This window comes from Podarcis bocagei (genome assembly GCF_964188305.1).
Source record: "Podarcis bocagei genome assembly, chromosome: 2".
Lineage (NCBI taxonomy): Eukaryota > Metazoa > Chordata > Lepidosauria > Squamata > Lacertidae > Podarcis > Podarcis bocagei.
This window is the reverse complement of record NC_138126.1, coordinates 80,954,372-81,158,851: the sequence shown is the minus strand read 5'-3', so window position 1 is coordinate 81,158,851 and position 204,480 is coordinate 80,954,372. Positions and strand designations below refer to the sequence as shown.

Sequence of the window (204,480 nt, the reverse complement as noted above, 5' to 3'; positions counted from 1 at the left end):
AACTGGGTGAGTATGCAACAACATTCCTAACTTCGTAGTACACGTGGATGGGATTATCCATGGGTGGTGACAATGCTGGGAAGTTCAGTGAAAATGTGGGGTCAATGTACAGCATCAGGGGTAGCAAACCACACCATCCACCATGCGTAGAGTGGCTGGGCAGCTGCTGGCCTGTCTGCAGTTGCTGCTCAGCTGCAATGGTCCCTTGCTCCTGCTGCTGTCCTCAGCTTATCCTGGGCTGCTCCCCCACACCAAGGCATGGAGTGCAGCTGCTGCAGGGAAGCAGCAGGAGGCGCTCCAGCAGTTTATTGGAGCATCAGTGGCCTGCCATACGCCACTATGGGCACACCACTCCTTATTCTGAGGCAAGGGTCCTTCCTTAGCGTGAGGCATTGTCAAATCAGTGTTGGTGGAGGCCATTTCTGTGGCTATCTCAGCTTCAAGGTCTCACTCCGGGCCCCTTCCTCAGAGCACAGCAGTGAGGGGCAAGGATGGTTCTACAGCTAGGTGGGGATGGCAAGTCAATCTATTGTGCCAGTGCTGTGATCATATGAAGGTTTGCCAAAATACCCCACCCCTTTCGGGGGGGGGGGTTGCTATAGGGTAGAATTCAATGTCGTGCTATGGCAAACGTCCCTTCTGAGCCAGTGTGTGCCAACGGAAGCCCTCATGCAAGACTTGTGCTGACAGTACTTATTAGGCAAATCCCATCCATTGTGTGTGGGAGGGGGGGGTAGAACTCAGAATCATCCAATGAAGACGGGGCATCTAACTGGGCATGGAGTGTTGATGTGCTGCTTTGGGGTAGGGACAGGGAGAAAAAGAGAATGGAGCATCTTAACTCTACATTTTGCTGCATTTCTCACTTACACCTGTGTATGTATGTAGATAGATTTTCCAGTTTATTTGCCCAATAAACAATGCAGTATAGAACAGAGAAAGAATGTTGTGCCACTTAATATCATTTTGCAGGAAGGCAAGCAGTAGGGAGGGTTGTCATAAGGCCTATAGCTGGAGTTTAGATGTTCCTGCAACAGTGGCATCCAGTATCTTTGCTCCAGGCCAACCTCAAGAACAGGGAGATGAATTCAGGGGTAAGTACTAAGCCTATTCACCCAGCTCCTCAGAGTCATCCTCCTAGGCTATATTGCTTGTTACATTTGCCATCCCATGGAGTAGTCCACCTGCTGTTGCTGAGCTATTAAATTACATGCTTGCTTGAAAAAAACCCTAAGTCTCTCATATACTACTTTAGAAATTTGTGCACAGATCAAAAGCTTGTGCGGCTTCCAAGAGAAGTTAAGTCATTCAGTGGGGATCACTTTGTTTTGCACATCACTCCAGGACCTAACGTTGTGGACTTACCAACAGTAAGAAAGGAGCAACTGTTTTGAGTTCCAGGAGGGAAAGATAAGGAGCCCCCTTTGTGCTTATGATATGACCTGCTTCTAGCCTTCTTTAGTGCAGTTCTGAGCTTCAAATGACCACTATGTGGTGCTATTAATGCAATTACCCAAATCTTGTTTCCCCCATTGCATTAAGCCTTGTAACTGTCGAGTAGCACCTGTTAGCTAGAGGCAGCGGTGGAAGTGAATTTCTGGTCTTCAGCTGCTGCCTTTGATCTCTTCAGTTAGTCCCTGATAAATTACTCAGAAGCAACATAGCAGAAATGGAAATGCAGAAAGCTGAGTAGTTTTGCATGTGCCTTAAGGCTTGGTTATAATTACGTATGGGGTGCCTGACTCTCAACAACCCTGCCCTTGTGCTGTTAGGAGCCAAAGGAATGGCAGTGCTACTTGGCATTTGGCAGCCCAGACCCATGTTATATTGTAGGAGATAAAGGCTTCTTATTGTAGTATATGAGGTGAAAGTCACGGTGAAGACCAGAGGGCTAGTATTATCAACTGACTGCAGGATGGCTTCCCATACCAACCCCCACCTTCAGTTGTCTTAGCACTTCAGTTGCAAATTTTACTTGGTTGAATGTCTCTCACTTTTGCCTTGTTCCTAAATTGTGCTTGGGCTTGACAGACAGCAAAGCACATGGCAAGGAAGCATCTTGGGCTTGAATTGACTGATGGGGAGCCATTGTGTTCTGTTCACTGTAGTCCAAGCTGCACTGTGGGTGGCAGCCAACCTTACGGTTTTAATAACCCAAAAACCCATCAAGTCTCAACACTGGCTTCCTTCCCAATGGAGAGGCACATGGAGCAGATTACACCACACCCAGAATTCCCTGGAGCCCTGATAAAGAGAAGGTTCTTGGCAGCAACTTGGGACTTTGACCTGTTATAATGATTAAACTGAAATTCAAATGCATCCACCATTTCCAGACATCATTAACTGCCATGCTTGTGTCCAAATAACCAAGCAGGTTGCATTAGAAGTGGTTTTAGATGATTTACTTCCATTGTTTGTTTGTTTCTCCCTCTCTGAGAAACTAAGACCTGGAAGGACCACCTAAATGAGCAGCAGCACATTGGGATGGAAATGATGGAAGTATTGTGCTTTTCAAGCCGTGTTCTCAATTGCATTAGTTGTGGCAGAGAGACACACTTTTTCTGGTTGCTTGCCCATCATTGGTCTTTTATTTGCTCCCAAGAGTTGTTGAAATATGTACAGGAAGTCCAAGTCGCATGTCTCACTTGTTTCCACACATAACTGCTCTTAAAGTGGAAGCCTTCCATGATTAGCTTAATGTCTGAAAAGTGTGTAAACCCAGTAATAGACAGCATGGCGAATTTGTGAAAATTCATTTTGGCAGAGGTGACCATGTGAGTAGCAATTCTATGCTTCAGTTAATGGGATATAAGGCAGCACAAGTGTACACATAACTCGTGTTACATTCTTATGAGCAATCTCCTCTGATATTACCATCTAAGATGGTATCCTGCTTTCAGGGCCTGATTAAAACATTGTTTACGTGTCCTGATAGGGTTGCTTAAATGTTGACATGTTTTTTGTCTGCTGACTTTTCAGTTGTTTTTAACTGCTTTTTATTGATAACTTTAGTGTTTCTTGGAAACTGCCTAGAGGTTTTATTACAACCAAGTGGTATATAATTTTATTAAATAAATAAATATTACTTATTAACTGAAGGACAGAAAAGTAATATCAATTAAAAACCTTTTGCACCTTCAGGTAATTGGTTAGCCTAAGGTGTTACAGTTAAGTCTTGGTATCTTCACTCTTTGCAAGAAATATGCTAATGCAAAGAGACAGTGCCCAGTTACTGAAGTGACTGAATGTCAAGTGAAAAAGGTTTGGGAGTTGTCTCTGCTGTATGGTTTTTGCAACCTTCCAGGGCCTCTTGCCTTCCTTCCATGTCACAAGCATTAGAATCTGTCAAATTATCTACAGTGAAATGGAAAATGATGTGACAACCTAGCTTAACATAAGCCTGGGAGGATTTGCCAACAGCTACAGGTAGGCAAGGGACCATGACTCCTTTTAGAGTTGAAAGATGCTGAATTGATAGCTTCTCTTTTTTAAAAAAAGAAAAAAAAGGCAAGCTGTCTTGGAAACCCCTGAACTATCCATTTAGCTGTCTTGCATTCTGATATCGTTAGTGTCTGTGGCCCCACTGTCTGTGTCATATGTAGAGGAGTTAGGACTCTTGCGCAGGAGCAGAGTGTAGTGATACAAGTGGTAAAGTCACTCTTATTAGTGTACTTTGCAGTGGTGGAACCAGAATAGCCTTTTCAGCTCTCATAGTGGACATGGTAAATAAACATTGAGTTTGTGGAGGATATGTTGGATTAAGTTGATCCCCTTTTGGGGCTAACTTCTGCTAATTTTCCATACTGGCTTTGCACATAACACCTTTGTGTGTGAGAGTAGAGTGAAAAAGAGGTTTACTCTGCATTGGCAACACTAAGCAGTATGGGTTGCTTCTCAAATTTCTGATATTGAACACTAGCCAACATTTTGCTTATCACCCTTCTCAGGTACAGCCTGTGTACATTTCCCAGTAGTCAGTTTATTAGCAGACTACTGTGTGTCATTCATATCCCATTTCGTTCAAAAACAGATGGTTGTGTATGCAGATCCACAACAATCCCTCATTCTGAAAAAAAAGCTTTTATTTGCAACGCTTAGCCTAGTAACATAGGCTTGTAAAGACATAAGGAAACCTGTCACTCTTATACTTACGGTTAGTTTCTATAGTTGGTATGTAATTCATGGTCAAAATTACCTTAGTGTGCAGAGAGAGGCCCTTTCACAGAATGTAATTCAAACTATGAACACCACTTGACAAGTTGATCATTGACTTCTTTGCAAAATTTACAGTGATCTGATATGAATGAGCCCATTGAATCTCTATGGATTTGTGCGAGCTTTGTGCGAGCTGTGGTTAAACTAGGAAGTCTCCTAAACATCAAGAATCTCAAATCAGCTTCAACCCAGATGCTGGGTTGGTCTAAAGCAGGTAACCATATTGTTTCAGTTTGGACAAAAATGGTAAACTGTTTCATTTGTGGCTTCCTGGTTTAACCACAGCTCACATAAACAGGCAAAAGTCATGAGGCATGGTCATCTGAATGCTGGCCTATTGATCTTTTGATTTGTTCTCATTTTCACCCCAAATTTTAACAAGTCACCTTAACAACAGGACCAGTGGTAGTCCTGCATATAGATTGGATTTTTACCACAGGCAACAAAGGGTACTACAGGTGCAGGCAAACTTAAGCAGCAAATCCCTGTTTATTGAAGGTGAAAGGTCTGGGCAAGAGCCATCAAAGAAGTTTCAGGTTGCAAGGAGCTGCTTCTAAAGCCTATAACAGACATGCTCTCTGCTTTTTACCATTTTTTCCACTTCAGGCCGGTGGGAATATTTTACAAGCCAACATTTTATTTGTTTCATAAAACAGGTAAAATTTTATATTAATGTAAAACAGAACAAAATAAAAAACATACACACACACTACAGATCACAATGCTAGAGAGTATTAACATGTAGAGAAGTGCAAACTTCCCTCCCCAAAGAATCTGCATTGAAAGTTCTATTACAGAGAGATTAAAATCTGGCTTGTTTGAGAATGTGATATACAGATCACTGTCATGAACCAGAAAAATATCAAGAAGTTTCAGAAATCTCAAAACTTTTTAAAAAGCTTTTATACAAAGAGGAGATGGGGAGGAGGACGGCAGCAAAGTTTCAATTAAAACATAAAATTTTCACTCCAATATAAAAAAAGAGCAAAGTTCTTGGTGAACACATAAAATTCTATAAAAACTACCAACCATCTATTAGGGTCTTTTTCTCTCTCCATTTTTAAAAGTAGCATTAAAAAGGATAAAAAGTGCACAGACACCTTATAAGGCACAAACAGATCTTCTGAACAGATACTTTTCTCAAAACGAAACAACAAAAGCAATAGCAAGAACAAGTTGCTAAATAGCCTCTACTTCCTAAAAGTTGTCTGTCAGAGTTTGAGAATTCCTTGTGAGACTGGAATAAGTAAAGCTGCATGTCCATTAACGCTGCTTCCCCAGCTTGCTTCACAGCAACACTTATGCTGTGGACTTAACTCTGCCTAATAAAGCCCATGTCAGATGCTGCTCCTTTTGGGCAGTCTGTTCCCAACAGAAAAGATTAAACACCACATGTCCTTTCCTCCACTTATTTTGAACTATCATAGGTCTACAAATTTCTTTTCAAAATACCATTGCAGTTGGAAGCTAGTAAAGTAAAAAGGCACACCTTTCCAAGATCGCTTGTAGCACAACTTGTCAATGCAGAAGTCAGCTCCGTTGAGACTAATGGGACTTACTGCCAGGTGTATGTGGTGTATAGGCTTCTGTTTGGAAACTAGTTCTAGCCCAAAGGTATCTAAGGGCAATGCCCAGGGGGTGCTTTGCTATGACACCAAAAAGGGGATGGGAACAATCCAACCCCAAGTTACCCAGGGAGTTGGGAGTAGAATGGGAGGTAGTGATCAGTACTGATCAGCAAACCCACTGACTACAAAAATTGTCACCCTTCCTTAGAATTACATCTCTGCAAAAGTGTAAATTTGTTGACTTCTTTCTGGTAAGCTTCTCCAGAGCTTAACTCTAGCTGCAGTGATGGCAGCTGCGACAAATAAATTTCATTCAAATTAACTCTGTGATTCATAGTTATGTCCCTCAGTGGCATCTTAGGTAAGCAGGATGGAATTGAGGATGGAATTGAGATGCTAGGAATATATTCATGCCTTGTCCCCGGCAAACATCTGGCACTGTGGTCATGCGCAACTAGCAGCACCTGAAATAGAGTGAGCGGAAAGACCCCCTTGGAACACATGTCAGTAAGTGGGCAGCCCCTTCCATGTTGCTGGCTTGACTCAGCTTCATAATAAGGAGGTAAGAAGTTTTGCTTTACACAAGTATCTCTATGAAGTATTAACGGCAAATAGCAAGACAGCTGCATGGTGAAAAATAACTTTTGGAGGATCTGCCTTTTGTGCACAGAGCTTGACGGCAGTGCCAACAATGGCAATTAACTTAGCAGGTGATTAAATAATTGCAATCAGCTGAGTGGCTTTGCCCTTTCTCTCTGCTTTTTAACATATTATTGTGCAACTAGTAGCCCAAGTTAAATCTGCTCCCTTTCTCAATTCAAGCATCACATCTCCTCTGCCCCCTAAACTTTTCAGCTGTCCATCATTAACATGCACAACAGGGTCAGAAGCTGACACCAGCAAAAGCTGATTGTGGAGGTCAAGAAATGCAAAGACCCACTCTTTAAGGTGGATGCAACAACCTGGAATCATCTTGTGATGGGCAGTGTTACTTGCTTTAACAATGCTGCTTGCATAATGCCTCCCATGTTGTGCAGTTATAGCATTATCTGCATTATTAATTGTCTCCTCCATGGTTATAGACTACAGTTGACGGTGCAAAAATTAAATGTAAATGCTCATGGAGATTCTTACTCTGGTTTCTCTTCAGATCGTATAAATCTTTCGCCTTTAACTGATGGCATTTTTAAACTAACCTCGCTGCCCTTCACATTTCCGTATGGTAATTAGGATACTCAAAACTATTGTAAAGTTACTGGAAGTCATCGTGCACCACAGTGTTGTCCCAAACCACTCTAAAATGGAAAAGAAACAGGCTTTCCTGTTGACAAAGATATTATCTGCACCTTAAAGAAAACGGAAACTCATCTGTCTTGTTTGATGCCTTTCCTTATGCAATATGTAACTGTAGCCAGTGGCAATTTAAGACTGCTAGGATTGTGTCATTGGCATTCATTGGCTTCCAGTGCAGCCCACAAACGATGCTAGTGCAGCAACTTTGCCAGGAGCTAAAGGTTAGAAAAGCATTTAAGCTAAAGACAGAGAAGAGAGGCTCAGCTACCCAATGAGGTACAGCTACCATGTTGCTCAAAGGACTATGAGAAGCTTAGTCCACACATTTTTGTCTACAAAGCACTCCGTATTCCCTAAACAGAATTCGTCCCTCTAAAGCCATTGCTGTCTTCCACCTTAAACTATGTATTATTTTCCCCACTAAGATCCACATGCCTTGTCATTTATGGCCAAAATTTGCACTGGCTTACATTTCCCTTATTGACAGCACAGCATATCAAAGTATGCTGTTGAAAAGGAAAACTGCCTTCTTCCTGCTAGAAGGGCCCCATAGGCTCAGAATAGCTGTTTTATGGAAAAGAATGCAGCCATATATTGGGGCTGAGAATGGCTCCTAGCAGGCTCCCAAGGGTCACAAGTAAGCATTTCTGCCCTGGAAAGACCTACAAGTTGTTCCACCACAGTAGATCCTAGGATCTCGTCATAAATCAGATAAAACATCAGGATTACAGCTTTGGAGCATCTGTTGCACAATGGAATTGAATGCCTCTATTGAGGTGGAAGCAGCAAAAAACCTGCTCTGAATAAATTCTACTGCTTTTAGATGGCAATGGGACAGGTTGCCTATGGGCAACTACAGTTGTGTGCACTGTAGGAGGATGCTGCCACACAAAGACTGAGCAAGGAAAGAGAATCGGCAGATAGGTCAAGCAAAGTTGCTTTATTGCTTGCATGGCACCTCTCCCCTAAAGCCCCAAGACATTTCACATCCCATTCAGGCTAGTGTAGAGTTCAGAGGTTCCTATAACCACAATCAAAATGCATTTATCTTAAAAGCCGGAGCATCTAATAATAGCTTGCAAATTCTTTTTCCAACAAACAATGCCAAGAAAAGGGCTTTTAAATTTCAGTAAGATGCCTCTATTGTGGAGTAGATGACAACTTCCTGGAGAGGAAGAAATGAGAGATTCCACATGGCTGCATGCTTTACTGACAAAATCTCTGGGGAGTAATAGAGGAAAACATCCATCAGCTGTTTGCACAAATTTCAAGAGAGGGAACTCTGGACGTTTGAAACCTAACAGTCCCCCCCCCATCAGCTTTCTTTCTTTGTAGCTTGGTTCTAAGCATGGTTACTTGCTGTGACGATTCAGAACCGCCATGCAAGAAGCTGCTTCTCTTGTGCATGCAGAGGCTTACTCCTATCAATACGTTAACATTCTCCAGCTACAGAAGTGCTTCACAGTTGCTCAGTGCAACAGGAAGCTTCAATCTGTGACTTACAAAGGAAGAAAGTGGGATTGTTTACTTGCTGTGTTCCAAGGACACTGATAGCTTTTTCTTCACTATTCCTCATACCTGCTTCCCCTGTTGAACCATGAATGAGAAAAAGTGCCTTGAAGGAAGCAAATGTCATCCATTGCCTATTCCCCACAATTTTTACAAGATGACAGGAGCCATTTCACTCCACAGTGCCTCTGTTAAATCTTCCCCATATATTTCCTCCCTGTTTGAAATTGCCTGAGTGCTGTTTCAGTAATTAAACTGCCTAATTCAGTAAATATCCCATGATTATGGTGGGGGGAGGTGCCCAGAATTATTATTATTAATTCAAACAATTGTTTTCTCCAGTACTTTCCGCCCAAGTGGGGTTCACTGTCTATTTTATGTTATTTTCTTTTGCTGGGTGGGGAGAGACTCATGGCAAAGGTACTTACAGCTCAGCCCCTACCTTAACCCAGCAGAGCAGCATCTTGATGAAGCTCTTCCCACTCAGCAGCTGTACCTTCGGCATCTACAAGGACCAGAGTGTTTCCCAGATCACTTAATTATCCCTGATTGGTTCCTACTGGTCAAAACACGGAAATATAGACAAAAGAGCCACTCTGTAACCAGCACAATAACCCATAAGCGGTGACGGTAAGTTGTGGCAATGAGTAACAACATTCTTCCTCCTGCCCCCTCCACACACACCCTCAGGCCAGCTGGAAACGGGGTTTAAGGGCGGTAGATTTTAATAATGTCTTTGATGACCCGTCGGCAGATTGGGCAGCAGGCATTGAGTTGTTTCTTCAGCTTAAGACCACAGGTGTTGCAGAGGCACATGTGTCCACAGGTGTAGATCACCACGTCCACCTCGTTGTCAAAGCAAACGGTGCACTCGCCATTCTTGCTGCTTGACGGCTCCGGAGGTGGGAACACGGGAGACACTGGAGGGCTCAGAGGTGAACTTGGAGCAGTCACTGCAAGGAATGGGGAACAGAGAAACCTCGAGTCAGAACCACTTCCCTTTAATCTGAGCCTCTTATGTCAGGCAGCAAAGAAAAAAGGGGGACGCAAAGGGTTGCTTCCTTTAGACAAAAGTGCTATGAACAAAAAGGTCTGGGGGATGTTTTAAAACTAGCAACACTTTGACACAAGAGAGGGAACAGCAGAACTCAAGAAATGTTTGCATATATGCCCTTTGTGGGAAGCAAAACCTCTATCAATCCTGTTTCCACATTCATAAAATCTACAGTTTCAAACAGTTGTCGTTTAGGAGGTTTTTAAAGACCAAAGACATGCAGTATGACTTGCATGGGGTGCTGCTAGATAGACTTTGTCTATCATGATTTGTCCCTGCTGTGGCTGTTGCAGGAACCACTTATCCATTCCGTTTCGCTGCCTGGCAGTCATACCGGCTGCGGTAACTTTCTGAATATGGTATTTGCAAGGGGTGGGGTACTTTCTTTAAAAGTCCAAGTGCATAGCAGAATATTCAGGTGAATTTTATATAGCAGCACATAAAACGCATCACAGAAACAAGCTGGCTTCTTTAAAAATTATTTACAGTAACTGGCACAGCAGCTCTGCATTTAATGAATGGGATTTGGGGCTGTTCGTAGCTACCTGGCATTAATATTTGTATGGTCTGAGATTTAATAATGAATTCAATAAATAAAAGTACTAAGAAAATGTTTTCAATCATATACTTTGTATTCTAAAGCTCCATTAATAGAATCCTATAGCATGAGCTTTGAACCAGCAAAGGATGTTGTACCAGCTCTTAATATTTCTGGAGCAGAGTAGCTCATGATGATAGATTAAGCAGCATTGGCTTTCATCCGGCTGTGGTTCAGTGGTTGTGAAGTCCATATTTCACTCATCAATAGGAACTTTAATCCTTTCAGGATTTCAGTAGCGCCATGTGGAGTGACAGTTGTATTTTGGGTTGTTGTTTTTTAATACAAATGATTTTGTATTGCATTTCGTGTTCTATCTACCCTGGTTCTGCAAAAAACACACGTTACATAGCATAGGACAGCTCTTCATACACAAGGTCATTTCTTGTTACGAATGTCACATGGGGATCATATGACCCCAACCAAGGGAGCCCCTTCTGGAGCAGTTCATGAAACCACTGTGGGAATAGACCAGGGCTGAGGAACCTGCGGCCCTCCTGATGTTGGACTCATGACCATTTCCATCATTTCCACCCACTGGCCATGCCTGCTGGGGCTGATGAGAATTGGCGCCCACCAAAGATTCCCCACCCTTGAGAGAGACAAACAATGGCTCTGTGGGAGCACTGGGGCAGCACCTTGCTCCCCTTCCCCTAGAACAGGCTGCCATGCAATGGTTTTCCTGTTCAGGTAAAGTGGGGCATCTACTCTTGGGAGCCAGCGTGGTGTAGTGGTTAAGAGCGGTGGACTCATAATCTGGTGAACCGGGTTCACTTCCCCGCTCCTTCACATGCAGCCGCTGGGTGACCTTGGGCTAGTCACACTTATCTGAAGTATCTCAGCCTCACTCACCTCACGGAAGGGAAAAGGAGATTAAGGGGAGTGAAAGGCGGGATATCAACTCCAAACTCCTCTTCTTACTTCTCATGCCATAGAGTTCTGGGTGTGACAGGTTTATAAAGTAGCTTTAGTTTCTCTAGGCTTCACAAAATTGTAGAGTTAGAAGGGACCATGAGCATCATCTAGTCCAACCCCCTGCAGGGCTGGAATATTTTGCCCTATGTGGGGCTCAAACCCACAACACTGAGTTTAATAGTCCCATGCTCTACCGACTGAGCCATCCCTCAGGGAGGAAGCTATAACAGATATTTCCTACTGACAGCAACAGGTGTCACCTCATTTGTTACTCTCAGGGTTTCCATCTGCTTGCATTAAAGTCTAACACAACCCCAACAGCAGCTTTAGGAAATCTGGACGCTCCTCTGTCACAGGAAGAAAGAGGAAGTTCGGCACACACTGCGCAAGTTACGACATGCCTCATTCAGGCAAAGCAAGACTCAACTTGTAAGGTCTGGCTCATAACTTTTGGGCAGGGTGAAATGTGTGTATTCAAGCAACAAGAGTGCAGGAGGCACAAAGCGAAAGGGTCCTTACCTAGGGATGACTCAGAAGCGGAAGAAGACCTGTTCACGCTGAAAGCCATATCTGAGTCACTGTCATATTGGGAGCCTCCAGGGGATCCTGAGGGAGAGACTGTCACAGGGCTGGACTGCACAGTGCCTGAAAATACAAAATAACAGGTTCTGTCAGCTTCAGAGGTGGGGCAGGAATCTCTCAGGCAAGCAGTGCGGAACTGAGTCTACCCTGGGACAACACCATCCATTTCATCTCCACAACAGACTTACTGTGTAATTGGGAACTTAGTATTTTGTAATACTTATTAGCAGGTTGATTTGTTTAAAGAAAATGAGCTTCCTCTGGTTCCAAGCTTGCCTTAACTGCCTTGTTAAAGCTCACTCTATTCCCACCCAATTCAGATGTTTGCCCAATTCAGGGGCAAAAATCTTACTGGCAAGATCCAACCAGGAGGTTGAAGACCAGTGGTGGAGACTGTCTAGAACATGGGCCCATGAGGCTGTTTTGACCAAGCCACACCCACCTGCCCCTACACCTGACATCATACATGTGGGGTATGTGGTTTGGCCCAAAGCAGGGTTTGCAGGCATCACCAATCTGAAGAAAAGGAAAAGAGGGTCCTGTGAATTCTACTTACAAAGGACCTTGCAAACAGGAAATTAGGACCCCAAGAAAGATGTCAAGTTACTAAAATACAGCCTACCCCCACCTAGCCAAAAGGGTGCAGCCAACTGAGAGTGATGCCTACGAAGTCAGGATAGCTAAATGGAACTTCCCTGCTCAGAAGTGGTATGTGTATCCAGACCAGAAGCTGAGAACAAAGTGAGAGTGGAATGTAGCCATAATCCTCATGCCCTGTTCGGCTGCTTTTTGGCAAGAGAATGCTGGAGCAGAGGAATCTTGGGCTGATTTGTGCAAGGCAATTCTGATGTTCTGAATTATGGGAGTACAATCAGCCCTATTCCAAAGCAATGCTAGTTTTCAGCCAGGAATATAAAACTCAAGTAGTGATCAGACCTCTATATTGGCAAAACGGCCCATAGGCTGGTATGTGACCAAAAAGGGGCCTGGTGGTGGTACAAGCAGGCAGTCTGCATCTTTGCAACTGTGCTAGGGCCACTGAAGCTGCTTACAGCACTGGCGTAACATTCAGCCATACACCAGGGCCTACCTGAGTGTTCTAGTCAGATGTGATCGAGAGCCCTCTCTGCTCCATCGCATGGATCACATAGGCTTGTAGAAACAGTATACAATGGTACATCTAGTTACAAACTTAATTCATTCCACAGGTCCGTTCTTAACCTGAAACTGTTCATAGCTAGAGGCGTGCTTTCGCTAATGGGGCCTCTTGCTGCTGCTGCGCCGCTGGCACACGATTTCCGTTCTCATCCTGGGGCAAAGTTCTCAACTCGAGGTAACTCTAGCAGGTTAGCAGAGTTTGTAACCTGAAGCGTTTGTAACCTGAGGTGTTTGTAACTCGAGGTACCACTGCAGAACAGTATGCACATTTACCAGCTTCAGTTTATGAAAAAGTACATGCAAGTTGCCAGACAAGCGGCAGAGTCATCTGGTTTTGACCATCTCCCCAAATATAAGATCATGCTTCAGCAATGCCAATGCAAGGCACAGCTGGTGGCAACAAGGGTTTAGTTGGCCTATAAAATGCCACAGAGAGAGGCAACAGCCCACTGAAGCCAGGGAGAATGTAATGCCTCTCCAAAGCTGTAAAGAAATCTCAGCTTTACACTACACTACACCCATATTTCTGAGCTGCACTTACCTAATATTTTGAGTTGATTGATTACACCATGGATCGTGAAAAATACCCACAGTGACTGCGAGGTATCAACGCACATCAGCATCCCACGGTTGATCCCGTTTATTCCATGGTGCACTTCTCCATTTGGCAAGACCACAAAGCTGAGGATGTCCCCATTGTTGAGGACTGGGAAACCTCGGCAAACCACCCAGTATTCCTTGCGATCCAGAAGGAAGTCTGGATCCGCTGGGAGCTCATTTGTTCGTAAAGTACCAGGATCACAAGAAGTGATGCCAAACGTGAGGGCTCCATAGTACGGCAGCCCCAGGTGTCCAACTTCCACAAAGAGGCTTTCGCCAATGTGCAAAGGCCGGTCGGAAAACACCAAAGTCCTATTGCTCTCTTGCCAGTTGGTGCAGGCAGACACCCGGTCCTGAGAAAAGTTAATGTCGGGCCCACGAGTAGGGTGGAAACGCAGATCTGTATCGAGAAAGGCAGGCACCACTTGGGCAAGCTGCCGCCTGCTTGGACAGCAAGGGATGGTGTGGTTATCTGTCGGCAGCGCAGGCATACGGCTCAAGTTCAGATTAGCAATTTTGGCCACCACTTGGTTGTTCTCCAGTTCGTTGTTGTTGAAGTTGGCTGAGTCGTGGCTGCTCTGTGGAAGGCAAGTGCTGAGTCGTGCGTTGCTGAGACGGGTGGAGGTCATCGTCTCGGCAAACATGCTGTCTGTGAGGCAATGACAAGGAAAAGCTGTATGAGAGGCAAGCTGAAAATGGCAGCCTACCCTGGCTTGATCGTTGCTTTTTGGCCACTCCTTCATCATACTTAAAACATCAAATATGATACTTTTCCTAGTCCAATTGTGTTTCCAATTAAAGTGGGCAAAAGGAACACAAAGAAAGAAAAATCTATCTGGAAACACAGAATTTTCAAGGTAGATAGGAATTCTTCCATCAAACAAAGCACCACCAATATTTGCTCTTCTATGGGAGCGCTGTCCAATGGAACACCGCACTACAAGCTGGTTGCCCGATGCAGGGGCCTCTCTTCCTCTCAGACTTGCATTTGGTGCTCACAAAAAGAGACCTGTTTCTGTTCACTGCCTCACTCAATTGCAGAAAAGCAGATTCTACAAACTACACTACCTACTTGAGAGAATAAATATTCCATCCTCGTCTCATCTCTCTCATACCTCCGCACCCCCACCCCGTCCTTGCCAATTTAATTCATGTAAGAGAGACTGGAAAGAGAATGCATTTAATCACTTTAGACCATTAATAATAAATTGTGTGTAATGTACTTGCATGCTAAAATAGCAGTAGTGACCTTTAAAAAAATGTTTCAAAGCATACTAGACTATTTGTTACTGACAGGCTACGTGAACAAGCGACAAACTCTCTCCCAGCACAACATCCCATCTGATAGCGCCCAATCTAAACAAAAAACATAAAAACCACAAACATTTCTAGCCCCAAAGCATAAAACCAGAAGCACATCACTCCATATGAACCATTCCCCTGTATAGTTATTGAGAGTTGATAATGAGAAAAAGAATGGGTATGAGGAAAGCAAAGGGCAAGATACTTCGGCAAATTTTGATTCAGGACATTCAGATTTCTAAAAGAAAGAATCATCATAAGATTATTTTCCCAAAGTCTTAGATCTATAATCTGGGGGCCACTACCTGGACAGTAATTCATGCTGAAATCATGGCATGACTTGTGGATGGCAGCTTAAGGCTGCAGTACTGTGCGTGCTTACTTAGGAATAAAACACACTGAATTAAGTGGGATTTACTTCTGGGAAAACGTACACAGGTTTACACTGTTACACTTGATTTTAAGTTACACATAGCTCTGCTGCATTTGCATGCATTTTAGCCTCCTTAAAAGTGGAAATGTATTGAAAATTTATCTGAAGTGCTTAAAGTTGACTATCAATGCAATATATGGAAAAATCAAACGTATCAAACGTATAAACAGCTTTCAATTTTGATTAGCCACATAGCTTTTCTTGACAGAAGGAATCTGGGAGGGGGTGTTAAAGTAAAGCCTGCCTTCCTCCTCAGGATCTCAAGTAGCCAGTTCAATATTTCAAAGGAGTGGCTTTCTCTAATTGCTTAAGTCATAAAAGCTTCACATCTACAATGTTAAGAGTTGATATAATGAATTTGTACATAGTGCATCCTGCTTTGTGAAGCATCTACAGTTCTATATTTGGGACACCTCTGTTCCCGTCTTCCAGCCACTCCCCAATTACTGACACTACAAAAGTGATCCAACTTGGCCCTCACTTTCTCTTACATTTCTACCTGTAAAATGGTAATAATAGTGAACTGTAAAATGGTAATAACTGTGATCTATTTCATATGGATGCTCTGAAGGGAAAGAAGCGGCGAAGCACTTTTGAAGGCTCTGATCAAAATTCAGCAAGAGTTAAGTGCTGTTATGCTCATTTATTTTAATGGGCTTTTGGCACACAGTCCAAATTAATTGACTGTGGCCAGTAAGTGCTATAGCACATTGTAAACTATAGTTCTACAGACTACAAGGGGAGAGAGAAATGGCCTGGTTTCTACCTGCTGCCTCCACTGACAAGCTAGCCATTGTATAATTCACTTCCTAGGAGCTGTGCCCCTTCAACTCTACCCAGGGTCATAGTGCAGGATCTAGCACACCACAGACCATAGCTTTCTGACAAGGCTTAGTAGGGCACAGGCAAACTCAAGTGAAAATGTAAAGACAATTTTCAGAATCATGCTAGGTCTTGGTATGGCATAAATACCCACATGCAAGGCAGAGAATAAATTTCAATAGCCTTTTGGCAAGGCACTTAAAACTAGGTAAAAGGGGCAATGGCTAATAACATACTATTCCTAGGTGTTTGTTTAATTTTAAGCCGAAAAAGTGTCCCTTGTTTGGGGTGTGGAAGGACATGGAAAGGGAGCTTAAGAATTTGGGGAGGTGGGGAAAGGTTGTGGTGGTGGTTTTCAAAATTTTAAGCACCCCAGTTTAAATCGTGCCTACTTAAGAATGATTTGAACTATTTTCCATTAATGCATTCATTATGTCATTATTGCTGAAGCTACGTTATCTTTAACAATCATGTCCACAATTAAGATGACAGGAATGCCAAATCTGTCCTTTGAAGTCAACTGTAGAGCTGCAGATATGTGCAGTAAACCAATACCAAAAAGGGGGGAGGGGGTTGTGACAGCTTTATTCAGATAGCCCCGGAGTACACCAGATGCATGTATTAGTGCTCATGTTCTGAGAACACTGGAGGCAGCAGATTACATCACAGGCAGCATCCAAGATCCCTAGTGCTTTGTAAACACATACTATCAGGCTTGTCTATAAGGACAAAAATAAGTCCACAATCATGGCTCATTGAGCTGTACTTCTAGGTACGACAACTGAAGACAAGCCATCACCTGAACTCTACAGGACAAGGTGATAAATCAAGAGCGAGGAATCTCTTGCCTGGACGGAATAGATTCAAGAAGAGGAAAAACCCAATGCTTTGGAAAAGCTTCCAAACTCTTGGAAAGAGAATTACGACATTGCTGCCCTCGCTGGAGTCCTCTGATAAGCAGAGAAGCTGGCGTTTCTCTTGTGTCAAGGTGCTGTGCTTTCTAAAAAAACCCGATAGGGCAGGAATGCCACATGAGAGGCTCTAAGTGGCCGTCACAGGAGATAATGGTTATAAAGCCTGAGCTGGAGAGGGAGGATGAGTCATGGCACTGCATGGTACACACAGCTGGCAATCTGTGGAGCCAATGCAAGGGGAAGAGGCCTCAGGTCATTGGCTTGGTCTCCTTGGTTGTGGGGCTCACAGATCCAAAAGTTAAAAGCTATCTCACACCAAGGGCACCAGTGCAACAAACACACCTGCAGTTTTATCAAGCAAGCTTATGTAATAGGAACAGGCTACCAATAGAAATACTATGAGCAGTTTCTGGCATTGGTTTCAAATTTATGAAGTGCTGACATATTAATTTAGGCAACTGTAATTGGGGGGGGGGGAATATCTGTTGCCAGCTTATCTGCCCCATGGTGCAATCGAATTTAACCACGAGGGAGCAGAATGCCCACCTGAAGATTTCACATTTGCAAGCAGGGGCTTGCTTATTTCATTTATTTATTACATTTACATTCCACCTTTCCTCCAAGAGCTCATGGTGGCACACCTGGTTCTTTCCTTCTCCATTATTATCCTCACAGCAAGCCTGTGAGGTAGGCTTGGCAGAGAGACCGTGAGCTTCATACCTAAGTAGGGATTTGAACCCGAGTCCCAGTAACAGTGACTGGATGAAAATGAAAATGCAAGCTTAGTATCTGGGCTTTACACTTTACAACATAAGCGCCACTACCTACCTCACACAGCTTTTTCTGAGAGAAGGGGGATATGACAAAAGGGTCTATGCAGAAGATTTTTTAAAAAACAGACCATATACACCCACCTAGTATTTGCACTTCATGCGTGATTCCATAGACATCTATCAGTGCCCAGAGAGGCCCAGAGACTTTGACGCCACAGTGAAACAGAATTGGCTCTTCGTCATTAACGCTATAGAAAACTCTCCCATGGCGGTCGACCCAGAACGCCAAGATGTTGTCTCTTAGTGCAAACCTCTCTGGCAGGGCTTTGGCCCAGAAGCCTGGCCGTGTCACCAGGTCTGGGCAGGCGTATTTTGGTATGTCGTCTGCGCTCATCTGCGATGGATCGTGAGTGGTGAAGCCAAAGCGCAGGGCCCCGCTCCACCCATGGTGCACGGACACCAGCTTGAGACGCACTTTCTCGTAGAGGTGGATGGGCCGGTTGGTGAAAGTGACGCCGTTGCAGAAACTGTTCCTCCGAGTGGCTTTGCGGGAATGGGCATCCAGGCGTATGTTTTTTCCTTTGGCCTGGAAATGGAATCGCGGAGGTTCAGTAATGGTGAGGACAGACCGCCTCTCATGGCTACTGTTAGGCAGTGTGTAATAAGGCCTGTGGGATACAGAGCGAGCCTGTTGACTGGTGTCTGCAGATAATAATAATAAAAAAAACAGGAAGAAGAGGCATTGTTAGGAATTTGCTAATTTAGGTTGCAATGCTAAGAAAACTGCTTCCCCCACCCCCCAACTCCAGCTACTGATATGTGCAGATTCTAGGCTAGATTTTAACAGACTAATCAGATACAAACACACTCCTTATTTGGACAAAGTTCCTCTGCTCCCTGTTCTTGTAATCCTAGTAAGAATGACATTTTTCCGGTGGAGAAAAATTCTGTCTCTCAGCCAGTGTTCAGCTAGAACCAGTTTTTAAATGAATACATTGCTAGACACAACTGACACCTCAACAGAAACGCAAACAAAAAAAACCTTAGCACACTAGGTTGAGGTGGGGAGATCCAAACTGCAGTAGTCACACTGCTACTATTTGGGGCCAAAAGAGGAACTGGCTAGACAATTTCATTGCTGACATAAACAGATTTGCTCAACAACTGCTTCTATAATTTAAAACATGGGTAGGCAAACTAAGGTCCGGGAGCCAGAGCCGGCCCAATTGCCTTCTAAATCCAGCCCATGGACAGTCTGGGAATCAGCCTGTTTTTACATGAGTAGAATGTGTCCTTTTATTTAAAATGCATCTCTGGGTTATTTGTGGGGCGTAGGAATTAATTCATTATTATTTTTTTCAAAATATAGTCCGGCCCCCCACAAGGTCTCCTGAAAAAGTTTGCTGACCCCTGATCTAAAACTTGGGGCAATTGTTAAGTAGGCATCCCAGAAGACAGAGAAAGCAGCCAGTCTGGAGCCCTGTACCCCAGGCAGCCTATGTGTGCTAAGTGAGAGAAGAGGAAGACTGACATAAAGAGAAGCTGCCGATATGTGGTAATATTACTTGCTGCCACCCTTCTGCCTCTTCTTGGTCCCCAATACATGTCCTGTTGGAAGTGACTTGAAGCAACAGTGCCCTCTTCTACCTATGAACTCAGAAGCAGACAGGTAGATTGTATGTTTGGAACAATGATAGCATATCAACAAAAGGAGGTGGCATATTTATCTTAGTGGCACTGAACACCTCCAAGATGACCTGCCCATCATTTAAAAAGAGAAAGTGAGTCACCAAGTTAGTAACTAATCTGCAATCAACTGTTGGACCACCCAGGCAACCAAGCATTTAACCATCCCTAAAAGGCCCCTGGTTCCGAGCTCTAAGTGCTATCTTTGGCCTGCTTAGTATCCACAACATGCTTTGTAGCTCTTAAGAACTAGTTTTCAATTGTATGTTGCTTCAAATGTTAGCTGCTGATGGCTTAAATTCTGAAAATCCATTTGGGGTATCATAATTTATAGCCTTGTGTTTTAGCATAAACAGCATGCATTTTCCCTTACCCAATCTTTATATGTACACACTGAACTACAAGATAAAATAGGGCCATCAGAAACCCCCAAAGCTAACTGAAGCAGTCCTAGGGCGGAGGTGGGGGAAATTGGCTCCTAATGAAACTGTTTTTGTAAGTCTGTCCTATGACTTCCCCTTATGGCAGGAACAGTGTCATGGTAAATATTCAGTAATCATTTCCCTTATTTTTAATGAACGACACACACACACACAAAATAGCTCAGTGAGACAAGATTAAAGCTTCCACCCTAATAAAACCCAAACACAAATGTCAAAACAGTTTTATTGTAATTACAAGTAGCCACATGCCGAAATATTAACATAGCTGGAAAACAAAACTGCACAAAGGTCCTGCTTGGCACTTTATACTTGGGAGGAATAGGGATTTGTTTAAATATATTTTAAAATACCTTCACAGCAGGAGCTTCAATATTTTTGAATTGATATTGTGCAAGTGACAATTGTTTCAAATAATGGCAACACCTCTCCTTAAAAACAAACAACACATTCCTAACATTTGTGACTTACTTCTTTTACTTAACAGGAATTAAAATGCATACCAAAAAGTATTAGCTGACCTCAGCAGCCTCACACTAAACAGTCCAGAAGAACTCTACTTCAGAATTGATTCCTGCCGATTCTCTCCCATTATTTCCCTCCCAACACCCAGACAGGCTCTTTTGATAAATAAAATAGTGAATTCAGAAAAAGTCCAGTCAGGTGTTGCTCTCCTAAGCCACGTCCACACCATACATTTAAAGCGCTATGATACCGCTTTAAACAGTCATGGCTTCCTCCAAATAATCCTGGGAATTCACAGAGCTGCCATTTTCCAGAGCGGTTAAACAATCAATCCCTCTTCACATGAACTCTAGGAATTGTAGCTGTCGGGAAGAGGGGTCTCCTAACAAACTACAGCTCCCAGAATTCTTGGGAAGCCAAGGCTGTTTGAAGTGTATCATAGTGCTTTAAATGTGTGGTATGAATGCAGCCTAATAGTTGCAGATTCTGAAAGCATTTCACAGGGTCTCTCCATCTCTACAGACCTTTCTATGGAAGGAGCTCAAGAATGCAATCCAATTCCAGCCTGCAAACAAGTAAACATGCACAGGACAGGGCAGCAAGACAGGCATTCTGTCAGTTTTGTTGAGATTATTTTGTTTTACCTCCCCCTTAGGACTGCCTGACCAGAAAAAACCAGACTGCCCTGCTTCCCTGCTTTTTATCTGCAGAAATCAGCAGATGGAGGTTTTTATGGTATGGAGCTAAGCATTCTCACCTCCCAATGTCTGCAGTACAAGCTTGCAAAGGGTTTAGAAAACGTGCCAGTATAATAATAATGATAAAGGAACAAAGCTGGCAACAATACCTCTTGAATGATATATTTAGCGGGCCAAATCCTTAGCAGCAGCAGTGCCTCTCAGGAGGTTATACAAGCCTGTTTGTAATGTACACATCCTGCCAAAGGATGACAGATATGTTTTAAGAAAAATTTTCCAAAAGGAGAGAACCAAGATGACTAGCAAATCTAAATAAATAACTGGGAGGGAAGTACTTGCACTTCCCAAATGAACCACATGGGCCACGAACCACTCTCTGGTGCAAGAGATTCAGCTGGAAGAACTGAGAGACTAGCAACTTGCTGAAGGTGAAAATATAGTGTTTCTGGCCAGAGCGTCCTGGGAGCATCACTTCTGTTACAGTAACACCTAAGTACATGGCAGCCATGAAGAGGTGGGAAACATAAGGCATTTCAGGAGTTACATGGAATAGCACATGCAAACAAGTTTATCTTTATATGAGAACTAGAAACAGAAACTGAACTCTTAAGATATTTCTTTTCATTACACTTATCTTAAGAATGGAGAGATACGGAAAGAATGGAGAGGCACATAATAGCAGTACACATAATAAATAGCGAGTTATAGATAGGCCCAAAGGGGTAAACGTTCTCAGGCATTCAGGGCAGCGTTGTTTACACCAATAGCGGAAGCTTTATCGCCACCTTCAATAAGAGCACAATAAGGCCAGAGAACAGAATCTAAGACCGCCAGGCACAAATGCATTAAGGCCTGTGATACATACACTTTTGTGATTAAGCGGCAAACTGCTCCCACTTATCACTATTGGCCTATACAATACACTGTACAACTTGCCTTGTGAACGGGAAAACTCTCCATCTACTTATATTCGGTACAATAGCGCAGTTTCTGCACAATCTGATCTAGATATATTGGCACTTACTGCCAAGAAAACCACTCTTAGTATCTGCTTATTGAGTTTTTAAAGGGTGTCCCTTCCTCTAAAATAGTCATTGTTTCATTATTCTTAGTTGACTAAGTATATAGATGGCAATGGCCACAGTCAGACCATAACTCAACTGCCTTGTGCAGGAATGGCTGCCATAAGGAGTGGTGGAGAGAGGAATATTTCAATAAATACAGCAAGCCCACAACGTATGTGCATTTAACTTTTGCACATTCAGCTTTATGTGCTGGCAAAATAAATAAATAAAAATTAAAAGGGTGGAGAAAGGGTGTGAGGTTCTGGGGGAAATGACTTTGACAATCCCACTTACCACTGAGCTCAATAGATTTTGACTATGCGTAATTTGGCTTTAGGCACAATTTCCCTGCATAAGCTGCCTGCTTACTGTACATCCTGTTGTACAGCAACAAACTGTTTCACTATCTTCAAACACATTCTTCAGCACACCTTCACATAGTTTATGATCTTAAGGTATAAAAAGTGTGTGTGTGTACATATACACACACACACATATACACAGGCATCTAAATTTTGTATAATCCCTATCCCATTCCTTGAATGTACAAGCAAAGAATATCAAGCCAAGAAATTAGATAGATAGATAGATAGATAGATAGATAGATAGATAGATAGATAGGAATTTTATTATAGAATCATAGAGTTGGAAGAGACCACAAGGGCCATCGAGTCCAACCCCCTGCCAAGCAGGAAATTATGCATTGGATAAATCCAGAGAATTTTAAGAGTTTGATGAGTAATTTCAAAAGATGGAAAAGCAGTTGTATAGCCAAAATGCTACCATCATTCCAAGCTGATGAACAGGAAGTTTAGGCCAGGGGTTATTTAAAAAGCAAAACAAACAGGAAAGCATGTTGCAATTATACAATAGGGAATTATCCTGAAGGAAATGAATGGGCCATGTTATCCTTTAGTAGAACGGACACCTGTCAGTTACCCTTTTAAAACATACAGCACTTTTTCTTTAGTGGGATTGGGACAATGAAAGAGCACTGTAAATATAGTTGCCCCATAGCAAGCATCATTTTTGACAAGATATTTTGCAAGCGTAAAACCAGCATCTTCCACAAGAGATGCAGAGGAAAGAGTGGCAAAAAGCATTTTCCATGCACCAGACATCAACCTAGTCTGACAACACATTCTCATTCCAGTGGGTGCCTCATCCTCTACCATTCTGAAGTCCACAGCAAAGGATAGCTTCAATTGGTACGTAAGTAATCATAACCTATTTCCAGATACTTCTGATCATGAAAGTGTTTTGGCCAGTGTATGGGGAAACATCTATAGCAATAACCAGCCTTGTCAATCTGTGAATGGTGGACCAATGGCGTACATGTACACCCCAAAATGACAGTGGTAAAATATTGTCATAAATTGCCATATGATAAGTGAGCATGTTATTGGCTGTAACTACCTCAACTATTTTACGTTGATTGGTCAATCTGTGGTGCGGCTGATAGAAATAGAGAATGTGAGATTGAAGAAGCAGCTCATAGGAAATGAAAGGAGAATATGGACTATTCAAAATGGAATATGAGATGTCTCAGCTCACATAATCTCATCATCCTGAGGTTGGAGAAACTGGTGGCAGTGGTAGCTGTATTGGTAACCAGCAACACATCTGTTGCAGTGATTATATTTTTAGCTTTTTTCAGAAGACTAGTTTGCAAACAATCCAAATCATTCCCCACTCATACTTCAGCCCCTCACACAGTTTAAATCACACTTATTTATATATCTTTTAATTTAATTTAGTGATTTAATCCAGACACATGAGGATTTGGAGAAACCTGACTGGAATGGAATTGGGGCCCACAGTGTATCCCTCACTGCTAGTTTTAGAAAATCTCTTAGCTGTCAATCTCATGGGGATTTCAGTTGATTTTTTAAAAAAACTATAATACATCCTTATATCATGGGTTTGGTATTCTTTTCAACATGCATTAAAAAAAACCACACCCCAACACCAGTTATTTCCGGTATTGTTTGGCTTTGTAAATGGAAGGACACACAAACCCTTTTCTTTAATGTACATTGTACTAACCTCGCTGAAGCCTTTAAAATTCCATTTTAGAACAAAACTCTTATTGTGAACAATACTTAAACCAATAAAGATTCCCCAAGACACACACAAACACACTACAGTTTGCATCATCTTGTACAAAGCATTACATATTCTGTGTCTTTCTTCTCAGCCAGACATATCAGCATTGCAACCACACAATGTTCATCTCTTGAACACTCCGGCGGCTTAAATTATTTGGTGTCTCTGGAGGGTAATGGCAATGATCCAAACTGGAGGAAATGCTGAAATTAAAAGACATGTTTATACAGGACACACTTCTCCTAAAACGTGCACTGGAAGAACGAAAGACTATTTGGCTTCAATGACTCATATGGCTGAAAAAGCCAGAAGATAACCTAGCCCAGTGACTTACATCAAGGCAGTACTGCTACCTAATAACTTATCTTGAATTGACCTACATAATGCAGACTATAACATCTCACAAGTAGAAGCCAGCAGAGAGGAGAACTGCTCAAAATGCCCACAGAACAGATAGTACCGGACAATAAAAGAACCACACACTACAGGAAAATGTGGTGGTGGTGGTTTTCAGTACCACTATCTGAGACAATCTAGGAGAAAACTTCCCAAATTCAAATATGACATTATGTGAGGCCTAAGCCAAGAAGAAAACCATCCACAGACTCTCCCCAAAAGTCATTTTAAACAGGGACACTACATCCAGCCTCTTTCAAGATGTAGGAGGACTTGGTACCTCCAAAGAAATGGGGGTGGGGGGGGACCCAACTATATTGAATGTAGAAAATATTTTTTCTCTCACCACAATGAGTCCACAAGAATAGAGGCACCAGATTAAACAATCTTAAAACACAATTAAAAATCAAACCATGTTTTTCTTAAGTTATAGCCACAGTAATACTTTCCCTAAGCCAATAGAGCCATAACCTAAATCCTAATCAGCTAATGGCCACTTAAAGCCCTGAGGCAGGCCACCTGGTTTCATTTGCACAGATGGAAAGCAGGAGCAATTGTACTAAAATCTCTAAAGGACATGAGACAAGTACGCCAGAGAGCCATAGCAACAAGTCTCAGAGCTTGCTCTCACAAATCAATTATTGCTTAATGCTTTTTCATTCAACTTTGTCCTCTCCTGGGCATTTAAAAATTGTGTTTCAAGAGGAAACCCATAGTCCCTTTGTGAATATGCTGCGAAGGTTTTAATAAAGTCAGAATATATGAGAGTGAGAAGTTTTAATGAGTAAGGTTATCATTACAGAGCCATTCTGAAAAACAGTGTTGTCAACAGTATCTCCTGCAATGGTCCCCTCTTCCCTGTGACACAAACACCACCACATTAGTATTTTGTCCCATGCACAATGCACCTGCATGAACCTTTGAAGTGCAGGTGAGAGTTTTTGGCCAATCTAAACAAGAAGAATTGAGAACTGAAGGCTCCCACTTTGGTAGCAAGCAACTGCTCTAGTTTAAACTCAGAAATGCAAACCTGTGAAGATAAGCCCTTAATGATATAGTATCAGAAACACAGAAAGGTAAAGCAAAAACAAACAAAAACCCTTTTAACATTGGAGACAGTGTTAGGGCAAACAGTATATGTGTAGATAAGCACTACTTAAAATGTGTTACAAAGCTGCTCCTAATTGTTCATTCTTGTCCCACAACAAAGATGCAACTGTGGAAAAAGGCAATGTAGCAGAATTCCAGACACAGGAAATGCTATGCTATGATTATTCAGAGCAAAATAAGTTAGTAGCTCACAGCTTGGAGCAGCACATCCCTTGCCTCTGAAAGCACAGCCCTTTTATAGGATGAAACCCAAGATACCTGATGACGAATCAGAATTTGTCCCAACTCTGGGTTACTGGAATCTAGCAGGCATCAAAACAATGGAGGACTAAAGATAAAGGGGAACGAATTGGGTTGTTGAAAAGATGGTGTTCAAGGCATTTAAGATGGGCCTAAAGGGAATGATAGATTATTGCAAGAAAAATGTTTATTCCTTCTCCTATTGTGTTCAGGGAGATGTTTTAGATGCTGCACTTCAGCCCTGTCTAGTCACAATACATCAGTAGGTGTACATGTCCCAGTTGCGAAGACGCAAAGAAAAGGAAGAGATCTTGATATTGGATGTATTACAAAAGCTTCAGCTTTCACACTTTTAAAAGGCCAGTTTTTAGCCCATAGCTATGAAGACAGACTTCCAAGTGTGGAGCTTGTATGCTCTAAATATTCAGAGAGAATGAACACACAAATGTAGCTGAAACTTTTTCTAAGGTGGAATAATAGTTCCTTAAATCATCCAAATTTAAAAATGTCATTAAAAATGCAGAACAACAAATATGTTTTACTTACTTAATACTTATCTGGGAAACAAGGGATAGAACCTGTCATTATTTTATGTACACTCAACTGTATGGATGTTACTGAAACCGGGGGGGGGGGGGGGAGAGAGAGAGAGAGAGAGAGAGAGAGAGAGAGAGAGAGAGAGAGAGAGAGAGAGCGCTTTCAATGAATGCATCCTATAAGTAACCATTTTATTTTGAGATCCTATTGTTCAAATGATGCGAATCCATTGTGAGAGCTGGGTGGTGGCTGAATTTTTGACCGACCTCCTCCCTATCCAGAAAGCTCTAAAACACTTCAAAAGGACTTCTGAATAGGAAATAGACTAGGCAGTGTTAGAACAGCCACAGATTCAAATGCAAGCATTTCCTCTGTGTGTGCTGCTGCTGCTGCTGCTGCTTCTAAAAGAGAGAGACTTCAACTGTCCAATATAGCAAAGGGGGAACAGTTTTGTTTTTGCATTTTGAACCCTGATCTATACAGTACTGCAATATGTGAAATGTATGGTTTAGTTGTTTTGAGGGGGCAAGGGATGTCTTCAGTCAGACAAGCCACTGTATTTTTCTCATAGCCAGCTGTCTGGAAGGAACCCTAGAAGAAAAAGCAGAGTTTCATTACCAAATGGGTATGAGCTACATTCCCAGAGAAAGTGAATTCCATAGAATCTAGGCCAAGGAATGAAGTGGGGGGCGGGGGTAGGAAATGAAACCTTACAAACAGCATAAAGTTCACAGAAACTGCACCAAAATTCCTATTACACACAATCTTTCTGCTATTCCCATCCTACAACAACTCGTTATTGTCACTTGAAAAACTTGTAATTAGGACTAATATTGTTACTAAATCATCATCAATCTGGCTTGGAAAGACAAAGGAGCCCATTTCCTTCTTGTAGATTCGTCTCGCAGCTACTTTAGAATAGCTGAAACAGTAAACTGTTGTTTCCAGAGAAAATTTCATGACTCTAGCTTGTGACTTGATCCCCACCCCGAAAAGCAACTTAATCATCTATCCCATGACATATCCTTAGTGCAATGGATCTTTGAGCAGGGCAGTTTCTCTAAAAATAAAATGACTACATTCTCTGAAATGCGAGCGCTTCTACAAAGCCAGAGTTTAGCCACATCATTAAAAAGCTGCACACAATAGAACTGTTACCTTGAAAGGGAAAATAACCGCAAGGCCATGTCATCCTGGTTAACTGAGCATCCTTTAGCCATGATAGTGTCACAAGACAAACCACAAAAAAGAATGAAAAGCCGATTCATTGAGCTAGTCTCAAAGGCCCCTCATGTTTGCTAACAAAAATTCATAATGAGGCAAACCTTCTTTCAACAATGAGTGATAAAAATCCTCACTAAATTAGAGGCAATGGCAGAGATAAAATATTCCATGATAATCATTTCTGCTCCCCACCCACCTCAAGTAATGCAGATTATTTATAATAAAATGAGTATTTTCAGATGTCTAAGATACAGTCTTGGCAGTGTCTATTCTCAAGGGCTTACATAGGGCTGTTTCAGGCATAATGCTATACCACAGTTTACTGCTACATGAAAAAACAAAAGCAAGACTTAACCTTGTATATTTCTCCTTTCCTTCTGCTCCTCTGGTGCAGCTGCAATGAGATTTCATAATTTCTGTTTTAAATTTAAATAGAATAATTTCTGTTTTTAACCATGAATTATAATTAATTTAAACCTTAAACCAGCCTCTCCCAACCTGGGGCCCTCTAGATGTTTTAGACAACAAGTTCCATCAGTCTGTGACATAATTCTTGATAAGGGACGGTAACAATTCCTCCCCGCCCATTGCCCATATCAGAGAAAAAGAATGTGGGGGTGAGATGCAGCTCTAAGACATGGGTCACCAAGACAGCGTTCATGAGCACCAGGGGGTTCCTTTCTGCACCAGACTTATCAAAATAATGAATTCAGGGGCTCGGTCACCAGCTCTGCCTTGTACTCTGTTACCTGGGCAAGTTACTTGTCCTTCATTATTAACCATGATCCCACAGCAGCCATTTTGTGGTGGTGCCTACAAGAGGTTTTGTGCTGCTTTCCCCCACAAATTATCAGATGTGTGCACGAATTCAAAAAAGTTGTCACCCCCTGCTCTACAAAGCTTTTGGAGTCTATCAAACAAAATTGACACTGCAGTAGAGAATAGCTCTAACTTCTGGTGAACAGAATATTAGAAACACAAAGCACAGAGGCTGGTCCATCTGCCACTCACTTAAGCAAGTAATACTTTTCTATAAATAATTTGAATAAAAAACTGCTTGTCCTTCAGCATTTGTTGGTTCCTATTGTTTCCCCACTTCTCTTCCCAGCTCTCTCACTTCCACCTCACAAGCTACCCCAAACTAACAAGTAAAGTATGCGACTATCGGCTGATGTTTGGTTTTAGATTACGTACTTTCACTGGCCGTCAAAGCTAGTCAGTCACAAAATAATATTGTAACGGTACATTATAACTATCAGAGATACAGCTAACAGGAGAGTTTATAGAATACAGCTTTCTAGCCTGTCCTTCATTTTTTCCTCAGCAATATGTACTACGATTCAAGTTCTCTTGGGAGGTAGCTCTTTAATTTAACTGAAGGTTTTGCTTCTCTCATCTGCAAGTTAAACAGCATTTAAACCAGAACCGCTGACAAGTATTTCCTGTACAGCTATAAGAAGGTCTTTTGCAATGAGTCAGGCCAATTTTCATCTCAGCCTCCTATGGCCTGCAGTAGCTCGCCAGAGAATCTTAAGATGGCTTTGGGAACAACATAGGATGGATGGAAGAAGGGGCTGTGCAACCTCAACTGCCATTTTGTGTAACATCCAAACAATTTGTGAGCATCACATAACATTGGTTATGTTTAGGTTCTGTGGGTTTTTTTAATGAATCTTTGTAAGGTCAGGTGTTTTGCTTTGTTTTTGAAAAAAGAGAGCATCAAGTGGCCTTCAGTTTGGGTCAAGAGGCCTCCATCTTTAATACCATGTTTTTAGATTCTGGTAGGTGAGAGTTAAAAGATGGACGAAGAAGGCATAGTGTCTAAGTCACGTTTAGTCTGCTACAATTCCCTCTTCCCCCCAAAATAGTATAAAAGCTACTGCCTGATAGATAGATGGAAGCCTTGGAAGCTGTTCAGATTGCTGCAATTGATCATAGTCATCTGACACCCAAGTTCCTTTCCCCTTATATTTACTTCAACAGTAAAGCTTTTTGAAATATCGTCCATGTGCAAGGAATCAGAAGTATGAAAATAAAGGAGGCAGCACTGGGTCACACCTTCAAGCCATAGCCAAAGAAAAATGTGCTGTCACCAAGCCAGGCAATTAATCTCACTACATTTAAATCTGCCTGTCAGTTTCTAGACTATACTCATTAATATGCTCTGCAAACATGTTGCAGCACTGTGGACCACTAGAATCAACTAATGGAGGCTGGTGTGACACACAGTGAATAAATTTGAAACACACAATTTTCCTGACCACCCCCAATTTTAATCTGATTTTATTCCAAGGTGGGGTTTTAAAGGCTTGGACACTATACTATCCATTTGACATTTAGCCTGCAAGCCTATGAAGGCTTATTTGGGAGTGAGCCCCACTGAATGTGGTGGGACTTCTGAGTAAGCATGCGCAGGAGTAGGTTGCTAGTTTTCCATATGAGAAGTGTTCCAAAACAACAGACGCCCAGTTCATTAGCCACTGTTATGTTGTGTCTTTCCCAAGAGACTGCCATAGTCTGAACTCAAAAGATCAAGGAAAAAATAGTATTCCAAAAACTGTCAATCTTCTAAAAACTGGCTCTAGTATCAGTTTTCAGTATTCCACAACAGAAGTATGTCCAAATATATTATATTAAGTGCTAAATATGAAAGTTGTATTAGCATCTAAAAACTATGTGTCAACGTATTGCACAACACATAATAAAAGACAGACCTCCGCTCAAACTGCTGATGCTACAATCCTGTTGCCTTACATAAACTATCTTATCAATTCTTCCTTTCTCGCAGAATGACTAAAACTATAGGATTCCTCCCCAGTTCTCTCTTACCAGCTAGCATCATACCCAAGTTCTGCATTACCTTTCTATTATAAAAGCTAACTAAAATGATACAGAAATATAATTCCATCTAACCTCCATTTCCCAGAATATTAAATATATTTTTCAGAAGGCCATAGTAACACTGCAACATTATAAGGTAGATGAGCAGATAGACTTGTGCTTTTGCATGTGCAAATACCAAAACAACAGTATAGTGTAATAATTAGCAGTAACATTTTATGTCACTAAGCTTGCAGGAGCATCTACGGAATATCTGGTTTTAAATTAGATGCAATTATCTTTTCTCCCCTGCCCCCACACTGAACTATTGGGTAACAACATGTTTCACTCTGTCCCATCACCCAGATGTATTGGGATCATGGAAAGGGTGTGCTAACTTGAACACTATTCACATGCTGGTTGTTTTCTACATAAACAGGAACAAGGTAAGGGGTGGAATCGTTGTCTGTGGGAGGCAGGAAATCCATCCCATCCCCTATAGGCACAAAGGGTCACCGTGTTACACCAGAAGACTAATTGCTAAATAATTACCAAAAAAGAAAAGGAAAATGAAAGGCTTTAAAAAAAACCAACTGCAGCTCAGCATGGGTGGCAGTTTTGTCTGACATTCAAAATGGCCATTGAACACCATGTCGAATAACTGAAAGAGATGGGTTTAAATTCTACTGCGGTTATGGATTCTCCATGTAGATCTGGTGAAGTCACTGTCTCTCACCCTTAGTCTCCAACCAGTTAAATGGGTTAATATTTACCATTTATACAAAGTGCTTCGCATACTGTGATTAACGATGACAATGTTGTGTAAATGCAACAAATTCCTGCAGGGAATTTATTAGCTTCCTGCTTGCCCTCTTCCTAACACTAACAGACTACTCCAAGCACCCTAACAAGGGTACATTTCTCAAAGTATGCTGGGAAGAAGCTGCCACGGCCATAAGGCTTTCAGGGGGTTTTGTGTTAACGTGCCTCCTTTGTGAAGAGCTGGCTCCCATAACACGTGCTGAATTTTGGCTGAGGAAACCAGCATTGACTGTAGGAGCTCCTGAAGTTTGCTCACGGCCACTTTTGCTTCTCCCCAGTCTGTTTTTCTTTCTGATGAACTGTGCTGAACTAAGTCATGATTTTGCTTAGCATGTCACCTGAACTGGAACTCATGCTTAAGGTCATGATTAGGAAGAAGAGAGCTTAATTGCAAGCTCGGGGCTCATAGGCAACGCAGTAAGCGAAACCTTTGTTTAACACAGCAAAGTTTTTTGTTGTTTTTTTTTTAAAAAAAAGGAGTAAAAGAAGCTGCACATTCCTTTCCAGGAGCCCACAGTGTTGTGAAAGCCAGGTCAATTGGTCAGTTCCTCCTTAGTGGGCAATAGCTACTTCATGAAAATTCTGCAAGGTCAAAGTTAACGACCACAAAGTAAATGAGATGTTGAGGCTGCAAATCCTATGGACCTTTACCTCTGAACATAGCGAGAATTAGTTCAGAGTAAGAATGCATGGAGTTCAGGCCTAAGGCATTTTGCTGCTTGAGGTCAAGGGCAAGATGAAACGCCTTCCTCTTCTACATATGGAAGACAAGTGGACTGACAGCTGAATCACCCTAGTAAAGGGATAGCAACCTCCACAACACTTGGGTTGGGGGCTAATTTGTGGTAGGATGGGCTGTGCCAGGAGAATGGCCCCAACATCCGCTGCCCAAGGCCTCACTTTGCCAGCCCTGATAGGATTGTACTACGAAATAGTGTTTATTAACCACCATTGTGCTACAGAAAAACTGGGGTGGGGAATGAGAAATCACAGGGATGTTTCAATTCAATTCAACTAATCCAGAATGCGGCAGCTAGACTGGTGACTGGGAGCGGCCGCCGAGAACATATAACACCGGTCTTGAAAGACCTGCATTGGCTCCCAGTACGTTTCCGAGCACAATTCAAAGTGTTGGTGCTGACCTTTAAAGCCCTAAACGGCCTCGGTCCAGTATACCTGAAGGAGCGTCTCCACCCCCATCAGTCTGCCCGGACGCTGAGGTCCAGCGCCGAGGGCCTTCTGGCGGTTCCCTCACTGCGAGAAGCAAAGCTACAGGGAACCAGGCAGAGGGCCTTCTCGGTAGTGGCGCCCGCCCTGTGGAACACCCTTCCAGCAGATGTCAAAGCGATAAACAACTATCTGACATTCAGGAGACATCTTAAGGCAGCCCTGTTCAGGGAAGTTTTTAACGTGTGACATTTTACTGTATTTTTGGTTTTTATGGAAGCCGCCCAGAGTGGCTGGGGAGGCCCAGCCAGATGGGCGGGGTATAAATAATAAATTATTATTATTATTATTATTATTATTATTATTATTATTATTATTATTATTATCACGTAAGCAAGATGGCAACCCAGTTAGCAGCAGACTTAACAAGGGCCATGCATTCAGGGCTTCTGGTCTTTTCCGAGACAGCCACAAATCTCAGAGTGAGCAAGAAACTGTGGCTTCTAGGAAGCAGCTGCTTTCAAAACCCCTGCCCCCAGTATGCTGCTGGATTGCAATCTGGTGCTTCACTTTTTATTTACACACAGTTTAAACAAGGCTCTGGCATAAAGGAGAAAAATGCTTTGAAAGGAATGCATTGAGTGAGAAAGGTAAATAATGAGTGGCCTTCAATTATTTTCTTTTTAACAGCTATCAGGACTGTATATAATTCAACTGCACTTCTCAAAGAGGAAATCCATGAAATCCAGAGCAGAAGAGAAAGGGGGGGGGGAGTAGAACAGTGACTGTTTATAGTTAATTTGGCGAGGGGGCGGGGAGATACATAGCTTTCCTACTTGTTATGTTAGTTTATTTCTGTGCCACCTTTTGTCCCAAAAGGCTCTCACAAGAACTAACAAAGGCAATCACAAAATTCAAGCAGTAAAATACAGCAAAAGATTAATATCTCAACAACATATCATATTTGTCATATCTATAGTTCAGAAGAGGATTCTTTCCCTAGAAAACGTCCATGGGTCATAGGATTTCAGGCAGAGATCAAATGGAGTTTAGCAAATGCAATTCAGTATACAATTCAGCTGGGCCTCTCTGCAAAAGCTAAGAAGAAGAAATAAGTATTATTATTTAGGCCAAATCACTATGTCCATTTATGGCACCCACATGAAGAATTAAGAAATAGTACCATATGGTTACACATGCTGCAAGAAACAGAAAAAGAGGACAAGAACATAAAGTCTTGTTGCACCTTGAAGGCTAACAAATTGTATTGTGCCATAAGCTTTCATGGACTAGAGCCCACTTCACCAGATGCTTCAGATGAAAGCTTATGCCATAATAAGCTTTGTCAGTACCACAAGAATTTTGCTGCAACAGACTTGTAACACAGCTATCCTTGCCCTGTCAAATGGACCAAAAGTGCTCCTTCTCCAGGCTGACTTGCATCTCACCATATGGCAAATTATAATGTGCATACATTATTCAAGAATGGAATAGTGGTGTCTTTGTTGCCATACAAACCAGAACTACTGAAATGCAATTTGGAAAGCTGATCTAGGGCAAGGATTAAATGTGTGCAGCCTCAGCTCTGTCAAGTATATGGAGCAAAACACACACAAAACTACAGCTCCTCCTCCCCAACAACAAAGTCTTGTGACACTTCAAAGGCAAATAAATACAAGTGGGCTCTAGTTCACAAAAGCTTATAACTCAAATTCACCCATAATTTCTCTTACTATACTGAGACTCTTTGGGATTTATTGCAACAGAGTGATACAGCTTCTCCTGTTGAATTTATTGCTCTTGAATTTGCTAGTAGCATACATGGGAATAGTTCAAAATGTGGAATAATCTTAAGCAATTCTTCTTAATTCTTAAGCCCTGCACAAAAGGGATTTCCCTTCTCTCCTCCCCTGCACCCCCCAAAATTAGTTGGGGGTGGGTCAGGATAACCCCCTGCAGAACAGCACACAGCAGGAGGGGGGGGGTCATTCCAGCCAGCAAGCTGAAATATTTGTGTTGTTGGAATGTTTGGCATAATGCAAAGTGGAATTCCTCCCACTATAAATAGACTTGTTGGGTGCAATAGTTCTTTTGCAGCAAAATCCTATACGTATTTGTTTGGACGTAAGCCCCACTGTGTTGAATGGAGTTTTCTTTCACGTAAGGGTGCACAGTCCAATTTCAATATCTTATCTTTCTTTCACTTATTTTCATGACCTCCTCACACCTCCCTTTTTGTATTCCACTTCTATTACCGTAAATTTCGCTCCAAAACACGCACTTTTTTGCTCCGAGAAAGTAAGGGAAAATGCCTGTGCGTGTTAAGGAGCGAATGCATGGATCAGAGCCATGGCTGCCGTCAGTCAGGCAAAGCGGGAGCCACTTACACGCTCTACGAGGCTCTCACTTTGCTTTCTTTAAAGCGACCTGGAGCCAGGAAGGAGGGAGGGAAGGAGAGCCATAGCAGCAAAGCCGGCAGCAGCCGCTTACACGGGAGGAGGGAGAGACGCTAGCAAAGGTCTGCGCGCTCTCTAAACAGAGCAATGAGGCTGCAGAGAGACGGCAGGAAAGATAAAATTTAAGCAACCAGCAGCAAAATAAAACCAACCTCGAGCTCTGAGCCACGCAGTGAAAACCAGGAAGTAAAAAAAGGGGCTGGGGAGGGCATGAGGGAGAGGGGAAAACTTCGCAAATCCCCCGCGTCTCAGCTGATCGGCTGGGATGGAGCAGCTTGTTTTCAGGCAGGATAGATTTGAGCAATGTCTGGGTCCTAGTGCCCCTACCGCTTTTTTGTGCTCCATTCTATTGCTGCAGGTGGCTGCTTATCGTTCAGGCTGCAAGGAGAAGCGCTTTTACACAGCTAATGGCAAATCCCCTGCAATCCAAGTCCTCCTCACTTGCTCAAATCTATTCTGCCTCAAAACAAGGAGCGGAAGGAAAAGGCTGCAAACTGTTAAATGGAAAAAAAAACCGAGGCACAGGGCAAATACCTTAAGTATACCTTTAAAGCAACAGTGCTCTTTCCCTCCCTCCTCCCCGCGGAAAAGCTCCTTGTCCCTTGAGTTCTTTTCCTTCCCTCCCCACTTAAAACGTGGTTACAAAGCACGGATCCACATGGATCCTCAGGATTTTTGCATTGGGCTACCCCAAACTCACTGTCAGATCACATGTCTGTGGCCACAGCATGAACCATAAAAATCATACATCCACTGTTTCATTTAGAATATTTTTTCCTCGTTTTCCTCCTCTAAAAACTACATGCGTGTTATGGTCAGATGCGTGTTATAGAGCGAAAAATACGGTAATTGTTTCAGCAATTCCTTTCCATCTTCCTCTGTTTTCTATCCTATAATTATCTTAACACATTCTAACCTTATTTTTCCCTTTAATACTCTATTAATCTATTTATACTTAATTCCTTATAACATTTCTACTAAAGCCATATAACTTCATTCCAACATTTTTCTAACATTCATTAATTTTACAGTATTTCTGTAAGTAGTCTTTAAACTTTTTCCAGTCTTCTTCCACCGATTCTTCTCCCTGGTCTCGGATTCTGCCGGTCATTTCCGCCATTTCCATATAGTCCATCAACTTCATCTGCCATTCTTCCCGGGTGGGTAAATCTTGTGTCTTCCAGTACTTAGCCATGAGTATTCTTGCTGCTGTTGTTGCATACATAAAGAAAATTCTATCCTTCTTTGGCACCATTTGGCCGACCATGCCCAGGAGAAAGGCCTCTGGTTTCTTCAAAAAAGTATATTTAAATATCTTTTTCATTTCGTTATAAATCATCTCCCAGAATGTCTTAATCCTTGGGCATGTCCACCAAAGGTGAAAGAATGTGCCTTCAGTCTCATTACATTTCCAACATTTATTGTCGGGCAAATGGTAAATTTTTGCAAGCTTGACTGGTGTCATGTACCACCTGTAAATCATTTTCATTAGATTTTCTCTTAAGGCATTACATGCCGCTCAAGTCCCATTTTGGGCTTCCCAGAGGCATCTGACTGGCTACTGTGGGAACAGAATGCCAAATTAGTTAGGCCTCAAATCCAGCAGCGGTTTTTTTTGTGTTCTTATAGGAGACGGTGGGGGGAAATACTTCACTTTAATCGAACTCAAAATTAACTAACGTTATTCCAGAACGCAGGGACGGACAGCCGTCCTTTTGACGTAAAAACAATCATCCTTTGTCACCAGAAAAAGCAAGCAAACAAAAAACACACAAAAGCTGCTGAAGTTTCAAGCACAAGTTGCGCCTTTGCTAAAGAAAGCTATTCGCTGAAATGGCTCTCTTACAAAACTCCTATTAGGAATGCCTACTTTGCCAAAGGGAAAAAAGGTGGCTCGTCTTACACTAGAACCCTGGCCTCATTAAAGCTTAATTGAAAGGAGCAGCAGGGGGAAGAGGGCAGACTAGAGTTCTGTGGGTGGATGCAAGCAGTGCCTATTCCCCCCCCCCCTCCGAAGGACATTTAGAGGTTGTGGAAATACACCCCCATTGTGTCACAAATGTCACCTGGACAAGCCCCATTGAAAGGGCAAGAATCAGTGGGCAAGAAATGGGAACACAGCTCTACACCCCATCTTTGGCTCTGCTGGTTACCACTGATCCGCTTATGTGTCACAATGTCTTGCTTCTTAAAAACAAAAACAAAAAACCTTTGTCTATCATTTCAGTATCCCCAACGGAAGGGTAAAATCTTTGACGTATTTCTGCTACATACGAAATATTATAGACGTTGAAGAGTCATATGCTCTAAACCTGAATCCCGTGGTTAAAATCTCAGTTCAACTATGAAGTTCTCGTGTGAAAATAGCATGCTGCCATATTTCCTCTTTACTGATTAATAATCTTTCTGGGAAACATTATATGACTTCCACTCAAATGTTATTTTTAATGACAAATGAAGTTTTAAAATTTAAGCAATTTAAACGATGCTCAATGAGTTCTAATTTTCATTTCTTGGCTGGGTGCAAACATTTTCCTGTCATGTTCCTATTAAATATCGCCAAATACCTACTGATTTATAGCCTGGATTGGATCCTGAGAAGCACAGCCAGAAGGAGGTTGGCATAAGATGGGGGTTTTCCATCAATTCCTCCCGCTGAAAAGCCTCTTCTGAGGATTTAAGGATCTTCCTGAATGGAGTGGTCTGTGGCGTGTGAGGTGGTAATGGAAAGGGGGATACAACTAAAAATCAGGCGGAGGAACCTTCTATGAGCAGTTTTGCAGGGGCCTGCAGAAGATAGCAGGGATGGTTAAGTCATCTTCTGCCAACCCTCTTCCATCAGAGCTACTCAGCATGTAAACCTCTGTTTCTTAGTCCCACTGAGTTAACAGGACTTATTTCCAAGTCAACATGGCCAAACTACTGGCGCCACAATGGGAGAAAAAGCCAGCAGATGTAAAGACCTTTGGGTCAATTTGGCCCAACCTCATATAGTGTCATTTAGGTATGGCAACCCCGTTACTTTTGCTTGCGTCAGACTGTGGCATGCTGGAAGTCTGATTAACTTTAGAGGGGATTGTTCATGTTTCTACAGCTGGTCTGCATACCTAAGTAGAACCATGCCATGTTTTGTTCTAGCTCCACATTCATGAATAGGCAAGTGCAAGGCTAATAGTCAAAACACAGAGCACCACACATGGGCTGGTTGTTTTAGATTTTAGTCAGTTTTAGTACACTTAATACAATAAGACTGTTTCTGAAACATATTCATGCATTAATGAGTCTAAAGATAAGTGCCCAAAGGAAAGGCGTTTCTTGAGAAAACTGCCAATTTTGAGATGAAGGTTATTAGGCAATAACACACAGCTGTTGCACCTCTGGGACGTGAGAGTTCAGCTGTTCCCTCTTAGAATTAATAAAACAAACCATGAACTACTGACAAACATTTATACTGTTCAGACAAAATGCATCAGGGCCTCTAAAGGAAAATGAAGTGCCTCTGCTGATCTCAGTAAGGGAAGAGTCACAGCCCAACAGAACCAGAAGTAACCATTTAGAGGGGCTTGGGAATGTAATTGTTTGTGTCTAACTTTTAGGTACAGAAACCCCGATTTCTGCTTCTACTGCTGCAAACCTCTGAGACCTGTACGCATTATGCAGATTGCTATATATTTTCTTCTCTTAAAAAATATACTCTGCTAGCCAAGCTGTACCCCTTGAACACTAAAAGGTTTGTTTAATTCCTTCCCTGGGAGTGGAATTTTCCAATGTATTACCTACCCAGTATGGTATTGCTATGCTGCTACCAGGACACAGTGGTGGATATTTATTTTAATTGTCCCACTCATTTTTAAATGCCAGTGTAGATTATGGGGAAAGGTCATGGCTCAGTGGTAGAGCAGAAGGTCTCAGGTTCAATCTTCCTGTCTCAAGGGAGAAGGACAGTCAGTGCAGAGAGGAGGTGTAACGTAAGAGTCCTAGCAGTTTACCTTAAAGGGCTGGATAAAATGTCATGAATGATCAATAGGAGATGTTGTTCCTTCTTGAGGTCAGTAACCCTGGTTCTGGTTTCTCAGTATGATGCTGACAAACCAAGGCATTGATTTTGAAGCTTGTTCTGTATAGCACTTACAAATCACCCTTATCTTCAACCAGCAGTGCAGGCCATTGCCATCATCTTCAACAAGGCTTTTATTTACACACCTAATGTATTTATGCCTTTGACATCAGTGGGATCAAGCTGTTTAAATGCACCCACACAGGCTTTTCAGCATTGTTTATGTCACATCCTGTGCATTCAGAGCACTTTCCCTGATGTTACTAAGCCTCTTTCCGAGAACTGGCCTTGAGGACTGTGCCTGTATTTTAACAGCTCAGCAAGTTTTAGAGGCATGCTTCATCAGATTCATTCATTTATAAGATTTCTTACCACCATAGGTTCCCAGGGCGGGTAGCTACATGGGAGGGAGAGCTGGGGCAAATAAAGAGGGCTGGGTAAGGATGTCAGAAACTCAAATCTTTGCTTGCTCTTCTATGAAGCTCACTGGGCGTGTGGCTTTGGCAAAATTACTCTCACGCCCAAGGATGTTTTCAAACTAGAGTGCTTCTTTGACTTTGCTGGAAGAAAGGCAGGACACAAATACAACAAATACAAGTTAATCCTGTCAGAAGTCTCCCTGTCATTGAAAGGACAAAGGGCCAAGCTAGAGACACATTAAAACTTACCCATACAGAGAGCACGGGAAGATTGAATCAGGTGTTAAAGACTGCCGGTTCCCATTGTGCATCTGTAATGTTTGGAACCACTAATCCCATGAGTCTCCCCAATGTGTGGAGAGCTCTCACGCCAACACTGTTTATTCCTAGGGGTTGCTGGTGTGGTAAAACACTCCACACAATTAAGGAAAGTCACATCATGAGTTGCTCCAGTCACAAAGAGGCTATTTCTGGTACCCTCAAACATGCAGTAAGCATCATGTCTACAGTAGTCCTCAAGAAACTGGAGGAGATGGAACTATTGTATGAAAATTTTCTTCTCCACCAGCCTGTTTTTCCTCTCAGCCTTGCACCAGTTCTTCTAAACGATGTACAAATTTATTATTCCTCTGCAACCAACAGAGTGCATCTGTTCATCAACAGCATACTATGTACGTAGTCTAAATTAGCACAGCCAATATATAAACTGCTTTTATTTGCTTAATTTCAGTTCTTTTTAATCATCTATTCATCTTGTGACTCAAAACACCACATCAAACTATTAAAACATAAGCAGAGTGATTTGCCATTTAATATAAATAAATGTTTGCTATATGGGGAACTTCTATGGAGAAACAAGACTTCTACATTACTAATAGTTTAAGAGATTAAATTACTTATTGTAAGCTGGTCTATGTACAGAAAATTATTCAAATTTAGAGCAAAATGCTTCACATTTAGGAAACAAACCAAAGCTAATTTTTTTGCCACATTCAACCCACGTGCTAACTTGCTTCTCAGAAGCCTATTAGGCAGATGAGCAGAGTCTAATGAGTCCTGACAGTCATGCAGAAAATGGCATCTCTCTACCTTTGAAAAACACACATACACAAACTGTATGACAAGACTTTTTGGTAAGCACCACACACACAAAAACAAAACACCCGAAATGCTCAGTAACTGCAGAAATAAAGTTTAAAGAGCAGACAACAAAAATGAATCACACACGACAGTACAACAGTACAAGAAGATCAGGAATGAAGGGGGTTTCAGTCTTTAATATATCAAGAATTAAGCTCGGGGAACAATTCAAGAAAAAGAGTCTGAGATGCAGATCACTAGCAACTGAGAGTTTGAAAGAACATTAAGTTAAGTTGCTGATTTGTATTAAGAAAAACATATATGCAGAAACTTGAAAGGCTTCCACAAACCATTTCTAACCACACACAGAAGCAGGAAGTAAATGTTTGAAAAGGTTTTTTTTGGTTTTTTTCAACCCACCTCTCTTAAGTATGTAAAAAAAAGAAAGGATGTAAACGTGGCTATATCTGTGTGTCCAAATGTTTACCACACTAAGGAAATCTTTCTGCTGTAAAAGGAACTACAGTATCCCTGTGTCACACCAAGAGCCATTTCCACTCTTTAAAAGTTTCACTTCTGGTTTACTTTGTCTGGCTTTAGTTTCTATAGAGGATTCTGGTTGCAAGTTCCCAGTGACAAAGACCAGTTTTCATACCAGGGATCGTTAGGAAAGGAACTGAAAACAAAACCACTCTTCATACAAATCTACGGTGTAATCCTACTTGGTTTATTGTGCTTTTAGTTTATTCTGGTTGCTGCACCTCAAAGAAGACATTGCGGAACTGGAAAAGGACAACCAAAATTATCAGGGGACTGGAAAAACTTTCCTATGAGGAAATGTTGTAATATTTGAGGGGGATTAGTTTAGAACAGCAATGGGGAACCTCCAGCCCACAGCCTTAATTCATCCTTGCAGGGGTCCCAATTCCCTACGCCCATCTTCCCTGCATGCAACATAAGGTAGGATGTGTGCAGGCAAGAGAAAATATGTAACCTGACATCACAATGATGCCAGGTGGGTGGCAGTTGGGTGGCTACTTCAGTTTTAGAAAAAGAATAGAGGTTACAATCCTAAAGCCGTTTACCTGAGGGTAAGCCTCAATGAAGACCAGTGCTGGATTACCAAAAAGGCAGAGTAGGCACCGGCCCCATGCCTTTTTAGAGGCACTGCAACAACAGATCAAAATAATATTGATTTGATCTTGAAAGAAAATTACAATCAAACTTTCTTAGTTCAATGTTATCCAACTAGAGCACACATATGAGAAACCTCCAGATACAAACCTTTCTGTGTGTGTCGCGAGTTCCCGCCAACTCCAGATCCTAGTAGAATATTCGCAAGTAGAAGCTTTGAGATAATTTGTGAGGCGCCCCCCCCCCCCGAGATTTCAACTGCCTAGGGTCGGTCCCCCACAGGGTCTAATCCAGCACTGATGAAAACAACAGGACTTACTTCCGAACAAACATCTGCAGGATTGTACTGCTGAACTGCTGCTCTGTCCTCAAGCCAAGCAGAGCGAGAGCATCAGCCACCTTATCCTCCCATCTAATACTTATCTTTATGACTGGCTACACCACACCATCATTAGCCGAAGGTGGAGGAGTTCAGAGTTCACAAAACCATCACCTGCTCATCAGGAAATAACATCTCTCTCATCGCTTAAAAGGGAGTGAAAACTTTCATTTGGAAAATTATGGCCTGAGTTATCTGTACACAAAAACCTAATCAAAGTGTCCTTGAAGGATCAAAAGCTCCGATAAGCATTTACAAGGACAGATGATACATCGAGCAGAAGATAAGTGGGAGATCCTGGCAGGCTCTGCAAGAGGCACAGGAAAACATAAGGAACAGAATATACTTCAGAGGCTAAGAAATGTTCTAGTAACATACTTCACTTACGTCATCCCCCAAATGCTGCTAATATCCTCAGCAAAAAATTCTCTTATTAAGGAATGCACAGCTTACAGTCAAATGTATACAGGGCTTAAAATACCAGAGCTAAGGAACAATTGGTCCCACCGGCTCCACACCACTGGGAGGACTTAGTTGTGTGCCTACAGCAGGGAGGGAGTGTAAGGATAGAATGTTCCCCCGTGTATTGACCACTACTACTGAATGCAGGTCTCAGAGGCTCCTTTGCCTTCCATAAAACTGATCTGTCTTCTCTTTCACCTTCTCTGCAGCATGAGTGTGTGAACATTCGTGTACTCTTCTCAGTGGAAGGACGGGTATTTTTCATAAAAAGAGCAACAACTGATGCACTCTGCAGGAGAGTCCTCCTGCAGATACCATCCTATCAGTAGTTGCATTCTGTTGGATAGGAGAACTGGGCTTGTGGTGGCACCTGCCCCTTAGAACTCCTTCCCATTACACATCAGACAGGTGCTGTTGCTATTGTGCTTCTGGGGTTTTCAACAAGCCTTTTACATGGAGATCTTTCTCCCAGGTTAAATCTGTAGTGGGTTTGAAAATGGTTTTACATATTAAATTGTTTTATGCATGGAATGGTTTTTAATCGTTTTTACATGAGAGTTTGTTTTTTGCATATGGAATTGTTTTAAATTGCTTCATTCCTGATGTTCTTGCTGGGAAATCACTTTTAGATATTTTACAGGCATCAAATAAATAGACAAAAGTGAGCTAGAGGAATTAATGGCCTCTGACTCAATATAGGGGGCGCTTCATAGGCTAAATTCACCTTTCTTGGAAAATATATACTTTCCCCACACTCAGCTGCCCCAAATATAAGACAGTATACAAGCAATAGCTTTGGTGCCTGTTGCTTTGCACTGTATAAATATGCACCTAAGCAAGCATGTGAAATAGGAATATCAAACTAGAGGCATACAAAAATCCTGCGACTACCTCCTAGCTCCCGTTCCAGAAGGCATAGGCTGATCCCATAATTCATGAGGCAGTGATGGGGACAGGGAGAAGGAGAGATTGTGCAAGGAACCCAGCGGAGAGCATAGTAATTTGGTACATGCTTTATTCAAAGGACAAAATCTTTAAAAGTGAGCTCTTGATTAGCTTTTTTCTTTCTTTCTTCAAATGCAGAGATGCTTATACTATTCCTTATTGAGCCAGAACACCCAGAATCTACATCTATGCACAGGTATGCTGAGGAAATTACATTTTTCTAGAGGTTTTGTACATTAGTTGAAACCTCCCCTCATTACCACCACTACAAGTCTTGTCACATTGTGCAATAACACAAAATACCAGAAGTGCAACGCAGTGTGAGGACAATTATCCTCAATTATGATAGTTCTACACAGAGAGAGATCTTCTGAGAAGTTCATGAAAATTAATATGCACTTGTTTACTTAAAAATTGCCTACTTTGCAGCTGTCATTCTTTGTTTGCATGGCCAACTGAACAAAGACTTTGCATATAAAATACATAAATCACTCTCAGAACCCTTAAAAAGTTACTTCCAAAGTTGGATCAGAAGGATGAATCAGTGTAAGGGAAGGGAAGATAATATGAAAAAGTGCCCGGGGTATAGATGTCCACATGTGTTGAATCAAGACATTTCCAAGTCAAGAGGCGGAAGACCCAATGAGTCACAACTCAATAGGGGGGTTACCTTAGTTAAACAGTTAGGGCCTACTGAACTAATGAGGCCTTCTCTTGAACAGAAGTAAACACCATGACAAGAGGCCAAACACTGACCAAGCAACTGCACAGCTTCAGATGACAAGGGAAAACAGAACTGGGTGTCATCTGCATACTGGTGAAACTTCACTCCAAACCCTTTAACAAATGTTCTCAACAGTTCCTTAGAGAAGAAAGTTAGACTAGAAATCTAATAACTAAAGAATAAGAGTTTAATCAGCATGGGGGGACAGGCAGAACAACTGCCATGGGGCTAAGCTAAAGTCACCCATTACTACTTTCTGGTACCAGTCCTGCAGGTAGAACAGTGTGCTCCCTACTCCCAACCCACTGAGATGGTTCAGGAGGATGTTATAATTGATGGTATCAAAAGCTGCCAAGAACTCAAGGAGAATTAAGCAAGCTCAAACTCTCTTTGTCCTCCCTGATACAGGCCACCAAAGTCATTTCAATGCCAAAATCTGGCCTGGAGCCAGACTGAAATGGATCTAGATAATCAGCTTCCTCCAAAGACTCCTGACGCTGCACAGACACCACTCTCTTGATAATAACCATTCCCCAAAAGGAAATGTTTGCAACTGGCAGTAGTTGTCACTTGCTTCTGGATCCAGGGAAGGTGTCTTGAAAAGGGGACACACCACCGCTTCCTTTAAAGGCAAATTACAGTTGTCTCTCACAAAAATGGCATTCACAGCTCCTGGGCCCAACCCAGGCAACCCCCAACCCTTACATGACAGGAAGCTCAGGATTGCATGTGGTAGGCCAAAAAAATTCAAACACCTTGTCCAGTTATCTGGCTTTAGCTACTGAAATTAATCCCAAACAACCAGACTTGACATCTCCAGCTGATCCACAATATCTGTGGCATTAAGCTCCAGCAGAACGTGAGGGACTTTTCAAGGTGCCTTGCAAATTAGTCACAGCAGGCTTTTGTGCATTCTAGGCTACTCCCCTTAGGGGAAGATCCCACAAGCCCACAAAGCTGTGCTAGAAAGCTACTCAAGTAATAGTTAAGAAAACTTTCTTCACTGCCCCACAGGTGGCATGATTATGTGTTCAGCTGTTTTCACTGTAATACTTGTGCCACCTGTACTCTACCAGTCACTTGGCTCGCTCCATCACTCAGAGCTTTCCTGAGGACCACAGAGCCATCCAGGATCCACAATGCTGGAGAGAACACTCATGAATACCTGTGCCACTGGCCCTTTACATCTCACTATTCCACAGTGACACCAGGGCTTTGATAGGGGTGCCAGCCATACCAACTGCACAATTCCCCAAAGCGTTCAGGAATCTTCCTAATTAAAACAAAACAAAAACCTTCCAGGGGAGGATGATCCTAACTGGTCCTCCACCCCTGCAGGGAGCAATGAGAACCAAGCACCACAAATGTTAAACCTCACCAGGAAATGAACAGTCCATGATAACAAGGTAATTAAACACCACCAAACCATCAACCAGCCACCTGCTGGAAAAGACCAGCTTAAGCATATGCCCTTCCTCATGGATTATTTGGCCAGTGATATGCCAAGACAACCCCATGATTGCAATAGCAGCCAAAAAGTCCCAAGCCAGCTAAGTCAACGGGAATGGGATTCTCTCAGAGTAGATGCTGAAAATCGTTCAATAGAACCGCCCTAGTTTTCCCCAAAACCACCTCAGCCATTCAGACTGCTGGACAGTAGGTTAAAGGTTATTCCAGCTCCCAGCAAACACACACACACACACACATTCTAGTCTTATACCCGCTCACAATTTAGCTCCTGCTTTCCTCTCACACCAAAGCCAAACAATAAAGGAGTCCTCATGTGCAACTCCCCAGTTGCTAGTTCATCACTGGGGCTATAGGGTAGAAGGGTTTACATATAAGGTTGAGGAGCAGGGGCAGTCTCAGGGACTGGTCCTCAAGAAGCATAGTAAGGCTTTATACAGAAATTTATTGGCTGAGATGTGATATGTGGTATTGGCAAAGACAACAAGTGAGAATACGGTTGAGATTATGTCTGGTAAAGCTGCTCTGCAGCCTTTCACTTTATAGCAAAATGAGAATGGGATACTGTGAGACATGTGTTCCCCAAGTGTGCTGTCCTGTCCCCCAACCCATTTGTTTGTTTCTGTATGCCAGCAAGGGTGAAATAGTAACTCATTAAAAGTTTGCACAGGAAAACTTAAAATAGGTTCCTCTTGTCCATGCCAACTACTGAACCGTGTATTTGTTTATCTTAGTGTCCCCCATTCTCCACTACACCAAGTTCAAGCCTCTCTGTCCTTACTAATATGGAGCCAACTTTTTGAAGTGTGGTAGTGCCCCTTTTATTGAAAGATCAAGGGTAACTTTCTGTTCGTCCCCTGTAAATTGAGTAATTGATTAAGATTAGAGTCAGGGCCTTGCATACAAAACAGACATAAATCACGTAAACTTTAAAAAATGGCCTTGTAACCACACTGTTTAAATATCAGGCAAGGAAGATAAACATGGGTAGAATTACTTCATTGTGCCCTTCTTTCCAGTTTAAAACCTTGGGTATTTTTTCATTAATCTTTGGCTTGTCAAACTCACACTCAACAGGTACTCAGAGGCAGTAGTACAGTGGTGCCTCGAAAGACGAAAAGAATCCGTTCTGTGATTCTCTTCGTCTAGCGGTTTTTTCGTCTTGCGAAGCAAGCCCATTGACGGATTAGCGGATTAGCGCTATTAGCGGCTTTTAGCGGCTTATCTGCTGATCGGATCAGCTGATAAGCGGCTTAGCGGCTTAGAAAAAGGGGGGGAAGGAAAGAAAACCAGCAGGAACTCGCAAGCCCATAGGAAATTCGTTTTGCGAAGCACCTCCAAAACGGAAAACTCTTTCGTCTAGCGAGTTTTCCGTCTTGCGAGGCATTCGTCTTGCGGGGCACCACTGTAAAGCAATTTATATTTTCCAAAAAGCTGAGACACAATGGAAATTATTCTGCCTGGAGATTACAGTAGAATTACGTCCACTATTACAGTATTTGCATTTCTTGAGAGTAATTCACTTATTTGGGCCTATGCTATCATCTTAGATTTTGTGACGAAACCAATTGTGATCTCATTAGCAATACACATTGCTTTGAAATTAGGCCTTCGTTTTCAGGTTAAGAATAAAATGAGAAATGAAATAATATAAGGTTTTTGTGTGGTTCCTTTTGTGACAAATACCAACATAAGAGTCCTTGAAGAGCACCTTAAAGGCTGGCAAATGGATTGTGGCACGAGGCTTAACCAGGAGCCAGCTTCATCAGATGCAACAAGTGGACAATGAACAGCTTGTGAGTGGAAGGCTGCCTTCTTGCAGAACATTCCCCGACAGAGATTGCAACACTGCAGTGAGAGGACAACTGCTCAGCAGACTGGCGCTTGCAGAAATAAAATAAAACCACAACTACGTAATCCTGGCAGAAAGAAGCAGAACAAAAGCAGTAAATAGATAAATCCAATTATGAAACGAAAGAAGCTGATGCTTTAGACAACACTAAAATGGAAGCTTTCTGAATGACCTTTCTACAGTAAGGTATAGTTTTATCCAGTATATGAACCTGATCTCACACAATCCTGCAAAAAAAGCTTCCTGCAACTGTAATCTGCTAAATTATCATGGTATTGGGGTAGGGATATCTCCTGGGTGGCTGGAACCCATATTCAAGCAGTCTAGGAAAATGGTCTTGACACAATCAGATTGCATTTAGGAGTCCCAAAAAGAGGACGAGGAAGTAATCTGCTCATTCAGAGAACAAACAGGAAGCAAAAGACTATGGGGGGGGGTGAGCTGTAAGGATAGATTGAAATTTTTAATGTGAGGAACAGATTCATATACATACTTAAGATAATAGATTCTCCACCCCTCTCCTCAAAGGTGAAAAGAAGGATAACAGCAAGTCAATTTCAATAAGCGACTTTAATCCTTATCTGCTAAACCCAGTCCCACACTCCTTCTTTTCAGAGACTTTTGACATTGAGTTACATGCCTCTTTCAGGGAAACCACATGTGAAGGGAGACTGGGCTCCTTCAGTCTTTCATGATTGTAAGACAGACTTCAACAGGTGAGACTTGCTGAGAAAACAGATCCTGATAAAACTGCCTCTTCTACACAGCCATGAAAGGTTCCTCTGCATCTGGTTCACCCCAAAGATGTGTGTCCCCTCAAGGTCAAAATTCTCTGAAAATTGTACCTAAAGGTACAAGGCAGGGATGTCCATTGTCACCGCTGTTATTCATCTCGGTATTGGAGGTCTTCTTAAGATCAATAAGGAATAATGAGAATATCAAAGGAGTGTCAGTAGGGCAAAATCAATACAAAGTCAAAGCTTTTGCGGATGATTTAATTATTACAATAGAAGATCCTATGAAGAGTGTAGATGAAGTGTTGGAAGAGGTAGAACAATTTGGAGAGGTGGCCGGCTTTAAGTTAAACAGAAAGAAAACCAAAATAATTACGAAAAACATTGAACAGGATGTAATTGAAAGATTGCAGCTACAATTAGGGATTGAAATGGTGAAAAAAGTTAAATATTTAGGGATTACACTAACCACTAGAGGTATTGATTTATTTCACTATAATTATGTACCAGTATGGAATAAGATAAAAAAGGACCTGAGGTGTGGGGTAGAATGAAATTCTCATTTTGGGGAAGGATTGCAACAATAAAGATGAATGTGCTACCGAAAATGTTATTTTTATTTCAAACAATACCAATAATAAAAGGAGTGACAATATTTAAAGAATGGCAAAGAATATTATCAAGATATATTTGGCAGGGCAAGAAACCAAGAATTAAATTTAAGATATTAACTGACGCAAGAGAAAGAGGAGGTTTCGCCCTGCCAGACTTGAGGTTATATTATGAAGCGTCATGTCTTTGTTGGTTGAAAAAATGGATGAAGTTAGAAAATAATGAATTATTGGATTTAGAAGGTTATGATAATAGATTCGGTTGGCACGCGTATTTATGGTATGATAAAAAAAAAGAATACATAAAGGGTTTGAGAACCACATCTTTAGAGGATCTTTGATTGGAGTTTGGAATAGGTATAAAAATGTATTAGAACCAAAGATTCCACATTGGTTATCACCATTAGAGGTTATGAGTATTAAAAAGATAAATATGAGCGGGAGATGGATAACATATGAGAAACTATTAAAAAAGGAAGGAAATAAGTGGAAATTGAAACCATATGAAGAAGTAAAAGAATATGTTAAGAATTGGCTGCATTATTTTCAGTTAAATGAAATGTTTAAAAAAGAGGTTTTAGAGAGGGGATATTCTGAAAAAGAATCTAGATTTCAACAAGAAATCTTAAACAATGAAGTGAAAATTTTATCTAAAATGTATAAAATATTGATGGAATGGAATACTGTGGACGAAGAGGTTAAATCTGTTATGATTAGTTGGGCTAGAGATTTCGGATATAATATTGAATTTGAGAAATGGACTAAATTATGAAAGGATGGGTTAAAGTTTACAGCTTGTACAACGATTAAGGAAAATGTTATGAAGATGTTATATAGATGGTATATAACACCAGTAAAACTGGGTAAAATGTATAAAGTGAGTAATAAATGTTGGAAGTGTAAGGAGACAGAAGGAACATTTTACCATATGTGGTGGGAATGTAAGAAGGTAAAAAGCTTCTGGGAGATGATCTATAATGAGTTAAAGAAAATGCTGAAATATAATTTTGTTAAAAAACCAGAAGCTCTCTTGTTAGGAATACTGGATAATGAAATTAGTAAAAAAAGATGTGAAATTAGTTTTGTATGCAGTAACAGCAGCCAGAATTTTGCTGGCACAGAAATGGAAACAGGAAGAGATGCCCACGAAAGAAGAATGGAGGATGAAACTGATGGAATATGCAGAAATGGACAGATTGATGGGGAGAATTATGAACCAAAGTGACCAGAGATTCTCCGAGGACTGGAAGAAATTTACAGAGTATATCAAAAAATTCTGTGATGAGCAAATAACGTTCGTTGGCTTTCAAGAAGCTCTGTGAAATTACTGTTAGAAATATTGTTTAAAAAATATGATGTGATTAAGAGTATTTGAGTGCAATATAATATTAGGAAATGTGAGACGAGGATAAAAAATAAACGGAAAATTATCGCATTTATGGCAATGATGAAACAGGCCCTGCTGACACAGAACTAGTTTAATTCATGAGTGCTGCCAAATAGCAAAATGTTCATTTCCATCTTTGATTGGAAACTTTGATTGGAACTGATTTGCAGGCAGATTTTTAGAATACGAACAGGGATGTTATATAATCTTCCAAATGAATCATCATCACCAGTCACATTAGGGTTTACATTTTCAAACAAAAAAAAAATTGCAGAGACCTAACATTATCTAAGTATTTGAGCACTCTTGATATCAACATTACAATGGTAATTTCAGAAAACATTTTTAAAATGTATGAATAATCAATGGGCTAGAATAATTTGCATGCTGCTAGAATTTAGGTATAAAAAGGGAACATCCAACCAGTGAGAAAGGCTGTGTACACACTCCTGTTTACTCTGCATCCAGTGGATTGCCATGGGTGGTTATTTATTGTGTTGTTTCTTAAGAAACATTGCATTTTGCTCCAAACCAGCTTCAATCCAAATTGAGAAGCTATGTTTTTAGCTGGTAATAGGCACACAAGCTACAAAACAGACTGAAGACTAAACAACTACGTACATTAGAAATAAAACCATGTATTCAAGGTATTAGTCAACTCATGGCATCTTCTCACACATTTTGTAATCAGGTACCGTTACCATATTAAAAAAAAACCAAACCCATACATGCTATATTCCAGAATCAACTGAGGTGGATTCACATGTGTGTAATTTATTGGTGTTCTTTTCAAAATGCAGTGACACGTTCAATTCCAAACATTTCCCCATAAAGCTGTACGGTTGATTCAGTCTGACGTCTTGAGTCCCCACCACTGCCCCCTCCATTTTCCTGATTGAAGTTAACCACTTTATCCAAACAAATTAAAGGAATTGTGTATGCTCCTGTCTCCAATAGTTTGCAGCACTCTTCCCTGATTTATACCAGTACGTATCTTATACCATAAAACAAATCTCGAAGTCCAAACATTAGCTGAGAGGTCAACTAGTACATTTTGCAGTTTGTGCTTGGGACAGCTGCTCAGATTATACCTGCATGCCTTCCCTTTATTCTCTAGAGCTGTTCAGTACCACCTATCCCACTGACTTTCAAGCTATCCAAGACAGGGCACCTCAAGTTCATGCACTCTGCCTATATACCGTATTTTTCGCACCATAGGACGCACTTTTTCCCTCCTAAAAAGCAAGGGAAAATGTGTGTGCGTCCTATGGAGCGAATGCAGGCTTTCGCTGAAGCCTGGAGAGTGAGAGGGGTCGGTGCGCACCGACTCCTCTCGCTCTCCAGGCTTCAGGAAGCTATCTGCTAGCAGAGGGAGACCCAGCTCTCCCACCGCTAGCGGAGCGCTGCATTAATCCCGAAGCTTGGGGCGTGCGGAGCTCAGCACGCCCCAAGCTTCTGGGTGCCGGCAAGGTCTCCGCTAGCCCTGGGAGAGCCCCGCGACGTCGCACGGCTCTCCCAGGGCTAGCGGACCACTGCGCTAATCCCGAAGTTTGGGGCGTGCGGAGCTGAGCGCGCCCCAAGCTTCTGGGTGCCGGCAAGGTCTCCGCTAGCCCTGGGAGAGCCCCGCGACGTCGCGCGGCTCTCCCAGGGCTAGCGGACCACTGCGCTAATCCCGAAGCTTGGGGCGTGCGGAGCTCAGCACGCCCCAAGCTTCTGGGTGCCGGCAAGGTCTCCGCTAGCCCTGGGAGAGCCCCGCGACGTCGCGCGGCTCTCCCAGGGCTAGCGGACCACTGCGCTAATCCCGAAGCTTGGGGCGTGCGGAGCTCAGCACGCCCCAAGCTTCTGGGTGCCGGCAAGGTCTCCGCTAGCCCTGGGAGAGCCCCGCGACGTCGCGCGGCTCTCCCAGGGCTAGCGGACCACTGCGCTAATCCCGAAGCTTGGGGCGTGCGGAGCTCAGCACGCCCCAAGCTTCTGGGTGCCGGCAAGGTCTCCGCTAGCCCTGGGAGAGCCCCGCGACGTCGCGCGGCTCTCCCAGGGCTAGCGGACCACTGCGCTAATCCCGAAGTTTGGGGCGTGCGGAGCTGAGCGCGCCCCAAGCTTCTGGGTGCCGGCAAGGTCTCCGCTAGCCCTGGGAGAGCCCCGCGACGTCGCGCGGCTCTCCCAGGGCTAGCGGACCACTGCGCTAATCCCGAAGTTTGGGGCGTGCGGAGCTGAGCGCGCCCCAAGCTTCTGGGTGCTGGCAAGGTCTCCGCTAGCCCTGGGAGAGCCCCGCGACGTCGCACGGCTCTCCCAGGGCTAGCGGACCACTGCGCTAATCCCGAAGCTTGGGGCGTGCGGAGCTCAGCGCGCCCTAAGCTTCTGGGTGCTGGCAAGGTCTCCGCTAGCCCTGGGAGAGCCCCGCGACGTCGCGGGGCTCTCCCAGGGCTAGCGGAGACCTTGCCGGCGCCCAGAAGCTTGGGGCACGCTGAGCTCCGCACGCCCCAAGCTTCGGGATTAGCGCTCCGCTAGCCGTGTCTAGGCTGCGGATAGCAGCCTGCTTCCCGGAGCGTCGGGCGCCCTGAAAGCAGAGCTCCCGGCGCTTTGGGAACACATCCGCAGCATGGGGACCCTTGCAGGAGCTCCCCGCAAGCTTCCCCACGCTGCGGATAGCAGCCTGCCGCCCGGCGGGTGGGGCACCCTGAAGCAGAGCGCCCCTCACGCCAGGCATACATCCGCAGCGTGGGGAGCCCTGCAGCAGTTCCCCACAAGGCTCCCCAAGCTGCGGATAGCAGCCTGCCGCCCGGCGGGTAGGGCGCCCTGAAGCAGAGCGCCCCGCGCGCTAGGCAGACATCAGCCAGCCCCACAAGCTCGGGGGACAGCAGGGAGGCGCAGCGCCACTATCCCGCTGTTCCTCGACCTGGTTCGGTTTCCCTGACCTGCTTTTGGGGGGGAAATAAAGGGAAAAATTTTTTCCTTTATTTCCCCCCAAAAAAACTAGGCGCGTCCTATGGTCTGGTGCGTCCAATCGTGCGAAAAATACGGTATTATGGGCCTCCTTTTTGAATGTGGTTCAGTATAGGGGATTATTCAACCAATGTTTCTCTGACCCACCCCATGCAAACTGGCAAGTATTTCAGCTCCTTCAGGAAATCCAGAACACTCTCTCTCAGGCTACCTAATAAGGAGATGAGAGGAACAATTAATCTTAAATGAACGAGTCAGAAAATGAGTGCTATCTACTGTCAACCATAGATGATGCCACAAAGGACGATGGATGAGGGATGAGGGGGATAGCAGACTGGTAGATGGTGTGTGAACTTGCGCCACAAAGAACAGATGGTTAATAAATCATGAGCAATATTGAGCAATAACTAAAGATAATATTGGCCATGAAATCAGAAGAGACATATTCTGTGGATTATCCTCAAGATGATTCGGTATGGTCTTGTTTAGTTTTAGGTGGATTGTAGGAAATAGTTGGGAATTCTTTGAAACATTCAATAAATAAAAGAGAAGAAATATTAAGTACTGAAGTTGTGTTTTGATGCCCAATGTTATGTTATGCACATAACCTAATATAGCTGCTTTGAAGTCTAATCACGGAAAAAAGTGTCTGGATTCTTTTGTTGCAATAGTAATTCCCCAAGGAACATTTAACACACACACACACACACACACACACACCCCTTTAGGATGATATCCTGTTGTCTGGTTATGAAACACAATATAAGTACCATATTTAAGTGGCAAAGCAGAGAAGGTGATAATTAAACGTGCACTAAGATAGCTCATTGAGGGGGACCAAAAAGCTTTAAGGAAGAAAAGGTGACATGAATGTCAAAGGGGAATCTCAGAGCATAGTGAGACAAGATCCACCTGTCAATGAAGAGCAAGCAATCAGCTAATTTAGATAAAGGGAAATTAGCTCCAAACCATAAAGGGGTATCATTATCTACAAAGCCACTGCAACATCACAAAATGATAGGCTGGCATGTTGCTTATAATCCAGCAACATCAACTCTGACTCTCAGCCAGCTTTTCAAGTCAAGACAAGTCTTACCCATTCATTGCAATGTTGCATACCAAGTTTATCAGCTGTAGGAAGTACAATGCTGTAAACGATATATAAGTCACTACAGTGAAATGGCTGAGCCCAAACATATAGCAGACTTCCTTACAATGCAAGCTTAAACCCATTTATATTATAATTTAACTATGGCAGCATATTTTATCTATTGCCAGGTGAAAAAACTATTAAGATGCATTAATATGGTCATCCCACAATGGTATTTCACCACTCTCCCCACCCCCCACTCCACTAGGGAAAACATCCAAGCCCCATGGGTTTTCCAAAAGGATGGAATAGGAATCATACAGCAGGGGTGGCTGATCTGTAACAGTGAGCTGGATCAGCTGTCATATTAAACTAATGTATAGTTTATTGTGATAGGAACAAATGGATAAAGCTTTGGGCTCATGTACTCCACCCCACTCCTCCTCCAGCTCAGCCATGAGAAGGCGATTAGAAGTTTTTGTTTTAATCTGTTATTACCTGCCCTTTGTTGTTTCATTCAGACCCAACAAACTGTCCCTAATATTAACAATGGTTTGCTTAAAATCAGTCAACTTCAAGCATTGGGCTTTGAAGCTGAACAAACCATGATTAAGACCAACAATGAACTCTCATGTTCAGAAACAATGCTAAACTGTGGTTAACCCAAATCAGGGGTTTTTTTATCTCCTTCTCACAGCCATGCCAGAGGAGGAGAGGGAGCATATGAGCCTAATGCTCCCTGTGGCTCACATCCATCACAATAAATCATGGCCTACTGGGACATCTGAGCTGGTTCAATGTAGGCACCAACCAAGCCAACCTCTCTGCAGGGGGAATGCTAAAGGTATGGCATCACAACCATCTCTTGGGTTGCCACCCACTTTGCTTGACATGGCGAGATATTTGGAAGAGAGCTTCTGAAGATGATCTCTGTGGAATGACAGGTCAATATAAAACAGGAACAAAAATAGATGATTAAGGAACGGCAGTAGCTTTGGAGATCAAAAGAAAGTATAATCTAATATAGAGTTCAATCTTTGGGTGAGTTATCCTAGCCCAAGTCCCAATTTGTTAGTGTGCTATGTAAGGACTGTGGCTCAAGAGAAGCATAATATGAGAAGTTTCTTTGGCAAGTAGAAAAGTTTTATACCTGCAAGCTCCTAGATAAAAGCAATTTTTACCACTACAGAGGATTAAAAAAAATGTTTAAGTAGCACATTAACTCTTGCATTCAAACCTTTCATAGTGATTTCTCAATACATGTATAAAAATGGTATTTCATTAACCCTGCTGTATTACTCATTCCAGTACTGTGGCAATGTCCTTAACATGTTCGATGTCTGTATCTTTGCTGTGTTAACTATCAAAATACCAGCCATGATAAAAGTAAGATGCTTCCTAAAAGCTTTTCTGAATGTTAAGAGCAGAATAGGAATAATAGCTTTATAATTTAAGGCTTAACAGTGCAATCCTGTCCACCCATAAGTAAACCTCTGTGAGTTCATTGGTGGCTTACTCCTAAGTAAATTGATAAAGGACTGTGGTTTAAGACCCAAGATTGAAATCCTATACCCACCTACCTGGGAGTAAGCCATCACTGAAAACTGAGCTTTATATTTAGTAGCAATGTGTAAGACTGCACTGCAGAATGCCTTAAAAGGCAGAAATTGAACTTCCATTTCCCCCCAATATTTCTCATTAAAAGCTACAGTATCTAAGGAATACAGAGGAATGTTGATTATTTGGGCTTTTTCCATGATGTAAGTGAGAATGGTCTGTCTGGACTTTCTCTGCGTGGGATCAGAATAAAACTCTGTTCTGCAACTTCAAAAAAGTTCTAATGTAGAATTCAAGAAAACAAACAGAAAGTAAAGTCAGCAAGGAGCTTTGATGCATCAAATAAACATTTCACTTAAGTGCTGGGTGAATATTAGTCTGGTTTATCCCAGCTTTGCTACAAACTGTTGCTACTGTGATGACTGGGCAAAAGAATTTTCTTTTGCTTAAACAAGAAAGCATCTGCTGACACAATATAAAGAAGAGCCCTTCAGGCTTCTGATGATGGGGAGATGAAAGATTCCTAAAGATACTGGGACAGTCATATGATCACCCTAAACACCCCTGGCATTTTCAAATGGGAATTAGCCCAAGAATTTAAATATGCACAGAAGAATCTTTAGTTCTCCAGCAACTGCTGTGGAAGAATATTAAGACATTCCATGTTCCAGAATGGAGGAACATCACTTGTGCAACAAAATATAATATAGGCATAATCCTACATATCCACAGAATGCGCGACATAAATGCCACATTTCAAGCTTTAAAGATTCTATCCTTTCAATGTAAATCAACCTCTTTCTCCACAATTTTAAATACTGTATGTAGTAATATGTTCTCTATTTCTCCATATCTTACTCCTAAGAGCATATATAGCTTGAAAAATATGTTTTTAACAGCAATCTTGGCACAATGCAATTTCAAGTTGAATGTAACTTTAATGATGCAAATGTTTTTAAAAGACCCATAACAAAATAACATATTTTATAAATTCTACAACTTCCCGACAGCAAAGCAAGGAAAGATTTTTTACTACTAGGAACTGCTCATACCTAAATAAAAGTTTTCTGTAACTTCCTGCTCATTATTAATATACCATGTTAGTTCTAGTAAAAACACACACACACACACACACACATAGCGCTGTGGGTTAAACCACAGAGCCTAGGACTTTCTGATCAGAAGGTTGGCGGTTCGAATCCCTGCGACGGGGTGAGCTCCCGTTGCTCGGTCCCTGCTCCTGCCAACCTAGCAGTTCGAAAGCATGTCAAAGTACAAGCAGATAAATAGGTACCGCTCCAGCGGGAAGGTAAACGGCATTTCCGTGCGCTGCTCTGGTTTCGCCAGAAGCAGCTTAGTCATGCTGGCCACATGACCCGGAAGCTGTACACCGGCTCCCTCGGCCAATAAAGCGAGATGAGCGCCGCAACCCCAGAGTCGGCCACGACTGGACCTAATGGTCAGGGGCCCCTTTACCTTTTAAGTGGCTATTGGCAAGGAAGAAAACTGATGTGTATGTTACACCAAAACACTCAGACTCAGAGCAGAATCCAATTAAATACCAATGTGTACAAGTAATGAGCTTTTGTAATTGCAAAAGTGGTTCTGTGCAATTCCAATTGCACTCTGTAAAGTGTGGGAGCATGAGAAGACTCTGTGCTAGATAAGAGCACAGGTCCTTCATGAGTCAAGGATGTTAAACTCCCAGTTATTAACATTAATGTTTGTGTAGGTTGCTCTAGTCGAAAGCTTGCTTGATAAAGTTAAGCGGCTTAGCTTAACAAAATGACAGAAGTAGCCTTAATAACCTCTTAACCTTTCTGCATGGCACAAAGCTGCTTCTCGTTGCTTTCCACGTCAGAAGATGTGAAGCCCACCACCCTCCTGAGGCTCTCTTATTTAATGGGTATAATCATCCTCCCTCCCACATGACAATAACACGTCTAGGCCAACCTGACAAAGAGTTTGCAGATCCTATGTTTTCAATGGCTGCAGGGATGCCTATCAGGTTGTCTGTGGCTCTTTCAGTTGGTGGACTTGAAGTTTCCATCAAGTCTGTACCTAGAATGGATTCTGATCTTGCTTTTTGGCTATTTTGTAAACTCTACAAATTGAGGCAAATAATGTAGAGCAAGGTGAAAATGAATTTGACCCTTTGGATAGTAGAAATACAAGTGTGTGTTTTAAATATATATACATTTATATCATGCCCTCTCTCCAAATGAGTTTTGGGTGACATGCATGGACCTCCTCCTCGCTTTAACCCCTCAGTGACCCTGTGAGGGAGGTTGGGCGGAGAGACAGTGACTAGCCCAAGGTGCACATATTTCTGTGATGCACATAAGCATGGCTGCAGCTACAGATTTAAGACAAAAGCTTCTCTCTCTTGTCCCAGTATTTCATGCATGGTTCTGAGGTCTGGTACATATTCCAGTGGGGCAGCTACTATACAGATGAATTGCTATACAGGTGAAATTTCATCTTCGTAAAATCAAGTGCTTGACTGATAAAATAAGTAATTTATTTGGATGTCTAATCAAGTCCCTAAGATGAATAGAAATTAAAGTAGAAAAAAGCATCACTTTTTAACTCCAACGAGCAAAATTAAGCCCACTTTCAAAGGTTTTGTAGGGCTGCAAAGAGAATTTCAGACTAGGGCTTTTATGCTCCTCATTATAGAAAGGGAACTTCATAATTGTGTTGTAGGACAGCCACAGTTCAGCAGCGTGCCTGCCAGGCTTTATAAGGCAGCCAAGTATACTAAATACGACATACGGTATAAGGAAGAGCAAGAGAGAGAAAAGGGAGACAGCTGAAGACACAAGCTCACAGGAGCTCTGAGCAGTAATTCAATACCGTTAATTCTTCATCAACCAACTGTTCTCATTGCCCACTGACAGGGTTGAAGGGAGGAGTCGCAATTACAAACTTGCAAGCAAAAAGAGGGGTGGTGGTGGATTTTATTCTCATTATATCAGAACAATGCTGGCTGGGGAGGGCACCTTTATTTTAAATCAAATCACTGAATGCACCAAACAGGTTTCAGATGTGGTTTCAATTTTTCCCCTTTTTGAGTCACAAAGGAGAAACTACATACAAAGTCTTCAAAAAGCAAAAATAAAGGCCAATACACTCGGAAATTTCACAATGAGGGGCAGCGGCGTCTCTTCAATTCAGTCACATAAATGGCTTTTTCAGCCAGAAACAGAGTTTTGCCTTCTTTTGTTGTACTTGCAGGGGACCAAAAGACATCCCAGCTGCTGCTCAAGTTCATTGTTTTTATTTCAATTTCTGGGGGAGGAGGGCACAGCAGATCCTGAAAGGGCCTGAGTTTTGAAAAGCATATTCTTCCCCTTCCACAGAAACAGGGGTTAAAAGAGGGAGCAGAACCATTCTTCATAAGAAAACAGTCTGCTTCAAAACGGACTGGTTCTACCGCCAGCATGCCACTTGGCTATGGAACAAAAGCCATCCGTTCCTGCATCTGTCTCCTCTCACTCATGCCTGGTCTGCCAACCGTGCCCACTAAAAAGGCAACAGGTCCTCTTCTTCTTTGCATCCCCAGCCCTCAGCTTGTCAAAGTTATTCCTCATTCAATTCCAAACATTTTACATTTGGAAGTCCCACTGACTGCCCACTTGAGACTGATTCAGGATCACAGCTCTTGAAATGCACCCTATGTTTCCTAGGCATTTGCATACCATAGTGCATAAAGTAGAATATATTCACGGGATACAGATTTTTAATTCCCATCCAATCAGACGCAGATGTTTCATGTCAACATTTTAAATGCACAGCTCTTTCCACCGGCAAAGCAGCTTCACCTTACACACCAGTTCAGACCACGGGTGCCTTTTTCGCCCTGCACTGCCTATTGTGAGCAGCAGAAGGATCTTTCCCTGCCCTGCAAACCCCTATGTTTTAACTGGAAATGGTGGGGACAGAACATGGGAGAGAGAGAGAGAAGCCACATGCATGCAAAGAGCTTCTCTACTATTGTGCTATGGCCACTCCCCCTTTCTGACGCTGTTGTCCTATGCCCACTTTTAGCACCAGGTAAGTGTGCAATAATACATCAGGCTGCACATGCATTTTTTTCTTTTTCTTCCGTTTCCTTGTCTAACCAAAAAGGGATTGCCTCTGAGCACCTCATAGCCCCACCTTCGTTCATTACATGGTCCTCCTCCCCAGAACCAAAAGCTGCAGAGAATCAAAATGCCGCTATGAATCATTAGGCTCAAATCCTTACCATGAAATAAGATTCAAATTTTGAGCTGGCGGTGAGGGGGGGGGAATCATTACTGAAACAGATATTCTTTTTAAGAGAAATCAAGTGGGAAATGGGGAATCCGCAGAAACAAGTTCTCCTCTCCTAAGCCCCCATATCTTCAGTTAAAACCTCCCCTACTTAATTCAGCAATACCATCCGGATTTGACAGCTTGCCACAATCAGAGCGGAGGATGGACCGGAATGTCAGAGGTATCTTATCCTCCGGCGGCGGCAGCAGCAGAAAACAGGGAGTGACAGAAAGCAGCACGTGCAGGAAGGGAGGGGAGGGGGCGAGGTAGAGAAAGAAAGAGAAGAGACATAGAAAATGCCATTGCTGTTTGCACTAACAAAAGAGAGCTGCAAAAGCAGCCGGGGCAATGGGACCAGGGCACACATAGATAAGCTGCTTCCCAGGAGGTGGGGCAGTTTCCCCGCGCTCTCTCACACACGCCCCCCCAAAGGCAAAAGAAGGTGCCGGGGGACAGCGAGCTCGCCCCTGTCTTTCCCCAGAAGACACGCGGGAGCAGGTCCCCACCGACGACCGAGCGGAGGAGGAGGTCATCCTTGTCTAACGGCTCCGTGAGAAAGCTCTCTTCCGAAGACGTGCGAGGAAACCCGGAGCCCGCCCGCGCCCTTCGACGCCCCCCACCCCACCCCGCAGCAGTGCTTACCTGCCAGGGTCTTGTGCACCGTGTTGCCCATCACTGCTTCATGCACTCACGCCACGCTGAGGGGCTGCTCGGCGGGGCAAGGCGCTCTCGGAGCCCGGAACTGCGCGGCGGCGCTCCGAGGGGCCATTGACCGGGGCGGAGAGGGAGGGGGGGCCGCCGCCAGCTCCGCTGGCTCGGCTGGGGCTCGCGAGTCTCCCCTGCGCTTAACCCCGAACCAGGCACTGAAGCAGCCCCGGCGAGTCAGCAGCGGCCCCCAGCTCCCCGCGGCCGGGGCCGCCTCCGGAGGGTTGGCCGAGGGCTCGGAGCCCAGCCCTCGTCTCCGCCCAGCCGGGGCGGAGCCCGCCATGCACGCATTGTTTGAAAGTTGGCAGTAGCCAGCCAGCCGGCCGGCCTGCCCAGCCTACGTAAGGCGGGATTGAGGGCGGGGGCGGCGACGCTGGAGGAGGCAGGCAGCAGGGGTGCCTGTGCCGTCACAATGCGCGCGGCGGCAACGGGAGCGGGTCCGGGTAGAGGAGCATGCCGACGAGTGGCCCTCTAAAGCGGGCTGGGGCCCTGCTTGCGGGTAGGGGCAGCCCGCTTCGAAGCAAGTAAAAAGGAGAATTGCACCCCACCCCCCAAACTACGGATAAATGCATATGGGAGGCAGGTGGGAGACGTCGAGGGGGAGAGGCAGTGCACTGTGAATGGCTTCGAAGCCAAAGGCAAGCTACGGCGAATGGCAGAATGGCTGAGAGCTGGAATGTGCTCAGAGGTCACCCAGCCCACCCGCATCCCTGAGGCTGGATCCGTGTCAACAGCCCACTTTGTACATTTCACCTACACCTCCTTACCGAAGCTCGTGGCTACGACGCCAGCTTTAGGGCGCTTCTACAACGCGCTGCAACCCTCCATCCCGCCAGCGTAGGCGTGCTCTTTAAGCACACCTGAGCCTTCGCCCCGCTAAATGCCACCCACGTGGTCCTTGCTAACCTTGTGATTCCCCGCTCCCGCCCCCTACTGCATGCGATATACAAACAACGCGTCGACGTCTGCAGGAAAGAATCCGCTTTGCAATTCTGCAACACAATCCTGGCTGTGGTTGCCAGAAGCTCAGAATGGTTGGTGACAGGTGGATCCCACTTTCTTCATCGTTGGCCACAACTGTACATCAAGTGTGGATGCACCACAGATTTTGTATTAGGGCATTACAATATTGGCAGTTTGATTTCAGATCCCTTTCTTAATTATTCCCAACTTGGAATTTTCCTGCTGCACACTGTGTCAGCATGTCCATCAACCTACAGCTCACCACAGCACCAAGGTCTCTTTCCTAGTCAATGCCACCAGCTCAGACCTTCCCCAAAATGTATTTTGAGGGGTGAGGTTGGTAATGTGCATCCCTTTACAATACTTGCATATCAAAACCCATTTGCTTTTTTTAACGCTCATCCCCTCAGTTTGGAATTGGAATTATGTTAAGGAATTGGAATCCTTAAGAACATAACTAATCCTGCTGGATCAGCCCTATAGCCATCTAGTCTGGCATCCTATTCTCACAGTGGCCAACCAGATGCCTATGGGAGGCATAGAATCATAGAATTGTAGAGTTGCATGGGACCCCCCAGGGTCATCTAGTCTAACCCCCTGCAATGCAGCTACCTTTGTAAAACCATTAGTATACAAGCATAGCAAGAACAGTTTTCTTCAGTGGAAGTAAGTACAGTGGTACCTCAGGTTAAGTACTTAATTCGTTCTGGAGGTCCGTTCTTAACCTGAAACTGTTCTTAACCTGAGGTACCACTTTAGCTAATGGGGCCTCCTGCTGCTGCCACGCTGCTGGAGCACGATTTCTGTTCTCATCCTGAAGCAAAGTTCTTAACCTGAAGCACTATTTCTTGGTTAGCGGAGTCTGTAACCTGAAGCGTATGTAACCTGAAGCGTATGTAACCCGAGGTACCACTGTATGAAGAATACAAAAGGGGTAGAATTTAAGAAAGGCTAAAAGCTGGTAGAAGTTTCCTGCTCCCTGTTAGGCAGCTGGGTGATGATTTGAAAGGCTGAACATTATGTATGCTACACAACCATTAGGTAAAATAATGGCTTCTAATTCCAGAAAATCAAATGTATCTACTGTGACTATTAAAATATACTCTGGGAAGTCATTTTATTCAGCTGCCTCAGATTATACAACAGATCTTACTACTTTAGTCTTCTAAAAATGTGACAAAATATCTAGGCATATGTAGAGTCTCCCAAACCTTACAGGTTGTTGTTTTACTGCAATAGTTAACACCACAGTGGCGTATGTGTTTCTATGAGCCTGCTGTTTCCTTTATTCAGTCAAGGGTAATTTTGCCCCTCTATTATTCTCTTGAGTCATTCCTAGTAAGGTCAATTTCAAGGATGTTTACTCCTGAAATGTGAGTTTCTTAGGAGTTCATTGTGAAATGATTCTCCTGTTTTGTATAAGCACACACTTAGTTGCCATTTTCAAGCATTCTTACTTCATGGAGCTCCTTGATGCCTAGTTTCAGGCCGTCCTAATGTGCTCGAAGCTCTGTGACCCATCCATAAGGCTGACTGCAACACAATTATAATACAAGTGCGATCTTTTTTGTGAATTTATACTGCACTCAAGATGGGGCTATTCTGTGCATATTATTCTAGACAAAAACCTTGATGTATAGGATCACAGGTTGAAAGTTGCCTTTTGTTCTGCCTTTATACTACTACCACCACCATCCCTTAAACACCATAGGTTTATTAAAATATAAGCTTAGGTGGTACCCCAGTATTATGCATACACATCAGTGATAGTCATGTGGACGGGCATCTCCTCCAGACTCATCTCCAAGGATCTTTTGGCTATTTAGCTAGCCATTCATATGGGCATTCAAAAGAGAGAGAGAGAAAACTACCTAGGGAAAATAAACCCAACCCTGTTACTTTGGTCTGTTGTATAACGTGTATCAGGTTCCTATGTATGTTTACTCAGAAGTCCTGCTTCATTCAGCAGGGCTTATTATAAGATGTGTGTACATAGGTCTGCAGGTTTGTAGCACAATTCTGTGCTTGCTTCCTTGGAGCTTAAGTCTACTTTGTTCAATTGAGCTCTGAAGGCAGCCCTGTACAGTGGTACCTCAGGTTACAGACGCTTCAGGTTACAGACTCCGCTAACCCAGAAATAATACCTCGGGTTAAGAACTTTGCTTCAGGATGAGAACAGAAAACGCGCCGCGGCGCCACGGCAGCAGCAGGAGGCCCCCATTAGCTAAAGTGGTACCTCAGGTTAAGAACAGTTTCAGGTTAAGAACGGACCTCCAGAACAAATTAAGTGCTTAACCTGAGGTACCACTGTATAGGGAAGTTTTAAATGTTTGATGTTTTATTGTGTTTTTAATATCCTGTTGGAAGCCACTCAGAGTGGCTGGGGCAACCCAGTCAGATGGGCAGCATATAAATAAAAAAGTTGTTATTATTATTATTACTCCTGTTTGTTGTAAAAGTAAAGCCTTTTTTGCAACTGTTGCACAGTATAAAGAAAGTGCCTTCTGCTTTTCCTTATGGCTTGGTCTATTGTTGTATCTGAGGACACACTTGCTATAATTATCTATAATTAGGGTGGCTTCGAAATTCATTTAAGATGATGGAGATACTTGTTTTATGTTGTTATCAGCTGATATTAGATACCAGATAACATGCTACAACATGTGCACTAAAATTAGCCCAACCAGGTACTAATCAAGGTGCTTTTGGGGGTGTTGATCTTTGACTGATACCACACAATGTCATACATGGACATTTGCATCACACCATGTTATCTAATAACACATGTACCAAATAACGTGATTTAATCTAACTGGTCCAGGTGATGGCTTATTAAATAATTACATCACTGTATGCAAAATCTGCCACAGCAAAAGCACCTCATTAACATGTCCACAAGTGTACATTATATTAAGGCATATTCTGATTGGTAGTTTTTTTCCCCTGACACAGGTTGAACAATTTTTAAAAGAGATAGAACAGTGATTTGTAAGAACGTGGCCAAACTTGGTTCCTTAGACTGGACTTTGTCAAGGAAAGAAAAACAGAGTGAAATAATATGACCTACAACTGACACAAAGGTGATCAACAGCCTCCAGAAAATGCAGGGGAAGATGATGGCATACCAAGTGTAGTATTCAGCAGAGATACAAAACCAAAAGATCTACTATGAAACTAATTATACAAATTCGTTTTTTTAAAAAGAGACTTTAACCAATCTAGATACATGTAGGCCATTTGCTCACCAAGGCAAATGCTAAACCTGTCCATTTAAAAAATAAATAAATCAAGGATGCTCTTGCTGAAATAAAACATGCTCTTTTGAGAAAGAAAGTGTGTGCATACATTAGGGTGGACAGGGGGAAATGCTCCTTGTTAGAGAGCAAAAGGCAGGGGGCTGCTTTCCAGAAGGGAAATTCCCCTTCCTCTAATTCACAGTTCTGAGGGAAGTGGGGCAGATATAATTATATGGCTTTAAAAGGCATTAGAGTACAGAAGGGTTGTGGTCGTGTGCAGCTGGATTACCATGTTCTAAAAAGCAGCTTGCTTTTTTGCTTTCCAAAGGAACAGTGGCACAAAGAGTTGCTCCCACACAAGTCCCATTTATTTCAATGAAGCTTTCAAGGAAGTGCCACACACCTTACATTTCCACTTTGTATTTTTCATCTAGGGGCATAAATCAGTGGAGGAGTTATGCTTCCCTCATCCATCCTTGATGCACTACAGCAGTGACCTTACGTTACCTATAAGAGTATTCATTTAGATTTATCATGCTTGCCATATCTGAAGGTCTCAGGACATGTTACCGTACTGACGTCTCATACAGCAAAGCCAACCACTCAGAATGCAATTGTTTTCCAAGAAGAAAAGGAAGAAGAGGAAAGCTAATCTCCATATTTTTGGGGAACAGGCTTGCATGAAGTCCTGAAGCGATTAATATTTTGTCAGCAGGACTTGGGTGGGGAATGAGCAAAATCCAAATAATAACGATGCAGAATACATCAAGCATGAAACAAAGGCAATCAGTGCAGTGTATTTCCCTAAGCCTTTTCTTGAGAAAAATAAGTGCAGCCCCATTATTTTGTCAGAGCGACTATTATTTTGACAGCCAACACCTCCGTCCAGCTTTCTCTCCCACACGTTCAGACACAAAGGCGGAAAATTGAGAGTGTCTAATGTTCCTTTCAGGTTGTCTAATTTTACCCTAGTACTAGAGCAGATTGTCAGTTTGTCTTCCACTCTTTTTGTTCCCCTGATCGAGCAGGTGGGAGAATTCTACCTTGGCCTGAGCCTTGAATGGAAATCTGGCATATCTAAATTTCACTGACTCTCTTCCCACCATTCAGACATCCTACATTGGTTCTTTGGGGATTAAAGTCTTTTGTGAGTTTTCCTTCTCCAGTATCACCACCACATGAAGGCAATAAGACATCACCTCTTCTTTTTTTCCTGATCAACTGGTACTTGGCATGGGCAAAATGGGTCACATGACACCCATCTGTCAATCTTGGCCTGCAGGAGGGCAGTGGATTCAGTTCCCCACCTTACTCTTCCCCGCCTTACTCTTACTTTTCTGGGAAGAGAAGGACAAACCTAGGGGCAAGAGTGATTTCAGGAGACCAAAGTGGCGTACCTCCTTCATGCCCTGGAGGAAGGAGGGGCACCAAAGGGCCAGGTTTTGCTGTTCCAAAATACATTAGATTAAGAAAGTGGATGCTGGAAACAGCATCAAATATATTTGTTCGGGTGCATGTGAATATTTTCAGTGTCCTGTTCACAAAAGAATTACTTTAATATAAAACCAAGGGTATAATCATAAGCCAACCAAAAGGTACAAAGAATTGAAATACTACAGTAATCAACATCAAACACTATCTAAGGAGGATCCCTTAAAAACTAATGGCTCAAGAAATCCAGTTCCATTATACATTCAAGTGAATTGCCACTTAATACCTGAAGAGTGTTGACCCATGCTTATTAAACTGTTCCCTCCACACTTTAGAATGTCTTTTTATGGCAGTGGATGGGGAACCTGTGGCCCTCCAGATGTTGCTGGACTCCCATTAGCCCCAGCCAGCAGGGCCAATAGCCAGGTACTGTATAGTGACAGTTTGCAACCTGCAATTATGATCTATGGAGATCACTTGATCCCTCATCTATTGAAATAATGAATGAGTAAGGTCATGGGATTGCAGTGTTTAGCCCTGCCGCTAGGCACCTGTCCCCCAAGCCCTCCTGCCATAAGTCATGCACATTCAGCAGGCATGTGAAGGGGGCTCTATGCCCTGTGCACATACAGATGTACATGTGTACAGCTCCCCCATGTGAAGAGGGATTCCAAATGAATCCTCATGTGGAAGAATTCTGTATACCTCAGACCAGGTGTGGGGCCATTTCACAAGACTACCGGATGTGCATGTTGAGAGGGTACAATCCTGAACTCAATGCATGTTGGATGTTTATCTGAACACTCCTTCTGCCGTCATATATTTCCTGACAACCCATTCCATGTTTTAGCCTTTTTGTGTCACTCGTTTCCACCACTTCAATCTGTCACCATAGCAACCTACCCAAAAGGCTTCAATGGTTTACGAGTAAAAACCATCTTCAATTGGGGAATGACGGGTGTTGCTGTGTGGCTCAATGGACGGTATGCAGCATAAACGGCCAACCTATTATAGGAAAGTAAACTATTTTGTAGGTTTGTCTAAGGTAGCTTCTTGACACAAGGAGCTTATCAATCTGCAATTCCACAGCCCTTCTTTTGCCTTTTTGCTGACAGGCGACCAACCATACCTTCCTTCTCAAGAGCTTAGGATCACATTGAAAGGGATAACCTACATTTATCTGCCTAGAGAAGGAAAGAAAGTTATGGAAATATAAAAATTCCCTTGAGGTTCAGCGTCACTGGAAGGAATTGTATATGTAAATTGAAATAGTTGGTGCTACCAGTCAAGATTCCTGCATTTCATAATGAGAGGTTTTACATAAATACAGGCTAATCACTTTTCAGCAGCTGGCAAGATGAACAATGATACAAGCTCCGTAATACAGGTAGCCTACTTTCCCAGTTGCATTTTGAGAAAAACAACCCTGGCCTTCTCCAACAACTGTAATGAATTCCCAATTGATATATCCTATGCCTAATGAAATGCTTCAAAGCTTCAACTCATAATTGCTTACTCTGGTTAAGTCATATCCCTTTAAAACTGTTTAGCTTTTTTACGTTACATCAACTAGTCTCATGTTTAATTTGCATTATATAAATGGTGTTCTATACCCCTTCTGGAAGTGTCTGTTAACCAGGGATGGGACTGTATATTAACTAGTCACAAAGAAACAAAACAAACACATCCACAACACAAACATGCCTCTTCAAGTTCACTTTTAGCATGCCCTTTACCCAAAAATGGCTCCTGTAAGCTGGTTCAGATAAAATAATAAATATCCGGGAAAATATACATAGCAGCTTCAGAGCAAGTCAGGAATTTAAAGCAACTTCAAACCACGTTTTAAGATTCTATCTTATTCCAAAGTGGGCAAATTATTTATTTACTCTGTTGCCTAACTCTGTAGTCTCAAGGCAACTTGCAATAAAAAATAGTAAAAGCAGCAAATACATTTCAAATAAAAATAAAGAAATATAAAATACAGCAAACTCGCCACCTAAAATAGCATGAACAAGTAGTAACAGAATGAAACAACAACCGTAGCTTCCCAGGTTCCGACAAAACAGAAAACTGTAGCTCATTAGAGCCTTCTTGGTTTAATCAAGGCTTACAGCAAAGGGTTGTTGTTGTTGTTTACCCACCCTTCACCCTAAGGTCCCAGGGCAGGTTACAACACTTAAAACATAAGTTTGATATTAAAACACAATATTACACAATATTTAGAACAGTTTAAAACAACATGAAATTACAGAAATAGTTTAATGAACAGGTAATTTAATGTACTGTTGCACACGTACTGTTGGGGGTGGGGGTTGGACAGGCTAATATTCTAAATAAAGAAGCAGCAGCAGTGGGGCACTCCAATATGCCGTGAATGACAATTCCATGAGGCAGCAGCTGCACCCATAGTGCACAAGAAAATGTGAAGCTGGTTGGAGGGGAGGAGAAAAGTCAAGAGCTATGCCGCTATGCCATGAAATAAGGTGAGGGTCATGTCCTGTGGCAGAATTGGGGGAGCCATTAAAGTTGCAGAGCAGGAGATCTGACTAATAGACACAACCCATGGGATATACTCCCTCTGTGGAAGTCCCAATTAAAATTAATATGGGTTTAGATTGAATTGTATGCTTACATGATGGTGTTTTATATTTAGTTTGTTTGGAAGCTTTCAGAGGGGAGGGTTAAGTTTAAAAAAATGTTGTAGCCCCACAAACCCCCTAGACATAATAAAAAAACACTGGGAAGACGACATAGGCTATGAAATTAACCCAACTCAATGGACCAGAATGTGGTCTAAACCACCCCCCTTAAATCCATGTCAACGAGAAGGAGGAGAGAACTCACTCTGAAACTCATCTACAGGTGGTACTTAACACCAAGGAAATTAGCGCTAATATGCCCAGAAACCTCACCAAAATGCTGGAGAGGGTGCACCTCCACAGACACATACATACACATGTGGTGGGAATGCCCCAAAATCCAACTATTTTGGACAACAGCCATACAAGAAATATGTAAAGAAACTAAGCAGGTATTAGAAATCACCCCAGAACTGGCCCTACTAAACATATTCCAAGACAATAATGCCCACTCACATCACAAAGAACTCATAACCCACCTACTCTCAGCAACCAGAAACATCATAGCCAGACACTGGAGAGACCTGTCAGGAGTAAGCATGGACCAATGGTACCAAATAGTATGGGAAACAGCCCTACTAGAAAAATTAACCAATAAACTGAAACTGACACGGGGACAAATAGAAGAAGATACCTTCAACCCAGTATGGCTCCCCTTTATCACATACACAGCCCAACAAGACAATGATAAGAATCCACCAACAGCTTACAAATCAATATGGCTAACCTGATGCAAAAACACCCATCCACCCCAAACACGAAAACAAAGTTTACCACAGCCAATCACAAACAAGCAACCGCACCCTAGGCCAACTCCAATTTCTCTCACCACCAAAGGAGCACAAGCGAATAGCAAAGAGCACAAATGACGCTGACACAAAACCCCACACATACATTAAGCAAATTAGAAACATCGCCTCCCGACCCCACCCCCACTCTTCTTTCCCCCCTCCACCTCTTCCCCCCTTTTCTTCCTAATGTAGCCCTAATGTCTCAACAAATGAAACTGACCTATGGAAAATGTAACTTGAAAAAAGAGACATAGCGCATACCTTTGTAAACCAAGAAAACTTTAATAAAAATATATATATATTTTTAAAAAATGTAGCGAACTTGAGCTCCGGATAAGGCAGAGCAAAAATCGAAGCAAGCAAATAAAATTGTTGCATCAACAGGAGGCTGGCATGATAAATCCTTAATTACACTTTCATTTGGCATCTTTCTAAACAGCAGGGATTCCACATCACTGTCATCCTATGCCTCTGGCACTTTGAAACTTGGACGGCTACGGTAGCTTCCAAGCTATCTTGAAATCTATTTCCAATTTCTCTGTGTTGTGTTAGCTTTCAAAAGCTCCCAGTGAAGTCTTTATAAGCCACCTTTCTATGACCTTATGTCCCATCCTCCTTGTTCCTTTTCATGCCTACTATTAGGGTAATAGGATTTGGTTGCATGTGTGATTGTACACTAAAGGGAAATGACCTGAAAGTGCAATTATGCATTCCACAGCTTAATGCACTCCTGATACAACGTGTTGCTTAATGGTTGCTCCAGGGGAGAGACAGGGCATCAAATAGACTAAAATAAAATGGTCTTTATTAAGAACTGGTAAGATCCATTGTTCTTTCTCTTCATGCCTCTGGGCCTGCTGCTGAAAAACATGGGGGCCTAACTTCCTCAATCTTAAAAGGAAGGTGCCCTTAGAAATACAGTCACATAGTTCAACTAAACCCAATTACCATAATTGTCAGCTGGTCTTAGGGGCTTCCTATGCACTTGCAATGGGACAGGCACAGGGCTTTACAGGTGCTGCTGATTAGTGGTGCCTGCAAACCTCCTTTGGCCCAGGTGCATGTTTTCCTGCTCATCTTTTCCCGCCCAGTGGGTGTAGGGAAAGTGGGTGTGGCTTGGCGGAAACAGCCTAGCAGGCAAAATGGAGAGGCCTGCCTGGCCTAATTAGGCCCCTGGGCTGGAGTTCCCCCACCTCTGCCCTAACACCTGAAGCATGGGAGGGAAGTCTGCTCAGTCCTACCTGGAAGCCTCTGTCCTCCTCATCTACACTGTGGTACGACTCCTCTCCATCCACCCCTTTCACCCTACCCCTTCTCATAACTGCACGGCATATGAATATACATGATTATATTATACTCTCTTCCCACTCTATGGAGTGTTCAAGGGAGGGTGAATAGAAAAAGAAGGATGTTATTTGAGAAATAGACTACTAGGTACATGACAAAAACATACTGAAATGCTAATACTACATGCAGTGCAATGGGAATCACTCCTTTTTCTATCACAATGCTTTTTTAACCAGTTCCAGTTATACACTCTTTCCTCCCACCATCCAGTAACTGAAAGGCTCTATTTAAGAACGGGAAACTAATCTAGTTTTAAGCATCACAGGACTAGCTGAGAGCAAATCATGCCTTGGTCAGAGACGTTTTGGTTTTCCCTTGCCTTGTGATCTGGTTGCCTCAAAGCCAATAGGCAGAGAACATTAGTAATAATCACCCTAGCCAGAACAGACCTAATTGATTGACTCCCATAATGAACATTCAAGAGCTGTTTGTTTAGGAAGGATTCGCGTACACTGTGTCCTCAATTCTTGCAGAGAGCTATCATGCCACCCACACGGCTTAAATGCTGAAAGCAATTGTTTTCCTTCCCCTGCTCCTCCTAACACAAGCGCAGGATGCCCAGGGTCTCAACAGGTCGTGCAAAGGAACAGTTTTCTTGAAAGTTAAGGGGGAGTCAAGGGAAGCAGGAGCTTCCAAGCACAAGCAAAGGAAAACCTGCACCCGCCAAAGACCATCTCAAACTGTTCTTGGCTGCAAAGAAACAGAAGGTGTTTCCTGCCTCGAGTCTCTACAGAGCCTCCAGGAGACTTAAATTATGGCATTGTTTGTTTATCCAAGTGTCAAGAGAAGTCAGGGTGAGGCATGGGGAGTTGCCATCCTCAAACCACATTCTTCAGAAACACAGATAACTGCTCCAAGTGGTATGAAGCCTCAAATGGCCTATAAATTCACAATCCTCAGGCCACTGGTGGCTTGCTCAGTGTTTGATAAACTTCCCCAGGCAAGTGGCTAAAATGAGCATTGCAAACATCTGTAAGCTGCTGCAATGCAGGGATGGGTCATCAGGTGCATCTACAGCACTAGGCATTCAACCGACCAAGCAACAGTGGGCATCTTTAAAAGTGTTATCCTTTGGGAAATGTACCATAAATTGGATGGAGGTTTGCATACAATGTGGATATTAAAGTGCATGCAATTTGCATTAAAGATACGCAAGTTAGACAGGGAGAAGGCCATCCATGACAAGTAGACCTGATCACTTCTGTACAGTCCCTTGCTTTCAGTTTACAGTGGGGTGTATCAGTCATTAGGAAATAATTCCTTTTAGGTGGGATGCACAACAAGAGTTCTCCCTAAGACTCTCTCTATTGCAAAATATTACACTGCTGCTTTGAATTATAATCTACCTGGAAATCACAGTTTTTGTCCACTAATTTTTGAGCCTAATACATGTATGTTACTGCAAGCTTTTCTCAATAATCATTAGGACTAGGGGTTTTCTTCTTTCCTAAAATTTAAAATAGTCTCCTCATTCTGACAGAAGCCTGGGGCTGCAAAGATTAATTTGCAGCTTTCTGCTTATATGCAGAAAACGTAATGAAAGTCACAGAATCAATGTTCAAAACAATCTCCGATACGCACCCCAATCTCTGAGCGGTGCAAGATTCCAGGGGTTCCAGGCACTCTTACCTAGGGTTCATGTTTCCTTTTGGAAATGAGGCACAGCGGAGACTGTGGTGTCTTTATGATATATGATTTATTTACACATATATGCAGCCTGAGTTCACAATGGAGGGGCTCACAGCATTAACACTCCAAGAGGGTCTTGCTTCCTCCATAGGAGCAGCCTAGCAGAGATTCAACATTGTGCTCTGCTTGCTACTTTGCGTCTCAGTCACATAACTCCTAACTCTAACGTCTTTAAGCTCTAGCTTTATCTTCTAATTGAGTTGAGGGAGGGGCCCCTCCTATTTGTCCAGAGCCCCTTCTCTTTGGCTTTCCTAATGGCTCATCACCTTCCATTTGTCCTCCTAATGGCCCATCACTCCAGATTTCCTGGAAACAGGAGGCTTAGTTTAGCTGAATTAGCTGACTGATTCCAGGGGAATAGAAGTATCTGGCACATAACTGAATACACTTGGAGACTGGCATCCAGTTTTAACACCCTGAGCCTTGATTAAATTCTAACACTTACTGGCTCCAGGAGTTTAGGGGTGCCTAGCACCCACAAACTCATAACAATACTTTACCAGAAACCACACTGAAGAAATTCTAACAGGGGGGAAATTACTGAGTTTTGTTTACTGTAAACCATAAGTTTAACATTTTCAGCTAGGCAACAGTCCTGTACATCCTTACCTGGTAGTAATGCCTGTTGCTTTTGGATCCCAACACCCCACCCCACCTGGACTGATGCAGCCACCTGCCAGAATTGAGAATTTGGAGTTGCACAGTGAATTATCTTCCCACAACACACACACAGAGCAATCTGGACTCAAGGAAAAGGGTGTGTGGGTGGGTGTTTTAAAGGCAAGCATGGTATACAGGAGGCAACCCTCCAGGTGTCTACTAATAAGGGAACCATATGCTAACAATAAGATATCATTTCCTGCTGGGCTATGTAAGTTGCAACCCACAATTTAGCTGTATGATGTGGTATAGTATAACACTATGGTAGGTACATATACCTATTTTAGAGGTGGGTAAGAATTGCTCTGTCTTTGTAAGGAGAACATGAAAAACACAGAAAATGGGGCATTGCTTCCATAGTCATGACCTACAAAGAACTTGAGGCTCGGAATATTTAAACATAGCAAAAAAAAGTCAAATTCAGCTATTTTCCTAGCACAACAAAGAAACAGTGGGCATTTAATGCTCTAACAACAAGGAACAATCTCAGGCTCCCCAATCACATGGAGATAGAGTCAGTCACTAATGAAGAGTACGTATTTTTTTTTTACTGTTTATGAACTTTATGTGTGTCTTTTTAACAGGAGCTCACAAATTGGTGTCCATTAAAATACAAAAATGATGCTTGGTTATATATTTATTTATAAGGCAACAATTTCAGCAAGCAAAATGTTCTCTAAAATAGAATGAGACATGCTTGTTGATGCCTGCAACATTGATTCTGCACACACACACAGCCCAGCAAAAGACAATGTAGGTCTGCTCTTTTGGCTTTTATAGTAGCCCGGTACACCCAAATTTAGAAAGTGATGCTTTTTCTGGCACGGAGAAAGGGAGGGGGGAGAGGGTAAACTTCACCAGCTTATTTTCTGTGATGCTGTTAAAGGCACAGAGGGATCTATAAGCAAACTTGGCCTTCCAGATCACTAGTCCAATAAGCAAATTTTACTGATGAGAGTTGGTGCAAGAGGCTCTTGCAGAGTTGACCCCCTTTTCTAAAGAGGGAATGCATGCATCACATGGAGCTGTGTGAGGCATCTCAGCTCCTTGCTATTATTTTGCCATTAAGAGTTGTTAGAGAGGGTTACAGCCTAGGAAACATTTGCTTTTATTAGCAACATCATAGATGATCCAAGGCAGTTTCCAGGACTAACCTAAACAGCATTCATAATGTGTGTGTGATCTTGTAAAGGGAGATGGGACAGGTTTCTCTGAATTCAACATCCCAGACGTGTTCAACTGCAAAAATATTGAAAAAGAAAAATGCATGCTTTTGGATTCCCCCTCACCCACCCCTGAAGGCATTGCTGCTGAATGGTGCAGGAGCAATTAAGCTTCATGTTGCCCAGGCAACATGGCATGTGAGATATGAATACTGCATGTACTCTGCTGGGGAGACCTATAGCTAAAAATACATACATAGTTACTCATGTAAATGTTATAGCATAATTTCAAACTTCACAGTTGGTTTCCCCTCTCTATAATCTGGCAATACAGTTGGTTTCCCCTCTCTATAATCTGGCAATACATTAATTCATCCACTACTAATCTAATAGACCCCAGCCGGAGTGGGCAGATACAAAAGAGGGCAGGGTCTTTAATAGCAGTAATGTAGACCAGGGAATTTCAACAGGTGCAGCTTCTCATACAAGCTACCCTTGTCGAAATGCCATCTTCTACAATACTACTCAGACCCTGCAATCGTCATCTGAGACCCTTCTTTGTGTGACTCCTCCACAAGAGGTCCAGAGAGCAGAAACACAAGAACAGGCCTTTGCTGCGGTGGCTCCCTGTTTGTAGCATGATCTCCCCAGGGAGGTCTGCCTGGTGCCTTCATTACAAATCTTTAGGCACCAGGCAATACATTCCTATTCTCCCAGGCCTTTGACTAATTAAACAATCTATGGCCTTTTAAACGTCTTGAAGAGTTGCTGATTTTGTTTATTAGTGCATTTTTGTGTTTTTATATTGTAAACCGCCCCGTGATCCTCAGATGAAGGGCAGTATAGAAATTTAGTTCATAAACAAAATAAAATAGCAGCACTCTATAACAGACAATTGCTCAATGGCAGAAAGCATGATTTGTCTGCCAACAGTCCCTGGTTCAATCCCTAGCATACCTAGTAGGAAGAGGAGAACCCCATGTTGCAGAGCTGGATAAATGTCTTCAGTCTGAAGCCCTGGAGAATTACTGCCAGTGACAGTAGGCAGCATAGTGCTTAGGGTTGCCACTGGTTTTATTGGCCTTGCTCCTGTGCCTGCCAAGCAGTTCAACACCCAGAAATTTAGCAGGTGAAGCTTTTCCTGCAGTAGGAACCTAGGAAGCCTTATATGAGTCAAACCGTTGGTCCATCAAGCTCAGTATTGCCTACATTGTCTGGCACCAGTTCTCCAGGATTTAAGACAAGGTTCTCTCCTAGCCCTATCTGGAAATGCCAGAGAATGAACACAAAACCTTCTGCATGCAAAGCAGATGCTCCAGGAAAAGCTTCAGCTGCTACATTTCTGTGTATCAGGCTGTGGTTAAAAGCACAGGAGAAGTTTTAAAAGCTGGCAGCCTTAACTGGGACAGATAGATCAAGAGAGAGTGTCACATGAATGCTTCCCTACTGGAAAGTAGACTAAAGAATCTGCTTTAAACCAGCTACTATCATAGAAGAGCTTTTTTAACCCAGCAGTGTTAGGTGGACTAAAACCCAGCAGTCTTGAACTGCACATCTGTAAATGCTATTACCAATCCCCTTAAGCCATCTATTCCCCCATGTTTTGTTAAAAATAAACAAATCCATATTTGGTAAAAGTGTCCTTAGCCATCCAAAAAACTCTGACACACATTCTGAAAGCTAACACATGTCCTCCAGTTAGCTGCCGGCCCCCATTCTGAATCCCTAAAGCTTGGCTCTGCTTCTGTCTCTGATTGCAATAGATGTGCTGCTGTGAAAATATTTCAAGAGGAGCCACATGCCTATTTAGGGAGGAGAGGGTCTCAAGAGGCAGGCTCTAGGTGAGGCATTCTAGAGGCTGAAGATATCCCCATAGTAGTTATTAGAATAAGGTTAGATTAGATTTAAAGTCAAGATTTAATTTGTTAGAACATCAGTTTTCATTTGGTATGGGGCAGTGCTATTTTTCTAGAAAAAGAGGTGCCAGAACTCACCATGAACACCTCCCTTGTTCTTTTAGAATGGCAATGACGCCCACCTGAGAGGTGCTGGAACTGAGTTCCCATGAGCCCCCCCTGGAAAAAAAGCCCCGGTCAGGGGCCTAAAAAACTGAGAGGCCTGATCATAGTGCTAAATTCTGCATGCTGCTCTTAAAGAAGCAGAATTATACTGCAAATCAAACAAGAAGGATTTAGTAACTCCTTGCTTAATATTACAAACATAGATTAAATATTCAGAAATGGCAACTGGAAGTCAAGGATTAACTTGTTTAGGAGATTGAAGAGGAGATACAAACCTATAATCTCCCTATCAGTAGACGGATTTATGGGTCCCTCAGCAGATAACATCTGATGGCAGTTTAGTAAAGCATATGCAATTAGTTGCCTGGTCACGCTTTCTTTCCCATAGATAAGCAGACACTTCTTAGAGTTCATACACACACTTATCTCTCAATCCTGAGAGCTATATGGTTCCTTCAGTATCACCTGCATTTCATATGTCCTTTCTCCCTGTCTTAGTGAGTTTCCATATTCTCATAACTCTATACAAGCAGAACAGCAGCAAGAGTACTAGGGAGGCACAAAACTGTTTATTCAAATACGGAAAACAACAACAAATGATCACATTCTTATTAACCGGGCAGAGTGTGGCAGGAGGAGAACTGCTCTGTGATATTTATTTTAGGTGCATGATTGGCTCCATCTCCCTTCTAACTCCTGTAAGATTCAGCAGAGGTAGGTTGACCTCCGATGACAAATATATCTATACTCCTGTTCCTTGAAATGTTCAGCTTGAAGCCAGCTCAGCTGTCCCTTCACAAGAGTCCTCACATTGTCCCCCTTTTGCCCAGGAAAGCATCTTATATATAAGGAAAGGAATAGAATCTTAGAATCATAGAATCATAGAGTTGGAAGAGACCACAAGGGCCATCGAGTCCAACCCCCTGCCAAGCAGGAGCATGAGGTCTTATGGACAGCCAAAGTGGTATAACACCAGAAATTTCGCAAGCAATGTGTCTTAGAAAAAAGCAGGTTGAGGACTCCTTGACACTGATGTACAAACAGTTCTCTCCACACTAACCCATTTTTTCTTTATAATCCAGTGCCTAGAAAAAATAATGCCACAAAGCTGCATGAGCATGCATTGGTCAAATGAAAGGGCAATGCACCCTCGTTTGTTAAGCACCTGTTACAAATAGGTCACTCCATCACTGCTGAATTCTTTGCATACTTGCTCTGAAGCATCCTATGTTCCTGATCCCAGTGAAAATCATTTGGTCATGTTATATGGCATAATGGCCTGATCCAATCACATAGTACTCGTGCTTTAATGTGCATGTACTTAACCACCTGTAAGAAAGAAGGAAACAAGGTCTCTGCTTTACAAATGTAGAGTGATGAAGCAGACTTCAAATGTGGAGATAAGATAGAACTATGAGCTACAGCAAGGCTGTTACATTGCTGCGACAAAATCCGTGACTACCCAATACAGTGGTACCTCTAGTTATGAACTTAAGTCGTTCTGGAGGTCCATTCTTAACCTGAAAGAGGCGTGCTTTCACTAATGGGGCCTCTTGCTGCTGCTGCACCGCTGGCATACGATTTCCCTTCTCATCCTGGGGCAAAGTTCTCAACTCGAGGTAACTCTTAGCGGAATTTGTAACTTGAAGCATTTGTAACCTGAAGCGTTTGTAACTCGAGGTACCAGTGTACAAAAGGAAGAACTTTTTCCACACATGATTTACCATATAATTCGAAGCCAGTAGATATGCTGGCGCTGACTTAGATGTTTAATTTTAAAATAATTAGGAAACAATTATGGGAGATAGGTCTATCGACAGCTATTAACGTCTATCATCAAACAGCAATATATTTCCAAATATCAGACACTGAAGGCAAACAATGAAGGAAACTGATGCTTTCATGCTCTGCTTGTAAAGGTCCCAGAGGCATCTGACTTACTCCTGCTTTAAACAATGTTGAGCTAGATTGAGGGTAGTCAACGGAGTGCTGGCAACTATTATATCAACTGATATTCAAACTCTGAAATACTTTTTAAATGGATGTGCAGTAGTGATATGTGGGTGCAGTATGATAATAGCTTGCCATACCTACGTCCAGGTTCCACCCAACTTAAGACACCGCAGAGAATCAACCACCTTCCCCCCCCCCCAAAGCACCTTTTGGTGAATTAAACTTGTGACTGAAAAAGACATATATGCCAATTGCAGAATTCAGATTATAACATTTCCGTTTCTAAGCTTTCCTCCTCCTTTCCAGAAACGATTCTTCACTCCTGACTATATAGCTGTGCGGAAACATTTTCCCCCAGCAAACATGCATTTACAAAATTAGCACAGGGAGCCAATTTGGTAGAGATTCGTGATGTCTGAACATACCCTTTGATGAACTTGCATGGTCACGATGTCAGTGCAAGATAGAACAGCCCTGGAGCCAAACATTCCCAAATATGGAAACAGTAATGCCATCTACTTGCAACCAAAAATAGGACAAGGCACAAAGCAACTTTATCTGAAGGATGGAAAAGAACCTTTGGAGACAGTGGTAGCCATTCACACTCACGCTGGACCCTCACTATTGTTCTAAGGAGGATCCACAGGTATAGAAATATTCAGGATACATTCTGAGACTTCATTCTTTTTTGGCCACCCTCTCCCAGAACATGGAGAATATCAGCTCAGTCCTTTGATTTATTTTGCTGCTGTTGTAGTTCTTAATTTAACATTGGAGATACAATCTCTTAAATGCCCTACTCATGTGGCGTGTTTTTGCTCTTTGAAGAGCCAAAAACCCACTCCATTTTGGCAAGGTAGGGGCCCTCAAATGGCTGCATATTTTTAATAATAAATCATCATACTCAAGTTTCCCAAAGGGTCACATTACTGTCCTCAGAAAAAAAGAAAAAAAATTGGCAGGCAGGAGAACAAGAATTCTCCCTACGCATTTGTCATTACATGAAAAACTATCTTCAGTGCTGCCTGTGACCTCCTACGAGTAAAGATTTGGAGAGTGAAGTCATCCAATTGTAAGGCCATTCTGAGAACAGAATACGTCTTTGCCTGCTTTGCCAAGCACTTTGCACCCACTTGGGCATTTGATATAATTAAACTTAAGCCCATATCTTTCCAAGCCTGTTCTTCTAGCATTTCGGCAACCAGCATTCAGCATCCTTGGGTGTGTCTGACATGTCGCTGCCTTTATCCCTGGACAAGTGACAAAGGATCCAATCCACAATGTCCTTCTCAGGGGCACATTTTGCAAGACCAAGTTTACGACCAAATGCATTCTGTGTTTTCATCCTTGTAGCAAAACAACCAGCGACGGCACAGCTCAAGCAGCATTTCTGAACTATACTATTTTCTGGTCCGACAATCCACTCCCAACTGAGAGCCAACAAGGAAAGACCTCACATTGTAGGAATGTTGCAGAAGCTGCTGCATATACTGTTTCCTTTGTTGAATTCCACCCGCTTCTTCCCTACCCATTTTTAATTTCATGAAACAAGGCCCAGTTCTAGCAGGCGAGGAAAACAAAACTAGATCTTGCTTCTGTTTCCCCTGAAGGCCAAGAAAACAGATTTTAAAAATGTGCTAAGTGGGTGTTTGGTAGGACAATCTCTCATAACTCAGTTTTAATTCTTGGTTGTAAAAAAAAAGAACATTAGAAGAACTCTGCTGGATCAAGTCAAAGGCCCATCATGTCCAGCATCCTCTTCTGGGACTGCATAGCCATTGGGGCGAGTAGACACTGATAGACTTATCCTCCATCAGGAAGGGAGGAAGCATTATGCTGTAGCCAGTTTTCCATTCTTCCCTCCCTCTACTGTAACTCTCCAAAGCAGCTGTGTAATAAACTTCCACCTATAGCTGAATGTTCCTAAAGTGCCACAGACCAGTGGAGACTACAAGATGCCCTAATAAAACTCTGTAAACTATAATGGGTCAGTTTACACTGACAGATGGTTTTGCTGACGATTTCACTGCATGTCAATATCCATATTATTATTTGAAAGAAAAACTCCATACATCAGTGGGAATGGATGTGGGAACTATGAACAAGTCATCAGTGTAGTTCTGGGCACTTGTTTCTCTACAATTTTATAGCATTGGAAAGGCAAGCTCCTAAACCGATGTACAGTGAAAAATATGAACCAGCTCAAAGGGAATGGTCAGATATAGTGGTGCACCGCAAGACGAATGCCTCGCAAGATGGAAAACCCGCTAGACGAAAGGGTTTTCCGTTTTTGAGCTGCTTCGCAAGACAATTTTCCCTATGGGCTTGCTTTGCAAGACGAAAACGTCTTGCAAGTGTTCCGATTTTCCCCCGCTCCCCCCCTTTTTCTAAGCCGCTAAGCTGCTAATAGCCTTTTAGCCGCTAATCCGCTAAGCCTTTAATAGCCGCTAAGCCTTTAATAGCCGCTAAACTGCTAATAGCGCTAATCCGCTAAACCGCTAATAGGGTTGCTTCGCAAGACGGAAAAACCGCTAGACGAAGAGACTCGCGGAACGGATTAATTTTGTCTTGCGAGGCACCACTGTATTAGCATAGGAGGAAATGGCATCCTAACCCTTCCTCCAGTACTATTTTTCTGCTGAAAATAGCCTCCCACAATCCAGTTGCTATTCGTCTCCAGAATGGAAGAGATTTGTAGCCATATCTGTTCCCCAGCAAGGACAAAGCAACTGACAGAAGCAATGTTGAGTGGGAGAGTGGCACATAGGAAATGGTTAAGAAGTTTCCTTTCCCCATCTCCCATGTCATTGTTTCATTTAAAATTACGTGGGAACTGCATGTTATATGCAGTTCTGTACACCTTGGTTGGCTCTATCTAAGCAGTCAAGTAGAAGGTTTAAAAAGTAAGAGAAAATGCCGATGATGTGGCAAAACCTTTCCTGGACTGCACTACACCAGACCACATATATGTGGTTCGCTGTACGTTTTAATCCTCCAGCATATGCAAAAATGCTACACATAAAAATTAGTATGTCCATGGAAGAGGCTGTGCTAGCAACCTTCTCTCTGACAACTAGTTTTCTATCTACAGGGTGTTTATCTCAGCAGAACAGAATTGTATGTCTCCATCTGAATTCTTTAGTGGTACATCTAGGAACAAATATCCCACCTCAGTTCCTGTTAATGTAGAGCTGGCCACTGTTAAGTGATGGGAGGTGGCAGGACTAGATAGTGGAAGGAAAGTGTGGGTTGAGGCCAGGAAACAGACTGAGGGAGAATATCTGCTGCCCTAAATGCAGAGGAAAAATATTTTCAGAGTGGTAAGCATTTCTTTCTTTCTTTCTTTCTTTCTTTCTTTCTTTCTTCATGAATTATGTCCATTCATTAGTTTTGCAACTGGTGTTAAAGAAGCACTGAGTTTTATGGAAAATTGCATTACTAGGTCAAAATTGCATTGCTAGGTCATCCTAGCTTTCGAAACACTCGTATTAGTTTTACTGGAGCATCACCAGAGATAAACATTGTCTTTGACCTGAATTATGACATCAAGTAAGATGAGGGAGGAAAACCCACGCTGGACTAGAAAATTCATAAACAATGGTCATACTCGCATGCAATGACCCTTACTGGTAAATTTGAAAAAGGAGCAATGACAATAGCAGTCTCTGCTATGTTGAAATAAGTTTATAAATTCAGTAGTTGCCATGTCCCATAAATCTCAAATGGTTTCCAAACAAATCCAATGTGTTTTCATAGCTGCTAATGTTAAAATCTTCCCCAAGGGTGTATAGGCCTAAACCTGCTATCTCAGCTGCTAAATAAAGACAGGATATTAAACAATAACAACAAAACTTAAGAATCGGCAGCTTAGGGATGAAGACAAGGGCCCTGCAGCTGTGGAATTTAGTCTTAACTTACATGAACCTTCCAAAGTATGCCTGAAAGTTTGGGAAATACAGAGAATACCTCTTTGGATTGAGACACAAAAGCTCCCCAACTAATATTCAGCTTGGTTAACTCCTGTCAGTCCCTATTTAATCAATATGGCACCAAGACCACATCCACCATAACAGATAAAGCAGCAATCATAAAAAGGCTGACTTTATCAATGTCCTAGCATGAAATTTTTGCTTATTTCAAGCTGTACAGAGGTGGTGGTATACAGGCCACCTCTACATGCAGAATGTAGTGTACACTGATTTTTACAATGCCTTGGAGAGTGTGCTGGGCAAAGCCTACTTACAGAAGTGAGAAAACCTGTACCAGATTTTGTGTGTACCAGTACTCTACACACAATCACCTTCATGCATGCTACCAGCGGGCTAGTATGCTACCACCATCATACAATCAATGGTAGTAAGAGGGCATATACAAAAAAAGTAATGAACACTCATCTAGAAACTGTTTTTGCAACTATTAAACAAGCATAAAATGGGAGAAGAATGGAAGACAATTCCACTTTCATCTGCATGGGTGAAAAATCCTCAAAATATGCGGGGGGGGGAATGTTACATATGACTGATGATGATGATGATTAACCTTCCCTTCATCAGAAGGTCTCAGGGTCGAACATTGGGTTGGAATATTGAGCCAAATCACTTATAGAAGGTGTATCAGTGCTGGGTGAGTGTGTGAAAGTAGCAGAGCTGTTGGTACCTATAGAGACACTGGGCTGCTAGCTTGGTGGGTGCTGCAAAATGAAAGAGACTGAGTAACAAGCGATGAGGAAGTTGTTGAAAGCAGCTGTTTGATTCTGCCTCAGACAGACACAAAGGATTGTTCTAATGTGTCAATAATCATCTCAAACTAAAATGGTAACGTCACAACCGAGTCTAAATTAGCAGACCATCTGGACTTCAGGAGGTCTAAGCCTGTTGTACCATGGCTTGCAAACAGTGCTTTTGTTCTAGAAAAATTGGTGCTAGTACTCACCATGAAGTTGTCAGAGTATGTGCCACACTTTTTAGCCACAAGAAAAAGAGTACCTCCTGAAAAAAGGCACTGCTTGCAAAGATTCTAGCCTTTCTTCTTCACCGGCCTCATGTTAAAGCTCCGTAGTAGAATGCAACGGTTGCGTCTGGCTGTGAGTACACATCCACATGATATTATGTAAACGGTAAACTAGTCCAAAGGGAAATCAGGGGTTAAGTTGAAGCAGAGAATGTACTGAAGAGTATCCAGGAGCAAGGTGAAGATGCTGAGTTATAAGCCTTTTTTAAAGGAGTCTGTTTGAAACTGAGAAAGGGGTGACAAAGGCAATAGAAATGTTGGAAACTGGAAACCAGGGGTGGAAAGTCACAGGAAGCAGATGTGCACATAATCCAAGACAAACCCAAAGGACAGGATGTAGGGACAGGTTGGGACATTTTGGCAAGGAGAATAATTGAGAGCAAAGGTCTCAAAAGCAACTAGAAAGAAGGCCTTTTGGCTGAGCAAACATCCTCCAGTTGATTATCTTGCAGTATCCTATCTTATAAGCAGCAAGCACCATTTCTGGGGAATGGATTCAAGACTGGGTCCAGCCAGGGAGGGAAGGAAATAAAGCCCACCACCACCTTTTTGGAAATTCCAGTCATTTCTCTCCAGTTCTCATGTGAGAGAAGATCCCTGGTACTGCCACCACATGAGGTGAGAATAGAACACGTTCAGTGGTGTGGGTCCCAATGGGCCAAGTGAATAATCTGTAGGAATAGAGATAATTTGCATGTGGATTCAGAGTTCTGATTGTTCAAGATTTAGCAGTCTAGGTATTTGACAAACAAAAGCAACAACAATGAGCAATGCTGTATGCTCTGTTTTAACTTGCTTAGATTTAAATTTTTGGGGGTTTTTTGTCTCAACTTAATAAAGAAAAATTGCAGAGGGGAAATTTAGCAGTATTAGTGCAGTGATATTTGCAATACTTAAAAAAATTCTTTCTGTAGAAGAATTTTTACAGCTTTCATCGCTGCTGTGTATTTTATATAATGGAAAAGCTGAAACGCTGATACATAAAGACATCTGCTAAAAGCCAAGATGCTTGGAGTCTTTTTCACTAACTTAATCACAACATCAGAAGTTTCCAAATGCCATGGAACCTATGGATTCAATGATGATCATGAGCTGACTATAGCAAGGACAGATGACAAATAAGCTTTCTGTGACCTTATTCAAACATTGCAGCATATCATAGTTAACAGTACACTATGAGCTCTCTCGACCACTTTGCTCCTTCCAGCTCACATTGGGAAGAAACAAACCAAAATCCTTGGGATAGGACTGAACCAGGGATTGCTCCCAACATGGTTTGTTCTTTGTTTACTGACCATGCTTTTTTGGAACGGTTTTTGATAGTGGGAAGGAAACAAGTAGCCCGGAAGGATGGGCTTGTAATAACAATTAACTATGGTTTTACCATGATATACAAACTAGGCCAGTATGAACAAGGTACTGGTGAATCGCATAGGTAACATGCATGCAGTGACTTTGTTTCATGTAACAGTTCCTAGAGTATATAAATTGGTGCATGGCTGTTAAATACATACAGACAAAAGGAAATTTGTACTGTGAAATCTGTAATTTTTAGACTATAAAGCTATTTGATCCTTAATTGCCATTAGGAAACACCATCAATTTCTCTTCATATTTGACCTTGGTACTTATTATTTAAGGCAGTCTCCCACCTAAGGTTGTCCCTACAAATTTAAATGGCTTTGCACTTTCAAAGTTTGTGTGTCTCCAGTTTCCAGATGGGTAGCTATGCTGGTCTGTTGTAAGTGGAGGGGAACCCAAAGAGATGTGTGGTATCCTAAAGATTAGAAAAAATACAGCAGCATAAGCTTTTGTGGCCCAGAATGCACTTTATCTATTTATCACTGAACTGGTACCACTCTCCCCCTGCTTTATACTCTTTCAGTGAACGGCTGTTTTCAGCACCTTTGTTAGCATTTCTCATCCGAGCCACAGCGTCTGCTTCATTTCAGGTTCTTGGCACCATCAAAAGGAATGATCGGGAATGTGCAAAATACATGGACAGCTCTCTTGCAGTCAAGAATTAGCTGGGGAATAGATTCACAATGGTCATCTGCCTAAGACACTGAAGGCTGTGTCTCAAAGGCTGCATCCAGACGTGGACGATTTAGCAGCATCCTGTGAATGCTGTTCTGCTTTAATCTGGAATAGCAACTCTGCTTCCAGTCTTCTGAAATTCAAATAATGTTCAATAGCCAAGTGATGAGGCCTCCTTTCCCCACCCCAATTGTTGTTGGGAGGAATTGTAGTATTTTGACATTGGGGGTGGGGAGAGCGCAGGTAAATGCATAAAGATGACCAACCGTGATAATTACATATAGAAAATTTATTATAACTGAAGGCACCCTTTATTTCAGTAAGGAATTCTCACATAAAACTGGTAGCAACTTAATCCTATCACAGCGAAGTTCTGGGTTGAAATGTGCTACATTCACATTATGCTGATGAATGCAAGCGGAACATGGAAATGGGGTGGCTATTTAGATCACTGATTTGGCTTTTTCGTTATTATATGAGCTCCGCCCTATGGACTGTCCTGATTGCTTATCAGATCAGTGGGAACAAAGAAGAACAAAGCAAAAAAACCCCAAACCCTATCATACTAAAATTAAGTATTTGCAGCTATCAAGAGAGGTGATTATTACTGCAAAGAGCCTTGGCCATTCCCTTGTAACCAGTTTCTCTCCCCTCTTAGGAAATGTTCTTTGCAATGACAGAAATTGGCACAATTTCATTGCAGGAGGATAGGGGAAACCCAGCCGGATGGGTGGGGTATAAATTATATTATTATTATTATTATTATTATTATTATTATTATTATTATTATTATTATTGATAATAACAGGGGGAACCCGAAGAAAAGCAGCACATGGCTTTGCAACTATTTGTGCACAAAGGGGCCTTGCAATCATCTGCCTCACCTGAGCTGCAAGGGAAGAAACCTTTCCCAATTCACACAGAAGGAATACATAATGTGGGAAACTACCCCTACAAAAAGCTTACCTAACTGCAGTTCCACCTTCTGCATGAAGTTCCTGCTTAATATATAATTTTATCCACCTGTCTTACAATGCCTGGCTAATTGATGCAGGTCTCCTTGTCTGTCTATCACAACCCTCTTAGCTTCTAAAACCATATTGAGGTTGGTTTATATTGGCCTACCCCCCCCCATAACATTTTCATAACCTACAAAAAGGAAGAGCTATGGTGGGGTGTTGTTGCTTTTACTTCCTCGCTTGAACTTTGATGAGAAATGCCCTAGGATATTACAGCAAGACAGGACAGTATAAAAGGGTACATGGTTGCTGTGAATGTGCACGAACCTGACAAACTGGATGTCTCTTGTGGGATAAGCATACAAGCTGGGTTTTAAATAGTCCATGTGGTTTGGCTCCTGTACAATTACTCTTGAAGGTACGATATGTATAAACGAATCCGTTTGTGAGCTAGTAGGAAAAGAGAGGGTGGATTGTGGAATTTGATATACCTCACAGAAATAATTTTTGCTGAGGGATAAGATAAAGGATTTAATTTAGAGCAATACACAATAGTCTTCCCCTAGGTTCTCACAGTGGCTAGGCAGGATTAATACTCAAGTTGCTGTACTTAGCAATGATGTTAGCATTCATTTTAAGCTGCACTGTAAAATTATTCTGAGGTACTTATAATCGGTTTACCAGGCCCACTTTCTAGAGATTGATAGTGTGCTTGCCTTGCCATCTTGCAAGGCATTATATTCATCATTTGGATTTAAATTAATGGACATCTTATTGTGGCATTATATACGTGTGGCAATATTTCCACGGTTCAAGTTCTTCAACATTAGACCGTTAAAGCCTGGAGAGGACCAGAACTGTGCTTGAAGATTATAAAATGGTAAGATATGAACACTAAGTAGTCCTTTCGCTGCTCTGGCACATTCCTCCTGATAGTCCTTTTTGAGCATCCATTAATATACAAGTGTGCTGGAAGAGCTTATTTTAACAAAAGGAGTAAGACAGCAAACAAACCAATCTTGGCTTGCATCCCATCATTATCATGATCATCATCATCATTATTACAACACAACAATCCAACAAGTGTGCAAGGGCAAAAATGAGATGAGGATACAACGCAAACAAGCTGTAAACAAAGCAAACCACGGCATGTTACCAAATTACTACAGTATTCTGCAATGCCAAGCATATGTAGCTTGAGGATGCACAGAGGGTTTGATTTTGACTCAGTGGCATCATTGGCTCTAGGGGCAATGTTCACATTATCTCCTATTCACTCTGACAGCTGCTAAAAGTAAGCACTCAGTACTTTCAATCCAATTTTTGCCAGGTGTGTGTGGTGTGTGAACTGCTATGGGCTGCTAGTGAGAGAATTACAATAGTGCCACGGTTTCTTGTAAATAAAATTATCTTTGCCCCCCTTTATCAGATAGATAATGCATGCACAGTATAAGAGTTGTAATTACACTATCTCAGCAGTGATGGGGGCTATTAAGGTGCATTTTGCTAGCTCTCCTACCTAGAATGACTCACCAGCTTGCTGTGAATGTATTGTACTGTGGCTTCCTGGTGCACTAAAGCCTGTCAAACACCTTTGGTATAAAATGCAGCCTCTGAACAGAATTCTTTCTTAAAAAAATAATTTAAGCCTTCATCTGTGGTGCTCATACTGGAGAAAGATTCCATATTGACAGCTCCGGAGGCTGATGCACACTCTGTGAAATTCAGTTGTATAACAGTTATTCCATGGGCTTTTCATTACAAATAGTCCACCTTTTAGGAACGAAAAGAAAATTCACTCTGCCCCACTCTTAGGCCTCTCACTGACTTTATTAGCCCAAATAAATACTCAGCCAGTGTTGGAAAGACAGCTGGTTCACTAGAGCCATGGTCACATTTACTTTTTAAAAACCACCATAGGAAACTTCCAAACTGGACTATAAAGTATACTGAGATTCTCCTGATTTATCTGACATCTTCTGCTATTAATCAGCTCTTCATGTTCTTAGGAAACCATGGCTGCTTGCCATCACAGTAAGCACCCTCTCCAAATAACTCCCCTCACCCATGAAATCCCCTATGCTGCAGACCACAAGAATTTCAGGCTGCAAGGTCAAATAATTATACATTCAGTCCAGGCTGAAAAGAGAATATAGTCTTACAATGCTAGAGCAAATTAATGGAATCATTTTCTCTATGGGCAGCCCCCATGTATTTTAGTGTTGGAATCAGTCTTGTGAATTGGTTAGCAAATTCAGGTTGTGATCCACCATGCCACAGGATAGCCTGAATACTATATTCACCCCAAAAATCATATGCTTAGTGGATATTAAGGATGTTAATTATCTGAATACATGGCAAAACAAAGCATTCATATCACAAGACTGCTCCTATATGCCAAAATCCACTGCGGGGGTGGGGGGTGGAGCAGCAACTTGTGGTGCGCATTAGTCTGACTTGAAAAAACATAAGATTCATCAAATTATAGAGCTGGAAGGGACCATCAGAGTCACTTAGTCAACCCCCTGACATGCAGGAATCTTTCAAACCAATGAACCCGAGATTAAGAGTCTCATGCACAAGAACTGGCTAAAAGACAAGAAAATATGGAAGTATGATAACACAGAGACATTTGTCCCCAATCTAACACGGAGTAAGGCACTTAGCTGCACTTAAGGCCATTTATTTAAATAAGTTCAATGACGTGTGAGTGCAAGTCTATACCTGCCTACTCAGAAGTAAGACACACTGAGTTCAGCAGAGCTTGCTCCCAGGAAAATGGGTGCACAATTGCAGCTTTACTGTGTGTTGGATTGCGGCTACAGTTCCTTAACAATGCAGATTTTTAATTTTTAATTTAGCCAGAGTCTTAAGCAGCATAGAGGCTCAAAAGGTCATCCATGTCTTTACTGACTCTGTGGCCCATCTGTTCCATTATGTATTATTCACGTATCCCTGTTGCTACCTATGATTTATTCTGGCATGACATTGTTTGCTAAGTTTTTCCTTTTAAAGGCCCCTGCTCTGGCAAGCACTGGGTTCAAGGGATGATGGTGACAGAGGCAGCAAGAGAAGCCTATGCAGATCTACAGAAAGCAGCAGCAGGACGAAACAAAATGTGTTAAGACAGCATACTAGCATCTTTAACAGCCAGCAGCTCCACAAAGAACACACAGGCTGTTTTGATATGTGGTAAGCATTTGAGATAGAGATGAGGTCAAAGGGGGGCAGGGGGAGGATCTCATATGCTGCCAGGCTTACGATTTCTAGAACGGGGATGATATCCAAGAATAGTCCACTTCTGCTCCCAAGATCATCAAAGTCTCAAACGGTAAAGAAAAAGGAAACTGGAGTGGGATAAACATATTTTAACTTCACAAAGCATGAACCAGTTTAACTGCTCTGGGGAAGAAGAAAGACACAGATCTCCCTTTATGCTTTTGCTACATGAAGAGATCTCAAAAAACAGAAACACAGAAGGTAGGGACAGATGACAAAATTATCACTCATCTACTTAGCAGGATAAAAAAGTTGCCCTGCATACATTATAGCCCTGTCATGGCAGCTGCTTTTTCATATGGTTCGGCACTTAAACATAAGAACCTCATAAGAGCCCTACCAGATTAGGCGAAGGTCCATCTACTTCAGGGGTAGTCAGACCTACCGTCCACTAATGCATCTTTCTTGATGGTAAAATTTCCTTACTGCCCACCAGTGCTCGATGGAAGGAGGATTCAGCTTGTGCCGCAGAACCCCCTACCACCCACCTAGAATCCTGAAACGCCCACTAGTGGGTGGTAGGGACCAGGTTGACAACCCCTGATCTACTCGATCACTTAGTGTGGCAGCACCTATGCTTTGCAACTCCCTGCCTATTGATATTAAGCAGGCACCTTCACTATACTCCTTTTGGTGCCTGCTAAAAACATTCTTGTCCAGACAAGCCTACCCAGAAGCTTTAGAAGTGCTGTTTGTGAATTTTAATAAGTTTCAGTATTTTCATATCTGCCCAGTATGATCACCTTTATCAGGAGAAAGAGGCAGAGGGAGTGAAACTATGCTGGTCCTTCCTGATCAGTCAGAGATGTCAGATACCACCGGTTATCTTGTTCAACCCTAACACTGGAAACCACGGGATGGGAAAGCATTCTCGTGCTCTTGTCCTGCTTGTAGGTTTCCCAGAGGCATCTGGTTGGTCACCATGGGGACAGGATGTTGGACTAGATGGGCCATTGATCTGATCCACAAGGCCTTCTTATGTTCCTACAAATGGCCTAGCTATTCTGAGGGGAAGAAAGCTCACTTTGGGCATGGGCACTCACAACTGGCTTCCTAAGCAAGTGGTCATATGCAGACAATTATCCAGAAAAGGTTCACCTGTATTCACTCAGGGGGTTGTCCTTCATGGATTTTTAGTGACAAGAGAGCCTTGATGTCAAGCTATTCCTACCTCATTTCCTTACATAATATAGGCCTTTCCACTCTGCATGTCTTCTGCAAATACATTTTTTTGGAATCACCTTTTGATAAGGAGCACCCCCCTAAAATTGCTTAGTTCCCCCTCACATCATTTGACATTCTATTTGATAGGCTTGTTTGTACACTTGCTGTTTGCCACCAAAGAGAAAATGAAACAACACCTAAACACCAAACTGATAATTAACAATGTTCTTGTTACATGAGCACACATTCCTTGAGGCCTTTAATTATGAGGCGGGCCCCTCTGCGCCACTTGTTTCCTCCCAGGATAAGAAAGAGCTTCAGTTAGTTTAAACACCTCTCTGTCAGTCTAGCTAGTTTGGGCTTCTTTCAGCTCAGCTTCTTTAATGTGCACAATGCAAAGTGCAAGGTGCACATTATAACCAGCTTAGAAACAAATGTCAAGAATCATATAAACTTGAAATAATGGCAACAGCTGCTAGCTAAATTTATTTGGGGGGCACCTCCAGACTGCTGCTTTTTTGCAGGTAGGAACCAATGGCATGCCAGCAAATTCAGGTGTGCAATAAAAGTGGATTTGGAGCTCTTATGGAACAAATGCACTTCCAGGTTTGGGGGGGACGGACGCCTGACCTTTTGTGATGAAGGAAATGATGGAGAAATGCACAGGTAAGTGTGGGATAACAACTGCTTGATGCAATGTTGTATAACATTCTTGCAAACTTTGTGCAAACAAATCAGGATGAATGCCCAATATATGTGGAAGTGATCTTAGCAGGTAAAAGTCTACAGTCAGAAGAAATACCTATGTAACAAGGTGTTTAACCAAACTCATAGTTTAATTCCTTATTAGGCCAGCAACTTCATTTTGAGGAATTTTTAGAATCAGACATCAAATTCAAAGGGAAGCTGAAAAATTATAAACATATTGTTAAGGATGCCTATGAATGCAGATGGAATTATTATGCATTTCATTTCTATACCACTTTAAATTTTTAAGAAAAAAACTCAAAGTGCACATTAAAACATCAAATAAAACAGTCCAGAAGAAAACCAAACATAAAGTATACATTAAAAGCAACATCTTTAACAGGAAGCTACAATATTCTCTTAAAGATTTCAAAAGAAAGCATTACTAACTGAAGTCAAATAGAAAATTAATTAACAAGGGAATACAATATTGCCATAAGCATAGAACATATCTGATGCTGTTGCTACTAATCCTACCAATTAGTAGGGGTAGGGCAGGGGATGTAGAAACTCAAGCTCAATGATCTTGGTCTGCACTAAGAGGCAGCCAGAGGGTATAAAATGATATACTGCTGGCATTCGGCTCCTGCCAGAATTTAAGAGATACACAGAGCTCCAATCCTATGCACACTTACCTTGGAGTAAATCCCATCAAAATCAATGGATCTTACTGCTGAGTAGACACACATAGAATTATGTAGATTAACAATGTTTTCTTGCTTTAGTATACCCCCATGTCTGTTGAGACTAAAAATTGTTGTTGTTGTTGTTATTGTTGTTGTTTAGTCTTTAATCGTGTCTGACTCTTTGTGACCCCATGGACCAGAGTACGCCAGGCACTCCTGTCTTCCACTGCCTCCCACAGTTTGGACAAACTCATGCTGGTAGCTTCGAGAACACTATCCAAACATCTCGTCCTCTGTCATCCCCTTCTCCTTATGCCCTCAATCTTTCCCAACATCAGCGTCTTTTCCAGGGAGTCTTCTCTTCTCATGAGGTAGCCAAAGTATTGGAGCCTTAGCTTCAGGGTCTGTCCTTCCAGTGAACACTCAGGGCTGATTTCCTTAAGGATGGATAGGTTTGATCTTCTTGCAGTCCATGGGACTCTCAAGAGTCTCCTCCAGCACCATAATTCAAAAGCACATTATCAGCAGGTATTTTTTCATAATGTGGTTTGAATACTAAATTATCCCCACCTTCATCAGCCTGGTGCTCTCCAGATAGGCCCTCTATACTGGCTGGAGCTAGTGGAAGTTGTAGTCCAAAATATTTGCTGGAGGAGACTAAAAATTACCTCTTCAAAATTATCCTGACTATATATGAAATGAGTGATCCAGATGTGGTATCTGAAAGGCATATGCCAGTCAAATACACGATACTTGAGACAATTTTTTTTAGGAGCTGCAACAATTGCCTGAGAGGTACAACAAATAATCAGGAGTACCAAAGTGGCTTCTGAAATCTTGGGAGACAATAAGTGACAATGAAAAAACTTACAGTGATTCGTATGAGAGCGTAAAATAGACTTATGGAAGAACTCTGGGAAAGAGAGTTATAGTTGTTGTTTTTATTACATATGGGATGACAACATAATGCTGTTCTTTCGGCATAACATGCATTTACCAATTTTTAAGTTAACTCAGTTGTGTTGTTTTTCCTCTTTAGTAATAAAAACACTTGTCACCATTCACATCAAAGAAAATCTCCAATAGGTGTCTGTGGCACACGCAGTTGCATTCCAGTCAGCAATCACAATAAATGAGCGAGATGAGCGCCGCAACCCCAGAGTCGGTCACGACTGGACCTAATGGTCAGGGGTCCCTTTACCTTTACCTTTTTAGGAAATAATCATGTTTTTCCAGGCACAAAATACAACCCTCATAACCCTGTGACAGAAGCAGAGGAACCTCATAGGGAGATGTGTAGACTGTGGGCAACAAATGTATATAAACTATGTGTTTATTGTACTACTAAATTCTCATCATCTGAGAAGGTCCTTAGGAATTCTGTCTCATAGTTAATGAAAAATTTAAGGCCCTCTTCAGTTAACTTCATATTTGGCAAATAAGGTTTTTGGTTGTTTGTGTAACCAACTAATTAGACATGGAAATTATCAATGAAATGACATTTTCTCCCCTTTTCAGAAAGTCTATACAGTACTGAATACCTAGAAGCGGGAATTATTCAGTAAAAATTGCAACTTCCTGTTCCCATTACTTGGCAGCCTTAGCACAGATCTAAATATTACAGTTCCCATGTGGAGACTGCTGAAAAGTCTTTCCCAAATATAGTGCTTCGTGCAGCAAGATTAATTTTTAAGACTAGCTTATTGCATGCATTACCACGATTGCTTGTAGCATGTGGCAGAGAATTACGTTTGTCCTTTAGTTCCCTCAAGTACAAGTACATGACAACTGAACAGATTGTTCTGGGCCACCTGTGTGGCAAAGTTAGGATGTACAAAGGAACGGGTCATTTCATTCCATCATTATTCTGTGGTGAATGATCCTCTCCACCGCTTCCAAGGCATTGTGTGGGCTAGAAAGGGTTGCATAAATCAGGTCTCCCAGCACAGGCAGCTACATAAAGAGGTCCTGGCTCACAAAGTGCTAATGTACATACATGGTGGATAGGATAATTATATAGACAAGTCACTAGATGGCATTGGGCTTAGTTGTATCTGGGTGAAATCAGGAATTTCCCATTGCTGTTTTTGTTGAAGACAGAATATAAAGTTATTGTCTAGCTTCCTGACTGGTCCTCTAAGACTTCCATGACACTCACACACTTGCTCCCTCCACTGAGGAACAAAAGCTCACTTCAAGGGTTTCTTTTTCAAAAGCATGCCACCGATTCCCAAATACAGTCAATGCTTATGCCACCACTATAACGACCTTGGAATTGCCACCCTTTACTAAAGAGATTGTTCTAAGGCAACAGCTCAGAACTTTTATTGCTACATAAAGTATATTAATTATTTGAAAAGGTATGGCAAAAAATATGCTTCTCTAGTGTTAAAGAATCTGGTCAGGAAAGGCAGGTCCCACCATCCAGCTTGTCTGATGTCTGGAAAACAAGCTGGTAATGGAGTTCCACCTTCAGCCTTCACTCCTTGAAACCACAAGCCAGCCACAGATTTATTTATTTTTTTTAAAAAAAATAAAAGCATCAGCACATTGTTGTGCCAGTAGTTCACACCCATGGGAACTATGTCCCCATCTTTCATCGCCTGCCAATAAAGTTAACAAATCACCTGTTCAGAGGCATAAAAAAAAGGCAGGACCAATGCCTCCAAGGTGGCTTTTACAGTGGCACCTCGGGTTACAGGCGCTTCAGGTTACAGACTCCACTAACCCAGAAATAGTACCTCGGGTTAAGAACTTTGCTTCAGGATGAGAACAGAAATCACGTGGTGGCGGCAGCGGGAGGCCCCATTAGCTTAAGAATAGTTTCAGGTTAAGAACGGACCTCCAGAACGAATTAAGTTCTTAACCTGAGATACCACTGTACTTTATATTCTACTTCTGCAGCTATAAACAAGGTAACTTGCCTTATGAAAAACTCACTCCTTTGGATAGCCTGTTAGCACAGTCCACTGAGTGGAGAGGGGTGGGCTAAGGCTTACATTTCGACAATTAGCAAAAAACAAAACAAAATCCCAGTTCATAGTCACATCAGATTCCCTCTGGGGACCCCAAAGTACCCAGATAAGATGATCTAACTAGTCGCTAATTCTCATCTCATAATAGCAAGAAGTGGCTGTGTGATACTGAAATAGTGTAACTAGCTGGGTTTTCAACAGAAAATCTATTTTGGGAGCTGGGTGGAGGACTCCTTAACCTTCACTCTGGGAAAGAATTATTGCAGATGATCTCACTCAGTGGCTATCAGTGTCCGAGGCTGCAAGATACCTTATGCTCTTGGACTTCTGATCAGTCATGCATCTGCCACGCTAGCTAATTAAAGAAGCAGCGTCTCTATGCTTTCTCCTTCTGCTTCTCATTACTGCTCCCTCTTCCAGATGCATGAAAAAACCTTGTGAGCTGATGCTTATTTGTAAGAAATATGTTGCTGATGATGAGAACAGAAAACTCTAAGACCCCTCCCCCCTGCCACACACCTATCTAGTCCTCTACTTTTCATTGCTAGTCAAGCACTGGATGACAAGGCTTCTGTGATTACCACATGGTTTCAGAGGTCAGGACAGAATCCCAGGCCAATGTTCTACTTATCAAATTTTCATTCTTATATAAAATTACATGCAGGATTTGAGATATGAGCAACCGAAGAATTTAGAGAATGGATTTGGGGGGCTTAGAAAATGAATGTAGATCTGTTTTAATGCAGCTATTAAGGGAGAATTTAAAAAAATCAGGGAAGGAGGGATGGGAAGAAGAAAATGTGTAAAAAGAATGATACATACATTTGGAGTGATGCAATAATTTGGAAGATTTAATAAGTAAATAAAAATCCCAGGCTAATGTTGACACATAACAACAGGAGGTTTTGCCATTTATTACTTTCTTATCCAAACAATTATTATTTGTGCTACATAATCACTTAACTTTGGTTTCCTACTCCCCATGACAACCAGATACTTTCGCCGACTCATGCAGGAGTAATCCATTTAGCATATAGCTAATTTAACAGAAATTAAACCTGCATTTGTGACTTCTATATGGAAGTGAATTTGGTGGTCCAGTTTAAACAGGCTATACTGGAAGAGTGACTTAACGCCCAAACTGAGTTGTTCCACACCTGGGCATCATATTGCACTAATATTGTTTTGGGCTAGCCAAGACATTCTGCTACAGTAGACGGAGCAGCAAATAGTTTGTGTGTTTGTGCATATGTGTGTGTATGCACACACAAACACACACAGTCTCAAGGTACACAGTATCCCTGAACAGAACTGGCTTTATATAAGTGCTTCAGATCAGAAGAGAGAACAAATGTAATATATGTGACTGTGCTGCCTGCCTGCTTTTCCCAAAGGTATAAGGCCCCAAAGCACAAAGAACCAAGCCAGGGCCAGGTCTGGGTATTACCATGAGCCTCAGCATATTCTATGAGCTTATGCATGCTTTGCTCCATGTTTGGCTGCTTTTCTGCATGAGGAATTACTTGTGAGGTTCAATCCTATCCATGTTTAAGAAGCACCCAGGGGGAATTATGGGGGCTGCTGCTATTGACACACACACACCAGCATCTACCACCTGACGCAACCGCCTCACTTTGCCTGGTGGACTCACTCTGTGCCTTGCACTTGGTACTTCTCCCATGGCCTGCAGATGCTTACAGTCACCAAACCCAGTGCTTTTTTTCTTTTAAAAAAATGTTTAGGGGTACTCTCATTTTGACTCAAGAAAACCATCATTTTATAGTTCATATTGGGGAAAATAAATATAGTAAATGGACAAAAGTACAAAGTTTCACAAAATGTTTAGGGGTATGTGTACCCCTGCGTACCCCCAGAAAAAAAAGGACTGACCAAACTCATACTGATTTCAATATATGAACTTTTTACAAGAAGCTTCATAAGATTATATGGGCTGAAGCAAAATTGCAATGACTGAACAAGTGAACTTTATTTGGAATTTAGACCTAATTTACTGCAACACAATCTAAGCTTAAACCAGCTACTACATAGACAGGCAAAGAGGCCTATACCTCAGTACAGATCTCCATCTTGCGATCAATATTAATAACAGTAATTTTAAAATCCTGGGGGAAACTGGTAGAAAGGATTCAGAAGCAGTGCTGTCTCCAACTGTGGAGGGACAGCACAGCCATCTTTTCCGTGAATTTGTCTAATCCTCTTTTAAAGGCTTTCCAAGTTGGTTGCCATCATCACTGCCTCCTGTGGGAAGGAGTTCCACAGATTAACTAAGCGCTACATAAAGAAGTACTTCCTTTTCTGTGTCCTGAATCTTCTAACATTCACGAGTTCTAGCATTTCCCCACCACAATCTTCCCCCAAAATGAGGTATTTATGAATGGTCAATAGTTCATGCAAAGTATTGGAAGACACAAGATCTACCCACCTTGGAAGAATGGCAGATGAAGGTGATTGACTACATGGAATTGGCAGAAATGACAGGCAGAATCCGAGACCAGGGAGAAGAGTTGGTGAAAGAAGACTGGAAGAAATTTAAAGACTACTTACAGAAACATTGTAAAATTAATGAATGTTAGAAGGATGTTGGATAGAAACTAAGCTAAAGTCAGCTAAAGTCATTACCTTAACAAAGGGGTCTAGTCTGACCTGTTCATCAAGCTTTCTCTTACACATTATAGCCTCACAGATACAGGATTACAAGAACTGGAAGGAAGCCAGGGTATCCTCCAGACTGAAGCCCCCAAACCATAACAATATCATATCACTGGTTGCAGAGGAGAGAGCCAAATCCAGACAAAGTGGTCCCAGAAAAGTGTTTTCTGTTTATGTTCTCAGTGTTGTTTTTTTATGCCCATAATTTTCTCATGGGAATTATTTGGACTGTTCATCATTTTAAGCAGGAAAATCAACGGCAGACATTAAGGTGGTGGTGGTGGTTTACTTTTTATAAAAAAACATTTCAAGGATAGAAATTGGGCTGCATCACTGGGTGAGGAAGGGGAAGATTTACACTTTTCTGTATATGCTGTTTTCCACATCTTAATCACTCCCTGAAGTAATTATTTGTCCTGCTTGGAAAACTATATTTAACAAACATCAATTGGGCCCAGGAATTTAGCTAGGGAAAACAGAATGGGGGAGTGTTAAGCCTGCCTTCCCCTGTAACAGTTGTTCTAATCCAATTCTTCCTCCCTCACCACTTCATCTACAGTACTTTGGTTTGGAGCAAGGCCTCTCCAATAGGACCCACAGGAAGAGTCTAGGGGCCCTCAATCCTTCTTCTCCCCACCCATAAAACAATTTGGTAATTGTTTGGTAAAGCCTGGACTCTAGCTAGATATTTTTCAGTGAGGTGTGGTAGCAGCCACACAGAGTTCGGAAGCAGGGATATGATGCAGCCTTTTATCTGACCAACTCCAGGGTTTGTTTGCTGTCAGAAGCTTTGAGGTAAGGAGAAAACTAGTGGAAGAGACTGGAATCATGCAGTGGTCTTACTGAATGGTCTTTGAAATGGTACACGGCAGGTAACAGGTTGACAGGCTTAAGCATACATACACAAACACACAAACCATTTCCCTAGGGGAGCTCAGAAGCTCTGCACAAGCAAAGCTAAAAGCCCCAACACCCTCCTCCATTACCACTCCCACCACCCCCATTATCTAAATTAAGATGTCTAGCATGGTCTCCTACATACATAATTCCCCCCCTCAAAAGATTCAAGGCTGAAGAAACAAATAAAGCCATTTCACTTCTCCATTACTGTATATTAATGGAGTTCTATTTTTATAGCATTTTAACAGACTTTTTAAAACAGAGCTTAGAAATGAAATGCTTCCCCCTCTTCTCTTGTCAGATTTGTTTTCTGTAATCTGGAAACGTGCAGGATCCTCTTGCTTCCTGCCCTTATGATAACCAGTGAAAATACTCTGCTCTATTTGTTTTCTTACATCACCAATTAGTTCTCCGCAGCTCTGGAAGCATGATTTCTTAATTAGCTGTGACACCCTCTGCTGGCTGGCTCAACAAGAGCTGAAGGAAAACATTACAGGGTCACAGACACAAACGGAATGGCTTGTCGGCTCGTCTGCTCGGTGAGACCAGATGGGATTTGCCTCTGTCTGCAAGACAGACTATTCATGGCAGTACTTGCTGGAGTTTTAGACTTTCTGCCACTCACTGTCACCCATAGGATTAAGCTGTTTCTGCTCATGGTGGTTAGAAAATGGGAATCCACTTTGGCCTCCCTGAGTGAAGCTCCTTATCCTGCTTCCAGGACAATTTTTTTGATTTCTTTCAGGGTAGTAGGAAACAACACAGGAACATGTGCCTGTGAGAACAATGCCATCATTTTACTTAACAGTTTTGACATTTTCTAATCTAGACTATGCTACACACCTCAGGCATTTTTCATACCAGGTCTTATAAAGCCTAAATCGCATGGGACCCTGATGCCACTTTCCATATTAATGCTTTAAGACTGTTGCCCAGGTCCTGCTTTTAGTACCCTCTTCAGTAGAGGCGCATTATTTTATTTGGTTACTTGTTTAAAACATTTATATATCGCTCCCTTAGCAGTGATTCCAGGGAGGTTCACAGCAAAAGATCAGCACATTAAAATACAGAAAATGGGGGGTGGAGGAAACAATGACAGCAAAACCAACCCATTCTACTCAATGCTCAGCATTGGAATTAGCAAATGCCTGGATGAATAAAAAGGCCTTTAGCATGCGTCAGAAACTTATCAGTCAGTTCCTGCATATGTTGGAGGGGATGTGGTTTCACAAACTGGGCACCACAATGGGAAGAGTCCTTCCTACTGACTGTCACAAGGACTGGCTGGTTGTAGAGGAGTGGTGGGAGGCACCAGCTGGGTAACCCCCAAGGGAACCCCTAGGGGAAGAAGGTTCAGAGCCAGGGGATTGGTGGTAGGACACCAAGGAGAGGTCAGAGGAAGAAGAGGGAGCACACTGGAGGAAGGGAGTGTCAGAACCAAAGAGGCAACAAGGTTTAGTGAACAGGAAGAGGCTGGGGCAGAGAGCAGTCCTAATTCAGAGGCTGGAGAGGAGGGGAAAGGTATGTAATACATACTCACAGCCTCCCCACCCACCTGCAAGGCAGTGAGGAAGCCGGTTGCTTGACCATTAGCACACAAGAAGAGCCTACTGGATCAGGCCCATGACGCATCTAGCCCAGCATCCTGGTCTCAGATGCCTCCACCACAAGCAAGACTTGAGTGCAACAGCAAACTCCTTGCTTGCAACACCGGTTACATTCTTGTGAGTACGTATAACATTACTCTCTTAGTTGATTTATAGCCTTCCCCATCCCATCCCATGTATGGCTAACACTATGAAGTCATGAAAATATATTTAATACTTCTAGGAAGATGATGATTTGAAAGAGCAAAGGTGTTTTGTCCTGTGATTCATCTAGGAGGTGGCAGTGTGTCTTCCTTTCTCATATGAAACTGCCATATACTGAATCATATCATTGCTGCACTGACTAGCAGGAGAAATAAAACATCCCAGTCAGGGAAGATCATTTCAAGGCTTTCTTTATCACTGAGCTATGTCCCCTATACTTGGGCGCTTCCAAAATCTTCCTATTCCTTACTGCAGTACACATGAAATCATATGGAAACCCTGTCACCCACAACATCTGGTCGAGCAGTGGCATTAAAAAAACCAAAAACCCCACCAAATTATACTTCCTTTTCATTTGCAAAATGTATATTTGGCCCTGGACCTCGACTAAACCCCCATCTCAGCCATGAGCTTGCCAGCTAGCAGAGAGCAGCTTGCTTCTCGGCATCAGTTTACATGCCTCTTTAAGGACTTGATCCAAAGACTTGATTCACTGTACCAAACTCCTCATCACTTCTCCAAAAGGCAGGGATCTGAAACCCATCATGGGGCTGCTAACGTAAGCCAGAGAGACACCTCTCTTTTTTTCTTTTAGTTGATTGTGACAGTTGCCCTGACTCATCTGTGTGCATGAGTATTATGAACAACCTTGAAAACTTGGGCTAGCCCTTGTATTTTTCCTAAGTGATTATCTTAGTCACTCCCAAGCAAAGGCTGTTAATCACAGGGGCCAGATTCATTGTTCTTTATATAGCTGAGATTGAGCAAAAACTCTTTTATAATCATGGGTGGGTTTGATTGTAATTGTGCTCAAAATTGCATAACAAAACAAGCCAGTTCAGAGAAATGAGTCTGAAATCTAGCACCTTGTTTTAGGACTATCCATCTCTGTTCTTTTACTTTGGCTTACTAGTAGTGAATCATAGAATCATAGAATCATAGAGTTGGAAGAGACCACAAGGGCCATCGAGTCCAACCCCCTGTGTCTCTTTTGGCTAGGTAAAAGGTAAAGGTAAAGGTACCCCTGCCCCTCTTTTGGCTAACCCTACACTAAATAGATATCTAGAAGGATTTGTAACTGATTTTTAAAATTATTTTTTATTATGAACAGATGGTTTTTCAATGAGTCTGTGACAAGAACCAAGAGGATCATGGAATCCTTATTATAGAATAAAACTTGCAAGCTCATATTGAGTTCCTCAGTAATAGCAAAATGGGCAGCCCTTTCTAGACAGAGATCCTCTTGGATCCAGATCTCACCATCGAGATAGGCATGGGCATAGTCAAGGGGTAGCAAGGGGGCAGCTGCCCCTCTAGATCAAGTAAAACAACAGAAATACTTAACTAACTGACCAATCATGTTGCTTCTGCCCCCCACAACAAAAATCCTGGCTACGCCCATGGAGATAGGTCACCTCTATAAAACCTCCCTTTAGTGTGGGAGGAAAATGGCAAGGATCTTTATGCTGCAGCAAGACTTTGCTTTGATGAAAGAGACATGTAATGCCAAATGCAATTTGGATCTCCTTTCCCAACAGAAACCATGCACAGTCAGATGTTCATAATTTGGGTGGTGTATATGCTGCAGAACCACCCTCGCCACATTCTAGGCAGGCGTGCAACCTTCACTCTCAGGATGGAGGAGAACCTGTTCTTTGGCTTTTCAGTGGAAGCCAGCCTAATGCTGCACAGCTTGGCTAGACCTTGAGCCCCCCTCAATTATCAAAGCAGTTTTGAAGTTTTAAAAAGGCATCTGAAGCATATATACGTACATGACACGTGCTTGAAAAACAAAAGTAACATATAGGACTCAGGACTCCTGGAGGATGGGAGAGACAGCAGAGGGTCTAGAGGTTGCATGTGTTTCACTGGAGGAATTAAGGTGGTGGTCTGGGGACCAGAGCTCACCCTATAAGGGGAAGCACCACACCACTCTTGTTTGAAGGATCCTACAAGATGGATCAGAATGGACAGCAGGCTGGACAAAGACATTAAATCGTTCCCAACAGTGGCATAAAAACTTGCACTTTAAAAGAGAACTTTCATTTTTCTCTTGGTGAAACCAGGAGAACTAGATTCTAACGCCACTTCTGTTTGTGTTTTAACATTACCAGCAGGTTCTAACATTTGATATACGGCTATATCTCACTCGGCACAACTGTTACATCTGCTTGCATACAATTACACACCTAACAAACTGGGCTTTTCTCTATTTTTGTTAAATTTTGCAGCAGTACCATATTCTAGAGGAGCCTTCCCCAATGTGGTGGTCTCCAGATGTTGTGGGATTACAGTTCCCATCATCTCTGATCATTGGCCATGCTGGCTGGGGCTGATGGGAACTTGAGTTCCACAACAAATGGAGGTCACCAGCTTGGGAAAGGCTGCTCTAGAGGAATGTTCAGGCTGCAGCCCAATGCACATTTGCTTGGGAGTAAGTCCTACTGAACTCTTGAGTAGGCATGTACAGAATGATACCGTACCTTCAGATGTTTTGTATTTCAGTTCACTATTGCAAAGGTAATTGGCAATCTGCCTCATTCAGTGAATAAACTTAATGAAATAACAATAACCAGAGTTTGCACAGAGAGCAAGTTATAACGCACTCCACTTAGCCCAATCCTATTTCTCACATACAGCTGCTTATAACAGTTAAATCTAGTAATCACATTCCTTAGAAGGCAGGGATTAAATGTTGTTTGCTTTTATCATCATTATACTGAGCAAAATAAGCTTGCACTGACACATCCAGAATAAATTCAGTATACTGTAGAACCATCTAGATTATGGCAGGGATTTTCAGACTCTTTTTTGAAAATAGAAGAGAGACTGCTTTATTTTCATAGTAGTCAAGCCCTCATGTGACAATTTTGGTGGAGGGATTTCTCCAAAATAAACCACAACTGAAAAATTAATGAAAGCAGATAGCCATAAAATACAAGAAGTGTGTGTGGGGGGGGGGGAGTAATTTCCACTTTGAAATACAGGCTTCTTTGTTTTTTCCTTTTTTTATTTATTTAGAAAAATATCATTGATCTGGCTTGGTGATACTCTGACTCAAGGAAAGGAGCGTGACCAAAAGCCACATACTAGAAGGATGATCAGAGAAAAGTTGGGATGTTAAGTTTTACTTGAATGCTCAGAATCTGGATTTTATGCTTGTTTGTCAAAAGCAGGTTTGTGGCAAGGAACCCTGGGCTGCAAATCCAAGCACCATTAACATGTAATGGAGGCAATTAGGGTGTTATTTAGTTCCTGTAACCTCAGGCAGAAGAACTGGCAGAACGGAAAGTTGGATGTCCAGTTCTGCGCAACTGTCCTTAGTAGGAGAATGCAGAAAAGCAACTCCCACCCGAAGGACAGATAGCATCTAAACAGCCTCCTTACTAACAGGGAACGTTTTCAGTACCTTCCAGGAGGAGACCTCAGCACATCAACAGCAATAAGTGAAAAGAAAGAGTAATTACCCTAGTTGGAAACAACCCAGAATCTTGTTTAAGGAGTTGCCTTGGCCTTAAAAACTGAAGTGAGCTCATGCAGATACACTTAACTTGGCCAGAAAGGCCTGGAGCCAACCTATGCAATCATCATGCCCTCCATGCCATTGAGGAAATTGTGGTTAGTGTTATTAATTTAGGAGAAACACTTTTTCCTTTCCAGTTCAAAAACCTTAACCTCCAGGCTTGCTTCAGAATGCAGCATGTTTCCTCAGTATGATACCTCAAGGAGAACAAGTCTGCTCAAAGCCATGCCTTTAACATGGGGATTCATTTCACAGAGATTTCAGTAGCCCTATTCAGAAGTTAAAGCCCTTCTTTGTAATCACACAAGGTGAGAACAGGGTACCATGCTGGCTGGCTCCAGCCCTCCTGTTGTATCCCTGTCACCTGGCACTGCTACTCTCCATATGTTGGAAGGGAAGAGGTGCAAAGGGAGGCCTGCTTCCCTCTCTTTGCCTGAACCCTCTAATGCTGAGGAAGGGTCTGTTTTGGGGGTGGCAACATCTCTTGGGCCAGACATGATGAACTGCTAGTCTATATAATAATAATAACAATAAATAGTAATAATTAGGCATTCTAGCTCCTCTTTTTTTCTATAAAAATAGCACTGAGTAGATGGATTTAATATTCAGATTGAAGGTAATGGTAGTGGCAATCTGATAATATTTATAAATAATTTTAGGCAGCTTCAACCCTCATGCCATTACTTAGGAGATATCCCATGTACTTCTCTGGGACTTTGAATTAAGGAAGTATTTCTCCTCATGGGAAGCAACAGCTGCAAACCATGTGATCTCTTTTTCTGATAGTCCCATAACCATGGGATTTATAGTAAGCATTCAGAGCAACAGTAAATCTCAGGTATCATTTCCTTAAACATACGAACAGCATCAGATGCCCTCTAGTACAATTTGGCATCTCTTCTTGGTAACAGACTTGAGTCGTCATTCACCTGTGAGTAGGAGGAGTAGGAGTTGCTTTTAGACAAGTAAGACTTGCCCCCCAGAAATTCAGGTGAGTCACCTTTCAAGCCTTAAAAGGTCACTAGATGCATTCCAACTGCGTTCTGGAGCTTTGCGCAAATGTTTGCTTTTTCTTCCAGCCTCTTAGGCACCATAAGCCCTATGACTGGAAGGGAAAAACAACTCCAGAGATCAACCTCAAAAATGCAGACCACGTTTAAAACACAGGGTTGTGTTCCGAAGGCTGTGAGCTGGGTTTTTTCCTTCCCCTTTCCAGGAAAAGGGAGAGACGAGGAAGGAGCCTCCTTACTGTCAAGAACGCCAAAAGACAAAAGCTAAAGGGAAGGCCAAGAGGAGCACCATCCGCTGACTCACGCTCACCGAAATCCCGGAGCCTAAGGACTATTATTCAAACCTGACCAAACTGCAGTCTTCTTTTATTGCTTATTGCAAAATCCAATTCTGCAAATCACAATTCCCTCATTATTTAGTTGTTGCTTATGCTATCTGCAGTGCCAGTGGAAAAGCAGTTCATGCAGTTTAGAGCACTGATGCAAAGCCAGTAAAAGCAAACTACCCTCTTATTGATGGTTTTGGAGGTTCTTCCAGAGCTACATCAATCTGTATTACAACTCTCATTCACTCAGTTGGCCTTCCTTAGGACAACCACATTCCTCAGAGTCAATAGTAGGTCTTAACCCATGAGTCTCTAATGTGGTATCAACAGACTTTTTCCAAGTCTAATTGTAGCGGGGGGGGGGGGAGTTGTGGCATGCATGTGGTGCTCACAACACTTTCCCTAGTCTGTAAAAGTGGCTGGGGCCCAAATATTTCTGAGGGCAATTCTAACCTGCCTGAAAACAACACATCACAGATGAATGGCTATTTGCAAGGTTGGAAAACCCCAGACAGTGCACGTGCATTCACACATTTTAAAAAACCATTAACACCCCCCCCCACAAACACATTTAACAGGCCATAGAATGTTAATCAGCCAAAGGCCTGGTTACAGAGAAACATTTTTACCAAGAACCCAAAGATATGCAATGAAAAGTGCCAGGCGAGTCTCCCTGGGGAGAGAATTCCACAAATGGGCAGCCACCGCAGAAAAGGCCACTCCATGCCACCGAGGTCACCTGAGCCTCAAGCAACAGCAAAGGATGCAGAAGTATCCCCAAATTATGTACCCACTCCTTCAGAGAGAGTATAACCCCGTCAAGAGCAGGCAACCTCCCATCCATCCAGTCTAGGGAACTGCCCACTAACAGTGAGTCAGTCTTATCTGAACTGAGCTTCAGTTTATTGGCTCTCATCCAGTCCATTACCAAGGCAAGACAATGGCCCAGCACATTCACTGCCACCCCTGCAGATGTAAAGGAGAAGTAGAGCTGTGTGTCAGTAGCATATTGCTGACAAGGTACTCCAGAACTCTGAATAACCACACTCAGTGGTTTCATGTAGATGTTAAACAGCATGGGGGATAAAACTGAAACCTGAGGAAATCCACATTGAAGGCTCCATGGGGCCGAAGAGCCCTCCCCAGGCATCTCCCTCTGGAAACAAACAGCCAAGTAGGACGATCACAAAGCACCACCCCCTGACACAGCCACACCAGAAGGATACCACAGTTGTTGGTATTGAAAACTGCAGAGAGGTTGTGGAGAATTAACAGGGACACATTTCCCTGGTCTCTCTTCTGACAGAGGTCATAATACAGGGCAACCAAATAAGTTTCTGTGCCAAAACCAGGCCTAAACCCCGATTGAAATGAATCTAGAAAATAATAATCCTTTAATGGCATCGTTCCATCTTTCAGTTTCCATGACATATTTTGTTGGAAGCCACCCAGAGTGGCTGAGGAAACCCAGCCAGATGGGCGGGGTATAAATAATAAATAATTATTATTATTATTATTATTATTATTATTATTATTATTATTATTACACTCAAAGTCTTCTGAATATGATACATGCCTCCCCACCCCATCAATAGACTCAGTCTACTGCTCTTCCACTAGTTCCTTCTGGAGCAGTGTATCGAATTTGTCTTTAGTTGGGCTCCAGGTTCTTTAATGAGGATGACTCTGACCTGGAATCTCCACTGTGACAGGAGAGGAGGGAGGGAAATGTGCAATTTCTTAACTAAGTAAGACCTGACCGGAGGCTATTAGTGACATTTAACCCACTTGGCAACCAAATTGCCACAGACAAGTACACCTCTGAACAGCACTGTTGGAAAAATACTACCAGGGCATCTGTAAAGAAACCAGATTGGTATGAACAATATGTTTTCCCTATAAAAATCAAGCTATTCCCAAGTGTTAATTGTGGGAAATTTATCATCTGGGCTCTTTGCCTGATACAATATGCAACTCTATTTCATGCTGTGGGCTCCTTCCCCCTCACATTTCTCCCCACATTAAAGCCTCCTGCAAAGCTTTTATTTTGGCATTTGTTATTGTAAGCATGCAAACTCTCCAAACACACATGGATTTGATTGTTTCATGCAAACTCCACCTCCCCCCCTGCCCACCCCTCAAAAGAAACTCCCAAGTTGCAAGGAAGACCCCTTTAAGCAAGTAATCCGAACCCTGCAGTCAGAAAGAAAGAAAGAAAGAAAGAAAGAAAGAAAGAAAGAAAGAAAGAAAGAAAAAGATTCATGCACTCTACTTATTATGCTTATATTTAAAGGCCATCTCTTTGCTTTCCAAAACTCAGTACTTGGAAAAACCACAGGCAGCTTAACCTACAGCTGAGCTGAGGATTACATTATTGCAACAGGGGTTTGCTTGACATGGTCTCCTCCACAACAGCCCACTGCGGTGTAAAACTGGGATCCAAAAATTCACAGATGCACTGGACAAGGGTACCCCTTGCAATCCTAATGAATTCTACCTCCCAAAGCTGCAATCAAGCTGTCTCATGATAGCTAGACAGCTTTGATGGGAAGGGCAGAGGCATGAGCTACAGCAGAGAAGTATCAAGTCAGATTCAGTAATTCTGAAGAAACTATAGACTTGCACAATAGTTTATGGGAGAACTGCTAGAGGTCCTTTTCTCTTAAATTGAGGCTTCCAATAATTCCTTCTACTAGGAGACTTGCTTGCTTGCTTACAAGTAAATGTACCCTAGGAAATGACTCCAGCAATACTTCTGCCACAGTGCATGTCTTCAAAGGGAGCCAGAGAGGTACCAGAAAGCAAAGATGGTGTCCTGAGAAGGAGCTCCTGGTGCTTCAGATACCTAGATATACTGTGTCCAGAAAACCATGAGAAGAGAAGGGAATGTCCAACTAAGCCAGGGGAGCTGCAGGAATGAAAAGTCTACCAAGCGAAATATATCACATACACTTCCAGCTCAAAATAATAAATTCTCGAGTATGGGTTAGTTCAGTTCCGGGGGGGGGGGGGATGTTCACATAGTCCACAGTCAGAAGATGACGCTGACATTTTGTCTCTATATTTAGCACCCTCATTGTCTGGTGCTAATGTGTGGCTGTCAGTGACTGCATTTAATTAGATGACAGAACAAAGAATACGCCAAACTCTATTACATCCCATCTCCCAAATACCAGTGGTTGTTTTGAGAATAATTTCTGAGCATATATATATCTGCTAGAGTGACTGTCATACAGAATGGTGCACGTCTGCCTTTTCTGGGCTGGTTCCTCACCTTGACCCATGGTTTCTCTCTGGTTTGCTTTGATTATTTAATCATCTTTTGTATTTGATCCACTTGTCATCACAGACATTGTTTAAAATTGCCATAAATGCTTAACACTGAGAAGAAACTGTTAAGAGCACTTACATACCAATTTTCATCCACATATTTCAAGTCACTTCCCCAAACTAAGGCAATGCATTAAATATGCCTGTTTCACATTTTATTATAATAATAATAATAAAAGCAGAGAAATAAGTGGCGCAGTTAGTAGACTCACAATAGTTAACTTTGCCTATCATCTGTTCTATTCTGTAAACAGTTACATTGCACACTTTTTAATAGGCTAAGACCTATTACCGTATTTTTCCATGTATAAGTCTAGGTTTCCTACCTAAAAAAAATAATGTCCAAAATTTGGGGGCATCTTATAAACGAATAAATCTCCCCTCCATTTTTAAATCAGAGTCCCCCCAAATTGGGGGCATCTTATACATGGGGGTGTCTTATAGACAGAAAAATACGGTATGTCAGGACAAGGCACACAATTTTGGTTAAAGAAAACCTCACAGCTATTGCAGATAAGTTCCCCAATAAAATGCCTTCTGCCAATAACAGAACAAAAGACAAATATCTGCCAATCATACGACATGTTTTGCCACGCTGTCTGGAATAGATGGGTGGCAACCTGTTGCTCTGCTATTCCATCTGTGAACCAAATCTGTACAGAATGCAGAACCCAGTGCTTCTGTTTCCAAGACTAAAAGCCTTTCCCATATTACTAAGGAAAAGCTTTCAGACCAGCTCTACAGACCACTGCTGCCTTTGGCAATTAAGAGACAAAAACTACACGGTCCCATGAAAAGAAAGAAAAATCACAAGGAAATGCAAGCCTTGGAATATTGGAGGTTTTAAAATTCATTGCATCAATATTTTTAACATTTGGGCTGGGGGAGACTGCACACTCAAAACAAACCTTTGTGATGGGAACACTTATTTGGGATGAGACAGAATGCTGCCAGCTCCACCACACTAGCCATCTTCACAAAGTCCTCACTGGTGATGCCTGAAACTTTCTATAAACTACAGTGGTACCTCGGGTTACAGACGCTTCAGGTTACAGACTCTGCTAACCCAGAAATAGTACCTCGGGTTAAGAACTTTGCTTCAGGATGAGAACAGAAATCATGCAGTGGTGCAGCGGCGGCAGCAGCGGTAGGCCCCATTAGCTAAAGGGTGCTTCAGGATAAGAACAGTTTCAGGTTAAGAATGGACCTCCAGAACGAATTAAGTTCTTAACCCGAGGTACCACTGTAGAAGAACGCTGTGCCTCTTCATCATGTGAACCAGTGGAAAGGTCCCAAGAATGACAGTGAATTCCTCATCCTGCTCATCAAAGGCCACTTGGTGATTTTCAGAATCAGACCATTGATCATTATCTCTCTGTGTCTGGCACACTACATGCCCTTGCAGGACACTAAACCTTTTTCAGTATCAGCTCATTTTTAAACTTCTGCCTTATTCCTACTCATTATTCATGCTTTCCTTTTAGGATGCATTCCTGGACAGACACCAGTGCCAAGCCTTGTGCTTCTTGCAGAAGTAGGGCAGCTCCAAAATGGACTTAAGGGCAAGACAAGTGAGGCAAAATGTTGAAAATCAATCCCAAAAGCTGCACTCTGTTATTAATAGCAGTATGAATATTCTCAATGATCCCAATCAATAGCTGGGACACTGGAAGCAGGAGCACTCTGTTGCGTATTTGACTTGAAGGTCATTTACAGCCATCTCTAATCAGATTGCTAATGGTAAACAAATGTTGAGGCAAGAGGGCCTTGGGGAAACATAAGGCCATGCCTCTGAATACCAGTCATCAGGGAACAATAATGGGAGAAGGCTATTGCCGTGATCATCTTCATGAACTTTCCAGAGGCATCTAGCTGGCCACTATGGAATAACAGAATGCATGTCTAGGACTTGCCTGATCCTTCTTATGATCATTATCTGCATCAGTGTTTCCATGAAATTAGACTGATATATAACCCTGGGTTGGAATCACCGCAGAGCACACAAGAGTGAAACAAAGCCACAAAAAACTGGAAAATCTCCCCAGGTGGGGCAGACCAAAAGTCCATTATATTCAGCTTTATATTGACCTGAGAAGGAAGAACCCGAGAAAATGGAATCTTATCTGAATAACTGTAATATATGCAAAGTTGCAAAGGAGGATTTGAGGAACCTAACTGCACCCATATCAATGTCGGAACTGCAGCTGGCAATAAACCGATTGAAGACAGGCAAAGCATCAGATGGACTTACTGCAATTTATTATTTAAAAAATCAAAATGCATTGATTGAAGCTCTCAAGGACACTATGAACAGAATTCTGGTGACAGGAGAGGTTCCTGCAGTGTAGAAAAATGCATACATCACCCTGATACCAAAACAAGACTATGATTTAACAGGGACTAAGAACTATAGACAAATTTCTTTACTTAATGGTAACATAAAGTTTTATGAACCATGCCATTAGGATAAATTTGTTTAGAGTTTGGGAGAAGTATAAAAACTTGCTGGAAGGAAAACACCCTTATGACTATCACCAACTGAAGCAATTACAAACAAAAGAATGAATATGAACAGATGGTGGGTGACTTATAGAGAATTGTTGGACTTTTCAGGGAGTGAACCTAGATTGAAAGCAATGGAAGAAGGGGCCAAGTTACTGACTGGCTTCAGTACCATCAAATACATGATATGTTTAAATTGGATAAGAAAAATGGCTTTTTGGACCAAAGCTTACAATCTGAAAGAGAGCTTTTGTCGAATAAGGAAAAATTATTGTCTAAAATGTATAAACCTTTATTGGAATGGGAAACAAAGGACGAGCAAGTTAAAGCATCAATGACCCACTGGACAATGGACATAGGGCATAATATAGAGATAGACCTCTGGGAGAAATTCTGGAAAAATGATTTGAAATTCACTGCACGCTACACACTGGAAGAGAATTATATGAAAATGATCCACAGATGGTATTTAACTCCAAGCAGGTTGGCTAAGATGTATGTGAAATCAGATTTGTGTTGGAAATGTAAAGAGGTGGAAGGAACTTTTTCCATATGTGGTGGGTATGCAGAAAAGTTAAAGAATATTGAGAAATGATATATAATGAGATAAAAATAATGTTTAAAACAACTTTCGCCCCCCAAAACCAGAGGCATTTCTGTTAGGAATTGTTAAAACAGAGGTTCCCAGGGTCAGAAAAAAATATTATGTATGCAACAGCAGCAGCTCGGATTTTGCTAGCCCAAAAATTGAAAGTGAGTGAGGTCCCTAGTAAGGAAGACTGGCAACTGAAGATGACAGAATATTTGGATTTGGCAGGTCTAACAAACAGAGTAAGAGAGCAAGAAGAACAGGCATTTAAAGAGGAATGGAATTTTTTTGTCGAATATTTTGAAAATAATTGTGTACAGTTGAAAATGCTGGCAGTATTAAAGTAAAATTTAACAGTATAACATATGTTGAAGTGATGTAAGATAGGAAAATAGAATTAGATGGATATATTAAATGAACCTTGGAAAGGGAGGGAGGAAAGTCAATGAATGTATGAATAGAAGATGTTTAATTTGAAATGTAAAATTTGAAAAGTTAATAAAAAATTAAAATGAAAAAAAAGTCCATTCTACTAAGGTTCTTCTGGGAAGCTCACATGAGCAGGCCAGACCATGATACACATCCCTAATTGTCATATAGCCTGCATTGGTAATGCCTCCATGAGGCTACTAGCTTCTGCCGATACTTCTTCTCTATTTAGATGTCTTAGCTAGAAATAGCCAGTGAGAAAGCTATGAATTTGTCAGATTCTTAAAAGTGTTTCTTGGCTTTTTCTTCTGCTGCCAGCTGTCAACAGTTTCACAATTAGATTTTATTGCTTGCTTGCTTATTGATTGATTGGGTTTTTTGCTCTTTAGCAATGTTTACAAAGAGCACACGGTTCCTATAACCTTTGTTTTAACCAGAACATAAATCACTATGCAAAGGCTGCTAGAAATTACTATGGATAATGTCTTAATCCTGCCATGGTCATAACACAGGAGAAACCAATGTGGTACCCTTCAGATATTACCGGACTACATTTCCCATTATTCCTGACCACTGACCATGTTGGCTGGGGCTAAAGCTAGAATCCAACAACATCTGGAAGTTACTATGTTTCCTACTCCGGACGTAACTTGCAGTACCAGCCATTCTGTTTGTATGGTTCAATCTATGGCATTTCTAGGTAGGGCTGAGACATCCCATAACCCTGGGATAAGTACTGCCAGCCAGTGTAGAGTCTGCAAAAACAAACAAACAAACAAACAAACAAACAAACAAACAAACAAACCAGAGCCGCTTAGCTGCACATGCCTCTTCCCAGGAGCCAAACTGAGCAGTATTTAACTCCTCACTTATCAGCTGATGAACAGGGATTTAAATTCTGTTCTGGCTGTGAATGCCAATTCCCTACTGAAAACTACTGCTGGGAACAGATGGGCTGGAACCAAGGCTGAAATGAACTCTGCCCTCCTGCCCATCAACAGATGTCAGTGATGAGTGTTGTTGACAGGTAAGCATGGTTAGCTGTAAATGGCCTCATGGGCCAAACTAGATACCTTAGCAGACCAAGACTGATCCACAGGCTGAAGGTGTCCCACTCCTGGTGCAGACAATACTGTGCTAGATAAACCAATGATCTTACTCAGTATAAAGGCAGCTCCCTATGTCTCCTATGTTCCTAGAAGCCTGGCATGGAGAGTTGAATCACTAGTGTGATGCTTCTGAGAATGCTCTGTTGTTTCAGGGTCCATGGTGGCATGACTGTCCACCACAATTCCTTATGCTGACAGGCTTGTGATCTGATCAAAGCTTTTCATGCAAGTTCGGACCTGTTACACAAACTTGATTTCCAAAGAGGCTCTAAACATCTAGATTCCATTAAAGAAGAGGTGGGGAACCTGTGGCCTCCCAGATGTTCCCTGAGGTTCTTCCCCCTCTAATAATGGCTTGTACCAGATATCTCCATCCCTTTCCTTCCCCCATACATGCACAGACTCTGGGAAGTATCAGCATGAGCAGCTACATGAATAAAACTCACCCTAGCTAGTTGGAATAAAAGTCTCCACTTGGAAGCTTTTAATCATTATATTCCTTTCTAATGTCAGAGTCCTGGGATGACAAGCACTGGACTGCTGGGGGAGAGGGTGGATGGCCAAGAAATTAGACATGATGGGATTAATCTAGTCATTGACTCCTTAATACTTGTTCTTCTACCAACAACTACCACCAAGCTGGAACTTCCTTATTGTATACAAGTCATGTCATCAGAATCAGCTTAGTATGCCAGGGCATAGCTCCTGTGCACACAGTAGCACATACTGCCTGGAATAGGTAAAGAGAGAAATCAGTTGGGACTGCATGTGTTGTGCATAGTTGTACAATTTCACCAATTATTTTCAGGGCATATATTAATCTGCCACCCTAGCAACAACAAACGTGTTACCATCAAGCTGAAGATCCCTCCTGAGACTGAAGCACTTCAGGATATAGATGAGGAGATGGCCTATTTGAATGCTTTTCCATGTCAAATACTCTCCCCTTTCACAGAAAGCTAGTATATCAGAGAGAAGGGTTCTAGCCAAGCCTTCCCCTAATGTGGCATTTTTCCAGGTGCAAGGGATATTTTACAAATATTTGACCCAGCTCCTACTTTCTCAAGTGGTCCAATCCCTGGAGGATTACTGAATGTGTATCTTTGCTGTGACAATTTATCTTCTAATATGATCTATAGGGTTTGGGATTATGTGATTCACCCATTCATTCCAACTGGGAGTCCTATACATGCACTGGGGCAACAGGTGGCCACATGAAATGTGGACAATATGGGGAGCCAGTGTGGTGTAGTGGTTAAGAGCGGTAGTCTCGTAATCTGGTGAACCGGGTTTGCATCTCTGCTCCTCCACATGCAGCTGCTGGGTGACCTTGGGCTAGTCACACTTCTCTGAAGTCTCTCAGCCCCACATAGGCGCCGACTCCATGGGGCCTGAGGGGGCTCGAGCCCCCTCAAAAAAATTTTTGGGGGGGCTCAGCCCCCCCAATAATCTCGGGCGCCCTTCCAGCAGAGCGCCGCCGCCGTCCCCCGCCTCCTCCCCACCTGCTCCTTCACCAGCGAGCCAGCCAGCCGCGCGCCCTAATCGGAGAGCCCCGGCCGTCCCCCGCGAGATTAGGGAATCCCCGGGGGCGGGGGCTCCTGCCTCGCTGCTTCGCAGCACCACCACCACTGCCAAGGCACTGCCGGAAATCCCGCGAGAACGGGAATCCCGACTGGCCACACCTCCCAGCCAGCCAATCGGCTGGCTGGGGGGGCGTGGCTTGCCCTATTTAGGGCCGGAGCCACTTTATTTGCATATTCATGAGCTTATTTATTATTCATGAGCTTCCCCGGGGCCCCCCCCCAATATTTTTTATAAGTCCGCGTCCCTGCAGCCCCACTCACCTCACAGAGTGTTTGTTGTGGGGGAGGAAGGGAAAGGAGATTGTTAGCCCCTTTGAGACTCCTTAGGGTAGTGATAAAGTGGGATATCAAATCCAAACTCCTCCTCCTCCTCCTCCTCCTCCTCTTCTTCTTCTTCTTCTTCTTCTACATTTGTAAGCACACACCTTATTTGTGCAATCTCCACCACCACTTTTTTTTAAATGGAAAAGGTCACATAAATTAGATGCTGTACAACTTTTTTTTTTTTTAAAAAAAAACTCCTCAAAAGTTCATGGCAGGCAGAGAAGCTGCACAGACAAAGAGGATGGAGCTGGAACAAAAAGTGACAAGTACTAAAAGAGACACATAAGCTGCAATAAGAAAAGGAAGATGCTATGGCTCTGTGCACTGAGATGGGCTCAGCTCAGCAGCCTTTTTATGCCTCATACAATAGAACAAAGGTAGTCAATTCACTGAGTCTATTTAAAGGAGAAGCAGCAGTTTGATCTGCCTGTTGTCAAAGCCCTCCCAAGGGTGTGCACAACACTGTTGCTGAAAGGACTGGAATAGCAGGTATCAAGGGGGTAATATCCTCTCCAGATTCACACATAGCAACAGTGCAGGTTACTATAGAAACCCGAGGATTATTTTTAGAAATCATCATGCTTTAACATTAGCAAGCCCATCATGAGTTCGGAAGAGGAAGGATAAATTCCTCCTCCCCATCCCGTTTTTCCATTTTTGAATGATGTCAACAGTATGTATGTGTGTGCACGTACATGTACATGCATTAATTGAAAGCATGTCAATAAAAGCCAAATTATAAAATAAAAGCCAAATTATTCCTTGTCAGTGGCTGTGCATTGTGTACATGGAGAGAGAGAGGGAAAGAGAGGGAAAGAGAAAGAGAGGATCCTTTGTGACATTTCTTTAGGAATGGAATTGTACAGTCCAAGACCAAAGAAGAAACGGTCGGACCATACATCAGGATGTGTGTCTGCATCAACCTTTCAGTACTAAAACAAAGTAAAATAAAATAAACTGCATATGAAACCTTAGTCCCAATGCAGTGTGCTTGCATTTGTTTCTAAACAAGAGCCAAATGACTCCTATTGAAAGACCATCTGTGCCAAACAAGACTATCACAATTGCACAGGACAAAGGAGGCTGCTGGTGGAAAGTGGGATACAGCTCATTATCAGCTTACCTGCTGCTGCAGCCAAAAAGGAGACCACCTGACCTTATCACATGAGCCATCCAGTTACTCTTCCGCTGGTGTGGTCATCCTAATGAAAATATGTTGAAATGCAAGCTCTAATTCCCATAACCTTCTTCATTCACCCATCTGTTTCAAACATGCATAACCAAACATAGTAGAAATCAGCCTAGGTCCATAATGAAGAAGAATACCCCTCTGAAGGACAGCAGTTTGCCATACATGAAATGGAGACTGGAAGAACCTCAAGTAAACAGCATCCCTGGCTGCTTGTGCTACTGAATGCATAAAACCCAACTAAAAAACAAGTAGTCTTAAAAAAGAAAGAAAACAAACAAGGTCTTTAGGTCCCGCAAAGTCATTGCTGTTTTTGTTGCAACAGACAAATGTGGCAACTCCTCTGGAAATCGTTACAATGGAAAGCCTGCTTGGGCGCATCACCTTTGGCAAGCAGAGCATGTTCTGTTTTTTCTCTTCAGCGGCACACAGTAAAGATGTTTGCTACAGCATAACTGCCATCAATTTCTTCTGGGTTTCCACCACCATAAAAAAGGAAAAAGGGAAATTGCACACAAGTTTTCATTTCTAATAGATAATAGTACTGAGACATCTCAGCTGTTCAGCATCCTTGAGTTTATATCAATAACATTTTCAGCCTGCATGTTCTTGGTGCCTTGGTGCCTCCCTCAAGAGTTTAGTACAGGCAATTCCCCACTTACAAGGCGGTTACATTCCAGAACCCTGTATGCGTAGGTAAAATCGCATAAACTAGGGAGCACCCTCTAAGCACATTTTAAATGCCCTGTCCTGAATCTTCCAATACTCAGCTTGATTGGATGGCCCCAGGTTCTAGCATTGGGAAGGAGGGAGAAAATAGTTGTCTCTATCCACTTTTCTACACCATGTGCTATCTTGTACACCTCTATGTGCAGGACATGCACAGCTAGCCAAAAGATTTCTGTGTTCATCACCCATTAGTGTTATTGGGAAAAGCCACTTGCAAAACACTACAAGATGAGAGAGAGAGAGAGAGAGGGAGGGAGGCCTAATTGTTTGGCCATGTGCCACAAATCCTGTTAAATGTGTACACAATCTGTAATCTGGGTTACTTAGAAATCTCTAAGACTTCAAAGAACAAATAAAAAAGAACCTGGCCTTTAGGGCATAATATGATGGGTGTCCTCAGAATCCCAGATAGTTTATCATCAGAACACGGAAGGCAGCCTTTGCAGCCTTTTCCACATCCCCAAATCTCACAGAAAAGCCCAGCCTGTTTGGGTACCTCCCAGACCTTACTGTATACAGCCTTTATGTCCCAACTCACTCATCTACTTTAATATATTTTTGGCAGCAGGCAAAGACTTTTCGTTCTCCCAGGTCTTTCAACTTCTATTAATATTCTTTAAACACATTTATTTTAGCCTCTGTAAAATAATGGCAGTTTGGCTAGTTTTGTAGCTGGATTGGGTTGCTAAGATTATGATGTGTGTCTATGTTGGATATTATGGTTGAATTTTATGTTATTGTTGGGTTGATTTAATCAATTTCTGTTTAATTGAATTGTTATAGGATTTGTTTCCATTTTTTTTCTATTTTACTGTGTTGCCCAGAGAATTTTTGTTGTTATTGTTGTTGTTAATTAGGTGACTCACAAATAGACTATAATAAATAAAAATAAGCTCCATCATTAAACAAAAAATTACCTTCACTGGCACAAAGAATGCTCAAACAAACTGAAATAAATTGGGGTATTGTTGCATAATTAATTACAAGCCACACAAAAATCTAATTTCTGCTCACAGAATTGTCCTTCAGAACATTATTCTAGACTCCACAAGCAAAAAAAAAAAAGTCTTCGGGTTTAAAAAAGTCACAGGTAGCTTTCCCTGCTTTGACATCAAGCTGGTGCTGTGACTGATTTTCACCGTCACTCCACCCGTCCCTGTGCACAGCATTACATTAATACAAAAACCTTTATTTAGGAGCTATTTTCAGACCTGAGAGAAATGAGAATTGTAACAACCTGCAACACCCTTGATTGAATGCAGTTCACTAGAGCTGCTGGTGCTGCTGTTACCACCATATGGAACCTTTCACGCCTGCCAGTTTTTTTATTTCGCACAACGCTTTAAAAAAATCTAATAATATCTGCTTTTCTGAATGTGATTATATGCCTCACATTCACAAAAAGAAATTAAAAGTCTCACAAGGTGTTATAATTCAGGATCTTTCAAGACGACTGTACATTTTAAAAAGCAACAGTGTTGCAAAGAAGGGGCGCTGTCCAAATCATTTGTTCTGTTAGCCCAAGGATGTACACTAGCACAACAAAACTTTCCCACTCTCCTCCCCACTGAGCATGCCCCCCATTGCCCTAAATCTGCTCCAGGGGGTTGAGGGAACCCCCAGGACAGATTTGGGGGCAGAGAGCATTCTGTTCCAAAAAGCCTTCTACTGATGGAACCTTCATGTATGTTAGATACAAGCATTTTAGGTGTTCCCTGCTAGAAGAAGTAACTGAGTCCCATGATGTTGCTCCCAATCCACATAGGATGCAGAAGCATCAGTCGGTAGAGCATGAGGCTCTTTATCCCAGGGTTGTGGGTTCAAGCACCGAGTTGGGTGAAATATTTGTGCATTGCAGGGAGTTGGACTAAATGATCCTCATGACCCCTTCTACCTCTATAATTCTATGTGTTTGTTCATTTATGCATTTGGACACAAGGTACTACATTATATTGATAGTTTCCCCTCCCTTTAAGCTGAGTCAGCACAAAATATAGAGCCAGAAAGTGACAACAACAGATGAGGAAAATTTTGTCCTATTTTGGATTTATCGTCTTTTCATACTGAGCCAATGGAAATCTTCAAGAACAGCAAAATGGCATACTGCTTGGGACACATGAGCAATTATGACACATCCAATAACCTGTGCCTGCTGCTAAAGGTTTGAAGTCTAGATATCAGGGTCGTTTTCAGCAAACTTTTAGCCTAAAAAGAGTCTTTTGAGTACTGGGTCTCAACAGGAGCTTTTCCAGGATCATTTCCACAGCAGGCGTCAAGCTGAGAAGACGATGATCCCAGTTACAAGGAGGCGGAGCCATGGTGCTACAGCAAGTAGAGCTAGCAGCAACTGTTGAAGGAATGAGGAAACGTTGGCTTTCCCGATGACATAGGACTTTAATTCCCTTCATCCCTGACCACTGGCTATACTGTTTAAGGCTGATGGGAGTTGGAGTCCAACAACATCAAGGTCGTGAGTTCAAGCCCCACCGTTGCACAAAAGATTCCTGCATTGCAGGGAGTTGGACTAGAGGACCTTCACAATCCCTTCCAATTCTGCGATTCTACAATTCTAGGATTCTAACATGTAGAAAAACACAGGCTTTCCATCTCTGGTCTACTGGAAGACTGAAACTAATCTAGAAAGTGCACAACTGTTTGGCTGGATGAGGGTGAAATCTAGCCAGGTACAGAATAGGTCGGAGGACTGACTCTTAGCACTGCAATATTTACCCAAAGGATGCACCATTACTGCTGTCCCAAACCAACTGAGCCTAGGTACGTTCTGCTTTTTCGTGGAAAATGTAAGGATGTAAGGCACTATCTTTAGAATATGGTAGCCCCTCCTAGGGTGTTGCCTGCCAATTAAGAAAATACTCTCTGTGAGGTCCACAGATGTTGAAACACATGTTCACATGCCAGCCAGGACCTAACCACAAAGCCCCTAAAGGCAAGAAGGCAGATGAAAAGGGAGAAGATGTAGGATAGTGGTACATGCTGTATAAACAAATAAGGCTTTCCTGTTTGGGCCCTCGTATCACACTAATTAAAAGATCCCTGCAAATCAGAAAATCTCCTGACCCAAGTCCTCAAATTGGCTAAACACATGAACTGCTGTCTGTAAGTGATACTGAGTTATGTCATTGACTGAGCTAAGTCATAAAACCGCTCCATATCTGCTGTACAACTGGGGAGGGACAATAGCTTAGTAAGATAGCATTTGCCTTGCTTGCAGAAGGCCCTGCCAATCTGAGATAAAAGGACCTCAGACAACATGTGAAAGGCCACTGCTGAAGACCTCGGAAAGCCACTACCAACCAGAGTAGACAGTATTGGCCTAGATGGATAGTCTGACCTGGCATACGACAACTTCCTGTGTTCACCTGTGCCCCCCTCTGATCTGCATCAAAGGAGTCGCTTCTGTTTCCTGCAGCGCACAATTTGAAGCATTCAGGCCTATGAGTCATTGGAACTTCCTTTGCCTCTGTGACTTTCACTCCTCCCTGAGGTGATAGAATGCTTTCCTAATTAAAAAATAAAAGTGAATTAATTACCAGAAAGATTTTGCACAAAGAATGAAATCTTTTCCAGCAAAATGTTTAGTGGAGCTTCAGGCATTTCTTAAGATGAAAACATTGATGGGTAAGGTGGGAGATAACATCCTGCAAAAGCCAATTTGTGCATTATTTCAAGCAGGTTGATGAAGGCAACATTTTGTAAACCCTCTAAGGGAAGAACTAGACATTATGATTAAACACAGGGCTGCCACCCACCCCACCCTGCCCCCTAAATAGTAGTCCTCATCTGAATTCTCCTCCTTCATAAGAAGAACGGCCATCATGATCTTCATATTATTGGGAACACATTAACATCATCATGTCACAACACGGAGCAAGTGATACCGCTCATTGCAGAACAATAGAAAGAACTTAACATGGGGGCTCCCATTTTTGACAGCAGCTCAGTGTTTCTAAAGTAGCTTTAATTGGAGCTCAAGGGTCAAATCTTTAAAAGTAAAAGATGCTCTGATCTCTTGATATTTAATTTAAAAAGAAAATATCCCCCCCAAGGCTAATGCTTAAAAATTAACACTGAGATGATCAAGTGTCTACAGTCCTTTGATTTTGACATTCAAATACAGGGCTGTACAGTCCCCTTCTCTGGAGTCTGTTTTGCACACACATAGACTGAGTCATTGCAGAAGTGCACAGTTTAATGACTCATCATAAACCTGACCCTTATATTAAATGGATTAAAAGGATACTTTTCATTTCACAATGCTGCTGAAGTATGTTGCACAGTGATTCACAAATGACAATGTATCTTTGAGAACCAGATTATTTCCAGCATTTTCCTTTCCTCCTTATACAGTGGTGCCTCGCAAGACGAAATTAATTCGTTCCGCAAGTTTTTTCTTCTTGCGAGTTTTTCGTCTTGCGATGCACGGTTTCCCATAGGAATGCATTGAAAATCAATTAATGCGTTCCTAGGGAAACCGCCTTCAGACCAGGTCCGGGGACAGTCTGTCCCCCAACCTCTTCTGAAGGCTGGGGGGGGGGGACAAGGGCTTTTCTTCCCACCGCCAGCCTTCAGAAGGCTGTTCTGAAGGCTGGCGGTGGGAAGAAAAGCCCTTCTCCCCACCTCCCGCCCCGCAAGCTCCGGGGACAGGAGGGCTTTGCTGCCGACCGCCAGCATTTTAAAAGCCCCCGCTGTCCCGGGGCGATTTTAAAATGCTGGGGGTCGGCAGCGAAAGCTTCGCTGCCGCCCGCCAGCATTTTAAGATCGCCCGGGACAGCAGAGAAGTCTCCGCTGCCCCGGGGGCTTTTAAAATGCTGGGGGTCGGCAGCGAAGGCTTCGCTGCCACCTGCCAGCATTTTAAGATCGCCCGGGACAGCAGAGAAGTCTCCGCTGCCCCGGGGGCTTTTAAAATGCTGGGGGTTGGCAGCGAAGGCTTCGCTGCCGCCCGCCAGCATTTTAAGATCGCCCGGGACAGCAGAGAAGTCTCCGCTGCCCCGGGAAGGCAGGCGGGGGGAGCAAAGACTTTTGCCCCCCCGCCGGCCTTCAGAAGAGGTCCAGGACCTCTTCTGAAGGCGGGCGGGGGGCGAAAGTCTTCCCCCCCCCGCCTGCCTTCAAAAGCCGTCCGGGACAGCGGAGAAACGCGCTGTGTTTCTCCGCTCTCCCGGGAAGGCAGGCAGGGGGGGACAAAGACTTTCGCCCCCCGCCCACCTTCAGAAGGTGTTCCCGCCCCGCCGCCCGGCTTCGGAGCACCGTTCCAAAGCCGGGCGGCGGGGGCAGGCTTCTCCCCGCCGCCCCTTGCTTCAAAAGAGGTCCGGGGACAGCGGGAAGCACTTCCCGCTGTCCCCGGACCTGGGGCTGCAGGGAGAAGATCGCTTCTTCCCCGCTGTCCCCGGACCTCTTTTGAAGCAAGGGGCTGCGGGGAGATCGCTTCGCCCCGCCGCCCCTTGCTTCAAAAGAGGTCCGGGGACAGCGGGAAGCGCTTCCCGCTGTCTCTGGACCTGGGACTGCGGGGAGAAGATCGCTTCTTCCCCGCTGTCCCCAGACCTCTTTTGAAGCAAGGGGCTGCGGGGAGATCGCTTCTCCCCGCCACCCCTTGCTTCAAAAGAGGTCCGGGGACAGTGGGAAGCGCTTCCCGCTGTCCCCGGACCTGGGGCTGCGGGGAGAAGATCGCTTCTTCCCCGCTGTCCCCAGACCTCTTTTGAAGCAAGGGGCTGCGGGGAGATCGCTTCTCCACGCCGCCCCTTGCTTCAAAAGAGGTCCGGGGACAGCGGGAAGACCCGCTGTCCCCGGAGCTTGCAGGGCAAGCTTCGTCTTGCGAAGCAAGTCCATAGGGAAATTCGTCTTGCAAGGCAACTCGAAAACGAAAAAACCTTTCGTTTTTCGAGTTTTTCATCTCGCGAGGCGTTCGTCTTGCGGGGTACCACTGTAATGCATTGGGATCATAAAAGGAGAGGGCCTTATGAGAACATCCAAAATGGACTGAGAAATGAGACATCTTAAGAAAGGTATACAGTATACATACAACTTGTGTACATTTGAGTCACACCCTTGTGTGGATGAATTAGGTGACCATACGCAAGAAGCAAATATCTGAAACACCAATTTCTCAAGTTATTCCAACATGCATTGGCAACCATTCTGCAATCCTAGCTATACTTACTCACAATTAAATCCCACTGAATATAGTTGGACTATGGCTGTAATTCTATGTTTGTGTACTTGGGAGTAAGCTGCACTCAGGTGCAATGGCGCCCACCTGAGAGGTGCCAAACTGAGTTTCAGCAAGTTCCGGCTGGGGGAAAAAGCCCTGTTCCTACTAGCATTGCCCATGGCAAAGATTTGTTTACTGTCTCTCTCCTCATCCATACAGGCAACCCTGAAAAACATGCAAACAAGTAAAAGGAAAAATAAAACTTATTACTATCTGACATTCAGGAGACATCTTAAGGCAGCCCTGTTCAGGGAAGTTTTTAACGTGTGACATTTTACTGTATTTTTGGTTTTTATGGAAGCCGCCCAGAGTGGCTGGGGAGGCCCAGCCAGATGGGCGGGGTATAAATAATAAATTATTATTATTATTATTATTATTTGCACAACAGGTTAACAGGAGGCCTTTCCAGGCTGACCACAGGGGAAATGAGCTTAGAGCCTTGTTGACAAGACTGTGCCAAATGTGTAACAGCTTTACAAGCCTTTGATCATAAGCCCTGAAAGAAGCAGAAGCACAGCCAGCTGAGCAAGTGATCTTCCTTTCGTCAGTCACCTTTCCCAACCCAGGTAATTGGGTGTCCTACTTAGCTTAATCCCTGGATATCCTGGGTTAGAACCTAAAAGACTTCCCTGCAGTGCACAATGCTAATCCACTGATTTTTTTTTCCCTGAAGAGCTTTGGTAGACCTTGGGCTATATTTCCCCTTTAGTTTGCTAGCTAATTAGTGATTCCCATCGCAGAGGTTAAATAGCATTAGATGGCACATGGAAGGGAAAGTGTCTAGTTAACGATTTCAGGGAGCATGATGGTAGGAAGAGCACACACTGCACTTAAAACACAACTCAGCGGCTGCTAAACCCAAAGAAGGTTAAGAGGTGACATATGGCTATAAAAAGCTGCCTCGCATTTAGACACAATCCCTCCACTGCTCTTATTCAGCACCACCTTCATGAGCAAAGTACTATGCATATAGTTTGAGATCAGGGATATCTGAATGGCCACCTCTGTTCATATGAACCTGCCTGTTCCTTGATATCTTTGTCCAGATGCCTTACTCCAAATGCAGCCACCGGGTGCAGGGGTTATGAATGTGGAAGCAGAGACTCAGTCCTGTTATGGCAGCACCCTAGCTGTCAAGTAGACCGCCATGGACACTCAAATGGTGCCTACGCTATTATCTTTTAGGCACCAGACAAATTTATTTTCTTGAGCTTTTAATGGATGATGTGTTTTGTTTTTCTTTCAATCACTGTTTTATTATTGCTCTTTTATTAGTACGTTGCCTAGGAGTTTTGCCGGCTGTGAATCTGTATTTTATTTTTTGCTCTAAAATGATTAATTTGTTGTTTTTATTGCTATGCACTTTGTTTTATACCAAAAGGCAAGATCAAAAGTTGATTAAAAGATAAAGCATTAAAAAAAGCTTCTTCAAGTATGGTTGCAAGGTATGGTGGAATACATGCGATACAGTACGGCTGCCATTTGCCTCTCCAGAGCCAAAGCGCTTCTCTGGTAATATCCTATAATCATTCCATTTACTAGGAAAATAAAAAAAAAGTGTAGAAATCATTTGGGCTATCGTCTTTTTAAAAAACCTCTTTCCTTTTCTGCTTGCAGTGAGGTTATATATTATTCTGATCAATTGATTTGCCAACTAAAATACCACTAGATGAGCACCCACTTTTCTGCTCTCACAGGTGACAAAACAACTCATCCTTGACTGAGACAAATAACTTTGCCACCTCATTAAGGGCAAATACTTCTGATGCTGACCATCTGGGCTGTCCAGAAAAAGCAAAGATGCTCTCAAGAGCAAGCCAAGAAGCAGAAAGAAATGTCCTAGAGTAGAAACTTTTGTTCCAGGAGAACAGGGTGTACCTTTTTCTAAGGCTTTGACAAGGCAGTGTGCTGCAGCCAAAGAGCCTGACCTCCCCTGGATTATTGTCACATTTGCTCTGATGGGAGGATGGGATACTGATCTGCCAGCAGCCGTTTCACATCTTTGGCTTCATCTGGCTTTTGCTGTTGCTTCTCATCTTTAGAATGGCCGCCCTGACTGGGTAGGTCAAATGGAGCCATTAGCAGGGGGAAATCATGACCTCCTTCCAGCTCCACTAGAGCGAAATAGACCTCACTCATAAATCATGTTTAAAGATCATTACCCTGTGGGTTAGAGAATAGCATGGAACAATATCATCAATTCCTTGCCCTCTGGCATGTGTGGGATGGAATTACCCCAAATTACCAGCACAACTGGGTTCTCAAGCACATACTCAATGTGACAGTGCAAAAAGTCATAGTTCTGGACCTCTGAGTGTGTATTAGCTGAAGATCAACATTTATAACCTCAAATCAGAGCATCCCAAGAAGGATTGTTTTAGGGTTTGGGGTAAAGTATATCCCATAACTTCCTGTATTGTGTTCGGTATTATAGACCAGAAACTTTTTACTTTGCTATAATTCCAGAATATATGTATGGAATCTGTTTTCCTTCTTTTACATCTGCAGCAGTACATGTTTGTGTTGTAAATTCTGCTTGATCTGTGTGGAGGTAAGTATTATTGAAATATAACTTTGAAATAGTTTTCTTCAAGATTTGCACTTACAGTTAATGATACATTGTTTCCAAACATCTAATCTCATTCTCCTTGTAGAATGGTGAGATTAAATTTTGAGAGGTCCCATTTTCTTTTGTATGATGGATTTGTTTGATGTCTTTTCAACTGTGATAATATTGAATATATTTTTGTGACAGCTGTCTGTCAAGACTTCATTTTGGAAGCTTTGGGATCATTTATTGATGTATAAGCTTACTCACTGCAAGTAAGTTGTTAGAGGTTATTCAAAACCCAAAAAGCTATATGAAATCTGGTAAATATTTAAGTTATGTTAATGATATATTATATGTCCCAGACCCAACGCCACCCACAGATCATTCATTATAAGACCTTGATGTCCTACTAAGTAAGAAATTTCCTTTTAGTTTGAAGGCTTTCTGATTCTGTACTCTATGCATCATAAAGCACATCAAGAGCACATGACTTCCCCTAACAATTCCTGGGTACTGTAGTTTGTTAAGGGAGCTGGAAATTGTAGCTCTGTGCAAGGTAAAGTACAATTCCCAGAATTCTTTGTGGGGAGTTGTGTGCTTTAAATGTGTTTTGTTTACGCATCCTAAATTGATAAGTGTAAAAGAGTATATAGCAGAAGGCTGTGGTGAACTTGTGCATGGTAAATGACTCCCTTGATCTCATAGCCTCTACTGAGGAGCACGGCATGCTGTATACTGTTTATTGTAGGTGCTATTGGGTTGCTCAAGGATGCATTTGATAACGACTTTCACAGTTGTTTCAATAAGTCTATATATAGTAGTCTCTGTCATAGCACTCTTCTAATCTGAAATTTATCACCTCCAGGCTGTTATGTCCTGCCACCTTATCCAAAGCATCAGTACACTTAGCATTACTTACTGCCTTCTTTGTACTCCCGTGGTAGTTGGGGTGTGTGTGGAGAAGCCTTTCTGTTAACTAGCAGGAGAACATAGAACTTTACGAAAACTACAACATTGAAAACATTGTAAGCAGGCTAAGCTCTACATTTCTCATTCTAATCCCAACTTTTAAAAAAAGATTTTTTCATTCAGTAGGTTAATTTCAGTCTATAGCATTTATTAGGGATGCAGGTGGCGCTGTGGGTAAAACCTCAGTGCCTAGGACTTGCTGATCGTAAGGTCGGCGGTTCGAATCCCCGCGGCGGGGTGAGCTCCCGTCGTTCAGTCCCAGCTCCTGCCCACCTAGCAGTTCGAAAGCACCCCTAAATGCAAGTAGATAAATAGGTACCGCTTTATAGCGGGAAGGTAAACGGCGTTTCCATGTGCTGCACTGGTGCTGGCTCACCAGCTGCAGCTTCGTCACGCTGGCCACGTGACCCGGAAGTGTCTTCAGACAGCGCCGGCTCATGGCCTCTTGAGCAAGATGAGCGCGCAACCCTAGAGTTGGACACAACTGGCCCGTACGGGCAGGGGTACCTTTACCTTTACCTTTATAGCATTTATTATAAATGAAATAACAAAATAATATATGGAACTATAACTATTTAGAGTTTACTTATTTAGTTAGCTCTTTTCATCAACAATTGCTGTAAATTTGTGTATTTATATTGTGTGCATTTTGTGTTGGTATTTTTATTGTGTGCTATTTTGGAAGTTTGGATGAATAACAAAGTGATTTATCTATTTATTGCATTGATATCCCACCTTTTTATCCAAGGAGCTCTAGGTGATGTACATGGTTCTCCCCTTCATCGTTTAATCTCCACAACAACCCTGTGAGGTAGGTTAGGCTGAGAGCAGTGACTGGCCCAAGGTCACCTAGTGAGCTTTATGGCTGAGTGGGGATTTGAACCCTGGTCTCCCAGGTCTTAGTCTAACCTCCTAACCACTGCACTGTATATGTCAATGATTAAATAAAACCATTCTGGAATAATTATCTTACCTCAGTACATTTGCTTACACAAGAGTTACTGAAGCAGAGTACTGAAATTCTGGCCAGCTGTGGTGTATCATCTTTGAAAATAAATTCAGAGCTTGCAAAGCAGCCCTCTTTCAGTCTCACATAGCTTCATAGACTTGCTAGCAAACATAATTTGTAAGGCATCTAGCTAAATGATGCAACTGCATAAAACAAAAAAATAAAATAAAAGCAAGGCTCCAATAGCAACAGAGAGCAGAAGGACAATGGCCAGGAAAGTACCACTCAAGATTCTGGTCTGCACCAATTACGGTATAGCTAACCTTAGCATGATAAAACCACTAAATCTTGCACAGAACAGTGACAGACCACAAGATGCAGTGCAGACCTGTCCTCCACCCACCACTCCTTTTGCAAATATACTCAGCAGGTCATGAGAAAGACCAGCTGGTGCAGTCAAAGCCTTATTTGTATGCACAAAACAGAGGACGCTATCTGCAAAAAAAAATGGCCTTCCATTTAAAGGAGATATTATATAATCTGTCAGCAAGGTGAACCTGAGCAGATTGTTAAGAATAAGCATAAAATACCCAAAGCTCAAGTCAGCTGTCAAGAATGGGTTTGTGTGAGAGGCTGCTGATACAAGAGTACATACCGTACGGATTTGACAAGATAAAACACATACGTAGGCAAGAGAAGCTGCTCGTGTGCTGTAGTAGAGCTGACCCAAGAATTCCTGGCACTGCAACCCCACTCACTACACTAGTCTATATTACCCAATATGCATATGTGCTCTCTGATCTCTGCAGAGACCATACCCAAGGGAATTCCTTGCAGAGAGCCAAAGAGAACATCACAGTCTTGATTGTGGATGTTATGATGCACAACAGGTTCACACAGCTCATGACCCGCCAGTGTTAGGAGTAAAATCAGGCCCATCTGTATCTCTGACCTAAAAATGCTTCCCAGTTAATCCAAGAGCCAGTGTCTGCTCCTGTGTGTAGGAAACATGTTAGAAGGCAACTAATTTATGTCCTTTATATAGGGTCACCATATAAACCAGAAAAATCTGGCTATGTCTGGGGGGTGGGGGCTAAACTGGCACTCGGGGGGGGGGGTTCAATTTAATAGTAAAAATCCAGGATTTTATCTGTTCGCTGGTGGGGAACCTGTGGCCCTCCAGATGTTGATGAACTCCAGACCCCATCATCCAATAGTAAGGAATGATAAGAGCAACATCTGGAGGAACACAGGTTTCTCATCTCTGAGACAGAGCAAGGCATGGGGGGAATCTTGTAAAGCAGGTGGAACGAGGAATGAAGACTAGACTGGAGCTGCTCTTTACCTGCTGCATTTCTGCACAACACCAGAAATTGAGAACTGTTTGTGTATAAACATTTTTTTTAAAAAAAAATTCAATAAAATATTAACAGCACAAAAAATGGACAACACACTGCTTCCTCCAGCCCAATTGCTCTCAGTTCAAAGTGGATTCAGGCATTGAGGGAAAGGCCTGCTTAACATCAAAATGCTTTGGATAATTGGATTTTTGGAGTGTGCCCCCACATTAAAAACTGGTGTCACTGAAAGCAACGAATGATCCGTGAGGAGTTGCTTCTGTCCGAAGCCCAGGCGGAGGCTAGGGCCATAGAACTCCTCCAGCAGAGACCCCTTGGGGGTACACCTATTTGATGTAAGTCATAGGGCCCCCCATGTTGTGGTTTACCCTTAGATACACTCCCAGCAGACAGACTGGAGTTAATTAAATGGCTTCATCCAATGCCTATGCCAAACCGTTCACATCTGTATCTAATAAAGTTGTGGTCTATTTGAACCCCAAACCTATATTCTTCTGTCTTGTAGGGTTCTTTCATCATTAAAGAGGGAGTGACTGGGTCACGGGGCCTTTGCACGGAGTGGGACTTGTTGCACTGGCTCTCGCTAGCACAATTATTTAGTTGATTCTGGCCCTTTGATTTCTAACTGTGTAGCCCAGTTTATGTGGAAGAGTCAGATGGCAATACAGATAAATGCATGTATTGTACAGCATTATAGGATATGAGGTACCATATATAAGATCCTGCCTTACTGGGAAGTGGTAGGCTACTTGATCTTCAGGTTCACAGCTTTACTGTCCTGCCACTGGGAGAGACTGGGAAAACAAAAGGAGGAGTTGTTCCCCACAGCAACCTAGGAAATACAGATAGAGGGCTGTTGTTGCTGAACATCACTAATACCCAAGTTGAACAAATTGCTAAAAGGACTCTGAAGTTTCCCCAATCTTTAAAGTAAAACACCAATTACTCATACTCATTTGCTCAGGCTTTTACAAATTTGTTTCTTTTTAAAGCAAAAATGTCTCATTCTATTTCCCTTACAAGTTGCCTTTAGCAATCTGGAATGTGAGGGTTCACAATCAGTAAATGCAGACTGGATTTTTGGGACTTTAGAGAAAGAAACACAAAACCCCAAACCTCAGCACAAAAAATGGCTTCAAGTTTCTAAGAAACATGTAGCTTGGTTTTATTCTTACTTCTGTTTACCCAGATTGGATGGACTTCCCTTGAATTTTGGTATGCTTGGCACAAATTTGGAGACTGAAAATCCAGCTGATTACTCCTCAGTTAGGAGAAGATCTTAACTAAAACCACTGAGCTAGAATCTATACCTTTGGCTAACAACAAGTTTTTCTTATAAACAGAAGAAATGGAAGATGCTGTAAGTAGAATGAATGTTAGAAGGTTCTAGATGGACAAAAGGAGGTACTTCACATAGCACAGAGTGTTGGAATATTCTAGAAGAAACTTGTAAATGGCCTTGAACAAGTTGCTAGGCAACAGAAAATTTCCCCAGCAACAGGTGTTCTTATCAGGGCACGCAATCAACTAAGTCTGGGTCAGTGATGTGAATGAGTCAGCATTAGGTCTCCAGCCGGATAGCTAAAAAGAGAAAAAGATTATGTTTCTTTATTTGTTTTTTCCCCCTTTATTAATGGCTAGTGTAAAGTTTTGTAAATAATAAAGACTCTGAGAAAGAGAACAAAATGGTGTTTATTCCTGTGATGGGAATTTCACTAAGAGATAGCTGGAATGCTGCTGCTGTAAAGAAGAAAAAGATGGAGGGAAACTTTTCTGTAAAAAAAACTGCTGCAGAAAGAAATGAAAACCCAAGAGTAGATGTACAGTCACCAACAAGGTTATGGACCCTGGTCCAAATGTTCCCAAACCGAACTATGGAAGCCACCAACACAAAAAGTAATGATGGACACCAACTTGGACAGCTTTAAAAGGAGATTAGGCAAATTTGTGGAGGATAAGGCTGTCAGTGGTACTTCCCAGAAGCATCTAGTTGGCCATTGTAGAAAGCATGATGGTGGATCAGATGGACCTTTGGTCTGACCAACAGGGCTCATTTATGCTCTTCTTTGGAAACAATGCAAGCCTAGGTGTGATATGTAATATGTAGAGGAGACTCACATTGAAATGTCTGGGCTTATTAAGCTAACTCCTTAATGGGCTTACCAGCTTCAGCGTCAACACTGCTGAGTATTTTGTTGACTAGTTATAATACACATGTTTTTCTACTTTCCTTGCTAATCAAACTAGTGCACTGCCTGGGCTAGCACCGATCAGCACAACCCCTATGTGGCTTCCAGGCATCAGGTGTGCTGACAATACAGAATCCAGTTCATACCTGCTCTCATACACAATGTACACACACACTCCCAGGAAGAACCCACAACGCTTCCTCCATCAGAGCCTCCCTTGGCCCACAGCTTAGGAGGACAGCAACTAATATGAGCAACAACATGCTGCAAGATTCCCTGCAGACGCTGGATTAAATCCCCTAGCAGCCTGAACACATCACCAAGAGCCTGTGAACATCCATTTTATGGGAACAGAAGGAGAGTCAAGACCAGAGAGGGGAGGAGGAAGCTAGTCCAGTTACAGCAACCTCCTAACTTCATAACCCAGAAGATAGGAGCCAGGATGTAGACCAGAAATGCACATACTATGCCAGTGTACTGGTTAGAGTACTGAACTAGGATCCGGGAGACCAGGGTTCAGATCCCCACTCATCCATGATGCTAACTGGGTGACCTTGGGTCAGTCACCATCTCTCATCCTAACCTATCTCTCAAGGTTGTTGTTGTGAAGATAAGATGGAGGATAAAATGGAGAAGGGGGAAACCATGTATGCAACCTTGAGCTCCTTTGGGGAAAGGTGGTATAATAAATGTAAACAAAAATAAATACCCAACATAGGAAATACTGCTACTGTAAAATGAAAGGTTGTTTTGCTACTACAAAATTTCTCCACATTGAGGAACGGAGACAAAGACGTGATATGCCCCTATGTGTTTGATTCTTCTGCACACTTTGGGGGCCAAGAGAAGACATGGGGGTTGTTCAGGTGTCTTCGCCCTTTGCTGACCTGTGTGTGAGCTTTGGCTTTCCAGCTGCAGTCACAATGGAGTTGAGGGTCCTGATGGGTGTTTGTGTCTGGAGTTCTGAGGCAAGCTATCTGCTAGGAGTCATAAGAAAACATATCATAATCTGTCCTTTCTGCTGTGTTGTTGGTCTTGGCTGTTTGCCATTTGTACAAAGTAATCACTTTATGCAAAATGCTCCTTTCCTCTCAAAATTCCCCAAGTAAATTCAGTGTGTCACCACAGCCTCTCCTCCTGCCAGCACACTGGAACTTGGGATCAATCTTATTGCTTCCCAGTGGGCATACATCAGGGGCAGGATTACACTGTTGAGCAATTTAGTTGTTATAGCATTTATTTTATTATATTTATGAATTGCTTCCACTGAAGCATCTCAAAGCGATTTTACAATACAATAAAAACATACATACAACATTTTATATAACAAAACAGTTAAAACAATTGCATATATTATTATTCTTTATTTTATATATGTACCAGGGTTTTTTTACTTCATTGTGTCACCACAGAATGCTGAATGTTGTAGGGGTTATTAGTCTTTTATGCAAATAAATAAATGCTAATATACACGTGTGTATTTTTCATGTCACACAGGACTTATCACACTGGCTTGGCCTGATTTGCTTCCTTTCTCTTGAGTTCACTTGTCTGCATCATCCAAGCAGGTGACTATTCCAGAAGCAGTCTTTTGTGACTGCTTAAAAGCGTTCTTCTTTCATAGAACACCACATGTCAGTCCTTCCTTGCAAGTATTAAGAAATGACTATGGGGGGGGGATTCAAACTGACAACGGCATAGCTTTAAGAAGTTGTTGCCTGTATCCTTCCTCCTTCCCACCCACCCTGTCACCCCTCACTAACTAATTTTCCCAACCCTTCATCTCAACCTGGCCTATTCAAGGTGTAAATTTCATTGTGCATAACACCTGTCTTGTTCTATTATCAGCTACATGACCTACATTTAGAGCTGTATACTGCAATAAAAGGTGACAGAAGAGAGAAATTGTTTTGCAAGGCACAATCGGGCAGATAATTTCAGTTAGTGCTTCTATAATCAAGCTGTGCCTCACAGGGTGTGGCAGAGGACTTTGTGAATGGTTGCATTGTAAGAAACTGCAACAAAGCCCTCAGCTAAGAGGCAGAACATCTGATGCCAGCCGGGGAACTCACAGGCACCATCTGGATCAAATCATAAGAGCTGAATGGAGATACGCCAATTGACATTAGCTCATGCCAAGCCCTCTAAGCCACAAATACAGCTCCACCAATGAACACCACAGAGTTATATGAACTCCCTTGGCACTGATGCAGTTGGCCTGGCATGATTTTTTTAAATAAAAAATAAAATAAAACAAAGCATTATGTTGCTCACAATATACCATCTCATTGCCAAGCCCCAGAAAACACATCTACCATAATAGTACGTAAAGCAGATGGCAAAGTCTGAGGCTATGTTACAATCCACTGGCCAAAGTCAATCCCCTTATTCTTCAAGAACCAACAGTTTCTACTACCCAGACCTTACCAAAGTGGGACTTCAAGTGCCACTACGGCCCTAGTTATGACTGAATCCCCTGTGGTGCAACAATATGGCCATCACTGTACACACTTTGGTAAAATGTTCAACTTGTTTACTGTGGTACCTGGCTCCATCTGAAGGGGAAGAAAGATACTGAGGCCTCTTCTTTTTGCCTGGCTAGGATCAACAGCCATTTGGCCTTCCCCCTCCTAGGAGAGGCCTTTCAGCAGCCATCTCCACCTGGAGTGTCCACCAAGGTTGATGCCATCCCTTTTTAATTTTTCATTTTTAATGACTGACACTAATGAGGCATCCTATGTGAAGCAGCTGCAGCAGCTACCATATTCATTACCCCAGAATGCATCTAGGCCTATACACTAGGCCTGCCTTCATCAATCGCAGGTAGCAGTGGAAATGGGTGGCAACAAGTAGCACCATGCTCAGCAGAGAAGTGCTCTTCTTACTTCTAAACGTGGAAGGTGGTGCCACTAAAATAGGGCAAATAAACATTTTCTTGAAATGCCATTGTAGAGCATTTTCACACACGTTCCAACTGCTTGCAATTAATTCCAACATGAAGGTTACATATTGTGAATTAACAGTCTGGACAGTGACTGATAATTACTTGCATTCTAACAATTCAAAACAATCCTGTGCAGTAGGTCATCAAATGCTCAAAGAGTTTCCATGTGTGGGGAGAATCTGGATCATGCTCACCAGGCCCCACATTCCATACCGTTAATTCTTTTTTGCAGATGTCCTGCACACAGACTCCCTATGCATAATCTGTAGTCTTAGCTTTTGAAGAGTGCAGTCATCTGCGGAAATAGGACCTTGAATGCACAAGGGCTGGGGCAGGGCCAACAAGCATGATCCTGGTCCTATGACAGCAATTTGTAAATGACAATCTGCACAGCACTTAAGCCATTCCCTTTCAGCAAGAATTTCAGAAAGAGATAAATTCACCCTCTCACCCACAACGTGGAGTTTGTGTGTGCGCGCATGCTAAATTAGTGTTTTTCTCCAGTGAAGGTAGATCCAATATCTCCTTCAGCAACTTATCTTTACAGCCAGGAAATGCGTCGTACCATCTGGACTCTCTCTGTTTTTTGGCTGATCCAACACAGACTTTAAGAAATCTACATCGCTGCTTTCTTTCCCCCACCCCTCTCCCCTCTCCAAGGAAACTTGGAATTTGCATTTTTCCAGATAGTCTGCAAGGGGCTCCAAGAAAATGCAGGGAACCCTATAAAAGCCCCAATGACCTGTGGCACTTGTACAATGTGACCTACAGACATGGGTGCAAACATATCCAAATAAACAGAAGGATATCAGAACCATATTTACTGATCTAAGTAAATAAAGAGAAATAAAAGAGAACCTCAAGGATAGCCTCTCCCCCTATGAACCAACGTGGACCCTGCGATCATCATCTGAGGCCCTTCTTTGTGTGCCGCCTCCACAAGAGGTCCAGAGTGGGCAGGAACACAAGAGCAGACCTTTCCCCTGATGGATCCATGCTTGTGGAATGCTCTCCCTAGAGAGGCTTGCCTGGCACCTTCAGTAAATATCTTTAGATGCTAGGCAAAAACATTCCTCTTCTCCCAGCTAATTAAGCAACATATAGCCTTCTAAACTGTGGGGAGGGGTATGATTTTTGTTTGGTACTATGTTATGCATTTTTGTGCTTTCATACTGTGAACTACCCTGTGATCCTTGGATGAACGACGGTATAGAAATTTAATAAATGAATAACAAAAATTAAATACTAGTTGAAAAGAACAACTGCTGCCTGGACTCTTCCCTGTATGCTTTCCCCTGTATTTTCTTTAAAAAAATAATTGTCATCCAATAATAAGCAACACAAATCCCCTTCAGAAGGGCTTGAAGGAGAAAGGGGCGGTGAAGCAAAGAAGGTGAGAGACCCGAGAACATGCAGTAGATCTCTGGCAGGAAAGGCTCTGTCTCGGTGATGAAGGACTGTTGCTTTTGTACGTGCAGCAAATTCAGTTGTCTGCATAGATAAGGTATGGACATTCATGACATGTGTATGGGTCATTGTGCTTGTACTTCTGAGGCAAGGACAGTGAACAGAAGTCAAGTTAGTTGTGACACCCCATGTCTCACCATTTTCCAGGGTTATATACCCTCGAAGGTACCCACAGGAAACACAACACAGGACATACCCACACACGGACAAATGAGGTAGACAAGGTAAGACACATTAGGTGGAGTCAACCCATCAAGGCTTCTCCTAAACTGCCCATGTCAGTCATCAGATAGACAAGACTACATGGGGGACAGGGAAGAGAGAACCTGTAGAGCAAGATTTGGACTTCACAGCTCATGGAAAGAAACACTGTTTCCCAACACAGTCCTAAAGACCACCCCCACCCACTACACACACACACACACACACACACACACACACACATGATTGCCCATGCAGAAAAAGAAGACTTTCTTAGAGAGTATTTTTAAGGTTACATGCAAGCTACAGCTTATTATATGGTTGTATCAAGAGGTAATGTCATGATTTGCTTCCAGGAAACTGTAAGCACCTACCTAACCAGCAACCAGAGATTAAGGCTGCAGTCCAAACCGTATTGACTCCCAGGTAACTCTCATTGGATTCAATAAGATTTACTTCTGAGCAGGCATGGCTAGGATTGCACTGTAATTCACTAATGGCAAGGCAAATCTTTACCAGTGAGTACCTGCTCCCTAGTGCGACATGGAAATACATGACAACCACCTCGGAATAAAAATAGCTAAATAGCACAAAATGTGTAACAATCTTCTTTGCTATGTCAGAGTAATTTTGAGTGACCTAACAGCCAAAGACTTTCACAGCCAAATATCAAGGCTCAGAGAGATCTAGGGGAGCCATTACTTTGAATTCCCCCAACCCTCTGAGGGTTAGATGAAGCCCTCAGAATGCCACTTTCTCCCATCCAACTTCTATTTAATAGCCACATAAATCCAGCAGTGACAAGAGAGTGTTTTGAAGCAGGCAGGACAGGATGTTTGGCTTTTGGAAATGTAGTCTTTATGGAAACAGATCTGTATTTTCACAAGATAAGGACTAAATGCCACTCTGTAATGGGTGAGAAAGAGGGGGAGGAAGTCAACCTTGGCCAAGAACCGCCCCTCTTGAAAGACCTTGAAATGTATTACAAGCAGCAAGAGCTACCCAGGGCTTCTTTATATCCATTTTCAGCATTAGGTACCATACATTTTCTCTAAGAAGTATACTCATGTGTACATTTTGTTCCGTGAACCACCCTGAGACCTCCAGGTATGAGACAGTATATAAATTCAGCAGCAACAACGCATTTTCAAGTGGGCTTGAATTGAAGGCAAAGTATCTACCTCCCACTTGTGGAAGGTTCTTCATGAGCCTCACAGGAAAGAGGGAGAAGTTTGCTTGCACAGTAGTCAAGCATCCTTACATTTACAGCAAATATAATACGAGAAGCAGTGCGGGAAGTACCTATCTTTGAAAGTTGCCCTATTGATTCAGGCTGACAGCTGCTTTCAAGAAGCAATGGAAGTTAATTTGGGGTGTTTAAAATGTAAAACATGTTCTTCAAAAAACATGGCACCTCCTATCAAACCTATGATGCTGGAGGGGGACATGCATGCCACAATAAGCTCCTTGCAAGGAGGCTGCAATTTAAAAATGTAATGTGTAATGGGGAGAGAACTAACATGTTTTAGTAAACAGAGACAGGATAGTCTGGCTTTCTGTTATGGTTGGCAAGTTTGCCAAAAGATTTTACCTTCTACAAAGTGGGGAAAATATAGTCTTTCCTTATTGCGTGTTGTTACAAGGCCTGGAGGATAAACAAGTAGGCAAATTCTTCTTAAAAAAACACACTACCAGTCATTTCTAATATATCAATAATTATAATCTGTTGGGTAATGGTAAATTTTGAAAGGAGTTCATCCTAGCCACACAACCCAGGGAGAGATGCAGGCAATGGTGTTAATCCATACATACAGTGGTGCCTCGCAAGACGAAAAGAATTCGTTCCGCGAGTCTTTTCGTCTTGCGATGTTTTTCGTCTTGTGAAACACGGTCCGTCGCAACTGCGCCTCTTCAAGCGGCTTTTTAAAAAAGTGCAAGACGTTTTTGTCTTGCGAAGCAAGCCCATAGGGAAATTCATCTAGCGAAGCAACGCAAAACCGAAAAACCCTTTTGTCTAGCGAGTTTTTCGTCTTGCGGGGCACCACTGTACGCACAATGCCCTCCACCCCAAAAAGCAGCAGTACATAGCATAATGTCCAATTTATTAGATCAGCCGACCATCATAAAATAGATTTTTATGGAATAAATACAATTTGTAACTACTGATCTAACATAAAGATCTCCAGCCACCTGAAACGCAGCCATTAGCTTTTAATTTGAAATGCAACAGCCTTGCAAAGATCTTTTACCGGAACTGATAGCTTGAAGTTGAAAACCCATGGTGGCTTGTGCATGGCCTACTGCCATGCACATTGTGGGGGGCTGCCCTTGAAGATGATCCAGAACTAGTGCAGAATGCAGCTGCTAGGTTGGTGTGTGGCAGTCCAGTGGGATCATGTGCCACTGATTCTGAAAACACTGCACTGGGTGCCACTGAGCTACTGGCCACAATTCAATGTGTTACCTGATATTTAGGGTAGCACTGTGGTCTAAACCACTGAGCCTCTTGGGCCTGCCGATCAGAAGATCACTGGTTTGAATCCCCGCAATAGGGTGAGCTCCCATTGCTCAGTCCCAGCTCCTGCCAACCTAGCAGTTTGAAAGCACGCCCCCCCCAAAAGTGCAAGTAGATAAATAGGTACCGCTCCGGCGGGAAGGTAAACAGTGTTTCTGTGCACTGCTCTGGTTTGGTGTTCCGTTGCACCAGAAGTGGCTTAGTCATGCTGGCCACATGACCTGGAAAAACTGTCTGTGGACAAACGCCAGCTCCCTTGGCCTGTAAAGCGAGATGAGCACCGCAACCCCAGAGTCGTCTGCGACTGGACTTAACTGTCAGAGGTCCTTTACCTTTACCTTTAATACTATCTCAGGCCCTACTATCAACACACAAGGCCCAGTTGGTGATGCCACCACAGAGTGCTAACCTGCACCAGTTCTGCACTTATGGAATGCCCTCCCTGATGAAGTGCATCAGTCTCCCTCTCTACTGACTCTCATTAGGGATTTTAAAACATTCCTGTGCACCCAGGTATTTGATGGCAGACAGTGATTGTTCCATGTAACCTTGAAATTATTAACTAAGAGAGTGTGTGACTGTTCTTAAATTATTTTCAATACTTCTAGATGTCCCAAGTTATTTTTAATTTCATTGTTTTTACTACCTTGTTGTTTGCTGCCTCGGGAAGAATGGGATAGAAAAGAAACAAGAAAAAGAAAAGCACCCAGCATCTGCTTGATTATCTTCCCCATTCTCCGATTTCCTCTATGCTAATCTGTTATTAACAATAGGAAAACTTCTTTACCACCTCATTCACCTGCCAGGCAGAGAGGATCCCACAGTTGCATGATGTCATCATTTCCCCCCACCACCCCCCTAGAGCTCTGCTCCCCTATGTTCACCTTCTACCATTGGCTGTTCAGTGTCTTAACTAAAAAAATAAAACTAAAAAGCACAAGACAAGAGCTATCTTTGGATGTTAAAGTAAACATGAGAGGGAGGACAGTGTGGACAAGCACACTGACTCCATGCGCCCCCCGCCGCCCAATGTCTATCACCATTTCTCTCACTTTCCTACTCATGGAAAGTGACAAGTCTGAAGCCTTTTATATCCATGACGGTTCCTCATACATTTCGGAATCCTGAATAATTTGTAAAATGCAGCAGGATATAAAAGGCCTCTGCTTCAGACTGTTGCTCCAGCTCTCTTGGCCTGAAAGCGGAGATGAGCACTGCTGGATTTGAATGGACTTAACTGCCCATGGGTCCTTTATCTTTACTTTTACCTTCTCCTAGTTGGAAGGGGGCAGAAATGGTAATGGAGGGGGCCTAGCTATTTTGCTCATCCAAAGTGCTTTCCTCCCTCCCCATGCATGTACTTTAGCACCTGAACAGGGCTATATAATTTTGCAACTGAAAAGCTAAATGCTGTCAAGGGACAGTCAGCGTTTGCAGAAATCAAGTAGCATAACTTAGTTCAAAATAAGCAGGGTACTAATGCTTGGAAAACACGCCTGTTAAGTGGCTATATGCTAGGAGTATATTAGCAGCCACCTCCTGTGGGGAACCCTTACAATGGGAAAATTGATGCTTACCTTTATCTATCTACATGGGTTTAGCAACTTGATCAGGTGTGTTACACAAGTGTCTCCCACATGAGGCGCCTTCATAATGCAAAAGTAGGCTTCACCAAAGATGATCAGAAGCCAAGAACAATAAGCATAACTGGGAGGGAAGAAAAGTCCCAGTGCAAAGTCTCAGAAGGCAAGCCTGACATAATGAGGAGACAAATACTGAGGCTTTATCAAAGGAATGTTCCTTTTGAGACTAGTGTGTGTATATATGACAGATTAGCCTGCTTTGTGAGTAAAATGCACATATTTCTCAGATAAATCCTCTGGATAATCAGGCAACCAGAGAGTAAAAAAGTCAAGCCCAGATGAAAAACTGTGAGGACCTAAAGGTACAAATGCTAAGTTCTACTAATCTCCTTTCCTTTTTAATCTTTCTTGTTTTCTTTACATAACAGGGGAAACCCAGAAGATGGTTGTAAGAGACAGGTTGACACAAATAAAGAGTTTCCCTGCATTATGAATTTACTAGGGTTAATGCCAACTAACAGGTGATTTAATCAACTGCTCTACTGAAAACAACAGGGAAATCTGAGAAAGGATTGCCGGACATTATAATTGCATGTGTCTAGTTGCATGACATTGAATAGGGCTAGATGTTAACAGATAAATGTAAAAGGTAAATGAAAAAGTGTGTGGAAACATTATTGCAGTTCTATGGTGGCCAAGCTGGCTTCTCAATGTGCCTTTCTCCCTAAATTCCAGCAGCTGCAAATTAACAGAAGATTAAGTAGCAAGCAGGACCATTTTCTACCTTGTGTTGATCTTCACAGCTTGAGACCTGGGTACATATGAGAATGCCTCTTCCCATATGTATTTTCCCAGACATTGAGATTTTCATCTGAGACCTCAAAAGCCTCTGCCAAGGGAAATAAGGCGAGAGGCTATGAGTAAAAGGGCCTTTTTAGTAGTGACACCTGGGACTTTGAATACCCATCCCAGGTGGTTCTGCCTGATGCCTACCCTAATGCTCTTTCTACTTTCCCAGGCCTTTAAAATCTTCTTGTAACTTTGAACTGTGTTTTATATTTTCTGATTTTTATTCTCTGCTGTTTTGTTCTTAATCTTACCTGATTTTGCTTTCATGCTGCATTTTGTCATATTGTATTTTTATTGAGTTGAGGCATATTTTTAACTTGCTTTTTATTTTGTGAACTGCATAGATAACTTTCTTTATTGGCTGCCCCACAACAGAAAGTTAACAAAACACAGGGTAGAGCTATATAATTCTAAAACTGTTTTTAGAAACATCTTACAAAGAAGGCACAGGTTCCTGCACAGTATCACCCTTGGAAGCCATTTTCCTCTTTGTTGTTAATTGGGTCTTGGAAACCAGCTCAGGCTCAACTGTAGATCAAGCACAACAGCCTGCATTTTCTGGTTTTGAACAGAGTTGCTGTGTGAATAGATTGTGGGGTTTGCTTGGCCTCATGCTATGATTATGGTGTAGCACCACAGAAGACAATTATTCATGTGATGGAAGAATGCCCAACCAGCATCTGGAGTTCAGTTTCCATGCCTAGCATTCCTGGACACAGAGGCTCTTCTTCTACTCTTGGGATGTTGACAGAGAGTTCTGATGGACCCATATTTGAAAGAGGGATCCAAAGAAGAGCCAAGACATTTCCTGAATAAAAATGGAGCCAAAATGAAGTTACAGAAACATTTATATTGATAAATGATAGTTCCGTGTCTAGATCAAGCAGCCATAAGGGGCCTTGAATATAAAGGTGCAGGAATCATAGACATTATAATATGTTCTATGCATCTTAATAGATACCACCCTGTTTGCATTCAACCAAGCTTGTCTTAGAGTAGATCCATAGAAACTAATGAAGAAGACTAGTTCATTAATTTCAACAGGTAAGTCTACTCTGGATAAAATTTAGTTGAATACCACCCACAGTACTTACATGGTAGTAGATTAAAAAGGAACAATAACATATTCCAAGGGTCCCCAACTATGCGGGCCCAAGGTCACATTTAGAAACCTAAGTTAAGAAAATATAATAGGCACCATATAATATTCATTTCATGGAATAAAAACCTCAGTGCTCAGAACACCACTGTACTGCATAGCTCTATGCTTCTATGAATGTGCAAAATAACCACAAGAGACAAAACACCTACAGCCAAATTAGGGAGGTCAGAGGTCTTTGGTGGGTATGAAGGGGGTTCTCAAGACAGCAATGTTGGGGAGCCCAGGTGTCTTCTATATACAGTGGTGCCTCGCAAGACGAAATTAATTCGTTCCACGAGTTTTGTTGTCTTGCGATTTTTTTCGTCTTGCGAAGCACGGTGTCGGAAAAGTTTTGGAAAAGCTTCAAAAATCACCAAAGTCTTCAAAAACCTCAAAAAGGCTACCACACCGCGTGCTATGAGTTGCTCCTCGAAGTCAAGTCGCAACTGTATTAACGGTTTTAAGAAAAGGAAACAAACTTGCAAGACGTTTCCGTCTTGCGAAGCAAGCCCATAGGGAAAATCGTCTTGCGAAGCAACTCAAAAAACCCTTTCGTCTAGCGAGTTTTCTGTCTTGCGAGGCATTCGTCTTGCGAGGTACCACTGTACCTCAAGGCTAGGCGTTTGGGGGCATAGATTATGACAGGCTACATTCCAAGTGTTGATTATACTCAACAACACAGGCTAATGCATGTATTTCAGACATTCACAAAAGTTGGAAGTGGTGCAGAAACCCAGTGAGAACCTCAATACTAAAGCTAAAGTTCTAAATGAAGACCTATCAGGAAATATATGACCTAAAGTGATTTATGGGCTAGAAAAAAGTTAATATAGTATGAGATAGGTGAGGGATATTATTAAACTGGTACTGTAGCTGTATGCTATTGCAAAATGTACATGAAGCAAGAGAGGACAAATGGAAAGTTTTGTTAAGAAGACAAGAATTACCAGTCTACAGCTGACGTATCTTTTCACTTATTTCCAACACAAATTTACCCGAAAACACCCCAGGCAGGGCTTGGCACCATGCACCTTTCTCTTCAACACAGATCCCAGGATGGAAAAGGAATCATTGCCTCTCTTGTAGAATGTCAAGCAGGTACTTTTCTCATTTCCATGAGTGTTCATTAATTTGAGAAAGTACATTGATTGAGTCTGGCAGGACAGAGCAGAGCAGAAGGCTCTAACTCTATGGGACCAAAGTTCATGGGACACCTCATCTGGACACCTCAATCACCTATTTGTTCCTATATAATGTACAAGTTGCTTCAGAAGAAGGGCAAAATAGTATGAAGATCTTATTATCACTAAAAAAGGACTGAAACTCTCCCAAAATAGTTAATGTTATTTCAAATGTGGGTTACAATATTTAATTGATTCATCAGTTAGAGTAATGAATTTAAAAGGTTGCATAAATGATGCCACCAATTAATTGGACAACAGATTTTATGAAAATTCTTAATTATTTTCAGTTCAAGAATTTACCCAAACCTTGAGTGGTGGGCACCCTCACGGTGCCTGCTGTGACATATGCATGCACCATCTAAAAACAAATTATGCCTCCCATGATATATTGTTTTATTATATGCTAATTTATGCAGCTTATGTCGATTACATCAACTAAAACTCATATCACTAAAGGACTAAGATTTCTTTCATCACATGGCAAAGGTATTTTAAATGCTCTTGAAACTATCTATGTATGCATGTATCTGTAATCTGTCTAAAAACTAGTTGGTCACAACACCACCATACATTTAAAACACATGGTTTCCCCTGAAGAATCCAAGTAACTGTGCTTTGTTATGGGTGCTGGGAATTGTAGCTCTGCAAGAAGTAACTTACAGTTCCCACGATGCTTTGGGAGAATCCATATGTTTTAAATGTATGTTGTGAATGTGCTCATCATCGCAGCAAAAACACCCCATCACAAAAGCAAGTGTTGCCAGGGAAGAGGCTACAACCCCAGTGCTATCCAGCAAAATGTTAAGCACGCTTTAACCTCTTGCTTAACTATGTTAGGTTGTGGACTGCAGCTTTATATCTACAATTTGGTCACATATAGCATGCTATATCTCACTAATCTTTTCCACCCCTGGCTGAAACCTGGTAAATGTCCCAGTGAAAACAGATAAATTAGAAATGGGAATAGTTTGTGCATCTTCCATCTTGTCTAGCCATCAAGCCACAGAACATGCTGTGCTGTTATTGATTTAATCCCAAGCGTTTCCAAACTGTCTTGGGGAAAAAACAACAATGGAATGAAGAGAGCCCATGGAATTGACAAGAAAAAAATAAACTGACATATTATATGTACGTATATAAAAAATACAGGCAGGCAGACAAACATATTCTCCTGCTTGGAGAATAGAAATGCAGGGTTCTCATTTCACTCCACGTGACTTACCATTCTGCCTTTGTAGCTATTGGGCTCCTGCCATACATTTTGGAGCTGCAGAAGTCTTTATCCATATGTAGAATGCATTCTCGCACTTGGGAATTGGGATGCCAAGTTAAGCGATTGAAAGATGCCCTCTTACAATGAGCTAATTCAGTTTTCAACTGATATTGTGAGAAATTCCAGCTTCCTCTTTTTTAAACCAGACAAATATTTCTGAAGAAAAGCTTCTGTTTACATCCAGTAAGTAAACATATATTTTTAATTGCTTAACAAAAATTACAATAATTTGTGGGATATTTTGGATGGGGGAGAGAGGTTGGTACTTTGTTCTTCTAATGAACAAAGTAAATTGCTTTATTTTGGGGGTGGCAGTGGGAAAGTGTTTCCCAGCCACCTTTGACTGCTTCTCTTTTCCTATAGATCTATGTCTCCTATCCCATTAGTAGTGGAAGAACAATGAATTTAGTATAAAATTTGATTAAATATTAACTTAAGGGTATTTCATAAAGATCAAAAGGTCTTAAGTGGCACAGTGTAGAGCCAATATGGTGCAATGGCATGAGTTTTAGGCATAGGTATCAAATACCAATGTCTAAGTGGTGCCAGCTAAGCTACCAAGATTTCTTGGCAAGTCACAGAACCCAATATGAATGAAACATTCCCTGGCTTTATAAACCATGGAATCAGCCAGAATGCCAGTCAAGCTCCCTCAGCCCTCTCTTCCTCCTGCTTTTGTGCTTGCTTCGTTTCTGAGACCCATGCTTGTTTAAACCAGAACTCCCCATTATACTCTTTAACAGTTTGATACCATGATCACATTGTGGTTTAATATCCTGATTAACAAGAGTTTCCTATTTCAGATATATTGGGAAACTCTGGTGTAAACAAACCAGGACTGCAGCACCAAATATATTTCATCATTTATTGATGTATTTATTTAGATCCCACAAATTGAACAAAACTTTAATGTTCTCAGGGTAAGAGAAATAACAGAAGTGCAATTAAAAAAGAAGCCAATAAAATAAAGCATACAAGCTAAACATAACAAACTAAAACAGCAATGCAACATGTACATGGCAGGAGGGAGGGGAGGAGCAGGTAAGAGAGGAGAGCACAGGTCAGTGTTTGTTCTTGGCTTGCAGGCAGGACAAAATACATCAAAACAAGCCCAGGATCCTTCAGCCTAACTTCTCTCCCAGAGTTATGAGATTCACCGTCACTCTGATCGCCTTGGAGGAAGAGTAGCATATGAACGTGAACAAATAAATAATGTACTATTATTGCTGGAAGCACCATCAAGCTGCCCCTCTCAGGCACCACAGATGCCGTGCCTGATTAGACTGTCTTTCAGGAGAAAATACGCAAGGTGTCTTAATGGAGACCACATCACCTCACTTCACTTTGTCAAAAGCAACAAGGCTGAAATCTCCAGGGCTCGTCAATACCAATTCTGGGGGCACCGCTCTAGCTGTTAGCAGAAAATGACAGCAGCTGTGTTTTATCAGAGCCCCAGTACTGTTAATATAGTCTGTCTTTCCTGGATTTGAAAAGCCTTTTGTTTTATTGCAGCCTTTCAGGAGCCTCCACAAAATGGTGCCAAAAGAGATTCATTTAATGTCATAGCAGCAAGCGTGTTGTGCCTCAAATTATGAGAGCTGGAAGGATTGGCACCAAAGAGCCTCTGAACCACATTTTAATAGTCTGCTGTTCAGGCAGTGATTCAGAGGTCCTGCCTGCATCAAGACCCCAGTCAGGCAGCCTAAGCCCAACTGTGTAACACAGCACCCAGATCAGCATCTGTTTGGCACTTGCAGAGGCATACAAAAAATTCACATTAACCTCTGAATGCTGACATTAGATATATTTTATATGAAATGAGATATTTCATTCTACTTCTACTTGGAACAGGTTTTAGACAGAGTCCTCTCTCTCTCTCTCTCTCTCTCTCTCTCTCTCTCTCATACACACACGGTTCTAGATCAGGGAAAGATAAATTCAGCTACTTTTTGGTTACCTGGCTATTGTTTGAATCATGTCTGGTTTCGGCCAACGGATCCTGGATCCAAACTGGCAGCAAAGCCTATTCCTCAAATACATGGTCATATACTTTTTCATCTCATGATTATTGATGTAATGTTTTCTTAGATTATACAGAATAGCTTTCAATATTCTACTACCTATATCCTGCCCATCAGTGTGGCATTTGAAAACCTACAATCAACAATGAAATGCATGTTTTGTACATGCAGTTTCAGCCTGTGGGATGGGGTGGAGCAAGCACACCCACACAGCCCCAATCTCACCACCATCCTGCTGAGCCCCCAGCCCAGCCGCATTCACCAAGGTTGAGAAGGCAGCTCCACCACATGGGTATGCATTTTGTGATCAAGTCAGAGCCACACTGACACACTTCTGCCTCCTTCTTCCCAGTTCCAAACTAAAGGGGGTGAAGTGAAGCAAGCTTCAGCTGTGCACTTGCTGGATGCTCTGATCTCCCCTCAAAAATGTAGAGCTAAAACAAATCCTAGACTTTCTCTGCATGCTGCTAATGAAACTGGTTCCTCTGAAACTGAACAAAACCAAAGTTATATATTAACACAGTTTCTGCTTCATATTCAGCTCAGACAGAGAACTGGGTTTTAAAAATTTTATTCAACCATTCCTATTTGTACCCAGATCCCCCTCATTTATGTCAGCTTGTTTCTGTTGAATTCAACATATCCATCTCTTTCCCCATCTCTTCAGCACAAGCATCTATCTAATCTATATTATATAATACAGACACACTCCCACACAGTTTCTTCCCCAATACCCATTCATTAGTAGTTATATGACTGAAAATATTGGGATATCAACCTCTTACATCATCTCTATGCCCTCTATGATTTTAGACAGTTTCCCAAATTCTTTTTCTTTCTTTCTTTTTACCTAGCAGCGGAAGTACAATGTATGCTGCCAGTTATTACACAGCATACAAACAAGAACATAAACCAATAAGGTGACAATACAAAAATACAACTGAAGGTATAGCGCTGGTTTGTAGAAGGGACATAGCAGCAGTGTGACTAGAAAACTGGAGACAACAGCCTTTTCTCCAGAAATGGACTCACTTTACTTACTGTTTCCTAGATTGGTTATCCTGGTTCCTATAACAATGAATGGAGACGAATGGCCTCCCAGAAACCTCCACAGTGGATTAAATCTCTCATTTGATGCAGAACCCTGGTCAGGGTTGGGGACTATTTCTTACCTTTAGAATGGCTGCAATTTCCATTCTTTACTTCATCCCTCAATGACATTGATTCACAATTGTCTGAGCATGCCCCTGGGCAACCAAACCATTTAACGTGCCCTTCCATCTTGCCACTAAGTCTGCTCATACTAGAAGTGTATACAGAACAGTACAGAGCTACCAGAATAATGCCTTCTACCAGCCTATAAACCCAGCAAAATTCTTGGAGAGTTCCTCATAAGAGGTACTGGAGCTTCCCTTGGGGAAATCCAATTCAGTCCAAGAGCAAGAGTGGTTTCTAATTACTAAACTAGAGAAATGGGACTCATCTACCATATGGGACACAGACTATCAGTTACAGCGGCACGGGGAGACCATGTATTCATTACATTACTTGCAACAGGTCTGATGACTGCAGACATGTTATCACAATAGGAGGCGGTTGTTAATAATGCAAACATTCATTGGATAATGCCAGTTGAAACACCCCATGTATTTTTCATTTTCTTTCAACCTATTGGAGTTAGATGGTGGAGAACAGAATATCAATATTTAGCAATAACCCAGCATTTTCTCAAAATGCAACATGGAGTGCAACAAATACAAAAGATATTGTGCATGTTAAAACAGTAAGTTTCACTTGCAAAAGTGAATTGGGAAGGGGGGAGGGTTTGGTAGGAAAACAGCATGCAAGGAAAGGATTAAGCTCACCACAGACTGCATTTTTGCTTTGGATCATGCCAGAAGAGGTTTCTTTCTCTTCAAAAAGGCTATCTGTTAGCTACATACCATTTGTGTGTACCATGAACTTTGGTCCTTAGGAGCCAAAGTCTGGGAATGACTCTACTGAAATCAAATGGTTTGAAATCAATGTAAATAGAATGGAAACTCTGCTTGGAAGAATCTCTTCCATGAATTCCTGACCTTGCAAAGTAATTATGGCAGAAGAAGACAAGTTTCACAGGAATATTTTGCTGCCACTCCATCACTGCAGCTATATCTTTAGACTAATAACAAGGTCACATATTAAACAATTAACATCTTCTGCCCTCAGATGTGAGGCGCCACAGCTCCCTATCAGCCAGCTCCTTAGACAGAAGTGAGTACTTGATAAGAGGTCCACTTGAGAAGCAGCAATTGGCAAATTTACTGCATTACAGAGTAGCTATGAATGCCTTGAGCTACCACCACCCATGCTCTACCTACTGAAAGGGCAAACAGAATTTGTCACCTTCAGATAAGATATTGAGGCCAGCAAGGAAGTCCACATTTCTGCTGCATACCTACAGAGTTGGATTTTACATCTAGATGAGGTGACTTAGGAAGTGTTAACAAGATCTATCTTTCCCCCAAAAAATGTGTAGTACAATGATTGATTTTTCTGTAGGAGACTGTGTGGGAGGATTTCAATGCTGGAAAAGCAAACAGTTACCGGTAGGTGCAGCAGATAAAGTCTACAGTGCATCAAAGGGAGCAAGCTGCTACACAGTACCAGAACAGGAAAAAGGTAGATTACTCATATTCTTGCCCCCAGCCTCTTTGATCCATCCCTATACATGCTTTCCCCACTTGGAGAAGGCATGCAATGGTCACTGCTATTGACACAAACATAGTCAAGGGAATTAGAACTATGGGGCTCACTTAAATTTACATGCCCTGCAAAGGGACTCTGTCCCATCCAATGGGGGTGAGCAAGATTAGAAAGCAATGATCAGGAAGCCTTGCATCTATAACATGAGCATAATAACAATGCTCTTTCAGTTGTCAAAAGTATTATTACATTAACAAATGTGAAGCACTTCCAACATCCAAAAAGCACTATATACACATGCTAACATTGCAATTGTTTGCATGTCTACTCAACAATAAACCCCACTGAGTTCTGCAGATTTCTGCTTCTGAACACTAAGTTTAACAGTAAGTATATATAGATATATAGGTATTCCCGAGGCTGTGTGTCATTTCTGGAAGTATATGCAATTGCTGCAAAAAAGAGAGATAGAAAACAGGAGGGGTAAAAAGGGGAGTTGGTAAGGAGAAGCCATATCATCCCAGAGGGAGGGAAAATGGATGCAAGGCATCTGTGGCCAACACTCATGCATCCTCTCCCCTTTCTGGATTATCTTCGAATCTGGAAAAAACAAACTTGCAGATAAAAAACCAGCGAGATTTGAGCTGACTAAGAGTATATGGAATATGCTACAGAAATAAGGACACAAAGAGGATTCTAATCCACACTAAACATGGGTGTGGACAAGCCCACTGTGCACACTTGTACATCTATTTATTACGCACCCTTCCCCCTAAGGTCCCAGGGCAGTTTACAGTATTAAAACACTACATAAAGAAAATTACAACAACCATAAAAATAAAAATGACACCAAAGCAGTAAAAAGACCTGGTTGTTTTTTTTTTTCATTTACACCTAAAGTGCCTGCATTTTAGTAGATGAAACACACATACATAGAATGCTGCACATTCAGTATAAAACTGCTTCCCCACAGAAAGGAGCAAAGGTCTCCATTGGCGGACAAATATTTTCATCCAAAGCAGTGTTAGTGTTGCAGCACTCTGAAGTGTGTCTGGCTAGAACATTCAGGTTAATAAAAGCCATGCAAACTCCTGCTCTTCCAAATTGGCCTCAGTGGAATTCAAGCCAGCATTGTGCCATCAACAAAGGTGCAGCAAGTGCCATTAAGGCTAGGGACTCACCAACACCACTTGTCACTGGTACGGCTGATACCAAAAGGAACTCAACCTGATAAGGAAAATGTATAGAGGCTCCCTATCACCACCTTCCTGGAGATACTAAGAGATGTTCAGTTGATGGTATGTAACACTTTGCCTTTAATAGCCAGCCTGATTCTAATGGAGCCATTGCACAGCTATCTGATGCTCTTCTTAGCACCCTCCACTCATGCCTCTCAAGCAATTATGCTTTTAAAAAAGACTGTTGGGTTAGATAAGCAATATTACAGTATTTTCCATTCTCAGAGTAAATGGCAGGGTGAAGGCAGCATCCTGGAATAAAAACCAAGAGTCTTGTGACACTTTTAGCAAATTTAGTATGGTATAAACTTTACAGTCTTTAAGGTGTCATGGTATTATTCATAGTTTTTGCAGCAAAACAATAGCATAGCTTGTCCTCTGGATACAGTGGGACAGTTATATAACAAAATCATCATCAAACTTTATTCCAGGGATGGGAACCTTCAACTCCCATCAGACCCAGCCAACAAGACCAATAATCAGGGATGGAGGGAGCTGTAGTTGAACAACATTTGGAGGGCCACAAGTTCCTCATGTCTGCTCTACACTCTAAATCAGTCACATGCAATATGAAAACAAGACCACATTTATTTGCTGGAAAGGTGGAGTTGGGCAGACCATGTGAAAAGACATATATTCATTCTTTGAAACAAAACATGGCCTTATATATGGCATTGATTGGCATGGTGCAGAATAAGTTTTTACATGTTAATTTCTAGAATTCTCAGAATCATAGATATATACAAAGATCTGTGTAGACCTTTCCTCAGATTTCAATTTTTTAAAGTGTTCATATCTGCAGGGCAGCGTAATCAAATACACCTCCTGGGCAAAAAATATCAGGAGGTAGATTGCTGCGACCCTTTGCTGTTCCAAAAAGTACAGGAAATAGTGATACAAGTTTTATGAAATCCACAGTATTTTCAATTAGTATTTTCCTTAAAAATTAAGAAAAATGTTTTACCATGCTTAAGAACTAAAATTTAGTAGGACCACTGGGGGTCCACTGGGGTTTTGCCAACCCTAAGATAGGGACACAGGTGGCACTGTGGTCTAAACCACAGAGCCTAGGGCTTGCCAATCAGAAGGTCAGTGGTTCGAGTCCCCACAACGGGGTGAGCTCCCATTCCTCGGTCCCTGCTCCTGTCAATCTAGCAGTTCGAAAGCACGTCAAAGTGCAAGTAGATAAATAGGTACCACTCTGGCAGGAAGGTAAATGGCATTTCCATGCACTGCTCTGGTTCGCCAGAAGCGGCTTAGTCATGTTGGCCACATGACCCAGAAGCTGTACGCTGGCTTCCTCGGCCAGTAAAGTAAGATGAGTGCTGCAACCCCAGAGTTGTCCGCAACTGGACCTAATGGTCAGGGGTCCCTTTACCTTTACCTTTAAGGTAGGCTATCGTGGCATAGTGGTGAAGTGGTGAGAGGTTGGTGATTGCAAGTGCAATTTTAAGGTTGCAAACCTCTATTCGCTTATCCATTGAACTGATTAGACATGTATAGGAGGGATATCCAATGCTGTGCACTTCATATGTTTCAGACCACAACTTCCACCAAACTGAGGCCAATATTAAAGCAATATCTGGACTAATATAGCAGTTTAGGAGTTGACTTTAATAAACCTTAGACCTCATTACCTTTGAGGCCGTCTTCTCTCCCTCCACAATATGCCCTGCTCAGTTAGCAGATGTAGATAATCCGATAAACAGGAATGTACTGTATTTTTTTTTTCATGCATAATTTTTATTGGTTTACAAAAATCAAAACACAGGACAAACTATATCAATACTCATATCAATTCACTAAAAATAAAGAATAAGACTTCCTTCAGTCATTCCACGAATCGTCCAAAATAACAATAAACAATAAATCCGCGTTTCTTTGTTTGTAATGCCATAAGTCATTCTCATTCATCCATTTTCTTTTGGCATTACCCTTTACCTCTTACAGAGCACCTTTAAAACCCACTAGTGTTATCTGTTCATCGATTAAGCTTTCCAGATATTTTGTAAGACTTTCCCAATTTTTAACAAACTTCTGGTCTTTTGTATATCTGATTTTACCTGTCATCCTATCCATCTCCACATAATCTAATAGTTTGGATCTCCATTCCTCCGTTGTCGGTAAACTCTCTTGTTTCCAATTTTTAGCTATTAGGACCCTTGCTGCCGTTGTTGCGTATTGGAACAATTTGTAATCTTTCTTCTTTATCTCCGTTCCTACCAAACCTAGCAGGAACGCCTCGGGTCTTTTAGCAAAGGTATATCTTAGCATTTTCTTCATTTCATTATATACACTCTCCCAGAACCCTGTAACCTTTCGGCATTCCCACCACATATGGTAGAAGGTCCCCTCCCTTTCTTTACACTTCCAACATTTGTTGCAAGATCCGTACATTCTGGCTAATTTAACCGGGGTCAAGTACCAGCGATAAAACATTTTCATTAGGTTCTCTTTAAGTGACACACAGGCCGTAAATTTAAGATGTTGTTTCCAGAGTTTTTCCCACTCTTCAAGATAAATGTTACGACCAAAATCTCTAGCCCAGTGTGTCATTACCACTTTGACCTCCTCATCAGCTAAGTTCCAGTCCAGTAAATACTTGTACATTTTTGATAGTATTTTTATATTGTTCCCCAAGATCTCAGTTTGGAATCTGGATTTTTTTTCGGCGTAGCCTTTATCTTTGACATCTTTCTTAAACATATCATTTATCTGGTGGTAGTGCAGCCAATCGTATACTTGGGATTTAACCTGATCATACGGCCTCATTTTCCACTTTCCTTCCTCCTTCATTAACAGTTGTTCGTAGGTTGCCCAGTTGGCTCCCATATTGATCTTTTTGATTGCCATAACCTCTAGTGGAGATAACCATTGGGGTGTTCTAGGTTCCAGCATGTCCTTATACCTTTCCCATACCTCTATCAGAGGGCCCCTGAATATATGATTCCCAACTCCCTTGTGGCCCTTCTTCCGCCCATACCACAGATAGGCGTGCCACCCGTATCGGTTGTCATGGCCCTCTAAGTCTAGCACTTCCGTATCTTCTAATTTTATCCATGTCTTAACCCAGCACATGCAAGATGCCTCATAGTATATTTTCAAATCAGGTAGGGCGAAGCCTCCCCTTTCTTTCGTATCCGTCAATAATTTAAACTTTACTCTCGGCTTCTTCCCCTGCCAAATGAATCTAGAAATCTCTCTGTGCCAGGCTTTAAAAATCTTTGTGCCTTTAATAATCGGAATATTTTGAAAAAGAAATAAAATTCTTGGAAGTACCGACATTTTAATTGTGGCTATTCTGCCCCAGAATGACAGTCTGAGCCGGCCCCACGTTTCTATATCCTTCTTAACTCCTTTCCATACCGATTCATAGTTGTTTTTAAATAGATCTATGTTTTTTGGCGTTACCCATATCCCTAAGTATTTCACCTTCTTCGTTACATCTATTTCTATTTCTCTTTGTAATTCCTCGATTTCATCTGCCTGCATGTTTTTGGCTATTATTTTTGTTTTCCTTTTGTTTAATTTAAAGCCTGCTACTTCCCCGAATTGATCGAATTCTCTAAGTACCTCTTTTGTTGAATTCAGTGGATCTTCCATTGTTACAACCAAATCGTCTGCAAAAGCTTTAGTTTTGTGTTCATGCTTGCCAACCCTGATACCTTTAATTTCTTTGTTGTCTCTGATGGAATTTAATAAAACCTCTAGTATCATTATAAATAACAGTGGGGACAGTGGGCATCCCTGTCTTGTTCCTTTAGTTACTGTTATTTCTTCCGTCTCCACATTATTTATTATCAATCTTGCTCTTTGTTCGGTATATATTGCTTTTATCCCATTGAAAAATTCGGTACCTACTTCCATATAATCCAGTTGCTTCAGCAGGAATTCCCAGTTTACGTTGTCGAACGCTTTCTCAGCGTCCACAAATAGCAGTAAACCTTGTTTGTCGCACCTTTCTGTTAGATATTCTATAATATTTATGATATTTCTTAAGTTGTCTTTCATTTGCCTTCCCGGTAAGAAGCCAGCTTGGTCTCTATGGATACTATTTACCAAAATGGCTTTAAGTCTTCTTGCCAGGACTCCCGCAAAGATCTTATAATCTATATTTAGTAAGGAAATCGGCCTGTAGTTTTTAATTTGCTCTAAATCTGAATCTTGCTTTGGAATTAATGTGATCAATGCCTCCTTCCACGTCTCCGGTATTTCTCTTTCCTTTAAAATGTTGTTCATTACTTCTTGTAGTGGATTCAACAGAACCGATTCCATCTCTTTGTAGTATCTACTGGTAAACCCATCTGGGCCTGGGGCTTTCCCATTTTTTAAGTCTGTTATTATTGCTTTTATTTCCTCCGCCTCGATCGGGGCGTTTAGTTTCTCTTTATCTACTGCGGGAATCTTATTAATATTCTTAGATATTAGGTATCTCTCTATTTTCCTCGTCTTGTTCTTTTCTGTATTTCTGAAGAGTCCTCCATAGAAATCCAAAAAGGCTCTCCTTATTTCTTTAGGTTTGTTTATCTCTTCTCCTTCCACCACTATCCTGTTTATCGTATTCTGTTCTTTTCTTTTTTTCAATTGCCAAGCTAATAACTTCCCCGCTTTGTTGGCATATTCGAAATTCCTCTGTCTCAATCTTTTGATTTTCCATTCTATCTCTCTGTTTATCAGCATTGTATATTGGGATTGTAGGACTTTTATGTTCTCTTTTATTTTCTTATTTTTTGGGTTTTTAATTAGTTTCTGCTCGTTCTCTGCTAATTGTTGTATAATTTCTTTTTTCCCTTTTCCCCTTTTTTTATTCTTAATTGCACTCTGTTGAATAAAGAAACCCCGCATCACCGCCTTACCTGCATCCCATACCACCCTTAGCTTTGTATTGTTGCCTAAGTTATCTTCGAAGTATTCTTTTAGTCTGTTTTGAGCCTTTTCTACTACCTCTTGGTCATCCAACAAATAATCCTTCAGTTTCCATCTATTTAGTCTGCTTTCCTGCCCTTTCAGTTCCATTTTTATTGGGTTATGATCCGAAATTGTTCTAGCCTGGATCTCCACCCGTACTGATCTTGGGACTAGCTCTTTCGAAATCCATATCTGGTCTAATCTTGATGATGAATCGTTAGGTTCTGAATGGAAGGTATATTGCTTTTCTAGGGGGTGTTTGAACCTCCAAATGTCTGCTAAATTGCAGTTTTGGGCCAAAGAGAAAAAAGTTCTAGGTAGCTTCCCTTCTTTACCCTTTGTATCCCTCAATCTGTCCAATTCTAACGATACCACGCCGTTCATATCTCCTAGTAGTATAATTTTCTGGTCAGCGTAGTCGAATAGCCTTTCTTCTAGCCTCCCAAAAAATTCTGACTTATTCTCATTGGGCGCATATATTCCAACTATTATTATCTTTTCTCCCTGCCAATTTATTTGTACTGCTGATATCCTTCCTTCTTCATCTTTGAATAGATGTTTCGCTTCAATTTGTTTGTTTATGTAGATGACCACCCCCCTCTTTTTACTCTGGTCTGAGGATATAAATTCATTCCCCAGTCTTTGATTAATCAGAGTTCTTTTATGTTTCCTCGCTATGTGCGTCTCTTGGAGACAGATGACGTCCAAACCTTCCTTCTTCAGAATATGCTCAATTCGGTTCCTTTTTCCTTTATCATTCATCCCATTAACATTCCAACTAAACACCTTTAACGCCATTGTGGTTTAATTAAAGAAAAGGGAAAGACAACTGTTGATTCCTTTTAAGCTTCCTCTTCAGTCCCTCCTCCCTCCCCCTCCCCCCCGAGCTTCCCGCCCCTCCCTCCGGGGCGGGAATGTACTGTAGCTGTTGTGCCTGTGTCTTTTATTATAAGACAACATAGAGTATGGGAAATACTATTTAAGGAAAAGATTGGCCTGGCAAAAATCCATTGAAGGATGAATATTCATTACCCAAAGACAAAGTGCTGGCAAGCAAATATGACCATTGACTTCTAGATTTTCTTGCTCACATGGCCAAAGGTTTTGGGTAGGTTGAGTTGGCCATTAAAAAAAAATCTCAGTCTTTTATTTAAGAAAGGGGGAAAGCATCTTAATGCCTCTCATTTTAAAGTTAAAGCCCCACAGCCAAATTTGCTTTGCTCTGATGACAGGGCAGTGTGGAAGAGTCATTATTGTTCAGTGAGCACCCTTTCTTGTGATGTACACAGGCAAGACTAAGAATAGAAATGGAGTCACAAAGAACTTAAGTGAGTCAGTGAAGGAAACTCTCTCCTATCCATGTATGGTACCATGGCCAGAGTTCCATGTGGTAGCTTCTCCGCTCACTTATGAGAATAAGGATAGCTAAAACTTCTCAGCCCTCTGAACATGGATGCATATGGAAGCAATGATAAGTATGGTTTAGCCTATAAACCTTCTTTCCCTTGCTGTCACACACTCCTTCATTCTCTCTACTCCCCTAGTAATAATAATATTTATATCCCACCCATCTGGCTGGGTTTCCCCAGCCCCTCTGGGCGGCTTACAGCATATATAAAAACAAAGTAAAACATCAAGCATTAAAAACTTCCTGATACAGTGCTGTCTTCAACTGTCTTCTAAAAGTGGTGTAGTTCTTTATCTCCTTGACATCTGAAGAGAGGGTGTTCCACAGGGAGGGCGCCACTACCAAGAAGGCCCTCCACCTGGTTCCCTGTAACTTCACTTTTCACAGTAAGGGAATCAGCAGAAGACCCTCAGAGGAGTACCTCAGTGTCTGGGCTGAGAGATGGGGGTGGAGACGCTCCTTCAGGTATGGGTATGAGAAGATTCAAAGCTTCTGCTTCCATTCTTCTTTAAATGCAGGTTAGTGTGTTTAACCACAGTTTTAGGTTCAGACAACATGCTAATCATAACCGTTTTTATCGTCCTTTTTAAATGCAAATTTAATAAAAGGGGGGGAAAGAACAGCATCGGCTCACACTAGCAAAAAAATAATCAATCCTAACTTAAACAAAAATATCCTAACTTAAACAAAAACAAACAAAATCCTAAATTAACTTAAACAAAAAAATAATCAATCCTAACAAACTGCGGGAGGCAGTGGAAGACAGGAGTGCCTGGCGTGCTCTGGTCCATGGAGTCACGAAGAGTCAGACACGACTAAATGACTAAACAACAACAACTTAAACATATATATTATTGTCAAGGAACTGCCATCAGAGGGAAGAGGAGAGGTAAGACGCTCCAGTGATGCAGGGGAGGGAACTAGCAAGGAGAGAGAGAGAGAGCTTCCTCGGGAGAAGGTATTCCAGGGGACACCAGGGAGAAAGGGGAAGCTGAGAGTACGGCGGAGGGGAGGCTCCGAGACTCTTCCAGTGAAATCAGCGGAGAGAGCACAGGACCTCCGCTTGGCACGCCCACGCTGCGCAGAAGGCTTCCACGCAGGGAATCTAGGAGGAGACTTGGAGTCAAGCAACTTTTATGTTGGAAGAAATTTAGGTCACGCCCACTGACGGATTCTGCCAGTGACTAAGACAGTCGCGTTTCAAGGGCTGTCAAACCAGGGAAAATTTTAGCTATACGACTAGCTTGGAGCAGTTTGCAGTTTACGCACAAGCAACCCCAATTCGCATTACAATTATGATTCTTATCTTTAAACTAGAGTTGGTCCAGACAGCCCTTGTAATACAGGATGCTTTCACTGGACAGTGCTTCAAGGAGAAAACTGTCTTCTGTAAAGCAATGCCTCTCCTTTCAGTTGCTAATTATGAGGTCAAAGCTCAGTAGTAAAGCATGAGACTCTTAATCTTAGGGCTGTGGGTTCGAGCCCCACATTGGACTAAAGATTCCTGCATTGCAGGGGGTTGGACTAGATCACACCTGTGGTCCCAACTCTACAATTCTATGATTAATATAAGCAGTCCATTTTTTGCTTCCCTGACCTCAAATAAGTGCACTTTTCCTACACAGTGCCATATTTTTCAAAGCAAATGTATTTATCTAGATAGAAAGACAAATAATTTTTCCTACGAAAGTGAGGTCCAGAAAAAGAGAGCGTAGTTGACATAGTTATTTACCTGTAGCGGTGAGCACTGGAAGATTCCCCCCCCCCGCCACCCCCAGCTTGCTTAAGGCCCTGGAAAAGTGACACTAGCAGTGTATGCTATTGTAATGGAAGGGGAGGTTCAATGGCTTGCCTCTCAAGGTAGGCTAGTTGTGCCCAAAGGCCAAGTAGGCTGCCACCACACTCCCTCAGCACCCTCTACAATACCTTCAGAAGGAAGTGATTTCTGGGAATCCAAGGAGAGGAGATAGAGAACACACACACAGACTACTCCCTCTCTGAGAACTGGATACAAAGAGATCAGGGTACTTCATTACAACTATATTCTCCAGGCATGAGTCACACAGTCTTGTTTTCATTGTAGGAAGATGTGAATTAGGATGTTAATGTCCCAACCTTTGAAGCTACGTTTTCCACAAACTGCTTCTGGAGGCCCTTTGTTGTTGGACTACAGCTCCCATCAGCCAAAGCCAGCATGGCCAATTGTCAGCGATAATGGGAGTTTCAGTCCAACATCTGGAGGGCACCATATAAAATGATAGCTACATGAGATCAACCCACTTTCATGAGGAAATAATGTCGGAGGGCTAATTTTAAAGTTGAGGCTTGCTGTGACAGGCTATCTAGAATTGCTTTACCTCTGGAATCACTTTGCCTCTCCCACCTATTTTCTGGAAAGGAGAGCACATTTTAATTGTGAATTCCACCCCCACCCCACCCCCACCCCAAGCTCCTTTCCAGCACCTTAAATCGGGAATTATGGTCCACAGCTTGAGTTCTAGCACCTTTCATTTTAGGCAGTAATCCTATATATGCCCACTGATCTTAATAGGTCTTTCTTCTGATTAGACATGCATAGGGATGGACTATTCTCCTATTCTCTCCTCTCCCTTTACATTTTCTGCCCCTTTAAGAGTCTCTATTACTTCCTGTAGGGAATGCAGAATACTTGAATCTCTTTGAAAGCAATTTCATCAGGACTTTGGGATTATTTTTAAGACACTTATAAATAACTCACTTATAATGAAGGAAACATTATGTCTGATCTCAACTAGAAGAGACATCTTTCTTTAAAAACATATTAAAATAAGGAGCTTGCAAAAGTCGCTAGAAAGAAACAAAGAAAATACAAGGAAGCAGATTTCCTGTTCAGTTGGAGTGCTGCCCTGTCACTCTTCCCAAATTAGTTTTGAAATTATATCATTCCTTATACCAGACTGCTGCCTGGAGACACCCAGTCGTTCAGAACATCTTTTGAAGGCACCAAATCCTATCTAATCCAATTGTACTTAAAAATATAACTGGAGTGAGCTTGAGCTCCAGAAAGCAATCGTTTAAATTTTCGCAAATAAAAAGCAGCCGTTTGGGGGGCTTGTTTGCTTGCCTTTGTGGCCATTCTCTTACTGCTGCAAAACATCTATTATTGCTTATGTGAGGGACCCTGGGGGCTAAGAACCACACATCTTAACTATTTTGCTATGATGCTTTAATGACGGGGTGGGGGGACACATTGTCTAGGTAACCATGTAGAATAGTCCTTGGTTTGGAGCTTTGCTTCCAAAAGTTGTTCAGTTCTGCATTTGTTATGTTTTGGTGAATACAACCGTATGCATGACTCCTTTTTCAGACTCATACCTGCTGGGCTATGGCCTTTTACCCTCAGTATCCCTCAAATCCCCAGAGGAAGAGCCGAAACTCAAAATATGTTAGGATTCTTTCATAAATGTTGTGTACCATTTAGGGTTGTTGTTGTTGTTTTTATCGTCTCGCTGAGCACTCCTCTTGGGCCGCTTAATGTAGTGTCCTGATCAAAGTCCTGAAAGCCATGTTCATCCCATACAGTAATAGGATAAAGTTATTTATCCTTCACCCTTTCCCCAAGGATCTCAAAAGCGGTATACATGGGAGTTAGTTATTCTAACAACAGTTCTGCAAGATAGAATGGGCTGAAAGAATGAAACTGACCCAAGGTTTCCCAGAGAACTTCATTTATGAGTAAACGCCAGTCATCTCAGTTCAAATCCAATACACCACCACACCAGCTGGGGCATCACAGGAAAAAATGTGTTCAAGACATTGAGAAACAAAGGAATGGTCCATACTCTGCCGTTCATTCCTAGTTTTTGGCAGTCTGATGCTTAGCAACAACATTTGAAGTCTGCATTATTTTCCAATAATTCCCCCCTGGTGTGGAACTGTCTCCTGCTCAATGCTCATCCATTTCTTATTTTCCAAACTCAGTGAATGCTTTTGGTCATCAGAGAATACAGTGACATAGAGATGAAAGTCTTCAGTGAAATGTTTATGTGGTACCTCTTAAAAGGCATGAAACCACAAGCATCAATAGAAGTATTTAGTAGAAAAAGCATTATGATAATACTTTTGTGACTGGCTGTCATTAACCTTCTGGGCACCTCCCAATGACTTGGTTTATTACCAAGTCAAAGCCATAAGCAGTGGAATCAATCACATTTAACCATGGCTATTCTAACTCATACAGGAAACAGCAATTTGGTCAGAATCCACATTTGGGGACAGGAAAGAATTTCTCCCACTGGTTCCACTGGCCTTTGGTGTTTTTCCAGTTTCTCTTGGACTATTAAAAACAAGAGTCATCACACAGCAGAAAAGTGACTGTAACAATAGATTGCAAAAAAAGAGCAATGAATAGAACATAGCTTATTTCACATGGGCACCAATAAAACACCCGATCCCTTCAGTACCTTGGTTTCCCAATCTGAAAAATGGGCATGATACATCCTCCAACTCTGAAGATTTACAGGTAATTTACACAATTGCCAAATGCATGGCTCAAATCTTGTAACTTAGCACTGAACAATAATGCCGCAATATGGCTGGACTTGGCAAGTGATAATGCCATCATTACTTCAAGTTGCATACCAAGCACCTTTCAAATATGAAAAGTTCTCACTCAGATATAGCCCAGGTATAAAAGTACCCCAACTACAGTGTGGATGACATTTGAGTACAGATAGCAGAGCAATTTCCCAGAGGTGGGGATGACAGATTATGGTAGTGATCACACTAGAGCAGCACGACACAACAAGAAAGGCAGCAGTGGGTGGAAGTGGGCAAGTACAGAGATACATTACTGGGTGTTTGGAAATAATGATGGGTGCGGCACAGGAACCTTTGAAATAGCTATAAAAAGAAAGATAAATCATTATGTATAGACTTATTATTGAATTAAGTTACAAACCAGTCTTCCCCAAGCCTAGTCTGAATCCATCCCATACCAGCCTTCTCCCAATTTGGTGTCCACCAGATACAAATTGGACTACAAATCCTACCAGCCAGCATGGCCCATGGGCAGGAATGATGGGAGCTGAAGTCCAAAACAGCTACAGGGCACCATGCTGGAGAAGGATGCCATAGACATTCGTGGGTGAGTATCAAATTGAATCAAGAACATAGGATCATCACCATACTCCATAGTATGCCTTGTTACCACATACTTAAAAGCCATTTCCAATGGGGGGATGAGGGGGCATGTGGGAGGAAGCAAGCAGAACAAACAAAGGCACAGTGCCAACTATGAGATTCCATACGCAGACAGGGAAAGTCTAAGCTGTGTTTTAATTGTGTACAAATTTCCTCACTGCCTCATTGCCCACTATGCCTCCCTCTTCCTTAAAACCTTTGGAAGTTGTGTGGCTGGCTTTTTCCTGCCCAGATTTTCCAGCTGTTTTATGTGCAACAAGATGTTCAAGTTCGGTCCCTAGTGACTTGCTAAAAATCTGAAACCCAAAGCTAATTACTAGTTCCTGCATCCAAGATTAATAATCAAAGGGCTGGCAGGGTAGCACACGTGGCAAGAAATGTCCCCTAAATGTTTTGCTTAAGCAGTAAGTGTTTGTTTACCAGGCTTCCAAGAAACGGAAAAGGTGACAGAATGGCTGATTGAGAGCCTCCTGTTTATTACTTCACTAGTAAGCAACAAAGTATTCAAAACCACGCACACATTTTTCAGTTCAAGGTCTAAAGACGTTCCATTCTGAATCTCAGCCAGTAACATTATTGCTTCTATCTACCATAAAAGAAAGTTAATGACAGTCTCCTTTTTACACATTATTCACCTCCCAGCCACCTACAAATGATGGACCACTTCGTGAATGGGGCCCTCAACCAAAAACCCCCGTCTCCCACCCTTGAAGAAATGCTTTGAAATATCTCTATGCTGTGACTCCCCTGCAGTGCTGCTCTGCTTGTTTATAATAATCTATTTGGTAAAAGTTAACTTGTCAGGGCTTGCTGACACAAGGATGCTGACCTAGATAATATCTCCTTGCCCTTTCCAACAGACTGTTACTAGTTTGCATATGTTGGTCTTGTTTTTAAAAAAACAAAATTGCACCTATTTTTCAGTTAACCGCTCTCATAAATCCAGGTGTTCTCAAGGTTATGAATGTAGATAATTGCTCTACATCAACAATGCTAAAACACAGGAGGATTGCAAAGCGTCTGAAATATAGAATGCAATCCTGCATCACAGGTAGTGTTGTTTAATATCATTTAGTTATTTAAAGTCGACTGAACAAAGCACAGTCCATCCAAGGGCAAGATCCACCGGGTACATATGGAGCTGCCTAGTACAGAGACAGATTAATGGTTCAATTTACTCAGCATTGTCTACGTTGATTTGCAGCAGCTCTTCCAGCCCTACCTGGAGATGATAGACAGGCTGCTGTTAACAGGGGGGTACAGGTGAACCTGCTGTACTTGACCTGGAGCCAGCAGGAACTCCAGGCTCAGAGATTTCACCTAAAACCAAAAAGGCACAAGTCTCTAGCCCTTGTAAAACAAGAGATACAAAGCAAACTGTGCACGAATCATTCTAACCAATTGCTTTGAGAAGCAAACACACTCCTGCTATTCATTATTTCTAGCCAATGAGTGAAGTCACAGCTTTGATTGACATTTAATGGCAGTAAAGTCTTTTTAAATAAAAATAAATAAAGCTGCACAGTATCTGGAAAGGGATTTCCTAGCTTATTCTGAAGCCTGTTTGTTTTAGTCTTTCCTGTTTCTGAGTGGACAGTGGTGTTTCTCTGTTTCCTTGGGGTAATAAAGATGGGTGGCTCCTGTTCATGCCCTTTTGGCATGGGTTTAATCTTATGCAACATATATCTATTATCTCCCAGGTTTGTAAACTTAACGCCTACCCTGACCATGCAAATGCAAATGAAATCCATCAGTAGTATATCCATGTTGTTGGAGAGGGACTTGTGTCTTTGGGAGAACATGGCTAAAACCAGGCCTACACAATAGCCCAATATATAATGCTTGTCAGGGATGAGGAATCTCATAGACAATAGCATGAATAGCCCAGTAGTGTAGTCCAGTCTCTTGGTTGCCAAGTGTGCAGGGGTGGAACCATGGAGCTGCTTTCCTGACACTGGCTGTTGCAGCTTATCAGGACAGGACTGTAGAGGGACAGTGCCACAGTCAGGGCTCGCTGTCAGGACCCCTCAATCCAGCAGCAATCCAGACACATTTTTTGAGGCCCCAGTTAAACGAGTCAGATTAAGTTCAAGGCTGTGAGCTGGTTGTTGGCAACCAGTGCTGGAATTCAACATAGTGTTAAGTGGGGTGTGAATATGTGGAATAAGGCCTCTCACACAATGGGACTTTCCACCTACTCCCTTCATGCGCCCAACCTCACACCTTTTCTAGGTTTTCCCCAACCCCCAGAGCAGATGTGGGGAGCAGAGTACGTGGGACAGAAGAGATGAGGAAAACTCCTGCTGTGCAAGCCAACATCATTCCATGTTTGCAGCAAGCTAGTTGCATCCTGCCCCAAGAGACCACTGTACCTGAGGGTTTGAACAGGTGTCGCCAGAAGAACTGCCGATACGTCCAGGGCCTGTAGGGGCAGACCTCATACCCTCATGGGTGCTTTCTCTTGAGCCTAATGAACCAGATGCCTCCACTACACTTCACCAGTCCAGCAGCACAAGGAGCACACGAAGAAAGGAGTTATAGAAAAGGAGGAGACTAGAGGAGGCTGTCTGGAGACAGAGGTTTCAACAGCCTCAGTCTGCTCCCAACCTCTGTTGGAGCAAGGTGCTCAGTTGGAGCTATCCGTGGTCCTGCAACATCTGTCTTGCCTTGAGTCCTGCCTCCTTCTCCATGGGATCCAGCATCAGACCAGAACACAATACTCATGGGTGCACAAGCTTGGCAACCCCAACTTTACCACTATCCTGCCCCAGCACTCTCCAGATATGCTACAGCAATTCTGGCTTCTGGAGAGCAGCCCTGCAATTCTTCCCACAGATGTGGAAGCTGCTACTGCTCTTGACATGTTGGGCTTTTAGGAAAATACAGTAGGTGGGGGAGTTAAAATTGAATGACAATGGGGGGAATGGGTGATTTATTGCTTTCCCACCCATGGGAGAAAACAGGGGGGCTTTATGGATGGGATGTTGCTGCTGACATAAAAACCTAAATGGTTATAGCCACATCAAAAGCTCAAATCCTTTTTTCTCAACCTAAACTGTTTTAGACCTGTACTGTCCAACAATTAAGATTTCTAGGGAACCTGTTCCAGTGTAAATAAGAAACATTTTGGATCATGAGCTTTCAAAGGATTCCATTGTAGTACTGTCTGGATTTTTCAATAATATCATAACTGAGGAAGATATTGAAATGACAGCTTAAAGCACCAAGTTGCCCCCAAGATTGGGGGGGCAAGGAGTGTGCGTGAATTCCAGCGTAGGAGGTTTGGCATGTGTCCTTTCTAGTTAGTATGCTAAATATTCCTTGAGTGAAATGTAGATATATTTCCATTCATGCATAAGTGTCATTTTCTTTTCAAAAGTGTTGTCTTAAAAGGTATCACCCAAGCCATGAATGGACCATGCCGTTTCCAAGATCTGTCTGCCTATCCAAAGACTGCAACTTCAGCACTGGGGATCTTCATTTCCAGCCTCCTAACTTACAGATGCTATTAAAACAAAACAAAAAACCCCAACTAATTTCCCCTAAGCAAAGCCAAAAACATCAAACTATTGTTGCTCACCATTTCATATTTCTCTCTCCTCCTCGCCTTCCCTGAAATCTCTCCATCCCCAAACCAACACAGAGCAAAAGTATTAGAACTATGTAACCCTGGGTCAAATTTCACCCTGGCTTCAATTAGCAAGGGTTAAAAATGGAACAAGTCTTTACTTTCCCATAGGAAATCCACTCTACATTTGTCTAGGGTCAGAATAGGTCACCCAGCACTTTTTCTAAAGCAAAACAGAAACATTTCCCATCCCTTTATGGACTGAGTCTTTTTCATAGATGCCTAAACTTCCCAGTGCCCTTCGATGTAAGAGCTAACGGCTGACTTAAGGTTAAAAATGTCACAGCTCTATCACAAACACAACACAATCTATGCATTTTTATTTCTCTATTACAAGAGAAAAAGAGTGCATCGACACTGCTCATTTCCCACACTGCCAGCAAGCACTGTGGTGCTAAATTGGAAGTGTCCTTAGGTACAATCCAAGGCAGAAGAATCCTCCGCCAGTGTCAGGGGACTGCCATCGGAATAGGGAAGGGAAGCTGAGGGGCAGCTGGGTTACAGGGAACCTCCGAAAATCTTGCGAAGCAGTTCCTTTTCCTGTGGTGGGGAAAGCCACACCTCCAGTGAGGAAGAGGGGAAGGGACCAGAGGATGCTGCTGGGAGCCTCAGCACCACTCCTGGTCAAGCCGGCCAGGAGGTAAGCACGCCTCTTCCGTCGCCCACCCTGCGCAGAGGTGTAAAACGCAAAGAAGGAAGGAAAAGGCTGGGGGTGACTAAGCTATTATGTTGGGGGAGGACCCGAAAACGACCACTCCCGGATTCGCTAGCGATTGAGGCAGACATGAACTTGTGGTACTGCACTGTAAATAGTTTTGCACCGAAATAAAACCTGTAAAAGACAGGTCGAATCCTGACTGGTTACTCACGAGCAACCACCATTGCCATCTGACAGCCAGCATTGTACATTGACTCTTAGAAGATTTCACTCTTCTGCAATCATATCCATTTGCAGTGCAGACATGTAGAGGAGGCCAGGTCTAGTTGATAAGCCCAGGTGGAGACTCAAGTTTGGGAAACACTGATCTAGAGACAAGAAGAACTGTAACTTCTTAGGTGGAAGGTAGTAGACAGGCAAAGGAACCTTGAAGCATTAAGGAGTGAAAGGAACTATACCCTGAGAAGGCTCTTGCAAGGAGAAACAATTCCTACAACAGCACTGGGACCTGGTCAGCCTACAAGGCAGCATACGTCTCCTTTCAGAAATGCAGAAGTGCCTCTGGTTCATACCTTAATTTAAATTAGGATAGCATCTCTTTGTAACCGTATTGCAATGTTTCCCCTTCGTTCCACCTCCCATAATTATTCATTTGTCATTTGGCTAATTATAGAACTTGTTCCATGTCCCATCCAGCCTAGGGCAACCCATTAGCATTATGATTTCTGTCCAAAGCTGTTTCTTTTTGGATTAGAACGTAGGTGGCTGCAAAAGCAAAAAGGCATTGTGGAAAGGTTTTAATTTTCCTTACTCTCACCCACATGCTCTCTCTACAATCAAGAGCCATTAACTACGGTGTGGGAGCTTTTCAAAGCTCAGGTCCAAATGCGCTCTAGTTTATTCAACACTGTCTTGAAGGGGGGCATTTTAAGGAGGCAGAAAATGCAGGGGCTGACAAAAGCTGCACAAACAATATGTCAGCACCAACCCCAAGCAGTGAAAGGTGCAAGCCATGTACCTCTTTCTTAAGAAGTGTATTCCTTCCCTTCCAAATTCAGCATGTGGGGTGATTGCATAAGGAAAATCACACCATATAAGCTTTAAGGTATAATGAGGGTAGAGGAACCTGGCAACACAACCAAGTCAAAGAAGCCTGCACTGCAGAATGAGAAGTGGAACCAAATGGCAGATTCGTGAAGGGAAAGCTAGGGGTGCCTTTCTGCAGGAAGAGGGATCTCCTTGACATTTCTACTGGTTCTCTTCAACCTCTCTGGGTTTCAGCATTAAAAAATAGAATAAATAGAATAAAATAACTTCCTCATGATTACAGAACCAGGCTTACAGGAATGGCTGTACACAAGGACTCAGAAAACAAAGGAGCAACGAATAGGATTCCAAAGGGTAGAAGGTTTTTTTAAAAGGCATATTTGGCTAGCAAATTTTGAAGATCACATCCTACCCCAAACTTCAAACACTTCCAGGCAGCATCCCATGAAAGACTTTCATCTTAAGCAAGAGGTCACCCAGCCATGAACCCAGTAAATTTCCATTAAATACAAACACAGATTTGTTGTAGCATCAACATAGGCTGTAGGCCAGACGCTGCCAGAAAACAGACAAGGGCAGCCTTGCTGACTTATGACAGTGATCTTCACTGCATGACCTTAGGCAAATCAGACTGAGTTCCTCATTTTTCAGGGCTTCCTAGTCTAGTATATTGGCTGGCAAACAAGGGGAGGATGAGGGGAAATAGGCTCCCTTTTAGAAAGATCCTACCAGCCTAAGATTTAACTTAGTCAAGTTGAAGAATCCAGTTTAAAGCCATTCTCTCTTTCGTTCTGCCATGTGAAGCAACTTCAGAGCCTGTCAGTTTCATAAGAATGCAACAGCCCAGCTGGATCTGACCACAGGCCTATCTAGTCCAGCATCCTGTTCCCTACATTGGCCAACCAGATACCTGTAGGGAATCTGCAAGCAGGGCCTGAGTGCAACAGCACTCCCCTGCCCTCCAGTGGTTTTCAGCAACTGATATTCAGAACCATTACTGCATCCAACTGTGGACCTATAGCCAAGCCATCATGTCTAGCAGCCATTGATAGTGTTATGTTCTATGAATTTATCTCATCCTTTTTTTTTTTAAAGCCATCCAAGTTGGTGGCTACCACTGCTTCTTGTGGGAGCAAATGCCATAGTTTGACTAAGCATTGTGCGAAGTAACACTTTATTTTGTCCACCCTAATGCTCCTAGAGTTGTTTGGCAGGGCAGGAAGCCTCAAGTAAAACTTAAGATATTGATGGATGCCAAAGAAGGAGGTGGACCCAGTGGCGTAGCGTGGGGGGTGCAGGGGGGGCCGGCCGCACCGGGCGCAACATCTGGGGGTTAGGGAAATCCACGGGTTAGGGGGCGCAGATCCACGGGTTAGGGGGCACAAATCCATGGGTTAGGGGCGCAAATTACTTGCCTTGCCCCGGGTGCTGATAACCCACGCTACGCCACTGGGTGGACCTGCCCTGCCAGACCTTTAAACTTCGTTGTGAACCATATGCTTTTTGCTGGTTGAGAGAATGGTTGTTTCTTGAAAACACTGAAGTGTTGGACAATGGCAGACGAAGTTGATGGACTATATGGAATTGGCGGAAATGACTGGCAAGATCCGAGACCAGGGTGAAGAGTCGGTGGAAGAAGATTGGAAAAAGATTAAAGACTATTTATAGAAATATTGTAAAATTAAGGAATGTTAGAAAAAAGTTGGAATGAAATTACATGGCTTTAGTAGAAATGTCATAAGGAATTAAGTATAAATAGATTAATAGAAAATTAAAGGAAAAGTATGGCAAGAATGTGTTAAGATAATTATAGAACAGAAAACAGAGTAAGATGGAAAGGAATTGCTGAAACAAATAATAGAAGTGGAATACAAAAAAAAAAATAAGGGAGGTGTGAGGAGGTCGCTGGAAATAAGTGAATGAAATGTAAGATATTGAAAATGTTTGAGGTGTTTTTAAATTGTTTTTGTTTGTTTTTGTTTGCTTTGTTAGTCCATGCAGTGTTTATGTATTGTATTTGTATTGCTTTTTCTCTTTTTTGTTTGTTTGTTTGTTTGTAGTGTTGTGTTGGAAATGTTGAAAAAGTAATAAATATCATTTTTTTTAAAAAAAATATTATTTTTGTCCACCCTAAATCTTCCAACTTCATCTTCATTCGATGTCTAAGTGTTCTAGTGTTATGAGAGCAGAATATATTTTTCCTCTCTATCTACTTTCTTCATGCCATGTATAAATATAATTCTTACTTGCCTCTCCTCTAAAGCCCCAAATGCTACAAACTTTACTCACAAGGCAGTTTCTCCATCCACTTGATAATTTTGGCTGCCATTTTCTAAATATTTTCTAGCTCAACAAAACCCTTTTTGAGGTGAGGCAACCAGAACTGTACATAGCATTCCTTGGCAGGTGAAGATGATGGACTTTTAGGAGTTAGTCGACCTGACCGGAAGAGTCTGCGACCAGAAGGAGGAGGAGTACCAGGAGGAATGGATGAAATTCAAAGACTATTTAGCTAAGTATGCTAAGATAACTTAAATAGAAATACTTGCAAGTACCAGATTGGCTTAGGATTTAAATATGTGATGTTATAGAATAATATGTTTAAAGTTAATATGAAAAGAAAGAAAGATGTTACTTGACTAAGTAAATTTCATGAGAAACTAGTTTTGGAAAACTGTTACAATGATATACATTGAAACTCAGCCAGGGGGATTCGAGGAAGTCACTTAATAATGTTAATAAAAGTGGAATTATTACAGTTAGGATTTATTTTTGTTTGTTTGTTTATGTTTGTTATAAATTTGGAAAATCAATAAAAAAAATTGAAAGGGAAAAAAAGAAATGTACATAGCATTCCAAACTATTTGTTAGCTGTTTTGCTTCAGAATTTTAAATTTCAAGGCAGGTCATATATTCCCCAAATGCAACAGTTAAGATCACAAAGGAAATGATGCAATTTCTTCTTAGGCCGTTTTTAGGTTTCAGATCTAAATGCAGAAAATAGAGCTGAAGGTCATTTAGGTTCTATGCAGGCAGGCAGGTGCAATCATTATGAACAGTTCCCTTTTTACAATGAAGGCTCATTTGCTTTGGTTCTAGGGAACCAGTAATGAAATCCAGGAAGTCCCATGTTCCTGGTTTAATGTGCAAGTCCTCATCTAGAAATGCTATAATAAAAGCACCCTGATGCAGTTGACTGCATTGCAGATTGGGCTGTAAATCAAGATAACTTTGTTAAATGATAGGCAGTAGTAGTGTGCCCATCACACCAACTCTCTTTTCAGTGAGGCTTTGGATTGCTGTTTGCATTCCCCTCATTTGGCTACAAGGAGGGCGTTAAAAGAACGCTCACAGGTCTGAGACTGGAATGCAGTTAGCAGCCTGAAAAGGGGAGGATCTATAAATCAAGAAGTATAGACTCATGCAAAGAGGCTGTTCATTCAGGCCATTTGTCATGCCTCCTTTACTCATTATTAAGTATTTGGAAGCACCATGCGCAAGTCATTGTCTCAACATCAATTCTTTACCGGTTACAATAACTGGGGAAATGTTTCCAGGAAGATGACTAATATAAAGGACCACAAAACATTTAATCATTTTAAATGAAAGTTCAACACATTTTAACAAAATGTTCAATATGCAATTAATAATGTTTGGAATAGGTAGGGAGCATTACATTTTAGCATAAAGCACTAAGAAACTGCCTCTTTAATTCTTGAGCTTCCTGAATCATGAAGAGCCACTGCTAAATGTGACATTCATCAGATGAAAACCTAGCAGAGCTTGAATAGCTGCAAATGTCATGAAGCTATGCAGCAAGCAGCCTTCCAGCTTAAAAGGATACCAGCAGCCTAGGAGAAAGGTTCGCAAGCTGTGTAGTGTTACTAAAGGTCTCTACTTCCAGCTGTTAATTTGAGACGTCTTCCAACTCAGATCAAAAGGCCTTTCTGTCTGATGCACAACCATCTAACCATACACTGAATGGAAAGAAACCACCTGTAGCACTAATTCTGATTCTATCAGCATACGGCTCCTGGGATTGATGTTTTAGATCCCCTTTTCCCAGATGAGCAACTGAGATTAATTGGAATCTGTATAATTGGCAAAACTGTGGTAATATTGGGAAATTAATAAAAAAAATATTTTCAAAAAAGGTGGTGTGGTGGAAGACAGCGTGGAGCAGGCTTCCTCAACCTTGGCCCTCCAGATGTTTTGAGACTACAATTCTCATCATCCCTGACCACTGGTCCTGCTAACTAGGGATGATGGGAGTTGTAGGCCAAAAACATCTGGGAGGCTGAGGTTGAGGAAGTCTGGTGTGGAGCTTTACATCTGGGGAGATTGATTTTCCAGTATGTTTGGTGCAAGCAAATGAAACACCATATACTTGATGAAGAAATCTGCCAGTGAAAGTTAATGATCATAGTTCATATTAGCTAGAATATCCCTCCTAGGTTTAAGCTATGGACATGTGGCCTACTAACAGAGCATATTTGGAAATATTGTCTCTTGGAGTCTAGCTTTATGGTCTGCTTTGGCTGAGCAGGGTGAAGTGAAATATAAACTCAACTCACTACTTCCAGCATTCATTATCAAATAAAATAATGAATATTCCACCCTGTTCCCCTCCACTGCCATATCATGGGACTGCTACTATTCCTCTCATCTGAGAGGACATAGGGCCATAAGCCCCAAAAAGAGAAGGTACATAAAATCATTTAAAGGAATTGGCCTGTAGGCTACTAACAACAAACCATTTGTTCCAAAGTACACATGCAATGAGTGTATCCAAGGTCAAAGGTTTGTGCACTATTTGGACTATTCCCCAAAGTCACACAGAAAGGCATTTCAAAAAGTTTATTCATGTCAGAGCCAGGCTATACCTGAATATAGACTTGAAAGACAATATTTTCAATTCAAGGTCCTTCAGGCCAGAGGTTAGAGCTGGAGGCTTGAGCTGGGGCCTGGAAAGGCTGGATGCTGCAAGCAGGAGGTTCTGTTGACCAAGCGAGGACCTAACTCATAGTTTTTAAACCAGGTCAAACCAATGCAGATAATTCATATTGCTTTCCAGAAGCTGAATGTTGCACACCCCTCTTCCATTCTAGACATGGAGAAGGTTCTAAGCAGAACTGATATTTTAATGGGATACTGTCCCTGCTAAGTTCCAGCCTTGAACTACAAGGATTCTAGTTCAAACGCAAAGGTCCCTGGAACTTAAAAAAAGCACAACAACTTCCCAAGTGTTTTAGAAGTCAAATATATTCAATTCAAGAAGGTGTGTGTGGGTGTGTGTGGGTGTGGGTGTGTGTGTGTGAGAGAGAGAGAGAGAGAGAGTGTGTTTTAAACAAATCATAATTGGAGAATGCCATCTTGAGGCACTGTTTAGTTGAATTGGAACAAGCTACCCTAAAAGCACACAGATATGTTCGGCAAGTGGTACAGACTGACCTCTCCTAGGTTGCTCTCCAAGGTCCTTCACCCCAGGCATAACTTTATAAAGGCCAGGGATGAGTGGGATATGCCAGTGGCCACAGACAAGAGGCAGAAAGGTTATTAGATGGCCATATTACTCCAAGCAGATCAAGTGGCTCTCCTACCTCTCCGTTCTCAGCAGTGACATATGAACACCCATGTGCATCACTATTGTGATGTGTATTTTAATTTGTAAGCTATCTTGACTTTGATTTTCTCCCAGGAATGAGGGGTATATGAATGTCAAAAATATACAAATAAACATTGCCCTTGTGGCTAGAGTTTCACCAGCAGGAGAAATTATGTGTTCAAGCCAAACTGTTCTGGCAGCAGTACAAGCAACAATCCTGTAATTACATGGGTTGCCCATAAGCACACATAGCTGAGCATGGAATAGCAGCCTCAAAATTTTCAGCCGCCTTAGGCAGCCTTACTCAGAAGCGCTTCCCACAGAGTTCTGTGAAACCTGCTTAGGACAGTAACCTTCAAAGAATAACACTGAAGATATGTAATTTGAAAAGGCAGCTTAGAAAGAAAGAAAAAACTGCTCTATCCATTCTTTTATTCAACTATATTCTTTTTCCCTTCTGCAAAACAAGCCACCTTTCTATATCCTACAATGGACAATGGCAGATGCAGTAATATCCAATCCAGTTTATCCAATGGATAGTTTCTCTATGCATTTGGAAGCAAGATGGAGAGCAAACCAAGGGCTACTGAAATGGCTGAAGAACAAGCAATGATTAAGCACCCCCATCCACCCCTTGTAGGTTTGCTTAAATCATAGTGAATGTAAGACAGATGATCTAAGTCTGCAAAAATGTATCCGGTCACTTGCAGTAAATGTTTGTGAAACAGCAGATCCTCATATCCCGGCCAAAATTGTTCCTGGTTTGGAAGTGTTTAAACAGTTCCTAGTGGTTTTCACTGGTGACCTACTTAGTCAGAACTCTAGACTGCCACATGCAAGGGAGGGCAGAGTTTCCCACAGTGGTTTGCAGTTCAAGATGCAAGACTGGATCTAGTACTCTGAACTATTGCCCTGTTGCTGTTTGACACATGCTTTTCCAAAGTGCTGAGAAATTTTTTCAACTCTGTTTATTCTGCCTTCTGTGATTTGAAGTATGATGGAAACAGACTCTTTAGTCTACATGAAAACTAACGGGGCCAACCACCAACACTTTAGGGTGCAATTAATTAACAAAGCACTAAATGGAATGATGGCAAATAATTGCAACCAACATTTTTAGATTTGTCACAAGCAAAGTCCCAAGTATTAAATAATGTGCTTTGTTCCTTCTAGCCTACTGAGCCAGATAATAGGTAACAGTGAATCACAGGGAAAGTGTAGGCCTGACTGTATGCCATATGCAAGGCTATAGGCCAGGAAAGCCAGAAGCCCCTGTTGGCAATGCTGGTTATGGTACCCATGATGTAGAGATACATCTATACTTCACTAATGAGGAAGGAGCAGTAATAAAGAAGTGGTTTCATGCCTCCCAACTTCTACAATAACTTGGCAAAACAAATAAATGCATAGGTTACACACTAACTGTGCTAGCTACATATGAAAGCTGAGTTCCCTGAGTTAAGTCAGGGTTCATTTTAACCATATTTTGTTCAGCAAACTATGAATTACAGGCATACAAACAAACAATGCCTTGTTTCTCCACAGCTTTGTTAGTTTTCCAGTTTCTCTCTCCTTGTGTCTGTGTAGCTTAGCAAGCATCTGGAATGAAGCTGCAAAACAGGCCATGGTCAAGCAAGGCTGCTGGAGTCAGACATAATACCAAACAATAGTTAAGAACAGAAGCCATGGTTCATAAGCCAACAACAAACCATTGTTTCACAACATGATTGGTGATCACAAGCTCAAGCAAACCACACTTCGGCTAAATAGACTGTAGCCTTTCTTCACTCGAACTGCTCTCCCATACTAGACTGATACAACCTTATGAGCAGCAAGAGAGATTTGATAGATCTACCAGTGCACCTAGTACATTGTGTGGAAAACAGTTAGCACCAGTATAATATTAGCATTATATTATAAGATTGACAAAGTACAGTGCACAGGCAATGCCTATCATGTGCCCTTCCTGAAGACACAACTTGGAATGCAGAGAAATTTATTATATATACAGCCATTTAGTCCCAACATGGCAAGTCTCCAGCTCCTCAAGCAATTTTGGCTGAATATGCAAGGCTTGCAAGTTGTAAATACCGTACTGTCCTAGCTTGCTTGGATTATATTGTCTAGCACCAGGCCAGCCAAAGACAGTGCATATTTATTACTGCCAAAAGATTATTTCAAATAGTTTCTTAATTTCACACAAGTTCATTCTGATATACATTCTCCAATAAACATTCACCAAAATATTTCCTCTATGTAACAATGTAAGCAACAGGGGGCTACACAAGCTTGTAAATGTGGCTATATCTTCCAACATGAAGCCAAGGAAGGGGGAAATACTAATTAAATGACAATAGTTACATTCTTTAGCAGGTAAGGCTTGCACATAACACAGGAATGTTCTACTAAACTGGGCCTTGTCAGAGACAAAAGTTCCACATGGAACCTTATAGTTTATCCCTATACAATGGCAGACACTTTTGTTTCATTCAATATTACAGCACGAAACAAAGTTGCTCTGAAACATGTTTACCACTCCACCAATTTACCTAAGAGAGGGAGAGACTTCAGACAGCAGCATTTAAAATCTAAAAACACACTAAGGAAAGGCGTTTAAAATAAATGTGTTTTTTTTTAATAGGGAAATAAAAAGTTGTTTTCAGCAAGGTCAGATATTCCTTGCATTTTTCATACAAAAGTGAAGCGGTTTTGCAGTGTCTAATATCCCTTATGTTACTCTGCAGTTTGGATTGTGGACTAATAAGAAAATCTCATATTGTGTTGACCTCATCAAAATATTAAAGATAATCTTTCTGAAATTGCCGCATCCAGTGCATTCTGGTATGGAAACTTCTGAAAGAAACTTAAGCATGCTACAGAGCAGATGAAATCAGCAAAATATACATTTTACATGCTTCTTATCCTAAAATACACATTTTGTATACATTTAACCCAAGAAGAAACATTTTGGCTTTTTTGAAAAAGGTGATCACTATTGTTCAAGATTCAGAAAAGTACAAAAACTGTAGAGTAAATGCATTCTGGTATGTATATTAGTCCAGGAATTGCAAATCAGGTTGGATTGCTTAAAAATGCAGGCTGAACATAATCCTTGAGCATCCTTAGCACAAGTCCAGTTCAGATGTGATGATCTCAGGCCAAATAAACCATGGTTTGTTGTCCTGAGAACAAACTATGTGCCCACATTCTCCGACCTCCCCTCATGTGCCCAGCTTTTGGTGCTTATATCCCGGCTTTTAAAAAGTGCCCTGTGATGTCAGAATTAGTGTTTTGACAAGGCAGGATTATGATAGCCAAAGCTGGGAGCACAAGTGGGGTTAGGAGAGGACACATGCCTACTCTCCAGCCAATAAGCTTTGGCTTAACTGACTTGAGTTCATTGTGTCTGAACCAGGCCAAATAACCTCAAATATGGTCTTAAATATTTTGCATGCATTTAAATACATCAACATTCAAATAAGCAAAACTGATCTCTTTCTCTGAAAGAGGAAAGTGGGACGCTTGCAGACATCTAGCTCTGCCAAACAAGGACAGTGTGATCCAGTTATATTGCTAGAGTTAGTGGCAGGGAATTGCATTCACTAGACAAAAAAATCAATAATCATTTGGCACATTTTATAATTGCCAAAGGATGCTATTTTTACTTCTGCTTGGCAGATGTGTCTGCAAGAACATGACAAGTTCATTCACGACTTCTCAGGGGACCTGACAAGCTCTTTCTGGAACCCTGACCTCCCTGCACACCCACATGCTTAGCCTCCATTGATTTCCCCCAGGCACATAGACAAGTGCACTGCAGACATGCACACTGTCTGTCATCAGAGGCCAGCACTGTTTGCTCCATTCAGGGTATTGCAAGTGCACAATTCCTCCTATGCCTCATTATCCAATAGTTTTTCTGGATGTTTTCTGTACTTCTGGATTAGTACCTACCAAGCCTCAAAATTAGAGCATGGACACATCCCATACAAATGCTCTCGAATTTAAAAAAAAGGTGTGTGTTGCACACTACTGTCTAGTCATTAAAGAAAGAGGGAGGCAATGTCACACCAGGAATAAACAGTATATCCAAAATAACACACTGTTAAAAGCATCATCAGCACATATTGGATGAGCATAACTAATGCTGCAGAAGGCATTGCCATGGGGGTGCTGTCATTTTGTTTCCTGTGATCTAAGAAGGGGTGACTATAATGTGACAGGTTAGGAATGTGGCTGATCTCACCATCATTCAATGTACTACCAGTGGGGATGGGATTGGGGAAGGAGAGCATTGGGCTTTTATAACATTTTCTCTCTCCATCAGCAGCTAGTAAAGACAAAGGCAAGAATATAGCTATATGAGATCTTATGGAGCTGGGAACTGCACTGAAAGGAATTACTTGTGAAGCACACTTTGAAACCCTCTGACAAAACAGAGGGGTTAAAAAAATTATTTAAATTGACCCACGTAAATATCTAAAATGCACAGAGCTGCTCCAGAGAAAGGCTCTGCGACTACAGCACCCTGTCTAGTATTGCTAATCTCCAGAATAAAATAAAGAGTGAAAAGGCACAGTTCATCTTCTCTGGGACATATGTGAACACCAAAGTGTTTGCACATAACGTTAAAGCAATGATTAAAATAAACCACAGATTAATGTGAATGATCAGCATACAGTGGTACCTCTGGTTACGAAAGCTTCAGGTTACGAACGCTTCAAGTTATGAGCTCCGCTAACCCGGAAGTAGCTGCTCCTGGTTGCAAACTTTGCCCCAGGAAGCAAAAGGAAATCCCGCGCCTCAGGATAAGAACGGTTTCAGCTTAAGAACGGACCTCCAGAATGAATTAAGTCCACAACCAGAGGTACCACTGTACTGTACTAGTGTGTGCTGGTCATTAGTGCCTACTTTACTCCTCCCTCCCTCCTCTACAGTATTTGCCACATTGGAAACAAACAAATCAGAGGCTGGCTGACATGTGTATATAAACCATGATCAACTCCCACCTGGAAATCTGTGTCCCCACTGTGGAAGGACGTGTGGATCTAGAACTGGCCTCCACAGTCACTTACAGACTCACTGTTGAAACCGTGTTTATGGAAGACAATCTTACTTGGCTACAAAGAAGACAAACCACAACTCATGGTTTGTTTATCTCCAAACAAACTACGAGTGGAAACCAAAGTTCATTCTTGGCTTACTCAATCATTGATGGTTTGGAGGAAATAAACCATGATCACTGATTAACATGCAACCAGTTTCTGGTTTGTTTCCTCCCACAATGTGGCGAATCAGGTACACTGCTGACTTCTGGTCCTGCCAGTCTAGGAGTTATCATAATTTAACCCAATTAATTAATTTAAAGATAAATGAGCTGAACTAACAAAAGTCAAGGGGTCTTATTCAAGCCAATCAATGGATGCTAGTATAAAGCTGGAGTAAGAAATAAAGCTGAAGGAACAAATTAACATTTGCTTACTGGCGGCATTTCATGTCAATGAAAGATGCTGGGGAGGACACAACTAAACACATGAACCCACTACACAAATAGGAAATGATGAGTCTGGTTGGGAGAAGAGGAAGATCATGAGGCCGGATGGCTGTGGGAGATTAGAAAGGCTTAATGAAAAAGCTGATTACTGAAGACAATGTTCCAGCTTGGACTACAAACCTCTCTCTATTGTTTAAGATTCCTTCCGAGACAGCTGGAAAAGAGCACCCTTCCTTCAACACAATGTCATCCTTTCCAAACTCCTGTTTTCTTTGGAGCTGAAATTAAGTGGCACTATTTAGAAAGGGCCCCCAAATAAGAGGTTTGAGGAAGCAAAGGAAAACGAAAAGGGATGTTTCTGCCAAAAGAAGCATTTTGTTACGACTAGAATTTAATTTACTTCTCTAAAGGTTTTTAAAAAATACAATTTTAAAAATATTTTTGCAAAAAGTATTATGCCTTGAAGCATTCAAGTAAATTTGCGCTCATGATCAAGAACATTATGTAGCATGCAGGACAACTACAGTGTAACTCAATAAAACAGAACAATGAGAACATTAGGAATACGGTTCTACACAGTTATTTCCAAGCAATGGTACTGCAAAGTAAAGGCTAGCCCACACCATACATTTAAAGCGCATCTAATGCACGTTTGAACCACATGACTTCTCCCTAGGTATCCTGGAAACTGTAACTTGTTAAGGATGCTGGAAACTATAGGTCTGTGAGGCAGAAACTACAGTTCCCATGATTCTTTAGGGAAGGTCATGTCCTTTAAAAAATGCATGTTCTTTAAATGTATGGTGTGGATCTGCCCTATGTGTGCATAGTTTTGGAATCTAAGTTTCCCACACTAGCCATGAATTATGTCTCCAAACTTTTGCTATGGTTACAATGGGCATGGTTTGCGCTGTATTTCATAAACCGACTCAGTGCTATAATTGTAAAGGATGGAGATTAAGATAAATTAATCTTCTCTGCAGGATCTGTACTGAGCTAGCTGTGCAGATGCTGACACCCTGACCCCTTTTTAACTTTACTGTCAAATCCTCCACTCTTATGTTCAACACTGCAAATTATTCCATAATAAAGAATTCAGAATTCTGAAGGAATGAGGATCTCATTTTATCATCACAACTCTGTGAGTGAAGTTAGGCTGAGAGGGGAGAGGGCGATCTGCCCAGGGGCGACAATGTTAGTTCTGAATGAAGCCCTGAATTTTTGTGCGTCCCGGACATTTCAGAGACAACTATAGGTACACCAAAAGGGAAAAATATCTATAGGTCTTGCGATACCACATCTGACTGGATGCAAGAGTATGATTTCACTTAACAATCTGGGGAAACAAGGCTCGTGGTTTCAAAAATAGCTCCCTAGTTAATCAGAAAATGATATTCAGCCCAGCATTTCAACAGTTCAATGCACAAATGATAAACTTATAATTAGAAATCACTCACATAGAACATGGTTGCATATACAAAAGTAACAAACATCTGCAAGTGAAGCAAAGGAAACCATTCATTATCAACTGATGTTGGGATGTACCCTTTCAAAACCAAAATGAACTCTTTTTGCTGTGCGTGCGTTTGTGTGTGTGTGTGTGTGTGTGTGTGTGTGTGTGTGTGTGTGCTCTTTTCAAAAAAGGACTTATGAATGGAAAAAATGTTACTTTCAGAAGGAAAGAAGCCGTGATAGGAGAAACCATAAGTTTAGTTTTGTTGTAGAGCTCTGCTTTTTTAAAAAAACAAAACACCTGCATTGCAGGGGGTTGAACAAGATGAAGCCCTTGGTCCCTTCCAGCTCCGAGTCTGTGATACTGTCTGTGATTTGATGATTTCAATAATTTTGTTATCAGTCTCAGTGAAACATATTTCTAAGTCTGCTTGCACATCTCGGTTTTATATATAAATAAGTACTTCTAGTGGTATTTATCAGAAAGAGCACAATCGGAGCATTCCTTGTGTACACTTAAATAGGCAGCTGGGGTCACTAAACTGTTAAATTGTGCTGCATAGCACTGTGAGTAATCTTATTCAGAACACAGAGATAAACTTGCTTGCTCCATTAAAGTCAACTGGCCTTTAGATTACACTGTATTTCTCCAATAGAAAGAAAAGAGAATTTGCATTGAAATACAGTGGTACCTCGGGTTACAGACGCTTCAGGTTACAGACGCTTCAGGTTGCAGACTCCGCTAACCCATAAATAGTACCTCGGGTTAAGAACTTTGCTTCAGGATGAGAACAGAAATTACGCTGCGGCAGCAGCGGGAGGCCCCATTAGCTAAAGTAGTACCTCAGGTTAAGAACAGTTTCAGGTTAAGAATGGACCTCCAGAACGAATTAAGTTCTTAACTCGAGGTACCACTGTATTTAACCTAAAAGCCTATATTGCTAAGAAAAGGACAAGGAAATTGTTCTTCTCCCATGATGTTATTTGTGGTATTGTTAACATACCATTGGTATTAATAACATACCAAGGATGCTTGAAAAATCCAATGTACTGACTACCCAAAGCGGCTTTCATATATAGCTTGCATTTTATTACATCTGAACAGCTGAAGAGTCCATTTAGCTTTGTCTATTTCAAATCATAATTCTTAAATTATCCAGCATAACTCAGCAAATACATCTGGTAGGAACTGAAATTTCTTACATGTTTAAAATCCAGGGGAGATGAAAGAAAGTCATGTTAAATATTCCAATGCACATGATTTAGGCAAAAGCTTCATTACTGATGCATTTATTTTTAAACACATGTTTTGGCCAAAAAGCTAGCCAGCCATGTCATTCTAACTCCCTTTGATGGGTAAAGTTAAATTAACAAGTGCTCTAGGGGATTTGTGAATAGAGGGAGGAAAAGGGCACCCTGGGTTTCCACTCACCCGGATTACAACTCTGACACTTTGATTTTCTTTCCCCACAATAAAAACTGTGAGTTGCTTTATTCATAAAGTTCCAAAGGGTTAAGAAAGAAAGAAAAAATGTGATTACTGTGCTGCATCTGGATCCTTAGCCTTATCAAAGCTGTCATGGGACACAGAAAATGTTTGCACGTTTTATCTGAAAAATGTCAACCAAATTCACAGAACTAGTCTGTAGGGTATAACAAGAAGGTCTTCCTTATCACAAGCAAACAAAGCAATTATTCTGAATATGGAATAGGGAAGCAAAAAACATGGAAATTGGCAGTTTCAGTGTTTCTGTTGCTTCAAGTCCTTCCTCCATCCACCCCCTCTCATGCCCATGGGACCAAAATTCTGGCTAGCAAGTAAATTTTCACATAAAAGCCAATGGCACTCTCTGAAGCTACATACTTTCAGGCCTGAGAACATCTTTCCCCAAAGACATAACCCAACAGATTCCACCCCCACCCCATGCTCCTTGGCTCAATGTTCTGTTCCCATGGCTTAAATATGTGGGTCATTGAAGATCTAGACATTTAACGGAAACTAGGATAAGAGAGAAACATGCCCCTCCCGGCAAGGCTTCCAGATCCTATTTGCAAGAGGACGTTTATTGAAATAAGCGGAAGGGGAAAGAGAGGAGTTTTGAAAACCATTTCCAGAAAGGTAGCTGTGCTGTTGTCTTGCTTTTGTTGCAAGCAGTTCTTAGTGAGGACCAGAATAGTTTCTGCTGATCAAAATAGACTAGCATAGCGCAAAATGTTCACAGGATTTACTCCGTGTAAAAGCAATTCCTTAACAAAGCACTTTACTTCTCAAAACAGTGCACAAGTAATAAACCTAAAAATGGCACATCTTAGGAAAGCATGAAGTATATGAATTCCAAACATGTGTGGTATAGTGCCAACTGTCTAACCCTAAGGCAGGGACAGCATCAAGGGTTGACATCACTGGGTCCTTGGCAAGGCCTTCTGCCCCCTCCTCTTTGCTGTTATAAGCAAGAAAGCGGCGAGGAGAGGCAGGAGTTAACTTCTGTATGTGTTGTCTTCTCTAACTCACTCCAAGAAATGGGGCCAATTGAGCCCAGAAGGAGAGGCAAGTGAACTGGAAGTGCTGAAGAGGAAAGCGTGCTCTGGAAGAGGGGTGGGGCACAGAGAAGATATTGCCCCCTCCTCTCCCCAAAAGAACTCCTGGAAATGGAAGTATCTCTCAAAACGAGACCACCTTTATTTATGCATTCATTCCAAATAAAAAGTTTGAAATATTACTATGCCACCTTTCGTGCAAATCCCAAGGTGGTTTACGACAGCAAAGCGCAACTTAAGAAAACAAAACAAGATATGTAACAGCACATAACAATAAATAATCAATCTGAAACAGTAACAGCTAGCCAGCCAATCTGTTAAGAAAATCTAATCAGTAGCCCATAAAAACCAGGGGGAAATTAAATACATTTTCAGGCAGGACCAAAAACTCAAGAGTGGGCACCTTTCTTATTTTGGGGAGGCGAATGGTTCCACAGACTAGGCACTGCAAGATAAAAGTCTCTCTGCTTACTGTCAGGTGTTCTTCTCCAGCAGGCAGCAGCACAACCAGAAGAGCCTCATCCCAAGATTTTATGAGCTGGGGAAGTTGACATGGGCAAAGACGTTCCTTAAGATATCCAGGTCCCAAGTTGTTAAGGCTTTTATAAGTCAACATGAAACCTTAAACTTTGTCTGGCAGCACGGCATGAGCATGAGTAGGCTGCTCCCAACAGCAGCCTAACTACGGTATTTTGAACACCCTGTGCGGCACAAGGGCTCCTCTCCACACAGCAGGGAAGAAAAGATGGGGTACAGGGCCAGCCCAAATCATTTTGCTGCCTGAGTCAAAGAACAAATTGGTGCCACCTTCCTACCCCAATTCTGTGTACTGTAGTCAGCTGGGCCAGCAGAGGATTAAATTCAACAGCGGCAATGAGAGAAGACATGGAATAAGTGACATGCAGCTGAGCAACAACTGCTGTCACAGGAAGACAGGGGCACGACCAAGGAGGGAGGCTACTGCTCCATTAGCATCGACCATCTAATGGCAGAGCCAGTCCCAAGGGAGGAAAAGGTAAATCAGAAGGGACAAGATAAATGGGTTCCAAATGGAGATATAGGAAAGAGGAGAGGGAATTATGAATTTCAAAGTGGGTTTGGGGATGGGGATACCACGAGAGAGTTCTCAGATCAAAATAAGTCCCTGAGAATGTGGGGGCAAAATGACACAATTGGCAGAAGCAGCAAAGAGGCCTTCTTAAGCAGGGCTTAGAGCTTTAGGCATGACAGCCAACAGCAGGAATTAGTGAAGGATGACCAAATGCAAAGGACACCAAGGCACTTGAAGAAGGAATTTACTGGTATTATTAGCATTCTAATGAAATATAAAAAAAAAATAAAGAGGGAAAAAACTCAGTTGCTGTTGGTTCTACATGGCAAGCGGCACCTGCCAAAGTTTCATCTTTGGGATAAAGATAAAGAGCCACTTCCTCATATGCATGTGGTCACCCTATAACAGCCTCTCTCAACTTTGGATCCCCAGATGTTGGAATACAATTCCCATCATCCCTAACTAGCAGAACCAGTGGTCAGGGATGATGGGAGCTGTAGGCCAATAACAACTGGGGACCCAAGGCTGAGAAAGGCGGCCCTGTACTATATGTTGCATCCGTCAGTTTACATCTGAAGGTGCCATAGTTCCAAAACAAAGGCAGCAAGCCTTGACAAGAGACTGATTTAAGTCAAACTTCAGAATCTCCCCTATATCGGTAGTGGCCCATGTCATGTCCTTTTCCACCAAGAGTTTTGTAGGTTTTCAATTATTATCAGTAAAATTATAAACTGAATTGATATGAAGTACAGCAAACAGAATGAAATACAGTACTGACAAATTTCTAAGCAAAAAGTACCTTCAGAAATTAGCATGCATGCTCAAAAACGGCTCTCTCTAAGAGTGGCTGGATTAATCATGCTTAACACTAACAGAGCTAGTTTATTTAAATCACAATTGACTGAAACCCCTAGGGCCTAATCAAGGGAGGTCAAGACAAATCTAACCAGTGTTAATCCATGTGTGACACACACACAGCATGCAAGAATTAAGTGCCTTACAGAATAATTTGAGCCTTGTGGCTTGGGAGAATGCACATAGCAGGGGGGCAGGTGGGGGGGAATACCATATGCTTGAGTGATAATGCAGAACACCAACAATGTGTATGCACACACAGCCTGCTGAGAACATATAGCCAGTTAAATCACAATTCACCATTAATTAGGATTGCCCCTTCGCTTTTTATTGGCCCTGTTTCTGTGCCTTTAACAGCAGCCCAACATTAAGTGAATGGACAGGTGAATGTCTTTATTTCCTCCACCACTGATCTCTATGCCAGGAAATGCTTCACCTGCTTATTTTCTTAGTGAAAGACACAGGAGCTGGACCTACCGTATTTTTCGCCCCATAAGACGCACTTTTTCCCCTCCAAAAATGAAGGGAAAATCTGGGTGCGTCTTATGGGGCGAATGCAGGCTTTCGCTGAAGCTTGAAGAGCGAGAGGGGTCGGTGCGCACCGACCCCTCTCGCTCTCCAGGCTTCAGGAAGATATCCGCCGCCCAGGCAGCCCTGTGGGAGGTCACACAGGGTTGCCTAGGCTGCGGATAGCAGCCTGCTTCTCGGAGCGTCGGGCGCCCTGAAGGCAGAGCGCCCGACGCTTCGGGAACAATTCCGCCGCCCAGGCAGCCCTGTGGGAGGTCCCACAGGGCTGCCTAGGCTGCGGATAGCAGCCTGCTTCTCGGAGCGTCGGGCGCCCTGAAGGCAGGGTGCGCAAGGCTTGGGGCGGCAGCGGACTGCTTGCGCGCACCTAGAAGCTTGGGGCGTGCTGAGGTCAGCGCGCCCCAAGCTTCTGCATGCCGGCAAGCAGTCCGCTGCCGCCCCAAGCCTCCCGCACCCGGCAGGAGGTCCCGCCGGGTGCGGGAGGCTTGGGGCGGCAGCGGACTGCTTGCGCGCACCTAGAAGCTTGGGGCGTGCTGAGGTCAGGGCGCCCCAAGCTTCTGCATGCCGGCAAGCAGTCCGCTGCCGCCCCAAGCCTCCCGCACCCGGCAGGAGGTCCCGCCGGGTGCGCAAGGCTTGGGGCGGCAGCGGACTGCTTGCCGGCATGCAGAAGCTTGGGGCGCGCTGACCTCAGCACGCCCCAAGCTTCTGGATTAGCGCAGGGGTCCGCTAGCCCTGGGAGAGGCGCCGGCTCTCCCACGCTAGCGGAGACCTTGCCGGCACGCAGAAGCTTGGGGCGCGCTGAGCTCCGCACGCCCCAAGCTCCTGGTGTAGCGCAGCGCACCTGGGGGGGAAATAAAAAATTTTTCCTTCATTTCCCCCCCTAAAATCTAGGTGCGTCTTATGGGCCGGTGCGTCTTATGGGGCGAAAAATACGGTATTTTGCTTGCTTCAAAGGTAGCAATTCTATACTTAGGCCAGGTGTCTTTTTCTTTCTGTTCCTTTTTCATAGAATCATAGAATCATAGAGTTGGAAGAGACCACAAGGGCCATCGAGTCCAACCCCCTGCCAAGCAGGAAACACCATCAGAGCACTCCTGACATATGTTTGTCAAGCCTCTGCTTAAAGACCTCCAAAGTAGGAGACTCCACCACACTCCTTGGCAGCAAATTCCACTGTCGAACAGCTCTTACTGTCAGGAAGTTCTTCCTAATGTTTAGGTGGAATCTTCTTTCTTGTAGTTTGGAGCCATTGCTCCGTGTCCGCTTCTCTGGAGCAGCAGAAAACAACCTTTCTCCCTCCTCTGTGTGACATCCTTTTATATATTTGAACATGGCTATCATATCACCCCTTAACCTCCTCTTCTCCAGGCTAAACATGCCCAGCTCCCTTAGCCGTTCCTCATAAGGCATCGTTTCCAGGCCTTTGACCATTTTGGTTGCCCTCTCTGGACACGTTCCAGTTTTTACAGGATACCAGGCCACTTTAATGTTGAGACAAGCCAAAGGCACAAATGCAGGTTCCTACCATTGTGAAAAGCAGGCGCAAGGAGGGCAGGGCCCAATCAAAACCACAGGAGGGCCAAAAGGTTAACCCTCAGGGGCTCCTGCCCTGGCTTCTTCCTTTTTTTACAATAAAACAAAACCAAACCTTGCATCATATCTTATAACTACAACAAGAAAACACTATACAGTACAGTGGTACCTCGGGTTAAGGACTTAATTCGTTCTGGAGGTCCGTTCTTAACCTGAAACTGTTCTTAACCTGAAGCACCACTTTAGCTAATAGGACCTCCTGCTGCTCCTGAAGCAAAGTTCTTAACCTGAGGTACTATTTCTAGGTTAGCGGAGTCTGTAACCCGAAGCATCTGTAACCTGAAGCGTCTGTAACCTGAAGTACCTCGGGTTACATACGCTTCAGGTTACAGACTCCGCTAACCCAGAAATATTGCTTCAGGTTAAGAACTTTGCTTCAGGATGAGAACAGAAATTGTGCTACGGCGGCACAGCAGCAGCAGGAGGCCCCATTAGCTAAAGTGGTGCTTCAGGTTAAGAACAGTTTCAGGTTAAGAATGGACCTCCAGAACGAATTAAGTCCTTAACCCAAGGTACCACTGTATGGTCAAACTATATGTGAATGCAGGAGAGGTGTGATCTTGACTTTTGGATTTTCTAATTTATATTAAAGAAGGTGGAGCAGGCTCCAGATTTGACCAGAACAGCAACACTGGAGGTGTAGACAGCGGCACACAGAGGGCAGGGCAGGGTGCCAGCAGAGTGGGGTAGGGCAGAATCCCAGGGCCCAAGCCCGTTCCACTCCGGCGCCCTGCAGGCCCTAGCTACGCCTCTGGTTGTAGAGCACTAACCTTTTCTTCGCTGGCATTTCCCTCATTTAGGCACAAACTGTAATTAGGCTTTCAGAAGAAGGGTGGAAGCAGGGTGAACACATGGGCAGGTGGGGTTGGGGTCTGGTGTCACTACATGTCCAATAGCTGCTTTGAAGGGAAGTGGTTTGCTCAAGAGAACAGGGGTGGGGTAGTGTGACCAGTGCTCCTGCCAAATCAAATCCAGAGCCCTTATGTGCCTAGCTTAAGGTTAATTTTTAAAACCCTGGGAGATTCAGTCATTGTGTCATGTTTGGCTCTCATATGGCATGAGTACACCATGTCTTCCCGCTTTTCAGATAAATATTGGGGGGCAAGGAAATAAAACCCCACTCAGATTTCTTATCACCATCTGGGTATAAATAGCCAACCTAAACTCCCTTTCCTGGATCCTAGACTGAGTGGCATAACCATCAACCCAAGAAGAACATTGAACTCCTACCAAACTACTTTAATAGGCCCTTTGTGTCCACAGGGAAAGCGCTATCAAGCACATTGGCATTCAAACTGGGAAAGCTTGCAAGAAAAAAAGAGGAAGGCGCCGGAATTACATGAGCGCACCAAGAGTAGAAAAGGCTTTTTGGAATACAAATAGCACACGATGAATTTAGGGGTGGGCTTGGAGTAAGACCCATCTATTCCCACCAAAAACATGGAATTGATCTGCAGACAGTTTGATGAGTAATACTTTTGTAGAAGCTATTAAAATGCCTGGCTCCCCCTCTCAGTATATCCCAAACACTGCTGTCCCTGGAACTAATTACTTAGGAGCCAGGGTGGTGGTGGTGGTGGTGATGGAATACTACATAGTCCCAACATATTTAGCAGTTGTTCTGTCACTTAAAGCCAGCGCCGTTTCCTTAGCAATATCTTCCTCCCACGGTTTCCTGTTCCTGCATGCTACACTAGACAGAGGCATTATGTACAGCAATATGAATATCAAAGTGCACACAGAGATTTGCAGCCACTAATCTCATGCGTATTTTTAAATTTAACGGGGGGGGGGGGGACCAAAAGAAAGAAGCTGACATTTTGAGAAACTGCAGATTCCTATGGGCTTTATAAACCTAGCCTACCCGCAAAAGGAGAACAGAACAAATCAAATTCTGGGCACAACACAGTGCCAAAACATTCCACCCCATCCTACCCCCATGTCTTTTCAACATGTTAACAGTTTCAACTGGGATGTCACCCTTTATAAAACTGTTGGAGCACCAAACAGATGTTGTAATTGCTGACACACTGCAATATCCCCCAAATAGAATAGCCTTAAGTTGCTGGCGTCAAGGTTCCTTCCAATGAACTTCAGCCGGGTCTGTCGCCTCCTCCAGCTGACAGGATTGTCAAAAGACAACAATGAGATATAATTCCTGACCGTCAGAAAAAAAAACATTGTGTGGGCTTTTATACCCTACGTAAGTTATTTGCTAAATTTCGCACACACCGACTTTTCATCAAGTACCCTCCAGGCCTTCATTCCCTCATAACTCTGTTCCCACTCTCAATCTTTTTTTTTCTAAATGCTTCCCTACCAGCAACAGCATTTAGATCAGGAAAGGGGTGGGTGGGTGGGTGGGGGTTGAACATTTAAAACGTTCACATTACTCTGATTGAAAATGGAACCTCCCATGGCTGCTCTGAAGTACAACAGAAATAAGCTGTTCACAGATCTTCAGTGTCCCATCTGTTTCGCTCTTAAAATGTATTGTTGTACACACACCTCACTATCCAGGCAGTGAGAGACCAATGCTCAGAGTTCAGTTGCTTATCAGGGTTTCGTTTCCTTGGCATGAATGCCAATAAAGACTGTGGTGTCTTTAGGATAAATGGCTTTATCTACAACTTGAGGATATGATGGAAAGGCTCACAACATTAATGCTTCAACCATGGGCATAGCCAGGATTTTTGTTAGGGGACAGGCTTTTGTTAGGGTACCAGAACCTCAGATTTGTATTGCTTTTTATTGATTTGTGGGGGCAGCTCCCCCCGCCCCTCCTTGGCTTCAACAGAATTTGTTTCCCCATTAGGTTTCCAGGGAAGTTTCCCCACGCACAAAGCCACAGCTTTGGGTTTCAGCCCACAGAGAAAGTCAAACCTCCCTGTCAGCTTTCAGCTCCCAGTATCAGCCCAAACTCACCCACAAAGCTAGCCCCCCTAGCCAACTGTTTTCCTTCCTTGGATGACAAGGCATCCAAGCTAGGTGAGGGCTAGGTGGGAAAATGGCTACCCACTTCTAGGAGAGCACCATCACTTAGATGTCACTATGGCAACATGGCCCACTCTCTGAGCCATGCTAAAACAGGGTGATTTGATGAGCAGCTAAGTAGTCGAACAAAGGAACTGATCTGACCTTTTTAGCAGCTTCTTCTACAATATTCTAAACCTCACAGAGATCATATCCCAGGCCTGGAAAAGACCCACAGATATAATTCAAACTGAGCCCCTTCAATTCCTATAAAACTACACTGCATATGAACACAGAATTTCCATTTCGGTAGAGCAGCCAATAACTACTGCTAGACTCATCCTCTATGGAAGGAGTGGGGAAAATGTAGCTCTCTAGAAGTTGCTGGACTACAACTCCCATCATCCCTGACCATTGACCATTGCTGGCTGGGGCTGATGGAAGTCCAACGACATCTCCCCACCCTGTGCATTTGCTTTCATCTTGCATACAGCATGTAAGAATTGCCTACCAGAGAGCAAGTGTGGAAGCATTTGTAAAGCAGAAGAGAAGCTTAATGTTATTTAAGTGAACATTTTATTTCAAGCCATCAGTGTGCTGCAAATAGGTCTCTAACGATCAGTGTGGATTAACAACATGTCCTTGATAAGTCATCCTCAAAATAACCCTGTAAAGATGTTGATGGGAAAACTGAAGACATTCTTCACACCTTTGGACTTCTCCTAGGACTAACACTACCTGCATCACACTGGCTCCAGACATAAAACCTCACTTCTCTGCAAGCAACTCCCAGCAGGTGGGCTTTTCTTATGCAGAATGTATTGTGCTTAAAATCCACTGACAAAAGCAAACAAGGTGCTGAATTATTTTGGTTGCTTAGAGAAATTATTTAAAGCCAAAGAGATTTTTTTAAAACCCTTGAGGTTATGCTGTATATGAGTCTCTACTTTTTTCTCCTGCTTCCTGTTCAGTGTAGCAAATCTCAAGTTTTGAAAAGATGAATAACTATTAAAAAAGACTCACAAAGACTGCCTCCTACACATTCCACTCAGGAATCTGAAGAGAACACTCTGACTCTCATCAAAGTAAGACAGCAGCATAGACGGTAGACACAAACACCCATTTCTCTTCCTGAACTTCTGCGCTGAGCCGAGGAAGGGAACACGTTCCAAAAGCAAACATGCTGGCAGGAGAAATTCACTCCCACTCCACCACATGCCACAAGTCAAAAGGCGACCTGCCTGCAGCTTAGGCATATATCTTGCCTTCAGGGGAAAGTAGTGCAAACGAATTCTGTCACCACACACAGCAGCTCCACACACTCCTGACTGGGTGCTGTAAGTCCCACAAAAAAAGCTCTGTCCTAAATAATTCATCAAGTGGCTTATGATTCCCAAGTCATCTCCTATCGTGGCTAATCCTCAGGGTCACAGATAGTGGCATAGTGTGGGTTGCCAGCACCCAGGGGGGTGGGAGGGAAACAGGAAGAACACACATGCACATCCAACTGTCTACTGGTGTCCACACCACCCAGGAGATTGCAGTCAAAGAGATAATTAAAAAAGAGTCAATCCATTGTCTGGAGAGGTCCCTTCCTGGTTCGCACAGAGAAGCCATTTTCAGTGGAGCCCAGTGATGGAAGCACACAGCTGTATTGAGGCAGCACCAGGTGTTGAAATTTTGCACCCCTAACAATTTTGCGCCTGGGGCAAGTGCCCCTGTGCTCCACCCCATGCTACACCACTGGCCAGAGACACTCTGCTTCAGCAGTGGAATTGTATTAGATGACTTCAGACCATTCTCTGGCCCAGTTTAATACTGTCCTTGAAGAGGATGAGAGCTCCCATTTCGGTGCCCAAAATGACTTAGAGGTCTCATCTAGATCAGAACTGTATCCCACCTGTATGGTATCCTTCCAACTTTCTGGGCAGTAAATACATGGTGGCTCTAGCACAAGAGAGTTTTCTTATTAATGCCATCCTCTCTGGCCCACATTTCCCCTCTACTAAGGATAATTAAATTAGCATTAGGGAAGGAGTTTTGAGAGACATGGCATGTTAAATACCTTTTCATTCATTCATAACAGTGATGGCAGCACTGACATCAGCATCACTAATTACTGCCAGCTTCTACAAAAAGCCAGCATCTCTTTTTTTCTAGACCTCTAAATAATTGCTCAGCTAAGCCAGGAAATATTATGTGTTTGGTAACTAGTACACATTTTATACAGTACTATGAATTTGCTGCTGACTTGGGAGTTCAAAGCAGAACCTTAACTTAGCAGTGTGGCACTTCCAGTCTCCTCACTGTCAATATAATTCAACTCCGCACATACAACTAAACAGCTCCTCCACCTCCAACTTCTTCAGAACAGTTCTAGCTTTTCTTTTTCATAACATTTACAACAGACCCAAAACAATAAAATAAAAACAAATAATGAAAGGCAATTAGGTAGTTAACAGCATAATCCTAACATTGCCTTATGGCCACCTGGCGGGAAAGGATTGTAAGCTCACCTAGGCCAGCAGAACACAGCACTATGCCAATGGGAAATATTTTCTATCTGCATCATGAAAGTAATTTTGTTGCTGGGTTATGCTGTTCATCAGCATGATATTTTCCCTTTAGGTTGGCAGTAAATATATTTTTCGCAAAATAAAATAAAAAATTAAAGAACTGCAGCAGCATCCTTGCATTGGTAAGATGCTACCACAGTGGAAGCCTTACAGCACCTTTCACAAACAGCAAAGACTCACAACTAAAGTGAGAAGGGTATACGTATTGCTGACCATTCTCTCCTGAGAATACACACAAACACTCTGCCTCAGGACTCCAGATATAAAAAACCAACCAGGACTGTCAATTCCATTGCTGCAACGAAGGTGGTAAAGACAGGCAAACATTAGTGAGGTGGAGGGGAGAGCCCACACCTCAAAACTGGACATCTACACACCATCCCCTCTCTTACCAGAGGCACCCTAAGGTGCTCAGAGAATTCAGGCTCCCATGGCCCCCTTCAGACCCAGATCTCCTTTTTCCAGCCACACGGCTCTTTCTCATGGAACCACCAGGAAGGTCCTAGAGCTGAACCTTCCGAGTTTCTTGTTGTGTTTTCCACATAGCTCTCGCATTTTCAAAAAGTTTGCCCATCTCATCTGGACGCTAATGCCACTGTGATATTTGATTCCGATGATATTTGGGTGCTTGAGCACAGGACTGCACCTATGTTATGCTAACATTTTAGCACCAGCATAGCAGCCATCCGCTATAGGGGTCACCCAAAACAATTTTAGTCCCATGCTCGCTCACTTTAGATTAAGCTCACTGAGCTCTGAGGGGCTCTTACTTCTGAGTAAACACAGGATCAGGTTGCATATTGACATTTACAAAAGGAAGACAACTGCTCATCAAAATACTTAGTTGTGAAGGCCCACAGTGCTACATCACATCACATTGTTAGCTTTTTATTCAGTGCCGCTGTGCGTAAACTTGGGTGATCTATCTGTAATGCATTATCACAATAATATTGTTTTGCAGCTTAGGTTGCATTCTCTTCATTCTGTGGGTGGGAGAGAGATTTGAAAGCTAATCTGTACAGCTAGCTCTTAATAAATCACCAATTAATACAGTACAGCTAGATGTTGAGGCAATTAAAGTTATGAGTGCAGGCTGCCCTCTAGTGGTGGACACCTACCATTGCTGGATAGCGGAGTTTAAGTAACATAAGGTGGCTCAAAAGCAAAAGCTTTTCGTTCCTCAAGAATGATAGAAATACAGCCACTCTTGGCTCCCCACTGCATTGCAAAAACTTGGAATGCAAATGAAAGTGTATGAGAAAAGAGTTGGTTTCTTGGGGCAGGCGAAGGAAGAGCACACAACAGATTGCAGTAGAGTGCTGCCCCCTGCTGGCATGCAGAGGAGAGCTCTTTCTGGGTCATGACTAGTCCAGCCACTTCAGTAGGAATGTAGACAGTATGGATGGGCACAAACCATGTAACTGGCATGGACAATGAGGGGTTTTCATTGGAATCTGCGCAGAATGGCTGATGCTTGGAAGGCACAGATACATAATGGTCTATTACAGTATCATGCAGTCGAGCATGCTCTGCTGGCATATTGCCTTGAGTAAATTACCAATTCCATGCATCTGCCAATACCAGTGGCCATCCTGTCCTTTCTTTATGATGTACCAGCTCAAAATGGAGTGCAGGTGGCAAACAAGACCAGGAGAGGGAAGTTATAGAGACAGAAGGTAAATGTCACAGAGGCTTAGGAACCCTGGCCCAGTGGCCAGCTACTGCCTACCCTATTGTACAGGGTGAGTCTTTTAAGAGGCCCCGTGGAACATGTGTACTCTGTATCCATGGGGCCTCTTTTAAAGGACTCACCCTGTACAAAAGAAAGGCCCAGGGGAGGGATGGGGAACCTGTGGTTCTCCAGATGTTGTTGGACAGCAATTTCCATAATCCCCAGGCAGGATGATAGGAGTTTCCAGAGAGCCATGAGCTCCCCATCCTGAACACAGAGAATTTGAAGTATCCGAAATAAGCCTTTGAGAACTCTTAAGAGACATAAACTGTTCAGCTGAAGCGGCTATGCATTGCCTAAGCTTCTATTGGACACCCAGGAAAATTGTTAAAATTTCAAATACAGTGGTACCTCGGGTTACATACGCTTCGGGTTACAGACGCTTCAAGTTACAGACTCCGCTAACCCAAAAATATTACCTCAGGTTAAGAACTTTGCTTCAGGATGAGAACAGAAATCGTGCAGCGGCGGTGCAGCAGTGGCGGGAAGCCCCATTAGCTAAAGTGGTGCTTCAGGTTAAGAACAGTTTCAGGTTAAGAACGGACCTCCGGAACGTTAACCCAAGGTACCACTGTAACTTAAAAGGTAACTGGCATTCTAGCTGAATGGGCATGAGATAGAACTTCTTTAGACAAACATGAAAAGTGTTCTTGGTTGTTTTTTTAAGAGAGAGTGAGTCATAGCCTGCCTATGTGTTTGATACTTTCTGTAACAGTAGGCCTTTGTATTGCTGCATTAATCCCTTTCTCATCCAAAATCATTCCCATCGGAACATCCAGAATGTGGAATTTGCCTTCTGGGGGATGAATGTGCATCACCCCATGGTAGGACTCAGACCTACATCAGTTTCCTCCCACTGCATTGCCCTTTCCCACAGGCCTCCTCCATGTACCACCACCACAGCTTGTGCACTAGAAGGTATTGTGGTCTCTCTGCAGCTAACTGGGCACTGGACATACAAAGTGTGGGTGTACTGAGTTGGGTGATGTCATGAGTTTGCTTGGCTATCACCAAGATGACCCAGAGGCGGGGCTCCCTTCCAGCTCTATGATTCTATGATCAGCACCTTCCACGCAGGGCTGATGTGTGGCTGTATGAACAATATTGGTAGGAACTGGAGGAGTTGCCTGAGACAGTGTAGGTGTGTCTGTCATTATTGCTATGTCAGCTTTTGTTTCTAAAGTTGTTTATTCTGCTACAGGTTTAGCTAAAGCATACCATTACATTTCATTGGCATAATACCCAATAGTACAGTGAGACTAAAGGATCATCCTGCCGGAAACTGACTATTAACCAAAACCCACAAAGGTATTGACTAAATTGTCTTATTGAATTATACTGCAATCTACCAGTAAGTCTGACCTGGCAGAAACTATGAGCCAGGTGCATGAACCTAAGACTCTTGTAAGTCTTAACTTTCCTATTAATTATCACACAGAAATTCATGGTAGCCAACATATAATTGTCTCCAATAGTCAAGGTGCTGTATTTTGAGCATTCTATATGAGGTATAAAGAATTGAATGAAGGACTGGGACTTGAGTTATTTAACTAACTCATGCAATAAGTTTCCATATAAAGTATTTCTCTTGCATACATATAACAGACTTGGAGCATACTGCTATTCATTAGAAGCCCCCTTGTGCTCAGTGACCTTTCTCACAAGTAAGTGTGTTTAAAATTGCAGTGCTAGACAAGATAATCAGTACAGGATATCAGGTTTTATGAACCAACTTTTAGGCTTTTATTTATTAAAGCTCAAGCAAATTATAACTGCCATGGGGTATTATTTTCACCTTGCTTTTTTAAAAAGGAAAACAAGCTATACTTTACTAAGATAATGTACGCAAAACACCTGGAACATGCAGCTCTTTAGATGGCAATGAAGGTGGTGAGAATGGAGAAGTGCTGATCTCATTGCACTTTGGACATTGGGTTAAATATTTGAGAGAATAAGCTTTATTGTAAAGCAGGGTTTAGAATCAAAACTCACCCTGATAAGGCCCATCTAAGGACTAAATACCATCTACATAACATGCCCAGAATCTTATGTTTTTTTGCAAGTCGTGTTGTTCTGCCAAAACGCAGGCTAAAATGACTGCATGTCAAACGTGGCGTGCTAATAGAGATTTGAAGTTAAATATTCATACTGATGAATAGCTATAGCAGCAGAGAAACCTTAAGGTTACAACCACATTGGCAAGGATACAGCCACAATATTCTCTCACACCAAACAAGCATGTTTACTTGGAAGTAAGTTCCATTGATTTCACCACTTTGCTGACTCTAAGCCACTTTTGCTAGTAGGCAAACGTTAACATCGGAACAGGATTAACCCTATCCTTCCCAAGGGAAAGGCACGCTGCATTCACAGTGCCCTCTACTGGTTTTACCTGGCACAGCCAAGCCTGGTTGACGATCTCATTGCCGCCCACTGCTTTTGTGAATGGCCACTGCGCTTCTCTGGTATACATTTAAACTTTGCCCAGGCTTGTCACAGTTTGCACCCTCTCTTGCACCCCATGCAGCTGTCTAAACGTTTCATTTACCCGCCTCTCCGCGGAATATCACGCTTCTATGTGCGGCCCCCAAAAGCTTCAATAACTGCGTGAGTTTTTGCGGTGCCACAACGAAGTTGAGCGCGAGACTGGCTCTCGCTTCCCTTACCCAGGGGAGCGGCGCCCGAGATCCAGCTGCTGCTGCTGAGGCAGATGCGCATCGCCACCTCTAGCGGGACAGACTCTGTGTTGCCCATGGCGGTGCGGTTGTTCCCTTCGAGGGCAAGAAAGGAGAAGGCGCGGGCAGCGGTGGGCTGGGGGTCTCCTGCAAGCGGACTGGCCGGCGGCTCCTCAGGACTTTGCTCTTCAGCAGTTGCAACTTCTCCCGCCGGAGCGCGCGTTCAAACCCGGCACGTGGGCGAGGGGGCCAGCCAATAGGTGGCGGCGCGGAGCACCTGCCAAATGGGCGGGCCCGGGGCCCGGCGCCTGGCGGACGGCGCTCCGGAGGGAGGAGGATCGTGCTTCGTCGGTGCGCCGGCCTCGCCATTGGAGCGTTGCAGGGCGGCAAAAGGAATGGGGCTATGAACTGGCCTCTGGCGTCACACCTGGGCCTTAATTTAAAAAAAAAAGCAATCCACACACACGAAGTCTTAAAGGGCCAGTGCCATATACAGTACTCGCTCTTCAGCCCACGGTTCTTAACGGACTGCCGTTAAGAGCCCCGCCGTCTCGTTACCAAAACGTCAAGCAAGGACTGGGGCGCAACGAGGGATGGGGCTCCGGGCTTCTTTGCCGCCTCTACAATTTGGCGCCCTCTCGCTCTTTCCGGGTCTGTGTGGAGAACGACTCGGGTCCCGTGAAGATGTTGGGGCGAAGGCACGCGCCCTTCTGCAAGGCGCCGTGGGGCTGACTGCGGGGCTCCCTCCGCAGCGGCCGGAACGGGGTGAAGAGCAGCGCCCCCGGCGAAAAGAGGGAGGGGAAGCCTCCTGCAAACTGCCACTGTTTTGCAGGTGGGACTCACTCCATGCAGGCAGACTCAAGCTGCGGAACTGAGCGTGCCTTGGCTCTCTAAGGTGTGGGGCTGTGTGCACGTGACCAGATTAAAACGCAAGGTCGCGCTCCTCTCCCTCCCTCCCTCCCTTCCGTTCAGTTGGCAACAAGGTCGCAGAGCTCCCCTTGGCTCCACCCCTGACGCCCGTGTGTTAGGTGTGAAGTTACACGTTTAGGTTTCCCAAAATAATATGTCCACAGTCACCACGAGAACATTGCAGGGGCCGGACCAGACTCCCTTTAACATGCAGAACCTGTTCGTATGAGGAATCCATGAAGGAAGCTACAGATACTTGCGGACAAAGGCCTATTTATTGAATTTCTCTACGAATATTGTACTACTTTGGCCGTGTGAATTATCACATTGTAGTCATGTCACTTTTGTTTCTATCAATGGCAATCGGAGCATTCTGACTGATGGTCTTTTCTTTATTAATTAATGTGTGACTGCTATAGCAATCCTACCGTGCAAGAGGATCCCCATTTCTTCTCGCTCTCCTTCGAAAATAAATATAACACGTCCTGTGGTTGTCTCTCTTGTTTCTCTTTTGTGCTGGCAGTGTAATGTGGGGTAGGATGGATGTGTGCGTCTTACATTTACAATCATTATAGGCAGAGAAAATGTCCAGGAAGCAATTCATTGCCTAGACTCAAGGAAACAGGCTCCAACCATTGTCATTTATGTTACTGCTTCTGAAACTCCAAGTGATGTCTAATTTACTAGGATACTGGTTACATAGGCGCCGACTCCATGGGGCTTGAGGGGGCTCGAGCCCCCTCAAAAAAATTTTTGGGGGGGCTCAGCCCCCCCAATAATCTCGGGCGGGCGCCCTTCCAGCAGAGCGCCGCCGCCGTCCCCCGCCTCCTCCCAGCCTGCTCCTTCGCCAGCCAGCCAGCCGCGCGCCCTAATCGGAGAGCCCCGGCCAAGGCACTGCCGGAAATCCCGCGAGAACAGGGGAATCCCGACTGGCCACACCTCCCAGCCAGCCAATCGGCTGGCTGGGGGGGCGTGGCTTGCCCTATTTAGGGCCGGAGCCACTTTATTTGCATATTCATGAGCTTATTTATTATTCATGAGCTTTCCCGGGCCCCCCCAATATTTTTTCTAAGTCCGCGTCCCTGACTGGTTACAATGTGTTTTCGCAGGAGGGGGAAAAATGTTTGCTAAAAGAATGTATCTCTCATCCTCTTCTCAAATGATACTGTAGTGTATGTAGCATTTAAATGAATCTTACTAATAACCTGATAAAGCAATGGAATGATTGTGACATCCGGTTGCTACTTATCTGTCTACTAATGTATTTCTTATCTTCTCCATTAGGAGCTAATAGTATTTATTTCTGGTACACTAGGAAAATATAATGGCTGTAATCCTGGACAGACCTAGGCTCCAACTGGGGTTTAAGCCTGTATTTCTTAACCAGGGGCCCTATAGCCCCCTGGGGGCCCCCAGGATATTCCAAGGGGGCCACAGGTGAAAACTGCATAAATGGGGAGCCACAGCGCAAGACTAGGGTGCCACAAACGAAAGTAAGAAGTGAAGAAAACATAGAAGTGACTAAGAAAAAAAAGAAAACAAAACAAGAAAAGTTTTAATTTTTCAGAGGCAAAGGAGATTATTACAGGGTTTCTTGGAAAAGTCAAGCTGTAGGCCACCAATATAGGATGTTGAGAAAACACAGTTTTCTTCTTTGGCAGCAGTTTGTGATTAATTGAAAGATGATGAAATAACTGTGTGTGTGAATCATTTGAAGCAGCTTTATGATATGATATGAAAGTTTGTTTCCGTGATCTGCTGGACATGGATTTTCCAGCCTGGGCAGTTGATCCATTTGTTGTGAATGCTGCTGACGTTGATGTTTCTTTGCAAAATGAATATTAAAGTGAAAGTGAAGAGAGTCAGATGTCTCCGGAATGTTTTGGGGTTGTTCAAAACAACAATAATAGAAGCTCAGCAGGAATCTATACTTCAGGTCAGAAAAAAGTAACACCAGGGCCAAGAGGATGCCAGTGTGGTTAATGAGTCAAGGCAGCTATTAGAGGCTACTGGAAGAAGTCTTCCTTCAGAAATTTTGCACCCCCAAAAACAGCAACAGTCCTGAAGTGTCCTGCAGTTGTCAAAGGCTTGGCTGAAGACAGAACTCCTGGAGCACCATCAAGGAATCTGAATGAGATAAGAGCACCATCACACACCATCAGTGTGTTCTCTCACAGCTGCCTGAGTATCTGCCTTTCTGTTCCCAAGGGGAGGGAGAACAAGAGCCAGACCAAGCAGTGAAAACCCTGAGCATGCATCCGACTGCCCACACTGTGATAGTCACTGACACATGGGAAGCAATCTTGGCCCTGATTTCATAAAAGAGGCCCAACGTCGTCTGCAGAGGATAAACATAGTGATGGAAATAACTATGCGTGACACACTAATTTGATGCCTCCACTTGCCCAGAAATACTTTCTCATGAACTATAGCCGCAGAAGGCTAATATATAGCCCTCAGGCTGGAAATAAATTCCCCACCCCTGATACAAAGTGAGATCTATAGCTCCCTACAGACTTTGAAGGAGGAATGAGGCCAGCAAAACTGCATATTGCAAGGTATGTAGGGGAAGCATGTGGCCCTTTGACTCTCATCGCCCCAACCAACATAGCCGATGGTCAGAGATGGTGGAAGTTGTAGCCCAGCAACATCTAGAGGAACACAGGTTAGACACCTCTGCTTTACAGTAGGCATGAAGAACCTCCTATGGGCTAAGTTAGGACAGGCAGAGGTCATAATTTACCTGCTAAGCTCTTTTCCACGGGCCATGCCCACAACTGAAGTCAGGTATGGAGATGCAGCTGCAAAAGGACCATTAGGAGACTTAAAGTGTGTTCCTGGTTGTTGCTTGGCAAGTCCCTCTGGGATTAGCTGAGCTAGGGACTTCCCACTCAGGAACTCCCTAGTGCACCCCGTCACGGCCAAATGCAGGGTTTGCTGTCAGTGCCAATGAACTGTTCAGCACTGACATCAAGCCCCACTGGGATCAGCAGCATTAGGGACTTCCTGATCAGGAGGAGCTCCCAAGTGCAGTTTATCCCTGCATCAAGCCCTGCTGTCAGCTGGGATTTTCCTAAAAGTCCAAGCAGGACCGATCAGGCTGCATTCACAGTATGGTTTATTGATCCAAGGTTCTTGGCTTACTGATATGTAAGGACATGGCATTAACACTGATCTTTTTAGAAGGATGAGTTAGAATCATAGAATCATAGAATTGGAGGAGACCACAAGGGCCATCGAGTCCAACCCCCTGCCAAGCAGGAAACACCATCAGAGCACTCCTGACATATGGTTGTCAAGCCTCTGCTTAAAGACCTCCAAAGTAGGAGACTCCACCACACTCCTTGGCAGCAAATTCCACTGTCGAACAGCTCTTACTGTCAGGAAGTTCTTCCTAATGTTTAGGTGGAATCTTCTTTCTTGTAGTTTGGATCCATTGCAACCTTTCTCCCTCCTCTATGTGACATCCTTTTATATATTTGAACATGGCTATCATATCACCCCTTAACCTCCTCTTCTCCAGGCTAAACATGCCCAGCTCCCTTAGCCGTTCCTCATAAGGCATCGTTTCCAGGCCTTTGACCATTTTGGTTGCCCTCCTCTGGACATGTTCCAGTTTGTCAGTGTCCTTCTTGAATTGTGGTGCCCAGAACTGGACACAGTACTCCAGGTGAGGTCTGAGCAGAGCAGAATACAGTGGCACTATTACTTCCCTTGATCTAGATGCTATACTCCTATTGATGCAGCCCAGAATTGCATTGGCTTTTTTAGCTGCCGTGTCACACAGAGTTAAAAGGCCATCTAGTCCAACTCTCTAATGCAAGGTACAACTTTCCATTCAGCATGCCTCTAGCAGAGAGCATGGGCGCCATCATGGAAAGGTGCTTATAGAAAGTTGATTCATGGAAGCAAGCCAAGCCCAGGGAAGATAATTCTCCTACCCCCTGCCCTGAATTAATATCAACCTGCTGTGAAGTAAGTGCCTTCCTGGTTCCAAATACAGTACAATATTCAGTAAGAAGCTGCACTGGAGCCAAACTTCCCAAGGGGAAATGCCATTAGCAGCATCCTATGTGCACGACTCACCATCCTGTCCCAAGCAGAGGGTGGGTGGAGCAGGCAGGGAGAGGGAAAAGCCAAGAGGTTGAGTGGCAGGAATCCATCCTCATCTCAGTATCAGCTGAGATCTCAGTGGGTGCAGAACCAATACCAAGTCCTTCAGAAAATGTTTTGAATCAAGCAAGCTTCTTCATTCTAGCAGTTCCAGGGAGACCATGCCAGAACTTCATGACTCTTGATAGTTAAAAACCTTCCCATTTCTAACCTAAGGTTATGAAGGTCCAGTTTGTATCCCTTAGTTATGGAACCAACAGTTGCCTTACACCTCAATATATCTTTTATATATTTGTAGGAAACTACTCTTCCTCAGCTGTCTCTTTGAAAATAAAAAGACCAAACATTGGCTGAGCACACACTATACTTTTGAAGCATATTTGAAGAATACCCCCAACAAAGAATTCTGGGCACCCAAACACGTGGCTTGTACTAGGGGTACCCATATTCTTTATTCCCAGTAGAAATGGCTCACATATAAGATCTGGATTTTTTATACAATTTGTGTAGCTGCACCACACTGACAGCTCATAGCCATATTGCAACCAACCAATAGCCTAAAATCTCTTTCCTGCTCAGTTGCTTCCAAATGATGAGCCCCTGGCAGAGAACAAACATGCTTATTGTTTGTCCTAAAATGCCTGATGACCTTATGCTTTGGTACTATAGCATTTCATTCCATTTCAATTGCTCCAGCTCATGAGGTCATTCAATTCAACCCACATAATTTCCTGATTCTTCTCTGCGTTAACAATACCTCATAGCTGGTTGTTATCTTCCAAGTTTCATCAGCACTCTTCTTCATCTCCTTTGCTAGGTCACCAATCAAAATGTTTAATTGAACTGCCTATAAGAGTGATCCAAGAGGGACTCTCTGTGGGTTATATTACACTAGGAAGTTAGCTCTGCATACCTCAGTTGAATGGATCCCAAAATCTATTTCAAATGTGACCTTTGGGCCTACTTTTCATAATGTGGCTGGAAATCACTCAGAGATCACTTAACTGCCTCTCTGTGTTGGTTTCACATATTAACACAAGCTTGTTTATACAAAGGTCAGTTCCCAACATGCAGGATTCATCTTGACAGCAGAAGTGGGGAACGTTTTTCAGCCTTTGGGGTGCATTCCTTTGTGGGCAAATTTCCAGGGCCACATGGCAATGGTGGTTAGGACCAGAGACAAAAGTGGGCAAAGTGGGTGTGACAATAGTGTGCATTCAACCCACACAAAAGTCGTAGGCTTCTGCACACCTCTCTCTCCAGGCAAGCAAGAGGTATTTTTACAAGGACACTTTCCATTCACATGGAAGCACTTGAGGAGGGGACAGGGTGAGGGGTGTGGCTTAGAGAGGGGTGTGCAGTCTTAGGAGAGCCTAAGGGCCAGATTAAGATACATTTGGCCCCTGGGCCTGAGGTTACCCATCCCTGATCTACAGTCTACACCATTATCACTCATTATTCCAAGACCTTGTGGTGGCCTAGAGACAAACTACATAGTAGGTAGTAGTTTTTATGGTTAAAAGTTTCAAGCAGCAAGATAGCAAGGGAGTCATAGCATGAGAAGTGCTTTTTACTGCCCCTTTTAGTCTCAATTCAATTCACCATTTAAGAAACTATGGATCTCCATTATGAAAAACTACTGTTCGTCAGAGGCTAACTCTTGTGCAAATTCTGGTTTTTTTCCTATTTTGTACTCAGGAATTACTATGGTCTCTCATCAAATCTGAAACGCACATGTATGTAAAATTAAGTGCATGTCCTTTAGAATTCTGAAAAGTGGTTAGTGGGAAATATTGAGTCTCCCCTTCCAAGTATTTTAAAGATACTAGTGGCAAATTTTGTACTGCATCTCTACCCTTCACACTTGAAGTTTTGTGTCTAGGTTTCCATACCAAAATACTTAAAACTTTTATTTTTTACATTTACATCCCACCTTTTATCTAAGCAGCCCAGTGTGATGTAAAATAGTCCTCCCCTCTCCATTTTTATCCTTACAACAAACCTGAGGAGTAAATTAGGCTGCAAAGCAGTGATTGTCTGAAGGTCACCCAGTGAGCTATATGGCTGAGTGGGGATTTGAACCCATGGCTCCCAAATTCTAGTCTGACACTCTAACCACAACACGTACTGGCTACTTAGAGAGGAAGAGCACAGTTTGTATCACATAAAATGGTCACTGTGATCCATCTTTTCTTGCACAGAATCATTAAATACATGCAAATGATCCAAATACATACCAGAAATTTTGGTTTGCACAATTAAAGTGGGTTAAAGTGCTCTCTATCAACCTATCACAGCAAATCCACTTTAAAAAGAAAAAAAGAAAAACGGACTTTTTGTGGTAAGGAAAGCAAAATGCAGTGAAAAGCACATCGTCTTATAACCTCCCCACCATTGGATCAGAATGTTCAGTAAAGGCTGGACTTCATCTACCCACCATGTAAGTTCTGTGCAAATCATAATAAGTGCTCAATAAACAGGTCATCTGGAGGAACACAATGATTCAGGATCATCGTCATCTGTCAACCTGCTACATCCTACAGCTTGGCTTGGAGTTTCTCACTTTGTCCAGACGATGGCAGAACGAGACACTTATATCCAACTTATTTACTGCTTGACTCTCCCCACCACCTCCACTGTATTTCTTATATGAAGTGCTGCTGTATGCAACGCCCAATGGACACTTC

At 42.6% G+C, this 204,480-nt stretch overlaps 1 protein-coding gene across 4 annotated transcripts; it reads right to left on the bottom strand.

Moving 5' to 3' along the window:
* Window positions 1–9,288: 9,288 nt before the first annotated feature.
* On the bottom strand, window positions 9,289–196,865 carry NEURL1B (neuralized E3 ubiquitin protein ligase 1B). Of its 4 annotated transcripts, none has more exons than XM_081178564.1 (6): window positions 60,750–61,166; window positions 28,058–28,096; window positions 17,878–18,438; window positions 13,434–14,141; window positions 11,672–11,797; window positions 9,289–9,538 (listed from the first exon to the last, which is right to left on the bottom strand). In XM_081178564.1, the coding sequence occupies exons 1-6, from the start codon at window positions 60,778–60,780 to the stop codon at window positions 9,294–9,296; spliced, it is 1,710 nt and encodes a 569-aa protein (XP_081034690.1). In that variant the 5' UTR covers window positions 60,781–61,166; the 3' UTR covers window positions 9,289–9,293. The 4 variants fall into 4 exon arrangements, with proteins under 4 accessions (XP_081034690.1, XP_081034689.1, XP_081034688.1 ...); XM_081178563.1 differs by lacking the exon at window positions 60,750–61,166 and adding an exon at window positions 28,452–28,500; XM_081178562.1 differs by lacking the exons at window positions 28,058–28,096; window positions 60,750–61,166 and adding an exon at window positions 196,763–196,865.
* Window positions 196,866–204,480: the final 7,615 nt, after the last annotated feature.

Coding starts and splice junctions, on each gene's coding strand:
- NEURL1B (XM_081178562.1), bottom strand. CDS start 196,850: ATGGGCAACACAGAGTCTGTCCCGCTAGAGGTGGCGATGCGCATCTGC. Junction 18,439..196,762: donor CTCGGGCGCCGCTCCCCTGG/GTAAGGGAAGCG, acceptor TATTATCTGCAG/ACACCAGTCAACAGGCTCGC. Junction 9,539..11,671: donor CGCTTCTGAGTCATCCCTAG/GTAAGGACCCTT, acceptor CATTCCTTGCAG/TGACTGCTCCAAGTTCACCT.